Source organism: Mus musculus, chromosome X, assembly GCF_000001635.26.
Source record: "Mus musculus strain C57BL/6J chromosome X, GRCm38.p6 C57BL/6J".
Classification (NCBI taxonomy): Eukaryota; Metazoa; Chordata; class Mammalia; order Rodentia; family Muridae; genus Mus; species Mus musculus.
The window spans coordinates 133553119-133841476 of NC_000086.7; the positions used below are offsets into that span (position 1 = coordinate 133553119).

The following is a 288358-nucleotide window of genomic DNA, read 5'->3' on the forward strand; positions in this document are numbered from 1 at the left end:
TGGTCACCACATGAAACTGTGGAAAAGCTAAAAAAAAAAAAAAGTCTCAGGTATGGCTACCCTGTTCCCAGACATAATAAAGTAAAAATGATCTACTTCCATGTTTAACACCATTGAGTAAAAGCAGCCAACCTGAAACATTTTCCATAAGCCTTATTATCCATTTGCTTACTGAAGGCAAGAATCATATTAAACTTACAATAATTAAGGTAAAGTTTGGCTTGAATTCTCAGCCTACTATCGACTAGCCATATGTTTGAGTTTGTTGTCTAACTTCTTTATGGCTCAAGCTTTAGGTCAATAGAATGATCCTGATAGCACAAGCTCTCTTAAAATGTTTTGTGTGTGTTAAACGAAACAATGAACACCAAGTACATCGCCTAATTCTGAGCACTCAGTAAATGCTAAATAAAAGACAACTATTTGTGTAGATTCTTCATTTCTCTGTGTATATCCTACTTAAGAGCTAGTTGCACACTTAAGAGTTGGAAACCAACCTATAGAATGTGTTGACAGGGTCACATTGCCAGAGACTCAAATATAATTACTTTTCCACTCCTGGAATGAAGAGAAATTTGAAAAAAAACATATTTAAATAAAATCCCTATAATCTACCAAATTTACTATTTTCAATAGTTTCAATTTCTAACTATTCCTTCCCCTGTATATACAAAATGAAAAGTTTATCAAATATAAAAGTCATGTGGGGCTGAAGATATAGTTCGGTTGGAAGATTATTTGTCTAAAATTAATGACACAAACCATTGGCCTTAATCCTGAGCATTTGATAAACTGGGAATGGTGGTGCATCCTATAATCCCAGGACTGAGTAGATGGAGGCAGAAGAACCAGAAATTCAAGGTACAGAGTGAGTTTGAGATAACTGAGGTTCTTTCTCAGAAAAAAAAAGATACCAATCCATATACAGTGTAAAAACTAGGTGGAAAAGGCAATCCATATACAGTGTAAAAAGTAGGTGGAAAAGGCCACCAAATAATGTAGTCTTAAAGCTATCATCTAAATCCAACCAATGAATCCACAGAATCACTCTTATTTCCTTCAATCTTTTTTACTACATATGTATATTTCAACTTAATTGTGTTCACCCCATATATAAGACTTGTGCTATTTATTTTCTCCATTTAAAGTTGCAGCACAAGTGTTTTCCTATATTATTAAAAGCTCTTTGTAAACACATTTCTAATGACTGCCTTGTAGCAAATAATGTGTATAAAACATAATGTACTTAAATGTTAAATATTTAACCCACACTAATGCATTTTGGTTTTGCTTGCTATTTAACTAAAGTAAGTCACAATGAGTATATATGTTCTGAAATCTTTATGTAGTTAATATGATTCCCTGAGGATATAAAGAAGTTAAATTATTACATCAAAAGTCATGAATACTGCCATTTTTTTCAACTTATAGTCCCACCCACTGCGTGTGAACTCGCCTGTTTTATCTTGCCTTTGTCGGCTCTCCATATTTTGATTTTCTCTTCTCTATTGCTTTGGTTTGGGTGGACCTTGAGAATCTCTACTCTAATTTTCAGTCCTTTGATTATCAAAGAAGCTAATTTGTTTCCCATGTGGTCTTACTGAATCTTTTGACCAGAGACACTGACGTGTTGTAGATCTTGAGGATTCATGCTCCCCTTGCTTCCATTCAGAATAAGGAAGCCAAAAGAGTACCCAAGAAATGCTTCAGAGGTCTAAGTAATTTTGCTATGCAAATATTTGGCCAGAGGTTCTTCTTCCCACAGTGTTCCCTGCTTCCAAGTCTGTACTCCATAAACATTTCAGTTACTGATAGAACTACATCTGGGAGAGAAGGGAGTGAGGTACTTTCCCACTGCCTCTGGGTTTCATAAACATAACCTGTAAGCGGCTGATTAAAGAACCACCAAGGAATGCCTGCTTTGGAAACCTCAACTTAGAAGACCTTGTTTAATAGGCACTTAAATCAGTCATCGTGGTTGCTTTTAACTTTCCCTACCACTAAGAAGCCTCTTGATTTACAAGGAGTGCAAGACATACTATAAGTCTTTGTGCATCAAGTTGACATTTCCCACACCTGTCTCTCACCTCACCTCCCTCACACCCACACAGTTGTCAGTGGCATGTCCAGAAGTGTGATTTAGACTGACCTCTCTCACTTATCTCTCTCTGCCTCAATTGTTGTAAGGGAGATGTGTAGTTTCTCCTCAGTGAATTTCTATGCTTTAAAAGCAAGGAAAGAGACTTGGGTAACCACTCTATTCATTTCCACCTGTAGGGCCTGAACCATAGCTGGCCACTCCCTAGAAAGTTTTAGATGCCAACTATCGAAGTCTGTCACAGTAGCCACAGGTCAGGGCTATCCACACATTCATGAATGAAAGAGGTAACTTTGCCTCAATTATTGCTGGCTTTGAGGGTATGTGACTTCTGAAAATTATCCAGGCATAGGGAGGTTGGAAGCTTTTAGCATATGATGTGGAGATTCATTTGTTCAATATAGATTCATCTTCCTTACTTTTCAAAGTATAATTGGATCCAAGAGCCAGCTCGCATCATTTTCCAAAGCAAGGCTACTGTTGTGTTAGCCAGGCAACACAATAGATCAACATGACAGGAAAAGCCACCGAAGGTGTTTTAAGATTCTAGCCCATTTGCACTTACCCAGCTTGACATAAAGTCGGCACAAGCTTGCAACCCTTTTGAAAACATGATGAGCATTCTGTTATACAGCTCACTAAAACCAAGAGAATGAGGCTTGTAATGGAGGCATCAACTCACAGCCTTCCTCGGGAATAAACCTCTCTAATAGATGCTTACTCTGAGGCTGAAGGCACAATTATCATACTATCTTAGTCTATCATGTCTCAACCCACTCCTTCTCTCAGCAGCCCTCTGATCCACTGCTGACATGTCAGACAAGTAACACGGTGGAAATTATGGTCTTGCCCTCAAGGGAATATGTAGAAGTTTGACACAAAAAGATGTGTTTCACTCAAATCTTCTTTTTTGTCCTCATTTGATCATTTTCATGCCTTTTGTCTTTATTTTTAAGACATGATTTCCTAGCCTGGTATGAACAGAGTGAATAACTCGGAAGCCAGTGCCATGTCATAGAAGTGATTCTGTTCTGTCTTAAAATAAACACTTAGCACCAGAGCTCAGAGCCTAGCATTTGCTTACCTTACAATAACTGGTGGACTAAATTGATCTGAATTGAACTAAGCCACACATAATAGAATGGATTTGAATAGAATTCAGTTCTTTTGGATTTATTAAAATGGGGTCTTTCCTCTTGTGTGTATGGCAGCTTTCCAAGTGTCCTTTTTCAAACTTCCTGAGACAAATTGAGAATAAATATATGATCAATACAATACAGCATACATGAAAAACAGTGAGCTGGTAGTTTGTTTTTATAATGATAATCATGTAAATAAAAGAAAAGGAAACTTACATCATTGATACAAAACATCACTAGCAACAACAACCAAAAGAGAGACTAAAGTGAAGTTTGCACTAGAAAGCCATACAAACAAAACAAAGGTTGTTTCCAATAACACTGAAGTCTCCATTCTAAGCCATCCCCTGGCCCTCTCGAGCTTACAATACACTGTATCATCATGAGCTTTCTTTTATTCCTCTCCTTATCATCATCATCATCATAATAATAATAACCTCTACAATTGATAAACTACACATATTCACAAATACAAACAATAAAAGTATCTTGGAATTATTAGCCCTCTCAGAAATGCCTACATAGTATAAGGATTTAAGCAATTTACATAAGGTTACTGATTGGGGAGAAACACTAAGGACCATACTGACCTTTTTGTACTCCCTAAATTATGCTATACCAACAAGAAGTACTAGTTCCTTTGGTTTTCACTAGACCCTATTAAAAAGGTAAAAGTATCATTATGAGGGAGATGTAGTTCTACATTTTTTAATTAGGCTAATGGATTAACCCCCGTTGTCTTCAGTTTTCACTTGATGAATTTGAAAATAGGCAACAAAATCTTCTTGGAGATTCTTCTCCACAGGGACTGTTCAAACTGTGTATTTTTGATTTGTTAAATTGTCTGTGGCTCTAGACTGAGGTGTTTGGGGTATATTCTGAAGAGGTAGGAATTAAACAATCCAAATTCACCTTCCATTTGTCTCCTTCTCTCCCCCAAGGAAAACTTAAGTGGTGTACTTGGTAATTCCCAACATTAAATCATCACCTCTCCCCACTCTCAGAAACTATCCTTTTTATTCATGGGATATAAAATGAACTGTCAGCCAGAGCCAGACTACCAGTAAGAAAATTTCTGATGAATGTATTCTTGATTGGAACAACAACAACAACAACAAAAAAGAGTGAAAAATTGAATTTTTCTTCAAAAAATATTGAAAGGGAAAAAATCGCTCATCCTGCTGTTAAGACTTACAACAATAAAGTAATCAAGACAAGGAGGAATTCACAGAAGGATATGAAAATTCTAGAAATAAATCCCTCAAACATGCTCAACTGATTTATCACAAAAAATGCAAAAGTAGGTCAATAGAGGAAAGACTGTCTTCTTAACAAATAATGTAATAATAATAGGACAGTCAGACAAGCATGTATAAAGTAACAAAAAACAAAGAAATACTATCTTTTGGACATGATGTAGTTGGGGCATGTAATAATTGACTGTAGTGGTAGTTGTCTGCACAAGATGAAGCCATTAAAAATTCTAGCATGAAACAAGTAGTGTCTACTGAGGCTATAGGGCTAGCAGAGTACCTAAAAATATGTGATGTCTGATGGAAGAGGAAAGGTCAGTTTTCTTTTGGGGCATAGCCACTAGTATATAGGTAGTTGCAAACACGTGAGCATGTGGGCAACACTAATTGGACTCAGTAGATTTTTTTAAGCATAAGAGGTTGAGAGGGGATACTGAAGAGATGTTTCAGAAGTTTAGAGCACTCTCTATTCTTACAGAAAACTTCATTTGATTCCTAGCACTCAAAATAATGACTCTCAACTGTCTTTAAGTCCAGTCCAGCGGAATCCTGCACCCTCTTCTGGCCTTTTCAAGTAGAGTAGCATGAATTGCACATACATGCAGGCAGGCAGGCGGGCAAGATAGATAGATAGATAGATAGATAGATAGATAGATAGATAGATAGATAGATAGATAGATAGATAGATGATAGATAGATAGATAGACAGCACTTACCACCATTTGTGCAGCAATTTTATATGAACCTTATTTATAATGGGCAAAAACTGAAACAATAAAGATACCCTTCAAAATGGTTAAATATGCTATGATAAATCCATGTTGTGTAATATAATGAGCAATAAAAAGGAAGAAATCATTGATACATGAAGTATCTTGGATGAATCTCAAGTAAACTGTGCAAATAAAAATGGTTTATGTAATCTTTAGTCCATTTATATAATGTTAGAGAAACATAGTGATATGTAAGCAGTGATTAATAGCGATCATAGCTCCAGGTGAGGGCAATCAACAAAAGGGCAGCATGTGGTTAGTCTATGGTAAGAAAATAGCTCTCTGTCTTGACTGTGATGATTGTTCATGAAGCTACGTGTGTGATAGAGTTTCAATGCGCTATACACATGCTTTTAAATATTATCCCATAGCATGCAAGATGATAATATTGTAGAAGTGGGGGTGAATGTTGGATGTACATTTTAAATAACTTCTTGTGAATCTGACATATATACAAAAATATAGTTGATGTGAAAGTCCATTTCTCACATGGTGTGCTGATGTGTTTTTACCATGGCATCAAGCTCACGAGGCTACAGAAAGAAAGGTGCCCATGGCAAGCTTAAGCTTGCAAGTACCCTTGTAGGGACCTAACCTTAGACTCACCCTAGGAACAGGTACTAACAGGAGTCAGTACGCAGGCCCTTAGACTTCATTCTTGTTTCCACTAATGTTTTAGAACAGGGCCAGATGCAATCAAATATAAGGGCTGAAGTCCTTGAAGCAGGAAGCCTGGCAAAGAGTGAGAAATAACAAATCTCTCCGGATACAGTGAGGACTAAGAGAGTGGAATAGAAATGGGTCTTAAGGGCAGACATGAGGGCAACTCACTGAAGTAAACCTTCAAATGACCATTGCCTTCTTACCGAAACCAACCAAAATAAGAAAAGGGACAGAAGCAACCAGTCTTACCAAGTTACTTTCAAACTATAAAATGTTATGCTTGACTGTTCTGCTTGCTGGCTTCTTCTGTGATGCGAAGGAATGAGTTTTTGCTTCACTGAAGATTCTACTTCTAAGTTGTGTCCTTAAGGTATTACATGTTAACAAAATGTTGACAGATCAGACAGCATTTTTAAATGCTGCTTCTTTTTTTTATTTTGACTGTTTTTTTTTTTCTTAAGCGGAAGTAGTGCTAGCAGCACCTTCAGTGTTCATTTCATCAAAGGACTCTAAACTTACTGTATATTTATTGCATCTTTGGGAGTGATAATTTTCTTCCCAGCTTTCAAATTACTACATATTTGTTACTGCACCGCTGAGGGAGGAGATCATTTGTTATTAGTTCCTTGTCTGACGTGAAACATTTAATTTGAACTGAAACCACTGCACAAGAAAATAAACAGTGCATTTCATACTCAAAGTGTCTGCTTCCCTCACTGGGAGGCAGTGGGAATCATTTTGACCATATGGTGGGTGTTTATCATCAGACGCCTCATGAGTATCACTGCTGTCTGCTTCCCTTTTCTCCTTAGACCTGCGTGCTGGCTCTTTTTCAAAGAATCCAGGTCAGCCTGCTTTCAGATGGAGCATGTGACCTCCAGAAGCTCATCAGAGCTGTCCCCTGCCCCTACCCCAGACTAGGAGATGAGTTTCTTTTTTTTTTTTTTTTTTTTTTTTTTTTTTTTTTTTTTTTTTTACAATGTCTATGAAGAGGTCACAATTCTCCAGAGGGGGAACAGTTGAAGCAAGGGGTTACTGTATTGGATCCCCAAACCATAAAGACTATTTGGGCTATCCACACAGTTTTGCCACTTAAGACCATAGGTTCATAGGCAAGTTATTTAGTATATTTGGTCCCCAGCTGTTTTAAATGCAGACTACAGGAAATAATATTACCTAAAGCCTCAGAGGTACTGAGAGGAACATATGAGCAGACTCCAGTAAATCAATCAAAGCAAAGCTTGGAAGTAGTAAATACATAATATTCTCAACCGTTATTTTTTTCGAATGAACTCATCCATTCGTGACTTCTAGTTTAAAAAAAAAAAACTATATCAGTAGCATACTGCTATTTATGGGATTGTAATGACACAAAACAGATTAAAAAACATTAAATATCATGTTTAATAGCAACAATGGCTATGGGATTTCATGGTTGTAGCTTCTCAGACATTTCTAGGAGGAGGCAGTCTCAGAAAACTTCCTGGCCCTCTGGATATTACAATCTTTCTGCCCCTTCTTCCATAATACTCGCTGAATCTATCTTAGGTGAGGGAGTTATGCTGTAGATATACCAATATGTACAGAACATTTTTTTATTTCTGTATTTAGGAAGATAGATGTGTGTGTGTGTGTGTGTGTGTATGCAGTCACACAAACACACAAATGTGTATGTATAGTTACATGTGTAACACTAGGTGAGAAGCAGAGATTACAGACTGGAGAGAGAGCAAAGAGGTACATGGGGTTGGGAAAGAGAAAAGGAAGGAGTAAAATGGTGTGATTAGATTTTAATTTTAAGAAACAAAAATAAATTGTGAAAGAATTAAATCTCAGCATTTCCTTTTGCAAACTATTTTTACCATATTGAGGCTCCCTTAGCTAATGCTAACTGAATCCCAAACATTTTCTAATGAAAAAAGTTCTGTAAGGTGGAACAGAAAGCTGGAAAGCCAGTTTCAAAGTAAGCTTTATCAAATAAAGCTACCTGGATTTTTGGTGTCTTTTTGTTTGTTTGTTTGTTTGTTTTACTTAAAAACAGAAACATCAACCGTGAGTAAAAGCAACCTATTGGAGAAATGTTGTTTTGATTCACATACATGCATATGTACAATGCAAAAATATTACAATATTATAACAATTATCCCTGTTATTTTGATCATCAACATATTATTAAAATATAATGTGCAAAAATAAACAATCTATCATCCAAATGATTAGAGCACTAATAATATGTGACTATAGCTATGAAACAAATACCACAGAAATTATCATATTTATCCTTATACCCAAATCCACATCTGATGTCCCCAGTTATTATACTTCTGTGAACACAAACATTGCATTTCAGATTTCGGTTCCTGAACCTGGCTGGACGAGTTAATTCATGAGAGTACTATTATCATGAAACAAGTTTTGTTTTTACAAAACTTGCACTCTTGCTTGGCTCTTTGGGCTGAAATCTTGTTGCTATGAAGCATCCATTTTAGTCTTCCTTAGAATTTCAGATTTGCACAAGTTGATGAACTTTTAAGAGTATAATATAGAAAAGGTATCAGGAGACTCACACTGTGCAAGGCTCTGACCTATCCCTTCGACCCCTTCTCTTTTTTTAGGCAATACTTCCAAAACTGATCTCCTTGTTTGTTTTTCTAAGGGCACCTACCATAGTTCTTTCCTCATGGTATGTAAATAATGAAGGTTTTGTGATTATCAAGTAATATAATGTCTCTGTATCTCCAGAATAATTCATATCTGCCTGTGGTGAGGGATATTTACTACTGGAGCCTTTGTTGTACGTTTTATTATTAAAAAGAAAGTAAACATAAAAACTTCTCATCTGTGGAGACACTAAGGGAACATAAATGAAAAGTCTTTTACTTACAGTAATTTTTGGAACTCTTCTAGTTATTGCTTTTTTTTAACCACTCATTCATCATCTTTATTGATGCTCTACTACAAATCATAACTGTGTGTATACTATGGCATCTTCATAACTCTGAATGAAACATTATTTGATAAGTGGGCATGAATCACTAGCCTCTCTTATCTAAATTTATCACACTACATATTTCTAGTGTCCATTAGCCCATCAGCCATACATATTAAGCCAAATGTATTCAATATATCATCTTTTCCAAGTAGAGATAAGAATATCACTTCAGCACAAAGTTTAAGAGGACCCAAATCAAATTTTGATTGTCTTTCAAAATATGAATAAACTGTGTTATATCTAACCCACAAAATAAACTTCTAGCAAAGCACTTCAAGAAACTAGCTTGATTATTTAAATGCTTTATATTTTCTAAAATTATTACCATAACAGTAACTTAATACAATGGAAACTTACCAACACTTAAAGTTATTTCAGCAAGTCACTATTATATTGTAATAAGACTTTATGTTTAAATCCTTTAACAATTTAACACAATAGGGATTTCATTAAGTATGGGAGAAGACCTCCCCATCTTGCAATGTTTGTCACTTGCCTATATTGCTTTTCCTCAAGTGAGCTATGCATGCTCTGCATCACCTGTTTCCCCTTCTTTGTCCAAGCTGGAATGTCTTTCTTCAGCTCATGTTTGGGAAGATATATTAGTGAGATGTATGGATGTAGCTTCTTATGTTATTATCAGATACAATCTCACTGATCCTCTGGCTCTTAAGATCTTTCTGCCCTCTCTTCCATGATGCTCCCTGAGCTTTTGGCATAGGATTATTTTGTAAGAAGGATGAAAGATGTGCTACAGTTAGGAGGATAATGATATTATGTGAAAGACAGATTTACAAATACTTTTTCTTTAAAAAAAATAAATTGGCTTGACTAGAACTAGAATAAATCATCCTGAGTGAAAAGGGGACCCAGACCCAGAGAGGAAAAAGTATGGTATGTATTAACTTACAAGTGGATATTATCTTTTAATGATAATTGAGATACAATTTATTAATCCAAAGAGGTTATGTAAAGAGAGAGGCTCTAGGGAATGCATGGATCTTCCTGGAAAGGGGAAATAGAATAGACTTTGGGTGGACTAGGGAAAGACAGGTGGGGATGAAAGTGGAAGGGATTGGGCATAATGGGAGATAAGATGGAGGGAGAGATTGCAGGGAGAAATATTTGGAATTGGTGCAGAAATCTAGTACAATGGAAACTTCCTAGAATCTATGAATATGATCCTAATGAGGACTCCTAATAATGGGGGGAATACAGAGTCTCAACTGGCCATCTCTTGTAGCCAGGCAAGGCTTCCTTATAGTGGTTGGTATAGTTTGTATTAAAGTGAGATTTGGCCAATGGAGTCCCATTGAAATCCACAAACAACTAAGGCAGATGCTAAGACACGAACATTTGCAAACTGACAGCAGGGCCCCACTCTTACACAATTCAGTGAACATGGAGAAGTCGAACTGGTACTACATGGAGCCTGCACTCTTATATTCTACTCTATTTGGTGTGAGAAAGTACTTTGCAGGCTATAGAAACAGAAACATGGACACTAAACAAGCCACAAAACCTTTGACCTACAATCTGTGCTGACATCGAAATATGCTAGTGCAATGGTAACATAGGATGTGTGGGAGTAGTCAACAAATTTCTGCTGTGACATAGGCCCATTCCATGAGAAAAAATCCACAACCAACTAGAAACAAGACACTAAATAGAGCAAAGACATGGGGTAAAACCAAACTCGGCTTTTAACTTTTTTTTTTTACAGTCCATTCATTATCCACCTCCTGGTCCACCCTCTGACTGTTCCTCATTACATACTCCTCCCCTGTCCCCAAGAAGATGTCCCTACCTTCCCACCTCCCCCAACAGACTTTCCCACTCCTTGGGGCCTCAAATCTCTTGAGGGCTAGGGTGTCTTTTCTCACTGGGGCAGGGCCAGGCATTCCTCTGCTGTATATGTGTCAGGAGTCTCATATTAGCTAGTGTATATTGTCTGGTTGGTGGCTCAGTGTCTGAGAGATCTCAGGGTTGCCCTCCTCCTAAGCTTCTTCCAGCCTTTTCCTAATTCAACCATAGGGGTCCTGAGCTTCTGTCCAGTTGTTGGGTATAAGTATCGGCTTCTGTTTCAGTCAGCTGCTTGTTAGACCTCTCAGAGGGAAGCCATGCTAGGCTCCTGTCTATAAGCACACCATAGCCTCAGTAATACTGTTAGGCCTTGGAGCCTCCCCTTGAGCTGGATCCCAATTTTGGCCTGTCACTGGACCTCCTTTGCCTCAGGCTTTTCTCCATTTTTGTCCTTGTAGTTCTTTCAGACAGGAGCAATTCTGGGTCAAAGTTTTTGACTGTTGGATGGCAACTCCATCCCTCACTTGATGTCCTGTGTTTCTACTAGAGGTGGGCTCTACAAGTCCCCTCTCCCTCTCCCTACTGTAGGACATTTCATCTAAGGTCCCTCCCTTTGGGTCCTGGGAGTCTCTCCCCTCCAAGGTCTCTGGACCCCTAACTCCACCACCCGAGGTTACATGTTTCCATTATTTCTGCTGGCCCTCATTGCTTTAATCCTTTTCCTCACACCCTCAATACCTGATTATGTTCCCCTTTTCCCCCTCCCTGTCCCCTCTCCCACCCAGGTCCCTCTTTAATATGGAGATTCCTCAGAAAATTGGAAATAGATCTACCTGAAGACTCAGCTATACAACTCTTGGGCATATAGCTAAAAGATGCTACACCATGCCACAGGGGCATGAGTTCCACTATATTCATAGAGGCCCTATTTGTGATAGGCTAGAAGCTTGAAACAACCCAGATGTCCCATGACAGAAGATGGATACAGAAAATGTGGTTCATTTACACAATGGAATACTATTCAGCTATTAAGAACCAGGACATCCTGAGTTTTGCAGGTAAAGGGATAGAACTAGAAAATATCATCCTTCCTGGGGTTAACTCAGACCCAAAAAGATATCCATGGTATGTACTCACTGATAAGAGGATATTAATCAAAAACATACAGAATCCCCAGGATGCAATCCACAGAACTCAAGAAGATAATCAAGTAGAAGGGCCCAAGTGAGGATGCCTCAATCCCAATTGAGAAGGAAAAGAAAGTAATTATTTTCATATTTTTAAAAAGGAAGTTGACAAATGCCAGACTGATTGGTAAAAGGTAAATGCTGCAAAGGTTAAGAGAAAGTGGGTTAATATACCTGATGGGTTCTTTCCTGTGCCTATAGCCCTAACTTTGCCATTCAATTCATACTAATGGATCCAGACAAATTGACTCTGATATCTCCATGCATACAATACAGGAAAACATGTAGCTATCTGATTCCCAGGTCTTTTGTGAAAAGATTAATGTTGAAATTGACACATGGGTGGGTCCTTTTACTCAGATGACGCGGTGTATTCACTCTACATTAGCAGGTTTGAAGCTGCCAGACAAGAAATTATCCAGGAAGCAATCTGGTGAGGTGACAAACTTGAGTCTCTAACATTCTGTGAATTTCTAGTCCACACCACTTCCATCTGCTGAAACTAACAGCCCCAGCTATAGCCCCACACTCTCCATTGGGAGCAGATGTTCTCTCTGGAAATAAGTTTCCCTTTTAAACATGAACCATCAGACTCCATTTTAATCTGCTTTCCTGTCATTTGCTTTGTTACACTTTCTGTGCCAACAGATTGTGAGGCACCAAACATTTTAAGTGAGGCTCTGTAAAATTGCAACATCTAGCAATAAATATTAATGTTCAATTGTCATATGTCAGCTAGAGGTGAATGTAAAGTTGGCTAACATTTGACAATAAATAGCAAATTATTTCCGCAATTAACAGTTGATTTAATCCTAACAAATGTGGTCAAAAGTGAACTGTGATTACTGGAGAGATATGAAGCACAGCCTTGTACGGAATTCTATTACATGACACTATCTGAAGAGAAAATTGGAAGGCATGAATGGCAAGGGTACTTTCTAATATTGTAGGCAATTTGTATGACAATACTGGAAACAGTGAGATTGAGTCTACTTTTTCACATCCACAGAAGCATGTACACATGTGCACATATAAATAGACACAGTCATACACACATGGGCAAATAATCAAAGTAATACATAAATAAATGCAGCCTGTGTAAATAAACGCATACAAGGACTAGAACACATTAGACACTCAGAAAGTGTCAGCTCCTGCTATTTTTATTTTCCATAATGCTTAATTTTCTTGTCTATCCCTTCAAACAGCCTGTGTGTCCCTTAAGCCCAAGGACTTGTACTACCAGTGTGTGTTTGAAGATGAAGCTCAAAGTTGTGTGTGTGTGCTATGCAAATGTTCTACCGCAGTTACATCCAGAACCGTCTTATGGTCTTCAAAAGGTCATAAAGTACAATAATTAAAAACACTCTCTGTAACTATATTACAGAGCTAGAAATTTGGCTCTGCTCCTTAGGTTCAGTGAGATATTTATCTCTCTTCTTCATTTCCTGATTTATACAATGGTGCTAATAATGTAATCAAATCCATAAATGTATTCATAAAAATTTGGAGGATACATTCTGTGAAAAAATTCTTTTCTCTGCTTTGTTCAACAATGCAATCCCAGTGCTCAGAACACAGTAGCGCTCAATACAAATGTGCTGAATGGCCATACATAAAGGACGAACACCAGGCCCTGGAAATTCAAATTAGCTCATTTGAAAAAAATGAGCTATTATTATTATTTGTTCCATCAGAGGATACAGTGCTTAGCAGAGCTTATGTGCACATGAAATATTTGCACATAGACTGCATAACAATTGTCCCCCTAGTCTAAGCCAGTCCTCCCTCATGAAACACTGTTAGTAAAGTTTGATCATGCATGACCCCTTCAGTTTTAAAAATATTTATTTATTTATTTATTTATTTATTTATTTGCATCCCAAATACTGCCCCATCCCTATCCCCCCTCACACAGTCTCTTCTCCCATCCATCCATCCCTTCTCTTCTGAGAAGACAGGTCCTGCCCCTGGGTATCGCCCCACCCTGGTACATCAAGTCTCTGCAGGATTTGGTGCATCTTCTCCCACTGAGGCCAGACAAGGCAGCCATGGATACTGAACTGCACATCTGCTACATAGGTGCTGGGGGTCTCAGTCAATCCCATGTATGTTCTTTGGTTGGTGGCTCAGTCTCTAAGATCCCAAAATGACACCCTCACTTATGTCCCATAGTATATAAATGTAAAAATCCTCAGCAGACATAAGAAATCTCATAGAATCATAATCAAAGTCCCTTACTTTACCGTAATATTATATATTTAAGTCAACAATATTTAGTGTCTATCATAGGTTTAACCCTGTGATAATAATTGAGTCCACAATGATAAAGAAAATAGCTGTGATCCTTGCCCTCATAGAGATATGGGTCATTTCCCTTCTGTTCAGTTCATTTTTCTCATTTGTAAAATTAACACATTGAATACCTTTAAAGTATCTTCTATTTGGGAGATAAAATATAATAGGCTGATTAAAAATCATGCAGTTTGAACTTAGGCTAATGGTATGAGAACCCCATTTGTAATACTTGCCAGATATTGAAACCTAATCAATTCAGTCTCTATACCGGCGTTTCCTCTATAACAAAAGAATGATGACTGTGTAGGGGTATTTGTGTATAAAAATGTATGTGTGTGTGTATATATATTATATGTGTGTGTGTGTATGTATACTTCAAAGGTGCTAAGCACATATTAAATGTTCAACAAATAGTTAATAATATTCTAATACTGTTAGTCTGTCCTGCATAATTTATAGAGCCTAACATGAAAGTTTATTCCTTCTAAGTCCAAGTCTTGTTTATGGATTTCAAGCAAAGGTTCTCTGCATATCAATCTTATTTTTTCATGTATCTGGATTTTGTCTCCTTTTAGTTATGTCAGATTTTTCAGATGAAATGTGAAATCCCTTGGTCTTCAAAAGGAACAGTTTTTCTTACCTATGGCATAGTTTTAGAAATCCTCAGCGAACCCCCCCCCCACAACCACCAATAATAGCACCCCAGGAGTGTGTATATGATTTCCACATGGTTTATAAATTTCTTCTACTCACCTGGAAAGTTCGACTTTCCAATGTTCACTAACTTCTAGCCAAGACACAGACTTTTTTTTAAATCTCATTGCTCCTTAGTCTATCAAAGCCAGGTAGACATACTTTATAGCATGTGTGAAAGATTTAAAGTATCATCATCAGCTGCTATTAGACACCTCTGGAAGGATTGGTCCAGGTCAAATATTCACACAAGAATTTGGAAATAAATAATAAATAAATACCATATGTTCAACTCAAGGTCAACCCAGGTGCAGGTTCTATATCCTTCTATATCACCTCCCAAGGACCAAAAAAGCAGGACCACTCTTGATGTAACCTCACTAGATTCTTTTTTGAGCCAAACCAATTATTTCCACTGCAAAATTATACCAGCATTTATCAGTAGGGCCACTAATTAATAATTACTACCCAAATTTTTAAAAGTTAATATTTGTACATATTACTTCTTATCGACACTATCTCAAAATATTCTAAACAGGGTCTAAACACAGACACAAACCATATAAACAAATGTGTTTGAATACCTCTTTGATTCCAACACAATTAATATCCAGGGTTAAGAGTAATGAATATGGCACAAAGTTAACTGTGACATTTATTTTATGAGAAAATACCATAGACAATTTCAAAAACCTTACATCATTTAAAAATAATAGAACTTGAACTTTGAAAAGTCCATGAATTGAAAAATAGAGAGTAAAAGTAACCACTGGCAAAGTAGATGACTTCCCCCGTGGATTCTAATGATGAACTATGATAACTAGTGTTGTTTTATCAGGTAGAAAGAATAAAATCTCCTGAGTGGAATGAGTAAACTAAACTAAAATATTTAAAGGAAAAGTAATTAACTATATTGTGCCAACTCCATAACCTTAGGATGAAAGTGTACCAGGAGCCAACCAAAGCCTACCAACTTTGTAGTTTAGTGGGTGAAATATTTTTTTTTAATTCTAAAATTTATCATTCTCCCTTTCTTTATTCGCAAGTGTTCTTGATTAACACACAGAAAAGGGGGAAGAGGACTATTTGGGAAAGATGGCCTTTTGGGTTTCTGACATTTTGATCACCCTGTATCCAAACTTGGATTTGTCTTCTATTTCTACCCTGGGTCTTCTGACTAGGGTGTCCTCAGTTTTCTATCTCTCACTGTGAGCATGATGGCCAAAAGCAATTTGGGGAAGAAAGAGGTTATGTCATACATCTTACAGTCCATCATGAAGGGAATCCAGGACAGGTACTGAAGACAGGGACCTGGAGACAGGAACTGAATCAAAGTCCATGGGAGAACAGCGCTTAATGGATTGCCTGCCCTTCATGACTCACTCTCTCAACTTGCATTAAAAAAAACACACACACACAACCCTTGAATGTCTCTCCAGGGGTGGCAACACCCACAGTAAACTTGACTCTACCACATCAATCATTAATCATAAAAATCTTTCAAACTTTTCCTACAGACCACTCTTGTGGGACAGTGGACCATACAAATCTGATGGAGGTATTTTCTCAAGTGAGATTTCCTTCACCCAGATGGATCTATCCTGAGTCACACTGATAAATTAGTAACCAGAACAGTGGGAGTGGGAAGGATGGGGAGTCGGGCAAGGGGGGGTGGTATGGGGGACTTTCAGGATAACATTTGAAATGTAAATGAAGAAAATATCAAATAAAAAATGTCATAAACACAAAAGGCCATCTTACCCCCATTCCTCTGTGACAGTCAAGATTCCTAAGTATCATGAAAATTAGTAACTCTATGTGTGGATGCATCATATGCATTGTACAATTCTTTAAAAATATTTCGTTCTTTGCACAGATGCTTTCAAAATAAACTCTAAAAGCTTAAGGCCCAGTTTTGAGAAACTACTTGACTGTTGCTAGCCTTCTAATAATGGAAAGACATTCTAGTCTGCCATCTACCAGTAGATACTTTAGCATCACAGGTGGGTATCACACCCTTGGTAATCAGAAAACAGACCAGAGATGAGACTTGCCCATGTTCCACTCATGTGAATAGCGCTATTCCAAATGTGGACAGGACTGTGCTAACCAATTAATTATTTTCCCAGAACCAATTAGAATTTCCTTTTGCCTCATTAAGCTTTGAGAAGAACAAGCATCATTCTACTCCATAATTATAAAAGAGAACAAGTTCATTATTCAAAATACTGCAAATCAAGTTATCTTACATGACTTCAGGTAAAGAGAAAGGCACAGTGATGGTCTGATCTATTTTATTGGAAAGACTTGACACTGAAAAATAGATTTAAAACACTCTGCAATTCACAGCTTTTATCTACATATAGGCCTCTTACCATTCCTCACAATATCTTTCTTCACCTCCTAATTACCTACTTTTGCTTTACACACTAGGACATTGAGCCTCCATACCAGTTTACTACTATGCCCCTCTGTCTCTCCCTTCCTTTCTCCCTCTCTTCTTGTCTCTATAGAGCTGCCTATCACATGCTACCCTACCTACCCTCAAACTCCTAGCTTCAAGAGATCCTCCTGCTACAAGGGCCTGATAAGTTATACAATAAGGGCAAGTCATAATACAACATCCTATCTGGATTTCTACAGATGGCAGATACCAATATCAGTATCTGTGGTTACAAAGAAGTCGTGAAAATATAGCTACCTTGGACCCCTTCCTATCCCCCCACAAGTACCACCTTGGTTCAGCTTCCCATCATATCTGCCTAGATAATTGTAATGCTCCCTGATTTGTCTTCCCACTTGTACTTTGTGTTAGAGAGGCACAGGCAAAAATCTGCATCATGCCACTGCCATGCTGAACACATGAAGGTTCCTCCTTTTTCTTGACCTCATACTCACCTTAGGTTCTTACACAGAAATTATATTGTCAAGATATAGCATCTGGTTTAGTTATGATAATGACATTTATGGGAATAAGCAATAGCTTTCTGATGGGGTTTGAAGTTTACTCCTCAAGAGAGAATACATGCCTAATACTGTAATCTGAGTTAAGAGCCCATGGTTGGAGAGGTCATGGGCCCATGAGGAAACACGCTATCATTTTGCTAAGTGAGCTTGTTGTCAAACTGCCTTTTAAATATCTATGTTTATATCCAAAGCTCTCATCTGAGAAGCTTCATATTGCAGGGGACAAAAGTCAATGCAGACATTCAAAACAAGTAAAATAGCCAAATGTAAGTGAGAGTGGATGGCTTGGCCCCAAGTGAGGCATTAGTCTCATGGCCTCCAAGGCGTAGGGAATAACATGAAAGAAGAGGCAAAAAGAATGTAAGACTTTGTCTCTGTAACTCCTTCCAAGGGTGTTTTGTTCCCACTTCTAAGGAGGGGCATAGTATTCACACTTCAGTCTTCATTTTTCTTGAGTTTCATGTGTTTAGGAAATTGTATCTTATATCTTGGGTATCTTAGGTTTTGGGCTAATATCCACTTATCAGTGAGTACATATTGTGTGAGTTCCTTTGTATAGAAGTGGATGCTCACAGTCGGCTATTGGATGGATCACATGGCCCCCAATGAAGGAGCTAGAGAAAGTACCAAAGAAGCTAAAGGGATCTGCAACCCTATAGGTGGAACAACATTATGAACTAACCAGTACCCCTGAGCTCTTGACTCTAGCTGCATATGCATCAAAAGATGGCCTAGTCGGCCATCACTGGAAAGAGAGGCCCATTGGACACGCAAACTTTATATGCCCCAGTACAGGGGAACGCCAGGGCCATAAAAGGGGAGTGGGTGGGTAGGGGAGAGGGGGTGGGTGGCTATGGGGGACTTTTGGTATAGCATTGCAAATGTAAATGAGCGAAATACCTAATAAAAAATGGAAAAAAAAAGAATGTAAGAGCCAAAGAAAACAGCAAAGATGTCTCTTCTAGATATAACAGCCTTTTAACTCATGAATTCGTTACAGCGGTGGTTATTTGTACAAGTCTTGTTTGTATAAAATGGGCCCATCAATATTTTCTCTTGAATGGAGGAGAGGCAAATGGGAACTCTACCCCTTTCTGAGGGATCTTGGCAACTGATTGCTTCTGGGGGGGGGGTGTCATTTTGTTCAGTGGTGTAGCCATTGCTCAGGTGTTAATGCGTCAATAAACAACCCATTCTTAGACAAAACTCTAATGTCACTGTCTCATGTATCAAAAGAAAACATGAAAGTAGACAAGGAATTTATGGGTGAAAGGGTTTATGGAAGAACAGAGGGATATGAAAGAGAGAGAGAGTAATGGGGCATGGAAAGGGATTACAATTCATTATTAATGTGTGAACTTGCTACAAAAATTAATTAAATTAAGAAAAGAAATTATCTTGTCAGTCAGGCCTTCTTTGGAACCCTAGCTAAAGTTTCAGCAACCCTTCAGACTTTTAATATTCCTATTTTCTGCTTGTTTATTCTCATTTCCTTAACATATATCACAACATAACATAATGTATTTTATTTACTTATTTATTCTCTGCTTTTTCCACCACTAAAATGTACACACTATGAGGACAAAGAATGGTGTCTCTTATTATATTTCTAGTGCTTCTCACAGTTACTATCTGTTAGCAAGGAACTAAATATTTGCTCAATATTTGTTGAATGAATTAATTAGAAACTACAATAAGTTTGAATATTGGGTATGTTTCAGGAGTTTACCTTTGTGTGTGTGTATGTGTGTGTGTGTCTATGTGTGTGTGTGTGTCTATGTGTGTGTGTATGCTCACACGCGTGCATGAGCACATGTGCACACAAGCACGTGTGTTGGTATAGTAAAACTGTAAGTAGAGAAGGTTTCTGGAACTTGAACTCAGGACCTATAGGAGAGCAGTCAGAGCTCTTTACCACTGAGGCATTTCTCCAGCCCCTGGGAAGGAAACTAGATTATATCATTAATTCTAACCATGAATTCCCCTACTCAAAAACCCTTTTCTCATACTTTTCCAACTTATCTTCAAATCAAGTAACAAAATCTGTGAGTTTAAATTTTTGTATATTTATAAATGGTTTGCCTGCACTCATGTACGTGCATGGTATGTGTGTGTGATGCTGGAACAGGCCAGAAATGGTGTCAGATCTCCTATGTGAGATATCATGTGGGTGCTGGGAACAGAACTCAGGTCCTCTGCAAGAGCAGCAAGTGCTCTTATCCACTGACCATTCTCTCCAGTTTGGGTTTGGATTTTTTAATATCAGTATTACTGTCCTACTTCATGACTTCACTTTTTATACATAGGATAGATAGATAGGGATAGATAGATAGATAGATAGATAGATAGATAGATAGATAGAGCCCTCATGTCCACCCTATATCCATTCTTCACTAAACCTGTCATGGAGAAATACCACTTTCCTCCATGTCCTCAATGTTTGCAATACTTGCAATAAGTTCATGACTAAGGAGGTCAAATTAGGGCATATAAGATCAGAGTAGAATGAGGCTGGGCAAGCTATATTGCTTGTGAAGGACAGAGGGAGACTCGCACTTACAGATCGAAGAAATGTCAAGTGAAGAGGAAAATAATTGGCTTGACATCCCAGATGTAATGCTAAATATCAGTGTGAAAAGATTCATGAAAGAAAATGTTTTTTTTAAAGAGAGAGAGAAAGATTCAAACTACAACATTTTCTTTCAAGAAGTCTAAGTTAAGGATAATATGATCTAAAAATGTCATGCTAATGTGCTATGAAATATGAGTATTTTCTCCTTCTGGGTTGTGTTATTAGAAAAGGTTAGTCTTGTGATAGAGATTGCATTTTGTGTTAAATTGTTCTCTAACTGATATACATATTTATATGGATTCATGTAAATGTTATCTATATTAAGAAAGAAAAAGAAAGACACACAATTTGTTTGGTGACTCATTGATTTTCCTCCCTTTTTAGTGACTGGAAACATTCTTTCATAGCTCATGGCTCTCTAATTCATGTAAAATGCTTCATTTGTATTTCAAGGCCAAACCATTCAAATAAGAGTGTATCAATATAAAATGGATGTTGATGTGAAAGTGCCCACTATCTGGACCTTAGACTAAAGCACTGACTGCCCTGACATGTCTCTGAAGCATTCACTACCCAGGATGGAGGATAGGGTGCTCTCTGCTGTGAGAGGCAGTGTTTCTTGGAGAGGCAATGCTTCTTTGGAGGGTTTGCAAAGTCCTTGGAATTATAAGCAACAATATGATGAAGCATACTCGCAGCAACAGAGACCAGATACCCTGAAAGCCTAATAGATTTACTATCTGGCCCTTTACAGGAAAAGCTGACCTTTGGTGTTCAGAGTTGAAGAGAAAATATGGGAGTGAATTTCAGGTAAAGGAGATAAGTATTGTTTGTGAAAAGTTCATTTTAGTTACAAATATATGGTGCAAAATGAATTTCTTACTATAGGATACAGACAAAATAATTGAGGCTCACTCTTGTAATTCATGTTAAGGAAATTAGATTTCATCTTAGCAAAACCATTGACAGATCTTCGGCAGTGGTGTGATTTAACGGGTGCCGTATTTTGGCAAAATCCTTCTTGCTGCAGTGTGAACAAGTGACAGAGAGAGACAAGGAGAATAAGAAGAGACAAGTTAGGAAGTTATTTCTGTTACCCAGATGAGGAATGCTGATGCCTGGACCAGAGTAATGGTTACAGTGGGAATGAAGAAAGTTGATCAGATACTTTGGAGGAAGGTTCCTGGGTGTTGATTTGGAGGCATAACTTACCTGCATCTTAGTTTCTGACATTATCCACATTTTTCTGCTATATATAAAAAAGGAAGAGGAAAGAAAGAAAGAAAGAAAGAAAGAAAGAAAGAAAGAGAGAGAGAGAGAGAGAGAGAGAGAGAGAGAGAGAGAGAGGGAGGGAGGGAGGGAGGGAGGGAGGGAGGGAGGGAGGGAGGGGGAGAGAGAGAGAGAGAGAGAGAAAGAAAGAAAGAAAGAAAGAAAGAAAGAAAGAAAGAAAGAAAGAAAGAAAGAAAGAAAGAAAGAAGTAATACCATGTACAAAGCATCTCAGTGCTTAGTGTTTTGTGTCACTCAGCTGGGAAAGGCCACATTCTTAGGGCTATATTCAATACTGAGGAAGTTATGGAGCGCCTAGGCATGCTGGATATGGACACATCAATAACAGGAACTATTAAATGAGGTTGTTTTTTACTCTTTCCATGGAAGCTCCTTTTAGGAAGCTCCTTTAAGGAAGCTGCTCTAGTCAGTCCCAAAAGCTTGTAAAGTTCTCTTTCCTTCCCACTTACTTTTCTCTGAGCTCATTTCCTAGTTTAGATCCATATCAGGACCATGGCTGACTTGCAAGAACCAGACAAAAGAACCTTGGAGACTCGTAAATCCCTCTTTCATTCCACATGAACTGCAAAGCATGTATGGAAACGAACTCATGTTTCTGATGACCCCGTGCTCACAACTGAATTATCCAGCTTTTCCAATTAATTTTTTTTCTATTTTATTATGCCATTCCTTATAATAGCTGTTGGTTTCAATTCCTTATTCAAGTATGCCTTCTGTCTCAATTACTGTTAGTACCCTGCTTTAGCATTTAACTTCTCTCATCTTCTGCCAACTTTCTGCATCTAAAAAACTAATCCAGGCATGTTGTGAACATATATTGGGATTGACTCCAGCTGTGCTGACCTGTAACACACATGAATACATCTTTGACAGATTGCTTGGAATCCAGAGGGACAGAAGAATATAGGGTTACCAGACCTTCATTTCAAGGGCTGTTGACTAGCTAGAGTGCACAGACTCTAAAAAGAGCCACAGTCCTGTCATGCATGACTAATGTAACTTGAAAGGGAGGAACTGAGTAGCAAAGAAGTAGGGAGATGCCTGGGAGGCTGATCAAAAGCACCCTGGCCTGAAATTCCCACTGTGACAATCACTTCTTAAAGCCATGACATCGGCTTCCCAAAGATTTGTTAAATTTTTCTTTATTTTTTTTTCTAGGCTGAATAAATAAATGCCTTAAGACATCTGCACCCACTATTAAAAACTCTAACCAGGAAGAACTTAACAGGATGCTTGTTGGGTCTCGGAAAAGTAGTTAAAGAGAATAATACGTTCGTAGTAGACAGACATGGCTTTGAATCTTAGCACTGCTATTTAGTATTCATGTCACCTTCAACAACCTCCCATAAGTACTCTGAGCCACAATTTGGTTGTATATAGAATAGAGATATCATCATCTCCCCTACAAGGTTGCATTGAGGACAAGATGTTCTACTGAGGATGGGAAAATGGCTCAGTAGATAAAGGTGTTTTTACCACCAAGTGTGAGGACCTAAGCTCAAGCCCCAAGACACACACAATGGAAGGAAAGAAATGAATCCCACAATTTTCCTCTGAACTTTACATGCCAGCTGCAGTATGTGCTCCTGCACTTACATACACACACACACACACACACACACACACACACACACACACATCCTTTCAACCAAAATAAGCAAGCAAACAAATGCTTAAGCAAAAAAATTACTGTGAAGATGATGCTTGTAAAGTGTCTGGCACACAGTAGTTCTGTGCTAGTCCTTGGAGCACATCCAGACACAGCTAAACTTTAGAAAGTAGAAGGGGAGACAATGGAAACACACATAAGAAAGGGAAAGCCCTGGTTTGGAACAAAAACCCATACTAGAGAACATGGAAAAGGCAAGGTTTTGTGTATCTGGAGGAAGTTAAGATTCTAAAAGGCAAGATAATCCAGTACACCAAGAACTGTGTTTACTGAGAGAATCGTATCTCACCACTACCCATCCATCTTTCTTCTCCACATTAAAAGTAGTCCAGTCACTATGGAAACCAGCATTGAGTTTACTCAGAAAAAAATATTTTAAAGAACAGTTACAGCTCTCTCTCTCTTTCTCTCTCTCTCTCTCTCTCTCTCTCTCTCTCTCTCTCTCTCTCTCTCTCTCTCTCTCTCCTTCCCTCCCTCCCCCCTCTCTCTCTTCTCTCTCTTCTCTTCTCTTCTCTTCTCTTCTCTTCTCTTTGTGTGTGTGTGTGTGTGTGTGTGTGTGTGTGTGCATGCATACATGAACGAACATGTGGATACCATAAGTAATCAAACAAGTCAACATAAGAAGAAATACCTGCTAATGATGACTAATCATCAATTTGGTAGGATTTAGAATGAACATAAAAACAAATCTCTGGGCATAGCTATGTTTCTTTAAATCAGGATAATTAACATAGCAAAACTTAGCCTAAATGTGCATCAACATCCTACGGTCTAGAGTCTTAGACTGAATTAAAAAAGGGAAAGTGCACAAAGAACAAGTGTTCATCACTCTCTGTTCCCTGACTTCAGTGAAATGAGACCAGGAGACATCTGCTTCTGCTGCCATGCCATGTTTTCCTTGCCATGGAGAATTGTATCCCCTTTGCATTATAAGCCAAAACACACCTGTTTTTCCTTAATTTTCTCCTTGTTGGGTATTTTGTCACAGCAATGATCAAAGTATGGGGATCTGTATTCCCATATTTATCATGGCTCTATTTACAATAGAAAAGTATGCCTCGGCAAGCAATGAATGGATAAACAAAATGTGGTACGTATACATAGTAAGAGTTTTACTCATCCATAAAGAAGAAAACAATCTATAATCATTAAGGGAAATAAGTGTACCCAGATTTATTGAATGAAATAAACCACTCCCATGAAAACAAGTATTGTATGTTTGCAGTCAGATGTGGAAGGTGTGAAGAGAGAAACCAAAGAACTGAAACTAAAAAGGGATCCAGAAGGGATGTGGAAGGGAAAGGGGGCAAAGTTGAGAGAAGAAAGAATATTATATGAACTGAGTATGATCAAAGTAACTTTTATACATATATAGAAAAGTTATAATAAAGTGTGTTGTTTTGTATAATTAATATGTAGAAAAAATACAAAGAAAAATTAGGGAATTAAAGTGTCAGGCAGGTTTAAGAGCCATTGCCAATACAGGAAGATATACAAAAAAAAAAAAAAAAAAAAAACTCAAGAAGTTAGACTCCAGAGAATCTATTTAAAAATAGGATACAGAGCTAAACAAATTCTGAACTGAGGAATCTCAAATGGCCAAGAGGCACCTAAAGAAATGTCCACGTGGTCTATGACTTGTATCTTGGGTATTCTGAGCTTTTAGGATAATATCCACTTATCAGTGAGTGCATACCATGTGTGTTCTTTTGGGACTGGTTTACCTCACTCAGGATGATATCTTCTAGTTCCATCCATTTGCCTAAGAAATTCATGAAGTCATTGTTTTTTACCTGAGTAGTACTCCATTGTGTGAATGAACCACATTTTCTGTATCCCTTCCTCTGTTGAAGGCCATCTGGGTTCTTTCCAGCTTCTGGCTGTTATAAATAAGGCTGCTATGAACATTGTAGAGCATGTCTCCTTGTTATATGTTGGAGCATCTTTTGGGTATATGCCCAGGAGTAGTGTAGCTGGGTTGTCAGGTAGTACTATGCCCAATTTTCTGAGGGACTACCAGATTGATTTCCAGAGTGGCTGTACCAGCTTGCAATTCCACCAACAATGGAGGAGTATTTCTCTTTCTCCACATCCTCGCCAACATCTGCTGTCACCTGAACTTTTGATCTTAGCCATTCTGACTGGTGTCAGGTGGAATCAGGTTGTTTTGATTTGCATTTCCCTGATGAGTAAGGATGTTGAATATTTCTTTAGGTGCTTTTCAGCCATTTGCAATTCCTCAGTTGAGAACTCTTTGTTTAGCTCTGTACCCCATTTTAAATAAGGTTTTTGGTTCTCTGGAGTCGAACTTCTTGAGTTCTTTGTATATATTGGATATTAGCCCTCTATCAGATGTAGGGTTGGTAAAGATCTTTTCCCAATAAATTGGTTGTCATTTTGTCTTATTGACAGTATCCTTTGCCTTACTGAAGGATTGCAATTTTATGAGGTCCCATTTGTCAATTCTTGATACTTCGGTCCTTCTTAGAAAGGGGAACAAAATACCCACGGGAGGAGATACAAAGACAAAGCGTGGATCAGAGACTGAAGGAAAGGCCATCCAGAGACTGCTCCACCTGGGGATCCATCCCATATACAGTCAACAAACCCAGAAACCATTGTGGTTGCCAAGAAGTACTTGCTGACAGGAGCCAGATATAGCTGTCCCCTGAGAGGCTCTGCCAGAGCCTGACAAATACAGAGGTGGATGCTCACAGCCAACCATTGGACTGAGCATGGGATACCCAATGGAGAAGTTAGAGAAGAAAGGTCTGAAGGAGATGAAGGGATTTGCAGCCCCATAGGAGGAACAATATCAACCAACCAGTACCCCCTGAGTTCACAGGCACTAAACACCAACCAAAGTGTATACATGGATGGACCCATGGCTCCAGTCACATATGTAGCAGTTGCCTTGTCAGACATCAGTGAGAGTAGAGGTTCTTGGTCCTTTGAAGGCTTGATGTCCTAGTTTAGGGGAATGCCAGGCCGGGGAAGTGAGAGTGGTTAGGTGGGTGGGGGAACGCCTTCATAGAAGCAGGGGAAGGGAGTTGGGATAGAAGGTTTTTTTTGGTTTAGTTTGGTTTGGTTTGGTTTGGTTTGGTTTTTTGAGACAGGGTTTCTCTGTGTAGTCCTGGCTGTCCTGGAACTCGCTCTGTAGACCAGGCTGGCCTTGAACTCAGAAATCTGCCTGCTTCTGCCTCCCAGGTGCTGGGACTAAAGGCGTGCGCCACCACGCCCGGCGGGATAGAAGGTTTTAAGACGAGAAAACAGGAAAGAGGACAACAATTTAAATGTAAATTAAAAAGCAAAAAACCAAAAAAACAAGAAATGTAAATAAAGAAAATATTTAATTAAAAAATAAGAACTGTAAAAAAAATAATAAGGTAAAGGAAAAGAAAGAAAGAAAGAAAGAAAGAAAGAAAGAAAGAAAGAAAGAAAGAAAGAAAGAAAGAAAGGAAGGAAGGAAGGAAGGAAGAAAGAAATGTTCAACATCCTTAGTAGTCAGGGATATGCAAATCAAAACAACCCTGAGATTCTACCTCACACCAGTCAGAACAGATAAGATCAAAAACTCATGTGGAGAAAGAGGAACACTCCTTACTTGCTGGTGGGACTGCAAGCTTGTACAACCACTCCAGAAATCAGTCTGGCTGTTCCTCAGAGAACTGGCCATAGTACTATCTGAGGACCCAGCTATACCACTCCTGGGCATATACCCAAAAGATGCTCCAACATATAACAAGGACACATGCTCCACTATGTTCATAGCAGCCTTATTTATAATAGCTAGAAGCTAGAAACAAACCAGGTATCCTTCAACAGAGGAAAGGATACAGAAAATATGGTACCTTTACACAACAGAATACTACCCCGCTACTAAAAACAATGACTTCGTGAAATTCTTTAGGCAATGGATAGAACTAGAAAATATCACCCTGAGAGAGGTAACCCAGTCACAAAAGAACACACATGGTATGTACCCACTGATAAGTAGATACTAGGCAAAAGAAGATTAGCATACCCACAATACAACTCACAGACCATATGAAACCCAAGAAGAAGGAAAACCAAAGTGTGAATTCTTCAGTCCTACTCAGAAGGTGGAAGAAAATAAAAGGGTGGGAGGGACTTGGGAGGAAGAGAGGAGGGGAAGGGGAAAGAAGCGGGAAGGATCAGGGATAGGAGAAGACACAGAGGGGGTATGATATACAGAAAGTCAGGAAACTAAATGGAGGTGTGTAGCCATGGGGGATGGGGAACTGGGGGTAGCCACTAGAAAGCCCCAGATGCCAGTGGTCCAAGAGATTTCCAGGACCCAATAGGAGGACACTAGCTGAAATACCCAACAAAGGGGAGAGAGAACTTATAGAGACCATATCCAGTGGATAGGCATGGTCCTCTGTTGAGGGATAGGGCCACCCACCCATCTCAAAAATATTAATCCAGAATTGCTCCTGTCAAAAGGAATTGCAGGGACAAAGAGTGGAGCAGAGACTGAAGGAAAGGCTATCCAGAGACTGCCCCACCTGGGGATCCATCCCATATACAAACACCAAACCAAGACACTATTGAGGATGCCAACAAGTGCTTGCTGACAGGAGCCTGGTATAGCTGTCTCCTGAGAGGCTCTGCCAGTGCCTGACAAATACTTAGAAGTGGATACTCTCAGTCAACCATTGGACTGAGCACAGGGTCCCCATTGGAGGAGTTAGAGAAAGAACTGAAGAAACTGAAGAGGTTTGTAATCCCATAGGAAGAAAAATATCAACCAACCAGAACCTCAAGAGTTCCCAAGGACTAAACCACCAACCAAAGAGTACACATGGAGGGACCCATAGCTCCAGCTACATATGTAGCAGAGGATGGCCTTATTGACATCAATGGGAGGGGAGTCCCTTGGTTCTGTGGAGGCTCAATGACCTAGTGTAGGGGAATTCCAGGGCACTGAGGCAGGAAGGGGGATGGAGGAGCACCCTTATAGAAGCAATAGTTTGTTTTGGTTTGGATTACAAACTTGAGAGTATTTGAGTTTATGCTTGTATAATACTGCCAGTTTCCCATAGATAGGCAATGGATATGGTTATGACCTTGGGTGTGCATTTCTTACACATGTGAAGGCTCTTCATATGAGAATTTTCTCTTCTTTGTTCCTAAAAAGGGGTTGACGTTTTTGCTCTGTACCTCTTCCCTGACTCTATATCTATCTATCTATCTATCTATCTATCTATCTATCTATCTATCTTGATGGAAAATACTCCAAGAAACATATTCTCTTTGTGCTTTTGGTGAAGGCTAACCCAGAAGCATCCCCTTGACCCCCTGTGTCTTAATAGTTTCCAGGCCAGTGACAGAGCAGCCTCTTTTCAATATGTCTGTCCATCTGTGAGGACATGTGAACATCTGTACATATACCAGTGTACGGAATCCCAGTGCCCCAGCATGTCTGTTTGCATTCTGATAAAACACCTATTAAAATGCAGTACCAAATCTCTTGCTATTGCTTTGACTCTAGGGCTAATTCTGGGGAATAAGATACAATCTCAATTTAATACAGGTGAGCAGAGATAATAGGAAGATGGAGATCCAGGAGGACAGTGGATTTCCTTGAGATCACTTTTAATTGTCTGGAAAGAATAGGTCATGCTGAAGCAATTTAGCCTTTAACCACTAAAAGCACTATTTGTAATAGTCTGATGTGCACCCCCTTCCTCTCTCTACCCCCTCCAGCTGCAGCCAGAATGAATACTCACAGCCCAAGTGTTAAGTTCCACGGAATAATTGTTTGAATAAAGAGTGCTTGTCGGGGCTTTCTCTGCAGTCTTGTTATGTACAAAGTCAAAACCTCTCCTGATGCTTCATTTTTAAACCTGAAGGCATCGAGGGGCAGCCAGGTCATCTTTGTTTTACACTCTCTTTTTCCCTACTGACAGCCTTAGCTATAGCTTGCCCTTTAAAAAAAATTAATTCTACAGAGAAGTCCCACTGTGCAGTTGCTCCTGAAATGGTTTATTTTAAAGAATAATTTTAGTGTGCTTGTTTAAAATGGCACATGGGAAAATCTTCTGCATCCCCGATGTAAACTGGGTCTCCTTCCTTCTTATAATGGTATTGATAGTGCTGGTAGTAGGAGGGGTTGCAATGTAAATAACTGGATTTACTGGATGGGGAAGAAGCCCCTTTGTTAGGAAGTTGAATGTTGTATGAAATAGGAAAGGCAAATGAGAGTCTTTGCCCGAACATCAGTAACTCCATCAAGAACTGGTTAATTCCAGGCTCTGAGAAGCTTCCACTCTCAGTCAATGAAAACAAAAAACAAAACAAGAAAACACTCTCCAAGACACATTTCACCAAAACTTCATTACTTTTTCCATAATAGCCTTTAATACTAAAATGCATTAAACTTTTGAAGCAGAGAAAACACATTTAAGAGGAAAACAGGGAACCACCAGATAAAAGGAAACAATGTGGCAGGTAACACCATTTAAAACAGAACTGTAATAATTTAATAAAGCTGCTTTATCATCTTCATAAAATAGACAGAGTGGTGATTCTTTTTTGTCTTTTTTGTTTTTACAATGATTCAATCACTGTGAAAATGTACATAACATACAGATCAGCATATACAACCATTTCATCTTCATATAATCAGCAACAGAGACTGCTTAATGAGACATACTGTACTTGCATCCTTCTAAATCGCCACCCTGGTTTGACAGGTAAACAGTAATAGTGTCATCAGGCTCATTCCCCTCACTAGAGGAGCGAAGGCGTAAGCCTTTTGCAACTAATACCTTAGCATTCAAATAGCACAAGGAGGTATTTGTTGCTGAATTTCTAGCTAGACCTAGTCTGGCTCTTGGTCCTTAGTCTGTATCTTAGCCTTCCTCAGCTGAATACCAACCAGTGCCAGTAAACATCTTCTTAACTGGTGCTGTAAAGGTGTTAGCTGGTTTGTTTGCTAAAGTTGACAGCAACATTCAGTTAGTAACAAGGTCATCTTTAATTGCCAACACAGCTGGAACACCAGTCAGCATCATCAGATTTCCCTAATGACCTACAATGCTTTCCAATCAAGGTCAGGTGTTTCTGGGTTGTTCCTTACCAAGAGAGCCTTACAACTTATACTTCAGACAAGGTGGTTGATTTTCTTTGTTTTACAAAAGCAATGTGATTCCTATTTGAAATTAATTCACTTTTGCACAACAAGAGGCCCACAGGCCAATTCCAGCTTCACAAGAAAACAAAGAGAGCTGTAACAACTTCATTAGGACAATGTGTTTTGCTCTGGAATATTTCAATATCAATATAAAGCCACCCAGTCCCAGTCCCACCCCCATAACATCCCCTTTGAATATTACTTTGATACATACTTAAACTAAAGAACAACATCTCAATACACTTTAGTGTCAGCAGATACAATTTGACTCATGAAATGACATCCTTAAAATGTAATTTTACCAAGAAGGCAAACACTAGGACTGTATACAATGGACTTCTTCAGCTCATTTATGCCAGTTTGTCAAAGTCAGAAGGGTTTTATTACCCTGTGAAAAGAGCCAAGTGGACCAGACTTGCTGAGAGTGTCTTGGGGGAACATTTGACATCAAAATGATCCCCATAAAATGGATTATATACAGTAATAATCCTTTCTCCACCTTGAATGCCCAAAAAAGCTATTCCTTCCATCCCTGCCTCTCCCCAAACTGCTCCTTGTCTTTGCCACGTCAAGTGAACCATTTGTGTTTCCTTTTGAGTGAAATGGGAGATGTAGAGGAAAAGTCATCTGAATTCCCCTCTACCAGCCATATGCTGAGATGACAGCATCTGGAAGGTACTCTGGGTACTTTCCAGTTTCAGAGTTCAGAACTACATCTTTCATTAGTGATCAGGTGGTCACCACATCAACAAATCTGTATAAATGGCCACTTTAGATGCAGTTAGTCCTATGAGGCAAGTTTCCTCTGGAGCATTGTCTCCTCAGTATCTCCTAGGCATCTGTAGATAGGAAAAGAGTTCCTACCACAAAACAACTGAATAATAAACTCTAAGGATTAGGCTCTACAAACCTGTGCTTTTACAAGCCCTCAAACTTGAATGGGCCTCTGATTTATATGGGTTTCTGGGCCAGTTCCTTAGTATTTCTTATACAGTCATTCTAGGCAGGGATAGAGAATTATCATTTCTAACAAGTTCCTAAGTGATGTTGCTCTGAGACAGTATTTTGAGAACCACTGTTCTGCAGGAAGTACTGAATTCCAAAGCCCACTATCTATTCAGTACCAAGATAAACCTTCACTTTTTCTACTGGCTTCAGAGGATCAACGGAACTCTAAGTTTCAATCTGAACAGTTTCATTTACTAGTCTGCGTAGGGAAAAGAAAACTTTCCACAGGGCATTGTGGATCACTTCTCCCTATGTCTTACTGAATAGCATGTTCCTATGTTTGTGAGAAAGCAATCAATCAATGCAAACTAGATTCCCTATACTGAATAAAGACGTTTACCTGGCCAGAAAAAATTTAAGCATGTTACACTTCATGACCAAGGGACATCAGAATGAGTAGAATTCCCTAGGACTTGGGAACTAAAATTGTTCCCATTTGTGTGTAACATGTTTGCAGAAAAATAAATAAATAAAGAGGAAAAGATAATTGCCCCATTGGCCTAGGTAGCCTTTCATCACATGTATTAAAAGGGGAGGGGAAGAATCCCAATTTGGTGGGAAATTTAAGACCCTTGTGCAAAAGTCCGATTTGCAAGCACAGCCTGCCCTTAGAACCCGCCCTCCTAGGATGCACTTGTACTTCCATCAGACAATTGGAGGGTTGGAGGGGGCAGGGGGAATTTCCTTAATGAGAAAAATTCTCTGAACATAATAGTTTAGAAACAGAAAAAAAACATCTGACTGCCCACTGAGAACAATGTTTTAGATAGGGTAAAAGGATGAATCTAAAGCTTGAAAGTAAATTCTGGGGATAAAATTTAAGAAATTTAGTTGCTTTTTTAAAAAAAGGTAAAAGGCAAAAAAAATCAATGCCACCGCTACTGTTTTTAAGTGGCTGGTAAGACTATTGCAGGCAGTGGCTGCTCTACATTCCAACCTTCCATTTCCATCTTCCACAATCTTTCAAACTCTCTAGTAAGAAATACACCTGTAGAAAACTGTACAGTCTGACTACAAAGTGACCTTGAGGCGCTAGCTAACAAGATACTATCAGATGGATCATGGTGAAGAGCAGTGGAAATTCTATAGGCAGTCTTCCTAACTTAAAGGACACTTGTAAAAAGCTGAACGTGTTCATTAAATAGTCATCTGGAAGAACAAAAATAAATAGCTAATTCATAATCTACTACACTAAAATAAAGTAAATCAGAATAGGAGAAAATATATGAGAGAAAATTAACTAAGGCAAGAAGAAGATGGAAGGACAACTGATCTCTGTCAGTGTCAGGGGGAAATTTGCAGCCATGCCAATATTTTGCATGAGGTAGTATTCAGTACAGAATAGGAAATGAGGATGGATTTGTAGCTTCATTATAGGTGTCTTTTTTTTCCAGAAATCTTCTCCCTTACCTAACCCCATCCCCAGTGCCTTACCCACCCCCTCCCTTAAGACCCTCCCACCTCCCACAAAAGAAAGTATTCCTAGTAATGTATAAAGCTAGGAACTCAGATAAAAATAATGAAAACATTTCAAAAAGCTGACTGTATCTACTAAACTTAAGAAAATAAATTCTCTTTTGAATTCTAGCGCTCTAACTTCTAGCCTTTCTTTTTAAGTATTCTTGAATTACAAAAGAGAGAAGAACCAAAAAAACTTGTTCTTTAGAAACAATTCTTTTAAGACAAAGGCAGAGGAAAGGTGACATGTTTGTTTAGTTTATTTTAAATAATGAACTCTTAGGCTGCAAGAATACTATGTTGGCTAGTGAATATTAATAGACATGATAAAATAGGGGCACTTGTGCAGTGTTAAAACAATAACAACAAAAAGAATGTCCGGTTTGTTAGTGTTAAAAGGCATATTCCTAGCCTACAGAAAATAAAAAGAGTTAGCTAAATCTAAAGAAGTTTTGTCTTAATAATTTCTTGTTCACATTTTTAATCAAAAAAGTATTAGTCATAAAAAGATGCGTTCAAGTGTCTGAGTGTCTCCATTTAGAAGGCACAGTAATTAGATTAGTGATGTTATCACCTGTCTTTACGTATGTGTACACTTCATACTGCTTACTCTATCATTATTTATAAGTAAGATAAAGAGCAATATGGAGCCCTTGATTCCAGCCCATGATGCACTTTACCATCTAAGTCCAATCATGATTGGGAAAACACTGAATCAGGAAGTGTGTATCTAAAAAGATGGTAATTTAGATCTCAAAAATAGACTCAGTCATGTTGCATGAGTTTTAGATGATTGGAGACAGGGAATTTCTCAGCCTGAAAACTGATAACTTTGGGAGTAACTTTCCTGTGCAGGGCCTGAAAATTAGAAAAAAAATATATAATGTATCTCATAAAATTTTCAGCACAGTATTTCTGACAACTGCAAATTAGATAGCAGCAAATCCAAAAATGACTTTCTACAATGATCTAGCGACAGACCGAGGCAGAAGACTGAAAGGCGGGAGAAATCCTCCTCAACGTGGTGAGCAATCACACCATGTGTGCAGCCACCAAGTCCTCGACCTCTAGGCATGGTGTCGCTAAACTCATTTGCTGCCTCCATTGTTCGCATTTTGTTTGTTTGATATTTTTTTTATCTGTATTTTTATTAGTTTTTTTAAGAAAAGAAAACATCAACCTTTAAAAGCCTTTTGCCATCACCACACACATAGCAATTTGCAATATCAAATACAACAACAGCACAGCTAGCAAAAGGGTTCTTAAAGCAGGGGCATCCACAGCAAAGTAGCGGCATTGGAAAGTACTCGAGCTTCAGAAACAACCTTTTGGGGGCTCGATTTCACATCACTGAAACAATGAATTGTACACAATAAATGACCAGTAACTTGTCTACACTACAAAAAAACAGTGGCGAGCTTCTTAAAGGTGTCCAGAGCTTTGTTGTTGTTTTTTTTTTTCTTTTTTTTTCTTTTTGCTTTTTTTAAATGTAATTCTTCACAAACAATGGTAATTTATATTATCATTTTGACATATAAAAATATATAAATTCAAACACTTAATACATAATACTTTTTCACAACTGAATTTGCCTCTGTTTCCCCAACATCAAGGCCTCATGTACAACTCAAGCCAAAGCTAATTTGCTCCAACTGAACACCCCTACTGCCTGTTGAAACGAGAGGGATTGTCACAGAATGATAGTCACTTATACACAATACATTTAGGGAAAGCTCTGCAATGCAGCCACTCAAGAGCCAACCATTGGTGAGCAATTAAAATGAGCAGCTGCTACATCTTCACTAGCCAGTGTGGTTTCTGTTCTCTCTTCCTCGAACCCAGATGGCTTTAGAGAACGATATCCTTCAGACGCTTCACGCTAGGAGATTCCTTGTCACGACCATCCTTCCGAATAGGGTTGACCTCATGCATCACTTTCTCGTTGTCGGCTCCACGGGGCTCAGCCTCAGAAGGACGAGAGGCGCCACTGTTGGCATGGTGCTCCAGATCGTGAGCTGGAGGAGCCAGGGCGACGGTGTAAGATATAGAAGGCTTGGTGGGCAGAGGGCTCTTCAGGTGGAGTGGGGAGGTGACAGGGCTAATAGCTTCACACCCATTGCCTGCCTCCCGGATAGCGCTGTTGACTTTGGGGCTGCAGATGGTCACATCGACAGTCCGCTTGCCTTTCAGGATGGGACGCTCCTCAGCCCGGTGGCTACTGACATCTTTTCCAAAGGTCGCGAAAGTCCGCTTGGTGGGGCCGCAGTCGTCATAAGCCTCAACATCAGCAGCAGTAGCTTCAATGGACAGAGCGATGATGTTCCTCACGTGCTCAGGTGACTTGGAGCGGGTGGGCATGGGATTCCGAGGCATCCAGCATCTATCAGAGTGGCCAAGAATCCGGCATTCTTCCCTGCAATGAAATCCTTCATTCTGGTCTGTAAGAAGAAAAGGAAGATGTCAATTTCATCAGCTTTTTCCAGGAATCACGAAACAACTCAGTTCTGGTTTCTCAAAATCCATAGGTCCTTTTGGGAAACAGCACTTTGGATAGTCCTACATTATCTTTGGGGACAACTGTGGAAAAAATAGATTTTTAGAAAGCTATAGGTCCTTCTCTAAACACTCCTTTTTTTTTTTTTTTGTCCTTGCTTGCTGTTCCTACTGGTGACAAGACAAAATCCTAAAGAGAAACAAGTTATGAAGAAAAAAATATTTTTAAATGTCCTAAGTGCTAAGGTGTGGAGAGTCAGCAATTTTATCAACACCTACTGCTAAAATTGACCCATGTTTGAAAGTGCATTCAGCACAAGACTGGAAGCAGTGGAGGAAACCCAGTGTTCACTCAATCAAAGAAACTTGCCCATTGTTCCTAATAACACTATCAACCACTTTCCACCTTATCAAGTGATACACGATACACGGCGTATCCATTTAGATTACTATGCATTCTCTTTGAAAACCTAATACATAATTTCTCTCTCACCAGCAGTTATCTCAGTCACTTCATTATGACATCTCTATGACTAGATTTCCCAACAGAAACACTATGACTCCTTCATTTCCAGAGAACTCACGAGCCTCAATTACAAACATACACACACACACACACACACACACACACACACACACACACACACGACTTATATGTTGGGGTTCATTTAATTAGCCACAAATAAGCTATTTCTCCCTATTTGCTTTAATCTTCACTTTTATTAAGGACCTGCTTCCTAATGAAATATATATATAGCTAGTAGGAATGCAAATTATAACAGCTATTAGAGAGAACAAAATAGAATGTTCCTAAGAAATAAATTTAAAACAGAAAAAAAAACCTCTATCTAATCTACCTCTCATTTCTGGACATATATTCAGAGAAAATAAAATAATAAGGTTCCCTACAAAACCAAGTATATTATTTTAGTATGGCATTAGCCAAGATACAGAATCACCGTAGCTACCCATCAACAGATGAATGGATAAAGAAAGCATGATATGTATGCTTACTGGAATACTGGAATTACATAGCCATTAACAAAAATGAAATTCTATCCTTTGAGACAAAGTAAATGAAATTGAAGTGCTACACTGAGCAAAAGAGCTACATGGAGCTGAAACTGGAAAATCAAGTGTCACATGCTGTCCTTTATATATGGAAACTACAAAAGGAGAAAAGTAGCCATTAGAAACCAGGAAAGGCAAGGATAAGGAATGAGAGGAGTAGGTAAAGAAGCATGACAAGTGGAACTACAATGTGCAACAACATATTGTATATTTGAGAGGATCTAGAAGAGACAGAGGAATTGAAGACTCTAAGGAATGAGTAGGTCAAAATGCTTATTATATTGATTTAAATAATACATGTTACATACAGATATTAAAATATCACAGTTCACACTCAAAAATATGTATAGTCCATCTTATGCTACCAAAAATAAAGATTTTGTTGACTGCTTTAATCCTACCATAGAAGATCTCAATAGTTCAAATTCACAATTATTATAATAACATATTTTTATCTTTTCAGCTCAGGTATATTGAGGGCTAAGTCTTTCATTTGGCTCTAAGAGGAGTTTTCTATAAAGACTGTTTTGGCAAAGCATGGGATTAACATCTGCCTGACCACTGAACAACCATGTACTATTTAAAATCTGACTAAAGAAAAACACCTGTATAAAAACATCACCAACATCTTTAATATGGGTATTTAATGAACCATTTCAGTGCTTAAGAATGAAGCACTCAGAATTTTGCATATTTGAAAGACAATAACAAAAGAGCACCATCACCAACAAGAAAAGTGCCTGCCCCAGAGAAAGAACAAGTCTTCAAATGCAAGCCCAGTTTTCTATCCCAACTGCATGAATAGCCATGCATGTGAAAACCTGAAGACTTTGTCAAACCCTTTTCTCTGCCTCTTCCTTGTAAATTCCAAAGGATGTCATGTAATACCCTATCACAGCGCAACATGCATATGTTCATGGGGGGGGGGCATAAAAATATAAAAAAGTAATGAAAATAGGCTTGTACATGCAAAGAAGGAACTTTGTGTAAACCTCAAATACAGGAATGAAAGAATGGCTATACCTCATGTCAGTTTCATTTAAATCCCGTGCTTTCTATTGGAGGCCCTAGGATTGTAATAGTACTACCAGATTTATAGCTTCTGAGTTTTCCTAATAATAAAACTTTATCTCATAACTCTTCAGGTAATACCTATAAAAATGACTGTCAGATTTGGGGGTAAAGAAGTGAAAACACAGTTCAATAATTGACTTTTATTTGTATAAATCAAACCAAGACTCTCCAGAAGCCATCAGGACAAGAATTCCAGAATGCAATGGAAATTGTATTATTTTTGTTCCTAAATCAATATTATTAAATGTGTCAATATTATTAAAATAAAGTCTAACATAGCTTAAAATATTTATATCTATTTTCTATATAAGATCATGATTTATACTGACAGGTTAAATGTACTATAAATCATAATTTAAGTTTAGCAAAGAAATTCGCTGTACAAGATTTTACTGAAAGGACCCAGACGTAGCTGTCTCTTGTGAGACTATGCCGGGGCCTAGCAAACACAGAAGTGGATGCTCACAGTCAGCTAATGGATGGATCACAGGGCTCCCAATGGAGGAGCTAGAGAAAGTACCCAAGGAGCTAAAGGGATCTTCAACCCTATAGGTGGAACAACATTATGAACTAACCAGTACCCCTGAGCTCTTGACTCTAGCTGCATATGTATCAAAAGATGGCCTAGTCGGCCATCACTGGAAAGAGAGGCCCATTGGACACGCAGACTTTGTGTGCCCCGGTACAGGGGAATGCCAGGGCCAAAGGGGGGGAGTGGGTGGGTAGGGGAGTGGGGGTGGGTGGGTAAGGGGGACTTTTGGTATAGCATTGGAAATGTAAATGAGCTAAATACCTAATAAAAAATGGAAAAAAAAAAAAAAAGAAATTCGCTGTAATATCAAACATGAGAACAACACAACAGAAAGGCCTCTCATTGATATCAACAAAGATAGATTGCATAAGAAAAAGAAGAAAACAAATAAAAGAAAAGAAAAAAGGGCTAATATTGGAAAAGTTACAACAGCTGGGTGTTAGACAGAGGTTTGAAACTAGAGAGGAGCCATTTTGCATCACCCATCCACAAATAGGCAGAACACTGACTCTTGTTTAAACACCCTAATGACTTACCAATTCCCTATTAGGGTTCCCCTAAAAAGCATTTATGTGACTTGATATTTTCTTTCTTTATCTGAAAGTATTGGCCTAAAAATAGGCAAAAATGTAAAATTCTAAAATCTACACCTATTTGTGATCATTCAAACACATTGCCATGTACAAATTAGTGAAAGTGGGTGGTGGTTTTTAAAAGATGTATTTCTGTTTATGTGCTTGAATGTTTTGCTTCTCTGTATGTAAGTGAATTAGTGCATGCTTGAAACCTGAGAAGGCCAAAAGAGGGATGGCTATCCCGTGGAACTTGCATTACAGATGACTTGAAGGTACCATGTGGGTGCTTCGAGTTAAACGTGGAGCAACAGCTCTTAACCACTGAGCTATCTCTATAGCCCTAAGGCAAGTGGTTTTAATTCAGACATACACATGACTACAGTTGACTGTTAAGTTTGTCAGCTAGTCTCCCCTACTCCTGAAGTTATCCCCGGGCCTTACAAATCACACACACACACACACACACACACACACACACACACACACAAAGAATCAAAGTGGATGAATAAATTTTAAGAGGGACACAAATCATGATGTCAGAGACGTCTTCACTTGAAAACATAGTTGTTTTAAGCAAAGGAGGAGGAGAAGAAGGAGGAAGAGGAAAGTAGGAGATAAAGCTCCTGATATTTAGATAGTAATCAATAATTGTTTTATTATTTTTGTCAGGACTTTGATGAGAGAATTTCCAAGCAGCTGGCAACAAATAAATAAACAATAAATAAATCTCCAAACATCAGTCTTGCAAAGTTGCAGGAGGCATAACAGACAACAGTAATTATATTGTGATGTGTAAATAAGTAATTCAAATAGAAAAAGACCAGAATATGTTGTTTTATACAAACAGTAAAAGTTTGTATAGCAATAGCTATTGTCTTTGAGAAATAAAACAGCTGTCCTTTTAGATAAAGGCAAACAATGTGCTTCAAAAATAGAGTCTATGCATGGTCTCATCCAAAGTAATAAAAGCCAACTCAGGCTTAGCTAAAAGTTTCAGAGTCCTGGAAGACTAGAGAAGCTGAGAGGCTCTGTTGGATTTCTCTATGTGTCTAGTCACAATGAATGTGGTCAACAACACCACTAGTTCTTTATTATGATTCAAAGTTTGAGTGCATTATCTCAAATATATTAATGATCAAAGACTCCAACACTAAAGTAGTTTAAGGCTATAGTTGCAAGAGCATTTGTGTTACCTCTTTAGAAGTGATTTTCAAATAGGAAAACATAACTGAGTCCCACCTACTGCAAGTTCTAACTAGCAACATTAATTCGACATACTAGCAAGTGATCTATTAATCAGAAAAGCTTCCTGGATTATACCACTACACACCTACATAACTTACTCTTCATCAGCCCATGAGCAAGACAATCTATAACTAAAACAGGGTCAGTTTCTGGAAAGTATAATGGAGAATATTGTTGCAAAGATTATAAAGAAGGTAAATGTCATTAAAATTAGTCACATTTGCCTAATTGAGAATGCACAATTTGGAGTGGGCTGAAGAGATGGACCACTGGTAAAAAAAAGTATTCACTGATCTTCCAGAGGACTGGAGTTTGGCTGCTAGCACCCATGGCAGGTGTTTAGAAGTGACTGTAACTTCAGCACATGGTAATCTGATGCCCTCTTCTGTCTCTAAAAGACCCTGGCACATGTGGCATATATTCCTTCACATACACCCAAATAAAAAGTAGCTTTAAATGAAACACACTTTTTGATTATTATCCCCACTTAAGTAACTTCTACTCATCTGGTGCAGAGATTTTCAAAAGCTGCTTACAAATAACTTTACTGATTTTTTTATCATTAGAAACAGAGCCCCACTTACATTAGGAATAAGGTACTTCATTAAAAAATTATTGCACTTCCTTCTAGACAGGCATGATCATATACCTAGGATCAAACCAACCTTATAAAGGCAGAATGTTATGAAAACTTAAAAGAGAACTTGGTTTATCTGTGAGACTATGTGTCCTTATTTTTTCCTTCTTTGTCCTATCTGGAACAGAATCATAGTGACTACAGCTCCGATATCTATCTTAGTAACAATGCAATAACTCTAAGGATGAAAATAATGAGCCTATGGGTTGCAAAACAGAAAGATATAAGGACCTTAGTATATAGCTAAAAGTATATAGCCACCATATCAGAGCTGAACTCTCCTTATGTAAGAGGCAAAATAAACTCCCGTTTAGTTAGGTTATCTATTTTCTTCAATGGAGTCCCTATTTCCAATAGATGAACACAACTCATGGTGGATAACATTATTCCTGAAGTCCCAACTAGAATTTTACTTTCTTAAGGAATCACTCAATGATCCAGTAGACTAAGATAGGGGCCATAGAAGCTCTCTGTCATAGCATTCATCCTACTTGTAATTATGTAATTCATGTGTATTCTGCTTGCTTTTTAAAGCTCTGGATAAGCAAAAGCTATGTAGTCTGGTTTTTCTGGTACCTACTAAAACTAGCAAAAAACGCCACAACAGAGCAATTGTAGATAACAGTTTAACTTAACGGAATGATTAAAACATACAGAAAGAACAAAGAAATCTAGATTGATCCTCAAGACAGCAGGCCACTGACACAACTCCTGAAATTGGAAATACATGTCCTAGCTAATAGAAACGTTGGAGAAACCTATGAAGGATTCTGTGTCACTTTATCAAAGGCAATAAAAAATGGAACTTGAGAAGCATTAGTCAAGTTACAAGTGCTTTGGGGTAGTTTTAAAGCGATCTAATATGCATTTGACATCCAATTGAAAATATAATTGCTTCAACATGGAAGCTTCCTATCCTGAAAATAGTTAGCAGGGACCAGACCTATGATAAATTAAAAATTTTAACTTAGCTTAAAAGTGTTATCTCTGAACTGAATGTGTTGTTTAAATATCAAACACTGTTTCCTTACTCACAGCCAACCATTGAACCCGGGAATCCCAATGGAAGAGATAGATATGGACTGAAGGAGCTGAAGAGGATTGTAACCCCATAGGAAAAAACAACAAATATCAACCAACCAGAACCCGCAGAGCTCCCAGGGACTAAACCACCAACCAAAGAGTACACATGGAGGGACCCATGGCTCCAGCTGCATATGTAGCCTTGTCTGGCATCAATGGGAGGAAAGGCCCTTGGTCCTGTGGAGGCTTGATGCCCCAGAGAAGGGGGATGCTAGATGGATGAGGCAGGAGTGGGTGGGTGGGTGGAGGAGCACCCTCTTAGAGGCAAAGGGTAGGGGAATGGGGTGGGAAGTTCATGGAGGAGAGATGGGGAAGGAAGATAACATTTGAATTGTAAACAAATAAAATGATTAATTAAAAAGCAAAAGAGAAAATGTCATTGATTCCCATAAAATAGAGACAAATATGACCTAAGATAAGCCTTTCATATCTAAAGGAGAAACTGATTCACTCTGTCAAAACTAATTTAGATGTTACTGAAAAAATATTACAAGATTTCATAACAAAGTCCTTTTACCAATCTATTCTGTGGGGGAATTACCAAAAGGAAGGTTTATTCAAAAAAGAATTCCTAAAGCACTTTCAAGGCCTTCAGAATCCAAAGAAAGGACAACTATTCTGTGTCTATAACTTGACAAAGCACTCAGAGCACTAATGAGCTCCATGGAAAAAGAAGCCAGGACAGGGATGGTGAAAAGGGGATAAGAGCAGGAACCACTGTGTGGGGCTCAGATACTCGGTGCTTGATATTTTGAGAACTGGCTTTCCTTGGATGTCAAGATACAAGGAGAAAAGTACCTCTTCTAATTATCTAGAAAAAAAAATTCAGTGAAGACTTAAGGACAACTCAAAGCCATAGGGGAGTGGAATTGCAAACAGTTCATAAAGTGGAAAATTAGCCACACGAGACAGTATTCCTTCTGAACAACATGTGTGGGATATGTATGAAGGCTGAGACAGTTTTCCAGACTTAGGAGCCAGTAGTACTAAGCCATCCTGCAGCCAGTCTAATTCTGATGATGCTAACAGCTATTTGTATCTTACCCCCTTCTGCCTTTATTCCTTCCTTAAATCATTAATTTTTGTTGTCCTCTTCCCTAGCCTCCTACTTCCAATCACTCCTTACTATACTCAGATACACATCAGACAGAATTAGTAGGGTGGCAGAACTCTGACATTTGAAAATACTGGTGTGTTGTTATTTAATAGATATCAAAATGTGCTCCCCACAAACCAGTTCTTATGACATTGAGGCCATTCCCTACTATTTTTCATTTATCTAAGGATATACATTAAGAAATGCCAGGGTGATAAGAGGCTCTTCTGTCCAACTGAGACAATCTTTTCCTTTTGTAATTTAGCAGAGCATTCAGTAAAGGGGACCCAAATTTTATGGAGTAAGGAAGAATAGACACAGCTTCTGGTGGAGAAGGGTCAGGGTAGGAATAGGGTATCAAACCAAAATTATTGAGCATGGCAAAGTGATGCTGCCCCAAATGAACAAAATGAGAAAAAAAAAAAGCTAGTCCTAACTATCCTAGCTTTTTCAGGATGGTAAAAAATCACTGGGCATTCTATAAAGATTAGTTTTGGCTTGACACAGGGAAGGCAGCTGAAAAGACGAATGAATCCCAACCTTGCCCCAGACAATTTGACAGATCTGCATTAGTTATCAAGTACCACCCAACAGACAACTTCTGGTGCCAAATGGTACATAAGCTCTCTCTCCTCATTCATGGTTTGTTCACCTGGAATTCACTTCCCACCAATAGAACATGGAAATGGATTTAAAAGATGAACCTTTTAAAATGCAAAGCAATTGAATCATCTTCTATGGAATCTTTAGTACTGAGCTGGTTGAAGAGACAGAGTTAAAACATATCGAAGGATAAGTGCTTGAGAATTTAATATTTATGATTGATGACAGTGTGGCATGCACAGTTCATACAATCTAAGTTGCAATTTTGGCAGTCACAATAGTTCCTGGCATTTTCATTTCTGTACTGGTGCTCAATTCAATTCCGTCCATAAAGAACAGATATTGAGATGTGTATAAGTATAAATCATTTGTGCTGATTCATAGGGAGCAAGAAACTTGAGTAAAAGGCTACCCAGAAAACAGAGCCAGAAAAATAAGAAGTGGTGACAGTGACTGAGATAAGCAGAGATGAAGTAGACTGGGATCTTTGTGTTTGTCTTCTGCGACGGGAAAAAAAAATTATGTGACAAAGTGCTGGCCATCATCTAAGTGCCTAGACACCATTTTAAAAGGCATCTTTGCAGATAAAATATGAGATGACACAGAAGGTCACTGAACGATCCGCTACAATGTGAAGCACTGAGATGCTGCAACTCTGAATGACATGAGGCTGTTTTCAAGGGTTTTGCTGTAAGATTCTCGCAGAATTAAGCCCCGTAGCCCTTGCCAGTGAGAATCTTACACCTAGTCAGGTCTCTGAAGAATTCAATCCATTTGTTTGATTTTGTGTAGATTAAACACAGCCAGATCATTTCACACATTCAGAAAGTGGTTATGCTCTTGGCAAAGTGAAATCTTTACATCCTGCTCACCAGGAGCTCTGAACCTAAACTTGGCTGTAATTTGGTTTCATTCATTTCCAAAAATTAGGAAAAAATAAATAGAAAAACTACTAGCATATTATGAAGTTGGGCAAAAGCTGCATTGTGATAGATTTGAGGCTTTAGACGCGTGAGACAAAAAGCACATAGTAAGAATAGCATAAGTTGTGTTGGCAGCTAAAGCAAGAAAAAAAAACAGGGATGTTAACTAGGAGAAAAAAAAATTCCTCATTGCACAGTTTGGGATAAAGCTTAATGATGAGAGTGCTTGCCTAGCATAGGGAAGATGCTGAGTTTTACTTCCAGCACTTAAAAAAAAACTTCCATTTTTAAATGAAAATTTAATGTTGGACATTGGGGGGAATATCCAACAACAGTGTTCCCCTTAACAGGAACTGACACTGCCTTCAGTTACGTCCCAGGACAGCACGTTTTGTGGAAAGTACAATACTGGCCATGAGTCAATAAACATTGCAATTTTAACTTCAGATTCCTTAGAGTTTTTTGTAATACCAAACAGTTCTCAGGACTGACGGGGGAAGTTAAAAGACTGCATTAGTAATTTCCCAATCACTCCTTCGAGTTTGAAAATAAAAATGTTCAGTAAGCCAATCATTGTCTCTTGCAATGATTCAAAGGACTAGTGTGCCACGCCTTTAGTGTGCCACGTCACTGGAAATAGTCACTGAAAGGAAGCAGAAATGTTGGGATATTGGTGTCTGTTAGCTACCAAGGGTGGATTATCTGTTACCAACAGAAGCCTTATAGAAAATGTTCGCATTATCTTGATGGTTTAATGTGACTTTAGCTACCATCTGGAATGCTATAGTCTGATGACACTGCTTCTGGGTACAGAAAACAGCAAAATCATTTAAAAATTCATTTCAGATATCTTCCTGCAAGCTAATAAATTTTATAGCCGTTTCAATCCTTCTTTTTTGCAACAAAGAAAAGCTTAGTTCCAGACAAATTAAAAGTAAATTGATTGCCTTAGGGAAATATATTCAAATATCACTTTTCTGTGTTGGAAATCATTTTGGGGGGAATCTTGGGTAGAATAGTGAAATAGATGGTAGAGATGATAATGTAAAAGATACAGAAGCAGGTATGTGAAAATGATAAGCAACAAAGAAAGAGCACCCAACTCATGAAATCCTTGTTTGCACAACTATGTAGAAGTCAACTTTAAATAAAATGCAAATGTGTCACTGGGGTGCAGACCTAACATTTGTGCTGGAATTTATGAATAATAACTATGAATAATGAATAGTAAAATTGAAGGGATCAAACGTCACCTTCTGTTTACTTACCATTACCCATCTCTTATGGACAATGCTCAATTTTGTTCTTTTGCACTTCTCTTTAAAACTACATAGAATTGTTCTTTTGGGGTTGTCCACTTAATCACTCAAGGTAGAGGAAAGCAGACTGTATGTTATAAGGTGCTGTCTCGAAAGCAATTATACAAATTCAGAAGAGAAACCAATTAATCTACTCTTTGAAGACGTTTGAAAATGTGAGGGTGTCTTAAATCTGTCCTATGATCTTATCTGGAAGGAAATGGTCCTTATACCTTTAACGTATACATGCTTCACTGTGACCTCATCACCTTTGCCAACTCCTCACTGATGCAGAAAATGGAGGTTCCATAGAGCATTAGAGAAGCCTTGCTATCTATTTGAGCCACCGTTAATGCGAGTCTTTCTGGAGTTAACTCACACCTGTACCCACACTAACACAGTACTAGAAAGATATTGGTAGGAACTGATGCATAGTAAGCCTAGATTATAGAAACAAAATCTACCCCCTCTGTTTCTCTTCCCTGGCACTCACTCCACACCACCACCTGTATCCCTACTAGTCCTTAACAATTACTTATATACACAAATTAAAACAATAGAACAAATCAAAAGATTACTGGGGAAAAAAAACAGAACCATAAATTTAAATCCTGTGCCCAATTGCAGATACCCTTGGAATAATCTCATTTTTCTGACACACTGAAGCTCCTAAACTCCAATCTTACTGTATTTCCCCCTTGTTTGTTAAATCTGTATCTTTCATGACTGGATCTGTGAGACACGGGGCTAATGAGGAAATACCATGCACTGGTAAAAGAAGCCCTAAGCAATCTGTGCAGAAAACAAGATAGCAATGGGAGTAGAGAATTGGAAGAGTCACTGAAACCCGTGTGATTTCCATTCTCTGATATTCCAATCTGGCAGCTGGAAGATGGGAGGCACAGAAGTATTTAACATGAAATGTTGGACTTTAGCATATAAATACTCTAAGAGTAAATTGAAATTATTAATTACAGAAAAAGCTTCTTTGGCCCTAGAGCTTTCTTATCCCTTAATTCAACTTTGAATTTTTTTTATTTATTTCTGTCAGTTGACAGAAAATACTCTGCCTTATTATTAAAAATGCAGATAAATAATCAGCTTTGAAAAATGCAAATGGTAGTGAGTTAAAGGGCTAAAGACCATCACTTGCTCATATATATTAAGACATGTCCCAAGTCTTCTATCTATCTCTCTATCTACGCACCAACCCATCATCCATCCATCCATGTATTAATCCATCTATCTATCCATCTCTATCCTAATGGCCATGAATTAATCCATTGGGCTGGAGAACTGAGAAAAGAAGAGAATGGGGCAGGAAAACTGATACCCAGAAGGCTTCAAGAGACATTAAAATACTCTGAATATGTGTGCATGCACACACACACACACATACACATACACATTACAAGTAGGTTATACACAGCGTTGTAATGCTGGCATAACTTTATGTATAAGATGCTTATAGGGCTGGTGAGATGGCTCAGTGGGTAAGAGCACCCGACTGCTCTTCTGAAGGTCAGGAGTTCAAATCCCAGCAACCACATGGTGGCTCACAACCATCTGTAACGAGATCTGACTCCCTCTTCTGGAGTGTCTGAGGACAGCTACAGTGTACATATAATAAATAAATGAGTAAATCTTTAAAAAAAAAAAGATGCTTATAGAACACGAACAAAGGTGCTAACAAGTAATTTTCTTCTCTTGGGAATTTTTGTACTCTTCAGAGCACAAAGTTTTGAACAGAGCTTATACAAACTGAAAAGTTTGCGTTTTTAACATGCTATTGTCCATTCTGATATAGGAGATCTATGGTAGTTGAACAAATGAGTAATCATTTTACCAAGACAAAAATAGACAAACATTGTGGAATGAAGCTAATTTCTTATGTAATGGCTGTTTAAAAAGACACCAGTGAACCCAGTGCTTGTGAAGTATTTTTGTGCTGTTGTTCAACAGACTGAAATAAAGATTGTTTTCTGGTCTGCATGACAATTAAAAACAACCTCTCCTGGGCATGTCTGTTTACAAGAGGAATGAAGACAGAGCTGGCCTTCCTTCTGTACCACCCAACTAGACAAAGGAGATCCAGAAAAAAAAAAAACGTTAACACTGACTAATATTTAAAATTAAAAATAATCACAGCATCTAAATGCCTCAGTGGTTTCCCAGGAGCTTTGATGAAGCAATAAAAATTTAAAGAGAGCTATCAAGCAGACTGCACAGAAAGTAGATGGGACTTGTTGTGCTGGTATACATCTATCATCAAGGATTTGAGAGGTATCGGCAGGAGGGTCAGGATTTCAAGGCCAGCCTCTATTCCAGAGAAACTAAATGTGACTGGCTGTGGTAGTGCATACCTATAATGAATGATATCGCCAGAGTAAGAGGATGCTGGAGGCTGACAAGTTTAAAGCTATCTAGGCTACACGGTGAGACTCTTATCAAGACAAAACAAAAACTAACAGTAGACATTAAAAAGGATGCTCACATCTCCCCTTTGTTTAAGAAAGCTCTAGAACTTGCATGAGAGGAAATCACCCATCTGTACTGTTTACTTTCTTTTGACCACATTCCACAGATTATTCAGGGCTGTGGAATAGTAGACTGATTATGCAGTAGACAGAACAACCCTGTGAACCATACACTGCCAGCTCCTCTAGTGTATTTAAGACTGAACTGCCTTTACAAAACCTTATCATATTCATAGACATTGCATGAAAGGAGATTCTGCTGCTCAATGAACCTCTTCATCCAACCTCTAAATATTAAGTACTTTCATGGATTAATTCCCATTGCTTGTCCTCATCTCGTCTTCCTTAGCTCTATTCAGCTCCTTTCTGCTGTGACCAAAATATCCACTCATCTTCCAGGCTCTCTTTTCCTCCAGCTTTGTGGCTTTTCTTCATCATAGCAAGACTTTCTACTAAAAACCTCATACCCTGGTTAGCTACAGGGATGCAATGATAGACAATAGCAATGGGTGAGTGTCTGCCAGGAAAGCCACAGATAATGGAAACCGTCCATTTTCTGAACACATTTCCTCTTTCCACTGAAGCCCCCTCAGAGTATGCCTGACATTTCTATGGGGCCCCTCCTATTATTAGAAACAGCTGTGTCTGGAATGCCTTTAGTAGGATATGTTAGCAGCAACATGTACAAGATGAAAACTTTAAGGACAGGAATATTAACTATTAAATTACATAGTCTACATACCTTTTGAAAAAGTTCACATTTCCCTATAAGGAAAATGAATGGTTAGCATTTGCTATACAACAAAAATTTTAAATCTAAGAAGAGTCTTCAATTTCTAAAAAGGTGCTATAAATTTTATATTTTTCCAAAAGGGGGAAAAAACAGACTATTCAGTAAACGACTCAACTATTTGCTCATTGGAGACTTGCAACTTAATGTAACACTGGCTCTCTCTTGCCCTTCACGTTAAGATCATTGGGCCATCAGCCAAAGCCTAGAGAAGTAAGTTTCATCTCAGTGAATTGGAATCTTTAGTGTCAGACACAGTCAGCCTGACTAATGGGAGCCACAGCTTGCCAAAACCCACAGCCTCCCTGTCTGTTCCACCCATCAAATATGTTTAGAGGTCCATGGCACAAACCCAGCATGCTACAGATCCCAATCAACTATCAATAGCTTAAGTGTAAGTGATTGTGGATGAAGTACAAGCCAAATGTGTTTCCCTTTTAGTTGCAGGAATTCCAATGCTGTTACGGCACCCATAATGCTCACAATTAATGATTCAGACAGGCATCCACCAGCTAAATGTTATGGGATGCTCTGCAGATGCTACAATTACAACATGCAGCACACTGTTAATAGGTGTCCCAGTTTGAAGTTTCAGAGGCAACACATGGCTAATATTGACAAGACTTCCCCCATGCCAGTTGAATATGATGGAAGATGGAGGCATCCATACATTTCCTGCTGGGTACTCTGCAGACATGTTCCCATCTCTCTGGGATCCCACAGCTATTAACAAAAGTGTGTGTGTGTGTGTGTGTGTGTGTGTGTGTGTGTTGATTCTCTGATTTCCCCAAAATTCCAATATTTATCTTCAACAGTAATTTACTAAACTTTCTTCACTTTTCTACTTTGTAATACTTGTAGAATGACTCAAACTTGGTGCTCTATCAACTCAGCCTTTTTTTCCCTCAATTCACAGCTTCCAATCCTGTAAATATTTTGAGAGATAGTGATTTAAAGTGAATGGCTCAGGAAAATTATCACACTTTTATCTAAATAGAAGACAAGCACATATGTGCATACAATGAATTGTGGTCACATCCATCCACATTACTGTCTTATTCACCCTTCCCACATCGGCTGACTCTTATCTTCCCAACCACCTTCTCCTTGCCTTCTTACATTTTTGGTATGTGAAGGTCTTGTGCATGTAGTCACAGTTATTGGCTGTTCATAACTGTAATAGCCTGATCATGTCACAAGAGAGCATGCTCCTCACCCTATGCCTTTTATAATCTCTTCTCTCCCTTTTTGTTGATATTCCCTGGGGTTTGGAGGGGTGGTACAGATATCCTGTTTAGAGATGAATGTTCCACATGACTTATTCTCAGGATTTTGACCAGCAATAAGTCTCTGTCTTAGCTATCACCCACTACAAAAAGAAGCTTCTCTGACTAAGAGAGGATCAGTAATCTATGGGTATAAATAGAAATACCTCAATGAGAATTTGTCCATTTAGCAAAGCATCAGTAGTATGTAGCACCACCAACCCTGGGCCCGTGATCTCCTCCTTCATGGGCTCTTGACCAAGTTTGTAACACCAGCCATTCGTTTCTTCTCATGGAGCAGGCTCAGATCAAATCATAAGGAAATCCTTCAAAAACCAGTTGTATCAAGAATGAAGATCACCAACTGGCTCATGCTACATGAGTGTACTAAAAAGAGTAATGTTTTCCTTCTTCCCAGATCACAAATGTGTCTTAAAATCTACACCCATTAGGAAGCCAGCTATCATTGCTTTACCTGGCGATTGCCTTCCCCCAAGAATAAGATGGAAAATTGAAGTCATTAAAGCTATCACATCCTCAGAAAGTTCAGGAATACGTATGCCTATGTGTCCCTCCAGTTACTAGAACTTAGACTACTGAAGTGAGCAGAGCCAACTTCCTAAGCAATTGTGGAGAGAGGCCTGGATTAAGGATTGCATGCCCTATAATATTTGCATTTATTTTGAAGAAATCACATTTATTTCACAACAATAATGCCCAGATATTAGATGTCTGTAAGATTATATATTGAATCATAATTTAAACAACATAGCTGACTCCAGATACTGGGTACAACAGTACATTTCTCCTATCAATTAAATATTATCCAGCCTTCATTCCAGTCACCATAGAGAACAAATGGAGTGTAAATTCAGCTGCCGTTTCAACAGTCATTTTTAGATTTTCTTGTGGCATTTAATATTTTACATTTTCTTAATTTGTCCAATGTCTGCCATTTCTTTGTTTCCTACTGTTGTAAGTGCAGCATCATAAGGATATGATTTAAAATTTTTCTAACCCTTGCCTAGTCCTCATCCCCTACTGATATGAAGCTATAAAACAGTATAATTAACTCCAGCTGCTCCATCTTCACTTCTGACTCTAGGAGCTGAGCAAGCCGACCCCGCAGGGTGTGGACTAAAGTGGGTGGAAGAATGTCTGGCTCCATCCCAGCCATGGCGTGCCTCACCCAAATTGCAGTCCTCCCCCACTAGACAATACCTAAGTTCTGCAATCATGTTTACACAGCTGGAACTGCACAGCCCTCGAAAATCATGCAAAGAAGGATAAGACTGCTCCCTGCTCCATTTGGGATTTAATCCTATTTCTTGAAAGAAGAATAAATGAATGTATTAAATTCCCAGTGTCATGATAAGGGCTACTGGGAAAGAGCCTGAATGCTCCCCTTCTGAACAGAATGTTCATTATCATGATTGCAGCAGCCCAAAGGTGTGAAGCTTTCTATCTGCTACTAAATAAGCAGCAGTCAGTGATAACTTCCTCCAGATGGAACAGCAGTCGTACCAGAAAACACGACCACCCACTAATGATAGAGTTCATTTTATCATTATCTTTAAAATGGCAGAGTAAATGGCTTTACCAAAGCAGGCTTTCTTGCCAACCTGACACATGAGAGTATAGATGAGCCTGTTCTCCCCTTCATAGAACCCCTACCTGAAATCTGTCATATTCTCGCTCACCAATGTCAAGGAGCACCCTTCCCCAGCCCCATCCATCCCTAAGGTAAAGAAAAGAGAAGGGGTAAGTTTGATCATAGCTTGACAGTATGTCTACTGAGAGCCTGAAGCCACAGAAAGTACTGAAGATTACAAACTGCTTAGGAAAAAAAAATAAAAGCAAACATTTCTGCTCCAACCCTTTGTCCAAAGGCAAGTTTCTCTCAAGAGAGCAAGAACCACGAACCATATTTACTGGAGCCGCTCATGATTTAACCTGCTTCACACCTAAAGGAAGTTTACACCTCCATAGAACATCAGAAGGAAGCTTTTCTCAGTCAAAGTGACTTGAACAAAGGGTCAGATGTTTCCTCCTAAGGGCAGTCTAGCAAAGGAGTCTAAGAACGTGCACTTGGGAGCAAGCCTCTCAATCCAAGCTCCGAAACTTCATGGAACTCTCCTGAAAGTCACTTAAAATAACTATGGGTTCTTGGCATTATTTTTTTCCAATCTGGAATAAAAGACTAATAAGACTGAGCTTTTGGGGTGGGCAGAATAATTAAAAGAAAAAAAAAAAGAAGAAGAAGAGTAACTATATAGGGAAAGCTCGACCTCTTTGGCAGCAACGGAGCCCATGCTGGTCCCATCCTTTACTGTGTACCCAAGTACTGGCGGAATACAAAGAAAAGTGTGCTAAGAAAGACCACGTCTAAAGACAGCATCACATTAGGCTCCACTGATGACCCAAATGCCTCCCAGGTTATTTGTTTGGGTTGTATTCACATTACGATGCAAGTGCTACTTGGAAAGGCGAAAGCAGTTTGTTTAACAAGTCCCTGGAAACAGAGCATTAAACAATAAGTTTTTATGTGGCTAATAGGAAAGAAGCAAGTAAAGGAGATGAACACAGGGTGGGCTCTGAGTAGAAGGGCTAGTGGTAGGAGGAACTATGAAAACTTAAGCAGCACAAACAGTATTTGATGCTTGAGCTGCCAAATGGAGTCATAATGCAGGCAGACAGATACAGTTACACTGTGCACACAACTGTTTCAAACGCTGGGCCTTGCATCCCCCAGAGACCACGAGCGATGCTCTTTCACTTGTGCTTTCTTTTCTTCCTGAGCACAGAGCTAATATCTTTGTTACAGATCTCATCATTTAAGGGAGGGAAACACATACACGAAGAATGTGTTCAAATTCAAAAACTACACTTCAGACAGGAAATATGGACAAAATGCCTAATATACTAAGTATGCAGAATTAAATTGAATGAGGCACTTGGGACAGGCAAACAAAAGAGGCTGCAGCACAAGCGCTTGGAAAGGCAGTACTAAGTTGGAAATACAGCAAGATTTCCTGTTGATTAGCCCAGAACATACTGTGAGAAGGGAGGTGGGAAGGAACAGGAAAGTTGGCGTTATAATTCTGAATGCAAGAGAAAGGCATGATAAACGGAAATCCCAATAATGAAAGTGAAATCATAAATTAAAGGCCAGTAAGATAGCTAAAGTCAAAACACCTATCGAAAAACAGCAATCACTATCCTTTTTGTTTTTGTTTTTGTTTTTGTTTTGTTTTTTTGTTTTTTGAGACAGGGTTTCTCTGTGTAGCCCTGGCTGCCCTGGAACTCACTTTGTAGACCAGGCTGGCCTCAAACTCAGAAATCTGCCTGCCACTGCCTCCCAAGTGCTAGGATTAAAGGCGTGCGCCACCAATGCAATCACTTTCTTAAATAGTGACACATATAACTAAAACAAAAAGATGGATAGGCAAGAGTGCCCTTTAAAATCAAAGTAGAGAGCCTATGACAAATGAGGCCACCTTAATTCAAGGACAAAATATATTTATGATGTTTTACCCTCTATTTCTCCACTAGGCTAAGTTCTCCACATAGATCATTTTCTCAAAAGGCTAAACAATATAATCACTAGGAACAGTAACATAAACGCAGTTCTGAAAGATTGATAAAGCCCAGATACCATATGCATTAAGTGCCCAGAAGACTGCAAGGCCCCCAAGGTAAATTGGAGCAACTCTGGCCATGGAATTTTGATAGGTCTAACATCCAGGAAATGGGCTAGGAGTCCTGAACCAATGGCCAGTTAAGAAATCAAAGGCAAGAGCTAATCATTCCATTTTGAAAAAGGCAAAGGCAGCTGCCAAAGCATCAGAGGGGAAACAGCTGCGCTCTTCACTTAGGGGAAAGACCTAATTAAGTTGAAAATTGCGAACTATTCAGAAATGGTGAAGGAAGATGAGAACATGAATTGGAATGTATAGAAGAAAGAGGACCACTTACACAAAAATACACACATTTGACAACTAAACGCATGCAAACAAAAGCCAAAGAGGAGCAAGAATCTCGCAATGTTTAACACAACTTAAACTGACCAATTTTTACGCCATGTACCTCACAATATAATGGAAGGATTTTTATATACTAAAGCCTCAGAACTAAGAGTCAGACTTCCTGACACATCGTCTTCTTTAGAAACAGACAAAAGCTCAGCCTTAGAGTCCTCCAATAATGTTTTAGTGCTAGATAAACTACTATATGCTAAATAGAACTTTAGCAACAGTGAGCCCCTTTAAATCACTGCAGTCTGGACCCTGTAATATACATAAAGAATGGGGGTGGGCTCAAAGAGAGAAAAGTAGGTGCTGGAGATCATATAGGGACTTAGTGCAGATCCTGCATTTCAATCTATGTGCTTGAACAGGACTTTACCACCATCTCCACAACTACAATAGCAGCAAAAAAGCAAAGCAAAACAAAAAAATTAAAAACAAGCAATTAAAAATCAAAAAAAAAATACCCACAAATAGAAGGAGAAAGAATGCAATAATGACGATTTACAAATTCAAGATGACCGTTGTATATATTAACAATGTGAAAAAGTAATTTTACACTATCATTGAGAAATAGTCATTTTATAGTTAACAATATATACACTATCACACACAAATAAAGCCCAGCATGGCAGCCCATGCCTGTATTCATTGCTTAAAGTAGGCTGATACAAAACCATCCTGAGCTATAGAACAAGAACCTTTATCAACCAAAGCAAATCTAGAATGACTGTTCCTCAGGAAACCTGTACTCTAATAAGCCAGAAAGAAAGAAAGAAAGAAAGAAAGAAAGAAAGAAAGAAAGAAAGAAAGAAAGAAAGAAAGAAAGAAAGAAAGAAGGCCTAACCAAAAACGAGTCCAAATCAGAGGAAACAAGGAGAAACAGGAACTTAAGACTGATTTTATCAGACATTTGGCAGGAGTCAGGGTAGGTATATAGCAAAGGGAGCAAGAAACCAGCAAAGCTAGAGTAGGAAAGCAAGAAGATACAAGCTGTGATTCAACTGGCATACTGTGGAAAATCAGATTGCCAGAGACACAGATAACACAGCAGGCCAAATCAACATAAAATATAAGAAAGTGAAAAGCCAGGAACTATACAAATGCTAAAGCTGTAGATACACCTTGTCCTATCAAACATGCCCCTTGGGGTACGTAAAGCACACCCACTCTTTCCTTCATTTCATGGTAACAGTTCTTATGCCCTGATCTTTCTGGCATCAGTAAAGTTCTGCTGTATATTCCTGAAGCAAAATGTCCTCCAAACTGGAGGAGGCAATCCTTTGTACCAAAGATGAAAACTTCCTGCCAATCTAGGAGCCTTTGAGAATTCAAGTGGCAAAACAATACCCTGAAGTCACATATGTAGGAAGCAGAAACTTTCATTTAATCTGTGTTCTTTCTTCCAGTAAATCATTTCACAACTAGCATATCTAGAATAAGGGTATGAATGAGAACTTCCCTGGGGAATGAACCTTGATAGATGACTTATGTTGTTGAGTAGTACTTAGAGAATGGATTGATGTATACTTGCTCATTTGGGAACACCTTTGACCTATGTGGGAAACTGGAAGCAATAGTAAGGAAGCGAACTCTATCATCTGATGAAAGCCACAAAAATGTTCAATAAAGGATAAAGTATAACTAAATCAGAAAAAAATGAACAAAAAATTTCAATCTCATTGACTGTATCTCTGTTTCCTATAAAAGTAAAGTATATGGAGTTGTTCTTCAAAGGAAAGAACATAGAACAAAACTAATCTATAGATAGGATGCTTGGAGGAAGATCTAAACAAGAAATGACAAGGTAAAAGTGCAAAGGAGAGGGGAGGGAGAGACTTCAGTTAAAACAGCAGTGGCCCCATAGAAGAAAAGGCTTGGAGTATTAGTTTCAGAAGAACAGATGAACTGTAAGAGGTGAGACCTGCTAGGCAAGCAGGAGTTGTCTTAATCTTTAAGGAAAACAGAAGCAGTTAACAACTAGGAAGGAGGGAATGAACTGGCAATTAAGTCCATTGTACCCTTAAGACTTATTTGCTCCCTAATACCAGGGTTAAAATCCTCCACTTTGGTAGACCTTCGGTAGTTTTTAGTTTAACTGTATTTTTTTGATAGACAAGTAACCTGCTACTTCAGTTTAATTTTTACCCCAAGCTTTATGACATTGCCATTGAGCTGCTTCCAACAAATGAATGCCAAAGGGAGGAAATTAAGATGAAAGAACAATTACCCCTCAAAGCAAGCACACCATACCATCTGTTAACTTGAATATGGCACTCATTACAGACCCACTGGCAAATGGCTATGTGCTCAGGAATCTGAAAAGGTTGTGCCCTGAACCCAAAATCAGATAAAAGAAAGCTCAGCAGTGGAAGAGCTTTAACAATTATCAACCCCCTCTCTTTTCCTGCATTAGAAAAACACAGGCAAGCCATGAATTAGCGTGGAAAAAATCATGCACATAGGTACTGAAAGAAAGGATCAGGTAAAGAAGAAATCAGCACAGTCTGCTAGTCGAACAAAGCTACTCATAGCACTTCTATTTTGCCCATATTATAAAGTGGGAAGTAGTCATGGATAAGAGGAATGACTCATGAGGATTATTTTGGCAATTCTGTTTTGGTTATCTACTAAAGAATAGGTATTGGGTTAAATGTTTGCCATACACTACCATCTCATTCAATTCTCACCACCTAGCTCCCTGGCAAATTCTACCAATACCCTGCATTATACAGATGTAAAATCCAGGCAGACAAATAATATGTTTATAGTTACACAGCTATTAATCTGTGGGAATGTAATGAGAACCTGACCCCCCTGACTCTTAGGTCGACCAGTGCCCTCCTTGGTAAATGATATCACACTAAGAGATGAAAGCACTCAGGCCCACAGGACATGAAAGGGAAGGGCACAAGAGGGGGAGACAACCTAGCAATCTGATTCACAATTATAGTGTACCAACAAGAGGTGAGATACATATAAAGGTCACCATGGTTACTGATTCTACCCATCCTGCTCATCGCCCCACCTTACCAACATATAAGCTGAAAGTTTGAGAGGCCATTTAAGGCAGCATGGTAAACAAATGCTATAGTGTTTTCAAGTCCTTGCTCCCACTGAGTCACATGCTATAAAATTATTTCAAGGACTATTTTTTAATATTGTCCATATAGCATATAGATTTAGATTTTTAAGTCTAGGGAAGTTATGCACTTTCAGCTACATTTGTTAGAGGATGTCAAATTATAAAAGGAACTTGATTTTCACAATGAATCAGCCTTTTTAAAAACCATGGTGCTGACCCCTGCATTTTAATTTTCTTTGTGCATATCCTTAATTGTACACAGTTCTCTTTTGTTCCTCCTTCCATTTGCATATTGAGAAATGAAAATACATCATAAGGTACTTCACAGGCCAAAATACTTTATGCTGCAAAACTGCAGCCTGCTAGCTAGATTCAGTAGCTTGGAACCAGTAAGGGTGAGCCAGCTAACTGAAAGTTATACATGACAAGCAACTCTAAGAAAAGCAAGGGTAGAATTATTTTTTCATTTATCGTTTCATTGATATGAGTGGCTCTCCCCTAAGATTTTAAGAGCCTGTGGTTGAAGGTTTTCTTTTTTCAATCATTAACAAATTCACATTTTTTAACACTACAAAAAGGGGCAAAAAAATCCAGAGAAACATAAATCCCTATCATTTCTCAGATGACAGTATCCCCATAGACCTGCTGTGAGCTCATTCATATGGCAAGAAGATATGACCTTTCAGGTAGGAGCTGGGCATTTTTCAGTGCATTCTCAGAATAGAAAAAGAACAGAAGGGATTCTTTATATTCTTTATTTGTAGGGTGACTTTTTAGAGGAAAACTAGAAATGAAAAATGTATTTTCTTTTTATTTCTTTTGTGTGTGTGTGTGAAAATCTGACCATGATATACGAACAGCAATAATAGCAGAATCACAGCGATATCTGCCACTTATCAGCCTTTTAAGAGCAATGAGGCAAGAGTAATACAGAAGATCCTAGGGACTGAGCTGTGCATTGTTTGACCTAGGGAAGGCTAAGGAGAATCACCACTACCAAAAAAAAAAAAAAATCAAAACAAAACAAAACAGAGATTTGCTTACCTCACAAGGGTTCCAGAATCTATGTATTTTTATTTTAATTTTTATTTACATTAGCCCAGACTTCACTTCATATCATTCATGGATATCTTATAATCTCTTTATATCACAAGAGGGATGACTCACAAAAATGACTGGATAGGGAATGGAGCTTTCGAACATCTACACGTTTCATAGTAAGTAAATCAAATAACAACTATCAAGTGTTCTTTAGGACACTGATACCTCTAAGCAAACTTGTGAGGTTGCTTGGCCTCCCTTTTCTATGCATTTCCCATCCTCTAAGACTGTATTCAGTATCTAGAAAGTCATCCTCCCTGCAACTCTCCATAATCTCGTTTGGAACAATATCTAGTAAAATTCATTTACAACTTAATATGAATTTGAAGACATATAGTCACTGTTCTCCAGTGGGGTGCCTGAAATTTGAACTATCATCATGAAATGCAATGCCTTGGCCTCCGTTCAAAGGATCACAGATATGGCGTTTTGGATAATAGGGATGCTGAGATTAAACAGAAAGGAAAGGCTAGGTCACTGCCTCAATCTACTGTTTATGCTTCGGGTGCTTACTATTTGGCAGAAAATAGACAGTGAGTCATCTCATAACTACCTTGACAAGTAATTTCTGTCATTCATTTTGCAAATGAGAAAAAAGTGAGTGACTAAACTGAGGTCCTCGGTCATCAATTATCAAAGGTTAACATGGGACTTAGACGTGTCCTTTTCCAAAGTCTGTATTCTTTTATCCTATGCTGTGTGGCAAGACTGGTAATGTTGATCTTGAGTATTATGGAGTAGTATTAAAGTATTTGTATTTCATTAGAGCCAGCTCATAATGGCTACACCCTATATTTATAATGTACTGTGTACCTAGAAGACTCCAATGAGGAGCAGAATTCCCAGGCTTACCTATAAGGGTTACTTACATCAGGCATATGAAAGGATGTCTTGATTATATCTCATTATATCCCTGCCTATCTTAGTTTCAACCACAGATATGTGGAGCTTATGTCATTGCTCTCTCATCACCTCATTCTAATTTTCTGTACAATTCTCAGTCTACTGAGAGTCTATCTTTATTCCTCAGTTCAAATGGCTTTCATTGTTTGGATTTTTGTTTTTAATTCTATACTTGTCTACCACTTAGAATTGCTGTAAAGGATAAATAATATAGTATCCATTGCATATCACAAGGATTCCAAGATTCCAATGTTTCAATCCTTCTATATTAATGACAATGGACATTTAGGATGCCAGAACAACTCAATAATGCTACAGGTTCAACATTTGGTTCCATAGCTGAATTTCTGGTATGAGAATTTTAAGCTCTAAAGGATCCTAGATGTTGATTAATATTGTTCCCTTCAAAAATGTTCTCCTTTTCGAAATTATGTAAGATACTCTCTGACTTTGTAAATCTCATTTAAGAGACAGCTAATTTCTTACCTAGAGATTCAGTCCCACAGGATCTATAAATCATTTATTTTAGATAATTCTTAGAATACAAAAGAAAAAAAAAACACTACAAGTTGCTAGAGGATAAGCAAAAGGACAAAGTACAACGAGCTTCAAATGCTCACAATGATATTTCTTTAATGATAAAGTTATCCCCAAGTGTTTGGCTTACCAAACAGAGAGTGGAATGGGGAACTAACAGGGATAAAGACTACTGTTCCTCAACAGGGTGTGGTGGCTCACGCCTTTAATCCCAGCACTGGGGAGGCAGAGGCAGGCGGATTTCTGAGTTCGAGACCAGCCTGGTCTACAAAGTGAGTTCCAGGACAGCCAGGTCTACACAGAGAAACCCTGTCTCGGAAAAAAAAAAAAAAAGACTACTGTTCCCCAATCTAATTTATGGAAATGCAGCATTTTCAATAGTGGGCTGGACCATCTGACAACCTATCATTCTGAGTTAAGGAGCACTTGTTTGAAGATGTTTCCTCCTTCCAAAACTACAACACTGATCTTTGACTCATTATCACACAGGAAGCAAAACAGAATTTTAACTTTACTCAAAATTCAGTCCAAAACACTAGGTAGACAGACTCTAGCAAGCTTGCTGCAGCTACAGCCTGGTGATAGGACTTGCAGACCATCAACAGATACATGTGTGAATATAAGATGTAGACATGGTGCAAACAATCGTGGTCCACTTCCATACTATCATAATCTGGAAAACATTGTAAATTATATGACTACAGAACTTTTCTGGCATTTCACTTGCCAGAAAAATCCAGATCAATCACTCAAATGTTACTCAAATGGCCAGTCATTATCCTTCATAATGGGAAACACTATACTAACACAATCCGTAGAGTAAACTGTGTTTCTTTTAAAAAGTCTGGACAGACAATTTTAAGAGTTACTACTTGGCATCACAAAGCAAACACCAAAAGATAAATAGGAGATGATGATTTTGAAGTGTTGGTTTCTTGATGCCTGCTCTGGTAGTTCAGGCTGTTTCCAGACTCATTAGCTGAATAGAGTGATAAGCAGCTGAGTTCAGAAAGTGCTCACTTGCTGTGTTAGCAGACTAGTATGATTTGATGCAACTACCCTGGAGTTAACTAGGGCCCAATGGTAATGTTTTCTACAATTAAAAAAAAATCAAATGGAAGGTTGTTTTTCCATTAAATTTTAGCTTAAGTAAATTATAAATTTGAAAGTGTTTGTTGAAACTCAAGACAGGTACAATGAAACTGTCTACACTGACAGTCCTCACAGAGGCCTGGATATAGGTCTCTGAAATCTACTTGGTGCTTAGGCATTGTATTTCTGAGTTCTCATTTTGCCACTAAGCAAAATCACACACTATACAAAACTCACAGATAATCACACAACTGTTTTGAAATGTACCAAGAGTTTGATGAGCATTGAGTCCAGAGAAATAATTTGTACTTTGTGCTGCACTCTGGACTTTGTCATCAATTTGTATTCTGACATTAATACAGCTGTTCAACTGTTTTGTACATCAGTTTTTCTCCCAGAAAGAAAAAAATGGAACAGATATTTATATGCAGCATGTCTGTGGGATGCAATCAATGCTTGAATTAAAAGAACTAAATTTTCTGGCTAGTCATGGCAATAACAAAAGTTGCCTGAGTTTAAAATAATTTACTTTTGCATATCAGTAATAGTTCTCTTTCTATCACTAGCTCACCTTGGTTTATCACCAGGGTACGACCTGACTCTTAGAAGCTGAAGGCATTTTTTTTTTGTTTCAATAAGCTCATTTTTAAATTAAATTAAAATCAAAACCATTCTTTTGGTTCATCTCCCAGATTAAAGCTAACTGACAGCCTCATTAATGATTAAAAACAGCAGGTGGTGATAGCTTGGAACAGTTTGACCAGTCTAAATATCTTGGAACCTACATCTCTCCCCTTCTCTCTCTTTCCCATGTATTAAAATGGAAAGATTCTGTTGTTCACACAGGTTGGTAATTTTACAGACTGAAGAGCAGAAAGGAAAGCAAGTCGTCCAACATCTATTGAAGGGAAGAGAAGTATAGAGATTGAGAGAATGGCCACAGAGAAGTTGGAAAGTAGATTGCTGGCACAGAATTAGAATTTGCAAACTAATGCCTGGGAAGCTGCCTTGCTATAATCAATTAGGGCTACCAAGTTTTCCCAGGTAATTAGAGCAACGTATGCTTACAGATTTTCACTTAAAAGAAACAGCATTATAAATTATCCTTTCAGTCAAACCAGATTTCAATTATACTCCCACAAGACTTGGAGACTAGATTCTAGGCCACAGTTCAGAAAGCCACTAGGGCTTAGCCAGTTGGACTAAGAGCCCATAAACTATGTATAGGGCTCTAACTTCAACCAGGTGGAAATTTCTCCAGTTAAGTTGAGACAGGAATCCAAGTAGTCTCATTTGCTTTGAAGTGGGTTTTACTTAGATTAAAAACAACAAAACTTACAATTAAATCATGTCTATTATATATTTTTTATTTAGCAGCCTGCCTATTACCAAACCTTGTGAAGGGTAACAAAATAGAAGTATTGTTTCTGATTATAGGAACCCTTAAGAGACAGTCTCTCTAAAAGCCTTTCCAATGTGGCAGTGTGAATTCAGAGTTCGATTTCTGATAAACTCCTTTAGCACCTCGTGGATCCAGTGCCTTTCAAGTCACCTCTGCTACATGCCAGCTTGAACGCACTTCTAGGCACACAGTAGATTTCTGACCTTCCTATTTCTATATGATGTCCAGAGTTCATCACAAAACCTTAAATCTCCCACAATGTCCTTTTGAGTTTGTCACCAACACATAAGTGGCTGTCCTCAAAAGATATGCTTGATAACTCTAGAGACCATGTCATTAGCGATCTTCTGTTTTATTTATTTAATTTCTCTCTCTTGGGGGGTGTATTGCACACATGTGTGAGAACGGATGTGTGTGTACATGTGCATAAAAGCACAGAGACAAGAGAAGGGTTTCAGGTGCTCTGTGCATTGTTCCCTTGAGACGGAGTCTCCAAGTAAATCTTGAGTTTGGCTGGTAGCCAGTAAGCTTCAACCATTTTCTGAGTTTCTGCAACCTTCCACCACTGACAGTGATACAGGTTTGGGAAATCATACTCAAATTGTCAAATAGGTTCTGACGATTTAAACTCAGGCCACCATGCTTGAACCCAGTGTTCTTGCCTGTTGAGTCATCTTCCCGGCCCCTCACTGTGAAGAACAATTTTATATTCTATTCACTTAGCAGAATAATTGTTTTTTGAGATACTATTCTTCCAAGTTACAAAAAAAAGTGTCATTTCCACCCACCTTGAGTTTTAGAAGGTCATGTATGACCAACTTCTAGACTATTTAGGACCTCTGAAAACATCTCTGTAAGAGCCTGTTGATAGATAGTACCTTAACAAGCAACATTTCTCGTTGCCCCAGAGGCCAACTTAAACATTATCTGACCTGGTATTTGGTGCTGTTACTTTTTTTCTAAGCTGGAGATTTATTGTGAAGTCTTACATAAAGAAAAAGTGAAAATATTTCCTTGTAGAAAATGTACCTTTTTGGTGTGGCTATATCAAGTAGGCTTTCCCTGGCTCGATGTGTACTAGACACATGGTGAGGACAGTGATTGAAAACACCAGGGGAAAAAACTAATTCTTGATGACTGAAAAAAAGGTATGGCAAAAGAAAAGCCAACTTGCAAGTGCCCACATACTAAAAGATGCTGTATAATTCTGATAGTCTTTAAATTGCTTCTTAAACTGTTAGCATACTTAATTCCCCATATTTATTTCATAGTAAATGTACTAAAGGAGAAAGAATCAAAAAATACAACTATTTAAACACTGTGTTTAGACTCATGCTTCTCTGTCCTGGTGAGTGATAATGGTTCATAGTTATATGACTGTATACAGAAATAAGTTTAAATAAAAGGAGAGTTTTCAAAAGGATAATGATCATCCAATTTTAGAGCATCTTTGAAGTATGTGAAGCAGTCAGTAATATAGCCTCTTAGGCTATGGGTCACAATCCCATATAGAATCAAGTGACTGTAGAAAAAAATGACACCAGTTAAATATCTCTGGACATAGAGCAACCACAAATTAAGGTGAATCAGAGGCATGCCAATCTGAGGTGTTTCGGGCAATGCTAGTTCATGTTGAATCCTGCAATAGTATTGCAGCTCTGATTCTTACGGCACAAGATGTGTACTTTGCATTGTGCATACCATGGCACCACACACCATCAACTAACACTACCTGAAGCCTTGGTCAGAATATTGAATGGTAGAAAATTCCACGTTTATTGTGCTGTTGTTATAGAAAACAACAGGACTTTATCACACAAAACAAATGCTTTTATTATTTTTCTTCCATAATTCCTCTGTGAATATTAAATTAGTATATTTTGAATTATATTATCTTGGAATGCCTTATTTTAAAATGTGATGTTTGAGTTTCTGAGTTAAGTTTCATTTTAAAAAATTATAAAAGAATTCTGGCTTGGGATTAGAACATGATACTGAAGAATTCTGATACTTTTGTCATTTTGTGCTGTGCTTTTTATACAAAGCAGTGTTCTCTTCATTGATGGTTATAAAAATCATAGTATTTGTAAACTAAATTTAAAAAAAAATAAGTTTCTATGTCCTGCAGTATAAAATATCTATGCCGTATTTAACACTTTATGTAAAAATAAATAAGTAAACTCACGTGAAAATATTCTTCCATATTTAATAAATGGTAAAAGTATGTATATACAAAGATATATTTTTTAAAATAAAATTCGCTATGATTTCTTATTAGGAAATGATTTACTTATATACGTATTTGGTACACATATTTACTTCAAGTCCTTTAAACATTTTTACAGGAGAAATCAGTCAAGAGTAGAAAAAATTAAGAAGCCATCATTTTTACTTAGCTCTTACCTGCTACCCTAATGGCAGTATATCTATTAATCCTAGCCTACAGAACTTACTTTTTGCATGCAACATCTGGAAAAGATTCACCTAGCAAATCACCCAAAAAGAGCATAATTTTATCTAGCATATAATCTTGGGCTTCCTGCTATTTCTCCAATGGGATCCCATTTCACCAAAGTATCTTTTAAAATGCATTTTGCTTTCCAGTTCAAATAATCTTAATTGATTTCTTCACTGATCATATGGCCATCTATTCCATACTGGACCATTTATGCTACTGGTTCATAAACTCCTACAGACTCAAACTCTAAATTGTTCATTGTGCTCCCTCCTCTCTCTTTGAGCGCTTAAAAACATTGAAATTCATAGGGTAATCTAATCAAGATAGCTCATGGCATTCTCTGGATAAATAATGAATCTTTTATCTTAAGTGGTATTAATAGTAAATTTGCAAATCCAAATGACCTTGAGTAAGAAACAACTAAAACTTCCAAATGGATTACAAAAATACTGTGTGTAACACACACACACACACACACACACACACACACACACGGGGGGGGGGGTGTACTTCCCTATTTGAAAGAAGATAATCAGCTGGTTTTACTCCAAATGTCTTACATGAAGAAAAACTGATGAATAACTGCAGAAAAGTGAATAACTGCTAATGTCAAAGATATTTTACTAGTTACAACAACTTTCTAAGGAAATCAATGACTGCCTTAATAAAATATAAAGAATGCTTCATAGAAATCCTATTATCTAATACAACAGTGTAGTTGACAAAAAGATAAGCTCCACCTTTCACCTCTCTCCCTAGCTTCAAAGTTAAAAATAACTTTTTAACACAGAGAAAAATAAATATTTCTGGGCATCAGAAAAAAGTTGAAGTAAAGAACCTATCATCCTATGGTGAAATATAAGATGAATAGGAAATTCAACCTCAGAACAAGTATTTTTAAAAATGTTTCTGATATTGTTGTGCAAATTACATCAAGAGATATTTTTATAAAGTAATATCTTTTAGTATTTTGTATTGGCATAATATTAATAATTTTATTATTGAGTCATCTCAGTAGACCGTAAATAAGGCAAAGTAAAATCATGGTATTTTAGCAGGTCAGTAACATCAGAGTTAACACATTCATTTTTCAGAGCCATACACATGAACCCTCAAAAATATTGTTGAATGAGGAGTGGCAGATGGGTCAGTTAGTATATAGGCTTTTACAGTTCAATCTCCAGGACCCACATGGTAGAAAAAGAGAACCAATTTTCCCCAAGTTGTCCTCTGATATAAACATGTTTGTCAATGCTTTAACTTACTCTTTATCTTTCTCTCTCTTTCTCTCTCTCTCTCTCTCTCTCTCTCTCTCTCTCTCTCTCTCTCTCTCTCCCTCCCCCCTCTCTCTCTCTCACACACACATACACACACAGAGAGATAGACACACACCCACACACGTATACACAAATTAATAAATGTATTATTTTTTAATTTTTTGAATGAAGAATTAGTGTGTTTTATGTATGTCTTATGCCTACTTAATATTTAATACTAAAACACTATATACCACCTGGGACAACATTGTAAACCTGATTCTATGTTCAAGTAATTAAACATTTTAGTGTGTATATTTGTGATAAGATGAAGATATTTTTAAAAGTTTCTATATGAGCAAAACGAGGAAAGAAATAACCACATGAATTGCAAAACAGTATATCGAGCCTCAAAGATGCTAATTCAGGTCCAGGGGGATCTAATCAACCTCTTTGTTGAAGTAAAGATAAAACTTTTTGACAGCAAATGCTATTCTGATAAAATGGAATTTTCAATTACTCTATGAACATCTGGACAGAGATACAATTTCTGGAGCCCAGCAGCATACTGCTTTGCAATGTCACAAAATATCCTCCACTGGGAACTCCCTGTTTTGCCAAGAGATTAATTGAAATGAGTGTTTGGAAATTTAGTGAGGTGAAAGGTAAGTCAGGGGGATAGAAAAGGAGAAAGAGAAAGATGTCCAGTCATTGAATCCTAATTTCATTAAAAGACTAGAGAAAATGAAATTCCACGCTGTTGGTAGAGTGTTGAGTATAAACATCTTAATATACTTGTGGTTGACACTAGTCTATGTATAGAATGAAGACTATGGGACATTTTCATGGCAGTGGTGCAGCAGCGGTCACATTAGGTGCACACCAAGTTCTTCTGATCCATATCTTACACAGAAAATACGTTAAATAATATTTAGGTGATGAGCTTTGAAAATAAGTTAAGCAAAATGCAGAACTTAACACTTTGCTGTTAAAACTTCTTCCCTACAGGAAGTGAGAGTGGGTGGGTTGGTGAGCAAAGGAAGGGGGGAGGGGAGGGAAGTTTTCGGAGGGGAAACCAGGAAAAGGGATACCATTTGAAATGTAAATAAAGAAAATATCTAATAATAATAATAATACAAACCTTCTTCCCTAAATGAAGCAATGATTATCTGCTATTGGGTGTTCTTAGATGAGAAAGGCAGATCAACATCACTGATAACCATCACTGTAAGTTTCTGTGTATTGTTTCTATTTGATACCAATTAGTATGGGAAGGAAACCAACTCAGTGTTGGAGTGAACTTCAAATTAGGTGCATATTAGAGCAATTAGAGTCAGCTTTTGAGTAGATGAATTTATAATCAATAATTAAAATCATAAGTAAATTGAGTGTGATTTGAAACAAATTACTTGGAACTAGTGTGTAGTTCTAAGATATGATTCCCCATAAACTTTAGTTTCATATCTATATTATACATTTAAGCATAATGCAATATCCACATCACCATAAATGGCTTTGCAAAAGTAAAAATAAAAAAAAAATAAGAGGGAAGCAAGAGATCTACTAAGGCCAGCACTACTCGTCTCAGAGAAAAAAAATTGGCTAAGGAGAGATTCAATCTGCTAACATCCTCAATTATGCAACAAAATCAGGAGCCTCAGCCATCGCTTGCTACCCTATTGCCAATTTTAGGCATTAAAGGAGTCACTATTCTTCTCAGGAAAATGGTAAACTGACTGAATAAAATCAGGTAGGGAATGCATTGGTTAAGAGAGGAGCTAGAGAAAGTACCCAAGGAGCTAAAGGGAAATGCAACCCTATAGGTGGAACAACAACTAACCAGTACCCCTGAGCTCTTGTCTCTAGCTGCATATGTATCAGAAGATGGCCTACTCGACCATCACTGGAAAGAGAGGCCCATTGGACTTGCAAACTTTATATGCCCCAGTACAGGGGAACGCCAGGGCCAAAAAGGGGGAGTGGGTGGGTAGGGAAGTGGGGGTGGGTGGGTATGGACTTTTTGGCTAGCATTGGAAATGTAAATGAGGAAAATACCTAATAAAAATTTTAAAAAAGAGAGAGATGTGATGTCTAAGCTCAGCATTACATCACTCTAGTAGCCAAGTCAGAAAAGAAGCTTGCTAAATGTTGGTAACACTTGTTCTCAAGATGCTTTGAGACCAATTGAGAGATAATATTGTAAACTGTATATAGTGTGTCAAGAGGAAGCTTATGTTAAAGAACATCTTCTTTTCCAGGAAGTCACAATATCCACAGCACTGGGGAGAAGCCTACAGAAACCATATTAATTTATGGGCATGATGGATGGCAAATAAAAAGCTGGAGTTCTGTGGCAACCAGGGAATTAAGCTCAACAAGTTTACCCACCTACTGACCTGGTTTCAAACTTGTTAAGAGAGATGCCATGGTTTAGAGTGATGTAGAAAGCAGAGACTGTCTTTATCCCTGGCATTCTGACCCACATCACACATATGTTTTTCTGAAGTAAGAAATATACAATCCAAACTCTCCAGTGACTAAACATCTGGGTCTTCTCCTTTGAATTTGAAAGTCTTTTAAATAGTCTCCTTCCCTCACTGAACATAGGGATTCTAGAGTTTCTCTGAAAGTCTTTTAAATAGTCTCCTTCCCTCACTGAACATAGGAATTCTAGAGTTTCTCTGCCTAGGAGGACTCTCACAGAAAAGCTACTGAAAACTAAGACATTGGGCCTTTAATTCAAGACAGAAAACCCCTTGTCATTCACAGTGAGCATTCACATGCTACAGCAAAATTATCAAAACAAATACTGAAGGTATTTGAGGCAATTCAGTGAAGCCTAGGGCTCCAGTGTCTCTCCAAAGGAGCGGACCAAATATAATCTGCACCATCTTAAATACTGACAATACAATGAGATTATATAAGAAGCCACTTCGGCCAGCTCAAGGGAAAAAAATAATGGGTACATAAAAATCCTTTTCATTTTGACGGTCCTGGGATTTCCCATCAAATACGTGTTCCCACGTGTACAGAGAAAGGGACAGTGCTAATGTGGAAAGTAGACATTTCATAAATACCCACAGTTATGGTATCTAAGATGAGCCAAGCTCCTCCAATAGAATGGTATAAGACTTTATATCCTTTGTTGGTTGTATGTGGTGTGTTGTTACAATGGTTCTCACAAACAAAGAGAAGTATCAGATTCAGGGTTTTGTCTGAAGAGTTCAAGATCAGGATTATATGGTAAATTCTCCCAGGGAGTGACTTTCAACTAGTGAGCCTTAGCATAAAATAATATACACTTATGTGAATGCAGTTTTGAGACAATAAATACCATAAAATGTAAATGGTTGGAATCACTGATTGTTTTCTTGTTGTTGTTTTTCTTTCATTGTTTGGTTTGGGGTTTGGTTTAGACTTTTTTTTTCTCACATTATTTTGAGTACTAATAATCAACCCAAGTTAGCTTTCTGTAGTTCTTACAGAAAGCCTGAGATTGGCTTAGAATACACAGTTATGTATTAGTATAAAATCATAAGTAGTTGTTGGTATCATAAGGTAAAGACTGAGATTTAAACAAGAGGAGTACAATTTCTTTTGTCACTCAAACTCAAAAAGATCAACTCAAGTTTGGGTTCAGAAAGCCCCCAAGGCCTAGCAAACACAGAAGTGGATGCTCACAGTCAGCTATTGGATGGATCACAGGGCCCCCAATGGAGGAGCTAGAGAAAGTACCCAAGGAGCTAAAGGGATCTGCAACCCTATAGGTGGAACAACATTATGAACTAATCAGTACCCCTGGGAGCTTGTGTCTCTAGCTCCATACGTATCAGAAGATGACCTAGTCGGCTATCAGTGGAAAGAGAGGCCCATTGGTCTTGCAAACTTTATATGCCTCAATACAGGGGAACGCCAGGGCCAAGAGTGGGAACGGGGGGGGGGGAGGAGATAGGGGGAGAGGGTTTGGAGGACTTATGGGGTAGCATTGGAAATGTAAATGAAGAAAATACCTAATTAATAAAAATAATGAAAAAATGAAATTATGCCCCTAATGAAGGAGCTAGAGAAAGTACCCAAGGAGCTAAAGGGGTCTGCAACCCTATAGGAGGAACAACAATATGAACTAACTAGTACCCCCCAGAGCTGTGTCTTCTGCTGCATAGGTAGCAGAGGATGGCCTAGTCGGCTATCATTGGGAGGAGAGGCCCTTGTTCTTGTGAAGATCATATGCCCCAGTAAATGGGAATGCCAGGGCCAGGAAGCGGGAGTGGGTGGGTCGGGGAGCAGGGTGGGGGGAAGTGTATAAGGGGCTTTGGGGATAGCGTTTGAAATGTAAATGAAGAAAATATCTAATAAAAATGCCTAAAAAATGAAACTATCAGCTTGTAAACCAAATATACAAAAAAATAAAGATGTTGCCAAAATGCTATAACAAAGGAAAATGTGACTACATGCATGTGTGTGTGTGACATCATCAATGTTGATGTAAGAGGGTCTTTGGATGCTGTCACGTTCATTTTCTCATATTCTTGCCATTATTCAGTCTACATTTGTAAGAAACACTCAGAGCATCTAGCTGCAACCCACTGATAGTGTTTTCCTAGAGAAATGTGACAAAAAATTAAAACAGATGTTGGTCTAGCCAGGCATAAAGTGAGAATCAATTACGGTGATTTTCTTTCCTGAAGTAATTTCATTTTAGAGAGCATCTAAGAGAAAACCTTTCATATCTAAATGAAGAAAGCCTTTCTTTGAGATACACATGAGTAGGAAATGATACATATCTGTCTGCATCCTCTGAGAATTAAATTGCCTCTGTTTCAGCTATATAAATGTTTAATTTTTTTTCATCCTTAGTCATATAGTAAGGTTTCCCGGAAAGTATATTATCTCTGCAGATGTCACCACTTGCCAATTAAGGAAAGAAGCAGGGTACAATTGGAAGTGACCTCTCTATATTACAGACTTTGACACGTGAATCTCCTGAGGAGGAATGGATTAGACAATTTAATAGAATTTACACTGGCTAATTTTTCTCCATGAAAAACATTTTGTTTTGTGAATCGGGCATTTTTTGGATTCATTTAGAAAACCAAAACAAAAGAGTTTAATGATGTTTACAGTCAAATGAGACAGCTGAAAAGCAGCACGGAATCACCAGATTTTGTTTTCTCATCTTTAAGACTTTTAGCAGTAGGGCTTCCAGCTGAGCATGAGACTAGCTTTTCTCAAGACATAGCCAAGCATTCTGAAGCTTCACTCAGCCTAAACACCAAATTGAATTCATACGTCTTAATTGGAAAAGACAGGCTGGTTGCATACCATGTTTACATCAGTTAAAATATTGAAAATGACATTTTGTGCCCAAGTCGATATGAACAAGCTGCCTCAGCTAAACTCTGCTAGTGTTTTAATACCCTGCTTTCTGCCTAGCACAGTTTTAAAGAGCATGTCTTCCTAAAAGTACTTGTATATGGGTTCATAAAAACAGACTCTCTTCGTACATGAGGATGTGGCTCCTTACATGTGCTTTGAGACTCGTTTCACAATAATGGAAGGGTTTGCATTGAGTCAGGCACATTATCTTAGCCTCCCCTGTAAGCAGTGACATAGATTTCTGCAGTAGCTCTGTGGCTTTGGAATAGCAACCCTGTGGGCAAAATGTAAAGTCTAGCGCTTTGTATCCTCAGAAAAGACTACATGATCTGTGAGCAGAGAACAGTCTCTAGGGGAAGTTAACCAGACTAGTAAAGAAAGAAACCCCACCTCTCTGGTCTCATTGGAGCTATGTTCTATGCAATTTAATTGATCAGCTGAATCCATGCACTATAGCATAAACAGTCATTTATTCCTGGTGAGAAAGCATCTGCTTACTTCCTATGTGTTCAGTGCAGATATTATTAAAGAGAATGAGGATGCAGTCAGCTTATAAAATGCCCCAACGTTATACAAGGAGGTAGATGTTGTACATCTCAAAACTCTCTAGATGCTGCTAACAGGTGAACAAACTAATAACATATGCTAGGCAGTAAAGTAGGACAACGAATCTAGAAAGAATCTGGGTTCCTTGGAGCACATAGTTTCAACTTAAAATGGTCCAGCCCTTACCATGGTCAGGCATCTGAGATCCCATGGAAGTCACACTGGTGTTCAGGACATCATTCACAGCAGTATCGCAGTACAGGCTCCTCTGGACATCATGCTCACTGTCAGTCTGGTCACTCTCCTCATGCCCACTATCCTTCAGGCTGTTGCCCTCTAGGTCCTTGAAGGTGGAGCTGCTGGGTTGAAGAAAGTATGTTAATTTACAACTGTGATAGATCTGGCTTTTAAAATCTTTCCTAGCCAGGATGATGTCAGCTCTGTAAGAAGGCCAGCAGTGGCTAGACTGTCCAAAAGGGTAGAAATATGAAGAAGAGACATTTCTGTTAGAAGATAATAGAATTTAACAATAAAAAGTTCTCAATATTGGATGCTGATACAGCTAATATGTTCATTTGCTTATTTTTAGTGCTTCACCGCAGGCAAGGTGGCTGGAGGTTGAAATCTAAAAACATTTCTAAAGAATATCACAATTTTGGTTTTTTTTTCCCATTCTTATACAATTAAAGTCAAATAGAAATAGTTAATGTTTTCTGAGAAATTACTGTTCATGAGTTACTGTTTTAAGAAATCAACATTAACTTTCTAAGTCATATTGGCTGTATAAAGAAAAGATGCTAATAATATTCTTATTTATACATGAGACAACAGTTTTTTAGACGTTAAATAACTTGCACAAGGTCACACTGATGACAAACAAAACAAAACAAAACAATTGCAGCACATCTAAGACCAAACTCGGCTTGTGAAATGTCAGTGGTTAAAATTGTTTCTCTAGAGATAACTACTAATCATCAACTATAAAAAGCAAAAAAATGGCAGAAACTGAGGTAGTGTGATTAAAATTAAAAGGATGATCAGGGTTGAAGAAAACCAGGTCAGTCTCCTGCTTCTTTGATTGCTTAGAGTCTCATTCTGTACCACAGGTTGACCAGGACCTTGATATGAAGTCAACATTGGCCTTTGAAGTTGTGGTAAGTCCCTTCTTCAGGCTTCTCCTGCATCTTGGTATTACAAGCCTAAAATATCACATCTGGCTCCCCTGTCAGTTTTGAGTAAAAATGGCGGAGGGACCAATTCAAAGAAAAGGATGACTGGCTGTAGCTGAGGAAATCATTGGTGCACAGAATGGGTTTGGTCTAATTTTATGTGTCTATTTGACTGGGCAAAGGGCGATCCAGGTAGCTAGTTACGCCTTATTTCAGAATGTGTCTTTGAATGTGTTAGCTGAAGAGATTAGCATTTAGATTGAAGAACTGAGTAAAGCATGTATCTTTCCCCAATGTTGGTAGGATTCATCCAATCCATTGAAGACGTCCTGAAAAGAACAATAAGCAAAAGGTTGAATATCCTTACTACTTGAACTGGGACATCAATATTCTCCCATATTCAGAACTCCTCATTTTCAGGCTTCCAGGCTTAGACTGGAATCTCTACAACTGGTTTTCTAATTCTCAGGCTTTCAAATTATACCATCGGCTGCTCTAGCCTTCTAGTTTATTGGTGACCAAGAACAAAATTTCTGAAAACTCCACAACTACATGAATCAATGTTTTGAACTTTGAACATTCACAGGCCTGCCTCTCAGAGACATTAAAAAGTTCACTGCATGTGGTGAGAGCTATGCCATGGACCAATGACACTCTGTCACTCTGCACATTTGTCCTAGAGGAAGCCTATAAAATTAACACATGACCAACCTAAGTGTTGGATGCTTGGTGACATAAACATAAAAACTGAAAGATCAAGGGAGAAGTAACTGGGAAGCCATTGTTTTAAGAAAATGAGGAATCTGGTGATGTAATGCACTGCCTTGTTACATAATTATTCCAGAAAATATATCTGAGCATCAAAGTCATTAAAATCCAAATCACTCAACAGGCCAGTTTACTCAGCTCCTCCAAATTAAGTCACAGAGATAGCTCAGTCCAATCAACCTACCAGGATGTAAGTATTTAAGAAAATCCTATAATTCTTTCATGGTCAAAAAGACCAATTGGAAACTCATTGCTTAAAGATTTTTTTTTTTATCATTCCTAGCTTCATGGCACAGATTCTATGGTTTGCTATATATACTAATCCAAAATTTAAATAGATTCAAAGTTTATAATTTAGAAATAAAAATTGACCCTGCCTACAGGCACTCATAATACCTCAAGAGAGAACCAATGACCGGCCTGCATTTTATTACAGACTGTTCCATTTTTATGATAAATATTAGCTTTCAACCTCTATTATCTGGTTGTGAAACATAATGAAAAGTTCTTTAAATCTTTAGCACAAAAGCTGCCATATTAAGCCAAAGAACTCAAGGCTAAATTGAATGCATTTCAGTAGTTGCCAAAATTTGCTTGAGTTATATGATAGTGAATGAAATAGTCTAAAGGCAAATGTAATTGGCCATCCCTTAGAGTAGTGCTTCTTAATCTTGGTACTATTGAATTTTTAGGTCACATAATTCTTTGTTGTGTACATCCTGTGCATTATGAGATGTTTAATGGGTCTTTTGGCCTTTGCCCATTAGTTATCAGTGATGACCACCACAAAGTTCAACAATGAAAAATCTCTCCAGGGAGACACTGCAAATCACCCTCGGTTGAGAACAACTGTTCTACGTTCTTTCACCAGTATGCATATAACATGGCGGGCAGAAAAAAAGCACCACAGATGAAGTCATTAGGGCAAGTGATAACCTGTAATCTGTCACTTTGTGGCACATCTAATCCTTGACTTCCTTGCCTTGATAAATGTACTTGATAAAATCTCCCTCCCAAGACCATCCTGAAGACTCAGTCAGATAACTTTGCATGAAAAGCCAGACAGAAATAGATGTCCAAAGAAATTAAAATTATTTAATATGACCACTATTATGTATTATAATGTTTCATTCACATTACAATTAAATAATATAGCCATGGTATTCTATGGGATTGTTATAAGAATTATATATTTATTTAATGAATATTCCTATCTTCTGTAAACACTTGTCAGCCACTGTCCATTATGCCACTTCTCCTAAAATTGAGAAACAGAAAAATATATCTCCTGTCAAATATATATCTTTGCTTTATTGAATGATAAAAACTATATGACCTGATGCACTTCAATTTGGCTTGGCTTCTCAAAAGCTTCAAGGTAAGCATAATGTTTAATTGCACTGAGTTATCGCCCTGGAAGCTGGTGATCTCTATCTCACGTCTCCTAATTGGTTTTAAATCTGCCTTTTTAAAATTTTGTCATCCATTTTATATGCATCAGAATGCTGCAATGTACCTCGGGGCTTCTCGGGAGGGGGGCTTCCAGGTAAAAATAGAAAATATTAAGACTGGGAAAGATTAGCTACTATTATCTAAGGATCTGCTGATGTGAGCAACAGAAGAAAAATCACAAAGGTATAGCCACTACCCCTTCAAACCTCAGGATAGTTAACTCATTTAAAGATCAGTTTGCCCATCTGACAAACTAAGTACCGCTTACTGTGATCTTGTAGGGACATTTAGTGGCTTAATGAATGGATTTGTGTAAGGCAGTTTAAGAACCAGTGAGCAAGAAGCTGCAAACAGTAAAACAGCCTGGTAAATGGCTACTCACCCAAAACAAATAACAATTTATGCCCTGGCATAAAAATGCTGATTTCACTTGCTTTATTACCTGTGTACCTCTTGGGAGATGAGACACTTGTAAAACAACTTTTGTGGGACAATAAATTAGAGGCATCTGTTTTCAATGGTATTGTAAATGCAAATGTTTCTATTACTGCTCTGGTGGCCAGCAGAGGGACAAGCTCATCTTAAAACCCCTAGAGCAGAGTTCTACACACGTGTTTGATGAAAGAACATTATACTAATACTATCCTGTATGTGTCCTTTAAAATATTACTTTTGCAAAAGACAGAAGAATCTGAAAGGATACAGGTCAAGTCTCCAATAGGTGATCCCACATACCTAGAGAATGTCATTTATGACTAAGAAGAGTCAAAAAGTGTATTGTAACTGGCTTTAATGAAGTATGATTCAGAGAGTGTTCCAGACTACTAATGACTAATTTAACAGGTGTCACTAATCACCTGTTAAATATATGTTAATATTTGGAACTTCTCTAAAGATGGAGCAACAGACTGCCTTTACTGATGCATACTATTGTTCAGAAATTGCTGCTTTAAAAGAAAAATTTTAGTGGAAAAAAATAATGTTTCCTTCTGTTCCTTTCTCCTATTTATCTGAAAACCATGTACCAAGTACTGACCACATACATGGTGCCACGTCAGATGCTACAGAACTCCGGTTCTATTTTGGTAGTAAAGAAAACCACCACGCATAGCTTAGAAGCCAGGGTTCATTTTCTTTTCTAAACTGCTTCTGATGTGTTGCTCAATTACCGTTGTGTTTTCTTTGAGCTACAGCCTCATGCTTGACTTGCTATGGCTCCAAAAGCACGCCAGGAGTTGATATTAGCCAGCAGTTCGGAGAACAGGCTTGAGGAGAGAACGTTGCAGCTGTGGAGAAAAGTAGCACAGCTGGCCTGTCTTACTTTGAGGAGATAGCAGGGATCCAAACATAGTGGTACTAAGATCCAGCCAGAAAAAAAAAAAAAAACAAACAAAAAAAAAACCGCAACTCGCTTAGTTTGCTAATCTAGGTTTCCCTCAGAAACCAACTTGGGTATATCCTCAGATTACAGATAATGTTTCAGAAAAATATTAAACTTCAGGGATAGCATTGTAAGTGCGAATGTTTCTATTACTGCTCTGGTGGCCAGCAGAGGGACAAGCTCATCTTAAAACCCCTAGAACGAGGTTTTGGAGATGTAATGTTAGAAAACTGTGGGGAGTGCTCGCTTCAGCAGCACAGAGTCAGAAAACTATGGGGAATATGCCATAGACCTTCTTTGTCCCTTCTAACCTATTCTTCATGGCTTTTCAATGTTAAGTCGTGTCTATGAAACATTTTCCTCTTTGGATTTCCATTGGGATTGCCCTCATGGATGCTAAAACAGAAATTTTGACAATGGGAGAAGATTGCTGTTAAGGTTCTAACTGTCCTATGGAATCACCCTATTTACCAAAACCCTCAACTGACCAGAAGGTATTATTACTCCTCCTCCCATGTTTCTCCAAATGAGTCTTTTCTGTAGTATTTTCAACTCCTTTGTCCTTATACCAGAAGAATGAAATGCATCTTGCCCCATCTATTTTGTTATTTCATATAGGAACCATGACTTCTACAAAAAAAAAGGACCAGAGAAAGCCAGTGCTCAGCTAGCAAATATAGACAGGAGCAAAAGAATAAAAAGTACCTATGTATAAAGAGTCTGGCCAGGAAAGCCCAAGACAACATTACAAGAAATGTCTTTGGATAACTTGAAAGAAAATGTAAGATGAGAAAGATGTATAGAAAAACAAATTGTAAGAACTAGGCTGACCTTGGCTTGACATTTTAGAAATTCTGAGATTTCCTAATAAAATTAAGACTGAGGACAGGATTTGGAATTTCCTGTCCAGGAAATTTTTTTCCAAACAAACATGGGACTTAAACATCTTGGTGGACAGTTAGTGACTTTTCCCATGGCTTGATTCCCTTGGGATCAGTGTTACTATTAGTCACCACTGTGGTTTCCTACCAATTTTACACTTGTAGCAGTTATTCTGCAGCAAAGGCTAGCACACCAACATCCTGTTTCTTTCTGGGTATTGGAATTTGTTTAAATGCAACTGACCCCATAAAAACCTTCATGGTTTCCCAAAACAATCACAGTTCTATTAAAAAGAAACTGACAAAAATGTGTGTGTGTGTGTGTGTGTGTGTGTGTGTGTGTGTGTGTGTGTTTCCTATTAATCAGGTGGTCACTGGTAAATAAACTACTGTTTATTAGGGCCACATCTAGAAATAGATCCTCCAGGAGCCCATTGAGCTCCAGGATGCAGTCTTTGTGCACATGTGTGTATAAAATACATGTAAAGTAATTAATCAAAATCAGAGGTTTCCAATGAGACTCAAAGCTGCTGTGGAAATCCATGTATCTCCAAAGCTAAATGCTTTAACATAAGTCTTTATCTCATAAGTCAGCCTTGTAAGTTGGATATTTGAAGCTGATCTAAGATTTGCAGGTCCCCAGGAGTCTTAGCTTTCTAGTAGGCTATGAAAATCGGGCTTGTATTATCAGTTTAACCTAGTCAGAGAATTTCCAGGTACCCAGAATGACTAGCTCCAGAGACCTGTAAGGATCAACCAAGCCACTGTTTTTACCAGTTCAAAAAAGAAGCTTTGAAAATAACAGTCCTGAAGCAGAAAACAAAGCAGTCTTCCTGCAGAGCCCCTCTAACAAGTACATATAAAGAGGCTTTTTCGTTCTTCCTAAAAAAAAAAAAAAACTACTTAGACAATTTTCCTTGCCTTACCTTTTGTTCAGGGAATTCTTCCCAACAATGCCCAAATTTTCAAAATCATACTATGACAGTAATACAAGTGTAACCATTTCTAAGATGCCTAATGATCATCACTGAAGGCCACAAGCTATCCCAAGCCAATACAGATATAGCTACGATAGTTATAGGGGTTAGTGCTACATCATAAATTAAATTAGATTTGAGTTTGAGTTTCTTGTACCACGAGAAAGGATTTTGTTTTCCATTTGAATCCCATTCTTACAGTGATAGAAATTTATGGGATTACAGCCAGCAAAATAATAGAATTTTCCGATCTTCTCCACTGCAGCTCTAATATACTGTTTGCTTGTCTGCTTTATTGCTATTATTTTAACAAACAAACTCAATGTTCAATTTTAGCTGCAGAATATCCACTGGACCATTCAAAGGGCTATTTACATGAAACAGCAATAAAGGCATCATCTGAATGGTCAAGTGATGTGCTACTTTTAGACATGGCATTCTCTCCTTTGCTTAGTTCTGCCTCTTTAGAGGGTTTCCTGATCTCTTTTTTTCTCCCCATTTTAAGAATTTAGGGCACATTATATCAATGGAATCTTCTCAGTATTCAACTCTACTCTGTACTCACAATATAGCTAAGTTGTAACCAACCAATCATACAATTTTCAGATTTCATCTAAAACACTTCAAAGTGTCTTGACAAGTATTAAATTAGAAAATTTTCTTTTCCTCTCTCATCTAAAAAGCATTATAAAAAATATTTCATCTGTCATTTAAGTATCTTTTAAATTTTCATAACTGTCAAAATAATAACAATTGCAGAGCATACTACAAACTTCACAGGAGAAAAAAAGTTGAGGCCACCTATTATTTAAACTGGGTAGCAACAAAAATTTAAATATCAGTTTGATTTTGAAAGTTTTCTGATCTTTCTTATATTAATTCCAAAATTACAAGTAAAATATCTCACATCATCCCAATTTCATTTTTAATTTTGCATATAGTTTGATGGAAATAAATATGATGCAAGGCCATCTCTTTGTGTGATATAACTAACAGTGATCCTTGCTTTCTCTATTTTCTCTAAATTTCGCACACTTCCTAGCAAAGTGCATAGGCATTTGTCACAACATCTAAAAGGACATAGGTCTTAAGAATTAATGTTTTGGGTATATATATATATATATATATATATATATATATAAAATCAAGCTCTGAAGTAGGAATGTGAAAGCAAACCAACCTACCTTTTGATTAAATGGGCACGGCTATTCACGTAGTTAGAGTCAAAAGAATAGTTTTCAGTCTGCAATGAGAAAGAAAAAGGTTAAAAATGACTCATAATAAGAGGCCAAGTGTTCTTCTTAAAAGGGTTGTTTTTTTGTTTTTTGTTTTTATTGTGCTAAAAACAATGAATAAACCCAAAGCAAAGCCGTAGTTGGGCAGCAGTTTGATGAACGCCTTCTTTGGGGGTCCTCAAGTTCCCTCCAAAAGAAGCAACCTATTCTTGGAGGCCGGGGTGGAATTGATATAAACATTCTCTAGAATATGGCTGGCTACTGACCATGTAACCACTTAGAGAGAAGAGAAAGTATGACTCACAATCATTACAGAAACTAATTGCTTCCCATTCCCCAGTGGAGACCATTTTATGCTCATCAAATTGACTATAAGTTCAAAGGTATTTTTATTAGAAGTAGATAATTAACATGTTAAAATATTTATTCCAAGGATATGGAAATGCGGCAAGGTAATCCCCTACTGTGGATTTAAACTCTGAACTTCCCTTTGTTTTAAGACATTTGCTCAGCATCCGTTACACAGGATGGCTTCCCTTTTATCACAGGTATAAAGGCAAACAAGTATTATGCCCAAAACAGGGTGAAAGGCAGTCCACAGGGGGTAGCAAAGCTTTTCATGTGAAACATGAAGTTTGTAAGCAAACCTCTGTCTTGGCTCCTATCATTAAAACACCACTGCCTAATCCAGTTACAGTAGCTGGCTTTATAAAAGCAAATGCAGGGCACCTGCTAGATGAAAGAGATGGGAAATCAGCTTTTGAGCACCAGGAATCCTGGTATCCTAAAGGGGGACAGCCTGAGAATGGGTAGAAGTCAAGGAAGCATCTAAACTGAATTCAGTATCCTAGAAAACATGGTCTTACACCCAACGTTAAAAACTCAGCACTTGTTGAACCTTTGTATGAACTCCAAATGCTCAAGCACATTTCTTCCCTCATCCTGCCATTTAGCCATCCCCACCATTCTTCAGAGGCCTTCTGCAATGGCTTCAACTGAAAGTGCCTGGAAATGGAAATATAATAGCTGTCTAGAGAACAAAATAGCAGATTCTTTTCAGATGACTACCTCTCAGACATTGCCTGCACTAGGCTGTTAGATGCAGTCCTTGCATTCAAAGACTCACAGTTTGATAGAGGAGAAAATGAGGCAAGTAACAGCAGAGCCAGCTACCACATGGACACTACACAGCCAAAAGTCAGGGCAAGGGCCTTAGATATCTAGAGTAGGTAGATAGTTGATACTGAATAGTTGGGAGGGGAAAAGGGGAGAGAGAATTGGAAAGGAAACAAAGACCCACCAGTGTCCTGTAGTTACTCACAGGTGTCTATGTTCCCTATACGGCTCTCACTTGAAGACAGACTGTACAACATCTACTTACACCATTTTCATCTAAATATTTAGATACCCTTTAGCGTGAACACAAGTTTTGATGATATTGGAAGAAATGGTTTTCAAAAATAAAAATAAAAATTGTCAGCGCATTTCTACTTTATTGATTGGTAAGTGAACACTGAGACTGTGACAAAAGTCATTGGTAGAGGACAGGCAAACTTAAAACTGTGTTGGGAATATGAGCTTACTGTTTGCTACAATAAGTCATTCATCAGTCACTTAATTAAGAAACATTTGAGCAAATTCATTTTACCAACACAATGGGCAAAATGGTGTTGCTTAAGTATGTTTTACTTTGTTTTATGATAGTGAAATATACAATTTAACAAGAAGTTCTCAGCTCCTCAAAATCATGCTATCCTGTGAAAACAGGGGACTGACTGAGCTCTGTGGTTTACTTCTCTGTTTCACTGTACAACCTTGGTTAAATGACTTCATTTCTCTGTGCTTCAGTTTTCTACTATGAGAAATACACACCATGAGAGCACAAATTCTAAAGAGCAATTTAACAGCACTTATCAATACTCATGGTGAGATTCTACAACAAGCCGGGCAGTGGTGGCACATGCCTTTAATGCCAGCACTTGGGAGGGAGAGGCAGGCGGATTTCTGAGTTCAAGACCAGCCTGGTCTACAGAGTGAGTTCCAGGACAGCCAGGGCTATACAGAGAAACCCTGTCTCAAGAAACAGAAAAGAAAAAAAAAAAAAGATCAAAAAGAGATTCCACAACAACACTGCTTTCAATGGAGCTTGACACTGTAAGTAGAACTGGGAATTTTACTTCATTCCAGTAAAATAAATACATAAATAAATTCTGTCCAAATTTACTAAATCTTTACAGGTAAACAGGAAAAAAAGTAGAAGGTATTGATTGGCCTTGCTGAAAAATCAAGAGCAATATCCCAAACTATTATCATGTTAAGAAAAATATATTTTCCAGAAGAAAATTTTGAAAGATGAAGGCATCAAGTCTGTTTGCATTGTGATGACCTGCATCATGCAAGAACCACATGTTTGAGAAGAGAAGAATAATCTTGCAAATATTACTAGTACTAGTTTTAATTCCGAAGGGAATAATCTATACCACCATGAGGTATCCCTCTTGTGGTCAATGAGTTAGTAGTAGAGAAAATTCTAGAAGTCCTGGTTATAATGACTTTGACAATTCTCCCTTCTCACCAAGGTTCACAGATTGGCCAGCCATTGACAGATGTAACAGATATGACATGCTACTCAAGATAGAGAAATGCCATTAAACTTCATCATCTTTCTCTGTCTTCCTTCTTCTTTACGCTTAATGAGTAAACATCCCAGTCTTGTGATTCCTGAGCTCCAAATGTAAGTGTTCCATTATCCAAACCAGCAGACGGACTGTGCTACCTCCTAATAAAACAAATTCTAGAACCAACTTTCTCAGAATGAATGGGGCTATTCCAATTCAGCCATTGTCTTTAACCTTTACAATCAGTCTCAATCCCTAAAGTAGCTGGGCTGCAATTGCAAGAACACAGCAGAATCATTCACATGAGAACAGAATCCATGATTCTGGTTTCAGAACTACATTCAGAACAACTGAGTTAACTAGGCACAAAGGCTTATTTTATTATTGGTCTATATTTATGCACCAAGAATTATAGTTCAGCATGAGGAGATGCCTTAGCAGGTAAAGCATTTACTGTACAAGCATGAAGACTGGAGTCTATATGTCCTGAGCCCACCCAAAAGCCAAGTGGGCCAAGCAGCTTATCTGTAATCCTTTGGGGGTTGGATACAGAGAATACCCAGATCATGCTAACTAGCCAGACTAGCTGAAACCATGATCTTTATGTTCAGTGAGGAGCATGCCTCTATGTGGAAGAGAATAACTGAGGAAGACAACTGACATTGAAGTCAGGTCTACACACACATGAAAACATACTATATATATATACGTGTACAAAGAAATAAGTACTGGGTCCAGGTGTATACTCAAATCTAATTCTTGTACACCCAGTCAATTTTTACTCATCTGGTGGAGTATAGAGTGATACATAGAAAGAACCTGAGAAAGAACCATCTTGTGGTAATGAACTGAAACACCTTACACATCTGAAAGAGTGTTTCTCGGCTCCCAGTGCACATCAGCATTGCCTCAGGAACTTTTTTTAAAAAGTACCAACTACCAAAGATGCTGAGATAATTGGTCTGGAATTCATACTACTTTTAAAGTTTCTCCAGTAAACTGAATGTACCTCCATGGTGAAGTCCAAAGATCATGAACAAGGAACTAGCTATAGGCTCTGGCCATGTTTGCTAATACAAGCTCAGCTGGTCATATGATAGCACTTCTGTAAGTTTATCAGTCAAAGTGATCTCAATGTAGAACAAAGAAGCCCAGAAGAAACACTTCAAGAAATAATAACAGAGATTTCTTTTTTGTGTGAATATATTAGCTCCTGGTTAGCCTTATTTAATCAAAATTTGTTTGACATTATTCCAGTCCCATCTCTAAGTATTCTAAATGGCAAATAACATGAAACATTGGAGAGAGAAATTTTTTCTCTAAATGTCACATTAATTTAACTAGAAAATGTCCCCATCTCTAATGAGACAGCCAGGTTAACACGGAAACGTAGCAAAGAGACAAGAACAGCATTTGTTTCTGAAAATGTAATTTTGACATTAAAAATGGGTCAAGAGCAAACTTTTATCTCTGGTCTTGATGGGAAATATGTCACTTTTAAAGTCACCCAATACATTCACAAATTATTTCTCTAACCAGAAGCCTTTTTTTCCCTTAGGAATGTATCAAAAGCAGACATCTTAGTTGGTCTTGATTTAGTAAAACCTTGGTTTTTCTACAGTATGTAAAGAATGACTATCTCTGGACAGCTAAGATGTCCAGAGGTTAGGGTTTTCCCTTTTATAACAGAAACAACCATACTGCTTTCTTACTTATTTCTGAAATGTATCACCAAACTGCCCTCTTTGGAGTAGAAAATAATAATAATTTGACCTTTCCTTTGTTGTTTGTGAGTACCCTTCTATACATAAAACACTGAGACGTGTGAATTTAACCTGTAACTTCAGTGACCACAAAGCACTCCTTGTGGGTGGTTCACAGCTTGAACTTGAGAGGAACCCTACATGTTCCTGTCTCTCAAGACCCTTCTGCCATTTTACATCAGATGCTTTTATTTCACTGTGTTCTTGGAAACTATAAAATTATATGTATGAGCATAGTCTAGAAAATGAGCTAATGCGTTGTGAGTAGAGACCGTGAAGATGTGGTTCTAAAATAGAAAATATACTGTCTTCAATATATGGAGTTTGTGCAGAGTTTTGGGGTTTGTGGGGTTTTTTTAATTTTTTTTTTTGAATGTCGGCTGCTTAGGCACCTTCTTTGTTTGCTACTTTCTATCCTCAGCATCCTTCTGGATATATGAAATTTGGAGTGAGACTTTAGGGTGGGTGATATGTTATGTTTCTATGTTAATAAGTCTGGCACATCTGAAGTCAAATACTTCCACTTTGTCAGGCCCTCAAGGTAGCAGAGGATGCCCTACTTTAATTGTCATTTTGTATTACTTTTACAGTTCACTGAGTTGTGCCCTAGTCTCTGCAAGACTGACTGCAGCTCTCTCAGCACCGCATTTATCACTAGAAGAGACTTAAACCCTAAGGAGAAAGAAGCCCAATAAATGCAAATATCCAGGACTAGACTCTTTGCCCAGTGGCACAAATCCCTAGGCCACTACACAAGCTATAAAAAGGTTTCAGACCTGGGATTAAAACAGAGATTTTTCAAACCTAAAGGTTTGTATTTGAAAAATGAACAATCTTTTAAATTGCACTTTAAAATTCCCACCAAACTGAAGAGCATTCCAACTGCAATTCACTCTTTTTAAATGGTTAACTCTTAACTCATCTTTGCAATACAAACTGCGAGAGTGAAACCCCAAATCAGATACACAACGAAGTGATTTTTTAATTGCTGCTTATTTTCTTAACAGCTAACGTCCAATAATAATAATAATTGTGTCCATTGGTCAATGATGAAAAAAAAACAGAACCTTTTCCAAAACTGAATACTGTTTTTGATATTCAAAAGGCCATCATTTCACAGGATTTTTTTTAATGAATTGACAAATGACTTTTTCCTGCTCCCTATGCCTAACACATAAAAATGAAAATGTAAGTTCTGCATAGCAGTAAAGCAAAACTGCCTCTGGCTAGAATGTATATTCAAAGACTCATCCAACCACACAGCAACAGATAAAATAGGAATTACTGGCAACAGAATAAAAGGTACCATCCCAGAGTTCCTACCACTAGGAAAGGCAATCACTAACCACACACTATAAATCGGATGCTTTCTGTACACTGGCACTCCAGTTCTGACACACAAATGCACATGTTTTCAAGCAGGCAGGCACACGTGCACACAAATACCTCAATTTTCTCCCCATGGCCGTCCCTCTTTCCCAGAAGACCTTGGATTGATCATTTTATTCCTAAAGAATTTTAAGTCATCCATCTTCAAAGTGAGATTTACCAAAATGATCTTAGTGCTTCCTTCCTAGCTCAAAATGTCCTTTTTCATCAAAGGTCTCCGTAACAAACCTCATAGTTTTTTACAGGAATCTGTGCATTTCTAATGCAAAAGTCGTACTGAAAGCACAGGTTAAACATGGTACCACTTGGACCTGTCACTAAGTCTTTGATGGGACATAATATTCTCTGATACAGAATATTCTCTGGAGCCATTTAAGGTCTGTTGTTTGTAAAAATATAAAATCAATAAGGCCACAGTAGGAGTGAATGCAGGTTAAGAGTAAACAAAATGAAGTCATGGAAGGCAAACTACCTCATTCCCCATAAACCAAACTCAATGCAAGGATTAAGTAGCTATCAAACACACGTGAGCAAAGCCCTGAGTCGAAGCTCCATTCCAAATATGAAGCCACAACACATTAAGGCTATTTTGCAAGCAGGCACTAGCACAACGTGCTTTCATCTCCAAATATCAAAGAACTTTACAAGCAGGTGCCAACTGTTACCCCTCATCCTCTCTGGAGCCAAGAAAACAAACACAGGAGTTAAATACTACAGCCAGGTTAAATACTAACTCAGCTGGAACAGGGCTTAACAACAAGGACCACATGAAAACCACCAGGAACACTGCTCCTGGCATTACCTACTACTGAAATGGAAAACAAATATAAGACTCATAACATCAACAGTGAAGTAATTAGCCTCTTTCATGCTTGTTTTTACTCAGAGTGACATTTCTTGGCTGCTTATAATGAAGGAGTGAGTAGAGTGTAGTCTAGCAGTTAGACAAAGGAAAAAGGAAAACTTGGCACACCAACTAAAGATAGCTCCCCAGAAGTAGCTGGAGGACCCAGTCCTGTGAGCTAAGGGATCAAGGAATGAGTGACTTCCTTCTCTGGAAAGTTGGTGAGCATTTCAACTGTCATTTAGAGGCAATGGCCACCATCTTTAGTACATGAAGTAAGATAACTTGTGATAACTTAGGCAGTGGTTTCCATTTCAGAAGCTATGTTGTGATGAAACTGATAACATATGAGATATCAATTTGATCCTCAATAAAACACAAAGAAAACAAAATCCGTATGAGGCCTGACATCATCACTGACAGACAGTGACCTGCAGTACGAGTTACCTTGGCTCCATCTGATCTTCGAGCTCCTCTGGCTCAGAGAAGGCCCAGTACTCTCAGAACCTGTGGTGGTCCATTCTTTTCCATAAGTTATACTTTACCAGTTCCTCAATTCCTTGCTATTTAGCAGCTATAGAGCCCTGGCTGCCTGCAGAGTACGATTTCTATTGAGCCAGTCTTGTCAGCTGAAAAGACTTTCAAAATATTTGGAGGGTAAGTGGCAGGTGGCCCTGTGCCTGTGGGCCAAAACAACACCCCTAAATTCTGTTCCAACCCCAATCCCATTATTTAGATTATACATCACTTAAAACCCAATTGCCTCCACAAGCTTATTTAAGAGTAAAAAAAATAATAGTAAGTCTTTGGCATAGCACTCTAAATCCATTTCCCTTGTACCAGCTTGTTGCTCAAGCCTGCACTATGTGAACATGCTGGCAAAAGACAAAGGAGCAGTCTCCTATCTTAGAAATAGAGAGTGCATTAGCTTCTAATATTGATATTTTCTAATTAGGTACAATACAATAGATCATTTCCATGTCTGAGGTCAATAAGACCTCCATGGTCCTCTTTCACTGCAGATATTCTGACTTCTGCTATGGCAAATAGAGTAGGCTCTCAGTATCCTGAGATGAAAGGAGAGAGGCATGTGCACACATAGCATTCACATGTATTTTCTGTCACCAGCATGTACATAGATTTTTTTTTTTACCTTTTAAGGACTAGTTTCAGGTCTAATGAGGCACAATAAACATTTCTCAAAATTGGGGCTGCAGTTGCTTAACATTGGCAACCTCCTAATTATGACTGTAGTTGAAATAAAGAGTACTTCCCTCTATAGGAATTATTAGGTACTGAATGAAACCCACAGTAGTGTATCCTCCAGTTTCTAGTGACAAAAGGAAAGCATTGCAGGAAATTAGTATTAGGGGGAGAAATGTTATGAGTCATATGTGAGACAAAATAAGAGCATTCAAAAGTTGTGATGAAAACCTTAACTCATTCTGTATGGTAGAGGGATGAAGAGGGGGGCATATAGAATTTGACACATATAGAAGACAGCAATTCAAAGCAAAAGGCTACTGTCTGCCGTAGAATACTGGCAGCCATGAATGAGAAGGCCATTATTGCACCTCACAAAATAGCTAATGTTATCAGCAGCTTGAAATTGTCAAAGCATTAGCAATCTGTAATGCAGTTATGGAAAGAACCAACAGTGCAACAATTACTAAAGTACCTTGTATTTATATGGAACCTTTTATCACGAGATTTCCAGAAGGTTTAATGGGCTCTTATAGAAAGGGATCATTTCCCCCCACAGCTGAGACACAATAGTCATTCTGCAACCAGTAACAGTAAATATAAAGGGTTGCTGGAGAGAGGGGAATTACTAAACCTTACAGAAACCATGGAGGAGAGGAATTATTTTTAGACAGGCAGAAAACACATACCCAAGTTGGAAACTACGGCTGACAGTAGCTACATTTTCTACAGAGCTCGTGGCACAGAACTGAAGAATTTTGCTTATCAGTCAGCCAGCAAGACTTCTGTGAGGTGCTTAATGACAGTAATAGAGCAGGTGCCTCCTATTAATAAGAATTAGCATTTGAAAATGAACACACTGCACAAAAAGTTGCCATTCTTTTCTAGAAAGCCTTTTAGCTAACATGAACTAGCTAATCCTCCTGTTACCATTATGAACAGAATAAATATTATTAGCTCTCCTAATGGCATGACAGAGAAGGTGAAGGGATTTATCTTCTACTAGAAAGGGGAGTCAAGCATTTGCAACTAGAATTTGAGACTGTTCACACCAGGTCCCATGCTCACACCACCAAAGCCACACCTCATTAGGATCCTGGAAAACGCAATGAAATGGAAGTAATTAGGACTGGCTGACTGAGTATACTACTTGGGAGAGGGAAAAAAAAAGTCCCCAGCCTGCTTAAACATGACAAGTCCAAGGGCAATGAGCACAACGACAGCAATTTCCTCCTGAAGGAAGATTAAGAAATAATAAGGGGGAACTCCTCGCACTCCTTCTACCATCAGATTCCCAGTCCAGCAGAACCCAGGACGAATTCCAAACTCAACTGTCAAAAAAATAAATAAAATTAAAATAAAATAAATAAAAAACAAAATAAAATAACCCCTACTGTCAGAAACATAACACTATGCTGTGTCAGAAAGCACAGCCCTTCAACCTGGGTCAGATATATCTCCCTTCCTTCCCCCAATTCTACTAGCACTCCCCAGCTCTTCCCTGACCTGTGTTTTAAGTAGAGCTCAACCCATTTCATGCATTCATAACTAGTACACCCACTCCTCATTCTGAACAGCTCATCATTTGTGCCTACTTAATTCTATTTTGTTTTGTTGGTTGGTTGGTTGGTTGGTTGGCTTTGTTTCTTTGTTTGTTTGAGACATGGTCTCATGTAAGCAAGGCTTACTTTGGACTCATTTTCCTCCTGCCTTCCAAGTGCCTGGATAGCAAATACACTATATTGTACTCAGGTCTTGTGTCCACTTAAAAACAGACGTTTGGTCTGGGCTTAAATCAGTAAAAATAGATGTGGCAGTTATTTCTTAATTCACACACACACACACACACACACACATTTTTCATGAGGGAAATAATAGTATATGTTTTGTTTAGATGTTTAAATTTCTTTTTCTTGGTATAACCAGCTATACCTAAGGTAAAAGGTACCCTGGAGACACTTTACACAGATGGTTCTAAGCTTACAAAAAAAATCATAAAACATTTTTAATTCCAAGAAAGCTTTTAAAATAAAGGCAGACAAGGTTCTTACTAGATGTTAGGCTTGTTAACATCATGAAACCTTCCGAGGTCTCAATTTCCTGATTTACAAATCTATAAGCTAAAAAAAAAAAAAAAAGAAAAAAGAAAATGCCTTACCTCACCACCTCGAAGTTGTTACTAGGGTCAAATGGAATAATGTCTGTAGCGACACTTTCTAAACCTAACTCCACAGACATGTGCCATGTCTTACTTACCATCAGTTTGTAAACTTGCTTTCCCTTGCATATTTATTTCGACTTCTAACTAAATTCTCACTGAGCATTGTGAATACATGTTATTCCTACATTTTCCTGCTGATACACACACACACACACACACACACACATATATATATATATATATAAAATCTTATTCTGGTACTATTTGTTTTATCAACAAAAAATAGGGTAAACAATCTTTCTTCTGTCATAGAGGATTATGTGTGTATGTATTTATATGTATATACACATATACATGGAGAGAGAGAAAGGGAGAGAGAGGAAGAGAAAGAGAGAGAGAACTCTCTTAGAGAGTAGAAATGGCCTCACACTGTCAAAAATCAAGGCAAGATTTGAGATGTTTTAAAAGCCTTTATAAACTAGTTTTCTTTCGCCCCATTTCCTTCCTTTGTTATGATTGAACTGTCACAGAATATCTTTTCTTTAAAAAAAAAATCATCTCAGGGTTAAGCAAAGCACATTAGCATGCATAATTCAGAGCTGTCAGCTGGAAATGAGCTATCATTGCAAGGCTAGTTTAGTCTGTGAGTAGGAAAACAGGATTAAAGAACTGGACAGTGTCACCAGAGCCCACTCAGAACCAATTCTGGGCCCACTTCTTCCCCGACACATTATCCAATAGCATAGACATATGTAGCAATTTGCATTTAAATTATCAAAATCACAATTAAGTTTACATTGTTCTCTTTCTTTGGTCATAGTAACCAGGTTTCAAAAGCTCAATGGTCACACACAGCCAGTGGCTACAGTTCTGTTTCTAGACCATTTATATCACCACAGAAAGTTCTAGTGGCAGCAATAATGTGAAGGAAAGCTATTGGCTTGTGACTCAGAATTCTCCAGTATTGAAATGTGACACATTTAGTAACATATACAAAAACAATGAATATACTCACTTCTCTCATATCACATGATAGCTTGTATTGCTTATTTATGGACTACACATTGGGCCAGACCCTTTTCAAGGCTAGATAGAACTGTATCTTCATGGCTTATCGCTGTTACTTGTACAGAGCAGGTATTCAAAGACTGGTGTCAGATGATTGAGCACCATCTTGGATAGGACTCTCTCTCTCTCTCTGGCCTGTCTCTTCCTAATATTGAATCAGGAATGCCAAGTGTTATATGCTCTTTCTAGACTGATTTTTTTTTGTTTCTGAGACTGATGTGTGTGTGTGTGTGTGTGTGTGTGTGTGAACATTACTCAAGAATTTAAAAACAGTAGAGAAGAATGGCTTACGTCAAAGCATAAATGTTATGTATCCTTATTCCTACTTTTCCATCCTTTTCATTTGTTCAAAATACCATTTATAAACCTTAAAAAAAAAAGAAAAAAAAAACGAGTGTTCTCCATTTATTTCTATCAACATGCCAGTATGCAAAACAAATGACTTTAAATACAAAATATTTCCTCACAGAGGGCATTTTACAACTTTACAGAATTTAAAGCATCATTTGTACTATGGATCTCATTGACTGGATTAAAACTATTTTCTCAATAAACACCCTGTAATGATATGGCAATTATTCTTGCAGAATATTGCATCAAAGAATAAGTCCTCAGTGAAGGACAAAAAGGACTGTTCTCCATTTTAAATTGCTGGGGAAAGTGGGACTCACAGAGCTTCTGAGTACCTGATGCTTAAGTAGCCAAGAGTCATCAAGTGAAAGAGTCTTAGGCAAGAGCCTAAGCCCCCCTGCTTCCCAAATAAGGGGTGTGGACTGTAAATTTGTAGAGAATAGAGAACAGAAGCCCATTTGATGGATTTACTGCTTTTGTTTCCGTTCTACAGTCCCTTTTGAAACCTATCCTTCATAAATTAAAGAAATATATTCCTTAATGCAATATTAATTATTTCTTCATCTCACAATGGAGCCTTCAGTTGCTTGACTGCCAAATGTGGTCATTTGAAAAGGTTTTAAAATCATGACTGTACCCTTACAATGATATGCTGTACAGTGTGGTCTTTGAAAAATTCCCTTTTGGTCTCAGAACCACCACAAAAATCACATGTTCAAAGAGCACTAAAATTCAGTATGACTTTAGCAATTATCTTATCCCCCTCCTTCCATCTCTTTTTTCCCTCTCCATACTTCTCACTTTATCTCCCACCATCAGCATTCTGAACACATAATAATAATAATAATAATAATAATTAATAATAATAATAATGCCTACGAGGATCTTCCAGCCATACCAATGCAGCACACCTAGTTATTAGAAAACTTAGGCATGAGTTCAGAAGTCATCTCTTCCAACACGGAGGTCATAGCTCATCTCTTTCCACTTGCCACACTATTTCTCTCATGTTAGTTCTCCAAAAGAGCCTCAGAAGAATAAAAACCCAATCCTCAAAAATACTCTCAGCTAAATTTCTCATGGGGAAAAGTGAAATGTAGTGCAAATGATATTTATAAATCACATTTTGTCAATTTTCTGTCATTTAAGAAAACTAGTTGTGCCTTGGGAAACTGAAGAAAGAGAATATATGATCCACCCAAGGAAACAAACTGTCTTTAGCTTAGTGATTGGGAGATGTAGAATGATAAAGTCCTCTGAAATACAGCCTCATTCTAGCAAATGACTTGCTTGGTTGCCACTTAAATTGCTCATCTATAATTGCTAGAGATAAACTGCAATCAAAATATAGTATCTTCTATTAGTTTTGCCCACTGGGGGTTGTTTGATCAGAGGGAAATTATCCAAAAAGTAAATTTTCTCATTTTTACTGCCTCAGTGGAAATTCTCTGGCATTAGATGGCTGAAGGGTCTGGACTGGTGGTAAGGATTGCATCCAGGAAGCCCTTTCTCTTTTCAGAATAGAACTGGGTGGGTAACTCTTTGGATGACTAACAGCTATCTAGGATAGGAGTCTTTTGTCCACTTCCTAACAGCTTATTTGACTCACCATATGAGAGTCCCACCTTTGTGGCTGGGTCCTCACTCATTCATATTTGATGATCCTTCAGATAGAAACAGGCTGCCTTATACAATTTTTAGAAGGTTTGCTGGATAAATTGTGGTATAAACAAGATTACATGGGAAGTGTTTAAACTACTTAAGAGAATAAATTAAAGTACTTTAGAAGCAATTTACAAATAATAAATATGTTAATTGCACATCACTCTCATTTATTCATTAACACAGGTCCAAGGACTTCTACTTGGCAAAACGTCCTGGCAAGGACTTTGCTAGTCTACTTCTTATTACTCTGAACTTGAGAGAAATAAAATTGCATTTGTTTTCTATCTATACTTCCTACTGGCCTTCCCCCAAGTTAGTCTCGATTAATCAGATTTGACGGTGCTATAGAAAACAAAGTCCAATGACAAAGCCACCAGCCCAAGTCCAAAGCTATAAAAGTCATAGACAGTCCTTCACCGTGTTTAAGATCTTCATCTGTACAAACTAAAGGCATCCACTGGTACAAAAGGGGTAGATGGAAGCAATCAGAGATGGAAGGTAAACAAAAGGAGATCAATCATTCCAAGATCTCACAGCTGAAAAGCTTGCTTCATGCTCTCTGGCTGCCCTTGACTATTGCAGAACAAATGGTTGCTAGGACAGATTGCTGGAAAATTCTATACAACTTCATAGATCCTGGTGATAGTAGGTGCAGGCTCCACAGTCAGTGCTAAGGAGCATCCTTTCCCACTCCTGCCCTCAGCGAGCATACTTGATGTCATATGGCTGAGAGGAAATGAAGAAGCAATGGCAGTGGAATGCTGTGGGTGCTTCTGTGGGTGGCGTCTGAATCTGTGTGTCCTGCTATAACAAAAGGCCGCAAAGAGCAGGAATTTGTTTTCCACAGGTTTTGAGTCCAGAAAATCCAAAAGCAAAGTGCCAGAAAAGCACATCTGGTGAGAGCTAGTTTCTACTTTCCCTAATGGCACCTTGTTGCATCCTCCAAAGAAGATAACTACTGTGTCTTCCTGCCATGGAAAGCAGAAAGGCAGGATGGAATAGCTAATCTTTTAAGTCTTCTTATAAGTGCACTAATTCCATTCATAAAGGCATGAATCTCTCATGACTGTACCTCCTAAAAGGGCCACTTGTAAATACTATTGTATAAGGTCTTAGGTACATACATGTGAGTAGGGAGCAGAGCAACACAAATGTTTCATCCACAGTTTACAGTATATGCAGAGAAGCAAGCACCAGAGAAGAAGCCCTTGCCCCTAGGAAGCATGTGTCATGGGAACTGTCTTCAAATATGTGCAACCTATGGGAGGACTGAACTGGGAATGACCTTTGATTTGAAAGAAGCGTGTACATTGCTCTCGCTCTAATCCTTGTTTTTGCCAGTTTCATATCAGTATGGAGGAGAGAGAAAGACCATAAGCCATGCTTAACAAAATCAAGCAACCTCTCTACAGCCACAAATCCAGCTGGATTTCGGTTGGCTCTTCTCTAAAGTTTGGAGAACAAGTTAAATTTTATACTGGTGGTGGGAAAAAAAAATCAATGTCCAAAGGGGTAGCTAATTAAACCACAGAGATTTATTTTTGAGCCAGTAAAGGTTTTCTCTGGTGATCAAAATCTTCATGACTTTCAAATTCTTTTTTCAGCCTTTGCATAAGGATGATTCCTGAGACAAGTAGACCCTAGCTCGAATAATCTCTTTGAAAGCTGCCTCTAGCCCATAAGTCATAGATAGAGAGGCATAGAGCCCTTTCTGTCAGTAGGTGGAGACCTTCAGTTTCCTCAGCAGGTCAGACTGGATCTTAGGTCCTACTAGTTAAGACAGCTGTGACTTTGACTCCTTTGCAAAGGAGTCAGCAAAGTTTCTTTTCTCCTTTTCTCCTTTGAGAGGCAGCAGTTTCTTTTCTCCTTATATATGGTTTAGGAATGTGAATGCTATGCTTGCTTTTTTTTTTCTATTCTTCTATTCTTCTCTTGATTGGCTAGCTCTGTGTCTTTCCTCCCAAGGAAAGCCCGGTGTTATTGAGTCACCCTCATGCATTCCATGCATTTATGGAGCCTTAATCCTGCCCAATGAAGTGTGTATCACATCTACAAACCTCATCCTAAAGCAAAAGAAAGGCACAAGAAGCAAGAGAAATCGTGGCTCACTGACAAACACAATCTCTACTCAGATGGGTATCTTGTATCTTTTCTGTATGAATGGTCTGGAAAATTCCAAAGAGACTCTTTATGACCATTACAAGCCATATATACATACTATGTTGCTATGCAAATATGGGTAACTTTTGTTTCTTCTTTCCCCCAAGTTTTTATCCTGTGCTTACAAAGACACGAGAAGACTGGGAAGGAATAAATAAAAATATGTGTGACTGTGCATTGTTCTATGATTTCTAAAAAGAATAAGGACTCCGTGGCAATTAACGAGCTCATAAAATTTGCCGTCTAAAATTTTAATTTCATAGATTAAGATGTCCTCTGTCATTCAGATTTATTAACATTACAACTACAAGTGCCTTTTGGAAAGAAACTTATAACACTAAGAAATCTCAAATTTCCCCCATGGAGCTACTAGGGAGGTGGCAAAAGAATGGGAAAGGGGTAGAGAAAATAAGAAATAGTATTAAAATAATCTGAACATGATCAAATACTATCATATTCATGCATAAAATGAAAACTGCTATGTTATAAAGTTAATATAACCTAATAAAAACGGGCTCCATGTGTTTATGCTCTTTTTATCTCTAGAAGGAAAACAAACCAACATCTAAAGTTGTCCTAAGTCATTACATCATTCCTAGCTCCCAAAGGATACCAGTCTGCCAAGGGTGCTATCTTACTTTGTTTTATATACCTGAATACCTGAGAAGAGGAAATTGTATAAAGAACAAGAATTTATTTCTTTGCAACTCTGACAGCAGAAACATCTAAGAACAGAAGGACAGTATCTGCTTATGGTTTCTTGCTGTATCATAATATTATGGGAGGTATCACATGAGAACAGACAGCAAGATGGGGCAAGTTCTGTAAGGCAAGTCCTTCTGTAAGAAAATAATTCTTGTGGCAACAAACCCACTTTCACAAAAAAAGGCATGGATCTACTTACAAGAGCTTCACCCTTCCCTCGTGATTTAAAAACTTCTCAAATGCCCCACCTCATAGGACTGCAATGAGGATCATGTTTCCAGCACATTAATTTTGAGGAATATATTCAACCTATACCAGGTGTCAAGAAGATGGAAGATGGTATAACAACCATCAGCCTTATTCCACTGGAACTCTTCTATTCTCAGTGGAGAACGTTGGTTTTTTAATAAAGAAAGTATGATATAGAGCACTTCACAAGAGAAGAATAAATCCCCCCAATTACCCAAGGGACCGGTGACAAGATTTCCAGACCCTTTACCCATTTCTTGACCTTATTTAAAGTTCTTTCTAGTCCATCGGTGATCTACTTAAGAGGAAGCATCCAGAAATGAACATCATCCTCTAGATGCATTCTGTTGGAGAAAGACTTCAAAGGGGCTGATGTCTTCCATAAACACAAGTATATATTTCATTAATGAGACTTAAGGCTGCATTTGTCTTAGCTGCCCCTTCCCTTACGGCATATATACATTTCTAAAAAGCATTATCATCTCCACTCTAAATTGGTATCAGAGGCTAATTCCAAAGATCACCAGACAGCGAAGTAACCAATCTCTCAAGCAAAAGAAATGCTACCAAAGGGGAAAGTGAACAGCCCAGGAAACATGTCATCAGTATGCCCAGATATAGTAGACTATTGGAGACTTACAAATTTTCACTTATACACAATTAATTACTCCTGCTCACAAAAGTGACTCCATATCACAATAAAAATAAAAATCAGCAAAACTAGTTTATTGCCTACTTAAAAATAAATTGAAAGAAAAAAATGGCAGAGGAACTATATTCCATAGCCACCCATGTCGTTGGCCTTTATTGAAAGTCAAAATTCCCCATATGCATGTCCTTTGGCCATGCCTTTTGTTCTTTTATCTCGCCCACTCACCTCTCTGCACTATTAAGAATTCAGTAAATATAGTCAATTATTCTAAAGGTGCCAAAACTCTCATTTCAACTGGTTTCCCAGTTAATGTACCATAGCAGAGAATGAATTGCTATTACAAGGAACTAAAAATAAAAATGTTTCAGAGTCCATAATTGGCTTGTCTTGTTGGACTTTTTAGGGAGCCAAAGTACCAGTTCCAGACTATTAGCCCTTGGTTTGTAGGAGAATAATATATTTCCTCATTAAAATATTTTGCTCTCCACAGTTTACATTTTTTTAAAAAAAAAGTTGTATTTTTGTCCTGTAATTCTTCAGTTTTAGGGGGGTTTGAAGCTTTGGAGCACAGTGAAAGAACAAGAAAAAAAACAAATAGTCACTCTTCTGTGAAAATCAGCCATTACCTTCATTAATGCGTGCCCTCCTCCCAAGTCTGTTTTCTAGCAACTCCAGCATTCACCACATCCAAAGGTCTTTGATTTGCTCAGACACAGGCTACGTGTTTGTATAGAGATTCATATGTTTAAAATTAAATGTCAATGATTAGCTAGGTTAGAGGGCTAAGGTAACTATGTGCAATTATGGGAACCAGACAACTCAAATAACAAAGTCCTAGCTCTTCCCTCACAGCCTTATCTGGCTGGGGCTTGCTGCTTTGCACTCACACCATGTGACGGTCCTCCCACTGGAGCCAGTGAACTCAAATGTCTGGTGGTCTACCTGTGGCCTTCTGCTGGCCTCCATGAATAAATGCTATATGATAGCACTGTGTGTGGCTTTGTAATCACACTTAGCATGATTGCAAGCAATTATCATCTGTGTGATCATTTTTAACATTTCCTGACTAAGGCTCTGGATCTCTTTTGTCATTAAACAGGCGTACTGAGGTACAAGAGTATGTAGACACTAACAAGGGAGGAAATCATCAGCCTAACTGAAGGAAAGAGTCTGTGTAAAGTGATAAGTAACAAAATTAAGACTTAATAAAGACTAACCTAACCTGTCCATTTAAATTGACAAAATTTCTCCACTCCTCGCTATCACTTTCTTACTTGCTGTATTTTTCTCCATAGCACTCATCTTCCAAAATGTTTCTCTTATTGATTATACTATCCCTGTGTTGCTACTACAATGCTTCTACTATGATGATAGAAATCATTGTCGATTTATTTCTTGCACTTAGAGCCCTGAAAAGGGATCCTCACACAAATGAAGCATTCGGTAAATATTTGTCAAATGAATGAATAATCTTTATGCGCTAGGCAAATTGTTGTGTTTGATTTTTAAATGTTAAATGCACGATACAGCCACCCACTTTTAATTGGATGACAATACATCATAGAAATAGGCCTAGAAATCCCTCCCCATTTTTTCTTGTTTTCAGCTTTCTAAGATCTAAGATGGACCTAACGCCAGACTTACTAGGACAGGGAAATGCAGACAGAATCTAACCACCTCCACATTCTTTATATCCTGTATAGTCTTTGAGTCCCATCAAGACACTCTTTGCAACACTTTATCTTGTCTTTTCCAACAGGGCACCTATATCTAAAATAGAAAGGAGGACTGACTTTTCCTGTTCATGAGACTTTAACATGACACTGGGAGAAAGTGCACTGGCTCATTTCTAAGGCATTAACCAGGAGTACTTGATAAAAAGCTGTTTAGTAGAATTTCCCCTAAACTTGATTTTTATGGGTCAGCCAGAACACCATTTTCTGACCTAGAAGTCTCAACTGCCAAAGTAAGGTAGGGAAAAAATGGGGAGAGGAGGCAGAAGGAGTAGAAGAGGATAAGTGAGGAGTGAGTGGGAGGGAGGGATGAAGGGAGGGAGGGAGGGAGGGAGGCAGGGAGAGAGAGAGAGAGAGAGAGAGAGAGAGAGAGAGAGAGAGAGAGAGAGAGAGAGAGAGAGAGTCCATGCAATGGAAGTTCATTTCACAAGCAAGTCATCTGGAGTTTGCAAAATCTTAAAGCTTTGGGTGAGTTGTGTTCAAGCTCGTATAGACAAAGAACTCTGGATCAAAGACTTGCACGCAAGTTCTGTTCATGTGAGGCCTCAGAAAAATTATACAATTTATATATACTTTAGTTTCTTTAAATATAAAACTGGGATACTAGTAGTTTCTGTGCCCTTCAGGTCGTTGTAAGGATTAATTTTGATAATACATGAGAAAAAAAAACTTCAAACATCTACTAAGTGACACAGGCTAGGTAACTAAAATAAATGTCTTAAGTTCTCTTTGCTTGTCATAGCCCTTATTATTTTAGGCAAGAAATAGGAAATAAATTTGCTATTTAAAACCATTACCAGAAGTCTCTAATTCCTTTTATGAACAATAGTATCCTCTGAAAGGATGACCTCATTAAGGGAAACTGATTTCCTTTTTAATCTTTCCCTTCCTCTAGTCTTTGCACTAACAGAAGGAAAACATCATACGGAGATGTACAGAGAAGAAACTGACTTTATAGTCTACTTGGTGTGGAGGAAACAGAAGAAGAAAGCTCTTCACAGCTACATCCTGTTTGTTTCTTAGGAGGAAAAAAAATATTGGAAAACCACCATCAAGCAACACTGGATTATCCATCCCCCAAGGCATAAGATATAAAAGGCCTCCAACAAAATTAAAACTTAAGAAAGCTTCAGAGGGGCAGAAGCCCAGGGGAGAAAAACTCACAACTTCCTTGTGAGAAAAAAAGGGAGAGACAGAGAGAGAGAGAGAGAGAGAGAGAGAGAGAGAGAGAGAGAGAGAGAGAGAGAATTGATACAAAGGCGAGGCTGCAGAGCAAGGCAAGACAGTTCTAGATGAGCCCAGAACAAAATAGGGCTATGATAAAAGTGGAAGCCAGAGGGATGGTCCCATGAGAGCCCTCAAAGGTGATTGAAAGGAAAGCAGCAGCCTGGGAAACTGACAGCTGAGCTCCTCTTCTTAACTCCATCCCTTTTCAGTGTGGCTTGTGCTTGCTGACTCTGAAACATCCACAAGTAGAAAGAGATCCAACAAAATAAGGCTTTCTCTAGGGGAGCCACTTCTGAAGGGTGAGCAGATTTCGTTCATTTCAAAAGTACCTTCCATAGAACGATTCAAACTTTTGTTCAAACTTTATGTCCCCCCCCCTTTGATAACATTTAGGCAATACCTTGGGAAAAGGGGGCCAAATAACAGATATTAATTACCCTAATTAACCCAATTCAAAAGACATATTTGTATGGCTGTCATGACAACTGCTTTGACTAACTTGCCAAGAATAGCTTAGCTGTCCATTCAAATAAATCCCCGATAATTACCAGTCTAGTTTACTGGGCTTCTGTGATAATAATAATTAGTGCTACTGTGCAAAAGGTCGCACTAAACAATTTATGAATGATGCATTTTGCATGGTGATTATGTTAGTCACAGGCAATGTACAGAATGTTCACCATTATGCTATTAATGTGAAAGGGGTGGTTGGATTTGAAGCAGTGACTGACTCTATGGTCTTTACAGCTAAAAATGAGCAGGAGAAGAAAAGTGGGGAATTCTGCTGTTAAAGAAGGCACGTCCAAGAAACAGTGGAGGTAACTTGCAACTAAATAATTCTTTCAATCTATAGTCCATGTGTTAGGATCACAAGTTTTGGATTTAAAAGAGAATTAAACATGAAACATTTTGAGTTATGAGAGTACATGTCTTGACAGGAGTATTTGAGAGGTTAGGACGATCCAGCATTGTACAAAAGGAGCTCATGGAGATTCAGGGAAAGTATAAAGTCTATGTTGAGATGTTCATGTGAAGCCTACACAATAAAGCAAGTATCAGAAAAGAAAAGCTCCCTATCTTGCTGGTGATAAATATGGTTAAATAAAAGGACATTTCATTTGAAGATAAACATGTTATTCTAATGAAACAGTGATATGGTCCAAATGCTCCAAATAGTAGCAGACCTTTGGAAAATGAGTTCTGAATATTGCTGTCATGTTTCATCCTAGCAAAGTCTCTTTACGCTAAACAAATTAGATTAGAAAATATGAATCTTATACTCTGTGTTTTGGACATGGGACTCAATCAGAGTAGATGTAAAAGCTGCCTATACTGAAAAGGCGATTGCTTTCTATTTTGTGGTATTTTCTGGTGCCTTTCTTTCCAAGGATTTTTAAAGATGGCACAGGAGCCTGGAGAGGAGTGCTGTGGGGTACTATCTTCTGAACTTCTATAGCAATCATACTTGTGAATATACAGCAATGAACAGACCAGCCAGAATTCTTACATAGATGAAGGAGGTACTCCCCATGCCACACACATTAATGAAGAGCTATTGGCAATTTTAAAATGCTGGAAGAGAAAAAGAATCATTCTCTTTTGAGGATGTGGCCACTGGTAGGTTGCCCATATTAGACTGGATGGCCCCACACAAATACGCATATGGGTGGCACTCAATGGACTCAGTGGGTTATCAAAAAAGAAAAGGAGATGAACTTGGGAAGAGTCCTGTTGGGGATAATACAGAAGAATCATAGGAGAAAAGCAGGGAGTAGCTATGATTCCATTCCATTGTATATATGTATAAAGTTCTCAAGAATAAAGAAAAACATTTTAAATCTTTCAGAAAAAAAAAAAACTGGGTGGTCATGAGTGCCTTAAATCTCAACACTCAAGAGACAGAGGCAGGCAAATATCTGAGCTTGAGGCCAGTCTGGTCAACATAAGAGCTCCAGACCAACATACATATGTGTATGTGTGTGTGTGTGTGTGTGTGTGTGTGTGTGTGTGTGTGTGTGTATGTGTGTGTGTATGTGTGTGTGTGTGTGTGTGTGTGTGTGTGTGTGTGTGTGTGTGTGTATGTGTGTGTGTGTGTGTGTATTAGATGCTGGAGAGGTAGCTCAGATGTTAAGAACACTGACTGCTCTTCCAGTGGAACTAAGTTAAATTGCTACCATCCACATGGCAGCTCACAATTGTCTCTAACTCCAGATCCAGGAAATCTGACACCCTCACTCAGACATGCATGCAGGCAAAACATCAATGCACATAAAATAAAAATAAATAAATCATTATTTTTTAAATAAATGCAGCAAATATTCAACCAGCATCTGTTTTCATTTAATGCCTATGTCAAATAATTTTAATTATTGCTATGTTGCTTTATAAATGATTATTTGTTATTTCAAGCTCCAGACTAGGCTATGAGTACAGTTCACATGAAATTAGAAATTTGGCATTCAGGAAGTACTCCAGTTGAGTTGGCAGAAAGAGACACAAAACACGTCCCTTTGTTGCCAGTAAACTTGGGTGTTTTTTAGACTATGGCAAATGCATAAAAAAGGAAGTTTCATTTATGGTAATTACCGGAATGCTACACTAAACCACCTGGAACAAGATCTGACCCAGAGGTCAAGGAATGTGAAGCAACATGAGGAAGGAATTAGACAATCGTCACACTACTCTGAAAGGTGAGATTGTGAATTTACCCCCAAGTTGAGACTCTTGAGTGCTAAAATTACAACTGCTAATGTTTCTTCCACTTCGGGGTGCCTGTGTGAAACCATGACTCACTCTGCTTTGTATTAGTTTTGGATCCTTAACTTCCAGAGATGAATAAAACTGCACAGTATTTTATGTCAAACCATGTAGAGGCATGTTAGAGAAGAGCGCATACATGAATTATTTCTCTCTGCCAGATAACTCTCTTCTAGAGTCCTTAAGGGGTATAAAGTCCTTGAGAAAGTAAGACTGTTAGGAGAGTATTTTAAAAGACCCAAGAGGTTTATCGCAACTCTGTCAGTAACTTCAGTGGACTCTCCTATATGTTTTTTTTTTTTCACTTAACTTTTTTTTCATTACAAGACAAAGTGTTGTCATTATAATAAACAAGCTGCCTTTTCACGAGCTTTATGCCAAATACCAAATGGGTTCTAGCAAAGGAATAAGGCTAACGCTTACCCGCTTACCCTTCATGTAGGAGTCCTTCATCTTATGCACTGCTCTGCCCTGGACCCACTCCAGGAGATTGCACTCCTCGTGGAGTTTAGTCTGCATTCCTTTGTAAATGCTGCAGTACTCAGCATGGACCCTGGTGCACAGATGCATGATTCACGCACAGATGCATGACTCCACACAGCTGAAGTAAACAGAATCTGGGAGCAGACAGAACTGCCCGAGGCACTGAAGTGTGAGGTCAGAGCGTGTGGAGAGCTGCACACCAGAGAATGTGCAAGAGAAGTGAATGTGCAAGTGTGTAATTAGCAACCCGGCGACTGTTGATGAGATAAAGAAGCCGATACTATGCGGCACCAAACACAACTTAACAAGCAGTAAGCCATGTAAGGGAACCTAATACTCTACACATTATGGAGAGAAAAATCCTGCTAGGCAGTGAGGTGTAAGGGAATCTAATCTACTATGAATGGAAGACAGCCTAATAGGGCTTGATGTGATTGGAAATGCAATGTACTGGAGTAGAAGCAAACCCAATACAGACTAGTAGTGAAGAAGGAAAAAGCTTTGCTGATTAAGCAGACTGGCCAGTGGAAGTTTCCTTTGTTCCAAAAGCAGAAAACCAAGCCGGATAAGTATTCAGCACAGGACTGCAGACTTTTGAGAAATGACCTAACTATACAAACACTTTCTGAAGTTGTTCATTTAGACCAAGGAGCAGACTGGGCCCAACTCCCAATGCTGCTCCCATCGTGGAGAAGCCATCCAGAAGTGAGCAAGCCAGCAGCACCACTTACTCCATCACAAACAGTTACTTGGTAAATGCCCGTTGTGTTTACAGCATTAGCGTTTTGCTGGCACACACGGTGATAGTGTTTCTGCTGGGTGCAGAATTTAACATGTGGTCTGCCCAAGTAGATCTCTGAGAAAAAGGAACAGATACCTTAAAGTCCCAAAGGGAAAAGTCAAAAGGCATAGTGGGAAATAATTCAGATTTTATATATATATATATAGCTTGCTCTTCAATACGACTCTTTTCCAAGCTTGGTCACAGTAAGAAAATTTACATGAAAAAAAATGGCTTTAGATGACATGACCATTATTTAGGAGAAGCCACAACTATCCTTGATACACACACACACACTTACCTCTTCATCATATATAACTATCATTATGAAACAACTAGTTATTAAGCACCCTGCATTTGTATTAATGTGCTAGACAGTATAGCAACCAGGCAGCTAGGCAATTCTTTGTGGCACCAGAACCATTTGAGCAAACTCGAACAAAAGTCAGGTTAAGACATCAGAAGGAGATTGGCACTTGGGGCAGACAGATTTGAAGTGTGGGGGCTTTTGTCAGAACAGTGCACTGAGCTTCATTCCTCCCTGCTCTCTGAAGCTGGGCTCTGGGTGTCTTCTCTGATTATGTCATTGACACAAGTCTCTGCTTTCATCAGTACTGCTATGCCAAGACATCCTTGTACAGGCTTAAACTAGCTTTCCTCTGCTTCTCACATATCATCCATAGACTTAGCAAAGATGTATGCAGATTGTACTAGTGGCCAGGGATGTTGGGTACAGACAGACCACAGCTGGATACTCTGACCTTGGGCAGAGTGAAGAGGGCACACTGTTAAGAGGAGACAATCCTCTGTGGACTACAGCAAGGGGCAGATTCAATGAGGAAGTCATACTGGGAAGAAACTGAATCTCCCCCTGGCCACATCATCCTCATTATTAGGATATGTCAGGAAGCAGGGCAGCTGCTAGCAGGACAACAGCCGGGGGAAAGCAAAGAGGAACCCAGACTGTCTGCTTTGCTACTGGCAAAAAAAAAAAAAAGTCCTTTCCAAACCAGTCACGTATGGTACTAGCAACTCCCAAGATATTGCTCGCTCTCTCTCTCTCTCTCTCTCTCTCTCTCTCTCTCTCTCTCTCTCTCTTTCCCCGCCCCTCCCTGTGTGTGTGGGGCGGGGGGAAGCACATACACAGAGTTCATCACAGATCTCAGGAAGAGATATTTTTTTCTGATTATCTATACAGTAACCTTTACCCACCCTTACAAAACAAGTGGAAACTACTTTTCCTTGATGAAAATATTACAAAGAGAAAGCGAGGGTGGGCAGTGGATATGCATTCCTGTCTCTTATGCATTCCTGTCTCTGCGGAATGTAAAGATGAGATAAAGATGATAAAATCACTGTGGCCAGCGGAATAGAGGCTGGGTTTTTGTGCATCTGTGCGCCCTCTGCTGACTTTCAGGCAGAATTTCACAGGGAAAAAAAAAAGTTAAGGGAGGAAAAAAAAGAGCCTGGAAACAAGAACTAGGGAAGCAAAGACACCTTTCTTCTCCAGAGTATGCTGTTGATGCTGGTGTGTCTGGATGGAAGGGGGTGGATTGAAAACTAGTTTGTTGAAGTCTAGCCAAGGAAAATAGAGAATCATAAACACTTCCTTACCCCTTTCTGATTCCACATCACAAATGTGCCTTGCTAAGCCTTGCATGCATCACAAATACCTTTCCATGGAGGTCCATCCATACAGCACCCACAAACATGTTGGGGTGAGGTGAAGTGTCCAAAGCAAAGACAACTGAGCAGAGAGTGGAAGGCTTGTAGCTACAGATCAGCCATCTGAAGCTGTCTGCAGGCTGCTTCCTTGTCTTGAAATAGATTTCTTTGCATGGCTGCTTTTCAGGAATAAATTTGCTTTTTGCAGAATTCATGGTAGACTCTGGCATTAGCACCACAACCTTCCTGCCTCAGCTCCTTTCCACTTTCATAGCCAATGTGTTAGATTCAAGATATCCGCACTCAGATTGAGATCATCTTACAGGAGGAGAGAATAGCTTCCTGAGATTGAGTTAAAGATTTCATTCCAAATCCACACCTCAGCAACCACAACACTATTCCACCACAGCTTTCTGTGGCGAGATCAGATATTACTTCCTTAATTCCCTAGACTTTTTCCCATTCATAAGAATTTATACTTTTTCTCTCAGGATTCTGAGATGTTTTTATTGGTGATGTTTCAGGGGCCTATTCCAGGAAGTCAGAGCCATATCAGTTTTGCTTACCACTGTTTAACCAGTATCTAGATTCTAAGAGAATAGAAGGAACAATGACAAAGAGAAGCATAGGATTAGAATCTGAGTATACCCATGCAAAGCAAAAATAACCCAATCAACATAAAAGATCCACTGGGATTGATTCAACCTTTAAGAAAGCTTTGTGAAACATTTCCCCCAAAGTTTCTGCTTTCTGGGTGTTCTTCCTCTCAAAGACCCATATATTCTTAGTCGTTCTAAGACATGCTAGCAGAAATCTTATGCCACAGCCTGCTTTCTGCTTCAATCACCTCTAATTTTGTTTCCAAATTCCAAATCAAAGCACTTTTCTCTGCAACAACTTATCACTGCGAGTGTTTATGCTATGTTTATTTAATTTCACAAACCAAGAAATTGATAAAAACATTATATTGATAACAATTCCACTGTAACCTGCAAACTGGCTATCAGCTGATACTGAACCAATTAATATTGAGCTCTGGGTACTCTCATTTGGTCTAATGAGTACATACAGTATTTATAAAGACTATTTTGCAGCAATAAGAAGGTTCAGCATTATATAATCTATCTATATCTGATCTTTAGGTTTTAAGGAATCTTCTCCTCCTTTCCTGATTTGAATTCTTATCTCTAAGACAACTGCCCACACTGGGCTCTGTGTGCAATTTCTAAAAGCTCAAGGCCAAAGATAAATATTACTATTTTAAAATTCATCTTCTAGGCGAGTAAACATGTGATATTACTCAGCCTGCAAATGCTTAACGACCATAAGACAGAACTAAAAGGTCTAAGCTGTATATGCCTGACTTTCTTTAAAATGGGCTACCACACTGCAGCAATGAATACATTTAAAAATCTTTTGTATGGCATGCACCTACCATCATAAAAGACAAAAAAAAAAGGACAAACTCTGAAACACCAGGAAGACTAAAATTCTTCTAGTCCCTAAAAATAGATTTTTTTCCCCCTCCAGTATTCGAGACAGCAATATTAAACTTCATTTGGGTTTGTGTTAACTTGATTTACTCTAAAAGGAGTTTTTCTCCCCCTTGGCTCTTTGCTTTCACTAAGAGAAAACATAGCCTATGGAACATTTTAGGTAGACTGTCAGTGTTACAGCACACAATGTATACGATCCACTTCTCTCTTGGTACATCATTATCAATCACTAAATTACCTTTGTCCTGAACAAGAAAACAAGAATCAAGTGGAGTGATCTGTTTATTGTAAGGAACTGATTATAAAAGGACTTGCAAAAGGAGCTATCCACCTGGTGTGAATCATTAGATAAGCTTTGCATTTTGTACATTTCACAATAGTTAGGATGATGTAATATGGGCAATTACACACAAGCAACTAGAAAGTTGTCGTCGAAAATAGCTACAGCACAGCTGAGGTTTACTCTGGGCCTGTGGTTTACAGCAAAGCAACAACGTACCTAGTGAACAAAGCCAGTACAAATGCAAAAGAAACCGGGAGCTGCATTTGGATGGCTTTTTAATCATACGTGCATGGATTACAACTCTGTAAGCTAGACAAGAGGGGAAAGGGTGCCTGTACTTAAATGAACAGAAAGTAGTTGGTGGTACTCAGCAGCTGGGTCTGAGCAGGAAAATATCTAGCTATCTAAAAGAGAAAATTGGTGTATTAGGACTAGGAAGAACCTGATTAAAAAATGGTTGCACCAAGCTATCTAACTTTTAAGGTATTTTTAGAAACAATTTTGATTGTTTATATTTCCTTTAAAAAATACTAAAGCAAGCTAACCTAAAACTCAATTTGACCACTACCCATTTTAGATAATTAATGTTTTATGAATCATTTTCAAATCTATAGCCTCCTTAATTCTCTTTTGGCCTAGAATATTTTAAAACAAATCAAAATATATATTTTGCCTTAAAATACTTTAGTATCTCTGATACATTAAAAACCTTCCTTTTTGCCCTTCAAACACATTTAGATTTATCAAAAAATTAAGAAAATACAGAGTCTCTTTGTATGTAGTGCCTAGTGTTACTAACACCTTCCATCAGTATTGTGCATGTGTTATAACTAGTGAACAATACTGACAAATTATTATTCAGCTGCCTGTTATTTCATTGGCAATGATCCACTTACAGTAAGAATGTTTTTACTTCAGGATTCACACATGTATCTAATGTAGACATTATAGGAAACAGTCAAGATTTTCCTCTTCTCCCTTCACCAAGCCTCCTGGCCTTTCCCTAAAGCATAAATTGGTCCCCAAATGGCCTTACTGGAATTTGAGTCCGTGTTCTTGGCCACTGCCATATTTTATCCTGAAACTAAGAACATGATATAAAATATATTTCTAGTAGGAGCTCATTCCTAGGATGAAGAAAGATGTGTCTGGGAACAGAAGCTAAAAAGTTTTTTGTTGTTGTTGTTTTTCTTTGGTTTTTTGGTTTTTGGTTTGGTTTTTTTTTCCATGAACTAGCTATTTAATATTCATTTGTAAGTCACTTGCATGAAAGCAAGAAGAAAAACCACTGGCCCTGAAACAGAACCTAGGTCTGCAGAAGCAGCAGGTCACAGGAGAAGAAAGGTTTGGAGGCAGTATTTATTAAAGTGCAGGTCACAACCCCAAGCCAGTGGTCCATGAAATTGCCATCTCCAGAGCTTCCTAGCTAATGGAGATGCCCAGCACCGAGTCACATAGGAGAAAGGTTGAAAAATGCCATATTAAGGCCTAAATTGATATCCACTGACTCTGGAAAGAAAATACAAGGGGGGATAACATCAAAGAAGGGCCTTTGGTTCTCTCAGCAGCCCATCTAGCTAACTCTAATTCATGTAGGACCTTCTCCAACTGAGTTATCAAAAAGCATCATAGTAAAGAACAATGAGAAGCCATCAAGGAGTCAGTGTGAGCACCATAAATACTGTTATTTCAAAAGAAATTAATCTACCTAATACATAAAGGTATGGGATGGGATAAATCTACAGTATTAAAAAGGGGGGAAATGGAAGTATTTCACAAGCAGATGGTGTCACCCCACTACTCTATATTGCTAGGGGATATATGAACACATTACTTCATTTCAGACTTAGAATTATAAACCCTCTTAAGGAAAAAAGAGATGTTTTAAGACCAGGTACTTATTGAAGAGTTACAGAAAGTATATTGCTTCAGCACTTACACTGAATGCTCACAAAAAAAAAAAAAAAAAAAAAATCTTTGAATCTGCAAGGTAGCGACTATTGTTCTTATTTTGTAAATGAGGAAGCTCAGGCAGAGAGAACATAGTTCCTGTGTTGTCACTCAGCTACTGATTTTAACTTCTAAAAACAGACATGCAATAAACTACAATAACTATTACATGAACACCTAAGGTTGCAAGCCATGTCTAAAAACAAGAACTGCTTAAGACAAAAATGTAGGTGCGTAACTCAAGACTCCTCCTATAGACTCTACCACTTCCATCTGATGAAAACATGAAAGGGGAAAGGGGCTGCTCAACAGACAAAAGAAAACAAAACTAACAAAAACACAAATAGAACCATATAAATATACCAATGCCAATAGATCTGGACATGATTAAAAAACGATCTTATGTCCCCAATTATTCATTTGTCAGACATTATTTAGTCATTAATACAATAATTTGTAAAATTTAACATTATATCAAATTCTACCTGAAATAATTAAACAGAAAAACTAAAATATATTTTAAAAGACAATGAGAATTTTTCCATATGACTTATTAGAATTCTTTATGAGGCATTAATAATTAAACAATATGGTGGCAATACATGGCTACATAATGGATCCATACAAAGCATATGGATAGCTTTAGAATGCCTATAGCATATATAGTAGCTTAAATTATAATGGTTTTAAGAAGCATCAGAAAACAGAGGGTAAAGTATAATAAATCAAAGTGAATCAACCCAGTGATAAGTCACAAACAGCTGTAACTGTTAACTCTATATCTGTGAACAATAAAGTTCATAAAAGTACTCAAAGAAACACATTATTGGGAGTGAGTTTGTGGCATAAAAGCAACAGAAGAAACCACAGATTAAAAGATAAAATGTTCTCTATATATTCATTCTAAAATGGTTTAGCTCTCAGAGTGGTAGCTCCCAACTTTAATTCCAGCAATTACTGGGGTAGGAGGCAGAGGTAGGTGGATCTCTGTGAATTTGAGGCCAGCCTGGTCTACAAAGAGAGTTTCAGGACAGCCAGGGCTACATAGAAAAATCCTGTCTCAGAAAAAAAAAATTAAAAATGTGTAACTATGTTATTATTATGGTCTGTACTCTGGGTTTAACTCATAATAAAAAGTCACATAAAAGTTTTTGTATTAAACAAATCAAAGGATTTACCCTAAATATATGTATATGTGTATATATAAGTTATTCTCCATTGGTGTGTTATTAGAAACAGCAAACAACAAAGCAAAAATTTTAAGCAAAAAAAATCCAACTTAAAATTAAATGAGATGCATTGCTTGTTTTTACTTCTCATATTGAAATTAGATTATTTTTTCATACACTATATCCTTGTTGTAGTTTCTCCTCCCTCCATTCCTCCTAATTTCTCCCTGCCTCCTCTCCCCTCTGGATCCACTCCCTGTCTGTCTCTCATCAGAAAGGAAGAAGATTCTAAGAGATAACAACCAAACATGACAAAACAGAATAATAAGATGAAGCAATAATTGTCATATCCAAGTTGGACACAGCAAACTAACAGGAGGAAAAAGAGTCTCGAGAGCAAGCAAAAGATCCAGAGACCCACTTATTCTCACAGTCAGGAGTCCCATAAAAATACTGAGGTAATAGCTATAATATGTACACAGAGGATCTGATGTAGACTCATGTATGCCCTGTGGTTGCTGCTTCAGTCTCTGTGAGCCTGTATGAGGTTTGCTTAGTTGATTCAGAGGGCTCTGTTCTCCTGCCTGGTGTCCTCCACTCTTACAATCTTTCTGCCTCCTCTTCCCTAGATTCCCTGAGCTTTAAAGGGAGCAATTTGATATAGACCTCCAATTTAGACTCTCTCTCTCTCTCTCTCTCTCTCTCTCTCTCTCTCTCTCTCTCTGTGTGTGTGTGTGTGTGTGTGTGTATCACGTGTGCACACATAATTTTTAGCTGTGAGTCTCTGCCTCTGTTCTCATTTTCAGCAGGAAGGAAGAAGTCTCTCTGATGTTATTTATAGATTTTGATCTATGAATTTAATCTTTCTCCCTCCTACTCTATCTCCTATTCTCTCCATTGTTACTCTTTCAACAGGTACCTACTCTAATTAATTGCCCATTTACCATTACATATATTTTCATAGATATGCAAACAAGTAAAATATACATCTATTCCTTCCCCTCATTTTTACATAAATTTAACTATACTGTACACTTCTTAATCTTTTAGTCTTTATATTTAGAAAGCTTTGTATATCAATATGTGATACACTGGTTTTCTCCTACTTCCAGACACAGTTTCTATTTTTTTATTTCAAATATATATAGTTTATATATATACATATATTATATATTATGTACATATTATGCTACACATAGTCAAGCATGTTTGTTTAAAAATTTCTCTAAACATAAAGTATATAGGTTAAAGGGTATGTGTGTTTGCAATTTTGAGTGAAATTGACAAATTTCTTTCCACTGGAACTCATACCAATTTAACTCGCACCAAGAATGTGTGAAGCTGCCTGTTTCCCATCTTCCCATACTGGCAGCACTACTTAAAATATAATGATGTGACTAGGGGAGCGTGTAGATATGTGCTAGAATGTTTGTTTTGCATGCCCTATGCTCTGGGCTTGATCCCCCACACTGAAAAATAAAGATGGTAGTAATGCTTTATGACTACAATAAAATCAGATCATAGATATTTCTTGGGGAATAACCATAACTCTTTAAACCTTCAGATCCAAACAACTTGCCTTCTATGGGATTTAGTCTAAGGAAACAACTACAGTGTGAAACATGATTTAGGTATAAGGATTTTTATCATGGATTTATTTATGTAGTACACATTTTTTAAAAGCTAAATCTCCTCAAGTTTAAATATATAAAATTTATTGACAGAGATTTTCTAGTTAAATACAAAAGTATACACAATGTACACTACAGAATTTACATTTCTGGTTTGTCCTTTGGAAAGGATGAGCATGAATTCTTGGTTTCCATATCTTGGCAAAGTAACTTTCCCCTACTCTTGTAATCTGCATTTCTAAAAACCATATGTGTATTTAAAAGAATTTACAACTCTGTATAAAATGATTTCTCAACAAATAAAACAGATGTTTAATGATTTTATGTAAAAACTTCAGTAAATTAATATAATCTACCCTCCAAAAAGAGTTTATGTTCTAAGGCAATGATAAAAGGAAACAATGTCAACATTAAAACCATTGAAGTTTTCTTACTAATTAAACAAACATTTGCTGAACATTTGTTTTGTCTCTGGAAATGAACAGAATGTAAGTGTGGCTATTCTGGAATAGCAAAAGTGTAGATGACTTAACAAGGTCACCAAATATTACTGAATTTTTCCTTTTATTTCACAGTTGACATGAATTGATTTCACATTGAAGAACCAATAAAAACAATCATAAAAGACACTAGGCTCTAACCCACTTTCCCCCAAGAGAACAACACATTCCTTAATAATTGTTAAGTGAAAACTAGAAACTATAATGTATTCCCTCCCTCATGATATTAACAGATGTGTCTTCAAAGATGTCAACACATTAAAAAACATCATTTTTTGAAAGAGGCTCTTGTGGATTCACAATTTCTTGCATGCTTCCATCTCCCTTATGTTAGTGCTAGTGAACAAAACTCTCTCAGATAGAACATGCAAACACATCTGTTCTTGGGCAACAGTAGCCATGGAAGGTGGCAGGTAGATGATGGTATGGCAAGGCTTTTGGACCTATCCAGGAGCCATAAACAAGTTTAGAAGTGAGCCTTCATCAACACTATATAGTCATTAACATGTAAGTAACAAGTGTAAATAGAATCTAAATTAATAAAATCCTCTTATTTTTGTCATCACTGTCTAGAGCTTCATATTGACTTTAGTGGTAATACTAATTTGCATAATATTACAGGTTTTAGCTGCTGCTTTGCTATATTAAATTCTTCCAAATCCAGGCTTAAAGGCAATTAAATATTTTAATTTCCTGGAAATTCTCTTCTTCTAATCCAAAATCTTTCATCACCTCATCACAAAGAAAAAAAATGTTAATCTTTTCTTTAAAACAATCTTTAAGAATCAACTTTAAACATTCTCAATATTTCTTCCAATGAAGAATAATTTTACATTAAGAAACTTCCAAACAGGGAAGGGTTGGCCTTCAATTTATAGTTCCTTCTGTGCTATCACATATGAACATGCAATAATAGATCACTATTTCTATAAAATGCATGTTGTCATGACAAGAACAAACTTAAAATTCAAATCTAAAGTCATTTACTTAAATGGATGCACATAAAAGAAATACAGCCCTAATGAAGGCTCTAGTACCCACTTATGTAGTGGGCAATCTACAGCTTTAGGCTGCAGGTGTTTTCCAGTTTAAATTGTAAAAAAAGGAAATACTCCATTCATAATCAGAGCGCTCCCTTGCAGGCTTCTCTTCTAGCTATGATGTAATGGGTGCAGGATCTGTATGTGCTTTCTTTGTTCCAAGACAATTTTTTCACAATATCTCCACATTTTGATGTTCATCTATACAGATCCACTGAAATAAAGAGTTTACATTTACATGCAGTGCTTGCCATGTGAGAAAACAAAACAAGTGTTCAAAAGAAAGCCGTGCTTTGAATTTCTGGTGTTCAAAACTGCACTGTTAGTGAAGGAAGCACTCAAATGATTTTACTTTTCTTAAAAGGGTTGAATCCATTTTACCTTCCTGAAAAATAGTTGAGTTCATAATTTTCACCATCTTTAATGACAACTAATTTAATAACCCCCTCCTTCTTGTATGAAAATGTTCGGCTACCAAGATATACCAAAGTAATGTGTTAGTCTCAGACTTAAGGAGCAGGGGCATGAAAACAAACAATACAGAATACAAAATTTGTTTTAAAATCCACAAACTGTCCACTCAGTACTAAAAAGATTGCTGACAAACTCTTTGCCTAAAGTGCAAACTCTATGGTATTAGAAGCGTGTACAGGTTGCAGTTAGCAGTTACTATTTTAAAGCTCCTTACCCTAAAAATAAGACTTAAAGCTTTTAAAGCAGATATCTCAAGCTGATGAGAGCAATCTACTTTTACAAGAATGTACAGACGAAGAACAATATTTTTCCTAACACTATTTCTCACATTTTAAAGGTGAACGTTAAAGGAAAGTGTTAGTTTTAAATGTAATACTTGATGCTTGTTATTAATTGGAAGAAAACTCCAAGACAAGGAATATAATAGGAAAACTGCCAAAATTTGATTGAAAAGGAAAATAAAAAATGTATTTGTTCTAGGCCTCCTCAAAATAACTTATGCAATCTGTCTATGTCATCTCTGTGGGCCTTTATACTCACTGTACAGTCTAGCAGTTATGTTTTTTAAGTAATTGGTTTTTCCCCAAAAAATTGCATATTCAAATAAATATAGAAAATCTAGAAAATCAGGAGAGAGAGAGAGAGAGGGAGAGAGAGAGAGAGAGAGAGAGAGAGAGAGAGAGAGAGAGAGAGAGAGAGGGAGAGCTTGTGTATATAAAACATGATTTGGGGAATCCTACAATATACACCTGTATATTCAGATAAATTATAATATGTGGTAGCAACCTTTGCTTTTCTCTCTCAATGTCTCTCAGCTTCAAAACAAATGGAACCAATGTGCATGTGCTGACGTCTTTTTTTCCTAGTTAATATACATCATGAACATTTTCCTCTATCACTAATATTCTTCAGAAAACTATTTTATATCTTCACACTATTCTAACATATGTGTATACATTTAATCATTCATGTAAGATGATACTTGGATATTTCCAATGTCTCAGTTCTATTAAGTTATACTGAGATTAACACTGTAACACCACAGATTCTAATGCAAATCTAAAATTCTCTCCTTATGATAAATTCCAAAAGTAGAAATAGACACAATAGGGCTATTAATGTACATTGCCAAACTACCCTCAAGAAAGCCATGCATTTCACTGATTATACTCTATGTTGCAGTATATCCTATCACACCCTTAGCACCCTTGAGTATTGTTTTTATACATTTTGTTAATGTAACGATTAAAATCCGAAATCTTGCTTATCAAATTACTCTCTGCAACTGTTTAAAGTGATAAGTTTGTGGGGATACAGTTGTGAAGACTTTAGCTTATATTTTTTACACTTCTGTATTGTTTGATCTCTTAAGTAAGAAGCATGCATCATTTTTGCAATTAAAAATTAAAGTGTCATTCCATTTCTATTACCTGATTAACTTAACTGAAATATTTTCATATGCCATGGCTATTATCTGATTGCTAAAATTGAAATATTTTCACATCTATTGACATCTTATAGATTCTCTATGAATTCCCTATTTGTGTCCATCTTATATTTATATCTTGATGTTTGCCTTTCTATTGATTTGTAACAGTTATTTTTATATATGGGTATTTTGCAATGTCCCTTTATCTGAGATATCTTCTCTTACCTTCCTAAAATAGTCCTGCTTCTAGGACATATGACTTATACTTTCTTAATTTTAGGCATGACCATCAAATTTTTATTTATTTGTTTGTTTGTTTGTTTGTTTGCTTCCACTCATAAAAATGCAAATTCAGTGGGAGCTGGAAGTGTCTTTTGCTCACGTTTATAGCTCCAGTGCTTTGAGTAGTGACCAGCATGTAGTATGCATTCCACAAATATTTGAAGGGTTAATGGATTAATAAAATAGAGCCTTTTAATTCATAGAAGCAAAACAGAATGGTAGTTGCTTGAGGTTGGGATTAGCAAACGTAGGAAGAAATTAACCAAGAAGTACCAAGCTTTGACTATAAAAATGTTCTCGAAGTGTCTGCTATACAGAAGAGTCACTGTAGCTGACAATGCTGTATTGTACTCTTAACAATTGCCAGGAACTTAAGTGTTCTCACTATTTTTAAAGTGACAAATATATGAGATGGTGGAAATATTAGATTGATTATGGAAATCATTTCACAGCATGTATAGACACCACAATACCAACTTCTGGCCCTCACATATGTAAGATTTCCATTTACCAAATAACTCCAATAAAGCTCTAAAACAAAGTTAATAAATATATTTTATTTAATTGCTATATAAATATAAAATCTTTTCTCAGCATGTGTATTTTTAAAAATATTTTTCTAATTGTCAACCAACTACATAGCACTATCTAGTAACATCTGATCATCTAAGCTATGGGGGTAAGCACTTCCTATCCTTTCTCTCTATTTCTCCAGGTTGAGTAGAAGAAGGGTAAGAAAAAACGTTTGCAAATATTTAGTGCCTGGTGAATGGATACATGCTTTCAAGACAAATTGAAAAAAATCTTGACTACTAAACAGTACTTCCATTCACTAAACTATACAAGCAAATCATCATAGCAGGCCACATTTTATCTAAAACAAGTGAATATCCTGTAAAAGTAGGGATCTTTAACCACTAAAGAGCTAAACTCATCTGGAGCAAAAGATAGTCAATAAACAGCTGACATTGTACAAAAGGAATGATATACAACTGACCTGTCTCTCAAAAGACTACTGAAAATGATTCTTTCGAGGTTTTCAGTAGAACACCACTTTCCACATTGTTATCCACTAACTTCCCTAACCCCTGAAGTAGTCACTGACTCTCTGAAATAGGTTGTGTTACTGCAAACAATGGCCCAAGTCCTGCTGAATGCAATCTACCAGCCTCCTACATGTATTGGTTTTAATAATTCTGGAATAATATCCAGTTTGAAAGAAAAATCTACCTAATATTTTGGCTCTCAAGTAAACCCCAAGTGCCCCGTATTGATTCTGCAAGGCTAAGTTAGCCTCCTCCTAGGGACTGAAATTAAAAATAACACCACAAAAAAAAAAAAACATTTTTATTGAATTCTGGCTCTTTGTTGATCATCTATAGCAAACAACAAAATGAGCAAAGCCAAGCTGAACTACCGATCATGCCAACAAATCCCAGGAAGAATGACAATTGGGGAGACATATTGTTAAATGCACACCACGTAGCTAAAATATTTATCTCAGCTGCAAGGTATTAAAATGAGAAAACTTCCCAAGTGGAAGCTTCAAACAATTGTATTAGAAGTTGTATAATTTAGTTAAATTGTCCTTAGAATGGAATAAAAGTTGCTTATTTCCATACTGTTGGTTTTTGTTGGTATAAAAGGTTAGATATTTTATCAGTTTACAAAAAATAAAGCTTTCTCAGGAATAGCTGGCTCTAGAAGAAAAGCTTGCTGGCTTTCAGCTTATGAATTTTTAGGTAGGGTGATAATCATCAACAGAATTTATAGATACAGGAATCTGCCCTTTCTGCAAAGTCCTATTTGATCAGGCAAGAGGAGTCCATCTCTGATTCATCCTAGAACAAACAAGTACATGCTAAGTAAAAGGAGATGGGGGCACTCATTTCTGCCTTTATGGAAAAATAGGAATTAGACTGAAAGACATACTTAAATGATGCACTCATCAACGATCATATAGAATATGCTATCTTCATTTAAATGCTACAGAGCCATGCCTACACTGTCACTGGCCATAGCTGAGCCCCTTGTCCTCAATACAACCAACAAAAGTAACATTACTCCAACCTTGGTGCAATCAGCTTTATATAGGTCTTTAAACCATTGCTGCAGAACTCCATACAATTGCCCTGAGACGAGTTAAGGGAAGACTGGGGATTCACCAGTCCAGTCCCTTTTCATATTAGTTCAGGTTTGGTATAAGTTGGTATTTGTTTGGATTCTTCAAAATTCTTTATATTTTAGATTCTTTTTGTTTTTTGGTTTGGAGTTTTTTGGGGGGTTTTTTTGTTTTGTTTTGTTTTTTGGGGGGTTGGGTTTTTGTTTTTTTTGTTTTTTGTATTTTTTTTGTTTTTTGTTTTTTTTGTTTTTTTTGTTTTTTTTGAGACAGGGTTTCTCTGTGTAGCCCTGGCTGCCCTGGAACTCACTCTGTAGACCAGGCTGGCCTTCAACTGAGAGATCCGCCTGCCTCTGCCTCCCGAGTGCTGGGATCAAAGGCGTGCGCCACCACACCCGGCTCTGTATCTTAGATTCTTAATTCCTTACTAATAAGAAGTTTCAAAAAAGCAAGTTGTTTTTGTGAGGATTTGAATTTTGTTTTCACCTGTTTTACTAGAGAAACTAGTCCCTATTGCAGGGCATCATCATTGGGGATACAGTGGCTCAGGGTCAGTCACATTCTAGAAAGAAGTATACTGATGGAGTTTTCCAGGCTCACAGAGTTAGGAGGGCAAAGTATTGTCAGTTTCCAATACATTTGTATCAGGTGCCCCCAACTATGAGAGTGTATAGTCACAAACCTTTGCAGTTCCAGATTTTTCTCCACTTACCACCATCTGGCCTTGAGGGTACCTGATGATCAGATCTAGATGCCAAGCAATAATTACCAACATCACATCCTTGATAGCGTGCCAGCTTCTAACAACTTTTCTCTAGCATGTCACCACACGATGCATAGTTTGTGAAAAAGCAATTTCATTTTCTTTCCACTTCGAGCATCCCCATATTGCACTGTTATTCAATGAAGCACACCCTCCCCCTTTCCATTTCTGAGGAAATACCAGTAGAGGTGAAATTCAAAAGAGTGATCTAGGGGTATAAGAACACACATCCCAATAGCAAGCAAGAAAATTGATGTTTCTTCTGTAAAATTTGATATTTGTTTCAAAAAACACAGTAGCTACTTTAAATCGTTTTTTTTAAAAAAAAAAACATGTAAAATCCCACTATGAAAAGGAAACATCATTATTTAATACTGATGTCAACATGTTCTCGTTCCTAAGCTCTTAGGAACAAATGTGACCATCAACATACTCGGTCACTTGAAAAATCTATCCTTGAGAAAATGAAAAAGCTCTGATTGAAGACGTGATCAGTACCAAAAAATTACAAGCAATGCCAGTCTTATAAGCATAGAGTGCACATGTCTTCACCTCAGTCTCTGTGGTTGGTAACACCAAGAAGGAGTCTTCCAATAAGTCATTAAGTGGTACCTGTAGCCAAATGCATCCACACTCTCCCAGGTGTCACATTTCAAATATTAATGTTATAGCACAGAGATTTTTACTTATTAAAAAAATTGCTCAAGGGTTAAACCAATCCCTCTGACTGCAGGCAGTCTCCCTATACTCACGCATCCTCATCAGAAATGGTTTTATAACAAATTACCTATGAATATTAGCAGGCTAAACCAGTCAGACTTCTTCAAATCAAACCATGGGAATTAATGAGAGAGAGGAAGGCTTTAAACAAAGATAAACTCCAAAAAAACGACAAAATGAACAACAGTCCTCGGGAAATAATTTCCAAAGAATTAAACACAGTCACTCTAGGATATACTTTAGCTGAGCTTCACATCTGCATGCAACAGTGATTATTTGACAGTTTCTCATTCAAAATTCTGAATTAAAAGTTATCCCAGAAAGGTTTTCCCTTGGCCTCACATTATGGCAATAGCATTGACTTTCTCACATAGGCAATTAGCAGAGGATAAGAGAATGATGAAGAGAGAGCTCTGATGACCTAAAAATCATATATGTGTCTCTTAGCACAGGCACACAAGCAAGCACATGCACGGGCACACGTGCATGCACACGTGTGCACACACACACACATACACACACACACACACACACACACACACACACACACAGGGTAAAGAAGGATCTAACATTTCTATTAAAATTTTCTCCCTCCCAGCTTACACAAGGATTCCATTTTGTCCAGAAGAACACAGTACAATCCGTAAAAAGGTGCCCTTCATGCTCTGGAAATCAGATTTAGGAGCAAACAATCTTAAAATGTGAGGCCGCCAAGGCTAGTTACTGGTGGTGCTGAAGGAGAGCAGCTTGCCACAGAACAACAACCAGATGGGGCCCAGTGGGAGAAGCTGAAAACTGGCCACCCTGGCACTCAGAGGCTTAATGGAGCATCAGAAGACTATGCACATGAAGACATTGCTTAAGCATCTGACATCAAGAAACTCTGGTCTAGTCCACTAATGCCAGGCTCACGAAGCACACAGGCCTGACACCAAACTTCTTGTCTGTTTAAGTCTCAAATATGCACAAGTCTCATGTGGCTGCTCCTAACACTTATCTGTCCGCCCGCCAGTCTCCTTTCATCTGAAAATCCATTCTCTCCCTTCCCAAATACTCAATTTAAACAAAAATTATGAAGGAATTCTTTCATATTTCAAAGTAATTTCTAGGCTGTACTCAATGCAGGAAATCCCCATTGACCTAAGAAGCTTTTACATCCTACATCAAAAAGGGGGGGGGGGCTAACTCTAGAAGAGATACTGTCTCTTCTAGAACTAAAAGCATTCCTGGCAGTTTTGTACCATAGGCTTAGAAAGAGTGTAGTGGGAGGGAAAAGACAGGTCTGTATTTGGGGAAGCAATCCATTTTTATTTCAGTGGGTTAGATCCATAGCAAATAAATATTAACATTTGTTAAATGTAAATGGCATGAATCGGTCTGGTCCGGACTCTATATAGTTTACCCTTTTACACAACTGGATTTTTAATTAAGCGAAACTCAACCAGAAATTAGCCAGTGAGAAGTCTAGGGTCACTTACCTCCCAAGGGAATCAGGGATATTCACCCCAGCTTTTAATGCTCATGTAAACCTTACCAGGGTCATGAGCCCCACTTTGAACAAACAAAATAGGTAAAATTCCAGACTTCCAAAGGAAATCATTTAAGAGTTGATGTTCATATTCGGTTAGGATCCTTTCCTTTAGAAGGAATCCACCACGGGCTTCTTTAAACACAGAGGCCACCAGGGTTAGCTAACAAAGGGTCTAATTTGCAAAACAAACACTCACCTTCTATCAGCTTTTCAGGAATGCCCCTCCCAACAAAGGTTTATCTGTAGATCCTCCCAGAGAGGACTGATGGGTGTTTTTCTATTCTAAAGGAGAATGCACTTGGATGCTGAAGAGCTACCTGGGCGTCTACTATGGCCACAAATCTATGAACATGGGCAAATTGCTTTGGGGTGGGAGGTACTGTGCAATGAAGAGATGGTCTCCCGTATTCCCGTGGACTACAAACTCAGTAAAACATACGTAGTTTTACTTTGTATTTTGAGATGAGAATTCAGTTCAGTTGCTTAGGATGGTATTTAATTCACACTCTGGGCCAGGCTGGGCTAAAATTTGGGACTCTTCTTCATCAGGCTCCCTGGAGCCATGATGACACAGCTACCCACCAAGTCCAGGACATTTGCTTTGCTGTAACCACATTTTCACCACCATAGAGTCCCTTCTAAGAACTACGTCAAGAATTCTATGGCGCTTTGTGGTCACAGCCAATGTTTTAAGCAAAACACTAAATGAAAGCCAAAACAGCTTCTTCTCGGGAAGCCGGTGACCAGCCTGTTGCTCATCATTCCACTGGGAGACACAAGCAGGCATTAGTAAACTGGAAGCTGGTGACCCCACTAAGCAGCCCACACAAAAATCACTCCTCATACTCAACAGGAAATGAAACTTGAAGAGCATTTCCCTCTGCAAACAACTGACCCTCTGGGACTTTCACTTCAAACCTCTCAATTGTTTGAAGTAAATGAAGCACACATTAAAGGCCAGCCAGTCACACATCAAGATATCCAGTCTCCTCTCAGTGGGGAGAAATGGCTGCTCCAGCACAAGCCTCCCACCTCTCAGATACAGCACTCTTAGACCGATGCCTTGATTTATCTACATCTGAGACACTATCCAGCCAGGCTCGGTCTCCCTAAGCCACGGAAAGTAAGACTCAGAAGCAGAGGTGTCAACATCTGAAAGTCCAAGCAGGTACCTGCAGGTATACTGCAGGGCCATAAATGAAAGACTCTCTCTCTCTCTCCCTCTCTCTCTCTCTCTCTCTCCCTCTCTCTCTCTCTCTCCCTCTCTCTCTCTCTCTCTCTCTCCCTCTCTCTCTCTCTCTCCCTCTCTCTCTCTCTCTTTCAGTCTCTCTGTCTCTGTCCTTTTTTTTCCCCAGGAGGAAACTCCACTTTTTTCATCCCTTTAACTCCTGATAAGCTATCTGCTACACGTCAAGTTTCACATCAACCTGGGCCCAGTATGTGGATTCAACAGTAAAGCAGAGCAAGTTAAGGAGGAAAGGGGACTGCCCTTTCACTTGGTAAATCTGACTAACAAAAGAAAAGCAGATTCGACCACAATGGTCCTGTGATAAGAGGCATTCCAAAGCCCCAGAGCTTTCTCTGGAAAATGTCCTGCCTCCAGATCCCTGAGGAGAAAAAACTCAGGATCATTAGCAAGCACTGTGGCTAAGCTCAACTTTAGTGAAGGTGTACAGGGAGAGAGATGATCTCTCAGGTAACCAGTTAATTGCCAATAAGGAATGATAATAATAAATTAGCAAATACTAATGTAAACTAACTCAGTTCTGCAGCAGTTGCGTGGAGACGACAGAGGAATAGTTTATTCTGGAACACATCTTGCTAGCTGATGCCCGCTGGGAGACGCACTACCTCAGCTAGATGTGAAACAAATGGGCCCAGTAAACATACAGCAGGCAATGGGTGGCCCAAGAATACCCACTAGTAGAAGTAGAGCCCTTGAGTTTTGAAGAAAGCCAAAGGTGGTACCGGAATGCATTCTTTTCTGGTACTTCATCCTGCAGCCTCGGGATTTCTTTTGACCTTTATAGATATGACTTCAATGAGTCCAAGATCCCATAATAACAAGGAAACGTCTTTTTTTTTAAACTAAGTTCACTGAAGGAAATGTTTATTGGTTTTAGCATTAGTGATGTAAATTTAGAATTTAGTGATCTAAAACTGCAAGTGGCACTGTGTGGTATCCATACTAGCCAAGCAACCTTCATCATAGTTACTAGGTTTCTATCCCTTTCTGGATCTGTTGTCTGTCTGATTGGCTTGTGGTTATCCATATCCAAAATTTTTCTCAAGTCATTGCAAATTCCTAACTTCTTTGCTTTAAGGAACAAAGAATGCTGAGATATTTCATTCATTTTTTAACTTTTCTTCAAGACCTAATTGATGGTGGGTTTCTTTCTTTCTTTTTCTTTCTTTTTTTTTTTTTTTTTTTTTTTTTTTTTTTTTTTTTTTTTTTTTTTTTGCTTTATCTGCCATAACATGGCCATGAATTCAGACATTTTGTAGGACAACTGGAAGCAGTCATTTTGCTTCCTGCCACAAATACCCCTGTTCGCAGATTCTTCCTCTGCTACATTACAACTTAAAAATTTGTTTCACAAACAACTGGAGTAAAACAAGCAAGCATGCATGTGTGTGTGCACACGCGCACACACACACACACACACACACACACACACACGTTTCACATCAAAGATGCTATAGTTTGCCACCAAATGGTTTCAAGTGAAAAAAGAAAAGAAAAAAGAAAAAGGAAAAGAAAATTCAAGATTGAGGGTAAGCCAAAACAGAAATCCCTTGCATCTCTATAGACATTATGGACATTTCCCTCATGCAGAATTGTCAGCCTCAAACCATTCAGCATCTAAAACTAAAATTTGAAAATGTCTCACAAAACATTAAATGTATTTGGACTATTCAACCATCCTGAATGTGAAAAGAGACAGACTACCCAAATCTCAATTCTTTATAGGAAAAACACGAGCTCTATTTGCTCCTTCTAATGACCAGAGCCCCTACTGAGCAAAAGGGCAATACAAGAATACTAATGTACAAATAAGTAACAAACATACTTTAGCACCCAGAAGCACCCACTATTCCTGCTTCCATTTACATAATATCAGACGGAATAAAAAAACCTGGCACATTAAGGGATTCTCAGAAAAAAATTCAGAAAAAATATTACCAAACTAAGAAAACCTAATATATTTCTTCTTTTCAAATTCCTTTCTTTTTTCTTCTGTTCTCTCTGTCTCTGTGTGTGATCTCTCTGTCTCTGTGTATATCTCTCTGTCTCTGTCTCTGTCTCTGTCTGTCTCTCTCTCTCTCTCTCTCTCTCTCTCTCACACACACACACACACACACACACACACAGCTACACACACAATCTCATTTACAAATAAACTCTCTAAGCTATATAAACTAGGATGCCAAAGAATGTGAACCTCACCTTTGAAGTTAAAATATTTAAAAGGTACAAGGCATCACTAATTCTACAAAAGCCTTCTGCAAACAGTAAAGACACCTTCCACTTTACCTCCTCACATTTGTATACAAAATCTTAAAATTGCTGTGGCTGACATCCCAAGCAACAGCAGAAGACAGGAAAATATTCATTTCTCGTTCTATAGGAGGCTATCTCTGCAGTACAAGAAATTCCAATTTTCTAGACCAGTGCTCCAATCCCTTTACCTAACCCCACCTAAGCACATTCAACACCACATTTCCAGGTCCTTATACCTGACACCATTCAAAGGTAACTAGGTTTGCAGACTTAAAAAAAGAAGTCACCCTCAAGGATAAGGGTAATTAGTGGTAGAGCACTTGACTAGCAAGCACTTAGCTCTTGGTTTGAGCCACACCACCTAAACAAAAGCCACCTTTATTCAATTCAGCTCCAAGCCTAGATAGCTCAGCAGCAAATTTACATAAAAATGATATCAGGGTTGCCTTGGAAGGAGAAATACTAAGTAGCATACAAAGGAACAGGTGATTAAGGCTATCTTTGTGTTGCCTCCTTAGCAGTTGAATCCTTTGAATGATCTTGGCTCCCCAGCTACACTGTGAACACTCTGAAAGCAGAAGTTTCTGTCCTCTTACACATATTTGGAATCTACAAGCTATCTGCTACACAGCTGCGGACATTGAACATTATAAAAGTACTTAGTAATTTGATTTAATACAGTGGTGATCCATTTCAAAGTGAAGTGGAGTTGGAAGGAGCAAGGGGCAAGCACAGTGGTTCTGAGTTGTACTTGTCTAATTGCTATTTCAAATAAGCTTTATCACTGTTCAAATAATAAAGAGTGTGTGTCATAAAAGGTAACACAGCAGAAGAATCTAATGGTCCCAATCTGAAGAGAAAGAATGTCACACATCATATGCTTAGGAAAGGGACACCATTCAGAATTAGAATTGAATTGTCTTTTTCTTTTAAGCTTTCTGATGTCAAGGATCAAGTGTTTTATCTTTGCATCACTAACAAACAGCAGATGCAATATTTGGCATGTTCTATACATGCAATAAATGCTAGTGTGTTGAGTTAAATAACAAATAGAAATAGTTTCATGAAATAATATAAAGGATAACTTTAACGTCATAATATGACTTAAGAGAAATTTCCATAGAATCATCTACTTTCTACATCAGAGCATGTATCATTCTGTACTATAATTGCTTCATAAGTGAATTGTTTCTTGGATGGATTAGTTAATAAATGGGAAAATTATAAAGGTAGGAAATACATCAGAGCATTATTATTCTAGGAATTCCATGGCACGGAAGAGTAACACTTAACATCCCACATGAAGGCTACCTGTTTACATGTTGACCTCTTTAGACTCTGCATTCATTGTGGTTTTATTTTTTTATTATTTTTATTTGTCTCTGGAGCTACAGAACATAGAGAAGTATCTTATAAGGAACACACACTGAACAAATGTCAGTTGAATAAAAGCTCAGGGGTTTCTAATACGAAAGAAAAAGAGAAGTACTGTTTTCCCTATGTAGAACTTCATGATGGATACAGGTTAAACATCTTGGCGGATGCGTGACTATGAACTTTCTAGGATGATGGACTGGGTAATACACATAAAATCTCAGCCTAACCTTATACACCAGATCAGTGCACTTTTGTTGGACAAAGAGGGTATCTGGCTTTGAATGTCAGGGAAAGCATCAAAACTAAGACCAGCTTCCTGAAATTCCGTGTTTTCCTGCCCTTAGAGAAACTCAGAAATGACACCAAGGTATTAGGTGAACCAAGAAATCATAGTTACTATCTCCCTTTTCTCTCACATACTCAATAGATAGCATGGCTCTCTTTTCTCAGGAACTTGAATTGATTGTAAAATGATCATGAAATCTTTAGAATTCAATACTTTTGTCCACCTTCCTGAACAATAACAAACCAGCAACCAAATACACAATGTTAGCATTTTCAACTTCATTGTTCAAGGATTACTATAAATCAATAGTCTGGTTACAGCATTGTGTAGTTATTATCTACATAGAACCAGCCTAAATTCCTCTTTGGTCATAGAGACTGGAGAGACATGCTCAAGTGAATAGTCCATTGCCAATGGTAATTCTTCAATTTTCAATTAAAACAAAATTCTACCTTTTTAGGGACAGTTGTAAATCACACACTCTTTACAATTCGTAATGTTTTATTTTTCCTTGAAAAGTTCCCATAATAATTTACCCATTGTTTTAGATGAAGAAACAGAGGATCCAACAGGTTTCCATGGTAAAAGGTGATACCTTAATTCAAAATCATGATCTATTTGAATCCACTACAAAGCCTTACCTCTCCATCTCCATTGCTGAACTATTAGAGGTCCACAGTATCTCTCTAAGTAGTTTATGAGGCCCTAGCCTTGATAAGGGTCTTTAATACTTAGAACTGAATTTACTTGACATAACACTAGACTTTCAATAACTCTTTGTTTATAGAGTTATGTACTCAAAATGCTGGTGCTTTGGCTGAGCTGCTCAGTTAAAAAAAAGAAAAGAAAACTTCATTTTCCATGCTTTTAATTCTAGTAGGAATTATTTTCGAGGAAATAAGAGATGCAATGAAACAATGTAAATGGACCTAAGCACCTTTTGCCCTACAAAACTGATACAAACAATGAGTTCATTTTATGTTCCCATGATTGCCTAGCTATATCAGTCTGAATCATTTGCAAAGGCAGGAAGTACTACTCAAACACTTAGGAAGTACAGAGCAAGGTGATCTACTCCTCCCGTTCGGTGTGATCTGCTTTCTGGGTCTGAGCAAGTTCCTCAGCATCTCTAAATCTTTGTTTTATCTCTCACCAGGGAGGACTCTATCAAGATAAACAATTGCCAGTTTCTAATGAGATGATACCTATACAAATACCCTGAAAAACTGTTGAAGTCCACTTGAAATCTACAGGAATAATAGCTTTCAGAGTGACTAGAAAGAGAGCATGTCTCCCAGTATTAACAAATTTCCAACCAAAGAGGGACTTAAGCACTTCATAGAAAATGAAACCAACTTAAGGACTTGTTTATAGCTTCCTCTTCCCCCAACCTCATCACCATCACTGGCACATCACCCTAGTCTCCCAGATTATTTCAATAACCAACAAACATTTGGCCATATTGTGTTTGGAAAAAAAAAAAAAAACCTCCAGGAAAACACCCAAACTGAAGGGAAACAGTTAATTCAAATGCATGGCTGCTTCATACAATATTCATGTTAGTAACAGTTTCAACCCCCTCAACTGTCAAACATTACCAGAATGGCTAAAAACCAGCAATGTGACTTTTAAAACTTTATTGCTTGTATCCTACTGACCATAGTCTCAGCAGGATAGATGGTAGAGAACAAAAGAGCCAAACTTGGAGTGCCTTTAGGATTCCGAACCACAGGAGGAAAATGAAATGAAAAAGGAATTCATTCATTTTCAATACTGCTTGGCAAACCTAAACTGCTTTAGTCTCCAAGCTGGCAGTACTGGCTTTTGAGCATGCGTATCAGCAACAGGTGAAGTAATCTTTTACTATGTTGGGACATTATGAAGGCACATCAAGGCTCAAATCATTTGAGTTCAGATTCCCAACATCACTCCTTACACAAACGCCCTCTATGTTGAATAACTATTCTTCGTCCCAAAAAGGGCTATTAGCAAATGCTGAGTGTGAAAATGGACTTAGACAAGGGATGTGCCTCCAGAGTGTCCCATGGGATAGTAAGCAGCTCTAGAAGATCTGGGAAGACCCCCACCGAACCACTTAGCTGCACTCACCTCAGGCAGGGGCACACCATTGATGATCAGGTCTGGCTGCTGTGGGCCCTGGCTGTTGAAGGAGTGATGGTAGATGTGGCTGGCAGTGGTGTTACGGGTATTCTGGTTCTCCACATTCAGGAAAGTGCTCTCAGAGCGACGACAGCCCAGGGGCAGTGTCTGCTGGTGGTAGTCGAAATAGTTGAGGGACGAAGTAAGGGAGGAGCAACTGACAACATTCATCTTGTCTGTCTCCTCCACGTCCCGAGGTACAAGGCGGATGTCATTCTTACTAATTTTTTTCTTCTTACTTGATTTCTTTTGATGCCCATAGGAGTACTCAGCGATTCTATGTGACAGAAAAGGCAGCACGAATAGATAACACCTTCCCAGACCATGTACTGACGAATAAACATTAAGTACCCCAGAGGGTTGCACCCCATCTCTGCTCCAGCTCCTTATTCTGGCGCATTACATCATCGTGTTTCTCCCTGTGCCTTTTGCATGCGAAAACAAGCTGAGGGCCATGAAGTTTGCATATTAAACATACTAACCTCCCGCCTCCCACCAACCCTTCCCAAAGAAAATTTCATATTTCAATTTGAAATTTTTCCTTATGAGTGGCCAGTAAGCAGGGGTGAGGGTGGGGAAAGTTGAGCCTATGGGGGAGAGCATGAAAATGCTCAAATCTGATGCTGCCCTGGAACCTAAAGGGAGTACTGGGTAAGGTACAAAGTAAGTGCCAATTTAACAGAAAAGGAGATGGAGGGGATTAAGAAAAACCCTTGCCAATGCCTCCAGGAATTTGCAATGTGGCAAATACCATGAATCAGCTTCCTCTGTCATTAAACTGATCACTTTTAGACTAGAGTAGAGGTTCACACCCTGTCCTCTAAGAGCACCTAACTCTGCTCACCCACACCCTCCTCCCTGCCCTAGCCCAGCTCCCTTCTACTTTCCACCCTTCCCCCTCCTCTCCTAGAGAAATCTGATAGCCAAACCCATTTGAATGAGGGGAAAATGCCTTTTTACCTCTTTCCCCTTAGGCTCACTTTCTCCTCTGCCTTTTTGTCTTGCTCCTCACTATTGGGAGAAACCGAGATGCAATGCAGACACTTGCTGTTTTGTCCTTTTATAAAACAGCCGAGGAGACAAGTGATGGTTAAACAATTACTGCAAAGGAATTTAAAGGTTAGTGCATTCAGCATCCTTCTCCATTCAGGTGTACCTACAAGCAGCTGTGCTGCAACTGGAACATAAAAAGCTCAATTTAATTAACACTGACACAGACCCAGGAACGTGCACCAAAGACACCAAGCATTAAGAGACTTGTCAAAAGAAATACGTTAAAAGGTAGTCAGATTTTCAATGTCATGTATTACTTTGCACATAATGATTTCAGCTTATTGTCTGAGAATTCAATCTCTGAGTAATAATCAGCAAAACAATAAGGATAATAAAGAATACAGGTTGGACTTTACAAGTGAAAGAATGTGTCTGTATTCTCTCACTTGACAAAGCTAATTGTCAGAATACAAAAAGAGGAGCCCAATACAAGCAGCAATTGCAGATCAACTCACAAGTCTCATAAATGAATGCATTTCAGAACTAGAAAACCCTGCCTAATCACATAGACGCATAGGCTTCTCCTGAACTTTGTGATTCTAAGAAGGCTGAGCAGATGGGGAGTTTGCCTACCTACCCATATCTACCAAGGCAAATTATTGCTCTGTCCCCAGGATCTACCTAGACATAAGCAATCACTTTACCTCACCCTTTTACTCTCTGTCCAGTCTGCCTTGAAATGATGGCAAATTGGTGATACAGAGGCCAAGGGACAGATAAAATTCCCCAAACTTCAGGACTAGGATTACATTTCTTTTCTAATCTGTTTACTGAATCAATGGGAAGTTCTAGTCATTTTGTTTACCCATGATGGGTAAGTTTGGCAATGCCCCATCCAATTATTCAGCAGAGGCATTCAATGCATGGCCCATTCGGTATTGACCAATTATTTAATTAAACTGTACTTCACTAATCGCAAGCCATCACAAGGAAGAGTGCTTTATAAAATACACATTTGGGTGAAGTTGGAGAGCACTGAGATTTGCACTTTTTTTCTCAATTCAAATGTTCTTCCTTGTTTAATGATCTCCTTGGCAAGCTCTCAGAAAGAGTTCTTACTTCTAGTCATATATCACCAAGAAGTGGCAAAGCCTTCAATATCTCTACTTCAAGCTGATTTCTTTTTCATCATGGTAAGGGTCTTATGCATTTACTTTATGCTGAGAAAATGGCTTAAAAAGAGTCCCCTCTGTCATTATCTCCATATAAATAAAAATTTTATTGAGCCTGCATTTTTCTCCTATAAAAATCGCCAGTGGCTGTCACAGGTTTCAAAGGTAAGAGCAATATTAATTTCCATTTCTCCCATCTGAAGTGACTTGGTACTGAAGGAAAGAAAAGTCATGGCCATTTCAGTAGTAACAGGATTAAAGCATTTATGAGGCATTGCAGCTGCTCTTTTATGGCACCTGATTGATATTCATGTGTGGTTAGCATTTGTCTACTAACTTGTGTAATGCAGAGAATAGTAAAAGGGAAACAATAATTGCATGGCTGTTACATATTCAGGGAGCTCTGATTCACAGACGTGTGTATTTCAGATGGTGTCAGATACAAATCGGACCTACAGGAACATATTTTGACTGATTAACATGCAAGCACAGATGGTACGAGATACAGTATGTGTAGGTGTGTTGAAAGTACACACAAGCACACACACACCTTGGCTGGAAATAGCAGCATCATTCATTTTCAGCAAAGTAAAAAAATAAATAAAAATAACTTTTTTCAACTGTTTCGATGAGACACTGCTGGAAAAAAAATATGTGCATTATCCTAAATAGGATTCTAGAAATTCTTAGACTTATTTCTTCAATCAAATCGCAAGGAAGTCTTCAGCAAGAACCTCTAATGTGTTAATCAAGACTTTAAAAATGCTACATTACATGCTATTCAAGTTTCTACTTCTTTTTCCTCTCCTCTTGTTTCCCCACCCCCACGCACATCCTACACACACTTCAGAGAAACTGTAACACAATAGCCCATAGTGACATCCACTGGTAGGGACCAGATCTTAATGCCACAGCACAGTTCCACATTAAAGGAAAGCATAGCCAACTCCAGAAGATTGCTATTTTTACTGAAACATCTGGATGCAAAGTCTTGTTTCTCATTGGGATGTTTGGTCTTCACACACCAACCAAGCCGATATTTGAAAACATACAGATGCCTAATAGAATTTTACTTTGTATAGCCATATGTCTGGGGACTAGATACAAAACAAGCCAAGAATACACTCAAAACCACTAATGACCTGCTTCCCCTGCACAGGGCTCTTTCTCTCTCTCTCTCTCTCTCTCTCTCTCTCTCTCTCTCTCTCTCTCTCTCTCTCTCTCTCTCTCTCTCTCTCTCTCTTCCTCCTCTCCGTTTCTTATCATAAACTCTCAGAGCTCTCTCTCTGTGAACTATAACCCTACAGCAGGACAAGACAGCTGCCAGTACACCATCCCCTTTCAGCTCTCCTCTGCAAAACACTGGGTTCCAGGAAAGCAAGCCCTCCCAACCATGACCCCATAGAACTTTTGCTACAAATAGGAAAATCCGTCTCTCTTGAGCTCTCCTTCCTCTCCCTCCCTCCCTCCCTCCTCTCTCACTCCTTGATTCTCCCTCCTTCCCCCTCATTTTTTTCTACCTTAACTTCATTGGAGACAGCTGTGAAAATTTTAAATGATAATTGCTTTTCTGCTCATCATCATTATGTGACAAAATCCATTCAAACAGTAAATGATTGTCTTCCAGCAAATTGTCAGATCAAAAGAATTGATCAACTTGGACTGTCACAAACTTCTCACCCTCCACAAAGAAGCATTGTGGGTATGCTGCATGCATTTAAATAGGAAACAAAAGCACTGGGGTTTTTAGACCGACCGACACAAATACACATATCTTACTCACTCAAAACACAGAAGAAAAGAAAGAAAACTTGGCTCTACCTGCAATTGTAGGTCCGGATCTCTTTGTTGTCACGCTTGCATTTGATTGCCACGAAGATCATAGTGACAAAGAGAATGCCCGCAATGGAGCCCAGAGCAATAATGAAAATCAGGGATAAGTTCACAGAGCCCATTGACTCTTGGGCATCAAGAGCTGGGGACAGGTATATTAGGACAAGGGCAGAAGCAGAGAGAGATGTCTTGCCATGGTCATGGGCCACCACTATAAGCTCATAGGAAGGCTTGGAGTTCTCATTAAAGGTACGAGTGGTTCTGACTTCTCCATTGACCTGGTCTATTTCGAAGAAACCTCGGTCACCTTCTGTCATGTCATAGGTGACTCGGCCATTTTCGCCCTCATCATAATCGTCTGCCTTAACTACAGTCACCAAATAGCCTATGCCAGAGTTTCGAGGAATGTAGACCTCAGCAGTGCCATTGATCAGAGGTGGGGCAGTGATGACCGGTGTATTGTCATTGACGTCGAGGATAATGACCCTCACAGTGGCATTGCTTTGCAGGGAGGGCAAGCCGCCATCCTTGGCCAGGACCTTGAATTCAAACGCCTTGGTCTGCTCATGGTTAAAGGAACGGAGCGCATAGATGTCACCAGAGTTGGGATTGATTGAGACATAGGTGAAGACTGGCATGTCTCGCACCTGTGATGGCACAATTTGATAGGAGACACTGCCATTAAGACCCATGTCAGGGTCGCGGGCAGACACTGAGAGCAGATAGGCACCAGGAGTGTTGTTCTCCTGTACAATGACTTGGTAGTAAGGCTTGGAGAAGTGTGGGTGGTTGTCATTCTCATCTGTGATACGCACAGTGAACGACTTGGCACTCTGCAGCATAGGCACACCGCTGTCTCGAGCCTGAATAGTGAGATTGTACTGGTCATGCTGCTCTCGGTCCAGCCTCCCATCCACAAGAATAGTGGAGAAGCTCTCATACTCCTGCAGTCGAAAGGGGACATTGCCCAGCAAGCGGCACTGCACACGTCCATTGAGCCCGGAGTCGCGATCAGACACCCGAACCAGGGCAATCACATAGCCCGGGGGGGCGCTCTCGCTCACCTCCACAAGCTCGCTATTGACCGACAGGAGGTTGATAATTGGCGGGTTGTCATTAGTATCAAGTACGCTGACTGTGACTTTGCAGTGTGCAGGGATAGAGTTGGGCCCCAGGTCTTTGGCTTGCACATCCAGTTCGTACACATGGCCCTCTTCATAGTCTAGCGCACCGGTGACGGTGACCAGGCCGCTGTGTGGGTCAATTTGGAAGAGTTCACGCGTACGGTCATTGACATAACCATAGAAGGAATAGACCACTTGGCCATTGGTGCCCTCATCTGGATCGCTGGCATTGAGGCGGATGACGGGTGTATTGGGAGGTGAATTTTCAGGCACGCTCACTGAGTAGGTGGACTCGCCAAACACTGGGTTGTTGTCATTCGAATCGGTCACCTTGATGCTGAGGCCAACTGTGCCCATGTGTGGTGGGTCGCCTCCGTCGAGAGCCGTAATGCGAAAGCTGTAATGTGACTGTGTCTCACGGTCCAGGCTCTTCTCCACCACCAGTTCAGCAAAGCGCGAACCGTCACCCCGCGTCTTTATTTCCAGGCCAAACAGCTCGTTGGGCGTGAGCTCGTAGGTCTGCACACCAAAGCTGCCGGAGTCCGGGTCATATGCACTGTCCAGTGGGATGCGGGTGCCGGGGCTGGCTGCCTCAGAGATCTCCAGCTCTATCTGTGCGGCCGGAAAACTGGGAGCATTGTCGTTCAGGTCTTTGATCTCCACCTTAATCACACAGATCTCCATTGAGCTGGACATGACCTCGAGCGAGATGATACACTTGGGGCTCTGGCGGCACAGCAGGTCTCGGTCAATCTTCTGCTTGGTGACCAAGAGGCCCGAGCTGGGGTTGATGTCCACCAGGTGCGGAGCCGAGTTGGACACCACGCGGAAAGCAGAAGCCTGTCGGGGGTCCAGCGCGAAGCCGGCCTCCCGCGCGTCCTTGGCCACGTTAGCGATCACCGTCCCGGCGCGCTGCTCCTCTTCGACCGAGTATTTAAGGTTAATCAGGGCAGCCGCCTGCGTCCACAGTACAGCCAGCAGCAATAGCACCGGCAGCAGGAGAGACTCCATGGCTGCGCGGGGCTCTGCCTTGCCTCGCCTCTCCACACCCCTCCGAGACCGACGCCGCCGGCGCTCCAGCTTCCCGCCGGCTCGGGCCGCCTGTTGCGCGCGCCCCGTGGCCCCGGAGGCCGCGGGAGGAGTCCCGCCCAGGGCGGCCCGGAGGCGCGCGGGAGGAACCCGCGCAGGCTCCAATGCTGAGATTGCAGTGGTCTCAGCAGAGACTGTCTGGGGGGCCGGGGGCTCCGGGGTGCCCAGGGAGCGCCGCGCAGCCCCGAGCCCCCTCCCTCCAGCCCGGCTACTCAGTTTTCCCCTTTCAAAGTTAGCCAGGCGGGACTGGCCGCAGCAGCGCAGGGCTGCGGTTCGAGCGGCGCTCGCACGCCCCAGAGGGCCACAAGCAGCAGAGTCGGTAGTGGACTCGGGGCGCGGACGTGGAAGGCTGTGGGGGCGCAGCCTCTCAGGCACTGCCGGACCCGCCGCAGCGCACCGGCACTGGGGCAGGCGAGCGCGCAGTCTGTGCACCTGGCATGCGCAAGGACCTCCCCCCAGCGCGCCCAGCTCACTGCGGAGGGAGCTCCCGCCTGGTACGCACCCTCCGGGATCCGGGGGGGGGGGGCCCTCTGGCCTCTTCAAGGCCTGTTAGAGGGAAAGGGGGGATCGCAGGCAGAAGTCTGAGTTCCTGGCAAGATCCGTGGGCTCCCAGGGATTTGGCAGAGCTGGAGGGCTGTCCCGGGGCGGGCAGAGGAAGGGGGAGGGGAGAGATGCGAGAGCACTCTCCCGGGCGCTGAGGTTGGTGTCCGAGGGCGTGGGGTGGGGGGTGCGTCTGCCCAGGATCCGAGGTGGGCGCAGGGTTCCTCCCACAGAGCAGTTGCGGGTCTGCGGGCGTTTATATCTCGGAAATCAAAGTTGCCAACGCAGCCCAGGCCTCCGCCTTAAGTTTCTAAAAACGGGAAGATGGCAATTTGTCCAAGAAAATCAAAGTCCTGCTCTTTCCAATTGCCCCGGGGAAGGGGGAGGGGACACGGGGAATGGGAAGGTGAAGAAAGGAAGCTACTACAGTACCGGCCAGAAGAGGCGGGGCTGCAGTCGCGGGTACCCGGGGCTTCTTTGCCTTCCTGGGTTTGGGCTGGGGTGTAGCTTCAAGGACCGCAGCAGCCGCCGCTGCCGCCGCCGCTGCCGCCGCTGCCGCTGCCGCCGCCGCCGCCGCCGCCGCCGCCAAAGAAAGCCCTCCTTAGTTCAGCCGCATGTTGTTGGGGTCCGCCTGGGCAGCTGCCAGGGTCGAGGGCTTCTGTCGGCTCCAAAGTTTACTTGCGGGAGCTTCTGGATCCCATCCTCCAGGAGAAGCGCTATCAGCCCTGCTTAGGGCTTCCTCCCTCCCCGGCGCTCGCGCGCAGGGGAGGTCTGTTCGTGGATGTTCGAAAGAGAGGAAGAGTGAATGTGTGGATGGGAAGTGCGAATGTGGAGTATGAGAGAGAGGGGGAGAGCAGGAAGGAATGGGTTTGGGGCGAGAGGTTCGGGTCTCAGATGAATCGGCTCAGCTGGAAAGCCAGGGAGGACACTGCGCCGCAGCCCGCGAGGGGCTAGGGAAGTGAATGCCAGTGCCCTCTGGGCAAGCCGGGCATGGTGAGCGGTAGCTGGTGCTGCCGTCTGCACCCGCTCGCCCGTCTCCCCTCTCAGCCAGCCGCTGCCGCTACTGCTGCTGTTGCTGCTCCTCCTCCCGATGCCGCAAACTACTGGCCACAGAGTCTGGAGAGAGCCGGAGAGAGCCCGAGCTGCCGAGCCCGGCTACGCCAGGCACTAGCCAATCAGCGCGCAGCCCAGCGGCTCCGGTCTTGGGGCGGGACCAAGGCGCGAGGCGGGGAGGGGGGGTGGGGAGGAGAGAGGCCGGGGGAGGCGGGGCCAAGCGGAAACTTACACACTGGCCCAACTGAGTAGAGTACCCTGAACTGCAGAGCCCCTGCAGGAGTGGGGGTAAGGGGAGGGTGGGTACCTGACTGGCCTGGGACAAGCAAAGTAGGAAAGGAGAAGTGGGCCAGATTTGAGGTGTGCTGCCACTGAAGCTCAGTCAGCCTCGGAACAGAGCCCTTTTTGCATCTCTTGTCTGCAGAGATTACAGAAAAAGATGAGGGTTTGATTTTTCTTTTCTTGCTGTTTATCTCTCTCAGGTATCTTCATATTTTAAATGCAATATTCTCTCTCTCTTTATCTCTCCTTTGTCTCACTCTTCAGCATTTCTGTATCTGTTTTCTCTTATTCTCTGGTAGTGGAAGGAAGAGGAGTAAGCGCCCCTGCTATGGTCATTCATCAAGCTCTTGGCCAGTGCATCTTCACTTTTGCCAAGACCAAGGCCGCCACCCACCCAAACCATTATCCTTATCCTTCCTCATTGGGAAGATGATACACTCCTGGGAACACCCCAGCTCGAGCGCGCCCGCGCGCGCGTGCACACACACAGAGAAAGAGAGAGAGGAAGAGAGAGAGAGAGAGAGAGAGAGAGAGAGAGAGAGAGAGAGAGAGAGAGAGAGAGAGAAGCAGCAGCTGCTGCTGCAGGGCTGCTGGTCCACTCTGGCTCACTCAGGTCTCTAGTTAATCAAAAGGGATCGGTGGCTTAAGGACTTAGCCTCTAAGGGTTCTGGCTACATTTTCTCACCCCTCACCCAACCCTATCGGACAATTTAGCTTCCTATAAATAAACTATGTTTGAGAAAAGCCAGCGGAGCAGAGCGGACGCCACCGCGCCGCGCCGCGCCGCGTCTAGAGAGCCCAGACCCGGACAGAAGCTTCGGAGTGGGCGCGCCGAGGTCCCTAGCCGCCGTGAGCCCACTATGGTGTGGTGGGCGCTCAGTGTTCCCCGGGGCCGGTTCTGTCTGGAGGGTAGGGGGGCTTCCACTTCTCCTTGGGTGGCGGTGGCAGCTGTAGCCTTTGCCAATGCTGGAAAGCCAGAGGCCGGCGTGGCCAGGGTTGACATCAAGCTTACTCTGCCTTTTGGACCAAAGGCACCCTAGAAACAGAGGTGGACTCTTCCCCGCCCAGATCTAAGGCTCTTAGGCTCTTAATTAAGATCTCAAGCGGAAAGAATCAAATGCGCCCTCGATGAACATTTTTTCCAGTTTTTTTTCTTTTAAATTACAGATTGAGGATGGGAAATAGCTTCTGAATTCACAGTTCTTGGATAGAGCAAACCTCCTTTCTGAGTTATTAGTGTCTGTTATTTGGGAGTCTTGGTTGAAGAAACTCATAATTAGCCCAGCGGCTTTGACCTGAACCCGTAGTCTCAAAATGAGACTCGTTTTTGCCCTTCAAAAAAATTAAATACGAAAATGAAAAACGCATTTGAACACATAATGGGGTTTTTTCCCCCAAAACTGCCATCTTCTTACAAAGAGCGACCCAGATGCTTAAAATAATATATCATCCAAAGGAGCTAGGTTAGCAGCCTTTACCTTGGTGGTGGGAGTGCCAAGAGAGCCTACACACACACACACACACACACACACACACACACACACACACACAAAGGAATTATTTTGCTAGTGAGGTTGAGACTGGACCGTCTGAAAGTGTAGCCAAGGCCAAGGAGAAAGTGCCTGGTCCGCCTGGCTCAAGGGGTTTATTTCACATTAAAATGCAATTCAGCCCAGAACATCAGGGAGAAAAAACATGGCATCTGCAGTGAGAATCATTTTATTTTGATCACTTAGAGCTGTGGGTAGACTGCTGAAAGGGTGGCTTCAGAGAGTCGGTCCTGTGGCCCGCCCAGTTTTGTTTTTGTTTTCAGGTTTTTTTTTTTTCTCAGACACCCTTAGAGAAATGGGCAAGTAGTGAAAGAGCTGAACATGGCAGGCAGCGCGGGCGCACCTCACGGGGGCGGGGGGGCTGCTAAAGGAAGGCTGCCATTTGATTTATCATAGTTATTTACCTTTGATGTCAGCGAGGGGGGGTGGTGAAGCGCGGCTTGGTCTAATTAAAAAGGTCTAAAAAGGCATTTGAAATGGCTTTGCTATCTAATCACGGGATGTGAGTTCCGTGTTTGGCAGCTTTCTAAAATATGGCTGGGACTATTTAAACACAACAATTAGCAGCATGCTAAAATGTTTGCATGCTATGCTTAGAAGCTCTTAGCTGTAAACTTTAAGGCGATCTGTTCCCCTTTAAGTTAAAAAAGGATGATGCCGCTTCCTTGTGGCGAAGGCTGTCAGGAACCCGCTGATCAATAAAAGTAAACTGGCGCCTCCACGGCTTGATTGAGCGGGAGCAAAGAGTCTGAGAAGTAGTCTCGGCCATTACCAATCCCCCAGGTAATGAGAAATGGAAGAATTACTCAGGTAAAATGATTAACATTGCCGTGGCATTTGAAAAGATGCACACAACAAGCTAAGAAGACTGCGGACCTCTCTTACCTTAGGGAGTGCTAATAGAATGTCTATATTCTGCTGTCTTTTTAAAGATAAATAGGAGAATTCAATTCATGTAGAATGGCATTACCTTTGTAATTGCAATCGCATTGTAAAGACATGTTCTGCCTTTGCAAAGACAACCCGCTTCCCTAACGCAATGGCACCATTTCCCAGGCTTCTTGCTCACTGCTCACATTCCAGGCACCCCTCTTATTCCAAGCAGAGCACCAAAGTATTTTCAGTTACCAAACTGCTTTTACAGAAGGCCAAATGCTGAGAGAGGCAGGGGGCCATATGTATCTGCTTCCATTCTTTCCCATCGCCTCCCCCACCCCCAAGCTCACAGTGACAGTTACAACCCCCTGCACACACAATAGTTCTTCCATCCCCCAGTCTATGTCTATAGATAATCCTAACACCCTTTCCTTTCTGACTTCTTTTATTCCCTAATATGTGCCAGAGATTATTGCATTCCAACAATACTACTAACTAAATGAAGGGCCCCAAACCACTTTCATTATCGGGAATTTATTAGCTAGCTGACTAAAAGCGTCTGCATGTAGATAATAAAAAACAAAAAGAAAGTTCTGTTCGTTTTAGCTTCCGTTTACTTCAATCCTGAGGGGAGCCCCGCCTCCTCGGCCTCTTTAGAGACACAAGAGGGCCATCTAGTGACCATCTTTAGTATTTTTCCACCTAACAGGAAACAGGAGGCTCTGGGTACTAGCTGTACAGCCTGCTGCAGCTTTCTAGGCCAAGTCAGTTCCTTAGGCAACAAAGGCCAGAATCAAAATTGTTTTTAAAAATGTGATTTTTTTTGTCCTTTGATTTTTATGCACGCCACTAAAATAGTCCAGAATGTCAATTGAAAAAAATGGGGAAATTCTTGCCTTTAAATCAAGCTGATACACGAGTCTAATCTTTGCAGCACCAAGACTCAGAAGGGAAGGTTTGACTCAGATAAGTTTAAATTTATGGTAGGGACTAAGATACCAGGGTATGAGGGACTGTAGACTTAGAAACATGTAAGGGAGGTTTCTGAGATATGTTTACAAAGTTACTTGTTTCAGCCCACCCCCCTTCCAAAAGAATAACATTCAAGCCACTCCAGTTTTCCTTGGTCTCCACCTCCCTACCTATTTATTCTTTTCATCTCTGACCTTGCTGCAGAAAACCAGATTCTTCTAGCTTGAGTTTTGCTGCATCTCATGAGCATCCCATTCACCAAAAATTTGACCAGTGGCCTGGCAATATTCTCTTAGAAAGAAAGGCTTGATTTAAAAGCTAGCCAGAGTCAATCTCACTTTTCTTGACTACATATCTTCTCTCCTGGCTTGAGATGCAATGTTTAGAATACACAGAATAAAAGAAGGAAAGGGGAGGGGTTAGCAGACAGAGGCAGGAAAGTGTCCTTATTAAAATCATCATCTCATTTCAGCTTTACGGTAACTATGGGAGGTAAAAAGTCTTTGCAGATGTGGAAGCACAGTTGCAGAGCAGCTCAATGATTTGCCAAGATGACCTCATTACACAAAACTCAACCACTTTCCTTGTGAAATCAACAAGTGCTGGCTGTGTGCCCAGCATTGTGTTAGGGAGTACGGAGTTTTCTAAAGATGGACCTTGTCCCTGTGAAGATTAAACTTCAGTTCACTAATTGATTAACAGCATGTAGTTTCTATACACTATAAATATTCCTTGAGAAAGAACTAAAGTGGGGTTTATTATGTTGACAGTTTGCTGAAATTCGAATCCCTTCTACCCCAAATGATCCCATTTGGAGTGACTTCCCCTCCTCCACCCTCACTGACCCAGGCAGTTGAGGTAAAAGCAACAAGAGGAACAGCCAGGGATGTGGGCCTGTGGAGCAGGAATGAGGTGTGGTTTCCACTATGATACCTGTTTCTGACTCTTTTGGAACACCAGGAAAACTAAAGATGAGAGGCGGGGGCAAGGAAAGATGTTGAGGTCAGCTTTACTTTTTCCTTTCTCTTCCTGCCAAGCCCCACCCACCCTTGCCTTGTTACAGAGGGAAACAGTGACAGTGGGAGTTGCAGGACATCGGACATCAACAAAATACAGAAAATATTCTCAAGTGCTAAAATTGCTCACTGTGGTCCCAATGTTTGCCTTTTCCAAGAAATACAGAAAAGGTCATGGACGGTGGAGACGAAAAAGGCTATTAATCACTCCAAGTCTTCCAATTTTGACAAGGCCAACATCCCTGAAGAAGTTAATCCAACCCTGACCCCAAACCTTATGCCATCTCTCTTTAGGAATTCTGTTTCCCACATGACCAAACCCCTGCTGCTGCCAGACTCATAACTGTCCCTAAATAAACACACATCATGAGGACCATTTAATTAGCAAAGGCTAAATCAGCAGATACATTTCAATAAATGACACTGTTCTCTAACACCTTCTGCACTGCCCTGCAGTGATCACCTGTGAAGTTTTGACAGCGCCATTTGGGCTCTCAGCATTACAGCCTCTGTCTTTTCATGTGAATTCTCTCCAAGTGGATCCCAAATGCCAGTTTCCTAGGTGCAACCTCATGCCAAATGTTATTCTCACCACCACCACCACATTCGAAAACAAACTGCTTTCCCTTCAAAGGCACTATGATCAATTCCTGCCTGGATTTCTCACTGTTGCCACTCTCATCCCTAAGAAGGAGGATAAGAGTGACATTCCACAGCTTTCCAGAAGAAAGGCTTTTGGCACCTTGAAAATGGGGGGGTCCCCAAATTAGAGAGCTTCACAAAAACAATTGAAAAGGGGACACCCATGTTTACAAGGAGAGATTAAAACTAGGATGCTTTCTTTGAAGACAAACACATTTTTATTTTTATTTTTATTTTTATTTATCATTTTTCATTATCACTACTACCAAGCCATAATGCCACAACCTAGAGAATCCCAGGGACTTGGTACTTATGTAACTCTCTTAGATTAGAGCTTCTTGTGGGAACAGAGCTTTGGATTCTCAACCTAGAGTTCTCTACCTTTCAGCCAATTCTGCTTCTTCTAAGGTGGTTCAAGTAAAGCAGGAACTGGAGCAGAAATTCTACACAAAGGAATAGTTTCAGGTGCTGAAAGATGCCTAGTCAAAACATCAGCTCTACAAAATGTGCCCGGATGATTAGCTTTCCAAATGTAGATAGATAGATAGATAGATAGATAGATAGATAGATAGATAGATAGATAGACAGACAGAGATAGATAGATAGATAGATAGATACATACATACATACATACATACATACATACATACACACACACACACACACATACATACATACATATAGGTAGATATAGATATTTGAAAAAACATATATACACATATGTTCATTCTTATAGTTAGTTTTAAAAAATGCTAACATGACTGGAGAAAGCAAATCTTTTAAAGACGAGATATGGTGCAGGAGCCCAAAGAGTATGTGGATCATATACCATAGCACATGGTTACATTGCATTCAAATGAGTGAGAAGAGCAAAACAATTTAGAAGAAAAATAAGAAAGTCAAACTGATGAGCCAACATCCTGAGCTTCTTTACATATCTTGGGCAAAAGATGATCTCAGCAAGGCACTAAGGGTATTGTATGCTTTTTGATTCTAGATAGCTGGGTTGCCACTAGATTTTCTCAGGACTGTTCCAAAGCTTCTCCTAGACCTCACAAGTGGCTTTATGTAGTTCCTTAGGACTTCCAGCTGCTCCATTAACTGATTTTTTTCCACTAAACTAGGAAACTTAGTAGTTTACTAATGTCAATGTAAGAAGGAAAGGAAGGGGAAAAAAACTCATAAACATGAAGAACTGTCAGTTTGACAGCTGCAGTTACATTACCCAGGCTAGCAATGTAAGTACCAAAGGCATGTCACGTATGCCACTAACAGAACCATGTGCAGTATCTGTTCAGGTTGACAAGCCCTGGGGCAGTGGTAAGTAAACTGAAAGAGGGAGATCCCAGAAGGAGGCAGAGGGAGCACCATAAAGGGGACAAACAGAACAGAAGTGACAGAAAAATCATTGCAGCGATAGGGAAGTTATGCACCTTTTTGTCGAGTTCTCAAGAAAACAATACGTTGCCATCTGGGAAAGCGTTCCATTTTAGGTCCAAGCGTTTGCATACTGGTGGGCTTTGGGGAAAGGCATATTAATTTGTATCTGTTTCCTGCAGCTGGATCCAGAAACAGGCACAGAGGGGTCAAAGACCTTCCTTCTAAAAGCTGGGAGTTAGGAGGAGAAGGCAGAATGTCTTGTAACACAGAAGACAGCAGCTGTGCTGAGCTTGGCTGGTCTCTTTCAGCAAAGACCACGAAATGTAGCGACTTGAGTACCAAACAATATCTACTCAGAGATGGCAACCTAGGCAGCAGTGATCATATTAAGTCTTGTGCAAAATGATGGGTTGGTAAGAGAACTAATGATCATAGAGGGGAGTGGGCTCAGCTTGAGGCCTGTGTAACTCTCTAAGTTCTCTGCCCTGGGAAACTGTGGAATGGAACATCAGAAATCCTTGCTGTCTGGGCTGTGCAGTTTCATTTGGGGAACAGGCAATCAGTTCTGGAAGGCTGGCCGAATAGAGTGGACAGAATGATAGCTCAAAATGAGATCCATCAATGACTTCTTTGCAGCCCTAGCCAAACAATCAAAAGCAAATAGTCAGCTTCAAAAATCAATGTTTCGTGAGATGATGAGCCAACCAGTGGAGTTCTCGTGAGGTGGGATGGAAAGGAGAACTAAGAGGGAAAACAGAAACATTTTTTTCATACTACCCACCAAAGCCAGCAGCTGCAGTTCCTTGAAACAGCAGATTTGGTTCCTAGCAAAATCAGACCTGCAGCCTCCTAGCAGAACAAAACAAAGGAGCAGGGGGCAAGACATTTTTGAAAACGGGAAGGCGTTTTGGCAACAATCACAGGAGGGCTGGTAAGCCATTGTGCTCTAGGGATCTATCTGCTGAGCTCCAGAACACCCTCTTCTCTCTCCACCCCCATCTAGCTCTCAGATTGCAAACACAGGGTCAAGAGCTGGGTCACTTGTGAAGAAACAGTAAAGTGGAAAAGACGGACTCAGCCAGAAGTTGAGGAGAAGAGCCCGGATCCAATTTGTTCCACTCATGAAGGATGTGGTATAAGAGACAGGAAAGCCCTTCTTTTTCTGCCATGGCAAGATAATAAGAGTGGGCTTAAATAAGTTAATGGGAAATGCACTTAAAAATTAAAACTGGTGTGCAACTTCTTTTTTTTTTTTTTTCATTTTTTTTTAATTAGGTATTTAGCTCATTTACATTTCCAATGCTATACCAAAAGTCCCCCTTACCCACCCACCCCCACTCCCCTACCCACCCACTCCCCCCCTTTGGCCCTGGCGTTCCCCTGTACCAGGGCACACAAAGTCTGCGTGTCCAATGGGCCTCTCTTTCCAGTGATGGCCGACTAGGCCATCTTTTGATACATATGCAGCTAGAGTCAAGAGCTCAGGGGTACTGGTTAGTTCATAATGTTGTTCCACCTATAGGGTTGAAGATCCCTTTAGCTCCTTGGGTACTTTCTCTAGCTCCTCCATTGGGAGCCCTGTGATCCATCCAATAGCTGACTGTGAGCATCCACTTCTGTGTTTGCTAGGCCCCAGCATAGTCTCACAAGAGACAGCTACATCTGGGTCCTTTCAGTAAAATCTTGCTAGTGTATGCAATGGTGTCAGCATTTGGAAGCTGATTATGGGGTGGATCCCTGGATATGGCAGTCTCTACATGGTCCATCCTTTCATCTCAGCTCCATACTTTGTTTCTGTAACTCCTTCCATGGGTGTTTTGTTCCCACTTCTAAGGAGGGGCATAGTGTCCACACTTCAGTCTTCATTTTTCTTGAGTTTCATGTGTTTAGGAAATTGTATCTTATATCGTGGGTATCCTAGGTTTTGGGCTAGTATCCACTTATCAGTGAGTACATATTGTGTGAGTTCCTTTGTGATTGTGTTACCTCACTCAGGATGATGCTCTCCAGGTCCATCCATTTGGCTAGGAATTTCATAAATTCATTCTTTTTAATAGCTGAGTAGTACTCCATTGTGTAGATGTACCACATTTTCTGTATCCATTCCTCTGTTGAGGGGCATCTGGGTTCTTTCCAGTTTCTGGCTATTATAAATAAGGCTGCTATGAACATAGTGGAGCATGTGTCCTTCTTACCAGTTGGGGCTTCTTCTGGATATATGCCCAGGAGAGGTATTGCTGGATCCTCCGGTAGTACTATGTCCAATTTTCTGAGGAACCGCCAGACTGATTTCCAGAGTGGTTGTACAAGCCTGCAATCCCACCAACAATGGAGGAGTGTTCCTCTTTCTCCACATCCTCGCCAGCATCTGCTGTGCAACTTCTAATCAGCCTAGAATCCACTACTGTGCAGGACCATAGATAAGATAGTGACTGCATCTTTAAGGACCTGAATAATTTCATAGCTATTAATAATTTTGTTAGTCATGCAATAAAAGCAAACACTAGCAAGGTAATCAAATCGCATGCTCCATCATAGAGATCAGGGCAATCTTCTGGAAAAAAAAATAAAAATAGTTTTCCTTCAGCACAGTATATATGAATAAGAGATCTTCTGTCGACTTTTCGTCTTGATAGAATAGAAATTATTTCTTTAAACATTATATAGATATGTAGACTTATATATAACTGAGAAGTTGTTTGTTTGTTTTAAATGAAAAAGCATACTTAATCTGATAATCTGAAATTACCAGTGTAAGAACCCAGGACTGGGGTCTCAAGACTCAAAGGAATTCATAATGCCAAATTTAACATCTTCATCTACAAGAGCTCCATGTATAGTCTAGGCTGTCCTTCAAAGTGCCATTGTTCTGCCTTATGTCCCCATGCACTGGGATCACATATGTCACTATGCCTCTTTCAAATCTTTCTTTGTTCATTTTAGGCAACACACATGCAACTTTATAACTCAAGACTCTAAATATTACTTAGTGAACCATCAACCTGCTCCTATATGGAATTAGATTTTCCTAGCTAAGGAGAGTAAAATAAAGACACTTCATTTAGTTTTCTTTTCCCAGAGAAATAACTAGCTATCAGCATCCAGGACAGCAAGGTTCATGAACAGCTTTGGAACTTGGAGATCAACAAAATCTGATCCTCTCATGAGACATAGTGCTCCTCTTAAAGTTTAACCAAAGATTTCCCACCAGAGGCAATTCCTCCTTGTCAGGAAGCCTTTGAAAACTCTTGCAGGTTTCCTGTTAGGTGATGTTTGATCTCTGGTGGACACGAGATTATTGTAAAGCCACTTTTTATAAACAAAAAATTATTCTATAAATGCAAAATCATTTTGTTCAGCTTGGATAAGTAATTCTTGATTTTTGCAAGTTCCCATGGAGTAGTATAAGATAGACAGTAGATATGGAATGATAATTCAGTCTCTGAAAAAGGTTTCTTTGTTACGGTGATGGTTATAATGGTGACTACCTATTTCTTTCCTCTTCCGTCAAATGTTCACTCCAATTCTGATACACTAAAGGGTTTTTGCATTTTGATATTTGTGTATGTGATGTTGAGTCCTGATCAACTGCAATTATTTACAAATTGAAATTCACTTATCACCATTTTAAGCAAGGTTCATCTGAAAACATTCATTGATCTACCTACACCGAATACCATGAACTGATATATTAGTTGGAGACATGGGTCCTGCTTTTCACATGCTTCAAGTCTGCCTTTCAACATTAAAAAAAAGAAGAACTACGTCCACAATGATATATTTACCCAAGCAGCAATGTTCAGCATTGATACACAGGGGCGGTTAGTAACAGAGAAGCTGTGGGAATGGCTTTCCAATGAGTTAAAGGTTGCTTAGAGAGGCATGTGAGCTACAATAAGCCATGTGGTGAAGAGACAATGAAGAATATAATTTGTCTCAAGCTTGTATTCTACTAACATTATTGAAGTGTTATTAATGTACAGTTATTAAATATACAAGCTCTGTGACTACAAATATCAGGATTCATGTGTCGGTTTCTACCCTCTCTCTGACTGAGTGGCATTAGAAAATTTAATACAGTATCTATTTCATAAAATTGTAGGAATTACATGAGATGGTGCTTATAAATGATTCCTATAAAGTATTTTGCATGCTTAGCATAAAGCAAAAAGTTATTGAACTTTACCTGTTTTATTCATAGAATACCATGATGTATTATAACAGATACAAATTTCAAAATATTAGGTTACTAGTAAAGAAGAGGAAGCCCCTGCCCTCTTGGAAGGAGGTTTATACAACAGATAATGAAAGTTGAGCTTGTAAGAGCAGGTGCAGGGTATTATACACACTTGATTGCTATGATGAAGAATTAGAAATTTATTCTGGAAGCTAGTGGTGTCATCAAAGACTTTTGTGCTGTGGAATAACTAAGTTATCATTTTTGTGATTTGTGGTTAGTGTCAAAGTATTAAGGTTGGCTTCTTCAACCTCTGCCTGCTTTGCTTACAAATTAGGTCAGCCTACCAATTTTATTACAAGTCAAATTCCAGCACACTATACACCAATCCAGCATAACTTATATATGGGCTACTGGGATTCAATAGCAATACTGACATCCAGATATTCTTTTTTTTAATTAGGTATTTTCCTTGTTTACATTTTCAATGCTATCCCAAAGGTCCCCCATACCCACCCCCCCCAATCCCCTACCCACGCACTCCCCCTTTTTGGTCCTGGCGTTCCCCTGTACTGGGGCATATAAAGTTTGCAAGTCCAATGGGCCTCTCTTTGCAGTGATGGCCGACTAGGCCATCTTTTGATACATATGCAGCTAAAGACAAGAGCTCCCGGGTACTGGTTAGTTCATATTGTTGTTCCACCTATAGGGTTGCAGTTCCCTTTTAGCATCCAGATATTCTAAGGCTCTGCTTTTTAAGCTGATTTCTGATCATAAATGGAGTTCTGTACCTGAATGTCAGAGGCATGAAATATTTAACAACAGTTCAAGAATTTGAACTCATAACAACCTAAAATTAATTGAAAATAAAATATGTAGTAAATTTGAGGTGTTTCAGGAAGCACATGCCTCAGGCTGTAACATGTGATTTTTTTTCTGTAGCTTTGGCATCTAATACACATCATGTACACTTTATACATATGCTACCAATGCAATGGACTACCAAAGAATGCTTCCTGAAACACAGAAGCTCACATCTAGGACCACTGTGTTTATGAACTGTAATTAGATTTACAATACATAACACATTTTTCTGCATTTTAAAAACATAATGATTTATTTAAAAGAGACTTTTAAATATTTACCTACCATAATTCCTTAGCATTTATAAAAGTAGTATCTTTGAATTGGATTGTATTAGTATGATAGCATATTCAATTTTGAGACAAGACCTCACAGTGTAACAATCTTCACCTAGCCTTCAACTAGCTACTTAGTCTGGGTTGACGTCAAACTGTAGTAATTATCCTACCTCAGCTTCCCAAGTACTGGGATTACTGGCACGTGCTAGCATGCTTGACTAGAAGGCTTAATTTTAAGAATTGTTATAGGAGTCCTGACTTGAATGCCATAAAATTATTAAACTAATTTTGGTTTATGATCAGAGCTGAATTTTCAACAATTTTTGAAATTTCCCTAAATACATTTCTGCTATTGTGTACTATGTATTTAAGTGTAATGACATTCTCAGCATAGATGATTATAAAATAAAAATATCAGTGAATCCCGAAAAATAGTAAAGAAGCATAAATGAAATGCTATAAATGCATAAATATACAGCCTTCAGTAACAAATATGTAGTCAAGATTTAATTCTTTTTATTTATTTGTTTGTTCTTTGCTTTTATGTTTTGAGACAGGAACTCATGAAGCCCAGCCTGGCCTTTAACAGTTTAATCAACAGTTTAATCAAGGATGGATTTGAATTGACCTTCATGCTTTCACCAAGATTTCATTCTTTACGTTAAAATAAACAAGCACATCCACAAACTTTTCATCTCTAAGAAATGGTAAAATTATCTATCAATTGTTTTTAAATAGATAGTTTTGTTATTTACTATTAGTAACTGATTATCATGCCTATATTAAACCTATACAACCAATGTCATGTAGAAATTTCTTGGATAAAATTTGCAAACTTTATACGCCCCAGTACAGGGGAATGGCAGGGCCAAGAAGCAGGAGTGGGTGGGTAGGGGAGCAGGACGGGGGAGGGGGTATAGGGAACTTTTGGGATAGCATTTGAAATGTATATAAAGAAAATATCTAATAAAAAAATAAATATTTTAAAAAAGGGATCAGGAGCTGAAAAAAATTAAGAATCCCAGATATAAGGTGCAGGGAGCAAATACCAACAATGGCAGTGGGACATCTAAGGCATTGTTTCCAAGAAATTTAAGTCTCAATGTTTCATGGAGGTAGAGAGCAGGGTACGTCAACAGAAGAATGACTCATAGAAATTTGGTAGGAATTGGAGGTTATACTATGATCTACTATAAAATTCACACTAAGGTAAGAGCCTTAGCAGTTTATACATCACATTTAAATGAGCTAATATATCGGGTAGTTCATAATTTTGTACTGTAGACTAGGTCTTCAATCATCCTGCCTTAGATATGGGTTTGATGATTGACTGCCTGGGCCTAGAGGTGAGTCACATTAGTAGACTTAGCAGAAATTGGCCGGGACAGGCAAATCTGGAAGTGAAAAAAGGACGCAGAAGACTTGGGAGGATTGCCCTGGCATTTTGTTTATAGCAAACCTTCCTTGAAGTAAAGTGTTCATTGAGTTGACATCTGGAGGTCATTTTGAATGAGGGAGATTTTTATGGTACTAAGAGCTGGAGAACCAAGATTTTATAATATGTAAAATGTGTCAGAAAATTTCCTTCAGGGATCATTCATTTATTTGGCAGTGAGTGTTCATTGACTTCTTACTGTGTGCTAACCACTGTGGGAAAAAATGACCAAAGCAACTAGGATTTCTGTTATAATGACCATTCAGAACAGTAAAGGAAAGACAGAAACAACAGACAAACCTACAGAAATTTCAAGTTCTAATAAGTACATGAAAGCCACAGACTAGACACAAATAATGATAATGGTGGTGGTGGTGGTTGTGGTGGTGGTGATGATGATGATGGAGAGGGGAAGAAGGTAGGGGATAAGGGAGAGGGAAAAGATACCTGTCAGCTACTGTCCTGATTGCTTCTTACACTTCATTCCTCAGGATAATACTCTGAAAAGCATATTGATATGTAAATTAGACAGGTAAAGAAATTGAGATGTAGAAGGTCCAAGTAACTTGTTTTGAGGAGCATAGCTTAATGCTAACCAAAGCCAGAGAAATGATATGTGGTTCTAGAGCAGGCTTTCTTATCTGTTACACCAAGAATGAGGTTGTGGAAATGAATTATAGGGCACATGATCAGGAAAGGCCTCTCTGAGAAGATAACATTTAATAATGGATCTACAGACCGTCTAAGGCTGGCTGCATGGATAAGCATTTATAAATGCCAAGAGATGACCTATCAAACAAACTTCATTTTCTTCAGAATGTTTGCTGGAGATTAGACTAGGAAGGTTTTAGAGAAAAAAAATGAGAATACTTAGAGGGTTATACAAAATAAGGGAAAAAATCATGAGACATAGATTAGTATAAGGCCTAGTGGTAACAAAGAGAAATGAGTAACTCTGGGAACTACAACAGTATATCTATAAAAACCATATATCACAAGGATTTACATAGTATTGGGAACTGAGGGTCCTGCCTTGAATAGAATTCTTCTGTGGACTTCCACAATTTCTACCTGTGTCAGATTTTATGACTCCATCAGATATATGTTTTGTTCCAGGCCTGCCTTATCTCACTTTAAGGCTTACCTTGGCATAATGAAAATTAAATATATGTCTAAAAGAAACCAAACGACCAACACTGACAATCAGTCTTCCATGTGAACGCAAACAATGCTTGATTGAAGAATGGATCTAGAAAATGATAACATCTTGGTGCTACACACACATTTGTTTTACTGTTGACAGGTGAGCCAACTCCAAAATTCAGAAGATCACTCCTTTCTACAATTCTGCCATTGTTTGAATATATATGTCCCTCAAAATTTACATGTCAGAAGAATTAGCTGGGTCTTTGGAAAGTGATTTAATTGACAAGAACAAAAGTATCACAAATGTGAACAGCAAATTTATAGAAAAATGAATCTTTTAAAAATTAACTTTGCCTACCCATCCTTTCAGCTATATGGTTTGACAACCTTTGTCTCCACTGAAAGAAAAGTAGCATAGTATTATCTATGAAGCAGAAAGTAACCTTCAACAGATAGTGAACCTATCACACCTTGGTCTTGAACTTCCCAGTGGACAGACTGAGAGATATATTTCTATTTCTAATATTTCTAAATTGCCCTGGGCCAGATATTTTGTCATACTAGGACAACTTGCTTAAAATAAATTTCCTTTCCATCTTGCTCCAGGAGTCAGTTATCTATAATTGGGAATCATGATTTTCCTGATCCTGAAGACCATAGCAGACTAAACAACGAAATACATTTTTTTATCTTCTACCATAACTGGTAACTAAATTCTTCTATGAAGAAAGACTATAGTTGCCCTAAACCAGTTGCTAGGAGAGTAGACAACACACATGAACGTATGTAGCAAGGCCATCAGCACAGGAAAATGACAGGAAGATGAAAGCCAACTTCATCTATACAACCTAGGTTTTACAAAGTTCACTGACTATGGGTTCTGGAAATAATTATCACAGAGTTTCTTAATCTCCTTTGATTTCTACATGTTTTCAGACAAGAAGTTAACAATAAGAGATGAACTGTCACTGAGACACTAGACTATCCATTTCCTAGCATTGGTCAGACCTAGGTTACTAATGCACAGTTTTATTAATCACAGTAGAGCTTTATAACTGGTAAAGAGTACAAAAAAGCCTGCTTAAGGACTCATTACTGCCAACTTGTACATTGTATTCAGTACCTGAGAAACCAAACCCCATTCTGTAATACAGTATCCCTCCCACAAATCAGCAAGCTTTTAAATAAAAAGATTTTTTGTTCAGATGAGAGACTAAACCTAGCATTCTGTCTGTGGATGACTGGCTCTGGGGAGAAAAATGAGGACAGTCCCTATTGCCATGTCCCCAGCCCTAGCTCAGCTCTATTTCTAGTAGAGACTATGGGCTAAGCCTTAGAGCAGCTCAGCCTTTACAAATGCCTGGGATCGTTGGAGCAGTGTGAAATCACATTATCTGTCTAAGTCAATTATACTTGGGGCTATACCTGAGCCTCCATCAAGCTTATACCCCCAGTTGTTGACTAGCTCCACCAGGAGGGGTGTTCTAGACAGTCATTCTGTAGCTGGAATCTGCACTAAGAAGGTCTCAGAATGCTTTTTTGTCACTAAAAGGACCAAAAGTGGAGTTGACCTGCTCCTTTGTGATCTTCTTCTTCAAAAAGGTTTCCCCCACTGGAAAACTGAAAGAATAATCTTAAAGTAATTATTTGGAGGTGGGGACTTTTAGATGAACTTAGGTCATGAAAATAGAGCCTTAGTGATAAAGTTAGTGCCCTTATGAGAGGTTTGATCTCATTCTCTCCTGAGACTTAACAAGAAGCTAGCCCCATGCTAACTAAGAACATGACACCTTCAGGCCATGAAATATTCCAGAGCCTTACAGATACCTCACAGCCATGTCCAATCTTCAGTCCTTGGCCATCTATGCATGTGCATCTCTAGATAACTATGAACGTAGCCCAATATAATACCATAAGCTTTAAAAAAAAGACACGAACACTTAAAAATAAACAGGAATTTTACAAATAGTTTAGTAATTCTATTTCATGGTTCTCAAATGATAATGTCATGTCACAATTTTAAAAATTTGAACCTACCTGTTAATATTTTCTAGGCTCCAAAACTGAGAGAAATAAATCTCCATTGTTTAAGACACTTATTTCAAACAAAGACACTAATGATCACTAATCTTCATGAATGTCTAGACCTCTCTCCTATCAAAATACTTTAGACTCCCACAACAGAATATTTGTTCTTCTAGAAGCCACCAATTTTAATAAAGTGGATCATTATAAGCCACTCATAGCTGAATAACATTTTTAATGATTTCGAGTTTGTTTAATCAAAGAACACTATTATTCATTTAATAGTGTTAGTTAAGTATAGTTTTAGATAATACTTTTAGCCCCTGAACTGTGCTTCAAAAATACTAAACCACCAAGGTAGGAGAACTTGACTCATTATAACAATATAATATGATGATTCAACACTTAGGACTGAAATGAAACTTTAAAGATTGATAATATACATTGAGGTAGAGATATCTTGTTTAAGTGACAAGCAACACTACCTTAGGTAAGCTACTTAATATTTCTGTCTCCATTCCTTCTTCTCTAAAGTAATAATAATATCTACTTCATAAAGGTATTGTAGAATTAAATTAGGCTATACATAGAAAACATTTGACATATTGCCAGACAAAAATCAATTGAAATTTTGGATATTGTCTTCTATTAGACTGCCTTAATTACTTTTTCTATTGATATGAAGTGACACCATGATCAAGGCAACTTGTAGAAGACAGAATTTAATGGGATGTACAGTTTTAGTTGGTGAGTCCATGAAACATCATGGCAGGGAACATGACTACAGGCAGGCAAATATGTCACTGGAGAAGTAGCTGAGAGCTTACATTTTATACATAAGTACATAACACACACACACACACACACACACACACATATATATATATATATATATATAGAGAGAGAGAGAGAGAGAGAGAGAGAGAGAAAGAGAGAGAGAGAGAGAAATAGGAGGAAGAGGAAGAGGGAAAACTAGAAGCTTTTTGAGACCTCAAAGACCATCCCTATTGACATAACTCCTCCAATAAGACCACATCTCCTAATCCTTCTGAAACAGTTCCAAGTATTCATATATATGAATTTATGCGAGCCATTTTCATTCAAACCACAACATAGCCAAATATATTTATTACACTTCAGAGATCTTTTTTTGTTTCCTTTTAGCTTTTTGGAGACAGTGAAACTGGCGTGGAATTCACTATGTAGTAGAGGATAATCTTCAATTCCTGATCTCCTTGCCTCCACTTCCTGAGTGTTGTGGATTAGAAGTTGCTTGTGCTGTTTTGAGGCAGTGTCTATCCATGTAACCCAGAGGCAGAGTGGGTCTCAAATGCATGATTCTCCTGCTTCAACTTCCCAAGGAGCTGTGATTCTAGACATGTGCCACTATTCCTAGCAGGTATATGGTTGTAAGATTATCAGTGGCATTTTTAAACATCAAAACTACTTCATGGAATTGTTACAGAAAATTTACAACTGTAGTAATTCAGAACAACAGACCTTGTATGATATATATTTGCAAAGTTCCTATTTCCAGTTAAGATCAAATCTGAAGGTTTTGGGTGGACATAATCACAAGAGGGTCACCGTTCAACCCACCACACTGAGAATGTCTATAATCTTTCTCTGCTTCAGTTTCATTATTAGTAAATAAATTGTGACCTCAACATATTATGGTATATCCAAATATTTCAATCCATATTTTTTACACTTTCTAAGCAAATTATAATCATGATATACTGATACATAATAGTTTGTGGAATAAAGTTAGAAGTATCTAGGTTTGTGGTTTAAGCAGATCAGTTTGAAACATGAACAGGCCATAAACTGCCAACTCCTTTTCTGTGCCAGTACTAGTATAAATACTGTGACAGTGGGGATTGAGTTGTCCGTGTATTTTGAATAAGTAATGCCTTGCACTGTGGGTGCTTAATAAATGTTTGTCATCATCATTATCATAATTGTATCATAGGTTGCCAGCAGAGATAGCTACTGTTCATTACTGCTCTGTTAGAGGCAGTCTCAGTGGGGGAAGTCAAAGAAGAAGAATGTTCTTCACTTGCCATAGATTGCTCTTGCCATAGAATGCTTGATACAGCAAAATTTCCCTCTCAACAGCATCTACGGGAGTTTTCCACTGCTTACCTCTTAACATTCCATCCTGTCACAATTACCGGAGCCTAAAAACACAAAATACTATAAATACTAAGAATAATGATTAATTTTTTTCACTTCTGAGAATAAGCAGATATGAAGAAAAGCATTAGATTATCTTGGAGGACAAAGACTACACAAAGTGTTCAGACAATGACAAGCTTAAGTCATGAATATACTATATGTGCAGTATTGATGAAGTAGCTTCACAGGGCATACCAATTATTGCAGACTGGGTAATTCAAAACAACAAAATTATCTCATAAATTTGTAAGCTAGAAATCTATAATCAAATTGTAAAAGCCATGCTCCCTCTGAAGGTTCTGGAGAAGAGCCTGCTCCATGTTTCTCTCTTAACCTCTGGTACTTCCCATAGTCCTTAATGGCATTCTTGTAGCTAAATCACTCCAGTCTCTGACTCAGTCATCACATGAATTTCTTTCCATCACAGGCTTTCTTTGTGTCTCCAAAACTCCTTTTCCTTATAATAACACTGTCGTTGCCTGTAGGGTCTATCCTAATCTAATATTTGACTTTAGTCAACTTAGTTGCATGTGCAAAGATGTCATCTCCTGATAACGCTTAATTCACAGATTCTGAGTAGGTATGGATTTTTATAGCAGAAGATATGATTCAACTTCCTTATCAATAAATTGACAGCCATATCTTTGGCTATGCCCATACCTTTGGGAAAAAACAATGAAAGTTGCCTATGAAATTGTACACCCATATGTAGAATCCTAGAAGCTGTTTGAAAAGTAGAGAAGCATTTTATTTTCTCCCTCTAAAATAAAAGCCAATGGGGCTAGAAAAAAATGGCTTAGTTTTTAAGAGTAGTACTTATTGCTCTTGAAGGGGACCATGTTTGGGTTCCCAGTATCCATATGTCTTCTCACAGCTGTCTGTAACTCCAGTTTTAGGGGATGTGATGTCCTCCACAGGCATCAGACACAAACTCACATGCATGAACACATGATAAACATGTATATATGCAAGCAAAATCCATATACATAAAATAGAAATAATAGGTATTATTAAAAATTCAAGTCCAATTTTTGGTTTAGGGTTGGTTGCTTGCTCTATGAGGGGCAGTTGAAAAGAAGCAAAAACATTGCATGCGACAAAAACTACAGGTAGGTGTCCATAAAACAATGACATATATTCTACATAATTTAATGTAAACATGTTTTGGAAATAATCACTTGTGAAACAAAATTGCTATCCTAGAAATGACCTTACCAAACCACAATAATGAAACCTAGAGATTGAGGGAAACAGGGGAAACTATTCATCCAAATCATCCAAGTGCCCTCCCCTTCAAAGCCTCTATAGAACAGAGAGAAATAAAACCAAAGCTACTGAAAGATTAGTCTCTGGACATTTCAAATGGCAGCCTGTACATTCCAGACTCATTTAAAAACTGAACAGTGTACTGTTCAACTCCCCTGGATCATACATATAGGAAAGTTCACCGATAAGTTTCTCATTATTTTGAACTAATCAACAATGAGCTTTAAGGTTAAGTGGAATAAATGCAATGTTCTTTGTTATACTTTCCTTTTGTTGGAGGCATTCTTTCTACTTATTTCAGTGAGACTTGTTCATGTCCCATGTGCTCATGTGGGAAGAAGTGTACATCCCATCAACATTACTTTTCTCTACACTAAAATGAAGAGACATACAGCACAAAAAACAAATCAAGAAATTCCCCTTTGGGTGAATCCTTGAATAGTTTCCCCTGTTCCCTCTGTGTCCTTAATGACAGATTGATTTGCCATACTACAAGCCTGCAAAAATCTATCCTCTCTTTCAGCCTCAAACACCTACACTTAAGTAAAGGCTTCACTCAAATTAGTAGGATTGTTTCCTATGAACATTAGGCAGGCAAGCAAAAATTCTAGTAGAAGTTTCTCCAAACAACAGCTGGGCATCAAAACCCTACCTCATTTTTAATTTTTTTTCACTATTTTTGAGGATTTAGTATACATATAAAATGAAATATGATCCTCATTTTTGTCCTTTATCTGCCACTTTATTTTCCCCAATATATGCTCCCTCCCATCTTCACATCTTTTTTATATAACCAAGCCCAATTAATACTGTCCATGTTTGTGCATGGGTGTGGAGCCATTTACTGGAGCATGGGAAACCTATTAGTGGCCATATCCTCAATAAAGAACCATCTATTCTACCTCCTACAGCAACTATCCACTGCCAATAACTCCTTAGAATGGGATGGGGCCTGAGGATCATCTACTTTTTCTCTGTCAGGATTCTGGCTGGCCAAGCCACACTTTTAAGGAAATATGTAAATCTGATAACTTGGGGGGATATCAGAATAGTCAATTTCTTTAGTTAATCAGACTGATTTCACTACTTAAGCATTGAAAGGGAACCAAGTAGCTTAGTGGATTTGGATCAGTCTTTGCAATTGGGATTTCATTAGTTCCTTCCAAAAAGGATGCAGCTACCTTGAATAAGGTAGTCAGACTCTCTTATTTATTTGACTAGGGTTAAACTGGAACATTGAGATGGGGGATATTTGTTCGATATAGTCTCTAAATTATGTTGGAGAAGGTAGTTATGAGCTCTGGAATACAGAATCTCTTACATAGGTAATTTAGATAGCCTTTGTACAAAAGTAGCATCTCCCCTCCCCCATCTTGCTATAGTTACAGCCAATCTGGAAGCATGTATGAATTATCTGAATATGCCAAAAATGTTAATTTCATATTTGCTATTTTAAAAGCAAACTCAGATTTTTGAGCCTTCTACTCTTGTCTTACAGTTTAGTATGCCTTCTTTTTTGGAATTAGATTTAGTGCTTAGCACCTTTAAATGCCAATCTGACCATGATGCAGATATGACTGGGTCCAAAGATGTTGGAGGAAGAAAATATAAAATTTGTAGGTTTAGAGTTGAATAATTATCTCTACAGTCCCATTACCATTCTCACTGACCCTGTCAGAAGGCGAGTTGTCTATTTGCAGCAGGTTAGTTGGGGAACTGACATAAGACTCTCAGACTAGTTTCCAGAGAGCAGATGCTAGCTGGTGAGCCCTGATTATCAGGCCATGGCAGGTCTGCCAAGCAGAAAGATCCTGTGGAGAGGCTGTGGGTTGGAGGCTCGTGACTTAGCTGTTATGAGATGGTCCAAGGCTTCAGAACTGCCAGACAGGCACCTGCTCCCAGCATTCAGATTAGCAGAGAAACCAAGCAAACAAACATTCCCATCAACCAGTATTTAACCTCCTGTTGCTCAGAGTTGAGCTTTCTTGATTCACTAGAGATGATGGGAAAAGTACAAAATCGGTAGGGCATGAGTCCTATGTAGGCTAATGCCAAACAGGTTAAAGTTCACTCCCTGAGAACTGCCAGCACAAATCGTATTCAACCTCACGATGTGATTAGGGGGTCACATTTCAACGAAGTTCATTGAAATTCTACATGCCTCCTTAAACAAACAGAGGCTTCAATTTTTACTCCAGTTTCTTGCCTGTCTCCATGTTCGACAAATGTGAAAATCCAGTTCAGGATTTTTCTTCCACGGCCATGGATTGAAGTATTAGCTCCAGAGTTGGCCCAGCCAGACAACTCATCCATACTTGAATCAAGGCATTCACTTGAAATAATAATAATAATTTAGTAGCAGGGGCTTTCACCTCCAGCCAGCACAGGTAAATCCTGGATTAGTGGTCCTTGTCATTCCTAAATGGACTGCACATCTCCTGCTGCTGGGCCTTCATTAACAAATCTCAGAAGGAAAAAAAAAAATGAAAGGAAATAAACAAGCCACTGGCTGAGCACACGCATGATCACAAAACTCCTCCTCCTCTGTTTCGCTTGCCCACTAGGAGTCTCAGCTCATGCTGGGGGCTTTGAGCAGTATTTTCCTCAGTGCCTTTTCATACTGACATCATGTCCACTTCTTTTGAGCTCTTCTCTCTTCGACTCCTCTTTCTTTGCCTTCCGGCAGCACAGTGTCATCATCTCCCACAGATTTCTTTTTGTATGCTCTGTCTACAGATACAATTCATGCTAAAAAAAAAAAAAATAGAGCTCTTCCATCCCCTACCTTTTGCCCTTCCCTCCCAACATGAGCAGCCCCAAATAACAATTCATTCCATTATAGGCATGGAGATCAAGGCATGTGTGTTTCACAATGCCATAATCAGACTGAAAGGACTAACCAGCTCCATTTCAAAAGGGATCCTGCAGAAGGAATTGACATAGGCAGGTGTGCAAGGAGTTCTGAGCTTGGTACCAGCTGTGTGACTTTAACAATTCCATAATAGTTCACTGTACTTCTGTGTTCCCATCTGTTTAAAAAAAAATACAGACATATTGGAATGCCAGCTACCTACTCATTTCACAGGACACTTAAAGATCAGTTTAGCCAACAGAAAACTTCTACCAAAAGTATAATTGGCCCTGTAAATCTCCTTGGAAAACGGGAAGAGTCTTGATTGCAAGAGAAGACTGGCAAACTGTGCTTCCATGATTCAAGTTTGGCTGTCTTCTCACTCCATTCTTTCTCCATAAGTACTAGAGTCTGGATGTTTGTACTTGCCTCAAAATTCCTATATTAAAGCATTGCCCCCATGTGTGACAACATTAACTAGCAAGGATTTTAGGAGGTGCCGAGGAAGCAGAGGTAGAGTCTTAATAAATGGGATTAGTGTCTCTATAAAGGGAATTCAAGGAAACCTGCTTGTACATTCCACCCTTTGAGGATACACTGATGAGAAATAGGCCCTCAGCAGACACCAAATGTGCTAGCGCCCCCAGAATCATGAGAAATAGGGTAAGATATTTAATTGCCTGAATTTCAATCATTTTACTAATGCATTTAAAGAATGTATCTTTAGGCCTAATTCTCTACTCAGCTGTGTTGTCATATATCCAATTTCATGTTTATTGTATATCTCATACAGTCTTCAATGTCCCACAGATATTTCACATGTAACTTATTCCAAATCACTTTCTCTTGCTCCTTAATTCCTGAGAAGTCCCATTAGCTGTTGACTTATCATAGTAAGAAACGTGGAGCTTCAGATTTTCCTTATTCCCATCTCTATCTATTTTACTGTTCTAACATAAGCCTCTGTCCCCACCTCTTCATCCCCACTTGAAGGCCATCATTTTTCACTCCTATTACTGCTGCAGTCTCCTAATGGCTAATAAATCTTCAGTGTTGTTAATCACCCTTTGTACATGTGTCAGTGGGCTTTCCTGTACCAGCACTATGCCAGCCTTTATTACTATAACTAAGTACCAACTAGTGCCAGGCACTGAGCTAGGATCTCAATCTTATTTCACCCAAACAATAACCCTTTGAGTTACATGCTATTAATATCACTATTTACAGAGGAGAGAGATAAATTTAACAGCTAATTTCAACTCAATTGCAAGTCCACCAACTCCATAAGCTATGTCCTTCCCAATGCATTACACTGCTTCCCTTTATCTATTAGCACCTCTAAGGTTCTTCGTTGGAATTATTTGGTCTTTCTGTTCTTTCTAAACTACATCTTTAAATTTATTTATTTTTTGTTTATTATTTTTGCTTTTGTTTGGGGATTTTGAGACAGGGTGTCACATGTATCTCTGGGTAGTATAGAACTCAATGTATCAAATACGCTGGCCTTGAACTCACAGAGGTCTTGCCTTCCTCTGTCTCCCAGGTGCTGGTCTTAAAGGAGTAGCCACTACATCCATCTCTACACTGTTTTGAATACAGGCAACATAAATGATGCAGTTCACTCCTACATCTCCAGACCTAAGCACAGTGTCTGTCATCTTCTGGGTCAATGCACAAGCACCAAATGAAAATATTGACCAACTTAAACCCATCAAAGAATGTTCCCCTGTCTCTCTCTTTCTTACTTAGTGTTCTTACTAGGGTAATAGTTCACAAATCTTGGCCAATATGAGTTGTATTTTGTCTCTATAACCTGGGAGAAAAGTGTCAGACTTGTTTTGCTGACTCTTCCACCATTTCTTTAGTCCAAGATTATTTTCAAGCAGATAGATTTTCTTGCCCAGTAAAAGTTTAACTGAGTTCCAGCATAACCAAGAATGCAGCTGAGATTACTTGAGTCCTAGTTATTGCTAAGACAAAAGACTAAAGAGTGGGTCACTTCAAACCGAACCAATGTAAGATACTACTCAGAGAAAACCAGGCTCACCAAATATTGTACATTTTAACCAATAGAATTTGGCCACAGGGTACCATTTTGTTTAATGATGCATGACATGCTCTTGGCACTTGAACTCTAATAAGGACTGTACAGGCACTTGGCAGTGCACATTCTATCAAGGGGTTTTGACAGCTAGAAAGCAAACAAAAGGACAATTTAAATGTAACATCACATCTACTCCGGCTGTCACTCAAGTATCTACCAGCAATCTGACACCAAATCAATAGTATTATGGTTCATTGAAGTTGGATCAATGACTTCACGAAGTTTCAGAGCAGCAGCAGCACAATAGCAAACTTCATGTCTCCTGTCTATTATTGCAAAGGATGCAAGCACTGTCTGGCATCTCGGAGTGTCGAAGCCTTAGCACACTTCTGCCTGAAGACTCTGGGAATCATGGCATATGCCAGGTCATATTCTCCCCATATCTTCCTTCTGTCCTTTCTCCTCCCCCTTCAGGCACTAACTTGGAAAACATTTCACCCATTTCTATGTAAGAACAAGAGATAAGCCATCTTCCAGAAGCTCTGTGAGGGAAGTGGAGGCTCACAATCATCCATTGGACTGAGCACAGGGTCCCCAATGGAGGAGCTAGAGGAAGGATCTAAGGAGCTTGAAGGGGTTTGCAACCCCATAGGAGGAACAGCAATATGAACTAACCCCCGGAGCTCCCAGGGACTAAACCACCAACCAAAGAGTACACAAGGAGGTACTCATGGCTCCAGCCGCATATGTTGCAGAGGATGGCATTGTCAGGCATCAATGAGAGGAGAGGTCCTTGGCCTTGTGAAGGCTCAATGCCCCAGTGTACGGGAATTCCAATACAGTGAAGCAGGAGTGAGTGGGTTAATGAGGCGGCGGGGGGGGGGGATGAGGTACAGGGGCTTTCAGAGGGGAAATTAGGAAAGGGGATAAAACTTTAAATGTAAATAAAGAAAATATCTAATAAAAAATGGGGGGGGAATCTCTGTGAGGAACCATGACCAGAGTACAAGATCCCAAAGAAAACACCATTTGTTTTTTCACTTTTGAGACATGGTCTTGCTATATAGCTTTGGCTTGCCTGGAATGACCTATGGAGTCCATGCTGCCTTTAACTCCCAGAGATGTACCAACACTGGTTCCAGCTTGGGAATTCTCAAGTGTTTCTCAGTCCCATAAATAGCTATGGTTTAAATTTTTCTTTACTCTGTGACCAACCAGTACACTTTTTTTTTTTTAAACTGATAGAGGGCGTTCCTGAAGCAGCCACTTTCCAGGGTTCCCCCCATTTCCTCGTGACCCCCAAAGTTTATTCGTTTGTCACTTTTCAGACATTTCTACAGCAGAATGTGTTCTTTTGGACCTCAGAAGGACTAAACAAATGTAACATCCCAAGAAAACTAAATGAAGAAAAGGCACAATTTTCAAATGCCCCCATAGTAGCCTGGAAAAAGGTACCCAGGAGTCTAATAAAGTTGAAAACCATCTAGTCATAGGGCAGAGCAGCATTAGATGGGTGCCTCAGACAGGGGAATCTATTGATTTCAAGGCTCAAATAAATTTCTCCCCCGTGCCAGAGCACCTATTGCACTCACCAACCTAGCCAAAGGCCTGCACATCAATGAGATGAGGATGAATTATTGAAAAGCTTCTTATAAAATGCTGCACTCTGCCATTTCCTACAAATCAAATTATCGAGGGAGATATTTGATTGTAAACATATTTAGAAAATGATTTCATTGTCGTTAGGTTGGTTTTGCTTGCTGCCTTCCCCCCTTCAAATTTCGTTTGCATTAAAGTGCTACAAAGTTAAAAAGGTCACACACACACACACACACACACACACAGACACACACCACTCCCAAACAGGAGCTTGCACACTAGCTACAAAAGCAAATAAATTCAATTAGCAAAAATGAGAACCTATTATAAGCAATAGAAAATCCTTTAAATCATGTCTAGCATCCTTAAAACAGAATTGCCTCCTCCTTACCCAGGCTACTAACACACAGTTACCCTGAAAACAAATGGGCTCTGTTTGTTTGGGTTTTTTTTTTTCACATGAAGAGACCTAAATTCTATGTATAGTTCCCAAACTGCAGACCTAACACTGTTAAGCAGGTTCCCCTGTTAGTGCAAGAAAAGTTCTCAATTTCACCCTCAGAGACTATGCTCTCCAGAGATGGACGTGTGGCTCCTCCCTGCTCTATGCTCTACCCAGAGGCACAAAAGCCCACTCAGCTAAGGATAAGGGGCTGCTGTTTCTTGCTGCCTTGGGCAGAACAGTCATCAGAAAACGAGGCATCAGATGACCCAAAGGCCAAATTGCTTCTATTGAGACACTTGCTTAATGGCATTCAACTGGGATGCCATTGCCTAAAGGAGCCTCTCAGCAATGCCTTTGGCTCTAAGCACTTAAAAAACAAAGAAAGGATGTGGACTTACCTGCTAAGAAATCGATGCCAAGGAGAAGAATCTAGTAGGAAGGGTGAAGGACACATTACTTCAATAACCATTCTTTATTTTCAACTACATATTCAATGCTTAACATATAGCAGATACTGAACCTATCACAGTGCTATGAAGTCCTGTCATCAGATCTCCATAGCCCACAGACTCAATGTCCCCTTTGTAGAATAATAGGAAAGCACATATGAGCTGTTGCTGTATCTTGGAATTTGATCTATTAAAAGGCTCAGTGGATAAAGTATCTGCTGGGCAAGCAAGAGGACCTGACATAAGATCCCCAGCACCAATGTAAAAGCCTGGGCATGGTAGCAAGTTTCTATAATGCCAGGATGTAGATAGGGGAGGGTGGGTGGAGTCTGCAGAGACAAACAGATCCTAGGGTCTTACTGTCCTGCTAGTCCAGCTGAAATAGCAAACTATAGGTTCAGTAACAGACTCTGTCTCACAAAGTAAGGTAGATTGCTGTGGAGGAGTTGAACTCTGGTTGGCCTATGTACATGCATAAATACATATGTATGCCACAAATACAAACAAGCCTACACTAAGAAATAAATACAAAATAAATAATTAAAAATTTTAAATGAACCTTTACACAAATGAATTGACATCTCCTTTGTTACAAACTTATTGAGTGTTCACTCTGTCCAAAGAATTGAACCAAGCACAATGAGCAATTAGAATAGGGATAAGACAGGGACCAAAAGCAGGGAAATTACCCTTTTTCCAAGTCATGTGACTAAGATGCCAATGAGGATATTAGAAGACTAAAACTTTAGACATAAAGCCCAGTATTCATTCACCAACGTGTTCTAATTACAATTAAATATGACTACTTTATATATCAATTGTAGTTATTAATTTTCCTTTTAAAAATAGTTGTCTCTCTCTGCACTCAATTCAGTACTGAGCAATAGTGGAAAGTAGAAATAATGGCTTATTTGATAATAGCCATTAATTGAGGACCTATGATATGTCAGGTTCTGGGCTAAGTATTTTTACAGCTTTTCAATTGAACTCTCAGAAGAACACTGCATCTCAAATGGTCTGGTACATGATAATTTACAGATGTCATTTTATATACAGGAAGTGCTATCATCTAATAGCTAACAATGCCTTATATGAAACTTAAATGAACATCTTGCAGATAACACAACCTTAGGAATCATTACTATTTTGTATTGTTTATCCTAATTGTTTTCACATTCTTGGTAATTGTAAGGAGTGCCAGTACCTATTAAAGTTCCACAAGGGTCTGGAGAGATGATTCAATGCTTAAGAGTCCTTGCTGCTCTGGCAGATAAGGGCTGGGTTCCCAGCATCCATACAGCAGTTCATAACTTTCCAAAACTCCAATTCCATGGTATATGCCACCCCTTTCTGGTCACCAGGAACCCCTGACATGTACACAGTTCACACACATGTATGCAGGCAAAACATTTATACATATTAAATAAAATAACAACAATATATAGGATTGGAGAGATGATGGCTCAGCAGTTAAGAATTCATTTTCCCAGCACCCAGGTGGCAGTTCATAAATCAGTAACTTCAGTGCCAGGGGATCAAATGGCTTCTTCTGGCTTCCATGGGCACTGCATGCACATGCTGCACATGCACACACACACATGCAGACAAACACTAACATGCACAAATAATATACACATAAAATAAAAATTAAATTAAATGTAAAAAAAATTAAAAGGGGGAGCTTGAGGGATGGGTTAGTAGTTAAAAAACACTAGCTGTTCTACCAGAGGTTCTGGGTTCAGTTCCCAACATCCATGTAGCAACTCACAATGGTTGTAACTCCAGCTCCAGAAGATCTAAATATCCTCACAGTAACGCACATAAAATAAAATTAGACAAAGAAAAACATTAAAAAGTACAAAATGGTATGCTAACACTTGTTATGCATCATCTATCTTATACAACAGCACCCTGTGAGGTGTTACTATCCCTATTTCAGAAGAAGGAGCTGTGAGGCATACCTGATGAATTAACTTGCCCCATACGTAGTGAACGGCAGAGTCAGTACTCAAAATCATCTGACTAGTTCAAGTTCTTTCCAGTACCTTTATTTCTAGGTTGCTAATTTTTGACTTTCCATTCTGGTTGGAAAAACAAATGGCCATCTTGCTGAAAGCAATCTACAAATTCAATGCAATCCCATCAAAATTCCAACTTAATTCTTCATAGAGTTAGAAAGAGAAATTTGCAAATTCATTTGGAATAACAAAAAACCCAGGATAGCAAAAACTATTCTATTCTCAACAATAAAAGAACTTCTGGGAGAATCACCATCCATGACCTCAAGCTGTACTACAGAGCAATTGTGATTAAAAAACTGCATGGTATTGGTATAGTGACAGGCATGTAGATCAATGGAATAGAATTGAAGACCCAGAAATGAACCTGCACACCTATGGTCACTTGACCTTTGACAAAGGAGTTAAAACCATCCAGTGGAAAAAAAGACAGCATGTTCTACCTATGGTGCTGGTTCTACTGGAGATCAGTATATAGAAGAATGCAAATTAACCCATTCTTATCTCCTTGTACAAAGCTCAAGTCCAAGTGGATCCAGGACCTCCACATAAAACCAGATACACTGAAACTAATAGAGGAGAAAGTAGGGAAGAGCCTCAAATACTTGGGTACAGGGGAAAAGTTCCTGAACAGAACACCAATGCCTTATGCTCTGAGATCAAGAATTGACAAATGGGACCTCATAAAATTTCAAAGCTTCTATAAGGCAAAGGACACTGTCAATAGGACAAAATGGCAACCAACAGATGGGAAAAGATCTTTTTCAATCCTACATATGATAGAGGGATGATATCCAATATATACAAAGATCTCAAGAACTTAGACTACAGAGAATCAAATAACCATACTCAAACTTTATATGCCCTAGTACAGGGGAATGCCAGGGCCAAGAAGTGGGAGTGGGTGGGTAGGGGAGCAAAGTAGGTGGGTATAGGGGACTTTCAGGATATCATTTGAAATGTAAATGAAGAAAATATCTAATAAAATTTGAAAAAAATCATCTAAAAAATGGGGTAAAGAGCTAAACAAAGAATTCTCAGTTGAGGAATATCGAATGGCCAAGAAGCACCTAAAGAAATGTTCAGCATCCTTAGTCATAAAGGAAATGCAAATCAAAACAATCCTGAGATTCCACTTCATACCAGTCAGAATGGCTGAGATCAAAAACTCAAGTAACAGGAGATGCTAGCAAGGATGTGGAGAAAGAACACTTTTTTGTGTGTGGGATTGCAAGCCGGCACAACCACTGTGGAAATCAGTCTGACAGTTCCTCAGAAAATTGGACATAGTACTACCTGAGGACCCAGCTATACCACTCCTGGCCATATACCCAAAAGATGCTCCAACAAGGACACTATGTTCATAGCAGCCTTATTTATAATAGCCAGAAGCTGGAAAGAACCCAGATGTCCTTCAACAGAGGAATGGGTACAGAAAATGTAGTATATTTACACAACGGAGTTCTACTCAACTATTAAAAACAATGAACTCATGAAATTCTTAGGCAAGTAGGTGGAATTAGAAAATATTATCCTGAGTGGGGTAACCCTATCACAAAAGAACACACATGGCATGCTCCCACTGATAAGTGACTATTAACCCAAAAGCTCGGAATACCCAAGATACAATTCACAGACCACATGAAGCCCAGGAAGAAGAAGACGAAACTGTGGGTGCTTCAGTCCTTCTTAGAAGGGGGAACAAACTACTCAAGGGAGGAAATATGGGGACAAAGTTTGGAGCAGAGACTGAGGAAAGGCCATCCAGAGACTGCCCCACCTGGGGATCCATCCCATATACAGACACCAAACCCAGATACTATTGCTGACAGGAGCTTGATATGGCTGTCTCCTGAAAGACTCTGCCAGAACCTGACAAATACAGAAGTTCACAGCCAACCATTGGACTGAGCACAGGGTCCTCAATGGAGGAATTAAAGAAAGGACTGAAGGAGCTGAAGGAGTTTGCAACCCATAGGATGAACAATATCAACCAACTAGACCCCCCCAGAGCTCCCAGGGACTAAACCACCAACCAAAGAGTACACATGGAGGGACCCATGGATCCAACCACATATGTAGTGGAGGATGGCCTTGTGAGACATCAATGGGGGGAGAAGCCGGGGAGGGGGAGAAGCCCTTGGGCCTGTGAAGACTTGATGCACCAGTGTAGGGGAATGCCAGTGAGGGGAGGTGGGAGTGAACGGGTGGGTGGGTGAGCACTCTCATTAAAGCAGGGGGAACAGGGATGGGATAGGGGATTTGTGGAGGGTAAGCCAGAAAAGGGGATAACATTTGAAATGTAAATAAATAAAATATCCAATTAAAATAAAGAAAAAAAACAATTCAACAAATGTTAAATATGTGGTTGTGGACAACTCCTTTGCAAGTTGGTGATTGTAAACAAGTTGTTTAACAAGATGGTTTCCTCGGGTATAATAGGGAGAATAACTAACCTATGAGTATTAAATGGTGATTGTGATAAACAAGTGAAACATGTAAGGAACATATTTGACTTGTACCTCAATCTTTAAAGGACATAAAAGTAATAACACATGCATTAATATGTGTTACTAGTAACCAGTAAGATGCAGCTATTCCATTAACCAGATGCCTAAGCACCTCTCTCTGTATACTTCTCCTTGTACATCCTTTAGTACTAATGCCTCCATAGCCAAACCAAGGAGGAGGAGGAAGAGAAGAGAAGGAGGAGGAAAGAGAAGCTTGAGATCTTAGCACTTTCTGTTCCCTCTGCCTGAAATGCTTGCTCTTCCTCTAGAACCTCCCATACTCATGTTAATAACCATGAAGAAAACAGAATTCCCGTGACTCTGTTCCTGTTCTTTATTTTATCATTTTAGTTTTTATGATGCTTGTCATTACTTGCAATTATCTCACCTATACCTTTGTGAGTTGTTTTTGTTTTTGTGTTTGTTTGTTTGTTTGATTGGTTGGTTGGTTGGTTGGTTGGTTGGTTGGTTGGTTGGTTGGTTAGTTGGTTTAGCATTTTTGTCTATTGGTACCCATTATGATATATTTTCCTCCTGATCAGTCACTTACCTGTCTCTTCACTACTGCATTTGAGTAGAGCATGGAACGTAAAGATATTTACTAAGTGCCTTTGTAACAAGTATAATATAAGCACATGCAATGGAATAATAACGACATTGGAGTTGTAATATGAGTGGATATGATCACACAAACTCAAAATTCAAAGGAGGAAGCAATTAATATGAAGGGACTATCAGATGGGCATGAACTCAAGTTCCTCCTTGGGCAATGTGAGCATTTGAATGAGTAAAGGAGAGCCACCAAGGCAAACACTTGATAGCAGGGGAGGGTAAATACAGGGGTGAGTATGCTTTGGCCCAGAACAGTTGACAGCCCAGTCTTCTGAAGACTGATGGAGTAAAACATAAAGCATAAAGCTGCGGGAAGAACATAGAGAATCCCTGAGTGGTAAGTCTGGCATTTAAGGAGACATTTTTCAGAGAATTAAATGCTTTTTTAGATAAGTAAAATAGGAGTTTGTGCTGCATTGTCTTATATCAACGTGACGAAAGCTAGGATTATCTGAAAAGAGGGGAACTTCAATTGAGAAAATGTCTCCAAAAGATCTAGATGTAAGGCATTTTCTTAATTTTCTTAATTGATGGGAGAGGATCCAGCTCATTGCAGAATGTGCCATCCCTAGGCTGGTGTCCCTGGGTTCTATGAAAAAGCAGACTGAGCAAGCCCTGTGGAGCAAGTCATGGAGAGCAAACCAGTAGTCAGCACCTCTCCATGGCCTCTGCAACAGATCCTGAATCCAGGTTCCTGCCCTGTTGGCTGTTTCCTGTCTGGACTTCTTTTAATCATGGACTGTGATGCGGAAGTGTAAGCCAAATAAACCCTTTCCTTCCCAACATGCTTTTTGGTCATGGTGTTTCATCATAGCAACAGAAACAATAAGACAGAGTTGTCAGGGAAACACACCATCATTATATTTTCTTTAAGATCATTATCATTGGCATAGGAAACTCTAAATAAAGCATAATAGGTAAAGAGAAGAGCAAATATTTAGCACCCAGGCCTTTATTTGGTAACTATATGGAATCTGACAATCAGGAACTCCCTTTTCCTCCCTTTCATGTGCGTTGTATACTATCAAACATACTGCATCTTAAATCTGGTCTCAGATTCCTCCACTATATAAAAAACTCATTAATAGAGGCAGTTCTCAGAACAAATCTACATACAATATTAATCCCAGCACTTGGGAGGCAGAGACAGGCAGATTTCTGAGTTCGAGGCCAGCCTGGTCTACAGAGTGGGTTCCAGAACAGTAGAAAAACCCTGTCTCAAAAACCAATCAAACAAACAAACAAACAAACAAAAGTCAAAAAAAAACAAACAAAAAAACAAAAACAAAAACAAAAAAATTTCTTTCTTTCTTTCTTTCTTTCTTTCTTTCTTTCATTCTTTCTTTCTTTCTTTCCTTCCTTCCTTCCTCTCTCTCTCTCTTTCTTTCTTTTTTTCTTTCTTCCTTCCTTCCTTTCTTTCTTTCGTTTGTTCTTTCTTTCTTCTTTCTTTCTTTCTTTCTTTCTTTCTTTCTTCCTTTTTTATTTTGTATAGCTAAAATTACTGAATGGGTCTTTGGATTGCCCTGTCTTGGTGGTATTTTCAATAGTCACTATTCTTGCCTGATACAGTTTGGTGGCTGTAAATCATGGAGGAAATTTAAAGCAAGTTGTTTTATGGGAATGATATGGCTTTTTTCCTTTTCATCTTCAGTTGTCTCTGATGAAGCTTATATGAAAATAATTGTTGTTCTGTTAACTGAATACCACTCTGTAATTGAAAAAAAAGCTAATGCAGTTGTTTTGTTGACATTCTAAGTGCTTCTATGTAAATATATGTTTTTAATTAAACAAACAAAAAAACTACATGATAAGGATTATCTTCACCACACAGATGAAGAAACCGAAGTTAAGAAGTAACTTACCTAAATATACAAGATTCATCCAGAGAAAGGAATTATTAGACAGGAAAACCCCTCTCTTCTGCATCATCTCCTTCTACAGTTAACTTCATGCAGATTTATTAACTAAAAATTGTGCTGCTACTGACCAACTCCACTGTTAGGTAGACTAGACCCTGAGAATTTCTTGCCACTGTTAATTCTTCAAACTTACAAACACGCTCACGTACAGAAGTTCTCCTGTTTTCATTTAAATTGGCCATGTTCTCCAGCAAAACAAGTTCAAAAATAATGGATGATCCACTTCAGAACTCTTGAGATATGCCATTTAAGAAACCATGGCCAAAATAGGCCATGAAACAGCTAGTTAGCATTGCATTTTTGCAGAATACCAGGTCCTTTTCCAGAAGAAAGTGCAAGTTAGCAACATTGCCAAATGTGGAAGAATCAAAGTCTTTCCCTATGGATGCTGCTAATTGTGCTCAGCCAAAAACTGCAGTGAAGTATCAGGTGTCACCAGAAAAGTTGGAAATGAGGTCTGTAAATTTTAGGGATATGGAAGGTGCCAGAAATAATAATAGAACCTTCTCGGGTCTATTGCTGGGAGTGCAGAAGAGATATGAGTCTGGTGAGAAACAGCATATGTGTTAAAGCTTTAGAGATAGGTACTTCTCCAGCGGAGCCAGTATGTGAAGCAACTGAGGGAAGGTGTACTGGATGCCATCATCATTGTAAATTATTTTTGCCAATTGGTTATTGTTTATACAACAAGATTGATTTGTGGTCCAGATGGTAGTAACACTAACACATTGCACTTCAAACATTGACATGATATTGGGTATAGGAGCCATTCAAGTATGGGTTTATTTAACTGTTGAACTGATATGAACACTGAATCTAGCCAAAAGGCCAAGCAGTGATTACATAACTGCTGTAACACAGGTAAGGTCAAGAGTTTTCATTCAGAACACACGGACTTCATTTGTTGGCTTTCTATAAGAGGTCAACGGAACATAGTATTCCTGTCATAACGCTTTATTTTCAGAAAACTCTGGGGAAACCTAGCTATTCCAGGGTGTGGGTGATTTCAGGGCTCAGGGGCAGATGTATTAGCCTTACAGTGTAATACAACATGCTCCGGCTCTTCATTGGACCATTCCCCAGGTGACTTCTCTAGTTTCTACAAAATGAATTAGGCCACTTAATTAGTGCTCCAGTTGCCTCTTAAGCTTTTAAAAAGATCAGCAAAAATATAACTGGTATTGTGCAAGATATGCACTGAATTAAAAAGGGAAAGCTTGAAGAAAGTTGCTATACATAGCTGCAAAACTAGATTCTTCCTACTTGGTAACTTTATCTCATTTATACTTCCATCTACCACAGGAATGGATTTAGTGCCTACCCCCTGAAAAGGTATTTATGTTTCTTATAACCGCATTGAAAAGAATTCATAGAAACAATCAATTGTAAAAACAATATTTAACTGAGCATGTCACATACTCAGGCTACGTGGGGCACCAACCCATTGAACTCATGCAGCTCTTATTTTGAAAACTGAAGCTACCCAAGGTTTCCTAGAACAGAACAGGTAACTAAACTGCCAACCATACTGACTACATTTTCATCACCACAGGAGCTGATATCATAATGTTAATAGAAACTTTTGGAAGCCTTGCTTTTAGATATCATCATCACCATCATCACCATCATCACCATCATCACCACCACCACTACCACATCAACAACAGCAGCACTCAGGAAGAAGCTTGAAGAATTTCATTAGCATTTAAAAAGAAAACCACAAGTCAAGCAAACTGTAAGCCTTAGCAGTTGCTGGGAGGAGAAAGATGGAGAAGAGAAAGCCATGCCTTTTGATTTCACCATGGAGATTAGAATGAATAAAAAAAAAAAAAAAGGACCAGAGAAATTGTACTTGGGCTATGGCCAGAGAAAAAGGGAAAAGTTGGATCTTTCTGAGAAGACCTAGCTAACTCTCAAGGTAGCTCCCCAGCAACTGGAGAGAGCATGACGTCAGTGAAGACAAGCCCATGTTCTCATTAAGGAGATGAGTATGCCTCCCATCTGTGCAACATGGCATTAGATGACTCCACCTTCCTGAGGTTCAGGCACTCAGCCAGGTGACTGTCATGCTCAACTGGATTAGCTCTTTTATGTTTTGGGTAGTTTGCAATTCCAAATCTCCACCTAGGCCCAAACTAGATTATATTTTCTTAACCAGAAGGAAGTGGCTTTCCCTTAATGGGCCTTAATAGGCCTTTCATCAATGCTACTGTAACAAGGCTGTTTGGCTTTTGTTTGTTTGTTTGTTTGTTTGTTTGTTTTACAAATACAAATTCTTTTAGAAAGAAGCAATCTTGTATCCTTAACTTACCTGGGTACATTGAGGTCCACAAAGACTGGACCATCAACCAGGGATCATGCAGGGACTGGACCTAGTCTGCCTACACGTTTGTAGCAAAGGTGCAGCTTGGTCTTTATGTGGGTCCCCTAACAAGGGGAGCAGTGGCTGTCTTGATCTCTGTTCCCTGCCATTGGATCCCCTTCCCATACATAGACTGCCTGCTTGGGCCTCAGTGGGAGAAAATGTGCCTAGTCCTACTAGGACTAGATGTCTCAGGGTGGTGCGGTACCCAAGGGGTCTTCTCCACAAAGGGGGCAATGGAGGAGGGAACTTGTAAGGGTAGGACTGAGAGGAGAAGAGGGAGGGGGCTGTGATCTGGATGTAAAGTGAATAAAAAAAATTAATTATTGAAAAAAAAAAGGAAGCTATCTGCCCATCTTTTGGTCAATAACTGACAGACTCATTTTCAATGATTAAAAACCATCATGTGACCTCTGACATTGTTCAAGTAAATTTTCTAACCTTGAATTAGTTTTTATGGATTCGATCATACTAGCAAACTATTCTGATTTAGAAAACACAAATAAGGGTTAGTGATGGCTCAGTATTTAAGAGCACTGACTGCTCTTCTAGCGGTCCTGAGTTCAGTTCCCATCTATAAGGGGATCAGATGCTCTATTCTAGCATGCAAACACACATACAAAGCACTCATATACATAAAATAGGAAAAAGGCAAATAACAAAAGCCAAGATATATATTCCATGCCTCCTCAACAATCATAACTATAATTCCTGATTTATAGTTGAGAGCATGCTTTCAGTGAAATATTTCCTAACCACAAACTTTCCCTAGAAACATCTATTTTTGTATTTTAGATTTATTATATGTGTATGATCTTTTGCCTGCATTCATGTCTGAATAAAAAAATTAATTATGGAAAAAAATTAATATATACCACATAAATTAATGTATACCACATGCATGTGTGGTGCCCATGGAAGCCATAAGATGGCATTGGATCCCCTGGAACTGGAGTTATAGGCCATTGTTAGCCACAACGTGGGTGCTAAGAATCAAATCCAGGCCCTCTGGAAGAGCAGCAAGTGCTCTTTCCCCTCCAAAATATAACTTATCTAACTTTTTTTTTTTTTACTTTATCTTTTCTCTTTTATTTTATTTTATTTTATTTTATTTTATTTTATTTTATTTTTTGCTCACATGGGCAATTTTATTAAAAACAAAACAAAACAAGAACAAAAGACCAAAACATCACACAGAAGTTCACCCCATAGAAGGAAGATCCCTGGGGCCGGGCCGCCCTCCTTTGCTGCTAAGTGTCCTGCTGCTGCACGAAGGGGTTGGGGATGGCCTCCATGCCGTCCTGCGGGCAGATGAGCACCACCTAGGTGCCACGACATATGACAAGCCCCAGCTGCCGAGTGTCCTCCGTCAGCTTGTACTGGTCATCAGGGTCTCTCATGTACTCCATGGTCCCATCCAGCACCAGGTTGAGCAGCTGCTGGGTGTAGCCTCTCAGAGGACAGCCATGCTAGACGCCTGTCTGCAAGCATAACAGAGTATCATTAATAGTGTCAGGGATTGGTGCTTGACCATGGGATGGGCCAATTATTTGTTGGCCATTCCCTCATTCTCCCCTCCATCCCCTACCCCTGCATTTCTTATAGACAGGAAAAATTCTCGGTAGAAAGTTTTGTGGGTGGGTTGCTGTACCTATCACTCCATTGGGATTCCTGCATGGTTACAGGAGGTGGCCTCTTTATGTTCCACATCACCAATGCTGTGAGTCACAGCTGAGGATACCCGCATTGATTCTTGGGTGCCTCCTTTATCCCAGGTCTTTGTCTTATCCTGGAGATGTCCCCTACCTTCCCATCCCATCAGTTGCAGATTTTCATTCATTCTCATGGCCATATGGCCATCCCTGCTGTCCCTCCCCACCATTGATCCTAACACCCCATTCCCCTACATATTCCCCCTCCCTCTCAGTTCCCTCTCTCCATCTGCCTCCTATGACTATTTTATTCCCCCTTCTAAGTGAGATTCAAGCATCCTCACTTGTGCCTTCCCTCTTGTTTAGCTTCTTTGGGTCTGTGTAGTGTAGCATGTGTATCCTGTATTTTATGGCTAATATCCACTTATAAGTCAGTACGTATGCATGTCCTTTGGGGAGTGGGTTAAAAAGGTGGAAAATTTTAAAAATCTGAGCCTACTGAGATCTGGCTAGGTCCATAGGAGTGCACTTAGGATGTATTAAGGTAGGTTCCTCAGGGCTTCGAATCAGTTCTTAAGAAAACAAGTAATTATAAAAGAGGTCTTACCGGGCTGGTGAGATGGCTCAGTGGGTAAGAGCACCCGACTACTTTTCCAAAGGTCCGGAGTTCAAATCCCAGCAACCACATGGTGGCTCACAATCATCCGTAACGAGATCTGACGCCCTCTTCTGGTGTGTCTGAAGACAGCTACAGTGTACTTACATATAATAAATAAATAAATCTTAAAAAAGAAGAGGCCTTACCTTCTCTTTGGCCCCTATATATCTCACTCTCTCCCAGAGACCCCCAACATAGCTAAAATGAGACCAGATCCAGGTTCATAGATGTTTAGAATTATAAACCCAATAAACCTCTTTTGTTCAGAAGTTACTCAGGCTCTGGCATTTTGTTATAGTAAGAGTAATTTGAGTAATGACATAAAGAAGACTGTTCAATATAATTGGATGCTGTTGAGGCTGTTAACCATGAACTTTCTTCACACTGTACTTGTAGAAATAGTGAAAATTGAACAGACTACAGCAAAGAGAAAGTTACGTTTACTGATTCAGACTTTCTTATGAATTTTTCTTATTGTAAAATAACATATAGTACTTGAAGAAATTAATATACAGACATCTTTAATTGGAAAGCAACTTCTTTCTACAGTTTAAAGACTATACTTTAGACTACAACCAATATACCCCAGGCCTAAGCCTTAATAGGAGCCACTACAAGTAATTCCTTTGATACCCTTCCAGAAATTTTGTGTGTGTGTGTGTGTGTGTGTGTGTGTGTGTAATAATAATATTTGACTAAAGTAAATGATATCAAATTAACTGATTATAGCTTGGCTTTCCAGCTTAATATTTCTTGGATAACTATCTCTTTCTGAGATAGAGGTAAAAATAGATACTCATTGTTTGCAGTAGCCACATAATACACCAAAATCTAGGTTACCATAATTAGTAACTGGTACTCTGTTCATGAGTTTTTGCTTGTTCTAGCTTTTGCTATTACAAATAATCCTCTTTGTATCCATGTCTTTGGGTATATGTTAGAATTCTTACATGAAAGATAACACGTGGGAATGTGAAATGATGCAATCCCTTTTGCAAACAAAAGGTTAATCATGAGTGGGTTCCCAAATGATCTAGCAATGCCAAGTACAGACTGTAACACTGAAAATGTATTGTCGGGGAAAAAACCCTTGCATGTAAATGTTCATGCCAGCATTATTTATGCAAGCCAGAAAGTGGAAGCTACCAAAATGACTTTCAACTAATAATAGATAAGTAAAATATGGGTCACACATAGACACAGCTTCATTATGCATACTGTAAAATATTCCTCAGCCATAAAGAAGAACAGCTGAAAGCCATTCCGCATGCAAGTATTGGTGAAGCTTGAACACATTCTTATAGTATACTCACAACAGAGAAAGCTATATATGTACAGAAAATTGATTTAGGGTTATTAGAAGCTTGGAGAAAGGTGGACTCGTGTTTATCATTAGGATTTCAAAAATGACATAAACCTGTCAAACAAAAACCCCCCACTTGAATAGTTTAAATGAGTAAATTTAAGGTGTGTGAATTATAGCTAAACAAAGCAGTTTCTTGAACTGATAATATGAAGTTTTTAAAAGAAGAACCAGTGTAGAATGTATGCTTTTATTTTATTTGAGGATATTCCCTCCGTATACTCTAGAAAAAAAATGCCTTTATCTTATTTCTCCCATCAGACAGTTAAAATGCTTCTACTCATTTTCCAAAGGAAATGACTGTGTTTAAATTTGAAGAGAAAAAATTAAATCAAAGATTAGCTTTCAGAAACAAGCTTGAATATCTTTTTTAATAGTTTCTGTGCTGCTGTTGTCTTTTTTTCTAATTACAAAAGCAGCACATATTCACTGTATGAAATTTGGAAAATTTGGAAAACACATAAAAGCCCAGAGAGAAGAAAGTAGAAATTATCTGCTTCCTTGCCACCCAGGCTTATACAGTTTTATGTGTGACCACTTTCTAATTTGGGGATAGTTACATGCTTCCAAATTTTTATCTCTACAATTATTTATGTAAATAAGTCTTTGTGTATCCTCAATTATTCCCTTAAGATAAATAACTAATGGTGAAAATTCTGGGATTAATATCTATCTATCGATCAATTGATCGATAGATAGATAGATAGATAGATAGATAGATAGATAGATATCCTCCAAATGTCCTTCAGAAAGGTTATGACAATGTGTAACTCCACCAAAAGACAGGTTTTGTTCCTATTTCAACCTGGCCAAAAGTGACTATAATGACTGGTTTTTAATTTTTTTAAACCTTGCTAATGACCATCAGGGTATTAATTAAACACATGAGTTAAATGATGTCTGTTGGCCAGTTTTATTAAGTTCTTGGTCTTCTGTTGTGTGTAAATGGTCTGCTTATCTCTTTGTCATTTTATTAATCTGTGAGAACTCAAATAGACTAATAAAATGATGATATCAGCGTTTTTTTATTCTATATGCTCACATTTTAAATGCCATCTCCACATATACAGCACCACTGTGATTCAATGGAGTCTTTATGTCTTCCTTGAGGCAAAAATTCTCTAAAATTTAAAGGTAGGGGGGAAAGGACAGAAATATGTCTTTTTCCTTTCTTTCCACCACATACTAGAAGATATAAGGAACCCACAAATGATCTTAAAAATAAATGGACCACGTTATTAGAGAAATAATTCAGTCTCCCTTATGGGTTCATTAATGGCCGCTATAAACACCTTTGTCCCATGTCTCTCTGCACATCTAATGCTTGTTTTAAATCAATAGCCCTGGAAGCTAAGGAACTGCTCAAACCCTCTCTTTCCACCAACAACTCAAACCAATGCTTTCCTCATTGTTCCAGGCTCTTTAGTCCTTCTGCTTACAGAGCAAACTCCCGAGTATCTTGCTTATATAGAAGAGAATATTTTCACTAAAATGTTTGTAAATAACGAAATTAACTGAGATGACATTCTCTTGACAACCTGGTAATGTGGATCAGACCATCTTTCTGGAACCTGAAACATACCTGGGAGAGGAAGATTTTCTCCTTCTTACTACACAGAGTACTTGGGAGACCCATTGAATATATCCATGTTGAACCATGCAGTAGCATGAGGTAGGGAGTGACTCAGGTCGCTGTTATTGATTTAGGGCTGCTTGAAGGTCCTAGGGTTCATGTATTTATGTATGACCTACTAGAACATGAATTTTGTCCCCTCTTCATCCTTGCATTGAAGTTCCTATACACTAACACTTCACATACTATAGCCCCCAAATGTAATGAAAATGGTGCTTCAGAGATAGTTAAATTCAGATAAGGTTGTGACGTTGGGACTCTTGTGATCATATTTGTGTTCTTATTGGAAAATGAAATAGACACTAGTACTATCTCTTTACATTGTGAAGACATTCTGATACAGAGGTCAAATACAAGCCAAGAAGAAATTCCTCAGCATGAATCACATAGAGGAGCTCTACTGGCTTGTTTTGTGTGTCAACTTGACACAAGCTGGAGTTATCACAGAGAAAGGAGCCTCCTTTGAGGAAATGCCTCCATGAGATCCAACTGTAAGGCATTTTCTCAATTAGTGATCAAGGGGGAAAGGCCCCTTGTGTGTGGGACCATCTCTGGGCTGGTAGTCTTAGTTCTATAAGAGATCAAGCTGAGCAAGCCAGAGCAAGCAAGCCAGTAAGGAACATCCCTCCATGGCCTCTGCATCAGCTCCTGCTTCCTGACCTGCTTGAGTTCCAGTCCTAACTTCCTTTGGTGATGAACAGCAACGTGGAAATGTAACTTGCATCTTGGTCATGATGTTTGGGCAGGAATTAAAACCCTCACTAAGACAGGAGCACTTTAGCTCACACTTTCCAGTTTCTAGAACTGTGTAAAAATAAACTTCACTTGGACAAGTCAACCTGTCTTATTATTTCACACGCAGCCAACAATTAATGCCAGAGATCCATTCATTATGAGTTTATACCAAATGTCCTCAGTTCATATGCAAGCAACCACATGGAGGAAAAGTTATCTGTCAATGAATCACAAATGCCAATGAAGTATATCTGACACCTTTCATAGGGACAGCGATAGGTAAGGCATAGGAGAAAAAGAAATTAATTTTTACTAAGTGCTTGATGTGGCTATATGGATTGGATCTCAACACAAAACAGACTCAATAAGCTCATAATCCTCTTCAAGGTAGGCATTGAAAAGAAATAGCTGCCAGTATATTCACAATGTTGGTTCAACAATGCTGCTGATTAAGACATAGTTATTTTCTAGTAGCTAATAATAGGGCTGGTTTTGTGTTCTTTTGACCTAGATAAGATTCATCTTCACTCACCAAGTCAAGGAGAAAATCAAATACTGAGGTTTTTTTTTTTTCCCACAACTTCATAAGAGAGCTTTTTAAATAACTCTATTGGCCAGGAGAGTTCTAAAGACTTTCAAATACATCTGTCCAATCCGTGTCTTGTGGGCTGCATGCATCACCAAGTAGTTATGCCCCAACGCATTTTTTTTACAGTTTTAATTTTTTCCCAACTTTTATTAGGTATTTTCTTCATTTACATTTCAAATGCTATCCCAAAAGTCCCCAATGCCCTCCCCCCACCTGCTCCCCTATGCACCCACTCCTACTTCTTGGCCCTGGTGTTCCCCTATACTGGGGCATATAAAGTTTGCAACACCAAGGGGCCTCTCTTCCCAATGATGGCCGACTAGGCCATCTTCTGCTACATATGAAGCTAGAGACACGAGCTCTGGGGGTACTTTTTAGTTCATATTGTTGTTCTACCTATAGGGCTGCAGACCCCTTCAGAGGGGGTACTTTCTCTAGCTCCATCATTGGGGGCCCTGTGTTCCATCCAATGTGAGCATCCACTTCTGTGTTTGCCAGGCACAGGCATAGCCTCACAAGAGACAGCTATATCAGGGTCCTTTCAGCAAAATCTTGCTGGCATATGCAATAGTGTCTGCATTTGGTGGCTGATTAGCCCCAACACATTTTTAGACCACAACATCGTATTACAGTGTGGAAAAACTCTGTGATTTACATATTGAAGCTAGCTAATGTTTTGAATTACCCATCAGGGTAGCTATCGTTATCTTTATTTTACAGATAAGGAAACAAAAGGATAGCAAAGAGGCAAAACCAAGACTTGAATTAAAATCTGAGAAACAACAAAAAAAATTCATGTTCTAATTCATACTTTGGAGACATTTGTGCATTGGTAAAGTGCTTGAGCAAAGGACAATTGTTGCTCTTGTGTTTCTGCTTTCCTGCTAAGTCATATGTGTTTTTGCAATAGTTAATCTTCATTTTCAACTTGACTAAGAGTTAGAAGCACTTAGGAGATATTGAGGCTTGCCAATGGGTATGGCAATGAGGCTATTTCTGTAAATTATTACCTAAGAGGGAAAACCTGTTACAAATGGAGTTAATACAATAATGCAGGCTTGGAACCCCACAGAATAAAAACAAAAGAAAAATGAAGCAATGATAACAAGGGACGGGCACAGCCTTTCTTTGCTTCCTGGTCTACTGTGACATGAACTGCTCTGTTCTACCACACCACACTTTCCCTGACATGATGGAGAAATCCATCCAAAAACATGAGCCAAAACGAATCCTTGCCCTTAAGTTGTCTCTACTAGATATTTGGGTTATGGGTGACAAAATGCTAATAAAGTTCTTTTAGGAATCATTGAAATGTGTATGTGGAAAGCTTCTCAAGAGATTTAAAATGGTTAGGAAAATGAGTTTTGAAATCAGATGAACTTGGACTCATTCACTAACTCTGCCATGCATAAGCTCTGTGAATTTCAGCAAGTCCCTTAAGAGCCCTGAGCTTCAGTTTCTTCATCTCTAGAAATCTATTGGAAATAATGATCCCTACTTCTTAGGGCCTATGTGTGTAGAAATTTTGTAAAGCGCTAATGACAGTGCCTAGCACCTCCCAAGCCCTCAACAAGTACCACATACTGTGGGAGCTGGAGAGAAGGGCTTTATAGTGACTCCAAGGTTAAACTCCAGTTTGACATTATGAATACCAAGAAAAATACAGAGGCTCCAGCCCAACAAGTTCACTACCAGCAAACACAGAAAGCCTCCTCTTGAGAAATGGAGTCAGGTAACAATCACCCACAGAGTCGGACTCAACAAATGACAGCTGCAGCGCCAAGCTGACCCACAGCTCAGTCTCTGGCATGATGGGAATTGGACTGAAGAGGGAATGGGGTGGGTTGCTACTAGACAGTAGCTCAGCCTTCACTGTCATACCTAAGGAGACTTCTCTTTAAAACCAGGGAACAAAGCTGTCCTCATCTTCAGACTGTTTATCTTATTCGCCAGAAGTTTGTTTATAATAAGCCTTAGGGAACTCAAAGGGTAAGACTTAGTTTTCTCATCTTCATAGGATGAAAACAAAATAAGGAAAATATGCTTATATTCAGAGGCAAAAATTCTAATTAATTCATTAAGCCAAGGTTCAGTTTATTTTGAGGCATAAACTGAACTCCCCTGAATACAATTTCCTGTGAAATCAGGGACAGTAGGGATTGCTACAAGGAACAAATAAAATGTTGCATATGAAAGTGCTTTGCAAACTATAAGGAATATATAAACTGTGACTATGCTAATATAGACAAACATATGCAAAGGAAAACACTACGACTCAAAATTGAAGCAGGGGTGTTTGAAAACACTAACTAATGCTGAATTATAAATCGTGAGCCATGCTCGTGTTGTTGTTTTGAGTTTCATGGTTTTAAGAAAATCAGAGATAACTTGAAGTTAGTTAAGAAGTCAATGGAGATTCGTGGGGAAAATTTTAAGACAGCTTGAGGGCAGTTTTCAGGTCTGTAGATGGCAGTAGTTCTTCAGCATGTTTCATGTCTCTATAAATCACAGGGCTTTCCTTTTTCTTCACTTGAGTTAGGGGGAGAATAAAGAACCCCAGAGATGATGTGCTCCCCGGGATCCGAAAGAAGTGTAAAGTGTGTGCAAGTATATATATTTTGGCCTAAAAGTATGAATCCCAACCCCCAACCCATGCACAAATCTCTCTCTGCCTTCCCTGGATCCCCAGCTGAGCCCAGGCAGCCAGAGCTGCACTGACAACATGTGGCCACTAGGGGACCTCTTAGTGTTTTCCCCCTAACTTCATGCAAATAAGTTGAAGCAGGGCTGTTTTTCTCCTTGCCTTTTTCTGAGAATGGCTAAAATATTTCAAAAATGACCTCCCTGAGAAGCGAAGGATAACCAACCTCGAAATAAGCAAAAGCGAGTCGAGAGCAGAAACTCCAATGAGTTCTGACAGCATTAATGGTATTTCTCTACTTTCATTAACTCTAATTATATAACTTGGCAGTCACCTCCTGAAATTTACATGAGCATGTTCTCCAGCCAAGAAATTCCACTTTTAAGTTTCTACCCAGAGCAATTCTTGCTCATGAGCAGAACTGGGCATTTGTAAGCATCCTCACTCCACTACTGTTGGTAACCGCAGAAGGAGAGTTGGAGGCACAAAGAGAAGTAGGGGGAGCACAAAAAGTAGAACATTAACTTTATCTGGCTCATCTAAAGAACGGAATACTGTGCAGATGTGTAAGACGAGATAGGTCTGTTCATAATAACAACAGAAAGTGCTTTGACACATATTGCTCAATGTATAAAACAAGTTTTAAAACGACGCATAGAGTAGGATGTTATTTACGTAAAGAATACAACACCCAACGATATACTTTTGTTTATATATGGGTATAGAGTACAGCTCATATAAAATTTTAAGACGCTGCACATCAAACTGGTGGTGGAAGGTACATTAAAGGGAATCTTTGCTTTTTTTCCTTATTGTGTGATTTTAAATGAGAACATATTTCATATGCTTGTGATTTCACTTTCAATTTAATAATACCAGTAAATTCCAGCCACAGACCAGAAACTCAAAGTAGGTTGGGACTAGCACTCTAACAGCTCAAGGACATCTGTGCAGCTCTAGTGGGTGCATGGTATCCACTTCAGTATAAAGTGCATACCACTTAAGACCGTGACCTTCCTAGTTTTCTTTTGAAGTCTGGTTGAAATTTCTCTCTGCCACTGGTACAGCGGTTCTCAGCCATCCCAATGTTCCAATCTTTAATAGAGTTCTGAATGTTGTGGTGACCCCAACCATAAATTTATTTTATTGCTACTTCATAACTGTAATTTTGCTACTGTTATAAATTGTAATGTAAATATTTTTGGAGATTGAGGTCTTTTAAAGGAGCCACGAGCAACAGATTGAGAAATGCTGCACTAGTAGAATCATTTAATTCATTAAAATCCATCAGGGGCTGGAGAGATGGCTCAGCGGTTAAGAGCATTGACTGCTTTTCTGGAGGTCCTGAGTTCAAATCTCAGCAACCACATGGTGGCTCACAACTATCTGTAATGAGATCTGACACAGTCTTCTGGTGTGTCTGAAGACAGCTACAGTATACCATATAATAAATAAATAAATAAACAAACAAACAAACAAACAAACAAATAAATCTTCTAGAGGCTGGAGAGATTTTGTTTGTTTGTTTTTCTTTTTCTTTTATTAGATATTTTCCTTATTTACATTTCAAATGTTATCCCCTTTTCTAGTTTCCCCCCAGAAAACCTCTTCATTTTTCCCCTATCGCCTCCCCCTGCTCCCCAACCCACCCACTTCCATTCCTGGTGTGAGCATTCCCCTATACTGGGGCCTAGAACCTTCACAGGACCTAGGGCCTCTCCTCATGAATTGGTTTTACTCCTTTGTGTACCACAGCACTTTATTCATTTTTCTCTGTACAGTGACACATTGTATAGTCAGTATGGTTTAAACCATGATAGATATGCACAGGGTATTAAACAAATACCAGCAAAACAGTTAATGGGAAATCAAGGTCAAAAATCAACAACTTCTACAATATATACTTGATATCAGATGTAAACTTCAAGGACAATCCTCCTCCTCCTCCTCCTCCTCCTCCTCCTCCTCCTCCTCCTCCTCTTCCTCCTCCTCCTTCTTTTTTCTGAGACAGGGTTTCTCTGTGGAGCTCTGGCTGTCCCAGAACTCACTCTGTAGACCAGGCTGGCCTCAAACTCAGAAATCTGCCTGCCTCTGCCTCCCAAGTGCTAGTATTAAAGGTGTGTGCCACCACTTCCCGGCTAAGGACAAACTTCTTCTCAGGGGCTTATTTCAGTTTCGTGATGCTAGCCTGAGATATGTAAATTTGCTAGGGCAAATTGGTACTTCAGAATCTGGCCATGGAAGAGATACCTGATGCCTGCTTAATCCATCTAGAAGCATTTGCAGAGGATGATGCCGAGGTCCAACTCATCATACTTCTGGTTGCTGATGCATATCTTCTGGAAGGTGGGTATCAAGGCCAGAAGAGAAAAATCTACTGCATACTTTTGCTCAGGGCAACAATGATCATGGACTTCACCATGCTTGGTGCCAGACCTGTGATCTCCTCTTGCATACTGTCAGTAATGCCTGGGTGCTACCAACCAGCATTGAGTTGGTTTATAAGTCTTTGTTGATGTCCATGATGTACACTTTATCATGGAACTGAGTACAATCTATGGATATCGCAAAACTCCATAGCCAGAAAGGAAGGCCAGAAGTGGATTCTGGACAAAGGAACTGCTTGCTCTTCAAAACTCATAATCACCTACCCATCAAGCAGCTTGTAACTTTATACCAAGGTCAACAAGGAAGAAGCCATAGCCATTCCTTACTCCAAGTCATACTTTACCAACCAAGTGGAAGAATATGGGCAACTTTGCACATGCCAAAACCATTGTCAATGAGAAGCACTGTGGTTTGTTCTTCTACTGTGCTTGATCCATAGAGAATGGAACAAATAAACCCAAGAGGGCACAGTGTAGGTCAATTTGAACAGTGTAAGTAACACTCATCAATTGCATCTGTGTGCCCACTATTTGTTAGGAGATGAAAATATAATTAACAGATAAACACATACATAGCCCTTCCTATGATCTTGAGGCTGAAATTAGTGTTCTCAAGTGGAAAGAACTTAAATTCAAGACTGGATGGGATACATATCTCAGTTTCCTTGTGTATAGAATGGGATAACAATGCTGCCAAGCTGATAAGGCTGTACCAAGTGTTCAAGAATATAAAATAAGCAACACCTAAAATTAAAACAATGGTTTACTAATAAGAAAGCACTTTTATACTGTGTCAGGCACTATTCTGTTTTATACCTATCAACTAATTCAATACAATGTACACCACAATAAGCCATGCCTGGTGACAAGACCCCTGATACTTGGTTAAGTTGAGGCAGGAGAACTGCATGTCCAAAACTTGCTTACAGTGGACAATTTAAGGGCAGCTTGGGCAACTTCAAGAAATCCTGTATCAGAAAAAAAGGTAGAAAGAGAGCAGGCGATATAGCTCAGTGGCACAGCATCTGTGCAGAATGAGCAAAGCCCTGCATTGCACCTCCAGTCCTAAATAATGAAAACAAAATTATGCCAAAATAGGGAGATGGAGACCCAGGTTAACCAACTTGCCTAGAGTTTCTCAGGATCTGAACCTAAGCAGCCCTGCCCCAGAATCGATTGTTTATTTTGTTTGTAAGTGTTTGTTCTCTTGTTTTGGTTTTTTTTCCTGTTTTATGACAGTAAGACTTGAGCACAGTGTCTCTCTCTCATTCCTGGTAGGCCAGAGTTTGTATTTTGAGAAACTTTTTTTTTAAAGTCCTATTAGTATCTCTGAAGTGTGTCTCTTTCTCTTCCATGTTCTGTAATCCATTTGCCTTTGTTATCATCTACTGAGTAGACATTTGTTGAAAACCTACAGTATACCATGTATTGTCTTGGGCAGAGTGTCATAGCAGTGAAAACATAAAGTCATTTTAGGAGCAAGTCAGGTCTACCTGTTGATTCTGAGCTGACACGGAGTTGTGACAGCTTCTTTATCTCATGCCCTCTTGCCTACTGGGAAAACTAAGTACTGTCGAGGCTTGTTCCCACCCACAAGCTCAAGCACCTAAACGGTCTGCCCGCGTTGTTGTTATTTGAGTAAGAGCCACACCCTACTTAGTTCATTTACGGGGCAAAGATTACAGGTGGCTCTGACCTCTTTTTGGCACCCTGTCTCAAATATATGATCTCACCACATTCCAACTAAGCCAGTATGACATGATTAAAATAGTTCCACCATTTCAGGGCCATCCACTCTATGCATGCCTGGCACTTTAGGCCCAGGCATTCTGCTATATACTGTGCCACAGACTATAAAAGTAAGTCAAAAGGCTGAATGCAAGTAATCCAACCATGAAAAATGTTCTGTAAATTAACAACTCTGATATGGGCCCTGACAGTGCCTCTCATGAGCCCCACTTCAACTTCCCTTTTGCAGCAACTTGATCCAATAAACTCTTTTCTTTTTTTTCTTTTCTTTTATTTTCTCTTCCTTTCTCTTCTTTTCTTTTCATATTAAAGCTTTATATTTTCTTTTTTATTGGTTATTTTCTTTCTTTACATTTCAAATGTTATCCCCCTTCCCAGTTTCCCCTGTCCAAGCCCCCTATTCCATCTCCCCTCCCCCTTGCTTCTATGAGGGTGCTCCCACACCCACCTCCCCACTCCCACCTCCCCGCCCTAGCATTCCCCCATGTGGAGGCATCGAGCCTCCACAGAATCAAGGGCCTCCCCTCCCATTGATTCCAGATAAGGCAATCCTCTGTTACATATGTAGTGGGAGCCATAGACCTACCCATATATACACTTTGGTTGATGGTTTCGTCCCTGGGAACTCTGGGAAATCCCTTCCACCCCCCAGCCCCCCCCCCCCAGTAAACTATTTTCAAGCATTCATTGAGTAAGGTTTCTCCGGGCCTCTCCTTCCAGACATCCCTGATGGATCTTATCAAGTGAATGCATAGATTCTAGGGTCAGAGACTTTGAGTTGCATCCTTAGCTCTGCCACTCATTGTCTATGCAACAATGAATCTTGGTTTCCACGTGATTATTCTTACTTCTTAGGGCTACTGTGAGGACTTAATTACTTAATCATATAAATTTATGACAAAGATGCAAATGTTTGGTAAATGTATAAGCATATAAACACTTTAATAGAAAACATGCTGACTATTCTTCAGGGTCCTGTCATTGGCTTTCTCCTCACTATTTGTATGCTCTCTTGGAAACCTTCTCTACTTCAAGGTTTCAAACACTGGCAATATGTCAATGGCTCCAAGATTTTCAGTCTAGCTCAGAGCTATCTATGTGTTAAGTGATGGTCTAATTATTAACTAAGGAGACTATTCAGAATTATGTAAATCAATGTAACATAGCCTTTCTTTACAAGGTCTACTGAATCCCACAAACTAGGGAGACGATACATTGCATGAGAGTACTTGTCGTGAAAGCAGGAAGGTCTGAATTCAATTATCATCACCTATGTAAAAGCAGAGCATGGCAGAGCAAGAACCCACATGTCTGTAATCCTAGTGTGGGGAGGCAGAGACAGGCAAATCATGAGAACTCCCTGGATAACCACCTCTGTCTTGATGTGCAGTGAAAGGTCCTGTCTCAAAAAAAACATAGAGAACAATAGGGGAAGCTATTCATCTTATTCCTCTGACCTCCAGAAGCATGCACCCCACACACATACATCACATGCACACTCACACAGACCACCAAAATGATATTACGGAAATCATAGATGAGATTGCCACAGAGTGGCAGTGAGCAAGTCCGTGACACTAGTCTCTGACAACGCTCTCAAAGGGCAGGCGCCACAAACTTTCTTGTTAAAACAAGAAAGTCTATTTCACTTAGCTTAACATAATGATTGATATTATGAAAATAGAATGGGGAACATGAAAGAAGGTGGAGGGCTGGAAACATGAAGTTAGAATGGGGGTGAATGAGAAGGAAGGAAGGAAGGAAGGAAGGAAGGAAGGAAGGAAGGAAGGAAGGAAAGAAAGAAAGAACAAAGGAAGGAAGGAAGGAAGGAAGGAAGGAAGGAAGGAAGGAAGGAAGGAAGGAAGGAAAGAACAAAGGAAGGAGACAAACAAGAGTGGCACAGGAAGGCAGCAGAGGGCAGTCAAGAAGAAGGATCAATAAGAAAAGCATGTATGTTAATTTTTACAGAACAATAAACAAAATATATTTCATCGGTTTTCAACTTGTGGGCCACAAGAGTGGCCTCCTCCTCCACAGGAGTCACACATCAGTTATACTGTGTATCAGATATTACATTATGATTCATAACTGTAGCAAAATTACAGCTATGAAGTAGCAATGAAAATAATCATATGGTTGGAAATCATCACAACATGAGGAACTGTATTAAAGAGTTACAACATTAGGAAAGTTGAGAAACACTGTCTTTTTTTTTTTAAATCAGCCAAATTGGTCAGACATGCTGGTACATACCTGTAATCCCAGTACTCAGGAAGCTGAGGCAGAAGGATTTTGAAAGTTAAGCCAGCCTGAAGTGCATAAATTCTTGTCTAAAAAATGTCCACTGAGACAAGTAGTTCGCATACTCAAATAGCTAATTTGTGATTTTAATCCCGTTTCTTATCTTGCCACACATCAGCAATTGGGAGCATGTGGACATAAAATAGCAAATACATCTTTAACTAGATGTTCCTCAAACATTCAACTTTTCTCCAGTGAATAATGATAAACGTATGTGCTTGTCCTTTGAGAACAGGGTCAGAGACTAGTGTCACAGATGTGCCCACTGCCACTCTGTGGCAATCTCATCTATGATTTCAGTAATATCTACTCTCACCTCTTAGGTTCCAGGTTTGTTGTAATATGACTTGGGGACTTTAATGAGTTTTCTGACTCCTGTCCTAGCCTTGGAAATATGGCTTTACTGCTTTAGCTTTATTTGCATTTAAAAAAGGAATTCCACTCAAATCTTGGCTCCATATATCCCAATCCATCCTTCATCAGAAACTGAGTTTGACAGCATCTTGCCTAGAGCCCTTGGTATTAGTGGCACCTTGTCACTCAGCCAGGATTAAAAATCTACATCTTTCTCTAGGAGCTGGGGGGATCTGCAACCCTATAGGTGGAACAACAATATGAACTAAACAGTACTCCCTGGAGCTCATGTCTCTACATCAGTGGAAAGAGGGGCCCATTGGTCATGCAAACTTTATATGCCTCAGTACAGGGGAACGCCAGGGCCAAGAAGTGGGAGTGGGTGGGTGGGGGAGTGGGTGGGGGAGGGTATGGGGGACTTTTGGGATAGCATTGGAAATTTAAATGAGGAAAATACCTAATTAAAAAAAAGGGAATAGTACTTAATTGTTGATCATTAATTTTAGGTTTTAGCATTCAGTAACAAGTTTGGCAAGGATGTGGAGAAAGAGGAATACTGCTCCATTGTTGGTGGGATTGCAAGCTTGTACAACCACTATGGAAATCAGTCTGGCAGTTCCTCAGAAAATTGGACATAGTACTACCGGAGGATCCTGCAATACCTCTCCTGGGCATATATCCAGAAGATGTTCCAACCGGTAAGAAGGACACATGCTCCACTATGTTCATAGCAGCCTTATTTATAATAGCCAGAAGCAGGAAAGAATCCAGGTGTCCCTCAACAATGGAATGGATACAGAAAATGTGGTACATTTACACAATAGAGTACTACTGAGCTATTAAAAAGAATGAATTTATGAAACTCCTAGGCAAATGGATGGACCTGGAGGATATCATCCTGAGTGAGGTAACCTAATCATAAAAGAACTCACATGATATGTACTCACTGATAAGTGGATAATTAGCCCAGAAACTTAGAATACCCATGATACGACATACAATTTGCAAAGCACATGAACCTCAAGAAGAACGAAGACCAAAGTGTGGACACTTTGCCCCTTCTTGGAATTGGGAACAAAGCATCCATGGAAGGAGTTACAGAGACAAAGTTTGAAGCTGAGACAAAAGAATGGACCATCTAGAGACTGCCATACCCAGGGATCCATCCCATAATCAGCATCCAAACGCTGACACCATTGCATACACTAGCAAGATTTTGCTGAAAGGACCCTGATATAGCTGTCTCTTGTAAGACTATGCTGGGGCCTAGCAAACACAGAAGTGGATGCTCACAATCAGCTATTGGATGGATCACAGGGCCCCCAATGGAGGAGCTAGAGAAAGTAACCAAGAAGCTAAAGGGATCTGCAACCCTATAGGTGGAACAATAATATGAACTACCCAGTACCCCCCCGGAGCTCGTGTCTCTAGTTGCATATATATCATAAGATGGCCTAGTCAGCCAGCCATCTGTGGAAAGAGAGGCCCATTGGTTATGCAAACTTTATATGCCTCAGTACAGGGGAACGCTAGGGCCAAGAAGTGGGAGTGGGTGGGGGACTTTTGGGATAGCATTGGAAATGTAAATGAAATAGATACCTAATTAAGAAAAAATAAAAATAAATCTACATCTTTTTGGCTGAAGTTGGAGATATAGTTTGGAATTTTGGTCACTCTGCCCTCTATAAACCTCTTCAAGCTAATACTGGATGAGAAACTCTGTTAGCATGCACTTTGTACATGTTTCAACATGCAACCACTTATCCACCACATTTTACTGCTCCAGAACTTACTTGATAAAGTGCAAAATGCTGGACTTTGACCTATATCTGAATTCTCAATCACAAGAGAGTTTTGTTTGTAATCTCCAGCTCTTTTACTGGGTCCAGAATTCATGGACTTTCTGGTAATATTTACACATCTGTTTTTTTACACCATTGTAAACCCTCCTACATTTACCTCCAGCAACTGTAATATCTATCATTCATATACACATATGAATTATGCATATTATATATATATATATATATATATATATATATATATATATATTCTTTTATCACAAAACTACTCCCCAATTGAATACTGGTACAAGAGCTGACACAAACTTCTACACTGATGTGTTATTGGTTTTTAAAGTCTTACTCATAGTTCCAAGATGTGCTGTCTACTTTTAATTGTCAACTTGACACAACCTAGAATTACTTGGGAATAAATCCTTACTGAAGAATTATCTAGCTTAGGTTTGCCTATGCAGATATCTGGAAAGGATTGTCTCGGTTGTCAGGTGAGGTGGGAATCTCTTAAACGTGAATGGCATCATTTTATGGGCTGGGTCCTAGAGTGTGCAGAAGTGAAAAGGGCTAGCTAAGCATAAGCAGCAAGGAATCAAAACTGTGCTTCCTTTCCCACTGCTCTTAACTGTGGATGGGATGCTTAAGTTCCTGCCTTTCGTGCTCCACAACAATGGACTGTAGTGTGGAACTGTAAACTAAATAACCCCCTTTCTCCTCAAAGCTGCTTTGTCCACAGTATTCATCATAGCAACAGAAATGACATAACCCCAACGTGCCTTTATTCTCTAGTACTTCTGTCTTTCTTACCTACAACTTCTCATTTCCCAAACGAACACTCCCAAACCATCACCTTACATTTACTTCAAACTTTTTAATTTGCTCAAATTGCAAAAGAATACAATCTCACTAATGTCAGCCACAGAGAAGTATTTGAAGAAAAATGAAAACTTTTCTTCATCAGCACTTTCCACTTTATGCCACCACCCCAGAGGCAAAGAGCAACTTCAAAGAGAACAGTATTGTGGCTCAGTCCAGAATTTTTTCCATGCATGTGCATACACGCTCATAATGTTTGAGGCATTTTCTTAAATTAACATGAGGTCATACCCTATATTTTATTCTACTTACATAGCTCATCTAAAATATGACATGGAGATTTCTCTGTGGAACTATATTGTATTTTCAATGGTAGAGTAGTATTTCACAGCCAAAAGATAATAGTCTATATAATCTTTCGACTGCAGATGGACCATTAGGTTATTTATAATCTTGCAAAACTATAAACATCCTTGTACAGATGTGTAAGCATTTTTGTAAGTCAAATTACTGTATCAAAGTACATTTGCATTTTAAAATTAAGTATAATGGTGCCAAATTATCCAACAGAGTGATTATATGCATTTAAATTCCCACCAATAATATGTAATAAGTTCCCACACCCTAGTCAACACTGCATGTTATTAGTCATTTTTATCAACACATTGGGCATATATATGATTTCTGTTTCATTTTGCATTCTCCTGATTACTATTGAGAAACAGCATCATTTCATGTGCTCATTGACTATTAGTATATCTTTAATGGATTGTATCTTAATAGCTTTGCTCATTTATCTAATATGCTACTAGTCACTTTCCTATTGACTTGTAAAAGCACTCAGTATATTATGCATATCTCTTATGTAATATAGTTCTCAAAACTTTAGCTAGAACAATTAAACAATAAAAAGACATAGCGGGGATAAAATATTAAGGAGAGAATTCGAATTATCCCTATTTGCAAATAACATGACTCATTACTTCAAAGGCCCTACTGAGAATACTAGAAAACTCTGACCTAATAAATACAGTGAAGTTTCAAGAGAACAGCTAAATATAAAAAGTCGGGCCTTCATTTATACTAACAGCCTACTCTCTGAGAAAAAAAATATGACTTTTATCAAAATTAAGTATTTAAAAATATGTCTAGCCAAAGAAATGAAAGATCTCTACAAGAAAATTTTCAAGAAAAGAAAGAGGAAAACACAGATGATACTAGACAATGGAAAAATATTCCATGTTCTTGGATAGTCAAGATTGATACTGTAAAAAGTGTTTATGATAAAATTATTGTATTGAATCCATGTAATATCTATCAAAATGCTCATGTCATATTTCACAGGTTTAGAAACAAACAAGAATCTCTATGGAATCTCAAAAAGAGCATGAACAGAAAAAGAACAATGCTGGAGGTATCTGAGCTCCCAACCTCATATTATACTATAAAGTGATAGTAATCAAGACAGCCTAATACTGGGATAAACATGAACATATTTAAGTAGACCAATGGAATAGAACAAAGGACCTGGGAATAAAACACCAAAGCTGTGTCCACTTGATTTTTGACAAAGGAAGTGTACTTTGGGGAAAAAAAAACATAGCCAATTCAACAAATGGTGCTGGCAAAACTGGATTCCTACCTTCAGAAGAATGAAATTAGATTCACATCTTTCATCTTATACAAAAATCAATTCAAAATGGATCAAAGTCCTTGAATTAAATTTTTAAATACTGGAAACTTTAATAGAATATGCAGGATATACCCTTTGTGATATTGGGATAGGCAAGGACTTTTAAAATAGAATACCAACAGCACGGGAACTAACCCCAAATATCAACAAATAGGACTACATGAAAATAAATCATTCTTGTACAGCAAAGCAAAGAATCAGCAGAGTTACCAGTCAACAGAATTTGAGAAAAATCTTTTTCACCTACACTTCAGACAAAGGATTAATATCCAGATTTTACAAAGAATTATAGAAATTAAATACCAATTAAATAAAACTACAACAAACGAGCAAATGAACTGAATAGACTTTTAAAAGAACTATAAATGGCCAATAAGTATTCCAAAAAGTGTTTAATGTCATAAATCATGAAGTTAAATGAAAACTAAAAGTACTTCGAGATATCACCTCATTCCAGTCAGAATGGGTATCATCAACACATCTGAAAAATGTTGGACTTGTGCAGAGAAAGAGGTCCTTATTCACTGTGAAAATCGGTTTGGAGATTTCTAAACATACCTGTACCCTAATGTTTACTGCTTCTTCATTCTCTATACTAAAGAACTGGAAACAACTTAGTTGTCCATCAACGGATAAACAGATCATGAAAAATTGGCATATATAAAATGGAATAATACTCAGCTCTAAAGGAAAAATGAAGTTAAAACTTTGCAAGAAAATGGATGGACTTAGACTGTTGATATGTGTTAAATGAGATCACACAGTCTTAGAAAGAAATATTCTCTCCCATATGTATAATCTAGCCAATGATATATGCATTTGTGTACATGTGGGTACAGTATAACATGAAGAAAAGAGAAAAACAAGGGCTAAGTATAAAAGGTCAAGGAAGGGCTGAATATAGGGAATGCACAAGAGTTTTGAAACAAGACATAAAGCTAATAAGTTTTTTTAGTTCTAGTACTGTAATACTTTTTTTCTGGTGTTGGTGGTGTTGGATAAGTACTTAAAATATATTTGATAGCTAAAGTGTAAAATTTAATGAGAAGCACCACAGCTTCAGTTCTAAATGCCTGTTCACACTCAACAGAAGTTCCCTGAGTTGTGGAGAGTTTGAGTCTGGTTAATTTTGCTGTGTGATGTTTTTATTTGCAAGGTTTTAAAAATAAAGTTTATTAAAACATATGCTAATTGTTTATCTTTTTACATATATTGTGAATATTGCTTCCAATTTGTTTTCTGTCTTTTCATTTTTTTTTCATGAGTCATATACCTAAAAAAGTACAAGGACCAGAAAGATAGCAGTGTTGTGCTACTAATCTTGGTTAAGACAATAAAGAAAACCACAGTAATGTCCACCTGGTGGTTTAAGTATTTCAAATAAATGTTTAAAGTTCTGTTCATGGAAAAATACTTTGGTCATAAGTCGTCCATCAGTGTGAGACCTAGACTTGAGTAAGCCTTTGTTATTATTCGGGTGCCTATTTTTGTTCCTATTCCTTCACATATTTATCTTGTGTTGTAGAATTTGCCAGTATTTTTATTTTGGCTTCTAGATTTTGTTTTATATCTTACTTATGATGGATTTGTGTGTGTGTGTGTGTGTGTGTGTGTGTGTGTGTGTAAATATGTGTGTGTGTGAGTGTGTGTGTGAGTATGTGTGTGTATGAGTGTGTGTGTGAGAGTGACTGTGTGAGTGTGTGTGAATGTGTGTGAGTATATGTGTGAGTGTGTATGAGTGTGTTTGTGAGGGTGTGTGTGTCTGTGAGGGTATGTGAGGGTATGTGAGTGAATGTGTGTGTATGAGTGTGTGTGTGTGTGTCCTCAGTTTTTAAATAGATATCAAGAGCAGATAATACATTTACTATATCTCCACCCATTGTTGACTTACTGAGTGGAAGCTTTTAAACAATAATTATAATAATAACAACAATAATAATATAACTGTCAATATTTTATAATAATAACTATTATTTTTATCTCCCAACTACTATTTACCCTCCCTCCTCTCCTCCCAGTCCCTCCTCCTCGCCTCACCTCCCACTGCCCCTCATCCACTACTCCTCTGTATTCAGAAAAGGACAGGTCTCCTATAAACTGGGTGTTACACACTCACAGAGAGAGAAAGAGAGAGACAGAGTGAGACAGAGAGACAGAGAGGGGGTGAGAGCAACAGTTTGGAGCAGACAATTCTAAATGGGATGTCTCTATCAAATACCTAACCTTAGCATTCAGGGATCTCCACAGAAGAGGAGGCAGAGTATGAGAGCCATAGGGGATAAAAGGCATCAAGAAAACAAGGTCCTTTAAATCAACTCCGCAAAGCTCATATGAACTCACAGAACCTGAGGCAACATTCACAGGGCCCGCACAAGTTTGTACCAGATCCTATGTATATATGTACATGTGTATGTGTATATGTGTGTGATGTATATGATGTATATTATGTATATTATGTATATGTACATATATTATGGCTTTCAGTTTAGTGCTTTTATGGGACTGCTAAGTGTGCAAATGAGTGGGTCTCTGATTCTTGTATCTTCTCTTGGGCTCTTTTCCTTCTGTTAGTTTGTTTTGTCCAATTTATATGTGATGGTTTTTGTTTTATTTTATTATATTTATTTTGTTATATTTTTAACGATGGTTAACAACTGAACTGGCACTTAAATCTTCAGTGAGAGGGAAAATTCATTTTTCTCCAGTGGAGTGAGACAGGGCAGGCCTCATGTTCAGGAGTAATTGGCCAATATACAATGGACTCCACAGTTTGGGGCTATTTTGGTGGTTTTCTTTCTTTTTTTTTTTTTTTTTGGATGAACTTTTATTTGCTTACAATTTGGTAGTTTTGGTTTTACTCTCTTTTGGGAACTTTTTAATTTTTTTCTTTCTGTTGAGGAGTTATATTGCTGTGTTTGGAAGGAAGATAAGATTTGGAATGGCTTCGGGAAAGAGGAGAATATGATCAAAATCTATTTAAATCTCAAAAATTGTTTTAAGTAACAAAATATAATAAACTTGATATCATCATCGTTATACATTTTTGTCTTTGCTTCCTGTATTTTTGAAGTCATATTAGAAAAATCATTGCCCAGAGGAATATATGTTATTCTAGTAATTTTAGAGTTTTGACTTATGTTTAAATTTTTAATCCATTTGAGTTTATTTCTTGTATGTAATATGAACTTACAATCCAACTGCATTTTCTGTTGGCAGATACCCATTTATTAAAAGGATAGTCTTTTCCCATGTGTGTTCTTGACACCCATTAAATTCATTGTTCTTTATAGCTGAATAGAATTCAACTGTGTCAATGTCCCACATTTTCATTATCCATTCAATAGTTAGTGGTTATGTAGGCTGGGTTCATTTCCTAGCCATTGTGAAGAGGGCAGCAATAAACAAGGATGTGCAGGTATCTCTACTGTAGGGTATATGCCACAGGTTGTATAGTGATGATAGTGCTAGAAGATGCTATGCAAGCTGTTATAGAAGAAAGTGTACACTTAACTGTAGACTGTATGCTATGACACTAAAATGCATGGCAAAATATACTCACTGGTACAATAGTGGTGCCAATAGAGGCTAACCAGTGACTTCTGGAATAAAATTGAGGTCTCGCTCACAAGAAAGAATACATGCTTACTGTCCTGGTTCTGTGTTTTTGTCAGTTTGACACAAACCAGAATCATGTGGGAAGGCTGAACTTCAGTTGAGAAAATGCCTCCAATGGGTTGGCCTATAGGAATTACCTAAGTATGTGGAGGATATTTTCTTGATTTATGAGTTATGTGGGAGTGTCATGCTGGTCAGATAAATCTTGAATTGTATAGGAAGCAAAGCAGTAAGCAAATTTTCTTTGTGGCCTCTGCTTCAGTTCCTGCCTCCAGCTTCCTGACTTGAGTTCTCTTCCTGATTTCACTGGATGATGGACAACACTTGTGATCTGAAGTAAACCTTTTCCTTCCCACATTATTATTATTTATTTATTTATTGGTCATGATGTTTATCACAGTAACAGAGATGTAAACTAGAAGACCTACCCCTTTAATACTGACCAAAATCCCATTGCTAAATTTGCAGGCCATACGGGATGGAGGAACCAACAAGTGATTCTGTGCCAAATGGACAGATCATTAAATTGTACTCCAAACAGGTTTTTACTCAAAGACTACTGCATCTCACAACCTTGATCAGAGAAACTTCTTTCTGTGGTGGGCAAATGGTCAAAGAGGGGACTCATAGGCAGTGAATAAGTAGCTGCTGAGTGTTTAACATCAAATGAGACATCGATGATGTCATCTTTTCTGAGGCCCCGAGGACCATTGAAGAAGAGAAAATGGAAGGACTGTGGGAGCTGAAGGGTGGAGGATAGTGCTGTGGGAAAATACCACCTGGATTTGATATGAACCCTGCAACAATGGGCATGTAGTAGTTTTGATTGCTTGAATGGGCTAGGGGTGGGTGGGAAGAACATGAAAAGAGAGAGGTAAAGATAGGCATGGACCTAGGCTTCAACACATGAACTGGTAGAGAACATTTTCTATTGAAATCATAACATAAACACACACACACACACACACACACACACACACCTCAAGTATGCATGAGCTCTCAAAATCAATTGCTCAGAGATTCTACACACAAACTACTTAGGAGTTTTGGGTTATCCAGGGTGTGAATTTAAAATGCAATAAAAAGAGTGAATCCATTAGTTATGCTTCAAAAGTAGTAGTATTTACTGTCTCGTTCAAGAACATATTCTAAGAAAATGAAATGTCAACAAATATTTGTGCACTAAAATTTGTATGGCAGAAGCTGTCTCATCAAATCTCCTTTCTTCTTCTTCTATAGTAATTGAAGTAGCAAGCACATAGATGGTGTAGTTTTAAGCTTCACTTTCTATATATGCCATTTCTATCCCAGAGTGCTTTAGGAATAGGCATACCACATCCTGTATCATTTTCTTTTCCTGTGAGTTTGAATATAGGTGTTCAATGGTTATAATTTTCAGCAAGATGTGTAGAAAAAAAAAGCTCATCTGCATTCTTACATGACTTTATTAAGTAAAACTGTGACCTGACTTGCAATTCTTTCCATTAATTGAAAGAAAAACAAAATTTTCTCCTTTTGCATTTAGTCAGCTTATTTTTTTTAAACAGAAATTGGCATTGTCCCAACTAATGCAATGCAATGCAGTGTCATCAGTATTAAGAAACTATCAAAACAATCCAGCATTAGAGAACTTCCAAAAATGGAAAGTGCTGTAGTTCTCATAAAGGATGCTTACAATAATTCAGAAGGACTTGTTATGTAAGGTAAAATGAGAAAGGAGGACACACATACACATACACGTGCAGTGTATTCTCTATGGTGCAAAGGAAGATACTTTGGTAGTTAAAAAGACCCAGTGGCTGCCTTCTGGTGAATAAATAATGTGTGAGCTTTTTTCAATTGATTCTTCTGTGTAATTCCCAATTTTTTCTATAAAATTATAACTATAATGATAACAGTCATGATAATAATAGTGTTATCATCATAAGTAATCATGAAAACATGAAAAGGAATCTGAAGATTCCATAAAGAGACTGACAATGGTTAGTCTACAATGCTTTTAGATAAAACAGAATGCAAAGCTGCAAATGTGTAAAAAGTGTTCCTGCCTTTGGATGCAGATCAGAAAAGGGGAGGCCAAGCTGCTGTGTTAGAGGTTTCTGGGTGTTCTCTTGTTGGAAAGTCATTCTTGCCTACAGTCCAAGAAAACCATGATAATTTAACCTAGTTATCTCCAAATGTGTATATTTCTCAGTATTTATTTAACTAACTACGGAGCCTTTATTATCAGACATTGTGTAAGACTTTTCAAGATCAGGTAATTTCAGCATTGTACTGTAGAATGTTTTGTTCTGAGTTTTTTCCTTGTCTCAGTTTATCTTTGACCAATCACCTTTTCAGATTCCAGACAAGGTAATCTGAAGGACAGAACAAAGTATTGCTGGTGGCAAGTTTATTTAACCTAATATTGTGCTGGCTATTTGCCTTCATCTCCTTTCTTTGAGGCTACTACATTCCAGCTAACAGTTCAGGACTGTTTACAAGCCAATAAAAGTGATGATGCAGGCATGCCGCATATCCTCTGGGAGCTACTGATGGGCTTTTGGCAATGGCGCATCCTCCTACAATGTTGGCTGCTTAAAGCCTATTAGTGGGATGCCACATAGACTGAGAGTGTTTTACTTGGAAAGGAACACATAAGCCTTACTGCTTTCGGCATATGTTCCTCCAAACACTCCACACAGTGTTAAAATCCTGCAAACACACCCTGATTTCCCCTGCACCCATTTGAACTCTGAGCCACCATCTGCTACTTCTCTTCTTCCCATTGTTGATCCATCCCAGCTCAGTTGAAATGAAAATTGACAAATTCTTTGTTTGGACAAACAAGCTGAAAGGTAATAATGGGGGAGTCTGTAGAGTCTACCTATGCAAGAAGGAGGAAATTCAGGTATCATTCTTGCTGGTATCTTGCTTGTGTAACTGCCCTTTTACTGCAGAGGGACACTGCCTAGCTACAACACATCACCCATTTTAAACTTAGGAGGAACTCTGTTGGATGACGCCTCATGAGATTAGGCATGTTAGACCTTAGAAATGGAAATCTCGTGTTCTTTCCTGCAATTTCTTTTTTAAATGTCTCTAAATGGAAAGTGGCTGTGTGTATAGTACTGTAGAAATGTGTCCATTGTGCACAAAATAACTTACAGAGAATAGATTGTCTTTTTTTTTAAAAGAAAACAGTATTTTGATTATTGGCTTTATCTCAGTAATTTAAAGGGAAGGGTATTATTAAACGAGAATAATCTGAACTTGTCTTTTGTTTTAAAGGAAGAAAAAGTTCTTCGTTCACTAAGGGATGGTCTGCTAAGTTAGCAATGTTATGACATGATGCAAATATGGGTAACCCTTCAAAGTACTTCAAAGGCCACAGTGCTGATATGTCACAGAGTTGAGAGTATTTGAAGCTGTAAGGATAACCTTGCTATAACTTTGGGGTTAAATTTTCCTTAAATTTCCACTTAAATAAAGTTCTACTTAATAAATGAGTATTCCTTAGAAAAATTACGAAGTCAGTAACTTAACTTCTGTATGTTCAGTCTCTCTTTTTTTCATCCCCCCACCCCCGCCCAAGTCTTAACATGTTCACTTCACTCTGCTGCTCTATCTTCACTGCAAAAAAAAATATGCTCGCTGAAGGATCTGATGCCTCCAGGCAACTGTGGCCATGCTAGAAGAGATGGGAAAGTCAAAGACTGTGGAAAGAAAGGCTCTATCTATCTTTGTCTAAAATAATTTTAATCATCTGTCAGTAGATGGGAAAAGTGATGCACTTTTCGGAATGTAACACTGAAATCTTACCGCTTAGTCCTTTACTGGCTTGAGTAGATTTTGAGGCCACAGTTAATCCTCTAGGCACAATACTCCCGAGGTCCAGAAAAATTATTCCAACAGTATTTCATCACTCCCTTCCTTTCTGGTAAGTCTCTGATGCAGTTCTGGAAAAATGTGGTCCATTTTCCTGTGTGTCCGTCATATTGAACCCACTACATTGGTTTATCCGTTGATTATGATTCGCATCTAATGTTGGCCAATAAACTGTCCTCATTATAAAGAATCTACTTCTAAACTTAAATTCCAGGCAGAAATCCATAGAAACTGATTGCTTGGCATTACAAATATATTCTCCCTGGAAACTCAAAAGAAGGTAAAGTCATCACTGACAGAGTGGGACTTGTTGAGGTGAAAGAAGACCTCGAGACAAACTTCACTGTGATCACAAGTTTCCAGCCTGTCTGAGGTAGTTTACAAAAATAATAATAATAAAAAGAGTATCCCATCTTCAACTTCACATAACAAAGGAACTTTTTTTTGGTCACGTTTCTCTCCTGGGAGGGCAAGCTCTTCCAAGCACACCACACCCTTGAACCATGCAGGCCAACAAGAGTTAAACTGAGATTCTTTTAAAGTCCCTTGAGGGAGTGATCCTGCCAAGTTTTTCCAGTGGAAAGTTTCAGATGTTTCTATTTCTGGTCTAATGGCAAGGCCCCTCCACTTTCCTCCCAGTTCTCCTTGTATGCTTTTTCATTGTTAATGCAGTTTAAAATAAAAGTATAGCCTTTAAATACATGGGGAAAATAGTGCTGAAAAACCATAGGTCTGACTTGTTCATACTTATGTTGATTTTTTTAATCACCTCCTAGGCCCTATCCCTCTGCCTCATCTCTCTGCAAGTGAATTCCGGCCTCCCAGCTCCTCCCACAATTCTAATTTCACTTTCTCTAATTGCTTTATTGCCTCTCCACCTCCAAATCCTACCTCCAGTCTGTAGGTGTATTCTACCATCCAAGATCAAAGGCCTTCCTCAAACCTATTCCTTTCCACTGGGCTCTTCAATGATGACTCCCCCTTCCTCCATTTACGTTCCAAGATTCCAGTATCCCGTATGTCCAAAACAGGACCAGAGAAAAATACTTTGTTAGCATAGTCTGAAACATTGCTATGGAAGATAGACACCTTTTTGTGAGGAGAGCTCTAAGGCTTTAACTTCCTGGCCCCTAAAACTTCCAAATTCTGTAATAGAATGGCAAATACAAGTGAGGAACTCAGCTCCCGAGGAACCTGGCACAGTGAGTTCTATGACCATTCTGTGAAGTCCTCATGAATTCCGTTCTCTTTAAAGCAATGCCTTTACTGAAATCTCCAGTGAAAGCCAGCGTTGATATGTTTTGAGCAAGTTAGCGAGAAATAGTGATAAGCATTTGTCTGTCTCTTGCTGTGCTTGCTCCATCTGCTCTCCTGAGCTTGAGAGAGGCTCTGCAGGCTGATGACATCCTACTGAGGACACTCTTCACAAAGCAAGGGGAAGTTCCCTCTGAAAGTGTCTCATCCTACAGAGATGCTGAGGTGTGCCACTGTTCACGCTCCCCGGGAAGCACTTGTTCAAGAGGACTCTTTCATTTTGATGTATTCAGATATGTTCTAACACACTGGCGAAAAGGAATCACACCCTTTCTAGATACAACTGTGCCCTAAATAAGGAATCTAGATGAGAGCTTGCACAGAGCCAATTGTAGATACTAGTCTTGTGATCTGTCCTTACTTTATACTGCCTAGTAGAAATAACTCACTCTGCTGGAGGGAGACCTCTGCTTCAGATGCAGTCTATCAATTAGCCAAGCATAGGAATAGTAAGGAAGAACTGCTCCGTATGTCAAAATTGCCTAGTACACAGCTCTTAGGTTTGCCACTGGGAAGAACCAGCCATCTTCCCCTTCCCCCGCCTTCACTCTCAATCAGCCAGTCAAAGAAAGGGAAGCTGTGCATATGATGAAAGAGGATCTTAGGTAATGCCTTTGATGAATGGGATAATAGCTCCAAAAGGGAAAAATGAACTCAAGGAAACTGACCGTGACATATCAAAAAAAAAAAAAAAAAAAAAAAAGACAATGAGATAGAAGCCCAAATATAAAATGCCATTCAGAATAAATTCCAAAGGAAGCGGAAAGTATCTAATTGTGCATGCCTAATGGCTTGAGAGGCCAGTTATAGTATTAAAGGGGTTACCAAAAGTTAACAAAGGAAGGAAATCACTGAAGAAAGGAACCTTCTAGAAAACAGTGAGCTCTAGTAAGAAAGAAAACTGCTGTTAGGAGGGCTTCAGCTACCTCCATTTTGATGCTATATTCAATGGAAACATATCCATCTCCTTACTTTATATAACTTGAGGGTATTTACCAGGCCTGAACATCTCCTTCTTTTTGATATCCTTTACTGCTTCAACTGGAATGATACCCCACCCAGCTGGTACCCTTTACTGGTCTTCTTTCCTGACTCATACTCTCCATGGCCCCCAGCTGTGATTAAGCCCCAGGGCTTGATTCTGAACTCTTTTCTTGCAAGAGGATGATGGTACTATAGTGGTTGAGAGAATTAACCCAGAAACACTAACTAGTTTTGAGTCTTGTCTGCTACTTAGTGTGAAATTGAACGATATGCATAAGGCTTTCTCAGCACTTCACACTCTATAGAGTAGGAAAAATAAAATAAGCTACACTTAGCATTGGTTTAGAGATTAGATAGATCGAACATACTTTCAAACAGTACCTGGACTTTTAACATACTTTTAAAAAGTACAGAACATACTTTTAAACAGTACAGCTTCATTAGTGTAATTCATCAGCATTATTATCATTGTCATCATTATTCTTGTCTCCATACTATTACTTGGGTAATCTCACTTATTCACATAATTGTAAGAGGCATTTATCCATAAATTAATCTCTCCTATGACCTTTGTATTAGTCAAGATTATCCATTCCTCCCCACCTATCCCCACCCCAAAACAAACAAACAAACAAACAAACAAACAAACAAACACAAAAAAATGGGAAAAAAGGGAAACAAAACAAGGAGAGAGAGAATCATTATGAAATTTGTCTTATGTGACTCTGGAGGCCTCGAAGCGTCACCACATGCTATCCATACTGGAAATGCAAAACAACCAGTGAGGAAACACATCTGAGATGAGCGAACCAGGAAGCCATTGGTGTAGTTCCCACTCTGACGTTGAAGGCCAAAGAACTAGGAATTGTTGCTGAGTCTGAAGGCCCAAGAGCTAAGAGCTATAATGTTTGCCAGCAAAATGAATACCTGATTCAGAAAAGAAAGTAAATTCGTCATTCTTTGCCTTGTTTGTCTTTCCAAGCCACGACTGGATTGACTGGTGTGTGCTCAGATGGAGCGAGGGAGGATTTTTCTCTACTCATCTACTGTTTCGAATGCTGAGCTCATCCAGAAACAGCCTTATAGACATGCTCAGGCTTAATGCTTTACCAGCTCACTGGACATGGCTTACAACAAAGGAGTTGACATAAAACACACACTCCCAACTGCTGGACCTCTGCACTTAGCTATCTCTTTGGTTCTTGTCTGATATCCAGTAGGTCTGTCAAACTTAACAATTTCAATTTTTACTCTAACATGCCACACAATAGTCCAAGTGGCTTCCAAAATCACAAAGAATATAAATGTTGCTCATTAGCCTTAAATATAGCTAAAGCCTTGGACCACCCTCAGATTGGCCAAAACCCTTTTATGGGAACAGGAACGGGAAAGTTCTCACACATCAGGCATCTTCCTTGGATCTCCAACCTAGTTTCCTTCCTCTCTCCTTTAACTCTAGAGTCAACCATTTGGGCTCCCTCTCTCTTTTTTTAACACGTTGATTTCCTTCTAATGTCAAGGCCTTTGTTTTGACTGATGTCTCCCTTCATAGAATGATCACTTTCTGCCTTTTCATGGAGCTGTCTCCTGCTTAATCTTGGTATATCAACCGTCAGTATCATTTCCATAAGCAACTCTATTAGCTATCCTATCTAAATGAAGTAAGTAGCCTTCTAATAAGTCTATAAATAATGTCATGTTTCTTACCGTAGTTACTCACTTGTTTTGTCCCTTGCCACATTAGAATTTAATTTGACAAGGAAGAAACCCTATTCAGAGTATAGGCAAAACTAATAGAATGAGCAAATGATGGATGGGTAAATGAATTAATAAATAAAAGCACCTGATGAACACCTTTCCTATTTTATATGCTTTAGAAAAACATCTTCAGTAACTGTCAGTATGAGATTTACAGTTTCTTTTATTTCCAAGATGGAAAAGAAGAAACTATGATTCAATAATTGTATCATTTTACCAAGACCACACACCCAGCATAAAAATCCAGGATTTTCCATTTGAAAAGTCTTATACTTTCTACTTCAGCAAAATAATTCTTTTTTTTTCACTCAACTGTTATTTAGCATGGATTTTACACAAAATACTATCCCAGATCCTGTTACTACAGCAGGAATAAGGCACCGCCCCTGCCCTGCATATTTTTCAGTGAAGGTGTGTATACAGACGTGTAACTAGATTTAAAGGGGGGCAAGCAATGCTACATTAGCTATGCTTGGGAAGAAGGGGTGAAGGGGGGCATGGGGCTTGCAAGATGTGAATTCCAGCTAGGCACATTCTTTACTATTTAATTTGAAACAAATTGCTTAAGTTATCTGTGCTTCTGTTTCTTTGTGTGTAAAATGGGAATGCTAACTTACTGTACACCTTACTTGCATACTGTAAGGATCCAATGAGTTAATTTGTGTAAAGAATGTGCCATGTAAGTCCTCAGTAATTGTTCACTGCTGGCATTAGAAAGCAAACAACACTGAGAAATCAGTGGCCGGTTTTTGCTGGTGGTTGTTGTTTGTTTGTTTGTTTGTTTTTTCAGTTTCACAGAGAAAGCAAACCCTGGGATGTGTTTTATTTTTCAGAAATAGTAGCCAGCGTGGTCAGCTAGGCCCAAAAGGTTAGAAGGCTGGAAGCCTAGAGGGCTAGGGACAGGCATTTTCCTTCCAGTCTATTTTGGGCTCATCAACCTAATCAAAATTTATTCTGAATCCTGACCCTGTGAACTTTGTTCTTTCTTGAAGCTGAAATGGTTTCCATACATCATGTGCCTCCATTGATGTGTCCAGAATATCAAAGACCTAAGAAATGGGGCTAAAGAGAAAATCAGAAGCAGCAGGAGCTGCAGATAGGCTGGCGTGGAGAAATGGCAAGGCACAAAGAAGAGTGTCCCATATGCACCAAGTCTCTGTCCAACTGACTTGTGGCTGGCTGGGGAAGACAGGGAGAGAGCCAGAGAGAAAGGCAGGCTTGCAGGAAAGGGGTGGGGGGACTGCTGCTGAATTAAAACAGTTAGAAGCTGGGACAAGAAGATGAAGAGAGCTGGAAGCTGAAGAATAGAATGCAAACTTAAAACTTTACAAAATATGCACTCCCCAATTAAAGCAGTTTACTGCAACTTCACAAAGTCCCAGAAATCATTTAAGAGTCCCTTTAAGTTACACTTGTCATGCAAGCAGCCTATTTAGAAGAACATTAGCATTAGTAGGTTTTGTAGACACATTTCAGAAAGAGTCCAGTGAAAGGGCTACATGAAAGACTGCCGGTAGGCCAAGGATGCCGTCTAGAGCCATAGATCACATCAAAGAGTTGCAAAGAGAAAGGAAAGGACCAGCCAGCAGCCTAGTTTGTAACTCTAGAGAGAAAGAGTCAGGCCTGATGTTTGGCTCTGTAAGCTTGCAAAGAGAATTTTTAATGTCTCATGATGCCTCTTGCTTGACAACATCTGTGGGAAAGGGCCAACACAATGTGACATTTTTGGTATCTAGAATCAGTACATAATTCCTTCCTGGAGTCCTTGCACTGTTTCCTTGGGATACAGCCGGGTTTGATGATGATGATAACCGGTGTTTAGGGCCTGACTTGCTTTTTATGCATTCATGATTACAGTCTGTATGCAAACTTTATAGCAATTCCCTGCTTCCTGGAAGCAGCCAGCAGAGCTGAGAGCCATGGTGGGGAGGAAGGAGGAGGCACACAAGCTAGCTGAGTTACAAAGCTTCAGCAATCCAAAGCAGGACCTTAGAGACTGAGACTCCTTTCTCGAGAATAAAGGTCCACCTGGATTGGGAACCTGGGTTCCTAAATCTACACACATGAGAGCCCTGTGTTTTCTTGGTTGTTGTTGTTGTTTAACCATTGCCCTGAAATGTTTCTTTAGTATAGCTAAACAAACACTTAAAATAGAAATCTATATGAGTCATGTTAATTTTCTTCATTTTGTTGCAATATATTATTACTGTATCAGAGGGGTGCAGAGAAAAGAATGTGGGTTTTTTTTTTAATGCCAGCAAGCTACCAATCTGCATGATTTCTGTGTGGCACTGACACTCTTAAAACAGATTAAAGTGAAAATAAAGGTTTTAAAAATAACCTTCTGAACGGAAGAACTAGCCTATTTCAGCTTTTCAGTGTGGAGAGGCTGAGGGTCTCTGAATGAGTCAGCCAAACTGACTTGCTTCCCCCACGTCTTTGCATGTCTTTCTCTCCCTTCCCTTTCCTTTCCAACATGTCCCTAATCGCCACTTGCTCAATGCCTGGACCTTGCTCCAAACTTCTCTCTTTAAGCAGTCCCCCATGGTCCCAGTTTTTCCAGACACTCCTACCTCAATTTGATTATTTTTGGTGTTGTTAACTACTTTCTCCATGCAGGTACTGTGCCAGATACTTTACACATGGTGTATCACTTAATCCCTGAAGTTCTCCTGAAGCTTCCTGCCCTCACACTCAGCATACAGGCAAAACTTTCCTATGCCGCAGTATCCCATACTGTCAAGGCCTTTCTTGAGTTGCCAAGGTAGCAGCCAGTCATCTGTCGAATTCATCTATGCTAAGATGTTAACTGACACTCCTCAAATCATGCTGTGTAGACATCTGTAAACTCCTACACTGGCCTATTGGAAACCTATGGTTTGCCCGAGGGTCTAATTCAGCACTCTTCATAATAATAACACCCTCTAGTTCTGTAACTGGTAAAAACCCTTTCACATAATTACCACCATTATCTCTTCCCTGTGTTGAGGTGATAATGAGGACTTTATCCTCTGTCATATAAATACAAAGGCATACTTTAAGGTACTCTCTAGCTGCTCCAAATTGGAGCCCTGACCTGCTGTTTCTTCTCAGGTTCCTGCACTGCCTTAACGAATCTTGTCTGGCTGATATCAGAACTTAGAATTGTCAGGCAGTACAGAGACTGAGGGAAGGGATGGACACAGTAAAGGGAGAGCGATGTAAGCCAGGGTAAGTGCTGGGAAAGTGACCTCCTTTCTGTCCTCTACCCTCATGCTGTAAAGATCTGAACCTCAGACCAAACCTTGATCCCAGCCAGTCAAAGGCAGATGCTGCAATTTCTCTTCTTTCTCAATCTCTCTCTCTCTCTCTCTCTCTCTCTCTCTCTCTCTCTCTCTCTCTCTCTCTCTCTCACACACACACACACACACACACACACACACACACACACAAACACACACACATTTACATTCTCATACATTACATTCTGACCACAGTAACTCCTCTTCTGTTTCCTTTAGAAAAGAAAAGAAAAGAAAAGAAAAGAAAAGAAAAGAAAGAGAAAGAGAAAGAGAAAGAGAAAGAGAAAGAGAAAGAGAAAGAGAAAGAGAAAGAGAAAGAGAAAAAGAAAAAGAAAAAGAAAAAGAAAAAGAGCAGGTGTCCCAGGGAAATCAACTAAACATGACATAACAAACTAAAATAACATTAGACACAACCCTCATATTGCTTGGACAAAGCCAGTCAGTAGGAAGAAAAATGTTCCAAGAACAGGCAAAAGAATCAGATAGCCTCCATTCCCATTGCTGGGAGACAAGAAAACTCAGCTATACATCCATAGTGTATATACAGAGGACCTAGCTCAAACCTACAGCACCTGTGTTGCTTCAGTCTCCGTGAGCTTCTATGAGCCCTGCTTAGTTGATTCTGCAGGTCATGCTCTCCTGGTATCCCATACCTCTGGCTCCTACAATCCTTTACCCCACCTCTTCTGTGGGGTTCCCCTGCCTGCTAGCCAAGGCTGAAAGGTTCCACTTTCATTTCTTTGCCTTCACTCTGCACTAGCAAATCTGCTCAAACCCTGCACCTGAGTTTTCACAAGAGATCAAAATGCACTGGTCTCTTCACCAGAGAGAATGTTTCTTGAGGTACCACTGCATGCCCAACATCATCAGTCTGACAATAGGTGCTTGCAAAAGGGGGAAATAGTGTCTCCTTTACAAGTGGAGAGCTGCTGAGAAGATCAACTCACTGGAAACTGATGTTAAAGCTCAGGAGGGGAGAGAATTCAGAAAAAGTTCGAAGTCATCTGTATCTTAAACTTCAGCATTTCTTTGGAGGAATCATTAAATGCAAATTATTTGGTTCCTCCCCACAGTTTCTGATTCAGAAGAATTCTCTTTAGCCCATTCTCCAATGATGCTGATGCTTCTGGTCCAGGGAGGATGTGTGTTTTAGAGCTACTGTTCTAATCTATTTCATTCACATTTCACAAATTAGAGAATTGAGTCCCAAAGAAAGGACAGAACAACCCCCACTTTCCTGATGAAGAAACTAACAAGCAGATTTAGTAACTTGCCTAAGAGCACACAACTAGTGATGCTGACTTTTTAAGTCAGACATCCCAATTTCATCTTTACTCATCAATGGACTACATCCATCTCTAAAGGTATGTAGACTTGATATTTGTGTCTTGGTACCACCACTTCCTAGTGATCTGTGATGGGTCACTCAATCTATGAAATGCAAACAATAGTGATAACCTCTTGCTTTGGGTTATTGTGAGACTACAGTTGGATAATGTATGTGAAAGCACACATGAAGAAATACTTGGTCCTGTGTTTCACATAGGAACTGCTCAATAAATGAAAGACATTTACTATCTATCATCACAGCCGAACCTGTTTTACCATTAGTTGAAGAAAGCTGATGTACACATTTCCTTTTGGCTTCCCAAAAGTCTCCAACTGGGAAAATGTCAATGACCATAATTCTGTAGACTTCTTTTCATTCTCTCTTTTCTTTCTCAGGAGGAATCGATTCTGCCTGTTAGGAAGCAAAAATTGGCCCTTTAGGGACATATCTACCTTGAGAGGAAATGGGCTGTCTATTCACTGCTATAAAGTCCCTCTTGTGGCCTAGACCTATATTTCTCTTGCATTTCTCTCATCTAGGTGGGAGTTTCTGCCTAATTCTGAAGGACAGAATTATGTCCACTGGGCAAGCACAGTTAGGCCATCTTCTCTGTCACTTCCATCAGAAATAATGCTCTCTTGATCTCTGCATTCATTGCTTTATAATCTCTGTTTGCTAGTTAAGAACTAGAGGACAAGAAAAAAGGTAGAGTTGTGGTGGTCACCCTACCTATTTTATTATTATTATTATTATTGTTGTTGTTGTTGTTGTTGTTGTTGTTGTTGTTATTTGCTCTACCCTACATTTCTACATTAGCTCTGTTTGCTCGTGAATGATAGTGGAAGAACTTACTCATTCTGAGGCCAACTCTCCAAAGTCCCACTATAGTGCTCACTACTTCCCTGACTTTGTTATATTGTAAAGGTCTTCAGGGCTAAATTTCACTTCCTTCAGTTTTTTGTCTGTTGTTCCAACTATATTATGTACATGGAAGAGATCATGCACAGTGCAGTTCAGAATTTTAAAGTACAAAAGACACATGGTAAAAAACAATACTTTCTTTCCATAATCTTTCACTTCAGTCTCTAGCTTCCTTGGCAGAAGCATCCTTGGATTATCTTTTTCTGTACCCCTCAAGACACCTGTACATTCTGTGTGTGTGTGTGTGTGTGTGTGTGTGTGTGTGTGTGTGTGTGTGTGTTTCCCAGGAGCACACATACATATGGTAACTTGTTTTATTTCTGCAGACCTTTATTGAAGCATAACATACAGAGAAGTACACAAGTAGTAAGGACATGGTTCAGTGAATTCCCACAAACTGAGTACACTTATGTTACCTGCACCCAAATAACTAGACCTACAAGATGAGCTCTTGCTTCACTACTTCTCGTTCCATATATTTTCCACTAACTACAATGAGAACGCTTTTTCCACTGAGCCAGTCATTTACATACCCTATCATCGAAGCCTTAACTTGGCTGAGAGAATCAAATTAGCATTCTCAGATTTCACTTTTAAAAAGAAAACAATATCTTCTTCATCAGCTATGTGTCTCAAACACCATGTAAATGATTTCCGGCATCATGTAAATATGTCCTGTGAATTCACTGGAACTACCTGTTCAAAAGTCAAAGTCATGCAAACATCTTCCTATCATTTTCATTGGAAGCTGCAGTTCCTTCTTGAGCAACACCAGCAGATGGACTGGTGTTTCTTCAAGCACTACAGAAAAGTAGCTGAGGGGCCCTAAACAGAAGAGATTGTGAAGTGGAAGTTAGCTACATTTGGTGAGGAGTCCTACTCACTTTCTTAATCTTCCTGTCAATTCATATCGCCCCAACCTACCATACACACACACACACACACACACACACACACACACACACACACACAGAGAGCACACACACACACACACACACACACAGAGAGAGAGAGAGAGAGCACACACACACACACACAATTCCCCCAAATAAAATGGCAGAGGTTTCAAAATAAAATATGAAGCCCATTCTCAGGAAATCTATCAATACAGAACCAAATGTATGCAGTAGTTAAGTACACTAATGACACACTGTCACACTTAGAGACAGAGCCAAATTTCTTTCATTATGGCCTACAGAGATCTACATGACCTGTTTAAAAACTCACATACTTATCCCTTACTGTCTTTCAATATCTTTCTCCTTTCCTGATCATTTCTCCTATTTTTCTCCCTCTTCAACTTTGACATACTTTCTTCCTGCCTTACTTTTCCTTTTTGTTCCTCCCCTTTGGTCCTTTTTTCTTTAATCATAATTGTTATACACACATATACATACATTTTAACTACAACCAACTGAGACCATAAAGTACTTCTCACAAGTGTTTTATGGATGACCTCTTGGCACTTGCCAACCTCTCAGGGCACTTTTCCTCAGAGAAGAGTGGTTCTCCCATTCTTAGAAACCATCAATTGCCTGTATCTCTTCTAGGAGTGAAGCCTTGCAAGATATTCCCCATCCATGTTGGCATGTCACTTGGTGTTATTCTTTAAGGTCTTGTTAAGGCGATTATACTGTTGAGATTTTCTGGCTGCAACTTATCTGCCATATCTTGCAGCAGACATTCAATTCTGGTCCTCTGGACCTTAAAATCTTTCTACCCTTTCTTCCACTATGGCCCCTGATCCTTCCATGTAAGGGTTCTGTTGTAAGTATATCTATTGATGTTGGGTACTGCAAGGTCAGTTGTCTACATTATGACTAATTGTGGCTTTCTTTGTTAGTGTGCATTGGTGTTTTACCTGCATGTGTGTTTGAAGGTACTAGATCCCTTGCAATTGTAGCTCCAGACAGTTGTGAGCAGCTATGTGGGTGGTGGGATTTGAACCCAGGTCCTTTGGAAGGACAATCAGTAGTCTTCAGCTCTGAGCCATCTCTCCAGCCCCCTGTGGCTTTCTTTAATGGTCTCTATATACTACAAAAAGAAATTATTAGAGCTGGAGAGATGGCTCAGCAGTTAAGAGCACTGACTGCTCTTCCAGAAGTCCTGAGTTCAATTCCCAGCCACCACATGGTGGCTCACAACCATCTCTAATGCGATACAATGCCCTCTTCTGGTGTGTCTGAAGAGAGCAATCGTGTACCCATATGCATAAAATAAATATTTTTTAAAAAGAAATTATTTGATTAGGGCTGAGAACTATGCTTATCTGTGTGTATAAAGAAAAGTATTTAAAAGGCATTAGAAATTGTGCTGTTTTACTGAGGTAACAGGAGAAGATTCTCCTCTGGGTTCCATGGCCTCACTGGACATGAGTGGTGGACTAGGATTATAGTACTAGGCATACCTTTTCTCCTATTGAGCAGGGCTTGACTCTAACCAGATGGCTGCTGGTTACCTCCAAGATATAAACGCCACTCTTGCACCCTTGGAGATAGCTTGCCATTCGGACCTTTTTTTGTTGTTCAAAGGCATTAGAGCTGGGTAGAACTATTAATTGCATGTCTCCTTTAGAAACTTAATATCTACTTCTGATATTATGAGAACTAGTCCTCAGGAAGGAAGCGTCCAGGTCAGTTCTAGCTTCAGTCCTCTAAATCATCTGACCAATTTGTATGGTGTTTTAGGCAATAGAAACATGTCATCAGCTCCTAAGAAGAAACCAAAATTAATGGCAATAGGCTATTTTGTTTGGGGAGTCTCTTGGACTTCCATGAGCAACAGTTCAAAAGGAGATTTTTCCATGTCTGGTACTGCGGTGGATTGTAAAATAGCCTACCTTATGTTTTGTGTCTCTTCATCAGTTTAGTATTAGAGGGAGCAAAAAAAAAAAGATGTTATTCTGGCCACCACCCTAAACCTCTATATTATTAACCTTCATTCATGCTTTGTAGAGGTTGTTGAGGAATGATGGCATAAGTTTATTGAGATATACAGACAAGTATACAAATTATAAATATACAGCTCAATGAATATTTACTCTTCTTCCTCTTCCTTTCCTTGTAGCTACATTGGCTTCCTTTCTATTCTTTATACCTTTGTGTGAAATGCCCTTTCTTCCTTATATTTTCGGACACCTCTTGAGACATTCTTAGAGTAATGTTAAATGTTGCTTTCCCAGAAAAACCACTTTGCAGTCAATTCTTATTTTTTGTAATGTTCTTTAAAACATTTTATTAACAAATTATATTTTATTGCTTTTGTCTTGACTGCTCTACTAGGAAGCTAGCTCAGAGGCAGCAGTGATTCATCTCATTTGTTCTCCACTGGATTCCAGTACACAGAATAGTGCTTGTCTTATATCAAATGCAATTGTCCCTTGTTATCTGCAGGAGAAAATCTTTGGATACAATGTGTGGATGCCCAAATCTCTTATAGAAGATAGCGTAGCGTTTTTCTATTACCAACCCACAACCTCTTATATCATATAATAGGATAGAAATACCTAGATCTTCATGTGTGTAAAGTTCACTGCACATTGGGTTAGAATAAAGTAGCCTAACTCCTTACTTCCGAGCTGTCCTCTTAATATTTTATAATCCAGACATGTCTAGGTATTCTTTCCCTACCTATTTTTCCTACTCTGATAAACTATCCAAACAAAAATAATTGTAAACTTAAAACATCCTAACACCTTACAAGGGCATAAGAGAAATTTTCATCTTCCATTTCTTTAGCAACTGGCCTGTTGCTCCCTGCCTATCATCTGTCTCCTTCCATTGCCTCCTGTTGTTGTGAAGAAATCAAGCTGAAGTGCTGTTAAGTATGGACTTTAAGTCATAATAAATCATTCAGATGTCAAGAACCTTAATCTGCCAATCTGAGGGCAGAGAGATTGATTGGAAGATTGTAAAAGCTTCACTTGTCATTTCTAATGGTTTGTACTTCTGTTCTCTCTCTCTCTCTCTCTCTCTCTCTCTCTCTCTCTCTCTCTCTCTCTCTCTGTGTGTGTGTGTGTGTGTGTGTGTGTGTGTGTGTGTGTGTGTGTATCTCCTTGCTTAAGAAAGGTGATTTTCCTGCATGGAAAGCTAAGTGAACTAACATCAAAAGAATGTCTGTTACAGCTCTTCTAGGGAAAACTTTAGTCACTGTGGAGTAAGCACTAAACAGTACTGTGGAAATCATTTAACTCAATCTTTTCATCTCAAAGAACTGAGACCCACTGAGACTCCATGTCATTTGTCCAATCTCATAGATAGTTTGGAGCAGAAGCACAGCAAAATCCTAGGTCTTCTGATCCTTACCATAGTTTTCTTTTCAGTAGATCAAACTGACCCCTCATTGGAACACTATTTCAAGGAAAAAAATGCACAGTTAATACGACTCCTTAAAAATAGATTGAGTCAAGCTGGAAGTGGCTATGCAAGTCTTTATTCCCAGCATTTGGGAAGCTGAAGCAACCAGATATCTGTGTTCAAGGATGGCCTGGTCTACTGAGCAAGTTTCAGAACAGCCAGGGCTACATAGAGAAATTCTCTCAATAATAATAATAATAACAATGACATAATAATAATAATAATAATAATAATAATAATAATAATAATAGAATGGGCCAAGACAGTTGATAACAATTCTCTCTCAGATGTTTTCCTAACATCTTACAGTACTGTAAGGGCCAGCCAGCAAGGAGGAAGTTTCCAGCTGATTTCTGCTTTATTTCTCTCTCCTGCAGCCAGAATGTATGGTACCTCCAACTCTAAGGTCTGGATAGCTAAGTTGCGTGGACAACCAACATTAATGGTAACTGTCTTTATTGCTCTATAGGCCTCAAGGGCCTGATAGATCATTCCTGGAACTTGAATTTTCATTTAATAACCTAGAGCTTCTATGACCAGCTTTATCCCATATGCAGGATACCTATGTTCAATTTTTTAATTTAATTTAATTTTTTACTGAGGATCATACTTTCTTTTGGCTTATTCATGCACTATTAATTTTGGATAACATTCTTCTCCACCCACTTTTCTCCCTATCTCCCTGTCATCTCTCCCACTTAAGCCCTTTTATTTCCATATTCCTCCTTCTACTTCCATATCACATGTGTTCTATTAGTCTCCACCCTTAATAACGCCTTTTTATTCTACTCTCAAAGGTCCCTTTCTTATTTCCTGATCTCTACACACACTGATTTCCAAGTAAATGCATATATGAAAACATTGAATCCAGGACCCACAAAGAGAGTACATGTGGTATTTGTCTTTCTGAGCTTGGCTTACTTAAAATAATATTTTCCAATTTTATGAATTTTCATGCAAACTTTGTAATTCCATATCTTTTTATGGTTGAGTAAAATTATACCTCTGTGTGTGTATTATATGTTATATATAATATTTATACATATATTTTCATTATCCATTTATCATTTTATACACATCTAGGTACATTCCATCCCCTTTTTAGAGTATAGGCAAAATGTGCTCACTGGTATAACAGTATGGGTCTGTTTGAGTAACTAGCCACTTTATGATTGAAATTGAGGCCAGCTCATGTAAATTCATGTCTAGTACTATAAAACCAGTATTTTAGTTACTTTTCCAGTTGCTGTGATAAAATGCCATGACAAGAACAACTCAAGGGAGAAAGGGCTTGTTTGGCTCACAGTTGCAGGATGCAGTCTATCATGGAATGGAAGTCATGGCAACAGTCAAGAGGCAGAAGGAAATCAGGTTGATGCTCAGCCAGCTTTCTCCTTTTAATTTTCCTATTGTTCTAGCAAAACACATGCCCAAAAAGCAGCTTAAGGAAGGAGGTGTTTATTTTGGCTCAGTTCAATGGTACAGGATACAGTCCATCATGGCAGGAGAAGCATGTCTGCAACAAAGGTGTGGTGGTAGAAGCATGCAGCAACATTGCAGTGTTAGGAAGCAGCAAGAGATGGATGCTAGTGCTCAGCCCACTCTCTTCATCGCTTCCTTTTTATTCATTCCTGCACTGCTATCACTCCTTTTATTCACACACGAGATGGTGCTAGCAGCCTATATTTGGGGTGAGACTTCCATTTCAGTTAAATCGCGCACGTGGGTCCTATCCACATATAGCCAGAGGTATGTGTGTGCTAGGGGATTGTAAATACAACCAAGTTGTCAATTAAAACAAACGGCTACCCAAATCTTCTACCGTATAGAGCAATAGGGGGAAAACAAAAGGATAGCGAAGGCAAAGGGAGGATGCCTGGTGTGATTTGCCTGGAGGAAGGAAATAAGCACATTCTGAGCACTTACCACAATTTAGACATTGCCCTTGGAAGTGGTGACCTTGTGTTCATTCCTCACAACATATCCGTGTGGTATATAATACCGTCCCTATTTTACACATAAAAAATCTGAGGCCAATCTCATAGTAGTAAGCTCACATAGCTAGTGAATATCTGGAATCCAGATAGCAGAGGTTATATTTGTGCATAGGCTCGTTTGACTCCAAAGATGATACTTTAAATTGCTTCAAGTCAATAATCAATAACAGGAAAAGATGTAAAGCAATGGTCTCCTGTGTTCCACAGGTGAACAATGGGTTAGAACCATGAGAGATTATGTTCAAGCAGCTGTAGATGCTGTAAAAGGTACACCCACTATTTAATTCCTCCTTAGCCATCATAGTCAATATATCTAGCCTTTCTCTCCCTTTCCTACAAACACTCCTGCTGAGGTGTTAACTGATGACTAATTTCTTACCCAATAATTCAGTGCTAGTCAATACTATTTTACATTAACTAGTTACAAATAAATGTTGCATCTTAGAACTTCCCCCTTGTAATTTTACTCCCATTCAGACTTTTCTCAGAATAAATGTATGTGAACACTTGGCAATGAAATTAGAAAGACTACTATAATCCCATGTTGTTCTTTAAAGTATGTGAGGCTGCATTTGTTAAAGTGAATGCAAACTGATAAACTCTGACTTAGTTACCAAAAAAGCAACTAGATTTTTCTCTTTGCTATTTTAACATGCTCAGCAGCCTCAATTCCCCCTAATATTGTTAAAGCCAAGTTCTACTTATCTTAGAGTTTAAAGTTTTCACGAGGGCTGACTCTAACTTCTTAAATGTCTTCATATCCCCTCCCCAAGATGGTATCAGGGTCCAGAGGTGAAACTTGTACACCTTCAATGTACCTGTAAGAGAGCATTTTTGCTGAAGGTTCATCTATCATTTCAGCAGAAGACATAGAGAAATGTAATGTAATGTAACTATAGATGGTCATTGTGGATCCTGCAGAGGTGTCTACAGCAGATTGTTGCAGAAGTACCTGGCATTTTGGGAGTTTTCCAAAATGTACTGCTAATGTAATCTGTCATTATTCTGTTCACACTTAGCACTGTTGCATCCTTTTGCTAATCCTAGACTTCTTAGTAATCTTTCCTTTCTTAATGTTTTATACCCTACTAGGACATGTGGGAACTTAACACCATCATTGTAGCTCTTCAAGAACCAGTAAATGGACCTAGCCTTCTTAGTTATATTATTTCACTATGGCCACTTTTACTCTACTACAGGTACTCTGTTTTGATGTGGAACACCACATGAATTTCCTCTCCCTGATTTATACTCAGCAAAGGTAATGAACCGTCTTAGTGGCATGGAGTAAGGAGTTGCCATCTTTATTTTATAGAAGCATTTATTTTGGCTTATTGTTACAGAGGCATAAGAGTCCACAGAGACATGGCAACGAGCGTGAGACATGACAGCAAGAGCAGGAATCTGAGAACTCGCATCTTCATATCATCTCTGATATGAAACACATAGCAGAGAACTAACAGAGAGACACTCAAATCCTGTCTCTAGTGATGTATGTCCTCCATCTCCCAAAGGTTTCACATCTAGCATCAGCACCTTAAGCATGGACATCTTCTTCTACAAACATTTCAAGCTCCTCTGAGCATCAAAGTAACAATTGGTTTCCTGAGCTTCAGTACCTTCTCCTATGTTAGCAGCTCCCATCTTCGCAACACAATGACTGGCTAGCAGGGAAGCAGTATGTTCACACTGCTATATTTTGTTCTTGGCACGTAAAGAGAATCTTCAACTTCATCAAAGCCAGGCTTTTGAAATATTACTCAGTGTAAACTTAGATTATTACAATTTGAAACTCAGAGGTGAACAATAAAGTCCTAGGTCATAAAAGTCTTCCACTGAAGCAACTGCTTCACTAAATAGAAGAGACAAACAGAAATTATCAATAGCCATTGGAAAATAATGTTGAATATAGCAAAAATATATAGGGATTTTTTTTCTTTTCATGCAACTTTAATCAAAAAGTAATTTAAAGCACCCATCTCATGAGCAAGACACTTTTCGGGGTATGGCAGGAGGGTCCTGAGATTGAAGTCAATCTCAGACACATAAGACTTTGTCTACAAAATGAATAATGTGCCCCGGTTCAGTAGCTGGTATCACAAAATGACTGTAAAATAAAATAAAACTATTTCCACAATAGGCAAAGTCACTTTTAGCTATATTCAAGACAGTTGCACACCAGCATCATTTAGTATGAAAATAAAGTATTGTGTCTTACCTGTTTTTGTCTGGATAGTTAGGAGTTAACCTGAAAATCCTATTATTTTTCAAAATTTATGACTCAAAATCCTATGAGTCCAATTTCCTGCCTTAGTAAGTACAGTATAGTAAGTTATGTTAGTGAACAAAATTCAATATTTGAAGATTACAGATACTGCTGGATCTTGAGGTTATTTTTTTCCAACCATCAATGGCATCAGTCCAGACTAGTGATGTAGTTGTAAAAGGCTTAAAAGATTGTGCTTGATCCATATGAACACACAGCATGGTAGAAATTCGATAAAAATAAAACAATAGAAGATGGTTATCTTTTATGTATCTTTTTTTTTTCCGAAACTACAATTCCTGAAAGGTTTGGCTAATTAAGAGTGCTTTAAAAAAAGAAAGTTGTATTAGTGGTCATTTGGATACTTGCTTCAGGTTTGTAATGATAAGATTTTGAACTTCATCACATAAAACTTTACTTCAAATAATTTTTCAGCCTTCTTGGCTATAGCAGTAATCTTTATTGAGTGATCTTTAAGACTATTAACCATTACCAGTTTGCAATGAGTTTTTATCTTTTAAAATATACCTTTAATAAACTGTTTATAAGCTTTTTAGAGCCCTCCAATAACACATTATAGCAGTGTTATTACTCTTAATTTCCCCTGATTTTATTGTCCTACCCCATATTTTTAATAATCAGTATATTTTTCTAATTTGAAGGAAGCTGTCATTACATAAAGGGATTTTTAGACAGGCCACTGGGAATGTTTTGTCCTTCCTCTCAAAGAGAATAATTACATATTCTACTTAATTAAAAGCTTGCTGTTTTAAAAGGATCTCAAGTTACAGCCAGGCAAAAACATGAAAGGTAGAGTCACTTACACGCTTGTGTGAGAGCTAATATCTCTTTTATTTTAATTGCTAAACAAATTCTGCAGACTTGAAAAGGGCTAGTTTGACAGCCCAGGACCAAAGGTGATTTGCTTATTAGCCATTATAGTCTTAACCAGTTGAAAACCACTTTGAGCCTAAAAGGAAAAGCAACTATAGGGTTTCTGAGTAATAGAAGGGTGGGGAAAAGTTGCCTAGCAATTAAGGCAAAACTTGTATTATACAGAGAACAACTCATCCCTCTTTTACTTACCTATTTCTCCCATAAAGAAATTGTCGTTGATCTTATATCAGTAAAAGCCATTATATTAGGGTGCAGGTATCCGTTTCTGAGCTCAACCATAAATCCCTCCTCCCAGGAGGGTTTTTTTTTCCCACTGAGACAGGGTTTCTTCGTGTAGCCCTGACTTTCCTGGCTCTTTAGATCAGTCTGGCCTCACACTCCCAGAGATCTGCCTGTTTCTGCCTCCTCACAAGTGCTAGGATTAGAAATTTGCACCATCACATCCTGGCTCTCACAGAAATTCTTGGGGGTGAGAGGGTGGAACAAATTATTGATTTCTGTGCACCAATAGCAGGCTACTCCCAGTTGTAAATGAAGAAGGGCTCAAGAATGTGACAGAAATTGTCTCAACAGTAGCTGAGCTGCTTCTAGTAATAGCAGCATGAGCAGGGAAATCCAAGTGGGGTCTGCTGAAGCCAAGAAGCACAGGACTTATCTGCTAACCACATTCAAACCTACACCTCGCCAGAAAGCTCTATCCCAAATTCCCCAAGTAAGGCTCAATTCGGGGCTCAGTTTTTCCGAAAGCTTTCTGTAAAACATTTTTGTTTTTAGTGGAAATATAAGCTTCATAGAGCAATAAGGGGAAAATATAAATCTTTTCTCCATCGTGTACTCACTTTTCCTGCTGTGTTTTAAGCAAAAGAAAAACACATTAGAAATGACTCCAGTGCCAGACTCTGGCCTCCCCAGCTCCTGCTCCCTCTAATCAGGCCACAGTTGACTGACAGTCAGGAAATAAGCCCTTCTTTGAAGGTGCAGCCAGAGCAGGTTTACAGCAAATGACTAATATGATCTAATCTTTCAGCAATTTTGACAGTTTTTCAATTCTGGAAGATTCATATATGTATATTTAACTTTCTAATTCTGTCCTGAGCCTATTCATTGAATTATCTTTCAAGATCCAATCTACTCAAATAGTGTAACCTTTTTCATTATCAAACTCCAGTGTGATACCAGGTTTCATGATGAGTCCAACCCATGTATTCACCTGGGATACATTGAAATGTCAATGAAAACATCTAAAGGCCAACGACTTATTGGTAGAAGTAGAAAACCACTTAATCAATTAATGAACCCTCACTGAACTGCCATTAGGTATGGTTACCACTAGGTTAAGTGAGAGATATCATCTTCCATCAATATCTAAGATCTAGCTAAGGTCTGCATGGTCAAAAATGTGTGCACATACACATGCGCACACACACCACACACACACTCTCACTGATCTCCAAACTTACCTTATGGGGGGGGGGGAGTCTTGAATTCCATAGTTAAAGATAAAGCTTAGCCAGTTTTCTTTGTGTAAAGGAAAGGTTAATTTCAACCCATACTGAGTCATAACTGATTACATTACCACTATTCCTCAGAGAGAAATTTAATAGGAAGAAAGAGTAAGAGACCAGGTCGCATTAGAAATCTTAAGGGAAAGGGAATAAGGATCAATGACAGTGAGAGGGAACAGTGAGATCACAAAATGAAAAGGAGACAGTAAGAAGAAAGGCCGAGACCCTAAAGATGAACTTTGCCAAGGAAATTGTCTTACCAAAGGCAGTTCAACCTATAACTCTAGTGCCAGCCACGCTCTGCAAGAGTTTTACATTTTCTTTAGAATCTAGCAATTAAATATATATCTAAAGGCACATTGTTAAAATAAAAACACTGTTTCGAGTATAAAGCAGAATTACTAGTCTTAAAATTGCCAGGGTTTTAACATATTAATTAGATATTCCTGAAAATATTTTCAAACTCATTGGTACATACCGTTTATTTTCTCTTCCTGACTCAAAGTACATTTTAAAAAGATAATAAGAACCCTGTTTTACACATTGGTATCCCATCAGGTGGCAAAGCAGCTTTAGTTACAACTTGATGCATGTGGTTCTGAAACTTGCCAACATACAACTCTGGCTCCATCTACTTATGTCCATCTTTATTTTCAACAAGCTAGGTGACAACTTATGCTTATGTGGTATGCAGATTATGCTGAAGAGAGTGAAGTCGGTAATAGAATATGTCTCTCCTCTGAAGGCACAATTGAATAGTCAGAAAGCTAAAGACCGTCTTACATCATTGACTGCCTTCTCTGAAACTCATTTTCCTGCCAAACAGAAGTGTCCTCTCATGGATCCATTTCCTCTGACTTGTCGGCCTTTGGACTGTAGCATTTGACCATTCTGGTAGAAGTGTTACTCTCCTTTTGTTCCATAACTGTGTCTTTTAAAGGCTTAGTAGAGTTGGTAAAGAGAACACTCACGCACACCTGACAACATGAAGGGTTGTTATGAGCTCCACGGGAAACAGACACTTCATATTTAGAGAAGCAAAAATTAGAGGAGGAGTTTGTCCCTATCTGTCATTCCTATGACAGACAGTAATCTCTCTCCTGCTGCTAGATTTCAGGGCAACAAGGTCTGTGTGAGTTGCTATGGAATTCATTATCATACATTTATGCTAGAAAAATGCAATTGAGCTACCCTTCATGTGCACTATATTTACAATAATTATCCCAATAAAATCGTATTCATATAAATGACTAGGAACTCCAAGAGAGAAAAGAATTTGTTCCCATTATTGGATTATATCTCAGAAGTGAAGACAATAACAGTGCACAAACTAAGTACAGCAGAACATAGCCTTCTCGGGGGTGGCATAGTTAGCATTTTACTTCAGCATGCCCACCTCCTAGTCAAAGATCTTTCGAAGTAATGTCACATCTGACGAATCCGGTCACAGCCCAGCCAGCTCAATCAAGTTTTCATGCTGCTTCACTATGTTAAAGATAAAGCAGGAATGGAGTAACAAGGAGCCTAGTCTACCACATCTGGTTCGAACCAACAGGGTGGGTGACCTTAATAGGTCTTATTCTGTTGTCTGCACAATGGGAAATGTTCCACTTGAACACAAGGTCACCCAAGATGTCTGTCCACTGAACTTGGAAACATTACAATTAACATTCAAACAATTTGAATGTGTAAAATATAAAATGAATACAAAATGGAGTTATTCTTTCTGACCCCATAGGAAAATCATGCTCACTGGGAAAAAAAAATAATGCCTAATCGTCTGCCACAGAGTATAAGCATAAGACCGTGCAATTGACTATGGGGCTTTAATTTTCAGTTTGGTCCTCCTCTTAGTTTCTCTTTCCTTCTAGGTTTTTTTCTCCGTGAATCTCTCCTACCATTCCTCCCCCCCCCCAAAAAAAAATCTATTTTTCCTTTTATCTAGTGATGCTGTTGAGAACTTGGAGATCAACATAATTCTTGTCTGCCTGTAGATATACTGTTTGGTCTTCCAAAATGATTTTAGGATTTTCTTCCTCATTTTGAGTGTTTCATATGGGGTTTGCTCCTATTTAAAACACCATGACTATTTTCAACTTGATATATGTTATCTTGTTTCAATTCCAGAAAGCTTATCTCTACTATTTCTTAAAACTATTTCTTGTCTCTATTTTTTATTTTTTCCAATTTTCAGATGCCTTTTATTTGATGTAGTGATTCTTAATTCTGTTTTTTCTTCTATAATTTCTCTCTTTTTATCCTGATGCATTTTTGTAAAGTCCCTCAGTTTTGTCCTTAACTGTCTTTTTTTGTTAGCTGCATCTATTCTAATCCTAATTCCATCGATTGCATTCTTCATTTAAACTACAATATTTTAGTATCTAGAGTCTCCCCTTCTAACCTCAATGTAATAACTAATATTTGAGTTATCCTCCTACTACAAATAGCTTAAAACTGGACAAAAGTATAAGAAACAACTATTTTCAGACTGTAGAAAATAAGGATAGAACTGTGAACTTGAAATAAAGAAAAAAAATATGTGTTTTTTCCGGATATGCCAGCTTGGTTTCTGGAGGCACTTTCTGCAACACACAGTAGAAGATCATGCAGTGCACAGTGATCTTGATGATTTGTGCCACGTAGATTAGAAATCAGTGCAAGTTGTGATCTGAAGGGCAGGGTAGAAGAGAGAAGAGAGCTATAAAAAGACAGAACTCTAGAACATGACATAGCCGTTCATGCATATCTGAGCTGTGTATACATGCAGTAAAACTCTGATGAAGACAGGAAAAAAAACTGAATGATTCCTAAAGCCCAGGCAAGGAAAGGAAATGCTTTACTTCCAAGCAGTCAGAGTGGAGAAATTTTGAACACATCGGCATATTAGTTAGCTTTCCAATGCAATAGCAGAACAGAAAGCCCAGGCTACTTATGAAGAAAAAACTTATTTTCCTCACAGTTTTGGAGATTTCCTACTAGGCCAACCCACTGTTCAACTTCTGCTGATGGTGGTAGATGGTTTCACATCATAGTGGTTGGTGAAAAGTGGCCTTGTCTTGAACGAAGAAGCAAAGGTAGAGTGAGAAGGCGCCTTCCTTCTATAATAGCCCTCTTGGGAAAACCATTTAAAAACTTCCCTTGCTCAGTATTCTATTGCTGTGAAGAAACACCTTGAGCATGACAACTCTTATAAAAAGAAAACATTTAATTGGGGATTCGTTACATTCTCAGAGTTTTAGTTCATTTTCATCATGCTGGGGAGCATGGTGGCACACAGACAGATATGAGAGTTCACCATCCAGATCCAAAGATAGGAAGAAGAGAGAAGTATTGGGCCTGGTTTTAAGCTTTTGAAAATCAAAGCCCTCTCCCACAATGACACACTTTCTCCAGAAAGGCCACACCTACTCCTACAAGTCCACACCTCCTAATCCTTTCAAACAGTGCCACTTTTTAAGCATTCAAATATATGAGCCTATGGTGGCATTCCTATTCCAACCACTTCCTTAACTCAAGAATTTCTTGTAAGGCTCACTTAATAAAAGCCCCCAGAAACTCCCAATATTGTCATGTATTGACCCTTTGGGGACATGAAAACCAAATCCAAGTAACAGTACTAGAAATTAGAGAAGAGCTCCCAGCATGATTACACCTTAAGGGTAAGCTAATCTTGTCCTAGTTTTTGGCAAAACAAAATTAAAAATTCCCTAAATTAATATAATAAAAGGCAAACCTTCAATAACAAGACATTCATAATATCCGGTATCTAACTAACATATACCTAAGCAAGCAAAATAGGGGAATATGACCACTAAGAGAAATGAAAAATGACAGGAAAAGATGCAAACTGACAGCTGATATTTAAAAAAAGATAGAACAAACAGCCAAAGAAAAAAAGAGCAGCTGGTAAAATATGTTCAAGAGTTTGAAGGAAAATGTGAATACAACAGGAAAAGAAGTAATAATTATCAAAATAACCAAGTGAAAATAACTAGAGATGAAAAATATGTTGCAATATATTTTTCACCAAATGGAGTTAACAGCAGATTGTACAGTGGAGAAAATGTGTAAACTTGAAAATGTAGCAATGAAAAACTATCCCTACTGAGATAGGAAAAAGGTATAACTCATGTAAGAAAAATCAAAATGAACTCAATAGTGCATAAAATACAAATAAGATTATCATATAAGTAACTGAAGAAGGTGACATAGACCATCCAGTTATTTGTAGTTCTTTCATAGTAGTTCACTCATGTTTCTTAGAAGTCTAAGTCCACTAATTTTTGCTTTCCAGGGGTATTAGTTACTACATCTAATAATGCATATCAAAGAAGAGAGTCTGGGAATTATATATTTCTAGTGGAGATCCCCCAAATATCACAGTTATTTCCTGGAAGCCAGGAAGTAGTCACAGTTGTCAGTCACATTAAGTTGTAATTGATGAGATCCAAGGGTTTTAAGGAGGTGTGCTGATTAGTTTATTGTCAACTTCACACAAACTGGAGTCATCTGGAAAGAGAGGCCCTCACCTGAGGGATTGCTTCCATCAAATTAACCTGTTAATATCTCTGTGGAGGCATTTTCTTTTTTAATGACTGATAAAACAGGGTCTAGCTCACTGTGGGCTGCACCATCCTTGTAATGGTAGTCTTGACTTCTTATTTTATTTTTATTTTTTTAATTTTTTAAAAATTTTTGTAGCATAAGCCCAACCAGTTCTGAGGCTGAGGCAGGTTTATTTTTTCCAACCTGCTTTTATACCATTTTACTTACATGAAAGAAATAAGGTCCGTTCTAGGTTGAAGAACAATCAATTCAATAAACACAAATAATCAAGGATCTAGCAAGACAATAAACAAAGTTCCCTGATCACTCCTCTGATCACTGTTTCTAAGGGCTTAATCAGGATGACCAGGATGTCTGAGCCTACTTCCCTGTTCTAGCCCAAAGTCATATTCATGCCTGAAGCCTACTTCTTTGTTCTAGCCTAAAATTAGATTCCTGCCTGAACATACTTCCATGTCATGGTCAAAAGTCAAATTCATGCCTGCAGCCCACTTTCTTGTCTTGGTCCAATGTCAGATTTCTGCCAAGTTGCCCCCAAAGCTCTCCACAATTGGTATAAATATTACTTAAACACTAATTGCTGGAGACCTGCCCTGACCTTTACAATGAACAGTAGGAGGCAGGACACAGGACACAGTATCAGACAAAGGTCAAAGACTGATGACCTCTGGCCTTGTAACTCTCTCTTACTATTTTGTGCTAATAATCCCCTGTTTCTTACTGTTCTATAACTAAATGCTACTGGTTTCTAGTAATAAACTCCTGCTGACAGTAGCAGGAAATTAAGAAGAAAAAGGCTTAATTGCTAGGGCTTCTCTCTCTCTCTCTCTCTCTCTCTCTCTCTCTCTCTCTCTCTCTCTCTCTCTTTAGTATTCATAGCAGCTTTATTTGTAGTGGCCTTGACTTCTATAAGAAATGGATTGAGCAAGCCATGGGAAGCAATCCAATATGCAGTGTTTCTCTATAGTGTCTATTTTAAATTCCTGCCTCCTCTTTTCTGCCTTGAGTTCCTGCCTTGGATTCTTTCAATGAGAGACCATGACTAGCAAATGTATTCCAAACAATTCATTTCCTTTTTTATTAGATATTTTCTTCATTTACATTTCAAATGCTATCCCGAAAGTCCCCTATACCCTCCCCTCACCCTGCTCCCCAACCCACCCACTCCTGCTTCCTGGCCCTGGCATTCCCCTGTACTGGGGCATATAATCTTTGCAAGACCAAGGTCCTCCCCTCCCATTGATGGCTGACTAGGCCATCCTCTGCTACATATGCAACTAGAGACACAACTCTGGGGGTACTGGTTAGTTCATATTGTTGTTCCACCTATAGGGTTGCAGATCCCTTTAGCAATTTCTTTTCACCATAGCCCTTATTGAAGCAATAGAAAGAAAAGTCAGACATGGGGAGAACCAAGGATAAAGACTAGGCAGCAGCTGATTAATCAGTCATTGTCCTTATCATTTGCCCACCCAGCAGGATATGTGGGAAGGCTATGCATGTATGAATTCTGCATGCATAGGAATCCTGGAGTAATGTGATTACTACAGTGAATGACATCTCACAGGCAGTAGAAATCTCAAGGCTATACTAGAAAAAGACAGGACTAGAGAGCTTAGATGCTTATTTCAGCTACAATCCACACTTGGATCTATGCTCCAATCGATAATTCCCTACCTTCTATGCAAACACGTTCAAAGCAGTTTCAGAGTTTTTTTTCTAGAGTTTCTCACAATAGTGATGATGGAGGTAAAGCTGCTGTCGCTGCTGCTGTTTTTAACTGGTTTCTCCCATGTTGATCTTGGGTTGGGAAACAACAACTAACTTGTGAAAAACTGGAAATAAAATTCTTGAACAAATACTTTGTGTGCAGACTGTGTTTCTAATTATCTTGCTGAGTCTGATCAATTAATAGCAGGCATATACTATCATTACAACAGAATACATTGAAGTAAAGGGACATTAAGATACTTGCATAATTTCACACAGCTCTACAAGATGGGCCAAAGATTCAAAATCAGTCAGTCATACTTTAGAGATCAGGACCTTGTTCAATACCAAATATTTCGTGACTAGCAACGTGTAAGTCCACAAAAAGATTAATTAAATATTTTTGAATAATAAAAGGGATGCATGTTTACAATTATATTGCTAGCTTCCCCCCAACAGCCTTATTCCCTTACATTTTCCTCTGATCCATTGCCCCAGTGTCTCAGGAACAGACCTTGAAGTTGGTCTTTCTATATCCATCATGGACTAACCAGCACATTGCACTAAAATCACATGGACTAAAACATCCAGTGTTTAAATGTATGTGATAATAATAAGTGAATTCTAGGAATGCAAAGGTCCTTTTAATGGCAGGAGGATCAAGAAAGCAGGAATGTTAAACATGCCGGAAAACAGTGTATAACCTGTTTTCCACATAGGAGGCTGGGAATGGAGTGGCTGATAGTGTAGGTGAACCCTGTGCTATCTGTAAGGCCAACCTATACCTGGCTTCCCCAAGTTCCCATAACCAGAACCAGTGGTGACTAATAGTCCAGGTGACCACTGTGCTATCTGTATAGCCTGGGGCTCTCCCAGGCTCCCAAAACTGGGCTGGAGGTGGTTGATAGCCCAGTTGACTTTGATGCTATCTCTATGACTGTGATCATATTAGATTCCACCCCCTACACCTTTAAGATAACACAAGGAGCCTATTTATAGAATCCATATACACAAAATAAGTGATATGCAGTTTGAATTATATCGCAGTGTGCACAAAGGACTGTGTCACACCATAAAATTTTTATCCAAATTTTACTGTACTAAAGCATGCCTGAAATAACCTGCTCAGTGTCAGACTCTAGATATGTGACGCAATACCAGCTAGTGAGTTCTGACGAAGCAGACTTCCTTCTAGACTTATACTATAGTCTTCCAGCTCTGGTGTTTACAAAACCTCCACAAATGCCAAAAGAAGACATGAAGTTAAAAGAAGGGGCATATGGGAAAGTTTGGAGAGAGAAGGGGGAAAGGGCGAATAGTATCTCAAAAGAAGTTGTAAGCCAGAAGCTATGTGGACACTTTGCCCCTTCTTAGAATTGGGAACAAAACACCCATGGAAGGAGTTACAGAGACAAAGTTTGGAGCTGAGACGAAAGGATGGACCATCTAGAGACTGCCACACCCGGGGATCCATTCCATAATCATCCTCCAAACGCTGACACCATTGCATACGCCAGCAAGATCTTGCTGAAAGGACCCTGATATAGCTGTTTCTTGAGAGGCTATGCCGGTGCCTGGCAAACACAGAAGTGGATGCTCACAGTCAGCTATTGGATGGATCACAGGGCCCCCAATGGAGGAGCTAGACAAAGTACCCAAGGAGCTAAAGGGATCTGCAACCCTGTAGGTGGAACAACAATATGAACTAACCAGTACCCCCGGAGCTCATGTCTCTAGTTGCATATGTATCAGAAGATGGCCCAGTCGGCCATCACTGGAAAGAGAGGCCCATTGGACACGCAAACTTTATATGCCTCAGTACAGGGGAACACCAGGGCCAAGAAGTGGGAGTGGGTGGGTAGGGGAGTGGGGGGGGGAAGGGTATGGGGGACTTTTGGGATAGCATTTGAAATGTAAATGAAGAAAATATCTAATAAAAAATACAATTCATATATCAAAAAAAGGAAGTTGTAAGCTGTTTTTTTTTTTATTTCCTGAGTAAGCATAGTTGAAAAATGTCTTTCGCAGACGAAGATCTATCCCTAATACTGGCTTTTTTTGCCCTCTGAAGTATCTCACAGAAAGAGGTGCCTCATAAGGAAGAACACAAAGGGCTATAAAATGTATGGAAAGACACCCAGCCTTCCTGGCTATGAATGATACATACAGTAAAACACCCAAAGACCATTCTTCTAACTGACAAAGAAGTCAGAGGACTGAAACAACCAGTATTGGAAAGAATTCTAGGAAATAGATCTCTTAAATATAACTTGATTCACTGAAATTTAATTTCGTAAAGCCATGATAAAATGAAACTTGACAAAATCTAGCATGTAAAAGTACAAATATTCTTACCTAAGATTTTGTCTCTAGGATTTCTTTTCTTGTTTCAAAAAGCTTACCTTGCACAAGCATACATATTGTAGAAAAACTAGAATGAAAGAAATTCCTGTTAATGATGGAGTTGTTAAATACAGTGGGCAATAGCATACTACAGAAACATAAAATGAGAAGAATACGTTTTTATATGAAAAGGCATCTAGTCTGGTGAGAGACACCAACACTAAAAAATGGGTCAACAAGTAATTGTTACAAGAAAATATATATGATGTAATTTAACTTTTGCAAACCAAAAAAAATTATATATAAAATACATATTTCAGTATGCATATTAAAATTCTGAGTTTATGCCAATCAACTAAATAAAACTGATTTGGGGAAGTAAGATTTAAAGGTATGATGGATAATCCCTTCTGTAGTATTTGAATTTTGGTCACATTTAACTCTTTTTGATGTTTTCCCCATTGTTGAAGATTGAATCCCCTGCCTCATGCATGCTACACAAGTTCAATGCTACTGTAGCCCTGCCCCATGATAATAATTTTCTGAATATGTATATCTAGAGACAAAGAAAGCAAAGCCAAAAAACTAGAGAAAAGAATAGTAATTACCATTCATTTGAAATCTCTTAAAAACAACCAAGAATGAGATGGCCCCTGCTTTGTTAGACATCTTTCAGACCTGATTCTAGGTCACAGAGCAACCGGGTTCTTGTGAAGAGCACAATACTCCCCCCTGCCCAGAAAATAGACTAATGTCTCCAGACTATATGGTACGTGAGCATAAAATGGATAAAAGTACAAAAATAAATTTTCTCTCACTTCTTTCCATGTTCTTGATTTTTAATGTGAATATCCAGAGAGAGACTCAACTCGTACACACACACACACACACACACACACACACACACACACACACACACACACATACACACACATACACACACATACACACACACACATACACACACACATTCTTCCCTAACCAATACATATGAAAGGACATACCTATATAGAACAAATACAAGTAGACAAAGTTAAGTTGTTGACGGGATCTTGAAAACTTATCCTGGGAATCTGGGCAGATAAGAGGCTTAAACACTAAGGTCAGGGACAAGGCCAAGGATCAGGAGAAGGCCCAGACAGTCGTTTTTCTTCTAGATTCTAGACAGTATATTTCATTGTTGGATGTAAATGTTTTGTGACCTTACCTGTAAGACTACCATCTCTCATAGTAACAACATTATGTACTTCATCAATACTCCAGACTTTTTCCTCTTCTCCAGATAAGAAAGGCTGGGCAGCATTTTGCAATTTATCAGATTTATCCAAAATTTACAGCAATTTCTTCTCTTCCTCCTTCATCATCATCATCATCAAGCTATTTTCTATCAATCTTCACCTTCAACGTGATAGAAAACTATTTAAGTTGTATAGATTATCTTGCTCAAAAAGCAAGAAAATAGTGAAATGTATTAATAAATGAAAAGCACAATTTATGTCATTATCATAATTATTCTTATAATAAGAATCATATTAAGATTAGCAATAACTAAAATTTTACTCTTGCTGATATGAGGTGTTCACCTAACAAACACAAAAGGAAATAGATATAGAGTTAAACAAGGAGGTATACAATCAATAGTGGAGAGTAAAGATTGATTCTTTCAACCAAGACTAGAAACCACTTATGAGAAAAATAATGTTTCTATCAATTAAGTTGAGTGTCATCAGTGTGAATGTGCCACTGCAGTTTTTGTCAGGTATCTTAAGCTGAACTTTCTCATCAGCGATACCTATGCTCAGTCACCTACATTTTGGAAGTCTAAAAAGTTTAAGAAGGGAGTCAGGACCCTCTAAGTCCTTGCTGCACCATATGTAATTCTGTAGACTAGTAATAATCACCATGAGCAGAGAAGTTATTAGCAATGTAGAATTAGAGGCTTCACCTCACACCAGTGAATCAGAATCTGTGTATTTACACAATCCCAGCTAATTCTTATTAAGGTCTGGCAAGTTTTGCTCTGGATATTAGCTGAGAGTTAGACTTGCCTAATTTCAAGTACTATAGTCATACCTCCAGTATTTGCCCTTGTGATTATTTCTGACATCCATATACTTAGGAAATGCAATGAGATCAGCTGATAACACAAAATCTGCCAAATGACTGTTGTGTACTCTGTCAAGTATTATATTAGGTCCTTAGAAGGAAACCAAAAATGAATCTCTACTCTCAAGGATAAAATTTGGGATGGAAAGAAGAGAGATGAGTAGATGCTACCACAATGCATTTCATACTCTGTTTATACAGATGTTGTGGTTTGAATATAAAATGCTCCCCGAAAGACTCATACCTTTGGCTAAGGAGATGATTCAATAGAAAAGGGTCATTGCACTACAAGCATAAAAACCTGAGTTCAAACCCCCAACATCCACATTTTGAAAAGCTGTGCATAGCTATGCATGACTGCAACTCAGCCCTGAGGGTAGTGACAGACAGAATCCCAGAATTGTGGGCATAGAGATAACCTGATTTTGAGAATTCATGGCTTACCATTCTAGCTGAAATAGCTATCTTCCAGTTCAGTGAGAGACCTTGTCTCACAGGAATAAGGTACAGAGTGATTGAGGAAGATACTGGACGTCTTGCTCTGGGTTTGGCATATACACACATGGGCATACACAATGAGCATATTCAAGTGCTCATACCACACATAAACAATATGTACCCATCACATACTCTATGAACAAAAGCATGCATATGAAAAGCTTGTGTCTTGTTATTGGAACCAATTTAACTGAGAGGAAAGTGAGTCATGAGGGATTTTATTTAATGTCCAGGGGAGATTATGAAAGATGGAATCTTGTTTGAGATAGTCTGCCTGTGAAGGGTATATTGATCTGTCTTCCTCCTCCTTCTGCCTGCAATAATGAATTAAGCCAATTTTTCTCTACCATGGCCTACTGACATGAATTGTCTCAGGCCCATAGCCAGGTAACCACAAATTGAAATCTCTGAAACTATGATCTAAAATAAAAATTTCCTCCTAACTTGATCTGGTCAGATATCCGTGACAGCAAATAAATAAATAAATAAATAAATAAATAAATAAATAAATACTAACACACCAGGCTGACGCCTGTTTTCCACATGTGCTCCATGTGGTCTACCTTTGTTCTCAATATTCCCTCTGTCTGGAACTTTGATTTTCTGCTTCTCCTTTACCATTATCCTGTTTACAGTGACTCTCCGGAAAATGGAAACCAGTGGTGTTTTTCTGAAGAAAAAATAAATAAAACAAACAAAAAACCCCACTTACTCCCCAAACTAAACACAACAACTGGATTTTACTGAGATGTCTAAGCTCTCTTCTAAATACTTCAGTTACTCTCCACAGGATGTTCAGGAAAATGAGACTTTTTTTTTTTTAGTTTTTTTCTCCCATTTTTATTGGTTATTTTATTTATTTATATTTCAAATGTTATACCCTTTCCCAGTTTCCCCTGTACAAAACCCCTATCTCCTCCCCCTGCCTCTATTAGTGTGCTCCCCCATATGCCGACCCACTCCTACCTCAACACCCTAGCATTCCCCTACCCTGGGTCATCAAGCCTCCACAGGACCAAGGGTCTCCTCTCCCAGTGATGCCAGATAAGGCAATGAATCCTCTGCTACATATGCAGCTGGAGCCATGGGTATCCACTGTGTACTCTTCGGTTGGTGGTTTAGTCCCTGGGAGCTTTGGGAGTCTGGTTGGAGGACACTAGCTGAAATACCCAACAAAGGGGAGAGAGAACCTATAGAGACCATATCCAGTGGATAGGTACAGCCCCCAGTTGAGGGATGGGGTCACCCATCCATCTCAAAAATATTAACCCAGGATTGCTCCTGTCAAAAGGAAATGCGGGAACAAAGAGTGGAGCAGAAACTGAAGGAAAGGCTATCCAGAGACTGCCCCACCTAGAGATCCATCCCATCTCCAGACATCAAACCCAGACACTATTGCAGATGACAATAAGTGCTTGCTGATGAAGGCCTGTTAGAGCTGTCTCCTGAGAGGTCCTGCCAGAGCCTGACAAATACAGAGGTTGATGCTCATAGCCAACCATTGGACTGAGCATGGAGATCCCAACAGAGGAGCTAGAGAAAGGACCCAAGGAGCTGAAGGGGTTTGTAACCCTGTAGGAAGGAAAACGAGACTTTTATTGTGATCAAACATTAGAACTTTGTCATTTGAAATCTTTCACTTAGAAATCAAAATATGTGTCCTCACATGCTAAACTATAGTAAAAAAAAAAATTCGCATATCTTTCTAATTGCTCCTAACACAAAACAAATAGATCCAGAATCCACAATTTCTGAACAAGTCTCCTGAATTGTCAATAGTGGCTGTAATTTTCAGTGGATACTCTAGATGGTAGCATTGTGCATTTTATTCTTTATATAATTTATTGGTTTCCTAAGTCTCTATTTTACACATCTGAACAGGCATGTGTGTGGAGGGAAAATGGAAGGGCAAACACTAATTTCACTTTAGTGGGCATCCATGACTAGGCAAATATCAATAACAACATTTTAAATTCTATTTGTATCAGTCAAATTCTTGTCTATTTTCACTGTTGCTCAGTCTGTATAATTGATTCCACTGTCTCACCTCTTGCTCATGTTCCCACCTTGTGCAGTCCATTTTTTTCCTCTTTCTTCCCTAACCCTTCCAAAGCCATTATTTTATTAAGACTTCACTGTATCACCCAATATACATCCCATCAGCCTCTCCCCAAGGTGCATCTGAACCAGTTATAAGGCAGTTACCCTTCACATTATTTTCTGTTTTCCACTTTTTCATTGTAAATTTACCAAAAAAAAGAAGTTGAAAGAATACTATAAAAAGCAGCAATATACCTGTTCACTGAGACTCACCACATTTTTTGCCTTTCCATTACAACCTCCTACTCACCCTCCCTCTTTCTGCTACCTTTCTTCAATCATCCTGACATACTCTAGCTGCTTCACCATGCATTGTCTAGGTTGCAGATATCATTTCATTGTCCTTAAGGTCTCTGGCATGCATTTCCTGAGAATAAAGAGCATTTTTTACAGCACCCTCTTGAAGCCCTCTGCTCTCTTGCCTTCATTTAACTCTTCTGTACATCTAAGCATGTCTTTCCAGAACTATAAGACAAAGGAAGTGGATAAAGACAGTGGGAGTCTACTTTGGTCTAGCCATAAACTAGCTCTGGAAAAAAAAAAGAAAAAAGAAAAAAAGAAAAGAAAAGAAAGAGGAAAATTTGCTTAAATTAAAAAGGTAACACACATATTGTTTAACCAAAACAAAACAAACAAACAAACAAAAAAACCCAGGAGAAATAAAAAGGTTGGAGACATTTGTTACATCTACTATATATATGATATATATGGCTATATCATATAGAGACAATTATTCTATAACTACAACCATTTCTTAAATAAAACTCCTCTTATGCATAATTCATGTTAAATAATCAAACTGGTGAAATAAATAGTTAAGATATTTTATTCTCTTTCCATTCAATATTAAAAATAAAACCCAAAACTTTTAGTAATGTTTATTGCCTACATCTTAGTTAAACAAATGTAGTGTTAATGAAAGTATGACCATTTCTATTTCTCAATTAAACAAAAGGTGGGCAAAGACATATGGAGTTCGTGTAAGATTCTCCATTGATAGACTCCTGAATGTGAACATCTGTTCATATATGGAAAACACCTTTACAAGAGCTAAGGAAATGACATAAGAGAGTCTATTTGACTTTAACAATATTAAAAGAACATTGAGGGGGATGTAGTAGTTACTTTTCTATTGCTGCAATAAAACACCATGACCAAGGCAATTTATAGAAAGAAGGATTTATCTGAGCTTATGATTCCAGAGGGATGACTCTGTCGCCATTACCATCAGTAAGTATGGCATCAGTAAGTACAGGCAAGGCAAGTGAATCTGGAAGCTGAGACTTGAAGGTTCAAATCACAAACCATAAACAGGAAGTAGAGAGCAAACTGGGAATGATATCCATGATATCTCAATAGCATGACTACATAGACAAGGCCTGAATAAAGACCGCACCAATAGGCATGCGTCCATGGAAGGGAGAAATCTCATGAAAATTCCCACTTCTACACAAAAACAAACAAATCAAAACAGAACACAAACCTATAGACAACTAAAGGATACTGAGAGTGGGAAAAGTAGACTTCTACTAGCAAGGAACCCTTTAATTGCTTATCAAATATATATAAAACGTCAAGCCCTGAAATCATGTATATTTAAGCAGTACTGAACCAACTGATGAGGTTATATTCATATGTTTATCCATGCCTATGCTACACACATGCATGTAACTTTTTAAAAAGTAAAGAAGGCCGGATATTTAAGGAGTGGAGGGGGTGGAGGAGTTGGAAGAAAGAAAGAGAATGAAGGAAACTGAAGTAACTGTATTTTAATTAAAATATAACTATTCAGAAATAAATCAAATTGAACCTTAACAAAAAAGTACAGAATCTCTTCTGATAATCAAGACAATCTCTTAATTGTAACCCTTTGTAGAACTGAAAAGCAAATTACATACTTCTAATACACAATGGTATAAAATATAAATTACCAATCCAGAAAGGAGAAATGGGGGTATAGTGAGGAAATACTGAACCAATACAAGACTAGAACACAGCAGGACACATAAAAAATCTCATAGCTCCACATTCAGTATCAGAGGATTAGGATGGGTGTTACTGTCCCTCCATTTTTGCTGCCTGTAATATACATTTCTCTCTTGGACCTGGTCCCATTTCCTATATTCTGCCATTCTTGGCAAATGATTCAGGATCCTGGCATCTCCAATATCTTGGGATCTCCTGTGCAATCCAGGTTTCATAGTCACAACTTTACATAATGGTCTCTCATAACCTCTAACCCTCTCAAAGCCTTCATAGAAAGGGTTCCCTTCTGAGTGCTACCTGGTCTCAGCAGCTCTCTGAAAACTTAAAAAAAAAAATGATCCATGGATAAAGAAACTGTGATACATTTATACAATAGAGTATTTATTACTCAGCTACTAAAATCAATGGAGAGATGGATCAGCAGTTAAGAGCGCTGGCTGCTCTTCCAGACGACCAGAGTTCTATTCCTAGCACCCACATGTCAGCTCATAACTGTCTGTAACTCCAGTTCCAGAGGATCTGGCAACCTTACCCAGACATACATGCAGGCAAAACACCTATATACATAGAACCAACTATATACATAAATCTTTTTTTAAAGCCACTGATATCATGAAATTTGTTGGAAAATGAATGGAACTTGAGAAAATTACCCAGAGGGAGGTAACCCAGACCCAGAGAGGCTAAGTAACAAGGAGGGCTCAAGTTTGGGGGTGGGGCAGGGCATGGACCTCCCTAGGAAGGGAAATAGTAGAGATTTCATGGGTGGACTGGGGGCAGGTGGGCATGGGACAGGAGAAATCAGGAAGAGAGGTGAAGACAGAGTACTAGGAGAGATAACTGGAATTAGGGGACATTTCATGGAGGAGATAAAAATCTAGTGTAATAGAAAGTCCCTGGAAACTACAAGGGTGACCCTAGTGAAGACAGTGTATTGGGGGATACACTACCTGAACCAATCATCTTCTGTAATCAGGCAAGGCTTCCAGGGGTGGGGCAGGAATATCAACCCAGCCACAAACCCTTCTACCTACAATTTGTCCTGGTGGGGTAAAGGAGAAGCAAACCTTATAGGAGTGGTCAAGGGATGACTAGGAAAGCTTGGGGCCCATGCCACAAGACGGATCCCATGCCTACCTGGATGGTCTGGAAGCAGAAGATGGATAATCAGAGACCTATATAGAACCAAACACCACTGCATAGATAGATAGATAGATAGATAGATAGATAGATAGATAGATAGATAGATAGATAGATAGAAAGATAGATAGAAAGATAGATAGATAGATAGATAGAGTCAATGAAATTATTTCTAATGACATTCTGCCATACTCATAGACTGCAGCTTAGCATAATCGTCATCAGTGAGGCTCCATCCATCAAATGATGGAAACAGATGCAGAGACTCACAGCCAAACTTTAAACCAAATTCATGGAATCCTGTGGAAGCGAGAGAGGAAGGATTGTAGGAACCAGATGGGTCAAGGAGAGCACAAGAAAACCCACAGGATCAACTAATCTGGGACTCCCAGGGACCGAATAGACAATAAGGGAACCTACCTGGGTCTGAGATAGACCCTCTGCATATATGTTAGAGCTGTGTAGCTTGGTGGAACACCTAACATTGAGAATGGGGTGTCTCTGATACTTTTGCCTGCTTTTTGAACCCTTTTCCTCCTACTACTTGGTTGTGTCATCCAGCCTTAATATGAGGAAATGTGTCTAGCTTTAAGGCAATTTGATATGCCATATTTGGTTGGTATCCATGGGAGGCTAGCCCTTTTCTGAAGGGAAGCTGAGGAAGAGTAGATTTGGGAGTGAAGGAAGGTAGAGGGGAGGTACTTAGAGGAGAGGAAGGAGGGAAAACAGCAGTCAGGATATGATATATCCTGACAGCAGTCTCTATATATGAGAGAAAGAAAGAAAGAAAGAAAGAAAGAAAGAAAGAAAGAAAGAAAGAAAGAAAGAAAGAAAGAAAGAAAGAGAGAGAGAGAGAAAGAGAGAGAGGGGGGAGGGAGGGAGGGAGGGAGGGAGGGAGGGAGGGAGGGAGGGAGGGAGGGAGGGAGGGAGGGAGGAAGATAGAAAAATTGACACCATCACTTTTACTTTTACACCCTTCATTCTTTTAAAGCTAGGACAATGAGGATAACATGCCAAGTTTGTCTATCATCTTGGAATAGACCCTGGCCCTCTTGAATTGCATCATCAGCAGATCTTTTGCTCAGTTGCTTTATAGAGGCTGAAAAAGCCTCAATCTCTCTTTCACAAGTTGAAAACTTAGTTAAATGGGGTCTTGTCCTGAGGGTACCCTTTTTTATGCCAGTGTCTAGTAGGAGGCCTCTTCCTTTTCCTTTTTATTAATTCTTCTCTCATATTCATCTCAACTGCAGTTTCCCTCTTCCCCTTCCTCCCCCCACCACCTCCTCATTCCACTGGATCCACTCACTTTTCACTTTCCTTCAGACAAGAGCAGTCCTTCCAGGTACGTCAACCAAACAAGAAGCTACAATAAGAATAGGCACATATTTTCACATCAAGACTAGTCGAGGCAGCTCAGTAGGAGGTAAAGGTTCTCAAAGACAGGCAGAGTCAGAGACAGTCCCTGCTCCCACAAGAACGCTAAGCTACACAATCATAGCATATATGCAGAGGACGTAGGTTAGACCCATACAGACTCCCTGATCTCTGTGAGCACACTTGAGCCCTAGTCAGATGATTTGGTGGGCAGTATTCTTGTAGTGGTCTTGATCCCTCTAGCCCCTCTAAGACTTCCAACCCTTCCTCTGCAGGACTCCTTAAGCTCTACCTAATGTTTGCATGTAGGACTCTGCATCTGCTCCCATCAGTTGCTGGATGAAGTCTCTCTGGTCTCTAATGACTATTATGCTAGGTTCTGGTCCCAGCATATCCTGCAGCAAGGCAAACTGCAGGTCAGAGATTTAGTGGTTGGGTTGATGACCCAATCCCTCCACTTGAGGCCTTGCCTGGTTACAGAGAATGGCCAGTTCAGACTCGGTGTCCCCTAATACCAAGAGTCTTCTCTAGTCTCACCCTCATAGATTTCATGGAGTTTCCATTGCACTAGGTTTCCACCTCACGCCAAAAATGCCCAATTCCAGTTGTCTCTCCCAGTATTCTCTGCCTCCATCCCCAAAACCTGTTCCTTCTGGTTCCCACTCCCAGTCCACACAAAATCTATTCTATTTCCCCTTCCCTGGAAGATCCTTGTGTTGACCACTCCCTTGAGTCTTCTTTGTTACTTAGCTTCTCTGGGTATGTAAATTCTAGCATGGTTATCCTGTACTTAATAGCTAATATCCACTTATAAGTATATACATACCACATTTGTCTTTCTGTGTCTGGGTTACCTCACTCTGGATGATTTTTCTAGTTTCATTCATTTACCAGCAAATTATGCAGCATTACCTTTAACAGCGGATTAGTACTTTATTGTGTATCACATTTTCTTTATCCACTCTTTGGTTGAGAAACATCTTTTTTTTATTAGGTATTTATTTAATTTACATTTCCAATGCTATCCCAAAAGTCCCCCCCACGCTCCCCCCACTCCCCCACCCACCCACTGCTACTTCTTGGCCCTGGCGTTCCCCTGTACTGAGGCAGATAAAGTTTGCACGACCAATGGGCCTCTCTTTCCACTGATGGCCGACTAGGCCATCTTCTGATAACATATGCAGCTAGAGACACGAGCTCTAGAGGGTACTGGTTAGTTCATATTGTTGTTCCACCCATAAAGCCAGAAGCTGGAAAGAATCCAGATGCTCAACAGAGGAATGGATACAGAAAATGCGGTACATTTACACAATGGAGTACTACTCAGCTATTAAAAATAATGAATTTATGAAATTCCTAGGCAAATGGATGGACCTGGAGGGCATCATCCTGAGTGAGGTAACCCAATCACAAAAGAACTCACATGATATGTACTCACTGACAAGTGGATAATTAGCCCAGAAACTTAGAATACCCATGATACAACATACAATTTGCAAAGCACATGAACCTCAGGAAGAACGAAGACCAAAGTGTGGACACTTTGCCCCTTCTTGGAATTGGGAACAAAGCATCCATGGAAGGAGTTACAGAGACACAGTTTGGAGCTGAGATAAAAGGATGGACCATCTAGAGACTGCCATACCCAGGGATCCATCCCATAATCAGCATCCAAATGCTGACACCATTGCATACACTAGCAGGATTTTGATGAAAGGACTCTGATATAGCTGTCTCTTGTGAGACTATGCTGGGGCCTGGCAAACACAGAAGTGGATGCTCACAGTCAGCTATTGGATGGATCACAGGGCCCCCAATGGAGGAGCTAGAGAGAGTACCCGAGGAACTGAGGGGATCTGCAACCCTATGGGAGGAGGCCTCTTCTTAAAGGCAATAATCTCCTTATGCCTTTCAGCACATGTCATGGTTACAATGTTAAACTTCCTGGTGCTCCTTTTCTCTTTAAATTGTACATTTGTATTTCTTCTTGTCCTACTTGCTCTTTTTTGCAGTTTAAAAATTGAAATACAATTACATCATTACTCCAGTCCTTCCTCCAACCCTTCTCTGTTTTAGGTCCCCATCTTGTTTCCTGTCATACTCTTCTCTTCCATACTGTGAGAGATTGAATAATAAACATCTTTTCTTCAATCAGGATTATAGTGTGATTATGAAAAAAGGATGAGCCAGGCATAGTGGTGGTTCACACTTTTGAAGCCAGCCTTCAGGATGCAAAAGCAACCAAATCTCTGTGAGTTCAAGGCTAGACAAGATACATAGTGAGTTCCAGGGCAACTAGGGATATGTATAGAGACTCTGTCTCAAAAGAGAGAGGGGAGGGAGGAAGGAAAGAGAGAAAAGGGAAAAGGGATGTGTGGCCCGGGGCTGTAGCACAATAGGTAGAATGTTTGCCTGGTATTCAGAGAACCCTGGGTTCAAATCCAGAATGATAGAACCCAGACGGGTGGTGCACACCTGTCACCTTGGCACTTCGAAGACACAAAAATCAGTATTTCAAGGTTATTCTTGAAATACTTGAAATAGCAAATTTTAGGTCAACCTGAGATACATGAGACAATAGCTCAAAAAAAAAAAAAAAAGGAAAAGAGAATGAATGTACATTCCTCCTTTTCATTGTAGAATTTGGTAACAGTCCATAGTACTCACTGGGCAATGGATTCAATATTATGCTGCCTTGAAATACACTTCTACAAAGAAATTAGTCATTACTTTTTAAGTTTAGCCTTGGAAAAATTCTTAGGAGAAGGGAAGAAGGACAAATTCTTCACCAAAATACCACCAGAATGGCCTCTAGTCCAGTTGCTAACGTCATTGAACTCTGAATGTCCTCTAACTAGGCCTCCACAGTGGAGACTTCTCTTAGTACACTACTGTCATTTTTCAGCCCCCAAGCAGGTTTTTATTCTTTGATTACAGTAGTCAACCAATTATCTTGTCCAAATTCCCAAAGTTTTCACATTTCTCTAAAGCTCAAGAAACGGTCAAGTCCTTCACAGTAACATCCCACTTTATGTAGTAGTGGCTTTTCTATTGCTGTGATAAAAACACGACAATGTCAACTTACAGGAAAAAAAGATCCCGGGGCTTAGGGTTTCAGAGTGATGGGAGTTCATCATAGCAGGGAAGCATAGCAGCTGACAGGAGTAGTGAAAGGAGCAAAAGGCCGAGCGCTCAATTTCTGAACGACAAACACAAAGCAGAAAGAGTGAACTGGAAAGGGCTTGAGAAAATTCTCAGATCCTGCATGCAATCATAGACTTCCTCCAGCACAACCACATCTCCTAAACTTCCCCAGACAGAGTGACTGACTGTAACCAAGTTTTCACGTGCCTGAGAATACGGAGAACATTTCTCATTCAAACTACCAGTTATTTAACTTTTTATCAATGTCATTCAAAGTGAAAATGGTCTAATTTTGGTGAACTTCTATGATGCTTTTTTTTTTTGTTGTTGTTGTTAGTGCTCTCAGTGCCATTCGTGTATAATAAGGTAGTATTTAACCTAGGGTTGCATGATTTACTGCAGTATCCTCTTGCAAGGATTTCACACTTTGAAGACTTAATTTTTCTTTATTATGTGCTGTAGAGTTTCAATTCATTCTTTAGCATGTGAATATCCTATTGTCTCAGCACTATCTACTGAAAATACTCTTCTTTTCTGTGAAAAATTTTCACAGTTCCTTTGTCAGAAATTAATTGGTCTTATATTTTAGGTTGAACGCTTAGCTTTTAAAGCCTGGGGAGGACCCTAACTGAAACTCCTACCACTGGGGGATATGGAGACTGAAGTGGCCACTTCTTGTAGCCAGACAGGACTCCCACTGGAGGGAGAGGTACATCAACCCACCCATGAAGCCTTCAACCAAAAATGTGTCCTGCCTACAAGAAGAAAGGGATAAAAGAGCAGAGATTGAGAGAATGGCCAACCAATGACTGCCCCAACTTGAGACCCATCCCATGTGAGAGCCAATCCCTGATACTATTAATGATACTCTGTTATGCTTACAGACAGGAACCTAACATAACTGTATCCTGAGAGGCTTCATCCAGCAGCAGATGGAAACAGATGCAGACACCCACAGCCAAGCTTCAGGTGAAGTTCAGGGAGTCTTGTGGAAGAGTGGGGAATAGAATTGAGTGAGCCCTCTGGATCACGGATCCCACAAGAATACCTACAGAGTCAACTAACCTGGTCCCATGGAGGTTCAAATAGACTGACCCATCAACCAAGGAGCATGCAGGGGCTTTATCGAAGACTTCTGTCCATCTGTAGTAGACATGCAGCCTCAAGGTGAAAGAATGTGCTTAGTCCATGACCAGATGTCCGAGGATGGGATTGTACCCAAGGGAGGGCTTCCAATTCTCTGAAAATAAGAGGAGGGAGTAAAGGGGAGAAGGATTTGTAAGGGTGGGACTGGGAGGAGAGAAGGCAGGGAGGATGTGATTGAGATGTGAAGTTAATAAATAAATTAATGAAGAAAACATAATTGGTTGGAATTATTAAGCCTGTCCCTTGATTTGTATCGCTATTCTATGTTTGCATCACACTGGCTTACCATTATTTTAAACCATTTTTTGCAGAGAACTAGCAAAGAGCAAAAATAAAAGTGAAGGAAACCCCACTTAAGAATAAAAATACATTCACCAGATTATAAGTTATGTGGAAGCAAAAGCCATAGATGGCAAAGGATATATCAAAGCTACTATAGAAGTTTTAGGATATGTTAACTACTATAATAAATATTGTAGCCAAAGCATGTTAAATTCAGAGTGGAAGAGAATGAGTTTAGTGAGAGAAATGAGGAAGATTTTCCAGAAGAGGTATCTAGATTAGAGGTGGATTTTTATTACTGTTTTTGTTTTGTTTTATTCTTACTGGTATGTGCTATGTATGCATGTTATATAGCTCCAATGTGATATTTCAACACTTGTACGAGGCATACAATACTAAAATCCAGTTGTCTTTTTACCCACACTCTCTCAATTTCTCTTCTACATTCAGGTTTTTTTTTCTTTCTTTCTTTCTTTGTTCATTCTTTTTTTTTTTTTTTTTTGCCTACAAGATGAGGGAAACTGTATGATGACCTGTCTTCCTCTGTCTGTCTTATTTCATTTAATACAATGTTCTCCTGTTTCGTCCAGATTATTGTGAGCTATAAGGTTTTGTTCTTTCTTGTGGCTGAATAATATTCCATTGTACATATCATACTTTCTTTTTATATTCATCTATTGATTGACTCCTAGGCTAGCTTAATATATTGCAAATAATGTCACAGTCTTTAATGTTTGCAGATATCTCTTTGGCATACTATGTCAATTTCATTCCCTGTGGGTTTAACCTAGAGAACGGATAGCTGGATCTTGTGGTGTACCTATTTTTATATTGTTTTTTTTTTGAATTTTTAAATTTTTCATTTACTTTTTATTTATTCCCTTTACATCCTAATCATAGCCACCCCTCCATCCTCTCCTTCCATTCCCACCCTCACAAACCCCTCCCCCTCTACCTTTTACCCTTCTCCTCAGAGAAGGGAAAGACCTCAATGGGAATCCATCTGCTCTGGCACATAAAGTTACAGCAATACCTAGAACATGCTCTCCCACTGAGAACTGACAAGACAATCCAGCTAGAGGAAGGGGATCCAAAGGCAGGAAACAGAGTCATAGACACCCTCCACTCAAATTGTTAGGGAACCCACTTGAAGACCAAACTGCACATCTGCTACAAATGTGTAGGGGGCCTAGATCCAGCCTGCATGCTCCTTGATTGGTGGTTCAATCTGTGTGAACTTCCACAGGACCAGGTTAGTTAACTATGTAGGTCTATTTGTGGTATCCTTGACACCTCCAGATCTCTCAAATGTATCCCACTCTTCCACAAGACTCCTCAAATTCTACCTATTGTTTTGATGTAGGACTCTGCACATGTTTCCATTAGCTGTTGGATAAAACCTCTGAGGAGACAGCTATGCTAGCCTCCTGTCATTAATACTATCAGGGGTTTTCTCTTTCCCATGAAATGGGTCACAAGTTGGTGCCAGTCATTGGATGGCAATTCCCTCAATCTCTGCTACATCTTTATCTCTGTGCATCTTGTAGAGAGGACAAATTTTGGGTTAAAGGCTTTCTGGGTGGGTTGGTATCTTCCTCCCTCCACTGTAAGTCCTGCAAGGCTACAGAAGGTGACCACAAGTCTCTGAAGAAAGAAATTAAAGAAGATCTCAGAAGATGGAAAGATCTCCCATGCTCATGGATTGGCAGGATCAATATTGTAAAAATGGCTATCTTGCCAAAAGCAATCTACAGATTCAATGCAATCCCCATCAAAATTCCAACTCAATTCTTCAATGAATTAGAAGGAGCAATTTGCAAATTCATCTGGAATAACAAAAAACCTAGGATAGCAAAAACTCTTCTCAAGGATAAAAGAACCTCTGGTGGAATCACCATGCCGGACCTAAAGCTTTACTACAGAGCAATTGTGGTAAAAACTGCATGGTACTGGTATAGAGACAGACAAGTAGACCAATGGAATAGAATTGAAGACCCAGAAATGAACCCACACACCTATGGTCACTTGATCTTCGACAAGGGAGCTAAAACCATCCAGTGGAAGAAAGACAGCATTTTCAACAATTGGTGCTGGCACAACTGGTTGTTATCATGTAGAAGAATGCGAATCGATCCATACTTATCTCCTTGTACTAAGGTCAAATCTAAGTGGATCAAGGAACTTCACATAAAACCAGAGACACTGAAACTTATAGAGGAGAAAGTGGGGAAAAGCCTTGAAGATATGGGCACAGGGGAAAAATTCCTGAACAGAACAGCAATGGCTTGTGCTGTAAGATCGAGAATTGACAAATGGGACCTAATGAAACTCCAAAGTTTCTGCAAGGCAAAAGACACCGTCAATAAGACAAAGAGACCACCAACAGATTGGGAAAGGATCTTTACCTATCCTAAATCAGATAGGGGACTAATATCCAACATATATAAAGAACTCAAGAAGGTGGACTTCAGAAAATCAAACAACCCCATTAAAAAATGGGGCTCAGAACTGAACAAAGAATTCTCACCTGAGGAATACCGAATGGCAGAGAAGCACCTGAAAAAATGTTCAACATCCTTAATCATCAGGGAAATGCAAATCAAAACAACCCTAAGATTCCACCTCACACCAGTCAGAATGTCTAAGATCAAAAATTCAGGTGACAGCAGATGCTGGCGAGGATGTGGAGAAAGAGGAACACTCCTCCATTGTTGGTGGGATTGCAGGCTTGTACAACCACTCTGGAAATCCGTCTGGCGGTTCCTCAGAAAATTGGACATAGTACTACCGGAGGATCCAGCAATACCTCTCCTGGGCATATATCCAGAAGATGCCCCAACTGGTAAGAAGGACACATGCTCCACTATGTTCATAGCAGCATTATTTATAATAGCCAGAAGCTGGAAAGAACCCAGATGCCCCTCAACAGAGGAATGGATACAGAAAATGTGGTACATCTACACAATGGAGTACTACTCAGCTATTAAAAAGAATGAATTTATGAAATTCCTAGCCAAATGGATGGACCTGGAGGGCATCATCCTGAGTGAGGTAACACATTCACAAAGGAACTCACACAATATGTACTCACTGATAAGTGGATATTAGCCCAAAACCTAGGATACCCAAGATATAAGATACAATTTCCTAAACACATGAAACTCAAGAAAAATGAAGACTTAAGTGTGGACACTATGCCCCTCCTTAGAAGTGGGAACAAAACACCCTTGGAAGGAGTTACAGAGACAAAGTTTGGAGCTGAGATTAAAGGGTGGACCATGTAGAGACTGCCTTATCCAGGGATCCACCCCATAATCAGCATCCAAACGCTGACACCATTGCATACACTAGCAAGATTTTATCGAAAGGACCCAGATGTAGCTGTCTCTTGTGAGACTATGCCGGGGCCTAGCAAACACAGAAGTGGATGCCCACAGTCAGCTAATGGATGGATCACAGGGCTCCCAATGGAGGAGCTAGAGAAAGTACCCAAGGAGCTAAAGGGATCTGCAACCCTATAGGTGGATCAACATTATGAACTAACCAGTACCCCGGAGCTCTTGACTCTAGCTGCATATGTATCAAAAGATGGCCTAGTCGGCCATCACTGGAAAGAGAGGCCCATTGGACACACAAACTTTATATGCCCCAGAACAGGGGAACGCCAGGGCCAAAAAGGGGGAGTGGGCGGGTAGGGGAGTGGGGGTGGGTGGGTATGGGGGACTTTTGGTATAGCATTGGAAATGTAAATGAGCTAAATACCTAATAAAAAATGGAAAGAAAAAAAAAAAAAAAAAAAAAAAGAAGGTGACCACTTCCATATCCCCAGCTGCTAAGAGTCTCACCTAAGTTCACCACCATATACTCCCCCATCCAAAGTCTCTGGCAAGTTCCAGAGATTATCTACAGAGAGATTTCTGTTTTCCTTCTCAGTCCTCTCCTACCTCTCTTTTCCCCATCTGTGATCCCTATCCCTGTTCCCTTCCTCAACCATTCTACCACCCAGTTCCCTCCAACCATCCACTTCTGGTGTCTCTGGATCTATTTGCATTCTTCTACATTCAGACATCCAGTTAGAGCCGCACCATTTGTTGAATTTTTTTTCTTTTTTTTCATTGTATGGTTTTAGCATTTTTGTCAAATATCAGATGTCCATAGGTGTCTGTGTTTAATTCTGAGTCTTCGATTCTATTCCTTTGGTAAGGCTGTCTGTTTTTCAGCCAGTGCCATGTGGTATTTATTACTATTACTTTGTAGTACAGCTTGAAGTCAGGGGTAGTGATACCTCCAGAAGTTCTTTCATTGTACAGGTTTGTTTTAGCTATCCTGAGTTTCTTTTTCACATAAAGCTGAAAATTGCTCTTTACTCAAGAAGGTAGACTCCATAAAATCAAATAACCCCATTAAAAAATGGGGCTCAGAACTGAACAAAGATTTCTCACCCGAGGAATACTGAATGGCAGAGAAGCACCTGAAAAAATGTTCAACATCCTTAATCATCAGGGAAATGCAAATCAAAACAACCCTGAGATTCCACCTCACACCAGTCAGAATGGCTAAGATGAAAAATTCAGGTGACAGCAGATGCTGGCGAAGATGTGGAGAAAGAGGAACGCTCCTCCATTGTTGGTGGGATTGCAAGCTTGTACAACCACTCTGGAAATCAGTCTGGCGGTTCTTCAGAAAATTGGACATAGTACTACTGGAAGATCCAGCAATACCTCTTCTGGGCATATATCCAGAAGATGCCCCAACCGGGAAGAAGGACACATGCTCCACTATGTTCATAGCAGCCTTATTTATAATATCCAGAAGCTGGAAAGAACCCAGATGTCCCTCAACAGAGGAATGGATACAGAAAATGTGGTACATTTACACAATGGAGTACTACTCAGCTATTAAAAAGAATGAATTTATGAAATTCCTAGGCAAATGGATGGACCTGGAGGGCATCATCCTGAGTGAGGTAACCCAATCACAAAGGAACTCTCACAATATGTACTCACTGATAAGTGGATATTAGCCCAGAAACTTAGGATACCCAAGATATAAGATACAATTTGCTAAACACATTAAACTCAAGAGAATGAAGACCAAAGTGTGGACACTTTGCCCCTTCTTAGAATAGGAAACAAAACACCCATGGAAGGAGTTACAGAGACAAAATTTGGTAAGTGTGACAAAAGGATGGACCATCTAGTGATTGCCATATCCAGAGATCCATCCCATGATCAGCTTCCAAACGCTGACACCATTGCATACACTAGCAAGATTTTGCTGAAAGGACCCAGATATAGCTGTCTCTTGTGAGACTATGCCAGGGCCTAGCAAACACAGAAGTGGATGCTCACAGTCAGCTATTGAATGGACCACAGGGCCCCCAATGGAGGAACTAGAGAAAGCACCCAAGGAACTAAAGGGAACTGCAACCCTATAGGTGGAACAACAATATGAACTAAGCAGTACCCTGGAGCTCTTTTCTCTAGCTGCATATGTATCAAAAGATGGCCTAGTCGGCCATCACTGCAAAGAGAGGCCCATTGGACTTGCAAACTTTATATGCCCCAGTACAGGGGAATGCCAGGGCCAAAAAGGGGGAGTGGGTGGGTAGGGGAGTAGGGGAGGGTATGGGGGACTTTTGGTATAGCATTGGAAATGTAAATGAGCTAAATACCTAATAAAAAATGGAAGAAAAAAAGAAAATTGCTCTTTCAAGGTCTATAAAGTATTGTGTTGGAATTTTTATGGGAATTGCATTGAATCTGTAGACTGCTTTTGGTAAGATGGCATGAGAGACCTTTACATCCTCTGATACCTTCTTATTTCCTCAAAGACTGTCACACAGGTCTTTCACTTGCTTGGGTAGAAGTACAACAAGATATTTTATATTATTTGTGGCTATTGTAAAGGGTTTTGTTTCCCTAATTTCTTTCTCATCCTGTTAATTTTATTTAAAAAGGGATATTGAATTTTCTTGGGTTAATTTTGTATCTGTCCACTTTCCTGAAGGTGTTTATCAGCTGTAGAAGTTATCTGATAGAAATTTTGGCGTCACTTATGTAAACTATCATATCATTCACAAAGAGTGATTCCCTGACTTCTTTCTTTCCAATTTTTACCCCCTCAATCTCCTTTTGTTGTCTAATTGCGCTGGCTAGGACTTCAAGTATTATATTGAATAGATAGGGAGAGAGTGGGAAACCTTGTCTTGTCCATTATTTTAGTGGAATTGCTTTAATTTCTTTCCATTTAATTTGACATTGGCTCTTGGCTTGCTGTATATTGCTTTTATTATGTTTAGATATGGACCTTGAATCCCTAATCTTTCTAAGACTTTTAACATGAAGAGGTGTTGTATTTTGTCAAAGGCTTTTTCAGCATATAATGAGATGATCATGTATTTTTTTCCCTTTGAGTTTGTTTATATAGTGGATTACATTGATGGATTTCCATATATAGAACAGTACCTACATACTTGATCATGGTGGATGATGTTTTTGATTTGTTCTTGGATTCAGTTTGCAAGTATTTTATTGAGTTTTTTTGAATCAATGTTCATAACAGAAATTGGTCTGAAATTCTCTTTATCTATAAAGTCTTTGTGTGATTTGGGTATCAGAGTGACTGTGGCCTCTGTTTCTATTTTTGTGAAGTAGTTGAGAAGTATTGGTATTAGCTCTTCTTTGAAAGTCCAGTAGAATTCTCAAGTGTCCCTGGGCCTTTATTGTTTAGGAGATTTTTAATGACTACTTCCTTAGGTGTTATAGTACTATTTAAATTGCTTATCAGATCTTGATTTAACTTTAGTAAATGGTATGTATTTAAAAAAAAATCATGCACTGGGGCCGGGCAGTGGTGGCGCATGCCTATAATCCCAGCACTTGGGAGGCAGAAGCAGGTGGATTTCTGAGTATGAGGCCAACCTGGTCTACAGAGTGAATTTCAAGACAGCCAGGATTACACAGAGAAACCCTGTCTCAAAAAACCAAAAAAAAAAAAAAATCATGGACTTCATTCAAATTTTCCAACTTTTGGCGCACAGGCTTTTGAAGTGATTCTTTGGAGTTCCTCACTGTCTCTTGTTATGTCCCCCTTTTCATGTGTGATTTTGTTGATTTGGGTAGAAAATGGTTCAGTTTCCATGAGTTTGTAGGCTCTCTGCTCTGTTGTTTCTGGTGTTGTTGAAGTCCAGTTTTTAAATCTACGGTGGTCTGATAAGATACAAGGTGTTGTATCTTATATCTTGGGTATCCTAAGTTTCTGGGCTAATATCCACTTATCAGTGAGTACATATTGTGCGAGTTCCTTTGTGATTGTGTTACTTCACTCAGGATGATACCCTCCAGGTCCATCCATTTGCCTAGGAATTTCATAAATTCATTTTTTTAAATAGCTGAGTAGTATTCCATTGTGTAAATGAACCACATTTTCTGTATCCATTCCTCTGTTGAGGGGCATCTGGGTTCTTTCCAGCTTCTGACTGTTATAAACAAGGCTGCTATGAACATAGTGGAGCATGTGTTCTTCTTACCGGTTGGGACATCTTCTGGATATATGCCCAGGAGAGGTATTGCTGGATCCTCCAGTAGTACTATGTCCAATTTTCTGAGGAACTGCCAGACTGATTTCCAGAGTGGTTGTACAAGCTTGCAATCCCACCAACAGTGGAGGAGTGTTCCCCTTTCTCCACATCCTTGCCAGCATCTGCTGTCACCTGAGTTTTTTATCTTGATCTTCGCCATTCTGACTGGAGTGAAGTGGAATCTCAGTGTTGTTTTGATTTGCATTTCTCTGATGAATAAGGATGTTGAACATTTTTTCAGGTGCTTCTCTGCCATTCGGTATTCCTCAGGTGAGAATTCTTTGTTCAGCTCTGAGCCCCATTTTTTAATGGGGTTATTTGATTTTCTGGAGTCCACCTTCTTGAGTTCTTTATATATATTGGATATTAGTCCCCTATCCGATTTGGGATAGGTAAAGATCCTTTCCCAATCTGTTGGTGGCCTTTTTGTCTTATTGACGGTGTCTTTTGCTTTGCAGAAGCTTTGCAATTTTATGAGGTCCCATTTATCGATTCTTGATCTTACAGCACAAGCCATTGCTGTTCTATTCAGGAATTTTTTCCCTGTGCCCATATCTTCGAGGCTTTTCCCTACTTTTTCCTCTATAAGTTTCAGTGTCTCTGGTTTTATGTGGAGTTCCTTAATCCACTTAGATTTGACCTTAGTACAAGAAGATAGAAATGGATCAATTCGCATTCTTCTACATGATAACCGCCAGTTGTGCCAGCACCATTTGTTGAAAATGCTGTCTTTTTTCCACTGGATGGTTTTAGCTCCGTTGTCAAAGATCAAGTAACCATAGGTGTGTGCATTCATCTCTGGGTCTTCAATTCTGTTCCATTGGTCTACTTGTCTGTCACTATACCAGTACCATGCAGTTTTGATCACAATTGCTCTGTAGTACAGTTTTAGGTCCGGCATGGTGATTCCACCAGAGGTTCTTTTATCCTTGAGAAGAGTTTTTGCTATCCTCGGTTTTTTGTTATTCCAGATGAATCTGCCGATTGCCCCTTCTAATTCGTTGAAGAATTGAGTGGGAATTTTGATGGGGATTGCATTGAATCTGTAGATTGCTTTTGGCAAGATAGCAATTTTTACAATGTTGATCCTGCCAATCCATGAGCATGGGAGATCTTTCCATCTTCTGAGATCTTCTTTAATTTCTTTCTTTAGAGACTTGAAGTTCTTATCATACAGATCTTTCACTTCCTTAGTTAGAGTCACGCCAAGGTGTTTTATATTATTTGTGACTATTGAGAACCTACAGAATCAACTAACTTGGGCATATGGAAGCTCACAGAGACTGAACCACCAACCAAAAAACATGCAGGGCTGGGCCTAGGCCCCCTATGTATTTGTAGTAGATGTACAGCTTAGTCTTCATTTGGGTCCCCTAGCAACTGGAGCAGAGTCTGTCTCTGACTCTGTTACCTGCCTTTGGATATCTTTCCCTTAGCTGGGCTGTCTTTTCTGACCTCAGTGGGAGAGGATAGGCTTAGTCCTGCTAGGATTAGATGTCCCAGGGCATGTTGGCACCTAAGGAGTCAGCCTCCCTTTCTCTGAGAAGGGGAGGGAATTATAGGAGGAGGGGCATGTGAGGTGGAAATAGGAGAACAGGATGGAGGGGGGCTATGATAGTAATGTAAAGTGAATAAATAAGAATAAAAAAGTCTTAAAAAATTTAAAAAAGATACAAGGTGTTATTTCAATTTTCTTGTATCTGCTGAGGCTTACTTTGTGATTGAGTATGTGGTCAATTTTAGAGAAACTTCTGTAAGGTGCAGAAAAAAATGTATGTTTTTGTGTGTTTCGGTGAAATAGTCTATAGATATCTGTAAGGTCCATTTGATTCATAAGCTTTGTTAGTTTCATTATTTATGTTTATTTTTTGTCTCAGTGATATGTCCATTGGTGAGAGTGGAGTATTGAAGTCTCCCACTATTAGTATGTGGGGTTTCATGTCAAATTTAAGGTTTAGAAATATTTCTTTTATGAATGTGTGTTCACTTGCATTTGGGGCATAGATGTTCAGAATTAAAGCATTATCGTGATAGATTTTTCCCTTTGATGAGTATGAAGTGTTTTTCCCCATCTCTTTTGATTACTTTTGGTTGAAATTCTATTTTATTAGACACACACACACACACACACACTTTGGTTTGCTGGTGTGGTGTTATTTATCTCCTGTGTTTTCTTGGTTTTAGTTAGCTTCCTCACATTTGGAGTTTTCCTTCTAGTATCTTCTGTTGGGCTAGATTTGTGAATAGATATTGCTTACATTTGGCGTTCTCATGTAATATCTTGCTTTCTCCAACTATGATCAATGTAAGTATTGCTGGATCTTTGATGCCATCTGTGTACTCTCAGAGTCTACAAGATTTCTGCCCAAGCCTGAGTCTGTTGAGAACTCAGGTATAATTCTAATAAGGTCTACCTTTATATGTTACTTTGTATTTTTCCTTTGCAACTTTTAATACTCTTTGTTCTGTATGTTTAGTGTTTTGATTATTATGTAGCAAGAGGATTTTCTTTTCTGGTCTAATCTATTTGGTGTCCTGTAAACTTCAATGTTTATAGGCATATATTTCTTTAGATTGGAGGAATTTTCTTCTATGGTTTTGTCGAAAATATTTTGTGGATCTTGTAGCTGGAAATCTCCTTCTTATTCTTAGGTTTTTGTCTTTTTATAGTGTCTCAGATTTCTTGGATGTATTATGTCATGAACATTTTACATTTAGCATTTTTACCAATGCATCAATTTCTTCAATCCTGTTTTCTATGCCAAAGACTCTCTCTTCTATATCTTGTATTCTGTTGGTGATGCTTGTATATGTAGATCCTGTTCTCTTACCTAGATTTTTCAATCTCCAGGATTTCCTAAGTTTGTGTTTTGTTTATTGCTTCTATTTCCATTTTCAGGTCTCAAACATTTTTATTCATTTCTTTCACCTGTTTGATTGTATTTTCCTGTACTTATTTAAGGGGTTTTCTCTTGAAATGTCTCTATCATCTTTATAAGACTGGATTTATGGCATTCTTCTTGTGCTTTGGCTGTGTTAGAATATCTGGGGCTTACTGCAGCAGGATAGCTGGTTTCTGGTGGTGCCATATTGTCCTGGCTCTTAATAATTTTGTTCTTCTGATGACATTTAACCAACTGGTTGTCCTTAGTGTTGGTTGGATGTTCCTGATGCCAGCAGAACTTCTCGGAGTGGCAGTAAGAGCCCTGGGACCAACAATGAATTTCAGGGTATAGTGTGATGCTTGCCTCTGCTGGCTATACCCCAGGTAGACCCAGCAGCCAAGGGATTGGTACGTGAGGAGGAATCTTAGGTGGATGTTTCTGCCCCCTCTCCCATTCTGCAAGGCTCCTTGGGGAGACAGGGAGAGTCATGGGTGAGATGATGGAGTTCGAGAGAGAGTGTGCCCTCTTATTAGTTTTATTGGAATGTTTTTTATTAGATATTTTCCTTATTTACATTTCAAATGTTATCCCCTTTCCTCGTTTCCCCTCCAAAAACCCCTATCCCCTTCCCCCTTCCCCTGCTCACCAACCCAACCACTTCCACTTCCTGGCCCTGGCATTCCCCTATACTGGGGCATAGAACAATATTTATAGTGTTCTAGGAATAGAAATTTGATGTACATTTTAATATGGGCTAGCATACCTCATGGAAAAAACAGCATTTGTGCAAAGAAATATTTCCCCAAAATTTTGATTTTGTTTATAATTTATTTTTCACAGTTTCCTTTCCTCCAATATTAATATTGTATTCATTTAGCTAGAAAGCTAAGATTACCATGACAAATCTAATACATGCTGCTGGTCAACTATTTAGAATGTAGAGACATCCCAACTTGTATGCAACTAAAACTTTGTATCAAGTTGCCTTCTTAATTTCTATCTCTACAGCTATAGAGTAGTGCAGCTCTTGGGCTTCATTGGAGAAATTTTCTTGTTCAGTGAATGGCGGTTAATGCAGAAACTAACAACTTATTTGTGGTGGTTTGGAAATGCTTGGGACAGGGAGTGGCACTATTAGGAGGTGTGACTTTCAAGTAGGTGTGGCTTTGTTGGAAGAAGTATGTCACTCTGGGTGGTGGGCTTTAAAAGAATTTCCTCCTAGCTACCTGTAAACCAGTCTTCTGTTTGCCTTTTGAACAAAATGTAGAATTTTCTGCTCTTCCAGCATGTCTGTCTGCACACTGCCATGCTTTCCACCATGATGATAATAAACTGGACCCCTGAAACTGTAAGTGAGCCCCCAATTAAATGCTTTCCTTTATAAGAGTTGCCTTGGTCATGGTTCCTCTTCACAGCAATGGAAACCCTAACTAAGATATTATTAAAGTCCAGAAAATACGTGCCAGTTGAATTCCCAGTAGCAAATGGGACATTACCCTGTCTTAGTTTGGTTTATATTGCTGTAATAAAGACCATGACCAAAGGCAACTTGAGAATGAAAGGGTTTATTTGGCTTATGTTTCCCAATTACAGTTCATCATTGAGAGAATCCAAGACAGAAACTCAAGCAGGGAGGACCATGGTGGCATGAGCTGAGGCAGAGACAATGGAAGAATTATGCTTACTGGCTTGCTCAATGTGGTTTACTCAGTATTTTATAGAACCAAGGATCACTTTCCACAGTGTGGCATTGCCCACAATAGGCCAGACCTTCCTATGTCATTCATTAATCAAGAAATTTTCCCACAGTATTATCTATGTACAGGCCAATTTGATAGAGGAATTTTCTCAAATGTTATCTCTTTTTTTCAAGATGACCCTAGCTTATTTTAAGTTGACAAATAAAATTTTCTTTTAAAATGAAAGTCAAAAATCTAATCATTATGTACCCACAAAATTTAGGGAGCATCACAGAAGGGAAGTAGAAAGAGTATAAGTTCTATATGATTCCTCTCAGCATGAACTCTTGTTTCCTCAAATCCTTCAAGCAGAGAAGTCTCCTCTGAATGCAAGAATTTCATTAGATGCATTTCAGAATGATCAGATAACAAATGTGTCTTCTACAGGACCTCTGCAGTAATGAATTCACAGCAGATGTGGTTGCTTCCACAAGATCTACACAAGCTCAAAACAGTCAACATTCCAGCATGAAGGAGGAAGTGGGTTTATGAGCCTCCACCCCTTTTAAGAAGTATGAACAATTAGTGGCTTCTGGAGGAGGGAAAGCTGGTTTTCTTTAAGTGTGTGGCTGTTTGTAGGTCACTCACACACCAGGGAGTATGTATATATGAGCAACCCAAGTTGAACACAGTGGATTCTTTAAAAAAAAAATACAGGAATTTAGGAAGGGGCAGGGAGGTAGGTAGAGGATGGATAGGGAGGAGTTAAGGAGAGGAAAGGAGTAAATATGATCAAAATATGCTGAAGGAAATTCTCAAAGAATTGATTAAAAATACTATATTAATGGAGGAGCAGTAAATCTTGGAGAGACAAGAGATGTGAGACACTGGGAGGAGCAGAAAGGGGAGAGGTTGTGCTCAGGATGTACTGTTTGAGAAAAGAATAAAGAAAAAGAAAAAAAAAGGAAATCAGAAAAGCATTAGTTTAAATGTCCCATTTTATAATTTGCTCTTATCCATTATTATGAGGAGCTATAAAATTACTGACTGACTTATCCAATAAGTTGTATTCTCTGTGGCTGTAGTTTTAATATTATCCTAATCAAAACACAGCACCTTTCAGTCCTATTGATAGTATGTTGGGAGCCAAGTTTTCACAGCTCTCTCATATTTTCACGTATCATGCAAGCAACGATCCTAACTATATGAAAGACAGAAATTGCCCTTTTCTCCAAAACCAAGTGATGTGTTTATTGTGCCAGGTGATATATATTATCCTCCTGCTGTTTCTTATGATCAGATCTCCCAGCCAAACATGACCCTTTATCAAACAAACAAAAAAGTCACTCTTGCTTGTTAATCTTTCATGCTTATACCATGACTAGCAGGTTTCTGTTTATTATCATATGTAGAATTATCCCAACAACCAAATCTACTTTCCCACAGGAACCAGAAAGCACTTCATTTTTAGAAAACTACAAAACTTCAATCTCATTGTCTCTGGTTATTAACTTTGCTGCTGGTGCAGCTACATGTGGCACTACAAAGTATTCAGCAACCTCTTCTTCTGAGTCATTATAATCTATGACTAATATATTGTAATTATTATCTGTTTCATATTGAATATTATATATTTGGCCATTTCTATAACTCTAGATTAGGAGTCCTTACTTCATTAATGGAGTAGCTAGGTAAAGAACTTCTGTATGTATGTACGTGTGTGTGCATGCATATATGCATGTATGTATGCATGCATGATGTTTTCTTTCAGATCAAAGGTTATATATACATCCCATAAAAATGACTTGGCTTCCTTAAGTTTTAGTTTGCCTGAGCTATTATGTGTTCTGACCATGTTCACAGCTTCCACCTTAGTTACCCACTCTGTGTCATTTCATGGGAGTAAGTGGTCACAGGGATCTGTCAAGAGCATGAAGTTTGTGATGTTTTCTGTATAGAGCATTTCTAATTTTATGTCTAATCCAGAAAATTTTCACCTTCTGCCTGTGCCTATAAAACTGGCATACAAGTAGAGTTAAGATCTCATACCCTTCACAGCTCTTCACACATGAAATAGCCTGATATAACCCGCTAGTCTGAAGAGTGTTTTTCTGAGCTCCTTTTCTTTATTAATTAACCACTATAAGCATATTTTGCAACATTCCAGGTAGAGATGGGTCTAATTTAAATTGAGTTTAAATATTTTAACTATCTGCTTCACTGATGTACGTATTCTTTCTCATGGATTATTGAGATTTATAATTTTTGCATCTACTGATTTTAAAAATATCACTACAAGGAGCAAAATTTGACACACCACAAAAATATTGATAACACTCCAGCCTTAATCATGCAGAGCCCTAGTTAAACATCACTTATTAAACATCACTTATTATTGGTACCTAGTTCCATCCATTTCTAACAATTGTCTCTTTTATAAATATCCAGCAATGCATAGTGCAATTTTTGCAAGTTAAAATACAAAGTTTTGTAAAAAATGCATAAATACAAGTAGGTAAAGGGCCTTAAAGAACTGCTCAAATAATTCATAAACCCACTGTCAAGTGATTCCCTGCCCAACTTACATAAATCAACCACTAAAAAGGAAAAAAGGAGAAAATAGACAAGTACAATGACAGCACTTCAAAATACAATTATTTGAATAATAGACTTTAGCACAGACTCATGGAGTGATAATTCAGCTCTTGGTGTTGCAAGAATGGCCCTCTAATCAGAACCAAAACTGGAATTAAGCGGGTTACCCACTTGCTATCACATGTTGGTCCAGATAATGGACCTCCAAAAAGAAGCCACAGATATTTTAAGTACTAGAAACTAGTTCTAGAAACGAGTTCAATTTGAACCTACATTTAATATGACATAAACCTCTTTTCATAACTTTTGTGAGTTCTTGAAACAAGGACTCATTCTGTAGCCTGCACAGGCCTGGAAATCATTATTCATCCCACGTTGGCCACATTTTCTCAATTCTCCTGCTTCAGCTCCCACACCCCAAGGGCTAGGATTACAGATGTGCATCACCACACCCAGATCTAGTTATTTCACTTTCGAGCTAAGATCTTTTTTCCCTACTGTTTGTCATGGAAGGTTTCCTGTTTCCATGTCTTCTCCTCAAGTGTGTTCTGCCAGCAGTTCTTCCTGGATGCTGACAGTTCCCTATAGTCATCCATCAGGCTTCCTGTGACCCTAGAGTATATGTTCTACGGACACAGTCTTTCCTAAAAGCACTATCTATTCCACTAAAAAGAATTCAATAATTTTAAGACATTCATAAAGGATTATATTATATTAATATATCAAAAGTCATTATAATGTTTATTATCCGAGTTTTCACTGATCATTACAACTTCAAAGTTAAAAAAAAAAACAATGGTTATATGCATACAAGTAGCATTATATGAAGTGATCAGGTTGCATTAATATACTTAGGAATATATCAATGTGTGTACACATGCGCATGTGTGTGTGTGTGTGTGTGTGTGTGTGTGTGTCTGTGTGTGTGTCTGTGTGTGTAATAACAATTAAAGGAAAAAGGGCCATGAATTTCAGAAAGAACAGGAGGGGTACACAGGAGAGGTGGGAGGAAGGGAAAAGAAGGAAGGAAATTATGTGATTACATTGCAATTTCAAAAAAGAGAAAAATATTAAATTATAAGTGAATGAAGGAGCTAGAGAAAGTACCCAAGGAGCTGAAGGGGTTTGCAGCCCTATAGGAAGAACAACAATATGAACTAACCAGTAGCCACAGAGCTTCTTGGGACTAAACCACCAACCAAAGAGTACACATGTGTTAGGAGCGGGTGTGGCGGCAGTCCCAAAGGCGCCAGGGACTGTAGCTAAGTCGTATGACTTGCACCTGACTTCCTCATATAAGCCACAAACATCTTGAGAGCTGCGCAGGTGCACCAGGATACCGGTGAATCCAGTTTGTTGGAGATATGCCCCTGCTGCCCTGATTAGCTGAAGCTGCGCGCCTGGTGAGGCGGCGTGGCCTGCTGTGCGTGGATGAGAGTATAAAAGGAGTGAGAGGCCCAGGGTTTGGGGGAGATATAAACAAGAAGAATCAGGACTGAATAAACTGTTGTTAGAAGGACTGGTGGTCGTGTCGTTCTTGCTGGTCGAGAGCGGACGCGACACACATGGTGGAACTCACGGCTCTAGCTGCATATGTAGCAGAGGATGGCCTAGTCGGACATCAATTGGAGGAGAGGCCCTTGGTCCTGTGAAAGTTCTATGCCCCAGTATAGGGAAATGCCAGGGCCAGGAAGCAGGAGTGGGTGGGTTGGGGAGCAGGGGGAGGGGGAGGAGATAGGGGATTTTTAGAGAGGAAACTAGGAAAGGGGATAACATTTGAAATGTAAATAAAGAAAATATCTAATAGAAAAGAAAAAAGAATTTATTTTAATTTTTAAATGCCAATTTATTATCTTTGCCCAAAGGGTAGGTACATGTGATAAAAGTTACAACTATACCAAGAAGTGCTTTCTGACAGGAGCCTGATAGAGCTGTCTCCTGAGAGGCTCTGCCAGTGCCTGACAAGTACAGAAGTGGAGTCAGATGCTCACAGTCAATCATTGGACTGAGCACAGGGACTCCAAAGGAAGAGTTAGGGGAAGGATTGAAAGAGCTGAAGGGGCCTTATCTGGCATCAATAGAAGGGGAGGCCCTTGGTCCTGTGAAGGCTTGATGTCCCAGTGTAGAGGAATGCTAGGGCAGTGAGACAGGAGTGGATGGGTGGGTAGGAGAGCACCCTCATAGAAGCAGGGGGAGAGAGGATGAGATAGGGGGTTTGCTGAGTGGAAACCTGAAAAGTGGATAACATTTGAAATGTAAACAAATAAAATATCCAATTAAAAAAGAGAAAGTTACAAATATGTATCACAAATGATTGAAGCTTAGGTAATACTGCATAAAGGTACCATACATATTTCAGGCACTTTGAGAGGATGCCCAGTGGCTATGTGTGTGGCATAGCAGGCATCAGAGTCTAACAGTAGTGATGAGATGAGCCTCTTTGTGTTATGATTGTGTAAGAAAATTATTCAACACATGGAATTCAGCAGATGTTCACATAAATGATGAGGAGAGGAAAAAAGAAGCTTTATATAAAGGGAGGGGGAAGGACTGGGCTTATGTCATAGACATAAATTATGAAGGGAAATATGAGGCCAGTTGCTTTCCTGGTTGGAATTCTGTCATAAATCTTTTGGTTTTGGTTTTGGATAAGCACATCTAATACATTCAATCACGGACATGTAAAATTTAATGTGAAATTGCACAGCTTCCATTCTGAATGCATGTTCTAACTGTATAGGGTTTTATAGCATTATATAGACCATAGGTCTGATTAATTTTGGTGTGTGATGTTTTTATTTATTTGCAAGATTTTTGTGATAACATTTATAAAATTTTCTAAAGAAAGATTAGAGACAAATATTTTTAGAAGAGTTCTGTCACCCCTACCTCCTGCTATGTAGGCTGCTGTTTCTACTATCTGAGTGTCCTCAGTACCCATCTCTCTCCAAACCCCAACCCAGGCCAATGGCCAGGAAGCCTTCAAGATACTCCACAGGAAGCATTCCTCAGATTGGAGAAACATAATACTTTGCATACTTGGTGAAGGCTTATGTGTCTAGAGTGGAGTGGCGGGTAGTGAAAGGTTATATGGTAGCATAGATATTTCATTTAATTTTCAACCCAAATGCCTTCTGTTGAAAATCAATTTGACTTAGGTAGACAAAGAAAGTGAAAGTTCTCATGAAAAAAAAATGTTCTAACATCTTTGAAACATTTATATGAACAGTAGTGGGGCCAAGAAAATTTAAATCTTCACGATTTACTGCTTTTCAAAGAGTAATCTTTTGGGGTAACAGACCACATTTTAGGTATTTCAGGCATCTGCCACTTTCCAAATATTAGGGAGAGTTGATAAAATGCAATCATTGTGGTTTTGCTATGAATTCTGTTGAATCTTTAGCTGGGTTTCATTAGATAAAATTGAAATCTTAACAATATTAAGCCTATGAATGCATACAGATGTCTTATCATTTGTATATGTTCATAGAACATGTGCACTTTTAGTTTCCCTGAAGTATTTCTTTAAATTGATTTATTTTTAAATTTCACCTTGTCTTAAGCAATGATACTTGTAAAAGGATAAGTATGTCTTAGTTTAATTTCTTGCATGTATTTTAAAATACAGAGGAATATAAAACACTCATTAAATGAGTACTATGAGCCAGATAATGTCCTAAATATCTTGATTACCACATATAATCCTGATATCTAGTCTTTGAATGACACAATGCCACTATCACCATTCCATGGATAAGGAAACTGAGGTATACAAGAATAAGTAGCACAATGAAGGCCAAATCGCAATCTATAAGAACTAATATATCATTAATTTAGTGAAATTTTAAGCTGTAAAATCAACAATTAAAAGCAAAAACAATTGCTTTTCTTTATATTGCCAAAGAACATTCCAAAAAATAAATTAAAAGAATCAGAAAAACTGAAATACTTAAGAATGACCTTAAGACAGCAAGTGAGAGACACTGCAAATTATAAGATGGTGCTACAAGTAATTAATAAAAATTAATAGCAGGATATCTATATTGAGGAATTAAAAGGCTTAATATTTTTAAGATTCTAATTCTATTCAAAGGAATTGAAGACACTGTTCTAGTTAGCTTTTTGTTGCTGTGACAAACACTACAACCAAAAGCAACTTGGAGAGGAAGGAGTTTATTTGGTTTACAGGTTAGAGTCCAGCTTGGAGGGACGCCAAGGCAGGAACGCAAAGCAGGAACTGAGACATGGACCACAAAGGAACAGTGCTCACTGGCTTGCTCCCTGTGGCTTTCTCAACTTGTGTTCTCTTTTTAATGCTCATGTTTGTTTTATATATACTAACCCCAAACTCAAAACAATACACTGTTCTTTAGCAAAAGAGTTGGTAAAAAGAAAATACAGTACTCTATACAATAGAATACCTCTCAGAAATAATTAGTGGACTATATATATGTATGTATAGCAACATGAATATATGTCATAATTATGAAAGGCATCTTCTTTTTCCTCACTCTATTGTTCAACCCAGGACCACTTGCCCAGGGGTGGCACTGCCCCACAGTGACTGGGCCCTCCCATGGCAATAATTAATCAGGAAATGCCTTGCAGAAATGCCAGTCTAATGCAGAGAATTCCTGTATTGGTTTCTCTCTCTTCTCAGGTGACTCTGTTTTGCATCAACTTGACAAAAACTAGCCAGCAGAGATTCAATACAATCTCTATTAAATGATCACAGTGCACAAATCCATTCTAAATTCAGACAAAATCTCAAACAACAAAATCAATTCCAAAAAAAAAGACCAAGCTTAAGAAGTATCAGTTTCTGATTTAAAATCTTATATCAAAGCTATCCTAATCAAAGTACCGTGATGTTGGCATAGAGATAGTCATATAGACCAGCATATCAGAATAAGAGTCCCATATATAGGGACTGGATAGCTGGCTTAGTCGGTAAGTGTTTGCTGCACAAGTGTGAGTACCTGAACTCAAGTTCCAGCACACATGCAAATAGCTAGGTGCTTGTGTTATGCCCCTGTAATCTCAGCACTGAAGCCACGAAGATCACTGGGCTTGCTGATCAGCTCCAAGTTTAGTCAAAGACCCTGTCTCACAATAAAATAAAATAAGATAGAGAAGCTATTGATGAAAATACACAATGTCAATCTCTGCATGGATGTGTCTGTGAGCACATTTTCATGCACATGTAGACACAGAGTAAATGAATCAACCTTATGTGTATGATTTTCGACAAGAGTCAAGTCCATTCAGTGAAAAAGGACACACACACACACATACACACACACACACACACCCTACATATGAACAATAAATAAACAATCCAATTTAAAAATAGGAAAACAATGAGGTAGTTGCACAATGGAATAATGTGTCTGAATAAAGATCAAAATTAGGAAAGAACTTGAATACTCAGTTCTTCAAAGGGAATATAAAGACAATCGTTGGTCACATAAAAAGTAGTTCAACATCACTAGTCATCAGGGAAGTGTAATTCAGATCACGATGGGACATTCCTTATGATGTCTATTATTTTTGACAATATCATATATTTGTACATGATTATGATTCTATATCATACATGTATATGATTATAATTATCATTCATCCTTCTCCATCTGAACCCTTTATATCTTCCCATTTTCTTTCTTTCTTCTTTTATTACCTACTTAATTTTAGAGTTGTTTGTATGAGCTTTGGTAGGTAGGAACTTATTCACTAGAATGTAGGCAACTTAACTGGCTAGATATACTCCTGAAGAAATTGACACTCCTACCTCTAGCAACCATTAACTCCTATGGAAAGGGCGCGGAGTCTTAGATAACTCCCCTTTCAATGATGGAGTATTAAAGGGCCTAACTTTGTGCAGACCATGTGGAGGCATCTGTAAGTGCTGTGTTCATAACTGCAGCTGCCCTGTCATACCTGGATTGTAGCATTTAATAGTACTTTTTCCCATCCTCTGATTCTTACATTCTTTCTGCACCTTCTTCTATGATGTCCCCTCAGTCTCGGAGGAAGTTAATATAGATGCTCCATTTTGGGATCAGCACTGAACTTCAACACATTTGTTCTCAGCGCTTCAGTTAAATATGAATCTCTGTGTTAATCACTACCTACTACAGAAAGTGGTATCTGCCCCTTCCTGAGAGTGGCATAGGTCTACATGTATAAAATAAATGCTTACAAGGCAATTGGACAAGTCCACTTAGCAAAATAACAGTAGTTGGGGTGGTTTGAATAGGTGTGGCCCTCCTCATAAATTCATATATTTGAATGTTTGGCCCATGGCGGTGGCACTATTAGGAGGTGTGGCCTTATTGGAGGAAGTGTGTCACTGTAGGAACAGGCTTTGAAGTATCAAAAGCTCAGGATATGCCCAGTGTGGAACACAGTCCACTTCTGCTGCCTGCAGGTCATGATATAGAACTCTCAGCTTCTCCTCTAGCTCCAAATCTGCCTGCACAATGCCATGCTTTCCCCCATATTGATAATAGACTGAACCTGTGAAACTGTAAGCCAACCCCAATTAAGTGTTTTCTTTAAGAGTGGCCTTAGTCAGGTTGTCTCTTCACAGCAATAACACACTGGCTAAAACAGTAGTGGATTTCTCCTAGGGCTTATGAACTCCCCAGTTATATAGGCTTTGACCAGATTTACAGTAAAAGACATGTATTCTCTCCCACCGAGTAGGCCTCACATTCAATCAAAAACTGGTTGATTACCCAGAGGACAGTCAGCCACTATTGCTTGCATCTGTATGCATATATTTCCTGCCAGGCCAATATTGTGAGATGCAGGGTACATAGTTGGGTAAGACTGCTGATAACAATTCTTCCAGCAGTCTGTGTAAAAACCATTAGACACTATGGATGTTAGCCAAAGGATTTCCCAACTTAGTTTCAGCTTGATTTATCTGAGTTTTATAATCACAATGTGTGATGTCTTCAAGAATAAATTCATACCAACTAGTTCTGGTTGGCAACAAAGAGCAATGGGGGAAAGCCTGTATTCTTTTGGAAGTCTCTGTGCCTGCTCTGATCAACAACTCGGGTTATTATACTGTACCCAGCACTAGGATCTTTATTTTAAAACTATGGCTTCAGGAAGCAATGTTATCTACCCGAGCAAGCTACTGCTCTTCCAAGCTTTTCCTTTTTATTGTATTTCTAGTAAGATTATAAAGTAGTGGGTTTCTAAATGTTTTTTTTTTCATATGTTCTTGGTTGTTGTTAACCCTTTTCCCACTTCCAGTTGTCCCGATCCCCCGTTTAAACCTTTGAACACTGAGTATTCTATCTTTCCACTTTCATATTCTGTGAGTTTTACTCTCTGCTACTGTAATGTTCCCCTCCCATCCATGACTCGTTTCATGTTTCCCAGCCCCTCACCAACACTCACTGGAACGTACAGCCTGGAGTCTAAAAATTGAAACCTAAGATCCATATGAAAACGAACAGTGCCTTTCAGAGTGTGGGTTTCCTCACTCAATATAGTATCTTCCAGTTGCATCCACTTTTCTTCAAATTAGATCATTTAATTTTAATGGCTAAATTGTGTGGACGAGGGGCATTTTTCATTATTCATTAATCTGTTGATGGGCATCTAGGCTTATTGTACTTCCTGGCTGTTGTGAATCAAGGAGCAAAGATATGTAGGAATCACTGTCATAAAATATAGAATTCTTTGGATATATGTCCAGGGGTGGTATAGCAGTTTCATATGGAAGTTATATTCTGGGGATTTGTAGACGTCTCCACACTGATTTCTGTAACCGCTACACTAAGATTCTCACAAACAGTAGCTAAGTGCCCTCCTTTCCCTACATATTTGCAAGAATTTATTTTCCTGTTGATAGCCATTGTGACTGAGGTTAGATGGAATCACAAAATAATTTTACCTTTCATTTCCCAGATGGATATTGATGTTGGAAATTTTAAAATGTTCATTAAATATTTTTATGTCTTCTTTTGAGAACTTTCTGTTCAGTCCATATCACATCTTGTTTGTTTATTTTTTATTTCAAAACAAACACTTGCATCATTGGAATAAAACTGGGGACACGGCCATACACACACACACACACACACATACACACACACACAACAAATTTTTCGACAAAAAAACAAAAAACAAAACAAAACAAAACAAAAAACACACACTGAAGAAAAATACAGCATTCTCAAATCTACAAGAAATTATGCTAGATATATTAACTCACAGAGACCAACAATTGACAAATGGAACCTCAAAAAATTTAAAAGTTTCTGTACTGTAAAGGAAACTGTCAAATGAGTGAATAGACTACAGATTGAGGGAAAAACTTTGGCAACTGTGTATCTGACCACGACTTAATATATAGAATGTGCAGAGATGGCTATTATTTTAAAATGCAAAAAAAGAAAATCATAACAATATTTGGGAAATGTGGAGAAATTTGAACTCTGTAAATGTTAAAGGAGATATAAAGTAATACCACTTCTGTGTGAAAATAATACAGGAATTTTTGAAAGAATAAATAAAGAATTACTACAAAATCCAAAAATTCCACTATGAGAATACATACAAAAAATTAAAGCAGAAGTTCAAACAGATACTTATGTACCCATATCTATCAGCAAACAAATTGAAAGATGTATGGATGGATTGATGTAAAAATATAGAATACACATAAAAGATAATATTATTCAGTCTTATAAACATATGCTATGCTATGATGCGGGTGTTTCTTAAAGACATTATACTATTTGAAATAAGTCAGACACAAAAAACAAATGCATACGTCCATTTATATGAGGTACCTATAATAGAGACAGAAAATAGAAAGATGGTAATCAAGAACTATGGGAAGAGAAAGGGAAGGTATTGTTTAGTAGAACAATTTCCTTTTGTAAAGTGAACAAGTAATGATTATTGCACACAATGAGAATGTCCACAATACTACTGAACTATATGAGGAAAGGTGAGAAAGAGGAGGAAAAAGAGATAATATTAATCATAATCTAGGTACGGCACCAACTATCACAATCTCCAATGTTAAAATACCAAAAGATCAAAATTCATAAAGACTGAAATCCTGAACTTCACAATCCCAATATATTATAATGTAAAATGTAACATCCTCCATACTTAAGCTCCCCAAATTACAAATCCCATAAACAGAAAATCTAGATAAAGTGGTAAAGATTAAAGTTAGAAGAAAGAGTTAGCCATGCCACATAACAATAACTTTAGTTTTAAAATGTGCTTATACTTATATATTCATGCATTCATATGGGTATATGACAAAAATAATTGAAGAAGAACCATGGATTTAAGATTGATTGAGATGGGGAACATGAGGTAGGTTTAAGGGAGGGGAAATGTGAGGGATGGAAAGGAGGAAAACGAAAGGAGGAATGATATAATTATTTTTTAATTAAAATTTTAAAATTAATGTATCATCTTTCTGTATCACCTAGCATCTCTTATAGCTGATAAAGTTCCCGAAGTTTCTTAGGAATTAAAGTTACATTTGAAAAGAAGTTACAGTTGCCTGATAAAGCCAGAAAATTACTGGCAGGTTTAAAAATACTCATGTGCACATACTTATAAGACAGCATTTATACGGTGGCTTTGCTGCTCAGTCACCACTATTGAGTTTGTCAATGTTTCAGTCTATATAGGAGTGCAATGAGAATTGATTTCCCCCAAACAAATTGAAGCATGAGAAAAATTTCCCTCAGAAGTTTGGAAAATGTAATAGAGAATGTTCCTGTCCGTGTATATTGAATCATAAGAGAATTTCAAAAAGGGCAACATCAGGTAGAAAATGAAAATGAGCCTATTCTCCAAGAAGAGATAGGCCCTAATACGATCATAAGGCAGCTTATTCACCACAATGTGAGACTTCAAAGTGTGATGATTGATAAAGTTGCCTAGCTTCTATAACCACCCCCCGGACAACTTCCCTTCGTCCACAGCTGCAATAATCCTTCCACTGATAAAGACTTTCAGCAAAGCAGATGACTACAAAATTAAATACAAAATCAGTAACCTTTCTATATTCACTTGGAAGGCATACTGAGAAGGAGATCTGGCAAACATACCATTCAGAATGACCTAAATAATAATAAGTATATATACACACATATAACCTTTATGTTTAAAGGTTATTGAAGACAGAAATTGAAAAAGACATTAGAAGGTAGAAAGACTCCCAGTGCTAATGTATCTGTAGCATAAATATTGTGAAATGGCTATCCTACCAAATGCAGTCTACAGATTCAATGCAATCATCAAAATTCCAATAAAATTCCTCATAGAAATTTTTAAAAATAACATTGAAGTTTGTAAAAAGCACAAAAACATGGCAGCAAAAATATTCTGAATAATAAATGACTGCTGGAGGAAATAACCATCCTTGATTTCAAATTGTATTACAGATAGAGCTATAGTAGTAATAACTATAATATAATATATATAATATAAATATATATAATATATAATATAATATATTATAATAGTATAATAGCTATAGTAGTAATAAGCATATTAGTGACTTTAAAAATGGACACATTGATCAATGGAATCGAATTGATGAGAGGGACAAAAGTCTCTCAAGGGTCCTATGGACCCCTGATTTTTTGACAAAGAAACCAGAAATGTATAGTGAAGAATAAAACAGCATCTTCAACAAATGGTGCTGGTCAAACTGGGTAGCTGCCGGCAGAAGAATAAGAATAGATCTGTATCTATCACATTACACAAAACAACTCCAAATGGATTAATGGCCTCAAAGTAAGACCAGATACCTATAGCAATATGCATGTCTAACTAGATGGAAGGAAATCCCATGAGTCGTCAACCCTACACAAAAACTACAGACACTAAGGAATGCAGAGAATGGGGAAAAATAGTCATGACCAAGTAAAAGCGCCCCGATTGGTTATCCAACACCAAATAGTGAGCCCTGAAAACTTAAACACAAATAACATTATACAGACTAAGAAGGCTATAGTTACAAATATACATGTATATGCATTTAGTAACAATTAATAACAGAAGATACCATAAAGTTAAAGGAGAGCAAAGAGGAGTATATGGGCTCAGGGGAAGGAAAGTGAAAGGAGAAATCGTGTAATTATATTATAATATCAAATAAGAAAAGACAAAAAGAGAGAAGGAAATGTCATTATAAAATTATCAGATTCCTTGACTCTAGTAAAAGAGAAAGGCGGGAATATACTTGAACTTATTCACACAAGAAAGGATCTGAATAGGACCCCAGTAGCATGGACATTAAGATTAACAATTATATGTGAGACCTTATGCAACTTTCTTCTGTATAGCAAAGAACATCATCATTCAAGCAAAAGGGCAGCCTACAGAATGGGAAAAAAACTTTACAAATTCTACATCTGACAGAGAATTCATATCCAAAACATACAAAGAAATCAAAAGACTAAACATAAAGCAAACAACCCAATTTAAAAATGGAGCATAGAACTAAGCAGAGTTGTTTCCTTTATTTCCAAACTTGGGTTATTTTGTTGTTGCTGTTGTTTGCTTACGGGTTCTTCTTCTTCTGGTCTCTTAAATTTCCAGAAATGTTTAAATTCACTGTACTATTCACTTTCTCTTTTCATCTTTTCCAACATTCGCGGTACAAATTTAAACCTCCAGTGACAGGAATGTGTCATATCTAGAGTCATGAGGCAAAGGAGCCCCATAGAAGCACCCAACCTCTAAGGCTACTGCCAAGGCTATATGGTTATTCCCCATAGACTGATGGTAGGGCCCTATTGCTGAAAACAATACTTGCATATCTCATTGAACATGGGAATGTAGAGCTGGTGGCTTCACTCCTACTCACTGGCATTTATGGTATTGGCATGTATTCTGAAGTCAATTATTCAGCTACAAACCCTGTGAACTATGTCAGTGGTCTGCCTGCAAGTTATGTTGGTACATACATTGGCACAAACACTGCAAGAGTAACCAAACACTCTCTGATTGGATTCAAGATCCATTCAATGGGATAGAACACAAATCTGGACACAGCACAGGTGGCCAAGTACCTAAGACTAGATAGGCCAGGGACCTAGGGGAAAACCAAATACTATTGTTCTGCTATAGGAACCTAGTAATAAAGTGACTCCTGACAACATTCTGCTATACTCTCAGATCATTGCCTCATTCAGCCATCATCAGGGAAGTTTCTTCTTGTAGTACATGGGAACTAACAGAGACCCACAACTAGACAATGTGCAGAAAGTGATAGACTTTGGAGCACTCAGCCCTAAATTAGATGTCTTGGGTTTCATCAGCAGAATGACACTGGGTGTTGTAATCACACTCCAGGGCAGACGCCATGCCCAGGAATAGTTGGCCAACATGAAATGGACTCCATTTTGTGCATTTCTTGTTTTTATTTAGTTCGATTTTATATTTTTTTTTGTCTAATAAAACTTTTTGTTTTGTTTTTGTGAGGAAGATAAAGAAAGAACATGAAGTTGGCCAGGTAGAAAAGTGAGGAAGATCTGGGAGGAGTTGTAGAGGAGAGAGTATGATCAAGTTATACCGTACAAAAAAAAACCACAAATTTGAGTTTTCATAATATATTTTAATACGAGGGGATAACATTTGAAATGTAAATAAAGAAAATATCTAAAATCTGTGATAAATTGCTGTAATCTCTTCAAGTGTTACAGGTGGTTATTTATGAATTGTGATGTAAATGAAATTCACTGCAGTTGAAGGAAAATAAATTCCTTATTAATAGCCAAAAAACTCCAATATATTTCTTTTGTGATACATGCTTTAAAAATGCCTTAGATAGCTTTTGTTTTGGTTTTTCACATGAACTCAAAATTTCCTTCCCAGATCAAAAGAGAAACTGGTAGTTTTATTGAAGTTTAATTAAATTTGTGAATTAACATAGAGATATTTGACTTATTCACAATGTGGTTCTTCCAGACTCTAGAACTAAACATATCTTACAATTCATTGAAGTAAACTTCATATTTAAGTAGTGTCTTCCTCAGATGATTTATACAATTCTGGCTAAGCATTTTGTCTTTCTTGTTGCTATTTCAAATATGTCTTCTTTTTCAATTGTATCTCTAATGCATTATTTTATAAACTGGAAACACTGAGCCTTGTAGATTCTTGACACACTCTATCATATTCCTTCTATTGCTCTCTCCAGAAGGAGAGTAGACAGCTAAATACATAGAAAATATGTAAAATTAACGATAGATAGATAGACAAACAGACAGACAGACAGACAAGGATGTTTAGAGTTAGATGAGGATACCAAAACCAGAGGAAAATGGTGTTCCAAAAAGGACTTTTTCGAAAAGAACCATTAATATCTTCAAAGAGTTAAGTAATTATTGTTACTAAAATAAGAAGATTCTAAAGAAAGAATAAAACCAAGAACACTTTATTTTCATATAATAATATTTATTTTTGCAATGTCACATTGCCTTCCTGTTTATGTGAAAAATATACATATTATGCTTTCTTGCAATAATGCACTTTGAGTTTTATTATGGAATGAATAAAAAATTGTTGTGGAAAACTAATAATAGGTCTGTTTATGCTTCTAATTACCTCTTTATCTGGGCCAAATGAATTACCATGGTTGTTTCATATTTGCCTACCTGTAAAGTAACAGTTGTACTATATTACATAAACTACATGTTACTTCTAAGGTCAGTGTATGACTAAATTATTTAGCAAGTGATTTGTGTTTTTAATTTTTTTTTTTGCTAGACATTTCACAATAAGTGTTGTGACAAGTTTGTGAACAGAATCTATTTCTTTCATTGTAATGGGATTTAAACACAAACAACGATTTGGGGGAACTTGTGCCCTTCAAACTTAGTAAATTTGAAATCATTACAGAAAATGTTTTGAATCATATACAACTCACCCTCTGAACTAACAGTACAGATAATTCAGAGTCCCACTTTTATCTACTCACTGAGTTTTGCAATTACCCATGAGGATCAAGTCTGGGTCCTTGCACATGCTAGGCAAATATTCTGCTATTGATCTATAACTAGAGGCCACCTTTTAAAAATTATCGATATTGTATATATATTTAATTTACGTAACTATGCTGGCCAGTTGTTCATGCCCACTTGACACAACTTATAGTCATCTGAAAGAAGGAAACCCCAATAGAAAAATGCTTCCAGAAGATTTTGCTTTAAACAGAAATGCCTGTAGAGAATTCTCTTAATTAGTGATTGATGGGGGAGGCAGCCCATTGTGGGTAGATCATCCCCAGGCTGTTGGTCCTGGGTTCTATAAGAAAGGAAGCAGAAGTGGGTGGGTTAGGGAGCAGGGCAGGGGGAGGCTATAGGGGACTTTCGGAGAGGAAACTAAGAAGGGGGATAGCATTTGAAATGTAAATGAAGAAAATATCTAATAAAAAAATTTAAAAAAAGAAAAGAAAACAAGCTGAGCAAGCCAATAAGCAGCATCCTTCCTTGGCCTATGCATCAGCTCCAACCTCCAGGTTCCAGCCCTGTTTGCATTCCTGACCTAAGGTCTTTCAGTGATGGACTATGATGTGTACATATAAACCAAATAAACCCTTTCCTCCACAACTTGATTTGGGCCATGGTGTAGCAGTAGTAACCCTAAGACAGCAACATAGTCATTAGATATACACATAACATGGAATTATCACTATACAGAAGAAAGTAATGTCTGTTGATTTCTAAAGTTGTATGCTTTCGTTTCTAGTCAGAGTACATAAAATGTACTTTCATAACTGTAGTCTTCCTGCTCTATATTAAATCACTGGATGTTTCCATCTTGCATAACTGTATATCTTACCTCTCACTTTCTTCCTCTCTTGTCCCCTAGCAACCATTATCTTACCCTTTGTTTTAATACTCCTATTTCCCTTTATGTTTCCCATACAAATGAACTCATGCAACATTTATCTTTTGTGCACTTTTTGCTTTGCGTATGTTTGTTTTGGCACTGTTTCTCATATTGTTTGTTTGTTTTGACCTTTGTTTTTTGTTTTATTTTTTAGAGAGAGAACATGAAGTTGAGTAAGTGTGGAAGTGGAGAGGAACTAGGGGAGGAAAAAGAATATGATCAAAATATATTGTATCTAAAAATTTTTAAAGAAAAATAAAGCAACACATGAATGTTAATATTCATGGTCTGCCTTACTCATCTTCTCTAGCTCATAGTTCATATCATGATATCCTGAGTCACACTCATGGCATCATATAGACAATGAAAGTTAAGCTGGTGAGAACAAACAAAATCTAAATAGAGAATTATTCGTTAACATAAAGAATTAAGCTTAAATTACAATCAAGCTACATATAATGAAATTTTGTGACAATGGACCAGAATTTAGACTTATAATAATTTCAGAACTGTAAAAACATGCAAATAATAATTATTTCATTGCAATGAAATGTTTTGTCATCAAAAGTCATACTTACATTAAACAGAGTAAAGAAAAGACTGAATAGCTATGTGTTGTTTGAGGTCATGATTTCTAAGAAAATGAGTTATAGCTGAGTTTTTCAGAGTAAGAATGTGACTACATTGGAAGAATGCTTACTCATAATGCAGAAGACCCTAGGATCTGTCCCCAGCAGCAGAATCCCAGAATTGTGGCAGAAGCCTGTAGTTCTAGTGCTTATAATATGAGGGGAAGAGGGTTAGAAGAATAAGGTCATCTTTAGCTATGTAAATAAATTGTAACCAGCCTGGGTTTGTTTGAGACTGCCATCTTGAATGAATGAATGAATGAATGAATGAATGATTTACTTTACAGACTCCTAGAAAATTGGGAAATGCAGGTGAAAACTCATAAAACCATATTTCTTTTAGGGTTTTACTTTTTATTTTAAAAGAAATAATTTTCACTTGTTTTACATGTTCTTCTGTGTAGCTTCTTGGCTTCTTCTCTGGCCTCTATTTTTCTAATATAATGCAGCAAGACTGCCAGAAAGCAATGATAGCTGACAGGGACATAATTCCAAAAGCTTGTCCCTTTGCATACGCTGTTTTTTTTTTTTTTTCAAGAAACGACTGTATCTTATTTAGCAATAATGCAGCTATCAGCAGTGAAAACCAACATGGGCATGCATCTCTTAGTTCATTGTGATGGTGGCAACAGGTGAGACTAAGCCAATCATCCTGCACTACCCACCACTGTCTGAAGACAGGCACATGCCATGTAGTACTGTAGTTAGCATGACCATAGGATAGTAGAGTCCCCAGATCTGGAGTGGACTGTTCCCTCACTACCAAAGGCTCTTGGCTGAAGCAGCATACCCAGTCCATTGAGCAGTGGGTCCATTCATTATGTGTTGAAAAACTCTTAATTTAAGACAATCATTTGCCCTGCTCTACTTTCCTACGCCCTTCAGCTGGATTCATAATGACCATAAATTGGAAACACCAATCTCTCAGTAGGTGAGTAGGTAAACTCTGATTACATTCAGATGATTGCACATTATTCCTTGCTAAAAATAACTGAGCTATCAAGCCACAAAAAGACACAGGGGGAACTTGAAATGTGTGTTGCCACGTGAAAGAAACCCACCTGAGAAGGCTACATTCAGCAAGAATCTATTTATATGCTGTCTCAGGGAAAGCAAAACTATGAAGGATGATAAAGGGATTGGCAAGTTTCTCAAGGATGGGAGTGGAAAGATAGATGAATAGGTAGAACACAGAGGATTTTAAGAATGGTGAAACTACTCCATGTGACACTGTAATGTTCTGAAAATGTTATTATACATTTGCCAAAGCCTATAGAATATACAAGACCTACATAAACTCCTAATAGAAACCATGGACCTTGCACGGTAAGAATGGGTCAGTGTTAGTTCACCATCATAGCAAATGCACACTGTGGTGCAGGAGTTTGACAGTGACAAAGGCCACATGTATGTGGACACAGGGTACATGGCTAACCCAACTTTCCATTTAATTTTTCTGTGGTCCTAAAACTTCTTTTAAACAATAGATCCAGTTTAATAAAATACCAAACGAAAACTATAAAAGTTTTGTAAACGGGACAAAAACATCATTGAAGTCTGAGGATGTGTTTCAGAGGGTCATAGGTCTATCTACACATAGTTTAAAAGAAAGAAAATGGAAGAGGTGAAAATAGAAAATAATAGTTCAAGAATATTTCTCAGAACTAAATAATGCAAAACCACAGACAAAAAGAGCCCACCAATAAAAGTGTGTGCACACATGAGTGATTACTCGATAGCTACTTGCTTATCATCAACAGAAGAGCCTGGAGTAAGATTATATTGTGAAATATGTTCCTCTTTGTTTCCAATAGTCCTCATTTAAAGTGCAGAAATCCATCCCAGCTGTTTGAGTGCAGCTTCCGTTTGAATTAGTTGGCTGAGCCAGGGTGCTAATGAGGCTCTAGTCATGGACCGAACTCCTGTGTGGGCCATGCAGCTTCTTCTGTCTCCTGGCTAGAACCTTGAGAGGGAGAGAGACAGAGACAGAGACAGAGACAGAGACAGAGACAGAGACAGAGACAGAGAGACAGAGAAAAGTACAGATGAGTTGCTCCAAATCTGTCCACAATATGAGAGAAAAAAACCATTTCAAGTACCTGCCCTGGGAAAGGTTCTACATCTTCACCTATAAAAGCAGCCTCCTCTCTTTGGATAACGAAAAGATTCATAAGTTATTTTATATAATAGATTACCACCAAGAGCCTTGATTTGGACCTTCAAACATTCTTTGGAAAAGGAAACGCTTGGGTCCTCTTGTGTTTTCGGTGGTTTCCTAGTCTTCTTTATTGACATAAAAATTCAAGCAAGAGCCCAAGAGTAATTTTTCAGGCCAGTATTTCCAGGCACATGAATTTTATATGCCAGTCAGATTTATTGTAATAGGAATAGAATGAATTAAGTCAGCTGCTTCTAGATGTTGTTTGTGATTGATTTTCCAGAGCACCTTGGAGACTATCCCTTTATCTCCTACTTGCTCTCGGATAGTTTTTTTCCTGAAATAAATTCTTTGGCAAGGTGCCTGTGGCTTTTGAATTGTTTTGTTTGGATTTGTTTGTTTATTTGTTTCATGTCTTATCCTTGTTGTGCATAAATGCACAAAGCTACACATTTCCCCCCAACTAAATTGCTTGCCTCTGTCACGGCTCACCGGGATGTCTCCCTCTCCCTCAATTGCTGTTCTCTTGTCAAAATCTCTTTGAAGGATCTCTTTCTTTTTCTGTCGCTCTCTATTTCATGCTGACTTCCTAATGACTCTTTTAGTAATATCTGAGGAGATTATTTTGAAAGGAAAAAAAGGTCAGCAAGAAGGAAAACACCTCCCATTACTAGTGAGTTATTTTAATATAACACAATATCTAATAGAGTTTAGTTGAAAAAATTTAAAGCGAATATTAATCAACCCATATCGTGAAGCAGTGAATGAGTCCCCTGGTCCCTGTATGCCTCCATCTTATCTTCATAGCAGCAGTCAGTAAGGTGTCTAAGCTGCTTTCCTCTTTTTTAAGGCACTGATTTCTCAGAGGTTTCTACTTAAACACTCCAAGCCAAAAAAAAAAAAAAAAAAAAAAAAAAAAAAGGAAAGTACTTGAGCATAATGTAATGAAGGTCCCATGGTTTCTCTGTGGCATTCAGAAATAGCCTGGTAAACTCAGTACACCAGACAGTCTTCCCCCTCAATTGTAAATCATTTAAACTGAGATTTAAGTATAATACCTTACCTTGGTCTCAGTGCCACAGTAGTCATTTTATTGTTTCTGGCAAAGAATGGAGGAAAAAATGAAAACTAATATAGTGGTTGAAAAGTGAAATCTCTTTAGCAGACTAAGCTTTAAAAACTTACTGTTTTCCTCCAAGTCCTTTCTTCTGCAACCGAGACCCAGTCGTGTTTGAAGAATGTATGAAAATCATTAGCTCGTCTTCGCTATGGATAAGTATGCCTGCTTTACTGGGAAAAGCCCTGGAAAAGGAATCAGAACACCTAGGCTCCAGTACTAGTTGGGCCACTAACTAGCTGTGTTACTATGAACAAGTTGCTTTGTAGCTCTGCCTTTCAGCTTGCCTATTTAATAAATAATAGGGTTGGAACAGAAAATTGCTAAGATCCTTCTAGTCCCAACTTTCTTTGATGTTACAGTTGATAAAAGAAAACAACAAAACATCTGTGAGCCTGTGAAGCAAACAGAGACCACTTTTGAGGTCAATCAGAGCAGAAAACAAACTGCAATAAACAATGCAGAGCTGGGATGGTATACAGTACAGAATGGTGTTGGCTACTTATGCATGGCATGAGATGCTGTTGAATATAGCCCAGACTCAGCACAGAGAGCCAGAAGTCCTTTCCACAATTAAGTGGTCCTTTTCCTAAAGCTGATGCATTTGCCAATCAAAGGGGAGTTGAAAAGTGGTGTCTTCTTTTGGCCTCCTATAATAGGCTACCACAGAAGATGTGGCATAAGCAAAAAGTATGCACTGCTCACATTTCTCAAGTCTGGAAATCCCGAGATCAAAGTGCAGGTCAATTTGGGGTGGTGAGAGATATCTTTTCAGTGTATTCTCTTTACATGTCAAAAAAGGCGAGAGAGCTATTAAAGGGTTCTTTCTTATTTCCTCTTTCTTTTTAGTTTTGGCAATACTGGGATTGATCTCAGGACTTGGTACATGCTAAGGGAGTGATCCACTACTTTTCTGTATCCATAGCGCCTGGTGTTTCATTTATAAGGGAATTAATACTACGCATGAGAGCTCTACTCATACGACTTAGTTATTTGCTAGGTCTCTACCATCAAAATGGCACCACCAAGGCTACTAGAATTTCATCATGCTTTTTGGGGAATTCAAATACCTTCAATTTTTGAGAGATGGGATAAAAGCAAAAATCTTGACCTTTAACAATATTCTACAAAAACAAAAACAACAACAACAACAACAAAAGCCGGGCAGTGGTGGCACACTCCTTTAATTCCAGCACTCAGGAGGCAGAAGCAGGCGGATTTCTGAGTTCGAGGCCAGCCTGGTCTACAAAGTGAGTTCCGGGACATCCAGGGCTATACAGAGAAACCCTGTCTCAAAAAAACAAAAACAAAAACAAAAACCACCACCACCAACAACAACAACAGCAAAACAATATTCTATTGAAACATGGGGTCTCACCAACAAAAGACATGAAGACCATTTGGTAACCAAAAAAAAAATGGACAGGCATTCTTGTTTCTGTCAGGCACCAATAACATCATTTGTAATATGTGGAAATTAAGTTGAAACATGGTATTCTAGTCTCACCCATTCTGCTACTGTGACAAATACCATGAACAAAGTGACTTTTGAGGGCTAAGGGCTAATTTTACTTTGCAGTTCATTAGAGAAGGAAGCCAGTACAGGAAGTCAAGTCTTGCTATTCTGCAAAATATTGACTACAACCAAGGAAATCACTTCACATTATGTACATGAGTACATGATGCGCAACAGAAAACATGGAAGATGCTGCTTATTTAATGGATACAAGCTCATATTTAACTAGCCATCTTCTATAGCTAAGACCCTTCTGCCTAAGAATAGTGCCAGCCATAGTATACTGAGCCCCTAGTACATCAATCAGCAATCAAGAAAACCCTCCACAGACTTGCTCAGATGGCAGAGACTCCCCTCTCATGTGATTTCAGGATGCTTCAAGTTGACATTAAATATTATGTATATCAACTTATCAGTGAGTACATATCATGTGAGTTCTTTTGTGATTGGGTTACCTCACTCAGGATGATGCCCTCCAGATGCATCCATTTGCCTAAGAATTTCATGAAGTCATTGTTTTTAATAGCTGAGTAGTACTCCATTGTGTAAATGTACCACATTTTCTATATCCATTCCTCTGTTGAGGGACATCTGGGTTCTTTCCGGCTTCTGGCTATTATAAATAAGGCTGCCATGATATGTACTCACTGATAAGTGGATATTAGCCCAGAAACTTAGATACCTGAGATACAATTGCAAAACACATGAAACTCGAGAAGAACGAAGACCAAAGTGTGAACACTTTGCCCCTTCTTAGAATTGGGAACAAAACACCTATGGAAGGAGTTACAGAGACAAAGTTTGGAGCTGAGATGAAAGGATGGACCATCTAGAGAGTGCCGCACCTGGGATCTATACCATAATCAGCTTCCAAACGCAGACACCATTGCATACGTCAGCAAGATTTTGCTGAAAGGACCCTGATATAGCTGTCTCTTGTGAGACTATGCTGGGGCCTGGCAAACACAGAAGTGGATGCTCACAGTCAGCTACTGGATGGAACACAGGGCCCCCAATGGAGGAGCTACAGAAAGTACCCAAGGATCTGAAGGGGTCTGCAACCCTATAGGTAGAACAACAATATGAACTAACCAGTACCCCCAGAGCTCGTGTCTCTAGCTGCATATGTATCAGAAGATGGCCTAGTTGGCCATAATTGGGAAGAGAGGCCCCTTGGTCTTGCAAACTTTATATGCCCCAGTACAGGGGAATGCCAGGGCCAAGAAGTGGGAGTGGGTGGGTAGGAGAGCAGAAGAGGGAGGGTATAGGGGACTTTCGGGATAGCATTTGAAATGTTAATGAAGAAAAAAGCTAATAAAAATTGGAAAAAATATTATTTATAAAAATGGCAAATATCCTATGTGGCCATTCACACATGTACAGAAATCTAGCCAAATTAATTCATTTTCTGTGTTCCCTTCGCATAGGTATATTATCTATTCCACTTGAGTAAATAAATAAACTTAACTTTTTCAGGATTCTTCCAGAACCATGCGTCTGAATTGAGAGATGCTTAAGAACTAACTGTGGAAGATTGATAACATCAAGACTCCAAGTTATTAGTCCTGAGTTTGTTATTCATAGATCTGCAATTATAACTATCAATCTGCATTTTAATATATCACTGAATATTCTATTGCAAATCAGAGTATACTTTAAAACACACTGATGTAAAGAGACGTGGTCAGGATCCTTATACTTATAATCCAGTCATGTATGCCTCATTAAAAGAAATTTTCCCAAAAAAGAATGCCCTAAAGTAAATTTTCACCACCAAAATATATGCAATTATTACCTGAAAGAATGTAGACTACTGATTATACTATTTCTAGCACTTTACCACCAGTGTTATTGGTTTATTGCTTGAGCATTTTAACATGCTCTAATTTACCCCAAATTTCTTAGCAGCATTTGTAGCTTTTCATCATCCTTAGATGATCGGTATTCCCCACTTTCTTGAAAGGTATCTCAATCATTGGCTAAAATTAAGTGAAAGTCTTTCTTCCTTTAGCTTCCATATAATCATGTTGACAAGCTACAACATCTATTCTCCAAGAGCCAGGGGTGTTGGATGACTCCAAGGAAATAGCATCTTCCAGACGCAACAGGACTGATAGGCATATAAGCTCACATGCATGCACAAGATCTGCACAGATTCAAACCAACAAGAAGAGCAAGTTTGCACAAAGTTCCACTCAAACAAGGAGCTAGTAGCAACTGAAAGCTCCTGGTAAAGGGAAAAATTCATATTCTCCAATAGAGTATCTCTAAGGATATTAACCACATTCCAAGGCAGACCCCTATGCCTAGGTTCATTGCTGATGCAGTCACTGTGGAAAATACTTTGGTGATTCTTTAAAAAGTTAAATTATGTCCCATAAATTCTACTCTGTGATACCCAAAAGTATTTAAAACTTAACTTTGTACAAAGGTTGCACTCAGCCGGGCGGTGCTGGCGCACGCCTTTAATCCCAGCACTTGGGAGGCAGAGGCAGGCGGATTTCTGAGTTCGAGGCCAGCCTGGTCTACAAAGTGAGTTCCAGGACAGCCAGAGAAATCCTGTCTCGAAAACCAAAAAAAAAGGTTGCACTCAAATATTCATAGACACATTATTCATAACAACAAAATAGTATATCAAGGCAATGTCTAATTTCAGTTGAATATTTAAATAAAATGTACTATATTCATATAATGGAAAATTGTTTGGCAATACCAAAAATTGAATAATTATATATGATGCGATATAGTTGAACCTCAAAAGCACTATAATAAAAGAAAACAAAAACCAAATATCACATACCATATGGTAACATTTATATGAAATGACCAGACGAGGCAAATCCATGCAGACAAAGTAGATTAGTAGTTGTCAAGGCTGGTGAATGGAAGGGGCGATTAGCGATGGTTATAGATTCTCTTTAGGGGTGATTAAGATGTTCTGGCTTTTCATAGCAAAGATGTAAGAGGTCAGAAATCTCATGATTCAGCCATTTCTAGAAACACTACTCAGACACTCCCAGAAGTAGTCTTTACTAATATCTTAGATGTTGTTCAAGCCAATCAAGTTAGCAAGACTGTGACAGGGTCAAATGATCTTTTTAGGGGGTGGGTATGGGGGACCTTTGGGATAGCATTGAAAATGTAAGTGAGGAAAATACCTAAAAAAAAAAGCACAACAAAAGAGTTACTTACAGTCGTGTATCATTTAATGATATGGATAGGTATTGAGAATTGTGTTATTAGAGTTCTGTCTGTGTAAACATCAAACCTAGAGTGAATGTTCACAATATTGATGGTATAATCAATCACTCATTGTGACTTCTTTTTGGTTGGTGTTTTTTTTCTTTACACAGCCTCACTATCAATGTAGACCAGGCTACTCCCCAACTAACAGAGATCCTCCTGCCTTTGCCTCCCAAGTGCTGAAAGTCATGCACCATAATGCCTGGCCCATTGTGGGCGCTTGATGCAATTTAGATGGAGTAAACACAAGGTAGCTGAAAGTAAACTAGTTTAACATGATTCTTTTTACAGGAACCCTTTTTAATAAACAGAAGGAAAACATAATAATAGCAAGGAAAATACATGAGATTCATTGGCAATATCAAATGCTATATACTATACATACTTTTGAATACCAAACTTTTTATGACTGACAGTGCAGATAATCTGTTTACATGAGAAAACATGTAAATAGTGAATGTAACACAAATTCACAATTTTACAATGTACTGTCTGGTTTTGTGTGTAAACTTGACACAAGCTGGAGTTATCACAAAGGAGCCTCCCTTGAGGAAATGCCTCCATGAGATGCAGTTATAAGGTTTTTTTCTCAGTGATCAAGGAGGGGAGGATCCATTGTGGGTGGTGCCAACCCTGGGCTGGCAGTCCTGGGTTCTATAAGAAAGCAAGCTGAGCAAGCCCGGAGAAGCAAGCCAGTAAGTAACATCCCTCCATGGCCTCTGCATAAGCTCCTGCCTCCAAGTTCCTACCCTGTGTGAGCTCCTGTCCTGACCTCCTTTGGTGATGAACAGCAATGTAGAAGTGTAAGCTAAATAAATCTTTTCCTCCCCAACTTGCTTCTTAGTCATGATATTTTGTGCAGGAATAGAAACCCTGACTAAGACACACAATGACTATGAAGTCACAAGATGTTCTATTATAATCTTATGGAATCACAATCATATATACACCCATATTTAACCAAAACATGTTTGGCACAAATTTGCAACGGTACAACCTCTTGGAGATAATATGGTAGTATTAACATTTTAGTAAGTGTATTTAATGACTCAAAATTCTTCTCTTTGCTAAATTTAAATTTTGTTGTATTTCTGTAATGATCTCCATCTACTGGAAAGAGAAGCTTCAGCTTCAGTGATAAGGGGTGAGAGCTACACTTATCTGTAGGTGTAAGAATACATTTTTAGAACACAGTAAGAAATTATATTTGTTCATGAAAATAGTAGTAGTAATAGTAGTTTCTCCTTTAACATCTGCAACTTCTCCAGCCATGAGTAGGGGGCTAATTTTGCAGCACTGGGTATGAGTTCCCTCTTCTTGAGGGGTTCTTAAGTCTAATTACATGGCTGTTGGTTACCTCTAACATAAATTTCCACTATGTCACCATTAGGAGCATTTTGTCAAGCTGGGCATTGCCTTGGTTCCCAGGCTCTGCAGCTGGCTAGGATTTTTGATTGCTTTTTACTTTTGGCAACTTGTGCAGCACCTTCAGATACTAGGAGAGCTATTCCTTTGGGCAAAGACTTTCATGTCAGTGTAAGTGTGATTCCTCCAAGTCCTTTGTCCAAAGTATGTGATATTTTCTGCATTAGATCTTACCATTAAGTTTTAGGAGGCAGCCAAGGGCAGTGGCAAAAACTTATATTGTTTGGGGGTATCTCTTGGACTCCTCTGCCCAACAATGTGAGAGGAGCTACTTTACTAGATAGTTTATGGGTTCCTGTGGGAGCATTATCACCACATGTGGCATAGTAGTAGTAGTAGTAGTAGTAGTAGTAATAATAATAATAATAATAATAATAATAATAATGTCTAGTAAACACACAATGTGCATTTTAAGTAATCTTATAAAATAATATTTCCTAAGGTATTTCCAAACATTCTTAGTTATCTCCCTTTTCTCTCTCCCTCTTTGTATTACCCTCATTATTTCTCACCAGTTACGACCTCCCATTTCCCCTCTCCCTTTATAGAACCTCCGTTCTGCTCTTTCTGTCTCTCTCTCATCAGAACTTCTCCTCTCCCACTTCCATGATACCCTCCAACTTTCCTGGGCTCTGGTATTACTCCAGGTTATGTCCTCTAAGTATTGTTTTTATATTGATAGTAATTTCATTCATGAGTTATCTATCTGGATTAAATGTCTGGTGAGAGCCTCCTTTCACCAGCAACATGTCTGAAAGTACAGACCCACCCCACTCAACTAAAAATAAAAGTCAGAGAAACTGAAGCTAAACGCAGACTTATGCTGGTCTTCATCTGTGCTGGAGGCCTTTGACAGACAAAGAAAATGAGCCTACAGAGGAGAATTCTGTGGAAACAGACAGACAGATGAGTACACTCCATGTTGTTAACTGTGCCTTGGTCAAGAACCACACTGGGCAATATAATGGATGCTGTAATCACCAGACAGCTCAAGAGGCAGCCAACATTGTCCCTGACTGATCTAATTGGTGCTGTATCTAATTGGTTATTATAATCATAATTTGATCTAGTCCCTACCAGCCTAATCCTCGGTCAGTCTGTTGAGGAGTTGATTTGTTTTCAGTTTTCTACATTTCTATATTCAGTTTCCCCTACACCAATTTTGTCTTTTGTTTCCTTCATCAAGAATCAGATGGATGTAGATGCATAGTTGTGTTTGTGTTTACAAACATTTTATTCCTTTTCACTGCTCTAAATATCTGTTCTTGTGTCAATTCTGCATGGCTTTTATTACTTGGGATTCTTCACTTTAGTATGGAGTTGGGTATTGTGATACCTACAATATTTTCTTGCTTTCTTGGGATTTCTTTGGCTAGTTGGGTTTGGGAGGGATTCTTATTGGGTACTCCTCTCTCTCTCTCTCTCTCTCTCTCTCTCTGTGTGTGTGTGTGTGTGTGTGTGTGTGTGTGTGTGTGTGTGTGTGTGTGTGCACTTCAGTATGAATTTTGAAATTGTTGTCTTATACCTGAAAAGAATTCCATGGATATTGATGGGATTATATTGAATCTATAGACCATTTATTTTCATTATCATAGACATTCTAACAACAATGACTCTAGTCAATCCATGAACAAATGAGTTCTTTGCATCATTTAGTCTCTTTATTTTCTTTGTTTGCTGTTCTATTTTTTCTTGGTCTTTAACCTCTTCAAGAGTTGATGATGTAGATCAGCAATAAAGTGCTTCCAGTTCAAATACAAGGCTTTGCATTGGGGTTTAGTCACCAGCACTGAACACAAAAACAAAAAGCCCTCTTCAGTTAGATACATACCTAGTTATTTTACTTTACAACACTCTTGTAAATGAAGTTGTATTCCTGGTTTCTTTATTGATGTGTTCACCAAAAGCATGTAGAAAAACCTACTCATCGTTGTATGTTGGCTTTGTATCTTCCTACCTGGCTGAAACTGTTTATCTAGTTTGAGTTTTCTGCCAGAGTCTTTAGAGTACAGAATATGATTGCCTGCTAGTAGTAGACAACTTTGTCCCATTCTTAATTTTTTCCCATTGAATATAATGCTGCCTATAGATCTATTGTACATACCTTTTATTTTGTTAAATAGGATGCTTCAATTGCTCTTGAGTCCATTTACACTATGTTTGTTGATTTGTATATATTAAAATATCCCTGCATCTCCAAAAAGAAACTAATTTGGTTATGATGTGTGCTCCTTTTAGTCTATTGTGGAATTTGGTTTTCAAGCATTTTATTGAGCACTTTTATGCCTGTATTCATTACAGTAATTGGTCTGTAGTTTTCTTCTTAATTAAGTTCTTATCTGGTTTGGGTGTCATGGTATCATGGGCTATAAAGAATAAGTGACTTTGAAAGCACTCCTTTCCTTTCTATTTTGTGGAGCCGTTTCAGAAGTATTGGTGTTGATGATTTTTTTTTAAGGTAGAATTTAGCTTTGACTCTGTCCAGTCCTGGGTTCCCTTTTAATACATATTTTAGACTGCTTCCATTTCATTGCTTATTATTGATATGTTTTGATCATTTATACCTTCTGGTTTCAACTTTATTTAATCACACAATTTCTTCTGGGTTTCACAATTTATAGTGTTATGAGTTTAAAAACATTTTCTTTTTTCACATTTTTATTAGATATTTTCTTTATATACATTTCAAATTTCAAATGCTATTCCAAAAGTTCCCTATACCACCCCCCCGCCCTGCTCCCCTATACACCCACTCCCTCTTCTTGGCCCAAAAACCTCTGGTGGAATCATCATGCCTGACATTAAGCTGTACTACAGAGCAAATGTGATTTAAAAAACTGCATGGTACTGGTACAGTGACAGACAGGTAGATCAATGGAATAGAATTGAAGACCCAGAAATGAATCCACACACCTATGGTCACTTGATCTTTGACAAGGGAGCTAAAACCATCAAGTGGAAAAAAAGACAGCATCTTCAACAAATGGTGCTGGCACAAGAAAATGAAGAAGAGAAAAGACCAATGGTTTGATACTTCGTTCCTCCTTATGGGAACAAAATACCCATACAAGGAGTTACAGAGATAAAGTTTGGAGCTAAGACGAAAGGATGGACTATCCAGAGACTACCCCACCAGGGAATCCATCCCATAATCAGCCACCAAACCCAGACACAATTGCATATAACAACAAGTTTTTTATGAAGGGACCCTGGTATAGCTGTCTCATTTGAAGCTATGCCAGTGCCTGGCAAATACAGAAGTGGATGCTCACAGTCATCTATTGGATGGAACACGGGGCCCCCAATGGAGAAGCTAGAGAAAGCACCCAAGGAGCTGAAGGGGTCGCCAACCCTATAGGTGGAACAACAATATGAACTAACCAGTATCCCCAGAGCTCGTGTCTCTAGCTGCATATGTAGCAGAAGATGGCCTAGTCGGCCATCACTGGGAAGAGAGGCACCTTGGTATTAAAAACATTTTCTAATGATTCATTTGCTTGAAATCTTGTTTCCCATCTGTGCCAAAAAACCAGAGACACTGAAACTTATAGAGGAGAAAGTAGGGAAAAGCCTCGAAGATATGGGTACAGGGAAAAAATTCCTGAATAGAACAGCAATGGCTTGTGCTGTAAGATCAAGAATCCATAAATGGGACCTCATAAAATTGCAAAGTTTCTACAAGGCAAAAGACACCATCAATAAGACAAAAAGACCACCAACAGATTGGGAAAGGATCTTTACCTATCCCAAATCGGATAGGGGACTAATATCCAATATATATAAATAACTCAAGAAGGTGGACTCCAGAAAATCAAATAACCCCATTAAAAAATGGGGCTCAGAGCTGAACAAGAATTCTCACCTGAGGAATACAGAATCGCAGAGAAGCACCTGAAAAAATGTTCAACATCCTTAATCATCAGGGAAATGCAAATCAAAACAACCCTGAGATTCCACCTCATACCAGTCAAAATGGTTAAGATCAAAAATTCAGGTGACAGCAGATGCTGGCGAGGATGTGGAGAAAGAGGAACACTCCTCCATTGTTGGTGGGATTGCAAGCTTGTACAACCACTCTGGAAATCAGTCTGGCGGTTCCTCAGAAAATTGGACATAGTACTACCGGAGGATCCAGCAATACCTCTCCTGGGCATATATCCAGAAGATGTCCCAACCAGTAAGAAGGACACATGCTCCACTATGTTCATAGCAGCCTTATTTATAATAGCCAGAAGCTGGAAAGAACCCAGATGTCCCTCAACAGAGGAATGGATACAGAAAATGTGGTACATTTACACAATGGAGTACTATTCAGCTATTTAAAAAAATGAATTCATGAAATTCCTAGGCAAATGGATGGACCTGGAGGGCATCATCCTGAGTGAGATAACCCAATCACAAAGGAACTCACACAATATATACTCACTGATAAGTGGATATTAGCCCAGAAACTTAGGATACCCAAGATATAAGATACAATTTCCTAAACACATGAAACTCAAGAAGAATAAAGACCAAAGTGTGGACACTTTGCCCCTTCTTAGAAATGGGAACAAACCACCCATGGAAGGAGTTACAGAGACAAAATTTGGAGCTGTGACGAAAGGATGGACCATCTAGTGATTGCCATATGCAGGGATCCATCCCATAATCAGCTTCCAAACGCTGACACCATTGCATAACTAGCAAGATTTTGCTGAAAGGACCCAGATATAGCTGTCTCTTGTGAGACTATGCTGGGGCCTAGCAAACACAGAAGTGGATGCTCACAGTAAGCTATTGGATGAATCACAGGGCCCCCAATGGAGGCGCTAGAGAAAGTACCCAAGGAGCTAAAGGGATCTGCAACCCTATAGGTGGAACAACAATATGAACTAAGCAGTACCCCGGAGCTCTTGTCTCTAGCTGCATATGTATCAAAAGATGACCTAGTCAGCCATTAATGGAAAGAGAGGCCCATTGGACTTGCAAACTTTATATGCCCCAGTACAGCTGAATGCCAGGGCCAAAAAGGGGGAGTGGGTGGGTATGGGAGTTGGGGGGTGGGTATGGGGGACTTTTGGGGT

The 288358-nt window shown here is 38.8% G+C and overlaps 1 protein-coding gene and 1 long non-coding RNA gene across 7 annotated transcripts; one reads left to right on the forward strand and one right to left on the reverse strand.

The window, feature by feature from the left end:
- Positions 1–29741: 29741 nt before the first annotated feature.
- Positions 29742–135926, reverse strand: Pcdh19 (protocadherin 19). Of its 6 annotated transcripts, none has more exons than NM_001105245.1 (6): positions 132000–135875; positions 128974–129114; positions 127963–128290; positions 79777–79835; positions 72151–72323; positions 29742–35459 (listed from the first exon to the last, which is right to left on the reverse strand). In NM_001105245.1, the coding sequence occupies exons 1-6, from the start codon at positions 134144–134146 to the stop codon at positions 34870–34872; spliced, it is 3438 nt and encodes a 1145-aa protein (NP_001098715.1). In that variant the 5' UTR covers positions 134147–135875; the 3' UTR covers positions 29742–34869. The 6 variants fall into 6 exon arrangements, with proteins under 6 accessions (NP_001098715.1, NP_001098716.1, XP_006528619.1 ...); XM_006528556.4 differs by having other exon boundaries at positions 29754–35459; positions 72151–72320; positions 132000–134771; NM_001105246.1 differs by lacking the exon at positions 128974–129114 and having other exon boundaries at positions 72151–72320.
- Gm26851 (predicted gene, 26851) lies at positions 134662–154144 on the forward strand. The gene is made up of 4 exons (NR_153117.1): positions 134662–134718; positions 148408–148561; positions 150406–150592; positions 153625–154144. It is a non-coding gene; the product is annotated as a predicted gene, 26851 (long non-coding RNA).
- Positions 154145–288358: the final 134214 nt, after the last annotated feature.

Bases quoted from the DNA above. Each gene is read 5' to 3' on its own strand.
- Pcdh19 (NM_001105245.1), bottom strand. From the start codon at position 134,146: ATGGAGTCTCTCCTGCTGCCGGTGCTATTGCTGCTGGCTGTACTGTGG. The intron at 129,115-131,999 runs GTAGAGCCAAGT...ATTCCTTTGCAG, and splicing joins ATCCGGACCTACAATTGCAG to TAATTGTTTAACCATCACTT. The intron at 128,291-128,973 runs GTAAAAAGGCAT...TCTGTCACATAG, and splicing joins GTGAGCCTAAGGGGAAAGAG to AATCGCTGAGTACTCCTATG.